This window comes from Lycorma delicatula, chromosome 2 (assembly GCF_047948215.1).
Source record: "Lycorma delicatula isolate Av1 chromosome 2, ASM4794821v1, whole genome shotgun sequence".
NCBI classification, from domain to species: Eukaryota; Metazoa; Arthropoda; class Insecta; order Hemiptera; family Fulgoridae; genus Lycorma; species Lycorma delicatula.
This window is the reverse complement of record NC_134456.1, coordinates 192,926,202-193,214,559: the sequence shown is the minus strand read 5'-3', so window position 1 is coordinate 193,214,559 and position 288,358 is coordinate 192,926,202. Positions and strand designations below refer to the sequence as shown.

The following is a 288,358-nucleotide window of genomic DNA, read 5'->3' as shown; positions in this document are numbered from 1 at the left end:
CTCCTCTTGCAGGAAAACTCGTCGTGAGGAAGCGGTCTTCTGCCGGTTACGGATAGGACATACGAGGATCACACAGGAGTACCTAATGTCAGCAGGAATCGCTCCCCTATGCACACGATGCAACTGCCGCATGAGTGTGCACTGCATTCTCGTAGACTGCATATGTTATGCGGCGTTGCGTCGTAAATTTAATCTACCCGGAAACATCCGTGGTATCTTGTACAATAATAACGAAATTTTGAACCGAATGTTTGTTTTTGCCTCGTACTAGGTTACTGCAAAAAATGTAATATTATCATATATATTTTTATGCTAGAAGTGTTTTTGATAATTTTTAACCTTTACTTTAAATTTTGATTTTTTTTGGTTCTATATTTTTAATTTTATTATACGAGAAGGGCGCCTTTTGCACAACCTATCGGAATTAGGTAAGTTTTATATTGTTTATTTTTTCTATTATTTTATCTTTTATATTTTAAAGACTTAATTTGCGATATTAGTTTCGAGTTTTCTTTCACCTTTTGACTTTTGGATTAATAAATTTTTATTATTTGATTTATATTAATTTTACGCCTTATAAATTTTATTTTTGAGTTATTTTACCCCTTTTTTTTTTATTATTAATAAAAATTCCGGACTATGATGACGCTCAGGCGTTTTTCGCCCCCAAACAAAAAAAAATTATTAAATTGCATATAGACATTTCTTTAAAATGAAAAGTACATAAAATTTAATTTCATTAAATCTTATGAATTATTTATAGTACATTTTTTTTACCATCAGAGGTAAATAATTTGATTAATAAATCAATATTTTTAAATTAAAAAAAAAGGAAATAAAGTCTGATTCGAAACGATGTGATGAAAAGAAGCCCTTCTTAAAATCCAAATATATCATTAATTAAAATTACATTTAGCCATAAATCTGGACCCAATGAAAATAAGTAACTCTTATGATGTATCATTGAATAGCTCCTCAACGAGGGCTTATTACTGCGTTAAGAAAAAGTCCAAAATCCAAATTTATTTTGATTTTGCCTTTTTTGAACACTTTTGGTTAAGTCAATTGCAATCAAAAAGGGAAAACAAAACTAAATGCTACAACAGTTCTAAATCCAAAATTTCAACATCCTACAGCTAATCGTTTTTGAGTTATGCAAGATACATACGTACACGTACGTACGTGCATACATGCATACATACGTACAACCATACGTAGCAACCACAACGAAACTAGTCAGAATGGATTCAGGGTTGGTCATAATGGATATTTCCGTTAACATCTGAAAAGCGACATTTTTCGCGATCATAATACTTCCTTTATTTCATACAAGAAAGTAAAACTGAAGAAAAAATTCACAGCAGTTTTTAAATAACCAATATAAACAAATAAATTTTACCAATATTAGAGAAATTTTTCTACTTTTATATAATATTTTAATTAAGGGTAAAAAGAAATTTTTTGAAAGTACAAATTTTTATTTCACATTTTTATTTCAAGCGTTATGTAATATAATAAAAAAATCAATTACTTATTAAAAAATATGATATACTAATCAAGCAAAATTTTATAATCATTTAACATCTAGAATATTTAGTTAAAGGAATCTTCAACCATTTATTTTTTTTTGTCTTCAGTCATGCGATTTTAAAAGCTTCTAAAATCTTTTTATTTTCTTCTCAGGTACTCCAATAGTCCAAGTTTCACTTCCATATAAAGCCACACTCCAAACGTATAATTTCAAAAATGTTTTACTGACGTTTAAATTAATTTTTTATGTAAGCAAGTTATATTCCTGACTAAAAGCTCATTTCGCTTGTGCTATTCAGTATTTTGTATCGCTCCTCCTTTGTCCACCACTACTTCTACTTAATATTACTCTACTCCATAATATTTTCTCTTCCTATTTTTAGATTAAAAGGTAACTGGGATAGGAAACATCTTTGTCGACCTCCCTTTTACTATGGCTCTGTCTTATGTTCATCGATTATTAATGTTTCAGTTACGTTCCTGTAAATGACAGCAACTATTGTTCCTTCTCTATAGTTTAACCCTGAAGATTTTTAAAATGCTGAACATTTTATTCCAGTCTACGTTATAAAATGCCTTTTCTAAATTTATCAATGCCATGTTTGTTGGTTTATTTTTCTTTGAGCTTATTTCTATTTTTTATCTAAGCGCCAAAGTTGCTTTCCTTCTTTCTATACTTATCCTATGCCTTTTCTAAATTTATTAATGCCATGTTTGTTGGTTTGTTTTTCTTTGATATTTCTATTTTTAATCTGAGCGCCAAAGTTGCTTTTCTTCTTCCTATACTTATCCTGAAACCAAACTAGTCTTCTCCTGACACTTTGCCATTCTCCTCTCAAATATTTTGTACAGAATTCTAGTTAATATTTAACATTTTTTATTCGTGAGTGGTAAGCTAATTGTTCTGTATTCTTCACGTATATCAGCTCCTACTTTCTTTAGTATAATGACAACTCTCTTTTTGAAGTCTGACGAAACTTCCCTATTTTTGTAAATATTACACACCAGTTTGTATAATCTATCTACCGCTTTCTCACTTGCACTGCGCAGTATTGCTACAGGTATCGATCCAATTCCAGTAGTCTTTATGACTGATACTCAACTCATGAAATGCTCCTTTGAATTCAGATCTCAGTATTGGATCTTTCCTTTTCCTCTTCGACTTCTCTTCTTCCTTCATAACACCAGTATCTAATTCATTTTCGCCGTATAACTCTTCAATATATTCTAAACATCTATTTACCTTTTCTTTGATATTATAAATTTATTATTAATTTAACACTATTTTAATTTATGTACCACAAAATTCTCCATAACTTTCCTGTATGCCCTATATTTTACCATTGATCATTTCTCATTCCACTTCTGAACATTTATTTAGTCCACACTTCTTACGCTAATTTGAACGTACCGTTTATAGTATTTCTTAATTTCCGATAGTTCCTTCCACCTTCTTCATCACTAGCATTCTTATGCATTCTACGTTCATCCATCAGCTGCAATATATCCTCCGACATACAATGTTTCCTACCAGTTCTCTTTGTTTCACCTAAGTTCACTAAAAAAAACCTCCAGCTTACAAGCTTACACGAACAATAACCTAAAGGCTATCAAACAACCACATAATACACGCAAACAAAAAAACAACATTTTATACGCCTAATAAAAAAAAAACGCTAAAAATATCTTTACCCTAACAAAACTTGTACTGTAACGACATCTTCTACCTTAACAACATCTTATTCCCTGACACCATAAAGTTCCCTACATGCCAACAAAATATCTTACAAGCTAATAAAAACAACACTTTACACGCTAAAACAACGACATTTTACACCCTAACATAAAACAATTTGTTAACACCAAAAACATATAACAATTTGTTATATCTCTAACAAAAAAAGACACTTACATCCTAAAAAAAATGGAATCTTACACCCTAACAAAAAAACAAAAAAAAAAACGTTTTATTCCTCTAACAAAAAACAACACGATAACATTTTGTACCCCGACAACATCTGGTAACCTAACAACACAATTTACCCTAAAAACGTCTAATTCCCTAACACCATATTATTTCCTTCATGCTAATAAAACATACTGAAAGCTAACAAAAATTGCATAAGTTAACAAGCTAACAAAATATAACTTATACGCTAACAATAAAAATCTTACTTCCTAACAAAAAAGAACTTAAATGCTAACAAAAAAATGCTAACACCATCATTTATTCCAACGACATCTTTAATCCTAAATTATTATTCCCTACATCATCCAAGTTGAACAAAATAACATCTTACACGCTAACAAAAAAACACCTTACAAGTTGACAAAAGACTACGCAAACAACTACAAAAGACATAATTTAGATCCCAACAGGCTGTACACTAACAACATCTTTTACCCCAACACATTTTTTACTAAACATCTTGCTAGCTAACAAACAAAATCCTACACAATAAAAAAAAAAACTTACACGCTAACAAAATATAACTTATACGCTTACAATAAAAATCTTACTTTCTAACAAAAAAGAACTTAAATGCTAACAAAAATTACTTAAAAGCTAACTAAAAAATATCTTACACGCTAACAAAATATAACTTACACGCTAACAATAAATATCTTACTTGCTAACGAAGAAGAACTTAAATGCTAACAAAAACATATCTTCCAGGCTAACATCTTGTACCCCGACATCTTTTATTCCAACGATATCTTGTATCCTAACTTATTATTCCCTATACGCTAACAAAACATCATCCAAGTTAACAAAACAACATCTTACACCCTAACAAAAAACGACCTCTTGTAGCACTAACAAAGATTGCACAAAGATATATTTTAAACCACAACAACAGGCTGTACACTAACATCTTTTACCCCAACACATTGTTTACCCTACAAAAAAATCTTATTCCCTAACATCATATGAGTTCCTACACTCTATCTAAACATGTTACTGACTAACAAATTCCTACACAATAAAAAAAAACTTACACGCTAAAAAAATATAACTTATACGCTTACAATAAAAATCTTACTTTCTAACAAAAAAGAACTTAAATGCTAACAAAAATTACTTAAAAGCTAACTAAAAAATATCTTACACGCTAACAATAAAAATCTTACTTTCTAACAAATAATAACTTAAAAGCTAACAAAAAAATATCTTACAGGCTAACATCTTGTACCCCGACACCATCTTTTATTCCAACGACATCTTGCATCCTAACATATTATTACCTACACGCTAAAAAAAACAACATCTCACACACTAACAAAAAACGACCTCTCGTAGCCCTAACAAAGACTACACAAAGATATATTTTAAACACTAACAACATCTTTTACCCCAACACATTTTTTACCCTACAAAAAAATCTTATTCCCTAATACCATTTGATTTCCTACACTCTATCTAAACATCTTGCTAGCTAACAAACAAAATCCTACACAATAAATAAAAAAACTTACACGCTAACAAAATATAACTTCTACGCTGACAATAAAAATCTTACTTTCAAACAAAAAAGAACTTAAATGCTAACAAAAAATATCTTACAGGGTAACAAAAGCACATCATGTACCCCGGCACCATCTTTTATTCCAATGACATCTAGTATCCTAACTTCGTAGCCTAACTTGTATCCTAAGACCTCTCATAGCCCTAACAAAGACTACACAAACACTATTCCCTAACATCATATGATTTGCTACACTCTATCTAAACATCTTGCTAGCTAACAAACAAAATCCTACACAATAAAAAAAAAATTACACGCTAACAAAATATAACTTATACGCTAACAATAAAAATCTTATTTTCTAACAAAAAATAACTTAAAAGCTAACTAAAAAATATCTTACACGCTAACAATAAAAATCTTATTTGCTAACAAAAAAGAACTTAAATGCTAACAAAAAAATATCTTACAGGCTAACATCTTGTACCCCGACACCATCTTTTATTCCAACGACATCTTGTATCCTAACTTATTATTCCCTACACGCTAACAAAACATCATCCAAGTAAACAAAACAACATCTTACACCCTAACAAAAAACGACCTCTCGTAGCCCTAACAAAGACTACACAAAGATATATTTTAACCACTTACAACATCTTTTATCCGAACACATTTTTTACCCTACAAAAAAATCTTATTCCCTAACACCATTTGATTTCCTACACTCTATCTAAACATCTTGCTAGCTAACAAACAAAATCCTACACAATAAATAAAAAACTTACACGCTAACAAAATATAACTTATACGCTGACAATAAAAATCTTACTTTCAAACAAAAAAGAACTTAAATGCTAACAAAAATTACTTAAAAGCTAACTAAAAAATATCTTACACGCTAACAATAAAAATCTTACTTTCTAACAAATAATAACTTAAAAGCTAACAAAAAAATATCTTACAGGCTAACATCTTGTACCCCGACACCATCTTTTATTCCAACGACATCTTGCATCCTAACATATTATTACCTACACGCTAAAAAAACAACATCTCACACACTAACAAAAAACGACCTCTCGTAGCCCTAACAAAGACTACACAAAGATATATTTTAAACACTAACAACATCTTTTACCCCAACACATTTTTTACCCTACAAAAAAATCTTATTCCCTAATACCATTTGATTTCCTACACTCTATCTAAACATCTTGCTAGCTAACAAACAAAATCCTACACAATAAATAAAAAAACTTACACGCTAACAAAATATAACTTCTACGCTGACAATAAAAATCTTACTTTCAAACAAAAAAGAACTTAAATGCTAACAAAAAATATCTTACAGGGTAACAAAAGCACATCATGTACCCCGGCACCATCTTTTATTCCAATGACATCTAGTATCCTAACTTCGTAGCCTAACTTGTATCCTAAGACCTCTCATAGCCCTAACAAAGACTACACAAACACTATTCCCTAACATCATATGATTTGCTACACTCTATCTAAACATCTTGCTAGCTAACAAACAAAATCCTACACAATAAAAAAAAAATTACACGCTAACAAAATATAACTTATACGCTAACAATAAAAATCTTATTTTCTAACAAAAAATAACTTAAAAGCTAACTAAAAAATATCTTACACGCTAACAATAAAAATCTTATTTGCTAACAAAAAAGAACTTAAATGCTAACAAAAAAATATCTTACAGGCTAACATCTTGTACCCCGACACCATCTTTTATTCCAACGACATCTTGTATCCTAACTTATTATTCCCTACACGCTAACAAAACATCATCCAAGTAAACAAAACAACATCTTACACCCTAACAAAAAACGACCTCTCGTAGCCCTAACAAAGACTACACAAAGATATATTTTAACCACTTACAACATCTTTTATCCGAACACATTTTTTACCCTACAAAAAAATCTTATTCCCTAACACCATTTGATTTCCTACACTCTATCTAAACATCTTGCTAGCTAACAAACAAAATCCTACACAATAAATAAAAAACTTACACGCTAACAAAATATAACTTATACGCTTACAATAAAAATCATACTTTCTAACAAAAAAGAACTTAAATGCTAACAAAAATTACTTAAAAGCTAACTAAAAAATATCTTACACGCTAACAAAATATAACTTACTCGCTAACAATAAATATCTTACTTGCTAACGAAGAAGAACTTAAATGCTAACAAAAACATATCTTGCAGGCTAACATCTTGTACCCCTACATCATCTTTTATTCCAACGATATCTTGTATCCTAACTTATTATTCCCTACACGCTAACAAAACATCATCCAAGTTAACAAAACAACATCTTACACCCTAACAAAAAACGACCTCTCGTAGCACTAACAAAGATTGCACAAATATATATTTTAAACCACAACAACAGGCTGTACACTAACATCTTTTACCCCAACACATTGTTTACCCCACAAAAAAATCTTATTCCCTAACATCATATGAGTTCCTACACTCTATCTAAACATGTTCCTAGCTAACAAATAAATTCCTACACAATAAAAAAAAACTTACACGCTAAAAAAATATAACTTATACGCTAACAATAAAAATCTTACTTTCTAACAAATAATAACTTAAAAGCTAACAAAAAAATATCTTACAGGCTAACATCTTGTACCCCGACACCATCTTTTATTCCAACGACATCTTGCATCCTAACTTATTATTCCCTACACGCTAACAAAACACCATCCAAGTTAACAAAACAACAGCTTACCCCCTAACAAAAAATGACCTCTTGTAGCCCTAACAAAGACTACAAAATCTTACTTGCTAACAAAAATGAACCTAAATGCTAACAAAAAAATTACTTACACGCTAACAAAAAAGATCTTAAATGCTAACAAAAAGATATCTTACATGCTAACAAAAACAGCTTACACGATAACAAAATCAATATCTGAGATGCCTAACAAAAAACAACCAGCAAAAATATTTTCTATCCCCTACTGCATCTTGTTCCCCTACCCCATCTTGTACTTTAACGACATCTTGCATCCTAACATATTATTCCTTAAACACTAATAAAACAGAAACCAAGTTAAAACAATAACACCTTATACCCCTAACACACAACAACACGCTAACACATTGTATTCCCCAACATCTTACATTTCAGCAACATCTTGCACTATACCATGTTATTCCCTAACACCATATTATTCCTTCCCTACACGCTAACAACACAACTTACCAGCTAACAAAAACAACATCTCACACCCTAAAAAAAACGATATATTATAGTTCTAACAAAAACTATACGCTAACATTTTCAAACGCAAACACATATTAAAATCATACAACAACTATTATCCCAACACATCTTTTGCCCTAAAACAGATATAACAAAAAAAAGACTACACAAAGACAATATTTTAAACCCCAACAACAGGCTGTACACTAACAACACCTGTTACCCCAACAAATTTTTTACCCTAAAAAAAAATCTTATTCCCAAACACTATATGATTTCCTACACTATCTATGCATCTTGTTAGGTAACAAACAAACTCCTACACTACAAAAAAAAAAAACAACTTACACACTAACAAAATATAACATATGCTAACAATAAAAATCTTACTTGCTAACAAAAATGAACTTAAATGCTAACAAAAAAATTACTTACACGCTAACAAAAAAGTACTTAAATGCTAACAAAAAGATATCTTACACGCTAACAAAAAAAGCTTACGCGTTAACAAAAAACAATATCTGAGATGCCTAACTAAAAACCGGCAAAAATATTTTCCATCCCCTAGTGCATCTTGTTCCCCTACCCCATCTTGTACTTTAACAACATATTGTATCCTAACATATTATTCCTTAAACAATAATAAAACAGAAACCAAGTTAAAAAAATAACATCTTATACCACTAACCCACAACAACATGCTAATACATTCTATTCCCCAACATCTTATACTTGGACAACATCTTGCACCATACCATGTTATTCCCTAATAGCATATTATTCCCTACACGCTAACAACACAACTTACCAGCTAACAAAAACAACATCCCACACCCTAACAAAAAAGATCTATTATAATCCTAACAAACTATAGGCTAACATTTTAACACAAACACATATTGTAATCCTACAACAACTATTATCCGAAAACAACTTTTACCCTAAAAAAGATGTTATTTTCTTTCTAACCACATATTTGGTACATGCTATGAAAACTTCTTGCTGACTGACTTAAAAAAAATCCTACACAATAAAAAAACCAATTTACACGCTAATCAAATAAAACTTATACGGTAACAATAATAATCTTACTTGCTAACAAAAAATAACTTAAAAGCTAACTAAAAAATACCTTACAGGCTAACATAATATAACTTACACACTAACAATAAAAATCTTACTTGCTAACAAAAAAGAACTTAAATGCTAACAAAAAACTATCTTACAGGCTAACAAAAGCACAATATGTTGTACCCCGACACTATCTTTTATTCCAACGACATCTTGTATCCTAACTCATTGTTCCCTACACGCTAACAAAATATCATCCAAGTTAACAAAACATCTTACACCCTAACAAAAACATCTTACACCCTCTCGCAGCCCGAACAAAGACAATATATTAAACCCCAACATCATACTGTATACTAGCACAAGCTTTTACCCCAACACATTTTTTACCCTACAAAAAAACCTTATTCCCTAACACCATATGATTTTCTACAATCTATCTAAAATCTTGCTACTTAACATAAACAAATTCCTACACAATAAAAAAAAAAACTTACACGCTAACAAAATATAACTTATACGCTAACAATAAATATCTTACTTGCTAACAAAAATGAACTTAAATGCTAACAAAAACAATATCTTACACGCTAACAAAAATAATATCTGAGACGCCTAACAAAAAACAACCGGCAAAAATATTTTCTATACCCTACTGCATCTTGTTCTCCTACCCCATCTTGTACTTTAACGACTTCTTGTATCCTAACATATTATTCCTTTAACACTAAAAACATATTTCCTACACCCTAACAAAAACGATCTATTATAGTCCTAATAAAAACTAACTAAAACGTTAACATTTTAAAACCCAAATACATATTGAAATCCTACAACAACTATTATCCCATTACATCTTTTACCCTAAAAAAGATCTTATTTTCTAACACTTTATTTCCTACATGCTATGAAAACTTCTTGCTATCTAACTTAAAAAAATATCCTACATAATAAATAAAAAACCTTACACACCAACAAAATAATACTTATACGCTAACAATAAAAATCTTACTTGCTAACAATAAAGAACTTAAATGATAACAAAAAAAAATCTTAGACGCTAACAAAAATAGCTTACACGCTAACAACAAGATGAACATCTGTATCGCCTAAAAAAAAATAGAAAAAAAATTTTTACAATCCCCTACAACATCTTTTACTTTAATGACATCTGATATCCTAACAACATATTATTCTTTAAACACGAATAAAACACAAACCAAGTTAAAAAAATAGCATCTTACACGTTAACAAAAACAACATCTTATACCCCTAACACACAACAACATGCTAACACATTGTATTCCCCAACATCTTATACTTCGACAACATCTTGCACTATACCATGTCATTCCCTAACACCATATTGTTTCCTACATGCTAACAAAAGATCCTACCAGCTAACAAAAAAATCTTACTCCCTCACAAAAAAGAACCTGTTATTAAAACTACATGCTAAATACATTTTAAACCCCAACAGCACCTTGCACCCTAACAACACCTTTTACCTTAACATATCTTTTACCCAAAAAAATAATTTATTTCCCAACCTTCATGGAAACAAAAAAAATATCCGTGCTAAAAAAAAAATATATCTTACACGCTAACAAAAAACATCTTCCACCGCTAACACAAAGCAACACGCGATACATCTTATACTCCAATATCTTACATCCCAACAACATCTCTTGCTTAACACCATATTATTCCCTACACGCTAACAAGACATCTTATAAGCTACCAAAAACATCGCACACGCTAAAAAAAAAAAACTTATACGCCTAACAAAACCAACCCGCTAACATCTTGTACTCTGACGTCACCTCTTGTATACTAACATCATATTATCACACGCTAACAAAACATCTTCCAAGCTGCAAAAACAACATCTTACACACTGATAAAAACTACATCTTACACGCTAACAAGAACATCTTACATGCTAACAATACACAATATCTTACTCGCCAACAAAAGCAACAACTACATCTTACACGCTAACAACAACAACATCTTATACCCCAAACAAATCTTAACCACAACATCTAATACCTCTACAACGTCTTGTACCCTAACAACATCTACCCTAATATCCTATACCCGAACCGCATCCCGTATGTCCCCAACTACATCTTTTACCCTAACACATCTTATTCCCTAACATCATCTGATATCTTATACCCTAAATCTTTTACCCTAATATCTAATACCGTAAATTCTCTACCCTATAATCTAATACCCCAAAATCTATCTCTCTAAAATCTTATACCCTAAAATCTAATACCTTTAAATTTAATTCTGCAAACCGCCTGTGTGTACCACCACCACCATCTACATGCTTGAATATGTGTGTATGTATGTCCAATCTTATACCATTAAATTCGGGAAGTTACAACTGGGATTTCTCAATCGGGCAGTCATAATTCGGAAGTCACAATTGTGGAGTTTATTTCTGGAACATAAAATACCTTCGGAATAAATTTTATAAGATATATAATATTATATAAATATATATTTTGCTAATGAACTCTTTAAACACGTGTACAATGTAAATAATACTTTTGGATTTATATGATTTTTTTTTGTTTATTACAACGTGCATTTTATCTTAATATTTCATAGCAAAAGTCATTTTTTTAAAATTCTTTAGAAATGATTTTTTTTGAATGGAAAACTCCTACGAAAACTAATTTTTATTGTTTCTTATCAAAAAGAAATGAACAAAAATAATTGATTCAGTGTTTTTAATGAAAAAGTCTTTTCTTTTAAAATTTTTTTATTGCTAAAGTGTATTAAATAAATCGATTGTATACCTCCATAAACAACAACGATGTCGTTAATTGAGAGGAGAGTGGAAGAAGTGTTAGGAGAAGACCTATAGTGACAAGGGAAGCAATTTTAGGGCCCAGATTAATAGTAGAAGGAAGATTAAAGAAAAATAACCAACATATTTGGCATTTATAGACCTAGAAAAGGCATTCGATAATGTAGACTGGAATAAAATGTTCAGCATTTAAAATAAAATTAGAGTTCAAATACAGAGATAGAACGATTGCTAACATTTACAGGAACCAAACAGCTACAGTAATAATTGAAGTACATAAAAAACTATAAAAAGCCATAATAAGAAAGTGAATCCGACAAAGATGTTCCCTATCCCAGTTACTTTTTAATCTTTACTTGAAACTAGCAGTTAATGATGTTAAAGAACAATTTAGATCCGGAGTAACAATACAAAGTGAAAAGATAAAGATGCCATGATTTGCTGATTATAGTGTGATATAGTGTGAAGAAAAGATTAGAAGCTTTTGAAATGTATAGGAGAATGTTGAAAATCAGATGGGTGGATAAAGTGACGAAGAGGTGTTGCGGCAAATCGATGAAGATTTGGAAAAATCGATGAGGCATTTGGAAAAATATAGTTAAAAGAAGAGATAAGACTTATAGACCACACATTAAGGCATCCTGGAATAATCGCTTTAATATTGGCAGGACAGTAGAAGGCAAAAACTGTGCAGACAGGCAACGTTTGGAATATGTAAAACAAATTGTTAGGGATGTAGGATGTAGGAGGTATACCGAAATGAAATCAGTAACATTAGATAGGGAATCTTGGAAAACTGCATCAAACCAGTCAAATGACTGAAGACAAAAAAAAACTCCTTAAAATACATTGTTTTTCATATAAAAACTCAAAATTCTACCTTAAATCGATAATAAATATTTTTTTTTTGTAAACAGTTTCTAAGAAAATGTTTTTTTATCGACAACGTTTTTAACGAAAATGAATATTTTTTTATTTTTGGTATGTTTGTTATGTAAAAAAGTATCAAAAACATTTGGAAGGGATGTTTTAACAGATGTAGTGTAAACATTTTTGCAAAACGGTATGGAAAAAATTTACTATATATAATAATTGAAAATTACCATAAAAAATATACCATAAAAAAAACTTAATAGATAATTGTTTATTGAGAAATATTTTTTTACAAGATTATTATAACACAAATCATTAAAAATGCTTTTACGTGGTAACATTTAAAAATATTTGTTGATATATTTACCAAATTTGTTTGGTAAGAAAAGTTATGCATTTCTGGAGAAACAACATTTAAAATTAAATTAATAATTATAAATTGGATAAAATAAATACACTGTAACCCCGCTATAACGCGGTTATCGGGGGACTTAAGTGACACCCGCGTTATAAGCTAACCGCGTTATTTCGAGAGTAAATTTTATGTCACGAAAGGGATCAATAAAAAAATAGGCAAAAAATTAAGCAATAATTAGTGTAATAGAAAAAGCAAATACAGTTAATGTGTAATTACACAGAAACAAGTTAATTGCGGAGTTGGACCTGGCCACTTCACTCTAGGAGCTAGAGGCAACCAACAGAACAGAGAACTGACTTGTAACATACACTACTGCTGGATGGAAACACACAAGACGTAAACTAAACAGAGAGCGAAGGGGTGAAGGACAGCCCTCTGCGGAGCCATCACTCGTCTGCACCTGAGCGGATGGGTGCTGGTGATGAGGCACGGGGACTCTTGATCCCCTGAGCTCAAAAGTCACCCCAGAGGTTGTGCTATGCTTGACTGTTGATCCGGCCTCTGGTGGGGAGGTAGTGAAATAGGAGTTTTAGTCTGTAGGATACAGGCATACGTAGGTTCTGATAACATCTAGCCGAACCTGTACGAGTCCGACACTCCCTCACTTTGTGGGGGGGTACGTAAATGGTATTTCTCCGCAACACTGTTATAAAAAAAAAGTTCAGAAGATACGATATTTTTTCTTTGAATATAAATTATTTGTTAAAAATAAGAAGTTATCGTTTTTTTTTCGCGATTGTATGTTAATTCATTATAATATATGACAATACTTTGTAAATGCAATAAATGACCATCATCACTATCATTTTGTTGCTCCATCCTACTTATTGCAGTATTTAATTTTCCAGAAAATCTTTTATTAAGGGTGTAGACCTCACCGTAACAGCGACCTTTGCAACACCTTCCTCTTCTTCCTCCGACAAATTACCGTTAGGTTGCAGAACGTAGTTTACAATTTCTTCATCGGTCATTTAATGGGCAACGGGTGTTTGATTCTTCTTGAAGTGCAATTGTCAAGAAGTAATAAAGCATTTTCTTCCAATTTTTGAACTAGTAAATAGTTTTTATTACAAGGCACAAATTCGTCGTTAACCCACGTTAAAAAAAAAATATACGTCATCTAAGCATGTTTAATATTTTAAAAAATAACCGGTAATGAATTCATATTAACGTGTTTGAAGCAACGTGGGCTGGCATACTCGTCAATGAGCAACGGCTTCAATTTATGATTTCCTGACTTATTGACACACAAAAGAAAAGTTACCCTTTCTTTGTTCATTTTCATACCAGACTTATTTGGTGCCCGCTTCGCATTTATTGTTTTTGTTGGGAATAGTTTAAAATACAAAGCAGTTTCATCACAATTATACAACTGTTCGTCACTGAAGTTATTCTCTTCTATAACTGATTGTAATGTTTGTGAAAAATGTTCGGTTGCCGTCGTATCTGCTGAACGAAATTCTCCTTCGATATTTACTTGGCCTATGCCATGACGGATTTTCCATCGTGATATCCAACCGCTAGAAGCACTGAATTCTTCTCCATCGTTAATTTGTTCACGGAAATTTAGTGCTTGAGCTTGAAGTATTGGCTCTGATAGCGGCACTCCTTCACTCCATTATTGCGAAAACCAAAGGTACATACATTAATCTACAACATTATCACAGAGTCTAACCTTTTTGCGGTCTAATTCGACTCTTTCATCTTCAGAATCAATAAAAACACAATTTATCTTCTCTTTCACCCAACCACGTATAGTACCTTCAATCACACCGAATTCCCGGAATAAACTGGCTTTCGAACGACCTGCCTTAACCTTTTCAATAATTTCCAATTTTCCTTTACAGAATACGTTTTTCGTTTCGACGACATGTTAGGTAAATACAAACAAAAACAAATGCTACAAAATCTAATAAATTAACCAACGTAATAAAACTTAACGTAAATGATAAACACAGTAAAAGTGGCTCAGAATAGATCACAATACGTAATAACATTCAGATACCGTATACTGTGCCTTATATAGACAGCATATTGATGCTCTAGTTGCTGTTACACGAAATGAGACATGTACAGTATATCATAAGAATTTCTCCTATTAATGTATTAGAATCATAGTTTAGTTTTATTGAATCATGTTTTTGTGAATTCCAAGGATTTAAAATTGGTCGTGGCTAATTGAGATTTTATATTAGAAGCGTATTGTTGAAATTTCAAAGGTTTTATGGTGGGTTTTACACCGATATCGAATACAGTGGTAGGGTGAATAGCATTTCTTGATCCTATTTTATTTTTTCAGATACTAAGATATAATTTTGAGAACAGGCTATAATCCGCGCTACATCCGTATCCGCGGTATGTCGAGCCGCGTTATAGCGGGGCTGCACTGTATTTGTAAGAATTGTTTAATATTTTTGAATAATTTAAAAAATGTTTAAAATAATTATTTTTGTTCAGATTTTCATGCAGTAGTGTTGGATGAAAATCTAAAATATAAATTACAAATTTAAATGAAAATCTAAATTATATTATTATGATTATAAATTTAAAAAAAAGTTACTTTTCAATAATAATGTAACAAATTGCTCTTACTTACATAACATCTCCCTCCACTAGATGATTTGGAATTAATAATTTTTTTTAAAATTAGAAGTTAGTTATTTTAACTGTTGCTTGGCAATAGTCGTATTTTATGTCAATAATAACAATTTTATTTAATTATTTATTTATGTTTCAGAAATATATATATTTTTTTATTTTAGTCGGTATAATGCAGATACTTTTGCAACCAAACATTCGTCTACTTTGTGTTGAAAAAATAGTGTAAGTTTCAATTAATGTAATTTTCACTTACATATAAAGTTACGCTCCAAACATATACCTTCAAAAATCTGTTGTTCCTTCTAAATCTTTCTTACTCTCAGCTAGAATTACTATATCATCAGCAAATCGTAGCATCTTTATCTTTTCACTTTGTACTGTTACTCCGAATCTAAATTGTTCTTTAACATCATTAACTGCTAGTTTCAAGTAAAGATTAAAAAGTAACTGAGATAGGGAACATCTTTGTCGGACTCCTTTTCTTATTATGGCTTCTTTTTTATGTACTTCAATTATTACTGCAGCTGTTTGGTTCCTGTAAATGTTAGCAATCGTTCTATCTCTGTATTTGAACTCTAATTTTATTTTAAATGCTGAACATTTTATTCCAGTCTACGTTATCGAATGCCTTTTCTAGGTCTATAAATGCCAAATATGTTGGTTATTTTTTCTTTAATCTTCCTTCTACTATTAATCTGGGCCCTAAAATTGCTTCCCTTGTCACTATACTTAGGTCTTCTCCTAACACTTCTTCCACTCTCCTCTCAATTAACGACATCGTTGTTGTTTATGGAGGTATACAATCGATTTATTTAATACACTTTAGCAATAAAAAAATTTTAAAAGAAAAGACTTTTTCATTAAAAACACTTTGTTCTAAAAAAAAACACTGAATCAATTATTTTTGTTCATTTCTTTTTGATAAGAAACAATAAAAATTAGTTTTCGTAGGAGTTTTCCGTTCAAAAAAAATCATTTCTATAGAATTTAAAAAAAAAATGACTTTTGCTATGAAATATTAAGATAAAATGCACGTTGTAATAAACAAAAAAAAATCATATAAATCCAAAAGTATTATTTACATTGTACACGTGTTTAAAGAGTTCATTAGCAAAATATATATTTATATAATATTATATATCTTATAAAATATAAAATTTATTCCGAAGGTATTTTATGTTCCAGAAATAAACTCCACAATTGTGACTTCCGAATTATGACTGCCCGATTGAGAAATCCCAGTTGTAACTTCCAGAATTTAATGGTATAAGATTGGACATACATACACACATATTCAAGCATGTAGATGGTGGTGGTGGTACACACAGGCGGTTTGCAGAATTAAATTTAAAGGTATTAGATTTTAGGGTATAAGATTTTAGAGAGATAGATTTTGGGGTATTAGATTATAGGGTAGAGAATTTACGGTATTAGATATTAGGCTAAAAGATTTAGGGTATAAGATATCAGATGATGTTAGGGAATAAGATGTGTTAGGGTAGATGTTGTTAGGGTACAAGACGTTGTAGAGGTATTAGATGTTGTGGTTAAGATTTGTTTGGGGTATAAGATGTTGTTGTTGTTAGCGTGTAAGATGTAGTTGTTGCTTTTGTTGGCGAGTAAGATATTGTGTATTGTTAGCATGTAAGATGTTCTTGTTAGCGTGTAAGATGTAGTTTTTATCAGTGTGTAAGATGTTGTTTTTGCAGCTTGGAAGATGTTTTGTTGGCGTGTGATAATATGATGTTAGTATACAAGAGGTGACGTCGGAGTACAAGATGTTAGCGGGTTGGTTTTGTTAGGCGTATAAGTTTTTTTTTTTAGCGTGTAAGATGTTTTTGGTAGCTTATAAGATGTCTTGTTAGCGTGTAGGGAATAATATGGTGTTAAGCAAGAGATGTTGTTGGGATGTAAGATATTGGAGTATAAGATGTATCGCGTGTTGCTTTGTGTTAGCGGTGGAAGATGTTTTTTGTTAGCGTGTAAGACATATTTTTTTTTTAGCACGATTATTTTTTTTGTTTGCATGAAGGATGTTTTTTTAGCAAGTAAGCTGTTTTTTGTTACTGTGGAAATTTTGTCAACTTCCAAGAAGTTTTGATAGCGTGTAGGAAATAATATGGCGTTGGGAAATAAATTATTTTTTTGGGGAAAAGATATGTTGAGGTAATGGTGTTGTTAGGGTGCAAGGTGCTGTTGGGATTTAAAATGTATTTAGCATGTAGTTTTAATAACAGGTTCTTTTTTGTGAGGGAGTAAGATTTTTTTGTTAGCTAGTAGGATCTTTTGTTAGCGTGTACGGAATAATATGGTGTTAGGGAATGACACGGTATAGTGCAAGATGTTGCCGAAGTATAGATGTTGGGGAATACAATGTGTTTGCATGTTGTTGTGTGTTAGGGGTATAAGATGTTGTTTTTGTTAACGTGTAAGATGCTATTTTTTTAATATAATTAAATATTGTCTAATGGTTTAACATATTGTCTTTGTTAGGGCTGCGAGAGGTGTTTTTTTGTTAGGGTGTAAGATGTTTTTTAACTTGGATGATATTTTGTTAGCGCGCAGGGAATAATGCGTTAGGATACACGATGTCGTTGGAATAAAAGATAGTGTCGGGGTACAACATATTGTGCTTTTGTTAGCCTGTAAGATAGTTTTTTGTTAGCATTTAAGTTCTTTTTTGTTAGCAAGTAAGATTTTTATTGTTAGTGTGTAAGTTATATTATGTTAGCCTGTAAGGTATTTTTTAGTTAGCTTTTAAGTTATTTTTTGTTAGCAAGTAAGATTATTATTGTTACCATATAAGTTTTATTTGATTAGCGTGTAAATTGGCTTTTTTATTGTGTTGTGTTGGTTTTTTTAAGTTAGTCGGCAAGAAGTTTTCATAGCATGTACCAAATATGTGGTTAAAAAGAAAACAACATCTTTTTTAGGGTAAAAGTTGTTTTCGGATAATAGTTGTTGTAGGATTACAATATGTGTATGTGTTTTAAAATGTTAGCCTATAGTTTGTTAGGACTAATAGATCTTTTTTGTTAGGGTGTGGGATGTTGTTTTTGTTAGCTGGTAAGTTGTGTTGTTAGCGTGTAGGGAATAATATGCTATTAGGGAATAACATGGTATGGTGCAAGATGTTGTCCAAGTATAAGATGTTGGGGAATAGAATGTATTAGCATGTTGTTGTAGGTTAGGGGTATAAGATGTTATTTTGTTAACTTGGTTTCTGTTTTATTAGTGTTTAACGAATAATATGTTAGGATACAAGATGTCGTTAAAGTACAAGATGGGGTAGGGGAACAAGATGCAGTAGGGGATGGAAAATATTTTTGCCAGTTGTTTTTTGTTAGGCATCTCAGATATTGTTTTTTGTTAACGTTTAAGCTGTTTTTGTTAGCGTGCAAGATATCTTTTTGTTAGCATTTAAGTTCTTTTTTGTTAGCGTGTAAGATATTTTTTTGTTAGCATTTAAGTTCATTGTTGTTAACAAGTAAGATTTTTATTGTTAGCATATGTTATATTTTGTTAGTGTGTAAGTTGTTTTTTTTTTTGTAGTGTAGGATTTTGTTTGTTAGCTAACAAGATGCATAGATAGAGTGTAGTAAATCATATAGTGTTAGGGAATAAGATTTTTTTTAGGGTAAAAAATTTGTTGGGGTAAAAGATGTTGTTACTGTACAGCCTGTGTTTGGGGTTTAAAATATTGTCTTTGTGTAGTCTTTTTTTTTGTTATATCTTTTTAGGGCAAAAGGTGTGATGGGATGATAGTTGTTGTAGGATTTCAATATGTATTTGGGTTTTAAAATGTTAGCGTATAGTTTTTGTTAGAACTATAATATATCGTTTTTTTTAGGGTGTGAGATGTTTTTGTTAGCTGGTAAGTTGTGTTGTTAGCGTGTAGGGAAGGAATAATATGGTGTTAGGGAATAATATGGTATAGTGCAAGATGTTGCCGAAATATAAGATGTTGGGGAATACAATGTGTTAGCATGTTGTTGTGTGTTAGGTGTATAAGGTGTTATTTTTTTTAACTTGGTTTGTGTTTTATTAGTAATTAAGGAATAATATGTTAGGATACAAGATGTCGTTAAAGTACAAGATGGGGTAGGGGAACAAGATGCAGTAGGGGATAGAAAATATTTTTGCTGGTTGTTTTTTATTAGGCATCTCAGATATTGTTTTTTGTTAACGTTTAAGCTGTTTTTGTTAGCGTGTAAGATATTTTTTTGTTAGCATTTAAGTTTTTTTTTGTTAGCGTGTAAGATATTTCTTTGTTAGTATTTAAGTTCTTTTTTGTTAGCAAGTAAGATTTTAATTGTTAGCGTATAAGTTATATTTTGTTAGTGTGTAAGTTGTTTTTTTTTTGTAGTGTAGGATTTTGTTTGTTAGCTAACAAGATGTATAGATAGAGTGTAGTAAATCATATAGTGTTAGGGAATAAGATTTTTTTTAGGGTAAAAAATTTGTTGGGCTATAATATGTTGTTAGTTTACAGCCTGTTGTTGGGGTTTAAAATATTGTCTTTGTGTAGTCTTTTTTTTGTTATATCTTTTTTAGGGCAAAAGATGTGTTGGGATAATAGTTGTTGTAGGATTTTAATATGTGTTTGGGTTTTAAAATGTTAGCGTATAGTTTTTGTTAGAACTATAATATATCATTTTTTTAGGGTGTGTGATGTTTTTGTTAGTTGGTAAGTTGTGTTGTTAGCGTGTAGGGAAGGAATAATATGGTATAGTGCAAGATGTTGCTGAAATATAAGATGTTGGGGAAAACAATGTGTTAGCGTGTTGTTGTGTGTTAGGGGTATAAGGTGTTATTCTTTAACTTGGTTTCTGTTTTATTAGTGTTTAAGGAATAATATGTTAGGATACAAGATGTCGTTAAAGTACAAGATGGGGTAGGGGAACAAGATGCAGTAGGGGATAGAAAATATTTTTGCTGGTTGTTTTTTATTAGGCATCTCAGATATTGTTTTTTGTTATCGTGTAAGATGTTTTTGTTAGCATTTAAGTTCTTTTTTGTTAGCATTTAAGTTCTTTTTTGTTAGCGTGTAAGTAATTTTTTTGTTAGCATTTAAGTTCATTTTTGTTAGCAAGTAAGATTTTGTAGTCTTTGTTAGGGCTACAAGAGGTCATTTTTTGTTAGGGGGTAAGATGTTGTTTTGTTAACTTGGATGGTGTTTTGTTAGCGTGTAGGGAATAATAAGTTAGGATGCAAGATGTCGTTGGAATAAAAGTTGGTGTCAGGGTACAAGATGTTAGCCTGTAAGATATTTTTTTGTTAGCTTTTAAGTTATTATTTGTTAGAAAGTAAGATTTTTATTGTTAGCGTATAAGTTATATTTTTTTAGCGTGTAAGTTTTTTTTTATTGTGTAGGAATTTATTTGTTAGCTAGGAACATGTTTAGATAGAGTGTAGGAACTCATGATGTTAGGGAATAAGATTTTTTTGTAGGGTAAACAATGTGTTGGGGTAAAAGATGTTAGTGTACAGCCTGTTGTTGTGGTTTAAAATATATATTTGTGCAATCTTTGTTAGTGCTACGAGAGGTCGTTTTTTGTTAGGGTGTAAGATGTTGTTTTGTTAACTTGGATGATGTTTTGTTAGCGTGTAGGGAATAATAAGTTAGGATACAAGATATCGTTGGAATAAAAGATGATGTCGGGGTACAAGATGTTAGCCTGCAAGATATGTTTTGGTTAGCATTTAAGTTCTTCTTCGTTAGCAAGTAAGATATTTATTGTTAGCGAGTAAGTTATATTTTGTTAGCGTGTAAGATATTTTTTAGTTAGCTTTTAAGTAATTTTTGTTAGCATTTAAGTTCTTTTTTGTTAGAAAGTATTTTTTTTTATTGTAAGCGTATAAGTTATATTTTGTTAGCGTGTAAGTTTTTTATTTATTGTGTAGGATTTTGTTTGTTAGCTAGCAAGATGTTTAGATAGAGTGTAGGAAATCAAATGGTGTTAGGGAATAAGATTTTTTTGTAGGGTAAAAAATGTGTTCGGATAAAAGATGTTGTAAGTGGTTAAAATATATCTTTGTGTAGTCTTTGTTAGGGCTACGAGAGGTCGTTTTTTGTTAGGGTGTAAGATGTTGTTTTGTTTACTTGGATGATGTTTTGTTAGCGTGTAGGGAATAATAAGTTAGGATACAAGATGTCGTTGGAATAAAAGATGGTGTCGGGGTACAAGATGTTAGCCTGTAAGATATTTTTTTGTTAGCATTTCAGTTCTTTTTTGTTAGCAAATAAGATTTTTATTGTTAGCGTGTAAGATATTTTTTAGTTAGCTTTTAAGTTATTTTTTGTTAGAAAATAAGATTTTTATTGTTAGCGTATAAGTTATATTTTGTTAGCGTGTAATTTTTTTTTTATTGTGTAGGATTTTGTTTGTTAGCTAGCAAGATGTTTAGATAGAGTATAGCAAATCATATGATGTTAGGGAATAGTGTTTGTGTAGTCTTTGTTAGGGCTATGAGAGGTCTTAGGATACAAGTTAGGCTACGAAGTTAGGATACAAGATGTCATTGGAATAAAAGATGGTGCCGGGGTACATGATGTGCTTTTGTTACCCTGTAAGATATTTTTTGTTAGCATTTAAGTTCTTTTTTGTTTGAAAGTAAGATTTTTATTGTCAGCGTAGAAGTTATATTTTGTTAGCGTGTAAGTTTTTTTATTTATTGTGTAGGATTTTGTTTGTTAGCTAGCAAGATGTTTAGATAGAGTATAGCAAATCATATGATGTTAGGGAATAGTGTTTGTGTAGTCTTTGTTAGGGCTATGAGAGGTCTTAGGATACAAGTTAGGCTACGAAGTTAGGATACAAGATGTCATTGGAATAAAAGATGGTGCCGGGGTACATGATGTGCTTTTGTTACCCTGTAAGATATTTTTTGTTAGCATTTAAGTTCTTTTTTGTTTGAAAGTAAGATTTTTATTGTCAGCGTAGAAGTTATATTTTGTTAGCGTGTAAGTTTTTTTATTTATTGTGTAGGATTTTGTTTGTTAGCTAGCAAGATGTTTAGATAGAGTGTAGGAAATCAAATGGTGTAAGGGAATAAGATTTTTTTTGTAGGGTAAAAAATGTGTTGGGGTAAAAGATGTTGTTAGTGTTTAAAATATATCTTTGTGTAGTCTTTGTTAGGGCTACGAGAGATCGTTTTTTGTTAGTGTGTGAGATGTTGTTTTGTTATCTTGGATGATGTTTTTTTAGCGTGTAGGTAATAATAAGTTAGGATGCAAGATGTCGTTGGAATAAAAGATGGTGTCGGGGTACAAGATGTTAGCCTGTAAGATATTTTTTTGTTAGCTTTTAAGTTATTATTTGTTAGAAAGTAAGATTTTTATTGTTAGCGTGTAAGTTATATTTTGTTAGCGTGTAAGATATTTTTTAGTTAGCTTTTAAGTAATTTTTGTTAGCATTTAAGTTCTTTTTTGTTAGAAAGTAAGATTTTTATTGTAAGCGTATAAGTTATATTTTTTTAGCGTGTAAGTTTTTTTTTATTGTGTAGGAATTTGTTAGTCAGTAACATGTTTAGATAGAGTGTAGGAACTCGTATGATGTTAGGGAATAAGATTTTTTTGTAGGGTAAACAATGTGTTGGGGTAAAAGATGTTGTTGGGGTTTAAAATATTGTACAGCCTGTTGTTGTGGTTTAAAATATATCTTTTATATCGTTTTTAATATTTAATATATCGTTTTTGTTAGCGTGTAAGATATCTTTTTGTTAGCATTTAAGTTCATTTTTGTTAGCAAGTAAGATTTTTATTGTTAGCGTATAAGTTATATTTTGTTAGTGTGTATAGTTATATTGTATTTTGTTAGTTATATTTTGATAGCTAACAAGATGTATAGATGTATAGGTGTTTGGGACTAAGATTTTTTTTAGGGTAAAAAATTTGTTGGGGTAAAAGATGTTGTTGTTGGGGTTTAAAATATTGTCTTTGTGTAGTCTTTTTTTTGTTTTATCTTTTTGAGGGCAAAAGATGTGTTGGGATAATAGTTGTAGGATTTCAATATGTGTTTTAAAATGTTAGCGTATAGCTTTTGTTAGAACTATAATATATCGCTTTTTTTAGGGTGTGAGATATTGTTTTGTTAGCTGGTAAGTTGTGTTGTTAGCGTGTAGGGAAGGAATAATATGGTGTTAGGGAATAATATGGTATAGTGCAAGATGTTGCTGAAATATAAGATGTTGGGGAATACAATGTGTTAGCGCGTTGTTGTGTGTTAGGGCTATAAGGTGTTATATTTTTAACTAGGTCTGTGTTTTATTAGTGTTTAAGGAATAACATGTTAGGATACAAGATGTTGTTAAAGTACAAGATGGGGTAGGGAAACAAAATGGTGTAGGGAAACAAGATGCTGTAGGGGATAGAAAGTATTTTTTGCCGGTTGTTTTATGTTATGCGTCTCAGATATTGAATTTGTTAGCGTGTAAGCTGTTAGCTTTTAAGTTCTTTTTTGTTAGAAAGTAAGATTTTTTTGTTAGTGTATAAGTTATATTTTGTTAGTGTAAGTTTTTTTTTTATTGTGTAGGATTTTGTTTATGGTAGCTAGCGAGATGTTAGATGGAGCGCAGGACATCATATGGTGTTAGGTAATAACATTTTTTGTAGGGTAAAAAATGTGTTGGGGTAACAGGATGTTAGTGAACAGCCTTTTGTTGGGGTTTAAAATATTGTCTTTGTTAGGGCTATGAGAGTTCTTTTTTGTTAGGGTCTAAGATGTTGTTTTGTTAACTTGGATGATGTTTTGTTAGCGTGTAAGATGTTGTTTTTTTAACTTGGATGATGTAGGGAATAATCAGGTAGGATAGAAGATTTCGTTGGAATAAAAGATGGTGTTGGGGTACTAGATTTTGGATGCTCTTGTTATCCTGTAAGATATTTTTATGTTAGCATTTCAGTTCTTATTTGTTAGCAAGTCAGATTTTTATTGTTAGCGTTTAAGTTATATTTTGTAAGCGTGTACAATGTTTTTGTTAGCGTGTAAATTGTTTTTGTTAGCTTGTTTAAAAATCATAATAGAAGAATATACACTTGGAAAAAGCCAGGCGATACTGCAAGGTATCAGATAGATTATGTCATGGTTAAGCAAAGATTTAGAAATCAACTCGTGGACTGCAAAACTTACCCTGGAGCAGACATTGATAGCGACCATAATTTGGTGATAATGAAATGTAGATTGGGGTTTAAAAACCTGAAGAAAAGGTGTCAGATGAATCGGTGGAATTTAGAGAAGCTTGAGGAAGAGGAGGTAAAGAAGATTTTTGAGGAGGACATCGCAAGAGGTCTGAGTAAAAAAGATAAGGTAGAAAATGTAGAAGAAGAATGGGAGAATGTTAAAAAGGAAATTCTTAAATCAGCAGAAGCAAACTTAGGCGGAATAAAGAGAACTGGTAGAAAACCTTGGGTTTCAGACGATATATTGCAGCTGATGGATGAACGTAGAAAATATAAGAATGCTAGTGATGAAGAAAGTAAAAGGAACTATCGGCAATTAAGAAATGCTATAAACAGGAAGTGCAAACTGGCGAAAGAAGAGTGGATTAAAGAAAAGTGTTCAGAAGTGGAAAGAGAAATGAACATTGGTAAAATAGACGGAGCATACAGGAAAGTTAAGGAAAATTTTGGGGTACATAAATTAAAATCTAATAATGTGTTAAACAAAGATGGTACACCTATATATAATACGAAAGGTAAAGTCGATAGATGGGTGGAATATATTGAAGAGTTATACGGAGGAAATGAATTAGAAAATGGTTTTATAGAGGAAGAAGAGGAAGTTGAGGAGGATGAAATGGGAGAGATCTGAATTTAAGAGAGCATTAAAAGATTTAAATGGCAGAAAGGCTCCTGGAATAGACGGAATACCTGTAGAATTACTGCGCAGTGCAGGGGAGGAGGCGATTGATAGATTATACAAACTGGTGTGTAATATTTATGAAAAAGGGGAATTTCCGTCAGACTTCAAAAAAAGTGTTATAGTAATGATACCAAAGAAATCAGGGGCAGATAAATGTGAAGAATACAGAACAATTAGTTTAACTAGTCATGCATCAAAAATCTTAACTAGAATTCTATACAGAAGAATTGAGAGGAGAGTGGAGGAAGTGTTAGGAGAAGACCAATTTGGTTTCAGGAAAAGTATAGGGACAAGGGAAGCAATTTTAGGCCTCAGATTAATAGTAGAAGGAAGATTAAAGAAAAACAAACCAACATACTTGGCGTTTATAGACCTAGAAAAGGCATTCGATAACGTAGACTGGAATAAAATGTTCAGCATTTAAAAAAAATTAGGGTTCAAATACAGAGATAGAAGAACAATTGCTAACATGTACAGGAACCAAACAGCAATAGTAGCAATTGAAGAACATAAGAAAGAAGCCATAATAAGAAAGGGAGTCCGACAAGGATGTTCCCTATCTCCGTTACTTTTTAATCTTTACATGGAACTAGCAGTTAATGATGTTAAAGAACAATTTAGATTCGGAGTAACAGTACAAGGTGAAAAGATAAAGATGCTACGATTTGCTGATGATATAGTAATTCTAGCCGAGAATAAAAAGGATTTAGAAGAAACAATGAACGGCATAGATGAAGTCCTACGCAAGAACTATCGCATGAAAATAAACAAGAACAAAACAAAAGTAATGAAATGTAGTAGAAATAACAAAGATGGACCACTGAATGTGAAAATAGGAGGAGAAAAGATTATGGAGGTAGAAGAATTTTGTTATTTGGGAAGTAGAATTACTAAAGATGGACGAAGCAGGAGCGATATAAAATGCCGAATAGCACAAGCTAAACGAGCCTTCAGTAAGAAATATAAGTTGTTTACATCAAAAATTAATTTAAATGTCAGGAAAAGATTTTTGAAAGTGTATGTTTGGAGTGTCGCTTTATATGGAAGTGAAACTTGGACAATCGGAGTATCTGAGAAGAAAAGGTTAGAAGCTTTTGAAATGTGGTGCTATAGGAGAATGTTAAAAATCAGATGGGTGGATAAAGTGACAAATGAGGAGGTATTGCGGCAAATAGATGAAGAAAGAAGCATTTGGAAAAATATACTTAAAAGAAGAGACAGACTTATAGGCCACATACTAAGGCATCCTGGAATAGTCGCTTTAATTTTGGAAGGGCAGGTAGAAGGGAAAAATTGTGTAGGCAGGCCACGTTTGGAATATGTAAAACAAATTGTTAGGGATGTAGGATGTAGAGGGTATACTGAAATGAAACGACTAGCACTAGATAGGGAATCTTGGAGAGCTGCATCAAACCAGTCAAATGACTGAAGACAAAAAAAAAAAAAAAAAAAAAAAAAAAAAAAAAAAGCTTGTTAACTTATACGATTTTTTTTTAGCTTTCAAGATGTTTTAATAGCGTGAAGGAAATAATATGGTGTTAAGGAATTAGACGTTTTTAGGGAAAATTGTTTTGTTAGGTTACCAGATGTTGTCGGGGTACAATATTTTATCGTGTTGTTTTTTTGTTAGAGGTATAAAACGTTTTTTTTTTTTGTTAGGGTGTAAGATTTAATTTTTTTTAGCGTGTAAAGTGTTGTTTTTATTAGCTTGTAAGATATTTTGTTAGCGTGTAGGGAACTTGTCAGGGAATAAGATGTTGTTAAGGTAGAAGATGTCGTTACAGTACAAGTTTTGTTGGGGTAAAGATATTTTTAGCGTTTTTTTTTATTAGGCGTATAAAATGTTTTTTCTCAGCATTGTTTTTTTTCGTGTATTATGTGGTTTTTTGATAGCCTTTACGTTATTGTTCTTGTAAGCTGAGGTTTTTGTCAGCGAACTTAGGTGAAACAAAGAGAACTGGTAGGAAACATTGGATGTCGGAGGATATGTTGCAGCTAATAGATGAACGTAGAATGCATAAGAATGCTAGTGATGAAGAAGGTGGAAGTAATTATCGGAAATTAAGAAATATTATAAACGGTACGTTCAAATTAGCGAAAGAAGAGTGGATTAAATAAATCTTCAGAAGTGGAATGAGAAATGATCAATGGTAAAATATACGGCATACAGGAAAGTTATGGAGAATTTTGTGGTACATAAATTAAAGTAGTGTTAAATTAAGATTGTACACAGATTTATAATATCAAAGAAAAGGTAAATAGGTGTTTAGAATATATGGAAGAGTTATACGGCGAAAATGAATTAGATACTGGTGTTATGAAGGAAGAAGAGAAGTCGAAGAGGAAAAGGAAAGATCCAATACTGAGATCTGAATTCAAAGGAGCATTACATGAGTTGAGTATCAGTCATAAAAACTACTGGAATTGGATCGATACCTGTAGAAATACACAGTGCAAGTGAGAAAGCGGTAGATAGATTATACAAACTGGTGTGTAATATTTACGAAAATAGGGAAGTTTCGTCAGACTTCAAAAAGAGAGTTGTCATGATACTAAAGAAAGCAGGAGCAGATATACGTGAAGAATACAGAACAATTAGCTTACCCACCACTCTATAGGAAGAAGAAAAGCAACTTAGATTGGCGCTTAGATTAAAAATAGAAATTAGATCAAAGAAAAATAAACCAACAAACACAGCATTGATAAATTTAGAAAAGGCATTTTATAACGTAGACTGGAATAAAATGTTCAGCATTTTAAAAATCTTCAGGGTTAAAGTATAGAGATGGAACAATAGTTGCTGTCATTTACAGGAACGTAACTGAAACATTAATAATCGATGAACATAAGACAGAGCCATAGTAAAAGGGAGTTCGACAAGGATGTTTCCTATCCCAGTTACCTTTTAATCTTTATATTGAACTAGAAGTTAATGATGTTAAAGTAACACAGTACTAGGTGAAAAGATAAAGATGCTGCGATTTACTGATGATGTAGTAATTCTAGCCGAGAGTGCAAAAGGTTTAGAGAAAATAATGAATGGAATGGATGAAGTCCTACACAAAAAAATTACCGCATGACAATAAACAAGAACAAAACAAAATTAATGAAATATATAGTAGAAATAATTTAAATGGATCAGTGAATATAAAAATAGAAAGAGAAAATATTATGGAGTAGAGTAATTTTGTTATTTGTAGAAGTAGAAGTAGAGATGGACAAAGGAGGAGCGATACAAAATACCGAATAGCACAAGCGAAATGAGCTTTTAGTCAGGAATATAACTTGCTTACATAAAAAATTAATTTAAACGTCAGGAAAACATTTTTGAAATTATACGTTTGGAGTGTGGCTTTATATGGAAGTGGACTATTGGAGTACCTGAGAAGAAAATAAAAAGATTTTAGAAGTTTTTAAAATCGCACGACTGAAGACAAAAAAAAAATAAATGGTTGAAGATTCCTTTAACTAAATATTCTAGATGTTAAATGATTATAAAATTTTGCTCGATTAGTATATCATATTTTTTAATAAGTAATTGATTTTTTTATTATATTACATAACGCTTGAAATAAAAATGTGAAATTAAAATTTGTACTTTCGGAAAATTTCTTTTACCCTTTATTAAAACATTATATAAAAGTAGAAAAATTTCTCTAATATTGGTAAAATTTATTTGTTTATAGTGGTTATTTAAAAACTGCTGTGAATTTTTCCTTCGTTTTTACTTTCTTGTATAAAATAAAGGAAGTATTATGATCGCGAAAAATGTCGGTTTTCAGATTTTAACGGAAATATCCATTTTGACCATCCTTGAATCCATTCTGACTAGTTTCGTTGTGGTTGCTGTACGTACGTATGTATCTTGCATAACTCAAAAACGATTAGCTGTAGGATGTTGAAATTTTGGATTTAGAACTGTTGTAGCATTTAGTTTTGCATCTCCCTTTTTGATTGCAATTAACTTAGCCAAAAGTGTTCAAAAAAGCCAATATCAAAATAAATTTGGATTTTGGACTTTTTCTTAACGCAGTATTAAGCCCTCGTTGAGAGCTATTCAATGATACATCGTAATTGGTACTTATCTTCATTGGTTCCAGATTTATAGCCAAATGAAATTTTAATTAATGAAATATTTGGATCTAAACTGCTTGTGCACTGGTCACAAGTGCTTGTGTACTTTTCATATAAAGAAATGTGTGTATGCAATTTCATTTTTTTTTGTTTGGGGGCGAAAAACGCCTGAGCATTATCATAGCCCGGAAGTTTTATTAATAAAAGGGTAAAATAACTCCAAAATAAAATTTATAAGGCGTAAAATTAATATAAATCATATAATAAAAATTTATTAATACAAAAGTCAAAAGGTGAAAGAAACTCGAAACTAATATCGCAAACGAAGTCTTTAAATATATAAAAGATAAAATAATAGAAAAAATAAACAATATAAAACTTACCTAATTCCGATAGGTTGTGCAAAAGGCGCCCTTCTCGGATAATAAAATTAAAAACATAGAACCAAAAAAAATCAAAATTTAAAGTAAAGGTTAAAAATTATCAAAAACACTTCTAGCATAAAAATATATATAATATTACATTTTTTGCAGTAACCTAGTACGACGCAAAAACATACATACGGTTCAAAATTTCGTTATTGTACGAGATACCACGGATGTTTCGAATTAAATTTACGACGCAACGCCGCATAACTTAGCATGCAGTCTACGAGAATGCGGTGCACAATCATGCGGCAGTTGCATCGTGTGCATAGGGGAGCGATTCCTGCTGACATTAGGTGGTACTCCTGTGTGATCCTCGTATGTCCTATCCGTAATCGGCAGAGAACCACATCCTCACGACGAGTTTTTCTGCAAGAGGAGCCCCATGGCAACACTGAATCTTTAATCCGTCGGAGTTTATTATTGACGGTAGTCGTCCAGTCACTTTGCCACCTTGCTCTCACTGATTGTTTTACACGATTAATAAAATCAAAGGTAGTAACTCGGGTAGTGAAAGGAGGTTGAATACACGCTTCTTTGGCAGCGTAATCTGCTTGTTCATTACCTGGGATCCCTACGTGGCTAGGGACCCAGCAAAAACTTACTTCTGTGTTGTGATTACCTCACTCGGCGATTGCTCCGTAAATTTCAATGACGACAGGACATTTGGAATAAAAGTTTTCTTACGCCTGGAGAGCACTACACGAGTCACTGCAAATAAGAATGTTTCTATATTTAGGGTTAGTGATATTTCGAGCCTTATTTATAGCGTGTAGTTCAGCGGTGAACACACTCGTAATATCGGGTAGGCCAAACGTAGAAGTACTTTCATTGACAACAAAAGCACAACAAACGGTATCGTCTTGTTTCGATCCATCAGTGTAATTTAATAGGCGTACAAGGAAGTAATGTGGTGGTGGCCATCTTTTTTGTTACAGATTAGTAATCGATGTGAATTCGTAGGACAGTTTCTACTTCTAAAGTTAATAAAGTAATTTGTAATGTTTTTTGAGTACAACTAGTTCATTGAATAAATCAGAACAACGTTATCGTTTTAATATCTTTATCGTTTACCACGATAAGACCGTTGAATTTAATTCATTAAATAACTTATCGACAATTACTTCAATATATGGTATATATAATAATTACTTCAATGGCTGATACTAAATTACGTTAACAAGTGCTGTTGGGTGGGTATTATAGCGTACAATGTGACTTGAATTGTAATGGATTTAAATGTATCATAACATAGCTGAATATTGTTACAAAGTAAAATCATTACAATAAAGGCAATTAAAACATGCTTCTCTAAAATACAATCCCTAAAGTCAATTTTTATACAGCATGATCTATTCGAATATTTTTTATAGATTCACAAATCATACTTAATTGGTATTTAGGCATTATCTATATTGAGGAGATAATTTTATAAAATAATTACGGTACTGGCTTTACCGTTAATTCACTCACAGGAAACAGGTTTGTTAAAACCTGGTACACAAAACAGTAACCAACATTCTTTATTTTAATATTTTCTTTTTTTCCAAAATATAGCTCATTTGGGGGGAGGTCTAGGACCGACCCATACCCACTTCTTGGGTGGTGGCAGAACTTTAATCTTTTACATTTAGTCTTTCAATGACCACCTTAGTGGCAATTACTGGCATATAATAATAAAAACAATAAAAATTGAATAATGATAAAATAGTGTTAGTAAACTCTAACCATTCAACAAACAAAACTAAGAGGAAATACACAACATTAATGTAGTAAGCTTTTTGAAATACCAATTAGTATCAGTGATAGTTATTAACTGTCATTATCTATCTATTACTACATATTAATATTTCACTAATTAAATAATTAATCCCATTATTAAGATTTAGCATCAAGTAATCATACAAGCATCAAGTAATCTATCGTACGATAAAAGAATAAATTAATTTTATCTAAATATTAGTTGATTATCAATAAAGTTTGTCAAATTGCATTAAAATATACAATTAGATGTGCCTCAACTAATTGTAACAAAAAACTAACCCTAACCAAGTATCACACAGGAAAAACATAAATGGCTCGCCCCCTCAGCTTAAAAATTCAACATGTAATGTAACCTCTAGGAATGCAAAAAACAAAAGGTATCTTAAGTGCCATATTTACTGCACACATCCCACACACTGTATTTAAATTTGAACATCATAAGTTAATTTGGAAAGAGTGCAAATCTTAGGCTACTATTTGCGAATTAGTTTTCACTTATGAATGCAACTGCCCCAGGATACTTACAGAGAATTGTGCAAGTCTGGATACTGCCTGCCGTGATTCAGCTTCGCCTAAATGGCCATAGCTCTAATTAACACTCTATGTACAGCCAGAATGAAAACTGTTCCCTTAGATTACACCCGGAACTGACCGAATTTAAAACTCCACCTTGTAATTGGCTTTGAACATTTCTCTTTAGTTCACCACAATATAACTCATACTATGAAAACTATCTCTCGAGCTGATCAATTGCTTCTTCCCATGGTGCCACGTGTACTCACAGGAATTTGCCACGCAATGCGAAATGACAATTTCCAAGTGCTTATTTAAGATTGCATGTGTGCATTGCATCCGTACTCTATTTTTAACTCGCATTAAAACATTAATTACAATTATTAAACAATTTATTTACATTTAACTTTAGAAAATGCATCATCTCTGAATTACATTATTTATTTACTATATAAATTAATACATCTATTTGTTAATATAATTGCTTAGTCTTAATATATTTGCTTGGTAATGATTCAAAGTATCATTTATAAGATGTTTTTCATAGTTTACGTATTTATCTGAAACTATCAGCTGTTGACTTCAGGAGCCAATATAACTTTATTGCATCTGTTATGTTTGAACATAACAGATATGTTATATTTGCATCTGTCATCTCAAAGTCACTTGAAGACTGCTGAAATGTGACTGGATGTCACTTGGATGACAAAAGGCCAACTGTTGTAAATTGAAAAAAAATCTTAATTTAAGCAGATTTTGCAGCCTCATTTACAAGACGTCCCAGGACGATTCTCCTAAACTTCATAGGCATATTTCTTAAAGTAATGAGAAAAGTTCATATAAACATGGATTCAAAAATGGTTCATTAGTAAATTATGGCTAGTGAAAGATTTTTCCCCAATTTCTGCTCCTCCGCTAAAATGAAACCTTACTGAAATTCTGAAAAGGTAAATTATTAAGGGGCAAATTTAACAGTTTCATAGGTTTTTGACCTGAAAACATTTAAAAGTAGGTCCCAGAACTGCATTCACATTATTTTCTATGAAATACGGTGTAATAAACAAAAAAAAACTGGGTTGAAAAATACACCTTTTAGCTTTGATGGTAAAATAACAAAGTTATTTTATAATATATAGTCACTTTCCACATCTAAAATTATAGTTCCAAAAGATTTTCTTTAAATAATTGAAATTCAGTATAACAGCGACAGAAAAATATTTAATAGTGCCCAAAATTATTTTTTTCACCAATCGGTTTGTAAGCAAGATATAACTATTCTAAGAGAAGCTTTTTCTTTTTTGGTGCCAGGAATATAGACACAACTTTACAAATCCAACAAATTTCTACAATATTTTAATAAAAATATTAAGTAAAATATTATTACTACCTTCCTAAATTTTTTGAAACTTACACTAGAAGATTTATTCATTATATCTGATCGACTGGAAGACAAACTGATATTACATAAAGGTACTATCAGAGATTTAACAATAACAACTATTGAATCGTGCAATTCTTCATCTCTTATATATCCTTCTAAATTTCAAATGAAATAAGATACTTTTAATGGTTTAAAAAAAATTATCTTTCAAATATGAAGATTATTTACATGATTTTACTGAAAATTTCTAAAAGTTGTATCTGTAAGTGTTTCATGTGTGCACCATGAGTCATATGATAAACATCAACATGATAAAAAATTCATTCCAAATAATTGAAAGTGTACCATTCAACACTAGCACCAGTGTTTGTGATATATTTTGTTATCTACATCAACAGGACAGAGAGGAAGTTCATTTCATCAAAGGGCAATCTAACCTCTTGAATGGTATTCATCCAAATAATTTTAAATTTCTATGTGCCAATTGAAACAAAGCTCCATCTTGTATGAAAATCAAGTTCCCAGTGTCTTCCTCAAATTGATGTGTTAGCTATTAACTTAACATGACAAGACTATTCTCCAGTTACTGCTTGTTTGTGACAGAAGAATGTTTCATATACATTTTTGCAAGAAATAGATAAAATACATTCGCTTAAGGAAAATCTTGTTTATTTAGTGCTGTTTCTCTGGGGTTTTCTTTTCCTCACATTGGAACTTGTGCCTAATTACCTTTTCACTAATATGAAACGTACTTATCACCAAAAACAGAAAGCATCTTCTTTGACAACACATTCCTATATGTCCATACAGAAATGTTTACATAAAACATTATCATTATCACATAAACTTTGTACTAACTGTAATTTACAGGGTATGGTATCATTTTCAACCATTTCTGAAAAATGTTTCACAGTCAGTGCGGAATTTATAATTCTAAACTTGTTGATTTACCTTGCTACAATAGTACAGAATCATATACACTATGTACTACAGTCATGTGTCATGTTCTTTTCAGGTCACTGCATATACTAACAGAGTTGTTTTGGAAAATAAGACTATGCAAAAAGCTTCCTCCACAGGAGTGGAGGAACCATCTTGCCAGACTGGTTAGGCAACACATTAATCAATATTGACATCAACAACAGTTGTACCAATCTAAAAACATCCCCTGTAAAATCATATTATCTTTCTTTTCGTTCTTTTACATTCATATTACTAATTTTCACTATAATGTTCAGGTTACTACTCAATTTTTCCTTTCATAATTTCCTCCCAATAATATTTCTAACACTCTTCTGTTGTCTCCTTTTAATGAACTGAAATTTGCACTGTACCCTGAAACTGTCTATATTTCTGCTCCTTATTTACTAATGGCCCATATTATGATATGTAGTATTCATATGTACTTCTTCATTTATATATCAAAAGTGCTTTTGAAGATTTTCGCTCGTGTCAGTGGATCAAAAAATTAAAAACATTAAAATTACACATTAAAAACTTATACATTAAGAAATTAAAATTATTTCATATATAGTGTAAAATATGCAGTTAAAAATTAAATTAAACATTCTTAATAACAATTTCTTTTTAAAGTTTTCCTATACATGCTCCTGTGGACAGCCACTACACATTACATACAGTCTATTATACATATATATATATATATATATATATACATATATAAGTGTAAAATCCATTAATTTGTGAATATATTAATCAATATTAAGTGGTTTTTGCCTTAAAAGCAATGTTCATTCTTTAACTATCACACACATTTTCAGTATAACATTATTATTATCTAAAAATTCTGTTCAGAAGTATGTATAATAGATCAAACTGTTTACAATGGTTTTCCATTTAGGACAACATTCCTTCCTTGGTTGTCCTTCCCATACAACTACCTATTTCACTGTTCACCTTGCTTTTCTTTAGATCCATCTGAATTTATCATTTAACTCTATGAATCAAAATGCTGTTGGATCACCTTCAATGTTACTCCAGCTCATTAATATCAAAGGTAAAAGTTGTAATATTAAAATATATGTAAAATCATAATCACTAATACTAAAATTCAATTGCAGTTTCTCTTTTGTTAATTCATCTCTTTCACCACTAAATCAACAGGATTAATATGATAATTCCTTACTTTAGATAAATTCTTAATTTTAGAACATTATGTATCTCTTAGTGTGAACCAAAGTGCTTCAAGGGCCCCACTTAATTTCCTGCATGATATATTGGCAGGAAATAAAATTCTACATGGCTCAAAGAATACACACATGTATATCTGTATCAAGTTAATTAACATAATTAAATGGTTATAGATAATTTGATATGAGATGGCAGTCTCTCTGAAACTGGCATAACCATTTTCAAGAATAACAAGCATCTCATGTCTGGCTTTTTGGGAATGGTGAGAAAAAGCGGTTTCTTGCAGCCCTTTTTCACAACCTTCACAAACACATCAGTATTTTGAACATGCCAAATCATGGGTGATATTCAGCTTTGTAAGTGACACCTTTATTCTATTCAGAGAGAAAACTCTGTGAAAGTTTCTCAGAATTAAGTTTTTTTATTTTTTTTAGAGTTGATGATTAAGTAATTCTAACTAGTATCACTTGTTCCTTCTTGTAAAGAGATTTGAATACTTAATGAACTTTCATCAGGTACGATGATCAATATATTCTACTGAAATAATATTATGTACAAAACAATTTTTCAAAATCTTCACAATAAATGCACTCAACAGAAACAACATAAAATACATTCCAAATTACCGAGAAAAAATTATTTCTAAAATATATTTTTAAATTACATACCTGTTTTATTTCTTTTTTAATAACAATAGATTCTAAATTATCAGCATTTGTAACATGTTCAGGAATTATATTTTTATTTTTACTACTATTATCATTACTACTACATTATCATCACTATCAATATCAATAATATTTATTGCTGGTCTCTTTGCTTGAATTTCTTCAACTGACATGTTACATTTCATACCTCTACTATAAGAAAGATATCATTAGTTTTTAATCTTTTACTACAGTCAGACTTATTACTTTGAAAAGGATCATCAATTGGCATCTTCCTTTTTAATTCATTATAATCAGAAGTTCCAAAAATATTATCATTTAATGAAGCATTCTTACTGTTCTGAAATTTAAAATCATAATCATTTTTTTAAAATTTAAAATCATCATTATCGCTATAATCATCATCATTTACAGTTTTTCTTAGCTGATACTTGAAATATACTGTAGCTTTGTTTTACTGATGCAACTGATGATGAAAAAACAGATTACTTAGAACCAGCATCATTTTGTTTTGGTAAATCAGAACTTTTAATATTTGTACCAAATATATCAACAGAAGTAGCATTATAGTTGGTTACAGCTTTACTGGGACTTTTACTTGAAGTATTAAAAATATCCACAGAATTAGAAGGCACTAATATTTGTTCTTTCTCATTAACAAATGAAAATTTATCATCAACATGGACATCATTCTTCTTTAAACTTTTAATTTTGTCATCTTTTTTTACAGAATAATCATCCTGGGAATTATTCATTGATATTTCATTATCATTATTACTAAATGTATTACTGTCTGAAGTATCCTTTATCTTAAAATATGATGAGATTTTGTTAGGTTTTTTAAATTGTGGACTTTCTTCTACATTGCTTTTATTATATTCATCATGCAGCCTAAAACAAAAAATTAATACCATTCTGTAGCAACTTTTTTTAAATTCATGACATCAGAATCTATAGCATATAATATGTCTGGCATTGAATAAAGATAATAAAGAATAGAAGTAAAAATTTAGTATACCTAATTTTTGTTTAATGTTACGAAAATTAAAAATATTTTACAAACACTTTTCAAATAGTTCATAAAAATTAAAATAATTTTTGAATATCTATCTGCAAAACAATTACATTAAAGTAACATTAAAATCGAGAACTAGCCCATTGATTTAGCCGCACATTAATACAGATCTATTTTGATTAACTATATTGTAAGCGTTAAAAACAACAATTCACATCAGAGTCAATCCAATTCAAGTGATCCAAGGGTGGTTGTTTGACCAATTCAAAAAAAATTGAAACTTACCCACTTTTTTCCTTCATGTCTTAGTACCTTAAAACTATTTTATTTTTTTATTTAAGCAGTTTACCTGTGGCGACCATTTTGTTACGATGTGCATACTTATTTTTGTGATCGTAAGGATTAACAGAAAAAATCACAACTAAAGAACTATTGGTCCTGGAAGGATGAAACAAAAAGCAATTTATTCACTTTTTCTCAAGATAAAAGATTGGCCCAGTAATTTATTTACCTATCTCTCTCTCTTCTATGAGAAAATTACCAATAAAGTTGATCATGAAAAACGATGAAATTTCACTTTTGGTAATTTTTTTTCAAGAGGCACGAATAGCATACACAGTTTTAATAATTTTTTTATATATAAGTATATGTTAACAGTTTTATAATAATAATATTAATGGTGATATACTTACCCCTAAACTTTATTAAATTTTGACAAATATTTTTTTTTTAAATTCAAATTTTGGCTTCAAATCATCAAATTACTGTGACGTAGCTGGTGATAAAAATTCTCTGGTGGTGAAAATTCTTATTTGCCGTAAACATCTTAAAAAACACTGTAAACTGTACAGTGTTTACAGTGAATTCATGTCTCAATGAATTCACCGCCATTATCGGTGAAGCCAGTACGCTACAAATGTGACTTAGCTTTCCCATCCGCACAAAGGTAGAATCGACTGGCACCTGAGAAACCAGACCTCAAGATGACGATCAGCAAGTTCTCATCATCCGCACAGACAAAACTTTTGCTAACTGTCAAATGAAATTCCTTTCTGCACAGTGCACTAGACACACTAACAGAGCGTTTTCGTACAACATAATCTGCAGGTATATAAGGTACCTCGTATGTTTTCTACATAAGCAAGTATGGTGACAGAAGTCCAGTTTTTGTTTGGTTGAACAAATACATGGAAAGCATTGTTGGGGAAGATACTGTAAAAGGGTTGTCCGCAGGGCAGTATGTTGTTCAGTTATTGTGAGTGGTGCGTTTGATTCACTTCTGAGGCTGAGGTTGCACAGCGGGTGAGCATCGTTCCTTATGCTAACGATGGTCTCCTGCTGGACGAGAGAGGCTCGTGGAAGGAGGTCGACTTACAAGCTGTTGAAGCATGCAGGATACACGAACTAAAGGGTCATCAACATAAGTCTTCCTTTAGCTCGGAAAGTACTCGATGATGCTCCACAAAGTCCGTTTTGCTGTGAGGCGGCCAGTCAGCGTATCAATGTTTCGAACACGAAATGTATTCAAGTCCTCATAGCGACAATTATAAGGGAGATCACTTTTCTAATTTTTCTGACTTCCTGTTTTTCCCAGACCAAAACTTTCCCGGAACTCCACCGAACCGCCCCTCCGCTATCTTCTGACCCAAAATCCAAAAAACCCCAAATATACCCCCCAAAAAAATCTTTGCTAGGCCAAAAATCTTCCCGTTTCTAGGCGTTTCATTTTTTTTGGGTAGGGTATTTTAGGTAAGGGTTCGGTAGGTCAGAAATTTTGTGAAACGGCTAGAAACGGAATGATTTGTTTATTAGTATCTTTTGTTTGTGTTTTGCCTTTTTATGAGTGTTTCTACTGGATATTTTTTAAATAGAATTTTTTTTCTGTTTGAGTAATAAATTTCTTGTAATTGTTTGCCAAGTGAAAATCAACAGCTTGACTGAAGAAAGATTAACTGAAGTTTTATTAAATATTTAACTAGGACGAGCAATGATAAAAAATCATTAAGTCTAGTAACATTATGAAGCAGAATAAAATGAAAAAATATCACTTCAGAACTGATAATGCATAAGAAAATTTGCCCTGATGAGGTTGAAAAAAATTTATTGAAGAAAGGAAGCTCGTAACTTACAAATGATGAGGTTCCACAGGTTCCTTCTTTCTCAATTCTATCCTCTTTCCACCAAACAATCTTTTAACTCAACAACATACAGTGTCATTAGGACACAAATTACCTTTCCTCCACCCAACCACTTCTTAAATTTCACACTTAATATTCTTGGCACAGAGTATGTAAGTATCTAAGTAACACATTTGTACAAATTATCTGTCTGCTATTTTCACATTCATGTATATTAAAATTGACTTTAATTAATATTAATTTTCATCTAACCTTAACCATTTAAACAGAATTTGTATTATAAAATAAATTTTACTAATATCATTAGTCATTATAAGGCTTCAGAATTAAAAAACCAAAAAAGACCCGCTGTATTTATTTTTGGGTTGTATTAATTTGAAAATTGTGAACTACTAGCACATCTTTATAGGTTGTTTTTTTATGAAAATAATCCAAACAGACAAACCTCTCTAACTCAAACTTCTATGAAAATAACTATTGTTGGTATGTACTAAGCAGCAACACATGACTGTACACAAGTAGTTGCTGAATATTAATAACTTATACTTCCAACTCTAAACTAAAGGGAAACAAGTGTTTCCCACCAAAGTTGTTTTAAATTTTTCTTTAACTTTTTCAATTGAAATTTTTCCAAAAAAATCAATCCTGAGTTAGTAAATCATTAACAAATTGTTCCAATTAACAGAGAATTGTTGAGCACTGTCTGAAATTCTGAAAATGAAAACTACTGTTTTACATAGTTGCTGCAAATTTTATGTACTTTGATTTTTTTTTTAATTTTAACCATATTGTTTAAATACATCCTGAAGAGTTAAACAAAGAATAGTTTCCAAATAAATATTTTATGTTGAAAGATAAAATATATGTCACTTTAGAATTACTCCACATGTAAATTTGTTTAAATCATCTACAGTGTTGTATGATGAGAAATAGAACTAATAAGAATAGAGGTAACAGGCATGATCGAGTCATAAAAAAATTTATCTTTGCTTCTAAATTTATCATAGCATTTTTTTAATTATTGGCATCTTTTATTACTGAGATTGTTTTTATATCTTTTATTTATATTTTTCAGTTAAGAAGGAATTATGTTTTGACTGTTAAAAAAAAATTTAACTCGAGTGTTTTAATTTGAAAATAACTTTAAAGCATGATTAACTTAAATCATGTTTTCAATTTGTAAGAGTCCACAAACCTTTCATGGTGAATGAGAAATATTGGAAAAATACATTTGAATAATGTGATTAAAAATGTTCATTGAAGCTTTACAAAATTATTTGTTACTGCAGATACCAAAAGTAACTGAAAGGGCAACAAATTGAGTGCCTCTGCAGCTACAACAATCCAGAGCAATAACTTGAATGAGGAAATAACAAAAAAATTTTTGAGCATTAGCACTAATTAGAAATAAAACTAAAAACGATCAAATTAAATAGCCAAAATATTTATTTAAAACAACAATAAAGCCATCTAAAACAAAACCCGCCTACTGTAAAATATAAGATAATACTTTTTCAGTTTTTTTTTAATTTAGACTTTAAGTCAGATTAAAACTACCAACAACTTATTCAGCTTCATTTGGTTCAGACTGTCCACAAGCATAATAGAAAAATTTTCTTAATTTTTCAGTTATCTCAAAAATATTCAGGAATGTCCAGTAACAATTCCGAAAAACCATCTCTTATCAAAATAAAGTCAATATTATTGTGCTTCAAATTAATGTTACAATAAATTTTTTTTAATGAACTTTAAATTTAACTAGTCTCCACTGGTCAAAAACTAGCATATTTGAAATTGAATAATTTTATGTTTTATTTTATACCAGGACCTTTTTTCAGATTTATATAATATATAAACAAGAAAAATTGAAACTGGAAGGTGCAAAACTTACTTTATGGCCAATAATTCAGCTATTGTAGATCATACATAACTTACCCTCCCTAAACGTTGAATACACACATTTAACATCAGTAAGGTTGACATTAAATTACAATCATTTTGTCTACTTTGCTAATAAAACTCAAGATAAGTAAAATAAAAAAAACATAAGGGTTGTGAATGAAATTGATAAAAAAAATAGAGAACTAATAAATTTATATTTCAATTAACACATTACCTCAGATTTAGAGAACAGTGAAACCATTTTTAAAAATTTAGCAATTAATAGAAATAAAATGCAAGTGAATTTGAATTCACTTAAAACTTCAGATGTATAAAAATGTTTTATAAAACAAAAATCTGAGCGTAAAGCTTGTCTGTTTGATATCAGATGTTACAAATGAAAGCTAAGTTTTTCTTAAATGGTCATTATTTTCCTACATTTTAAACATGGTAATTATCATTTTATGAATCTATGTGCAATTACAACAATAAACAATGTTATTAATATGTACTTTATTCATGAGACATAAATCGTTCTCAGAAATGGGACATAGCTACTCACATAAAAAGAAACAAACATCCAGTGGTGCCAAACATAATGGCAAAATTTAAAAATGACATGATCTACTACTTTCACACTGAAACATTTCTTCACTTATTCCATTCCACATGGATATTCTAAGTTCACAGACTTCAGCTGATGCTTAACAATGTAGGGGCTCTCTGTTTGATGTCATTTGTCTTTGATGTCAACAGTTATCTTTAGACAAAGAAACTCGGATTGATGTTGCTCAAACCTCAGTAGCTTCGTATAAATCACACTCTGCAATGAAAGACTAGAGCAGATAGTATAAAAAAAAAATATGTTTCCATTTCTGTGATGAGACAAAGAGTTATTTATGTACATTACCTCTAATTACTGTAATGTAGGAGTTGGGATAATTTAGAATAAATTAATTACAGTAAATGGAATAAGACAAAAAAATTTGGACTCTCAGATTTACAAAAAAAAGTGTTAAGATATGATATATTTTTTAGGTAGATTTCATAAGAAAGCTACCAAATTGTACGGGTACCATCATTCAACTTCTGAAAAATTTCAACATATCTTCACGTTTCACATCCCCCCAGACCCCAAAACCACATTAACTTCAGAGATTTATACATATATATTTCACTTTCTTGTGGACACAATAACTGCTGTAATTTTTTGCCAACCACATTCAAATTGATATATAAATATAACAACAAAAAATCTCGGTCGATTTTGTTAATTGCCAAAATTGGATCATTGGGGTGGAAATGTGGGTCTTCTTCAAAAAATCAAAATATCACTATAACTTTCTTATTAAGTAAAATAACAAATTTGTTTAAAGTTCCAAATATTTTTTGGATAAGGGCCTAAAACTTTTTATTTGGTGTAGATTTTTCATGGAAATTTTGTCCATTTGACATAGTAAACCTATATAAATAAAAAAAAAAATTGGGAGGTGATTTTGTGGGCAGAGGAGCAGTCAAAAGCAAAAAATATTGATCCATTAGTTTTTAATTTTTTCATGTATTATTATTTTCCTCTGTGTAAGAATAAATAACCAATGCCAGGAAAATAATATAGCAACTTTGTTGTGAGCTTTTTTTTGAATAACTTTTACAGATTATTTTAAAATGAAATTTTCTTCTGCTACTACTTACACCAGGCAAATTTCTAACTGAAAAATTAAATTGTATTTTGAATTAGGATTATTTTTTTTTACTCCAGTAAAAAAAAATGTGGCATTTTTAATCACGTCAGTACATGATAATCAGTGTGCAATCAAAATATGTGGCGTTAAATAAAACAAACTCTGATGTGGATATGATGACTCAAACTGTAAGCCATATCATTTGCTCCATCTTCCATAAATAAGGAACAAGAAATATAACCTGTTTGATTGCAGTGAAATGTATTTTTATAACAGATATAAAGATTAAAGACAAAAAAATCAGTTTCACTAACATGATTTATTGTTGATTGTTAGATATCTCATGTCTGTGATATTTTACGAAGAAATCTTACTTCATAGGACTGGAGACTATGACTGTTAATTGATTATTGTTTTCTGTTGAGAGGTTCTACTGTATAAAACTTGATCTTAAATTAAAATTTAAGATGTCTAGAAAATGACTCTTAAGTTTCCTGTTGAAAAGTGCATATATATATATATATCAAAATTATTTAAAAAAATAAATTAATATAGAAACAAAAATAGATTAAATCCAATCACAGTAATTCTCATAAGTATATACAAGGGTGGCCTGAAAAGTTCTTGGCCTTGTCCACAGATCAAAGCAATAGTAACATGATTTTTTCCTGCATGTTAGTAAACTGTTAAAAGGCGTCATGCGAAATTCAAGTCATCCCATCCAGCAGTTGGCTGTAGGCAGCCGTCTGAATCAATTACAGCTATGTTATTGGAAATGGAGAAAATTGAGTACCACGGAGTAATAAAATTCTTTGTAAAAGGTTTGACACTAACTGAAATTCATTCGAGGATTGTAAGTACGTAAGGTGACTCTTCTCCTTCAATTTCCACTGTGAAAAAATGGGTGGCCAAGTTTAAACATGGCCTTGAAAGCATCCAAGATGATCCATGTGGTACAACCACACTGGAAATCATCGAAAAAATGCACAATATGATTTTGGAAGATTGGTGTACAAAGAAATGCTTGAAATTGCTAAGATGGTAGACTGTTCTTTTGAAATCTCTGTCTGTTATATTTTCCAAAAAGAATTGCACATGAAAAAGCTTTGTGCAAGATCGGTGCTTATGGCGGATCTGCAAATGTGTTTAATTTGCACAAACAATACTTACCAAAATTCTTTGTAAAAGGTTTGACACTAACTGAAATTCATTCGAGGATTGTAAGTACGTAAGGTGACTCTTCTCCTTCAATTTCCACTGTGAAAAAATGGGTGGCCAAGTTTAAACATGGCCTTGAAAGCATCCAAGATGATCCATGTGGTACAACCACACTGGAAATCATCGAAAAAATGCACAATATGATTTTGGAAGATTGGTGTACAAAGAAATGCTTGAAATTGCTAAGATGGTAGACTGTTCTTTTGAAATCTCTGTCTGTTATATTTTCCAAAAAGAATTGCACATGAAAAAGCTTTGTGCAAGATCGGTGCTTATGGCGTGTTTAATGTGTTTAATTTGCACAAACAATACTTACCAAACAGGCACATTTTACAGTGATTTTCTGCATTGATATGTGAAAATGGATGAAGCATTACACACCAGAATCAAAACAATCCATGCAGTGGATAGAAGCCAAGTTCTTCAGTTCCGAAGAAGGCAAAGACTGTGCCCCATCGGCAGGAAATTTTTTGGGATAAAGGAATTCTATTAATCAACTATCTTGAAAGAGTAAAACAAACAACTGGGGAATACTAATCTAACCTTCTAATGAAATTGGATGCAAAAATTCATGAAAACAGACCAGGCTTGCAGAAGAAAAAATCATCTTCCATCGGGACAATGCACCTGTCCACAAAGTATCTTTGTGATAGGAAAACTGAGAGAGATTTGCACTACAAAGTACTAGAACATCGACCTTATTCTCCAGATTTGGCTCCCTTGAACATTAATCTCTTCCCAAAACTCAAAGTATTCCTCGCTGGTTGGAGTTTTTCATCCTATCCAGAAGCGATTGTAGCTGTAGGTGGGTACTTTACTCCTATTAAAGCCCATCAGGACTATGAGAACCAAGGGGGCCTGTGGCGACTTACAAAGGTAAATGTCACAAGGTGAGTGTCTTCCTCCTATGGGGTTGGAATAATGGTGCTGGAGCACTGGATGAAATGTATTAATATTAAAAGATTATGTTGAAAAATAACAGTTTTTTGAAAACATAAATTCTCATTTCACTATCAGGCCGAGAACTTTCAGATCACTTGTATAAAATCATACTCTTTAAAAAAGGGTCATTCCTTTTTTTAACCATTAAAAAGTTGAGGGATTTGCACTGTGAAGTGCTAGAACAGCCACCTTATTCCCAAGATTTGTGACCCTTGGCCTTTTATATCTCTTCCCAAAATTTAAAGTCATCCTCGCTGGTCTGCATTATATTATTCAAATATGCTCAAATGATTGTGGCAACATCAAAACCACTAAGGAGTATGATAAATCAGGGTAAATATTAATTTCAGAAATGATAAATCTGGGTAAAATTAATTTCCTATCTGTTTAATTATGCAGAAGAAGTATTAAAAGTAAATTATTTATTTATAATATCAGCTGATTTATTAACAAAGGTAAATTATATGGTTACTTGATAAAAATGAAAAAAAAAATTTCACTCTTTAAGGAGCATTCAGTATCATGGTTCATTTGGTGGTTGAACAATTTTAAGACACTCATCAGCAAATTCCACAAATATTGGTTCCAGCATAGCATCTTCCATTGCTTTTGCAGGATTCTCTGATCTGTCGATGGCAAGTATCATATTTCTGACATGGGGATTTTTCAAAACTTCACTCAGTCCTTCACTATTACCTAAAATAAAAAAATAATAAAAACACAAACTACTTAATCACAGTAATATACAGGTGATTCAAAGAAACGAAAAATTAAATAACGTTAATGAAATTTTTTTTTAGAAAATGAATATTATTTCATGTAATTGTACAAATGCCATTTTAGGATACATATATTTTAGTTTATCTTTTAAAGATGACATCTTGTAGGTGACTTCCTCTTCTACGTAAACACTCACGAAGTCTCTTCCTTAAATTGTTACACTCACGAAGTCTCTTCCTTAAATTGTTACACTCACGAAGTCTCTTCCTTAAATTGTTCATGGTTTGACGTAACATCTCAACCGGAATTTACGCAATTGCTTCTCGGATCTTTGCCTTCAGTTCTTCTGCTGTAGCAGGTCTACTGTGGAACACTTTGCTTTTAAGGTGACCCCACAAAAAGTAATCGCAAGCTGAGAGGTGAGGCGATCTGGGAGGCCATCTAATGTCACCATTTCGTGAAATGACACGTTGTCCAAACAATCGGTGTACAGCTGGCATCGATAGTCGTGCAGTATGTGACGTTGCTCCGTCTCCTTGAAACCAGGCTGTGTTAAGAATTGGTGGAAATCTCTTTTGTTGTTCCAAAACAAAGGTTTCAAGCATGGCTACGTAATGAGCCGATGTGACTGTTGCAAGACCGTTGTCGTCCTCAAAAAAATAAGGGCCTATAACACCGTAAGATGACATAGCACACCACACGGTCACTTTCTGGCTGTGCAACGGATGCTGGTGTAGCTGCGCAGGATTTTCTTGTGCCCAGTATCTGAAATTTTGCTTTTTAACAAATCCACTGAGGTGGAAATGCGCTTCGTCTGACATCCACCGTTTGTGAACAAACACTTCGTTATGCTTCTGAACACACTTAACACTTCGTTTTAATGCTTCTGAAGCATTACATTACAGAATTGTGCTTGCACAACTGCATCGTTCGGTTTCAGTTCCTGGACGATCTGCAACTTGTATGGATGGAATTGCAAATTCTTCGAACACTTGAACTATGCAATTGTAAAGATGCTGAGAGACGATGGATTGACCGATGTGGACTTCGTGTGACAGCATCTTGTAAAGCTTGAACATTCTGTGGTGTATGGACGGTTCGCTCACGGCCTGGAGGTTTCTTTTTCATTGCCGAACCAGTTTCCTCAAAATTAGATATCCATCTTTTAATTGCATGTGCTGATGGAACACAGTTGTGCCGTCCCAGATTAAAATGACGGCGAAATTCTCTACGCGCTCCCTCCACATTGTCATTGTTTTTGTAAAACGCTTTGATAGCAAATGCACGTTGCGCACCACTCCAAGGATCCATGACAACTAAATGGCAGATTAGGTTAGAGAGGCTGGCGTCACTTATCAAGTGGTACCAATCGCCCACGGCTACCAACACAACTTTCAAAATTTCCGTTTCTTTGAATCACTCTGTATATGAAGTTTTACAAAAAGAAATTTTGAATAATCTCAAACCTGCTAAATAGATTCAACAATTTTTATAAAGATCGTAATTTAAATCTCTTTGGGAATTCTACTTCTGTTTGATAATGTATATTTTGTTCACCTTCAACCTTCATATCATCAGATATAGAATATCCAGTCATGTATTAGTTGGAATCAGGTGTTGTAAGACAAGTAAACACTAAGCTACTTCATTTATTTTGCCTTAATTAAGAATGTTTAGTATTTGTTTGCATAAATATTAAGAAGGGCTATTTTTAAGTGTTGATTATTAATTATTATTTTTATTAACATCAGTATACCAAAAAGGAAACCTAGACACTAAATTCTAAGACTAAGACAAGGGAAAATGCCTACAAGCCCTGAAAAGATCTGTAACTGTCAGAAAGACCTCCATTTAAAAAAAATGAATGAAGTATTTTTACATTCTGTACCAACTAATCAAATAGCTGGAAGATTGAAACAAATAATTGACTACATATGTACATTTTAAGTTACATGATCTTTGGTAAAACTAGTTTAAAAAATATAAACTGGGTGTAACTTGGTTTATTCATGTGAAACATAGGTTTAAATTTGAGTCAACTGAAACCCTCAACCATAGTAGAAATCAAAAATATGCCTAACAGTATTTTCAATTTTATTAATTCAAACTCTAAAAAACTCTTGCTTTAATAACTAATTCTTACTAGAAATAAAAAATAGTACATCATAAGACAAGAGCTTAATTTTGAATTTAAATAACGTACTTCAATTTGGCATCTGTCGGAAGGATAAGACTTTAAAATTTTAACATTGAACTATGGTATCAGAAAACCTAAATTTATTTTAAACGTAATCATATCAATATAGTCGAATTAATCAGATCAATTTATATCTTAGTCAGATCAATGAATATATCGATAGACCTTTAACTTTTTAAACAATATTAATAAAAGTGATAGCCAACACAATGGAAATGAAATTCATGAAGATGAATTTAATCGAGTAAAATGTATTATCACTTGAAGTGCAATCTAAACATTAAATAACAGTATTTACAAAATGGACATAAATTATTAAATTTTCTCTAGACAGACTTCTTCTAAAAAGGGGAAATAGTTTTTGTAATTCTGAAACGGTGGAAGAAAAATACCACTTACAAGAGCAAGTACAAAAATCTATTACTTTTTTATTATAAGTCATTTATAATTTACGGAAAAACAACTAACTAAATCAGCAAATGTAATAATAATACACACACACGCACATATATATATATATATATATATATATATATATATATATATATATATATATGATGACCAAAAAATAATCCTAAATTAATTTTTACACAAGCTGTAAAATTTTTAATAAGGCTGTAAAACCACCTCTCAACTAAATTGAACCTGTCTTCTGCACCCCATGTAAAAAACAATTCATTAGCAATCTTAAACCACTCTTTGCAGTAGGAAACTCTGTATGGGTAAGATTTCTATGTCCAGTTTCACAATATTACAATTTTTTTTCTCTTACTGGTATATGACTAATTAAAGTAGATGCATCATTTCTCATTTTTTATTAAATACATGTCATAACATCTTTACTAACCATAGTTAGTAAAGATAATTTTTTTACCATTATGTTTATCACTACTTCATTTATCAATAATAATACCATACTATAACCAAGAACTCAATCCATAGTATGCATAGTTTGCATTAATTTATATCTTCAAGAAAAGCCTTTTTTTAAAGCTGTTAATGATTGTGTTTTCTTTAATGTAAGTATATCATATTTGCTGTGTAGGTCTAACTTAATAGCTCACACTTTTTTTTACTGATTCGCTTTTAAACAGGGTGCACCACAAGTTGTGGCAATTTAAAAAGAATTTATAAATTTAAAAACTTTTTTTAATTCTCATAAAAAATGGGATAAAAAAACTTGTTTATATATATTGACTTTGGGCACTCATCCTGAATTTTCAGCTCGAACAAAAATGATTCTTATGAATATTTCAAAGTCTCCAAATATCCCATGTTGCTTCTGAATTCAGGGTATGAAGGCAGCTTCATCAGGTCAACCATATCTGAAACGTATGGTTAACTGAAACCAACCACAAAAGAACACCAACATTGATGATCTAGTATTCAAATCTGAATAAAAAAGTGTTTCAAAAAACACTTAGCAATTCTGATTAAACTTAAGCAAATTTTTTGATTAAATAGTGGTCTAAGAAATTCTCACCACATTTTGACTCACATGTAATTTTCATTTTTCCATTATTTATTTGGGCCAAAAATGTAATAAATTATAAAATGGATTTAACATCTTTAAAAAAGCAACATTTTTTTAAAAAAGTTTTTCTAGTACATAAGTATAAAATATCCAACTACATAATATTACTTTAATCTGTAATTAACAAAATTCAGTTTTCTTACCAAGAAGTTTAAGTTTTTCCATAGGTACAGTACTATCAGTCAAATATTGGTAGCCATTCTCCTTTTTTACATTTTCTTCATCAAATTTATTTTTATGTACTACAGGTTTACATTTCACCCTTTTGTGTGTTTTCCAGCAATCAAGTGAACAGCTGATAAAAATGAAAACAATTTACTATACACTGTTTTTGATAATATATTAAAATTTATTAAATTAGCTGCTATTTAAAACTCAGCCTTTGTAAAAAAATGCAAATCACTGCTTTCTTTTTTAATCATAAACATTCTACCAATGCAAAATAAAGCAGTTATTACTTAATAAAATGTGCAGTGCCATATCTGTGACTAACTTAGCTGTTAAACACTTTGACAACTAGTGAGTGATAGAAATTCCTAATTGATTGTAATTCATAATTAAAGTCCAGAAGTAAGTTTTCATTTCAGAAGCATCTAAATTATCTATGAATAATTTTATTTCTCACATAAATATGAGAAATGGGAGAGCTGGAGTTCATATCCTTTTGAATTCATTTATATAAATAATATGTACAAAATTCCACTGATTTTTTTCAGAAGATAAAAATCTAGATTTGTAATCCATTCTCAAAAGTCATTAAAATATATCTTCTAAATGTCAGAGTACGATTATCATAAAACAAATATAATTACAAACAATAAAGGTGGGAATATCACCAGAAAGTGTATTAAACAAAGCAAATATTAAAAATAAGAAAAGAATATATAATAATTTTTTTTATATGACAATATGAATGCAATGATTAACACATATAAGAACAGATTCCTTTTTATTAATCATAAACTGTATTTAAGGGATAAATGATTCAGTTACTCACAACACAGGATACAAATCCTGTCTTTCAAAAAATCTGGTATTAGATTTCTGAGGCTTTTATCTAAAATACAGTACATAGAATATACAGGGGCTTTTAAAAAAGTATGATTGGCAAAGTGGCAGCTGCATGACATGAAGTCAAAAATTTGCATCTAACAACTAAAGAGAACAGCATTAATTTATATAACTTTAAATCATTCATACATATCTGCTGATATGAATGCTTTTCATATTTTATGTGGAAAATCATTAACTAAGTAAAGATAAAGATATATATATATATATATATATATATATATATATATATATATCATTTAGTCAACAAATATGATTATTTCTTTCTCATAGAATCACTACCTCGGTTAAGAAAAGATACCATGTTTCAGGTTTTCATAAATCTAAGATCTGTATCTTAATCATGTATGTGACTGAATCATAATTTTTAAGAATGTTATTTTGGTCCAAAAATGACTAAATGCAGAAAAAACTTATTTTGGTTTAAGCCAACTTCTATTTAATGTAACTCTCATGAATATTACCTGTCAAAGTGGGAAAGGTAACAGATAAAAAAAAAGAAAAAAAGAGAGTGACGGGCGATATGTACATAATTAAGAGCAAAATTCAAAAAATTTATTAAAAAAAATTACTATTAAATCCAAATTCAGATTTAATCAAATTAAAAAATCAAAAAACAAAAATTAATGTAACCCATAATAACCTTCTTATAACTGCATCTTGACCTAACATAAATCTTAAAAAAGAAAAAGAAAATAAACTTTCGTTACACTCAACGACAGAGATATACAAGAAAAAAAAGGTACAAAAAATCGTGGAATATCATTTAAATTACAGGTTCCTCTAAAAAGATTTAAAAACCGCCAGATCTATTAAATTTCAATTATAAAAAATATACTACCTTAGAAAAAAATTACTAATTAAGAATAACAGGGTATCTAATCCTGGTTTAAATTCAAATTTACATAGAAAAAAAAAAATTTATTATATAAATTTCACCTAAATACAAAATATTAAAACTAAATAAGACTAAATTCTAAAAAAAATTAACTTGAACCTGAGGAATAACCGCAAATGCTGGCACAACATTTTTTGGTTCTAAAAAATATAACTTAAATTAAAAAACCTTAACACTGAAAATAAAAATCTACCATTAAGGATATTTAACCTAACAAAAATTTACATGCGTTATAAATTTAAAGCCAAATTTTAAAACAAAAATCAAATTTTTTTTAAAACCATATTTTAAAGGTGTACAAACAACAAACCAAATTTACAAACAACAAACCAAATAAATTACATTTAAAAAAGGATCTCCTCCCTTGTGCAAATATAACTTCAAGCTACCCCTAACTGAAGTTAAATTAATTATAGCTTAAAACAGTAGATAAAATCATAAGCTAATAATTTAAAAGGAAATATTAGATAAAGCTACCCCTAACATTATTATTATTTTTTTTTTTTTTTATTACATAAAGTTCATCTTTGAGACTTACTATTATACATTTTAGGTAATGGGTAACTTTATTCTAATCACATGTAATAATAAATTCTCAAAGGATTTGCATGCAAGGTTTTTATTACACAATAAAATCTTAAATAATTTTTTTATAAAGCCTTAAAATAATTGAAAACTTTTAATATTGTGGCAATATCTAGTTGATGTGCTCAGCATTAATACCCGTATAACACACTAAAAATTTGTTTTTTATAATCTAAATATTAAATAGCACTTATTATATGGATGTTTATGAGAAATGATTATCTTTGTGGCTCAGTTGGTAAGATACAGTTGTTACATTATTAGCCTTCAAACAGTGCAATTAGTGCATCTCAGCCCTCTTGTATTAATATAAACTAAGCTGTGCTAAGAAATATAACAATTTTTATTAAAAAATTTGAATCTGTTTTTTTATTTTTTGTACATTTTTAAACAATACAAAAGTAAAAGCCATCTTATTTGTTATACAAACATAACATCAGCCAGAGCTTAAATTTTACTTCTTGAAACTGTACATCATGAATATTCAGGATTTACACGATATATATTTAAAAATGAAACGAGTATTACTTATAAATTTATAAGAAAATTAAGAAAATGAATAAAAGTTTTAATTTAATAACAGTACTATAAACACTCTGAATGTATCAAAAGAAACTTAAATAAAAATACCTCAAATGACAATATTATAGTGAATTTAAGCAAAGAATAAATTTACTTTCTACTTTTGTAACAAACATCAAATTATGTGGACTGATATGTAAAAGGTTATCAAAATTTATAAACTTTCTATTACTTTTTGAGATGGGATTTGAAAATTGTTCTCACCTTCTTATACAATTAAAAAAGAAAAAAAAACAACTACATTCAAATGAAAAAAAAAACAAACAATTTACTTACAAAAGAAAATCAAATTTTTGAAGGTAGGAGCAATGGTTTAAATTCTTTTTTACAGACTTTTTGGAGAAAAGTATTTAAATAAAAAAATACTTATACTTATAAATAAAATACTTATAAATAAATAAATGTCTTGTACATTTCTTGTGAAAAAAAATTATACAAAATTAAATAACGAAAAGTCGATCCCACTGTCCAAGAATTTTTTCTATCTCAAGTTATATTCTGTTAATACTCATTTTTCATACAATATGAAATACCCACACAATTTTAAAAAAATTCTCTATTCCCATCACCACAAAAACTCCGCATTACTAATTTTTTTTTTGTAATTCCCTGCTACTAAAGCTACTGTACCAAATATCAAGATTATTTCTGGGTACATATCTGTAACCCAGATTTTAGTATTTTTAAATGTATTTTAGTCTAATGTATACTTTTCTACTGTTGTATACTAAAACGCCAGGAAAATAATAAAAAGATATTATTAACAAAAGACTGAGGAAAAACTCTAACTTTATACTGCAATCAATATTTACTAAATTATATTATTACATCAAATAAGTAAAGAAATTATTTTCATTATGAAAGTAAATGAAGAAAGAGTATGATTTCTAATGCAGGGTTCTTTGTATTGAGAATGCAAATGAATATTTTCAAAGTGACATACAACTAATAATCATCCATAGAATGTAATCAAAGTGATTGTTAATCATGAAATTAAATTAATTTTAATACTGCTTAATCAATATTAAAACTGTACTCATAAATTTAATTTACATATTCAGTATCACTTGTGCAATTGTAACTTGATTCCTGTTTCATGAAATACAGTTCAAGAAACTGTGGAGGAATTACTGTGGCATAAAGCAATAAATGTATCACTCAAACTAGTGATATGCTGGAAAATATCAAACAGTCGTTATATATCACAAAGTCGTGAACATTAACAAATTAATAATTCAACCTGTTTCTCCCAACAGTTTGTTTTCATTTGATAGAAAATAAAAACGCCCACCTCTAAACCCAAACACCTCTTGCAACATTAAAAAAAACTTTTTAATGACAAAAATAGATAAGATCAACCAAATGCATAGTTGGATTAACAACTAAAACATACATATAGTATCAGAGAAAAACAATTTGAGAGGTTATAAACTTTTGTTCAAATGTATTTATTTGTAAGATAAAACTAATTTTAATTTGCACTTCATAAAAAACTGTTTTTTTTTCTTTTGGTCTTTTAGTGCCAGTATTGAACTGATATACAAACACATATCTGATTAAAAATGTTGTTTTTACGGATTTATGCATATTCAATTTGTAAATAAAAAGTTGCCCATGCGTCATTTATGATTTGTTTCTAATTTACTTAACTGCAAGCCAGTACATTTTTTATATAAAAAAAAATAATAAAATGTTATTTACCTACCATGCACTACGGTCATTGCAAAATAACAAGTAGACTTTCACTAAATCACATCGAAATTAAATTTTCTATTACGCAAAAACAGTACTAAACTATACACTAACACGAATTATTACAATCTAAACAAATAAAACTTACTATGGTATAAGACACGTAGGACATTTGTACAGTGTTTTCTTACCATTACACACTTTACAAGACATTATTTAAACTCAAGAACTTTGAACAATAATATTAGAGATTAAATCATTCATAACAGACAATGCAACGCTAACAAACCACCAACACCGTTCAGCGAAAGAATTACGGTCACTGCTAGTAATGGGAAGAATCGTGAACGAGTCGTTGCTGCGATTCGATTCTTCATACTGAACGAAAAAATCGAGAATCGGTGAGCAGGAGAAACCGATTCTTAACAATGAATAAGATAGACGACAGGAAACCAAATCTCTCTCAATTACGATTCGATTCATAGCAGTCTTTCGTATGCATAGCTTGTAGTGGGAGATCCTCCCACCATACCAAATTCTAGCTTGCGTTTATTTTATTTATTTATTGTTTTTCACACGTTACGCATAACCTATTACATCACTATCACTAATGCTTATTGAACAGTCGGCAAATTTATTACTTCTGATTATCAAATATTTTCATTAACTGTGCTATTTATCTGAGTTATCTTAAACAATTAAATTTTATCTGTAAGCCCCATAAAACATTTTTTGTTTATTACCAACTACTACAGCGAAATGAGAGCCAAATATTTTTTTTCCAGCTCATTGAAAGTATTTATATCTTTTTTTCTTGTTAACTTTCGTAAGCACCGTCAGGAATTACTTGAGAAGGTGAATAAGGGTGATATGTACAACTGTAAATGAAGTGTAGTCATGTACAGTCTCAGGTCGACCAGTTCTGAAATGTGTGGCTAATTGAAACCCAACCACCAAAGATCACCGGTATCCACGATCTAGTATTCAAATCCGTATAAAAGTATCTGCCTTTACTAGCACTTGAACCTTAGAATTCTCGACTTCGAAATCAGCTGATTTGCGTAAACGCGTTCACCACTAAATCAACCCGGTGGTGGGGGGGGGGTAAAAGTATTTATAACTAGAATATTTATCTTAAACTAATTTCCCTAAAGCTATAAATGACAAAATGAATAATTTAAAATAATATTACTTGTACCGTACCTTATTTTTGAGCGAGCCATTTATTTAGTCTTTGGTTTTCTTTATCACATCGATGTTATTTTATATTTACTTTGATATTTTTACTAATATGCGCACAGTTACTTACACAGACACACACAAACATTTTGTTTTTAAAAATTGTTGGTTCAATTATCACAAAAATAATAAAAATTAAGTAAAATAAATAATTTATTTAATACCTTTCAAATAAACTTTATAGTATTTTACATACTTACATGTAGAAATATAATTTTTTCGAAAATCTTTTAAGTAAGTCTGTTTCGCCTTTCTGTTATTAATTGTCCCGCTTTTGAAAAAAATTCGTTCACAGGGAACATAGGTTGCAGGCATGCAAACTCTAGTTTACATTATTTTAAATAATCTTGGATAAATTAACCTACTTTCTTTCCACCAAGAGAGAGGATTTTGTGTTCCTGAGATGAGCGGTTCATTTATATATTTATCTAGCTCTAAAATTCCTGCTACTGTTGGGATTGAATTATTTAAAATTGGCATTACTTTTTTATCAAAATCTTTCCATGCAGTTGAAATGGAGGGTTCAATAATTTCTTGTTTGGTTTTAAACCTATCGCCTTGTTCGATCTGAATACTTCGAACTTTCTGTGAAAGTTTTGTGTAAGCATTTTGATAAGATGCTTCATCTTTAAAGCCTTGTTTTTTAAAGCGAGGATCTAATAGCATGCTTTCAAGCAAAACATTATTATTTTCAACATCCTTAAATCTATATTGCAGTTGGTCTAACATCTTGCTACATAATTTAACGATTTCAGAATTTTGAGTAGAAGATTTAATCTTAAATACATGTCTTGTCATTGCTCGCGCCAATAAACAGATTTTTGAAATAGTGACAGTTTTTTGAGAACTTATTTCAATAGTTATCTCTTCAAAAATGTTCCAATAATTTGCACATTTCAGTTATACACTCCACTCATCAAATGAAATGTTATTTAGAATAGGATTCATCAAAGCGATAGTCAAAATTAGTGGTTCTTCTGTTTCTAATAATCTATTAAACATGTGGCAGGAGTGAGTTCCATTGGGTAGGCACTTCCTGTTCTAATTTTAATTCTTTAAAATTCATTTGTCTTTGTCTGCATGTTTTGCACTTTGGAGGCAGCATGAGAACTTCGTTAAAAAAATTTGACAATTGCCTTCAATTTTACCGCAATTGTTTTTACTTCAGACACTGCTGCTTGGACAATTAAATTAATTGTATGCGCTAAGCAAGGAATATGGCGTAGCTGACAATTGTGAATAGCAGCTTTTAAATTTGCTGCATTGTCACTAACAACCATTCCTATTTTGTCAGTAATAGCCCATTCATTGAATTTACCTTGTAATTCAATGGCAATGTTTTCAGCCGTATATTGAGTACAGATTTCCATACAAGTAGGTAACTGGGTTTTTGAAATTATAATCATGATCAATGAAATGGATAATTATAGCCATATAATTATTATTTGAAACTGATGTCCAACTATCAGTGGTTATTGCGCATATTATATAATGACTAATGAATCTCACAAGATATTCTATCATATAATTGTGGAATTAAACTAGTTGTAATCGTTTTCCAACAAGGAAGTGAATACCCAGGGTTTAACATGTGAACAAACTTCTTGAATTCTTCATCCTCAATGAGTAAAATAGGTTGATATTCTTTAGTTATTAGCCTAATTAATTGAATATCTAACGCTCGGCTTTTACTTTGAGGGACAGGTTTTGTAACAAAGGAAGTAAGGGACCACTGTTGTTTTTTTTTGAGGACAAAAATGTTATTGGATGCACAGAAGAAGGATTAGGTGAATCAACAAGGTTTGTTAATTTAAGGGCTAATTGTAGATGTAGTAGGACTTAAGTTATAATGCATTTCTGAAACATAATCAGAAGGTCAAGGATTTTTTTTGTCTTGAAATATCAACTCCTGGGTGTTTAACTTTAATATGACAAGATAGATTACTAGTCGTCCCATCAGCATAGGATACTGAACTACGGACAAGAAGATTACACAAAGGTTTTCCAGGGCTTGCTTTGGAAAAGCAAGTGCAGATGTGACTTCTTTTTCTGCAGTTCGTGTTTATAAATTTAAAAACATAATATTCTTTTTTAAAAGTGCATATATAATATCTACTTACGTAAAAACTAATGATTAAAAAAAATAATGCCGATAAACATTTAGAAAAAAAATCATCTTCTGATTATGTAAGGTAAAAAAAACCTTTCGAAATTGTGTAGGCCCAAATAAAAAAAATATAAACAAACTAAAAACACAACTATGAATAGAACACGCAAAGATTATGCACCATGAAAACAGAATCGACTGTCGTCTTTTACCCGTCTACTAAGAATAATTGTAAAATATATCTTGAGCATGACAGTATCCGCAAAAGTACAATAAACGGTAAAACGCCCCCCATTGGAGCGCGACTGCACCCCCCGGGACAAGGATAACCATGCCCGTTGGCAGCGGCCGCAACTCTGCTGACAACTTTATTCCAACACAAAATAACACCAATTAGATCTAACCGAGGCACGCTGCCTTAAGCGCCTACCTTCGGCCAGTCAACTGCACAGGCGGTCCCTAGCCACCCAGGTTCCTATCACCTACTAAATCCCTTCGGCAGTCCTGCTCAGGGTGAGGAAGCCAACAACTATTGTCCACTCTTTACGAGTCCTCCAGTTGACTCGCAGATCCAAAACAGAGTTTACTCTCTCGAATTCCCTAGTAACTCTGGTACGCTCAGCTTCGTACCTGGGACATATGTGTAGGACATGGTCCACGGTGTCATCGACCCTACAGTCCGGACAGAAGCCGGAATCGACCAACCTAAACCTAGCCAATTTATCCCTAAAGGCACCATGTCCAGAGAGGAACTGCGTCGTGTGTCGATTGGGGGATACCCAGCTAACCGCTCGCAACTCTCTAACATTGGGAAATATACCATGCGTATAACGACCTGTTGAAGAATCATTCCACCTATCTTGCCAAGAGTCAAAACCTTGGTCTTCGATCTCACGCATACGCCTTGAAGTAAGAAGGCCTCCCTTCTTTGCAACATACCGCTTGCTACGTTCTGTAGCCGAAATATCCAAAGGTTTGATGCCTGCGATCACAGTTACTGCCTCTCGCGAGACAGTCCTGTAACCGCCAATAAAAGAAGACGCTGGGCTCTTAATAGAATGTCCCTAGAACATTGGTACCGCATATGATGAGCCCAGACGGGCACATCGTATTTTTTGTCTTTAATCTTTATATCTGTTATAAAAATACATTTCACTGCAATCAAACAGGTTATATTTCTTGTTCTTTATTTATGGAAGATGGAGCAAATGATATGGCTTACAGTTTGAGTCATCATATCCACATCAGAGTTTGTTTTATTTAACACCACATATTTTTATTGCACACTGATTATCATGTACTGACGTGATTAAAAATGCCACATTTTTTTTTACTGGAGTAAAAAAAAATAATCCTAATTCAAAATACAATTTAATTTTTCAGTTAGAAATTTGCCTGGTTAAGTAGTAGCAAAAGCAAATTTCATTTTAAAATAATCTGTAAAAGTCATTCAAAAAAAAGCTCACAACAAAGTTGCTATATTATTTTCCTGGCATTGGTTATTTATTCTTACACAGAGGAAAAATAATAATACATGAAAAAATTAAAAATTTAAAGGATCAATATTTTTTGCTTTTGACTGCTCCTCTGCCCACAAAATCACCTCCCACAATTTTTTTTTATTTATCTAGGTTTACTATGTCAAATGGACAAAAAATTTCCATGAAAATCTACACCAAATAAAAAGTTACTAATGCAAATAATCTATTTGTTTGGGGGGGGGGGTGTATTATGATGACATTATATTGTAATATTATGATTAAGTTTAAATAAACAAAAAAAGTTTTAAAAAATTCCAAAAATTGAAATTTTTAAACTTTGGCTCACATATTCCCAATATTGGAGGCTTGTTTGTTCTACTACTATACCTATGAAGATAAAAAAAATTTGGTTAACAATATACAATAAATAAAAAGAGCTTTTTATGAAAGTGGGAGAATTTGGGGAAACAAAATTGTTAATAAAATAATAAGATAAGTTTAACATGACTTAACAATAAGCTGAGCTTAACATAAAGTGGGGCTGTTTGAAAAATTTTTAGAAAATTTATCCCAAAGAAACTGTCTATCCTCCTCCCTTTGAAGATATTAACTTCAAACATTTACCAACTAATTATCCCATGTAAATAAGTCTCCCTAACAAATTTTATCAAAGTCACTTTTTCCAGATGAAAGTTATGAAGCTTCAAACATGCCAATAAATGTATGTACAAATATTACTCCCACTTTTTTTGGGGGGGAGGGAGTCCTGGGTCATGAATTGTAGAGAAATGAAAAAACCATACCCATTTTTTAACTGGTTACCATACTTGCCTTCTAGCTGCAAAACTCTGGAGCCATGATGCCAGTTAAGTAAAACTTATTCATTTTTTTTTAATTTTGTTTCTTCTAAAATAAATTCTAATATGTAATGCTACTTTTATTATGAATTTAGTTGTATTAAGTGTAATAATTGACTTATTACTAAGTGAAGTGCATAAGATGTATGTTTACGCACAGGATTGTTGTTCTCCTGAAATATGAATTGGTGTATCATCAGTTTTGCTGTTATTGTACATTAGTTCATAAGTTGCAGAGCTGTTGTCTTGTTGTTAACAAATTCTTTATATTCATTCATTTTAGAATGCAATATATAAAGGTAATGTAGATTAAACCTGATTAACTAGAACTTAAAATAGAATAAAATATTTTACTCAGGCCAAGCTAAACTATAGTACTGGCCTACAACTAGTACTAGAAGTTTCACAGTAGTATAACTAAAAAAATTAATTTTATTACTTTTTATGTCTTTTTTAATAAATTTTAAAGTTTTGAAATTTTTTATGTGCTCTGATGGTGGTGTTGGCTAGACATTGAAAATGCTAAGCAACTGAAGACAAATAAAACTATATAAGTAAATTATCTAATATTTTTATTTTATATTTAAATAGTTTTATATTTAATGTCTCACTTGTTCTTTGTAAAAATATATAAAATATTTGTAGAAACAGATCACTTCCATTTACAATTTTTGGTAATTAAGAAAATATTGAAGTGAAAAAGAAAACGATTAATTGAAAAAAAGTCATGATGAAAAAGTCACATGAAGATGTTATATAAATTCTGAAAGGTCTATTTTCATTCCAGATTGATTGCACACTTTAAAGACGTTTATATTTTAAAAGTGTAACATTGTTCAAAACTGACTTGAAAATGGTTTTATGCCTTCAGTTTCAAGAGTGCTTTGTATCTAGTCAGATTACCTTCATTCATCCTTTTTGGGCATGGTACTTTATACAAATATAATGAATACAGAGATATAATCTAGGCATGGTTACTTTCTAAATTCCTGTTGTTGCTGAAACATCTTTTAATTTAACATTAGATAAAGATAAAAGTGCATACTTTAAACTAATGTATATTTTCGATATAATAATAATACTTAGAACATTATAAATATTACATTAAAAAATTTATTTGTTTTATATATTAGTATACAGTTTGTTTTGAAATTATATTAAGTTATTTTTTAGAAACTGAACTACACACCCTATCTTTAGAAATGCCACTACTATGATACTTACAGAAATTAATTACTGGATTTCCAATTATAATTCATTGTATATTACATATTTAAAATAATGGGTAACAACAACAATAAAAATAAAGAAAAATAAAATTAATTTTTTTTATTTTCACCAATCATTGGTCAATAAATGAGACATTAAAGTTAAATGTCATAATCTATCGAATCTAATGTCTATATGTATTTAACAAATGTATTAACCACTAGCAGCAGCTGCCTTCTTCTCTCGAGACTGTTCTTCATGAAATATTTTCATTCTTTCTTCTAACTCAGGTCTAAAGTGGCGAATAAGACCCTAAACCAACAATACACAGAAGAAAACAAAACCATATTAACTGTAAAATATATTTGATAAAAATAATTATTGGTCTGTTTTACTAAAATTTGGTCCTATTTAATTTTATGATAAAAGATTAAAATATTTATTTAATCCATCATTTCATAAATGTGTATTTTAAACTACTTTAACTATAAATTACTCTCTACAATATTATACAATTCCATATACGAGGTGTGATAAAAAAATACGGTGAATAATTTTTTATTAAAATAAGTAATAAGGTTACATAGAATTCGATTTAATCTCCTTCAAAGTACTGTCCTTGGCTAGCAATGCACTTATTCCAACATTGACTCCATGACTGGAGGCATTTCTGGAAGGCGTCTTTCGGAAGGGCTTTCAGCTGCTCAGTCGTGGCCCTCTCAATGTCAGCAATGGTGTCAAAACGTTTTCCTTTAAGCACAGTTTTAATTTTTGGGAAGAGCCAAAAGTCGCATGGTGGTAAATCCGGTGAGTATGGTGGATTTGGACAGACAGGAACACTTTTTTCGGCCAAAAACTCGTGAATGAGAAGCGAGGTGTGACACGGCACGATGTCGTGGTGAAGAAGGAAGCCATTGGTCCATTTTTCTGGTCGCTTTCTTCGTACGTCGTTTTGCAAACGTTGCAGTACACCCTTATAAAATTCAGAGTTTACAGTTTTGGAACGAACTCTGATCGCACCATGCCCTCACTATCGAAAAAAACGAGCATGACCCTGATGTTGGATTTTGACTGACGTGCCTTTTTATGGCGAGGAGATGAACTGGTTTTTCATTGGGAACTCTGCATTTTGGTCTCAGGGTTATAGCCATAGACCCAACTTTCATCTCCAATTACAATTTTGGCCATGAAGACCGGATCTGCATGAAGACGACCCTTCAACTCCGTGCAAATTGACACACGATTTTCCTTCTGTTCATCACTCAAAAGTCTGGGAACAAATTTTACACTCACTCGTCTCATTTGCAATTCATTAGTTAAAATGCTTTGAACGTATGAGATGTTAAGGTCTTCCGATAGCTCTCGAATAGTCATTCGCCTGTTTGAACGAACCATTGTTTCCACTTTTTGCACATTTTCAACTGTTTTTAAGGTTACTGGACGTCCTGCACGCTGCTCGTATTCAACAGACTCATTTCCGTTTTTAAATCGGTCATACCAGTAGTACACAGTCTTCAAAGTTACCACATTATCACCGTACACCAATTCTAACATTTTGTGAGCTTCTTTGGCACTCTTTTGCAACTTAAAACAAAACTTAATGTTAATGCGTTGTTCAAAATCCATGTTCCGTGACAGACACGATAAACACAACCTCACTCTAGCGGCTCTGGCAGCTGACTGGCAAGCTCGAACGTGTTACAACTTGTCCCTGCCTGCCTCAGTTGATCACGCTATTGGACAAATTACAGCATATGGATGTAGCGTCGGCAGTTGCCGCTATAAAAATTCATTCACCGTATTTTTTTATCACACCTCGTATAGTTCAGTAATACAGCTTCATATTCCATCAAACAATAACCCAACTCAGAAATTTAAAAGCTTTGCTAAAAGAGATTGTTAACTCTTTTCACAGTTCTATCATCTTTCTGTTAACAACTAATAATGAAATAAACTACCATAGAGAAGTAGAAATAAATATATCAGAATTCAACATCATTGAACTACGAGTATCTAGAACTATAATAAATAAGCTTAATTTTAAAGAATATTAAATTCTGATAAATACTTTTATCTCAGATTCTTTCAGGCAGCTTTTTTGAAAGAAAAAAAAAATTATTCAGAAAATTAAATAATTTTAATTTTGGAAAATTAAAAATTTTCCTTTTTGTAGCACACATTTTGACCTTTTGGGATGTGAACAGAGTCTTCGTAAATAACAAATCAATCCTGGGGAAAAAATATCATGAATAAGGAAGTAAGAGTGGAAGAGGAGAAAGTCAACCTATGGAACTGCCTCAGGAAACTGAGGTAGTTTAACATCTTTCCCAGAAAAATATATGACTTAAGTGAAGAAATTAACAAACCTGAACTGGCCAGGCAGCTCCATCACCAAGGGCACATATTGTATGGCCTTCTATCTGTTTGCTGAGCTCCCACAACATATCAATCTCTTCAGGTTTGCCTTTACCATCAACAAATCTGTACATCATCTTATTCATCCAACTTATTCCTTCACGACAAGGTGTGCATTGGCCACATGACTCGTGCTTATAAAACATTATCAGACGTGCAATAGCTTTAACAATATCTGTGCTTTTATCCATTACTATCAGAGCTGCAGTGCCAAGACTAGTTTGAGCAGCAACTAGACCATCAAAATCCATCATAACATCATTGCAGACACTGAAAAAGAAGTAAACTTTTTTCATAATTCTTATCACAATTTCAAGTTTTTATGACTGTTTAAAAAAATTTAGTTTTGCCCTTATTTGTTTCAACTATTTAAAATAATATAAAAACACTGCACTGAATATATTTTTTTGGGCTTCATATCACCACATAAGCTTGAAGGTTGTGCGAGGATATGATATGGAATTTTTAATGTATGAAAAATGCCATGGCTGACTGGGATTCGAGCCCAAGACCTCCAGATGAAAGACCAAAATGCTGCCACTCCACCGACAATTAAGGCTTTATCAGCAATGATTAAATTATACTTATCCAAACGTCTTGATAAGGATAAAAAATCATTCATTCGTGAACAGTCTAATTTCTCAGTGATATATGAGGTCCTATAATTTTATGTAATACAAGTTTTAATGTGATTATTATCAGAATCACATGAAATGCATCAGATAAATAATGGAATAAATTGAACTTAGTTCATTTTTTTTTAATAATTTTAACTAATCTTATTTGCAAGTTAGAGACTGTAAAAATGCCAAAAATATAGAACAGAACTAATACTCATTTAAGGAAAAATGATTAGGTTCTATGCAAATGAAAAAAAAAATTGTGCGTACTTAATTAGGGTGATGTTATTGATGAAATACAGATGACAACATTATAATTAAATGCACTGGTTTAGTACAGTACATAGATACACTACAGAAAAAATATTTAAAAAAATACAGTATATTTCCTAATTTACTCGTAAGCACTTACTGTACCAAACTGTTTGATTTAAAAACTCACTACAGTATGTACTGTATTAGAAAACTGTACTACATGTTCAAATCATACTCTGCAATCGCCTTAAAAAGTCAAGAATACAGCAATACAGTACTACATACACTAAAACTGAAATTAATGTAAAGGAGATTTATAAAACTAACCTACAATATATTGAATTACATTTAAAAAAATTTGGGTACTTACTGGTTATACGGGACCCTCAACTGAAATCAAATTTTTTAATGTATTTTACTTGTTCTAGTAAATTTGCATCATTTATCTATTAGTTTATTATTTATTATTTGAATTTAGAAGTATAAGATAATAACTATACATAACCTATCTAATGTTAATTAGACGAGGTTAGCGAGTATAGGTTATGTTGATAAACATTCACGATTTGTCATTACATGGAATCAACATAATCAAATCAAACACAACCTATGCTCGCTTCACTCGCTAGCCTTGTCTGATTAATGTTAAAAATAAAAATTATGTACAGTAAGTTACATGTATATAAGTTTTATCATGTCGAGTTGTGTACAAACATTAAGTATAATTATTATCTTATACTTCTAAATTCATATCATAAATAATAAACTAGTAGATAAATGATTAAAATGTACTAGAACAAGTAAAACGCAAAAAAACAACTGGATTTCAGTAAGGGTCCTATATAACTGATCAGTACCAAAATTTGTAATTTTTCCTTGTCTCACTCTTTTTTTTAAATTTGTATGTGTATTCTTGTACGGCATCTTCAATTTGGCACTAAAAGGTTAAGCTTCTACTCAACAATGGATAAGCATCTAGAAAAAACTGGGTAAGATCATGGGATAGTTTAATGCTTTTAATAAGCATTTTGACATTTAACTGCTTTCCAGGGATCGTATCGTTTACCTCTTCACCTTCACACTCTAACTGCACCAATAAATTTTCCAGATTAGTCAAATCATAATACACTTAAAAAAAAAAAAAATTGTTACCTGGACTTTTATAAGTGGAAATGGTAACTGGGCTTATAAGAAATGTAAAAAAAATAAATGTGTGAACAGAGGTGGTGGATAACCACAAATCTTTTTGACATCAACTTTTGCTGGAAATTGCAATAATACCATTTTTCACCCCTTTTCAATCCCCTGCTCACGCATTTATGTTTTTTTATGTTTATTATAAGCCATTTCCACTTAGTCCAGGTAACATTTTTCCCCCTCTAAATGAGTTATTTCGATCGGTCTAAGATTAAGTTCTTCTCATGTATTTAAAGATTTTCAATATCTGTGTCATCTACTTCATTGAACCCATTTTTCCCTATTGAATGAGCATACGTTGGGCAATATTTTCTGGGGTCTCCAGGACCCTTCCAGCGTATTTGTTTGAAGCAGCTTCTTCCAGCAAGACATCAGAGTTGACTGTTTCAGTTCATCTAATGAAAACTTGATGTACGTAATGCAGTCAGCAATATTAAATTTCTTCCAACATGTTGTAACATTCAGCTCAGAATTGGAATCCACCATATCTAAAACAATTTTAAATGTTCTTCTGATGTAATATAATTTAAACGATTGAATAATTCCCTGATCTATTGATTGCAATAAAGCAGTAGTGTTTGGGGACAGAAAAACTACTTTTATTTTGGAATGAGCTATTTGGATTTCCTGTGGATGACCAAGAGTATTATCTAAGACTAAAAGTCTTAAAATCAAGGTTTATTGATTGGAACCTGTCTTTGATTCTGATCTTCGATCTAAATACTGGGTGCAGTTTCCATCTTCTCAAGAGCAGGATCCCTTAGTAATTTAACTTTGAGATGATGAAGTGGCTGCTGAGATCCTAATTTGTTGTTCAGACTTCTTATTGTATCAAATGGTCAATTCATTTACTGCAAACCTTCGAGCAACAGAAGCTATCGATTCACTTTCTTTAAACCTATCCAGGATTTTAATTTTTTTTTTATACAACGGCATAACTTTTTTACCCTTTTTCTTTCATGGTTGAAGACATTTTTACAGTAACTCAATCCCTTTACACTATAAAAAATAAATTTTATTAAAGTTTAAAAACAAAAACCACACAAAAATACAAAGTAGGATTATTATTCTGTATGTATAGTAAAATTGATTAACGATCACACTTGGAAAGATCAACAATATTGCATGAATAAAAACATTTCCTATTTATTTACAACAAGCACACAGTAATAGCCAACCATTACACAACCGATACTTCTGTTTGAATGAGTTACTTTACAATAAATACTGAACTACCACAATCTGAAATTCTACATGTTCAATGTTAACAATTTGTTTATTTATGTAGGTGAATAAATATCCTGTCCATCACTGAAAAGCAACATGGAGAAATTTCTTTAGTTTATCTTTAAAAACAAATACTTTACTGTGCAGTAAAGTACATACACTATCACAGTGTATAATCGTACTGTACTAAATTATTATTTTTTTAATCTGCAATAATATTTTTATTTTTTAATGTCACTACATAATGGAATACGAATATGGAAAATTTTAGCTGCGATTATAAAAAAGACATTGCAAAATATTGCATCACAAATAACGAAATTGTGAATACAGGAAACATGAATAAGATTTCACTGTATCTTAATTTTTACTGCAATTCACCATTTTTAACAGATTTAATTCTGAGTATATTAATGGTTAATCATCTTAATTATGAGATATTTTAGAATCTAACAGTAAAGAACACTAAAAATGTGTCCATTAATGTTGCTTCTAATCAATAAGAAAAATAAATAATTTTTAACAGACAAGTTTAACTTCTTCGGCTTGGCGGTCATACTGTGGTATGCTTAAGCAGTATCTTTATATGAGATGTACGTTGCCATTGGTATTATCTGTCCATGCAAACAATCTCTTTTCTTTATTACCTGATGGCATTAAATTAGAATGCTGAATGTTTACTATACAGAAAGAAAATGGTGAAAAATAATTTGGGCTTAAAGGCCACAACGTAGCTAAATTTAGTTGCTACAATGTAACATTTAATTAGCCACAATGTAGCTTAACGTAGTTTTCTTATCTGATGTTTGAGAAAGCATAATGATTTAATTTTCAGATATTTCATTTTTCTTTCTGGCTTAAGTTCATACATTATGTTATACATGTATGTTTATTGTGATGTTTGAGATTAAAATTCTTATTGTGCTTGATTTTAGTTAACATATTTCTAAATTTTGTTAAGTAAAATATATATATATATATATATATATATATATAAGTTATTTAAACAAATTATTAATTAAAAAGAATAAATTTATCAAGTAAATGCAAAATACTTAAAATTTGACTATGGTTTATCCGTAATAAATTAATAAAGTGTTCTATAAATCTTAAGGATGTTGCAGAAAGCATAAAAAAGTATCAAAGGGTCTAATAACATGTTAACTTTATAACATCTTACAAAAGACAACTCTGCATAGATTATTATTCTTTTATTTATATTTTTCATAAAATATATTACCATGCCTAATACTTTAAATTAAATCCCAATATTTTGTGAAATAGCAATATTTAATACCTTTTTGGAATCAATGGTGTGGAAGATCCGCCAGGTATAACAGCTAATAAATTATCCCAACCACCCCTAACACCACCGGCATGCCTCTCAATCAGCTCCTTCATGGGAATAGACATTTCTTCTTCAACAGTACAAGGAGTATTAACATGTCCTGATATATTGAATAACTTCGTGCCAGAATTACGAGGACGACCTAGAGTGGCAAACCAAGCTCCACCACGACGACATATAGACTGTAATAAAAAAAAAGAACATTCTTATCTGGCTATATAAAAACAAATATTACAAAACTATTATCTATACCAGTAAAAAGGAATAAAACAAGGGGATCTGCTATTTAGTTGTTTGCTCTTTTAAACAGAATTAAAAATATGTATTTTATATATAAATATATTAATTAACTTAGCAAAAACAATTCTTTCGTTATTGTATTTATCCATATTCCCCTCTGTACTAATATCTCAAAACTATACAAACAGTTTTCCACCAAGAGTACAGAATTTAATACTGCTTCTTACCTTATGCTTATTATTTTTTAATAGTGCATTCGAGGTTTTCCCTCATCATCAGTTAAAAGTTTTCTCAAATCACACTTTAAACTCGAACATTAAAATTACAACATATAAAAACATGTAGTCAAAACATTAAAAATATAAAGTTAAAAAAAGTCAGTACAGTACTGTATGTGCAGCTAGCCACATAACATTTTTAATATTTTGACTGTACACACACACACACACACACACACGCGCGCGCGCGCGCGCACGTGTAAAATAGAATAACTTTATTACATACATCCCTTAATTTCATATCATTAAGTTATAAACTGAAGCATTTCTGTGGTTCAGTACTTGGTATTTCTACCCTTAAAACGATGTAAACTACATGAAAAAGACATTTATGTTTTACAAGCAACATCAGTGTATAATGATTGAAAAAGTAAGACGCTATGACTGACTTCATCAAATGATTTTACATTATAAATACATGAATTTTAATGGTGTTTATAGTAATATAAATATTACTTAAATTTATACAAGAACACTTAAAAGAAATTGGAAAATTTATAAAACACAAAACAGTTATCTGAAATACACATATCTTCATAAATACAGGGTTCACAAACACAAAATAAGAATTTCACCAACTAGTAACGATAACATCCTGAAACAGGCAACACATTGTTTGTACAGTGTAATTTGAGTTACAATGCAAGTCCATAAAATATATTCAGTTATTTAAAGTAACTAAAATCACTTCTGAGATTTTCTTCCAAGTGAATATATTATTAACTTTTCTGGTTACAAAGTTTTGTATTATTTTTTTTTGTTAATTAATAAACAGTCTTAAAAATAATATCTTAATATAATTGTCTGCAATGGAATACACTTACTGAATCATCATGAAAACATTAATAGAGGATAAACCTACATAGTGGTCTTCATATTACAGTGGCATCATTTATAATCATCACTACTGGACCTATTTGCTACATATTTATTAACCCTATACAGTATAATATATTGTAAAAATCAGTCTGAGCAAATACTACTGCTAGTCCAGTGTTTGACGGTTTTTCGCTCAGAATTCTTTCAGACAAAACCGACTGACATGAAATTTGAAGAGTAATTAAGGAATAGCTCAAGGAACAAAAGTTATATAGTGCCGATGTGTGCTTTTACCCTTGGGGTACCGCCACCCCTTCTTGGGGGGTGGAAATTACTACATTCAAAATAACCGTATAAATCAATGAAGGAATAAATTCTAAGCAAAAAATGTTGTATAAAAATTTTTTGTAGAGTTAATATTTTTTGAGTTACCATGACTGAAAATGTCGATTTTTCATCCAACCATTGAACGATTTTTCACAAATAACTCAAAAACTTTACGTTTTATTGAAAAAAATATATATTATTAGCAAAAATGAAACTTATAAAATAACGAAGAGATTGTCTTCTTTTAGTTCTGTAGATGCAATACAAACCGAGTTATGCCTTGTTGAAGGTAACTTTTTGTTCATCGAAAACTGAAGTTGAACCTTTCAACGTTAAATAACAGAAAATTTTTCAAGAAAATTTTATAGGGTATTTTTCAAAGTACTTGAAAAGACCTTTAAAATTAGCTTTGGTAAAAGTCATTAGCATGAAAACTAACGGAGTTATGATGAAAATAAAATGGTTATCTCGCTTTTTCGAAGAAAAAATCAGCAATGTAACAAATGAATTTTCCACAAGAAATGGAATTGATTGTAATCCTTTTACAATTTACTCTATTTAAGTACTAACAATATATTCTACAAGTCTGACCAGTTTGGAATGCCTAAAATTGAAAAAAAAGGTTGATTCAAATTTGAAAAATGTTTTGAAATTTCTTAAAAAATTTTCTTTTATTCACAATAACTTTAAAAACCAAAGAAAATATGTAAAATATGTACAAAAATTAAGTATTTTTTTAATGAAAATTTTATTTTTTTTATTTTTGTAGAATAAAAATTGATTGAGATATCACCGTTAGAAGTTTGCATTTGAGTGCGAGGTCTACCTTCCCCAAGCTCTTTAAACTCAAAAATTTCAAAAACAAAGGACTCAAGAAATCTGAACTTTACATGCCTTGCAGCCCTTGAAATTCCATCCAAAATCATTTTTGGAGTGATTGGATAGGTTAAAAATTAAGGAAGTTGTTGAATAAACCACTAGCCTTTTTTCAGTGAAATTTTCAGAGCATATAAATTTTTATATTCTTGACAGCTTTGAAGCATTTATGAATACATATGAACACATATAACTGTATCTACATATGTATAAGTATACCCTCATACACTCATATGCGTGTTTATATATATATATATATATATATATATATATGAAAGTATAGGGAGGAGAAGAAAAGTAACTGAGCACATCGTAGACGAACACCTGCTGATGGATGATAGAACTTTGTGTGCATAGATTTATATATATATGTTGTACATGTATATATGTAAATGAATATCTCTTTTATATGGTGTAATCAATACATTTCCAAAACCGAAAGAATAAACACATGGTGCACTTTGTTAATATTATTTTTCAAAAATTATTCAATTAAAGTTATTATTTTTTTGATTAATAAAAATGTAAGTACAACAATTTCATGTTTCATCATTAAATTCATTTAAATATTTTATAATTTTACTTTTTAATTTTAAGTAAGCATGATCATTAATTTTAATCACGAGGTCGGTTTGTAAGGTTTGCTGCAATAAATTATAAATTACATTAACAACTGTAAAAAGTTTATAATTCATTATAAATGCACAATTAAAACATTTTAAGCTGTTGAAAACTAATTTTTTTGTCATTAGGGTGGATTCTAAGGGTTGCAACATTGTAACACGCCATAAATTATGTTTCAGAATATGGAACAATGTTTATTCTACACATTTAAATGATCTTGAGCTACAAAACACTTCATTTAATAATTTTTTCCATAAGAGGTTATTAAGGGTTGAAATGTTGCAATAAATCATATTATAAACAATAAAGGGATTTTAATTCATTATAAATTATTAAAACATTTCAAACTGTTGAAAACTAATTTTTTTTTTTTTAATTTCATTGTAAGGGGTGGCTCTACAAGTTGACACATAGTAAAACATCATAAATTATATTCCACAGCATAAAAGAATCTTTATTGTACATATTTAAACATGATTTCAATCTATGAAACATTTAAATCTATGGTTTTTAAAATTTTTTTTAACAAGGGGTAGTTTTCACCCCAAAAAAAACAAAAATACACATCAGGAACATATAAATTTTGAAGCAGAGAGTTAGATAAGCTTAATTACAAAAAATTTCATGAAAATGAATGATGTCCAAGAATTCTGAGGTAATACTTTATTTTTACTGTCAAACACTAGACTATGCTTCAATAATTTGCAGTGGTCTGAGCTTATTATTTTAATTGATTATGGTATGGTTATTGTTCTTCAGATAGCATCATTATACAGACTGTTACAAAGGTAAATAAACAAGCTTAGTTTCGATGATGATTTACTACATAAATTGTAAGAAATAATCTTTAAAATTAATGTTAAACATTTTTCTAGCTGAAAACTATTATGGTATCATTTAAACAATGTTTAATTTTTTTAGTGAAGTTATGTGAATAATTTGAAATTATAACATTTATTTGAGAATATTATATAGTAATAAAGAAAGAAAATCAAACAGTAATTTTGTTGAAGAAATTATCTAAACTAATATGATGCAATTTAAAATAAAATAAGTTTAATAACCAACCACAATAAAAGTCAGAAACCAATCCTAACTTACTGCAATTGCTAATTTTAAATAAATACTCCAATCAACCTTTAATAACATATTTATTTTTAAATATTGTGGCAGCAGAAAGTAACTGACAAATAAAATTACACTCACGGGTGAAACAGCAACTGTTTCAACATTGGTGACAGTTGTAGGACAACCAAATAAACCAACGTCAGCAGGGAATGGAGGTTTCAATCGTGGTTTTCCTTGTTTACCTTCCAGAGACTCAATTAGAGCAGTTTCTTCACCACAAATATAAGCTCCAGCACCACGGTGCATGAAAACATCAAAATCATAGCCAGAACCACAAGCATTCTTTCCAATTAATCCAGCTTGATATGCCTGTAAAGGAAACAGTAATATTTCACACAATAAGTATTTTAATAAAGTGAAAATTATGTGTGATAAACAAATAGCACTAATATAGTGTATGATATCTAGTTATATAATTGTAGTAAAGGACTAACAAGCTAACTAGAATAAATTTAAAAAAAAATGTAAACTGACATTTATGTCAACAATTTATTCAATGTGTTTACTAAAGCATTTTTTTTATGTATGCTTCAGCCAAAATAAATTACTTAAAATTTCTGATTGGTTAAACTGTTAAGGTAGTAGATTTATCCTCATGCCTTTTGTTCAATGAGTTAAGTAAGTAGGCTTGTACGCATGAATCATTATTTTCCTATAATCATTATTGTTCCGCATTATCATGTCAAGCAAAAGTTTATTTTGAAAAATAATTGAGCCAATTTTATGGCACTAGATTCATTCAATCATAACGTAACTAATAAATCCCAAATGGTGCCAGGTATTGTTACTTATCTAAGCAATGTTATCTTTAACATTAAGGTTGCAAGAGTAGGACAATTTGCTTCAAAATGATTTTCTGGAAGCTTAAGTCCCATATCTAGAAAGTAAGTTGCATTTCATTGAAAAAAGAAGTATTTTCTTATTTTGTTGTACAGATCAATGAGTTATAACACAAAAAAACAAATGCAAGGAAAAATACACAGAGATAAACAAGAATGCATCAAAAAAATAATCAGTAAAAAAATTTGCTGAAGTTTCAATTCACTGTATTATAACAATAAAAATATATTAAAGTTTATTTTATTGTACTATAGATGACTAAGAAATATCATCAGTTTTATTCATTAAAGTTCATCTAACTAAAACAATGTGTGGTAACTGATTTTTTATTTATAATAAAAAACCATTTTAAAGATTCAGGACTCAATTATAACTGATGGAATCAAACTTAAGATAGCACAGCCATAACTTATCTGCCAACAATAGGCACAGAATTATTTTATTTCAAATGAGCATATTTTTATTTACAGGATTAAGATGAATGCAAGTATAAATTCTACTATACGTAGTTTTCTACTGTGGCATGTTTAAACAATCTATATAAGCCATTTAAAGGAACAAAATAAAAACCTAGGAACAGGCTTTAGTAAGACAAAATGAGGAACATAACTAACATTTGAGATTTTAACTAACATGAGCATATACCAATCATGAATACCATTTTACCACCAATTTTTAATGTAGTCTGGTCATTTGCCTTAGTCTACATCAATATATCATTTTTTATATAAATTTTGTTCATAGTTTTTGCAACTCAAATGTTGCATTTTTTAAATTACATTGTGATTATTTCAAAATTAAAAACAAAATAAAAATCTAAATTAGATTTTGATTAAATTAGAATTTTACTTTTACTGAAGGTAATATAGAGAACAATATATTAAATACAAATATTATATCAAATACAAAAAAAACACAGCTGTTGTTAAAATAAATAAATACTGCAGTATAAACTTCAACAAATCTTAAATTGTGAAAAGAGACATTAAAATGAAGTACCTACTGCTGAGGTAGGATTTTTTTCTTGTTTTTTTTTTAGATCAGTATTTATTAAGAGATATATTACAAATTTGTAAGAAAGTAATCTGTATGAGTAAATTGAGCCCTGGTAGAAGTAAAAAGTTGCTTTACAAATATGTTGCAACTGGGACAGTCTAAAATCTAAAAAAGTGAGGTGACAAATAAACAAAACTCTTAAATCAAGTATAATTTTAAGTAGTCAATGTCCATCTGAATTGTTTCCTACTTTAACTACTATTGATTATTATAGGCTTATTTTTAATAAGGTAGAACTTAATTTCTAAGAAAAATGTAGATTCAACTGGAGCAAATTTCACTACAACATAAAAATTAAATGTTTTGTGATTCGGCAGGATCAAATTTAAACAAACAATTAAATACTGCTATGAGAGAAGACTTTCTTCTTCTTTCTTTACTGTTTAGCCTCCGGTAACTACCGTTTAGATAATTCTTCAGAGGATGAATGAAGATGATATGTATGTAAACGAAGTGTAGTCTTGTACATTCTCAGTTCGACCATTCCTGAGATGAGAGAAGACCTGAGGTCCTTTATTAACACTTAGGGAACAAGTCTTGTATTAGTATTTAAGGACAATATGTTGTAACACATCATAAAAATTCAGAAATTATGATAAAACCATTGGTTTAAGAGCCATCAACACCATCCTTCTCACATATCTCAAGATTACTGAATTGGGCTACAGATCATAGACCTCTACACAAACTCTAAACTCTGTCTCTCCATCACCATTCTTCTACAAAATTATTTCTACATTTTTGTTCTTTTTTCAGGGCTTCCATTTACATTCAACTTTTTCTTAGTCTTCCTCTAAGTCTTCTAACAGTTATGCATAAAAATGTATTTTACCCTTCCATTTAATATTCTCTGTAAAGGCCCAAACCATCTTAGGGCTGATCATTTACCTCTTGTAATGCTCTATATCCTAGGTCTTAGTGTATTGCAGTATTTCTTACTCGATACTTTCCTATCATGCTTCTTAAAACTTTATTTCTGTTGTCAGCATTTTACAGTTTTTCTCTTCTTGTTAGCCTTGACTCTGAGCTATAAGTTAGAACAGTTACATAGTAACAGATAAATAAACAGACGAATACTTCACTTCCATGGGACTTCCTTATTCCACATTAAACTTTCAACACTTTAGGTCCTCCTGCTATCTTTACTTGACTACTAATTTTTGTCTATCTTTCCACACTCAAATAATTCATACTCAAAGTAACAAATACTTTTAACAACTTTTAGTGCTTACCCTTATAATCACAAATTATAATTTCCATTTTGTTTATTCCTTTTACCACCAATCTTTCAATTTTCTCTATCCTTATTTTTATCCTCAACTTTCCTAATTCATCCATCCATAGAGTTAAATGATTTTGGTATATAATTTACCTTTTTTCTAAAATAACAATGTTTTTGGTGAACCAGGGCATAACTTATTTTCATACTCTGGTTTATCCGTCAACATTAAAACTAACCCTATGGTTAAGGAAACCATAGAAAAACTAAATAAAAAAATTTAAGCAAAGATAAATTAAAAACTGACCTCACTTATGGCAACTTGCATATTGCTTGCTTCATTATAAAACTCTCCTCTAATATAAATATAAGCAGCTTTAGCTCCCATAGCTCGACCAGCGATAAGGCAACCTTCCACTAGCTTATGAGGATCATGCCTCATAATCTCTCTATCTTTACATGTTCCAGGTTCTCCTTCATCAGCATTCACAACTAAATACTTTGGCCTTAAAAAAATTATAAACTAATATTCAATAGAGTTACTAATACTTAATCAAAACATTTCAAACAACACAATTTCAAAATTCATAAAAACAAGAATGGTAAAAAATATTCACAATAATGTAAAATAAAACAAACATAGCACACATAATCAACACTTTCGATCCACCTGAAGCATTAATCAAAGCACCGATTTCTTAATTGTTGATGTTCAAACCCTCTCATCCCATAAATACCAAATATGTTGTCTTTAATGAATTAGATAACTTATTACATCTGTAGTCTCTTAGAAATTGTTCTTTAGGAGATTTTAAAACATTTAAAGATAATTAAATAGTTCTTCTACTTAAAAATCTATGCAGCAGAATACAATTCCAATTTCTTACAACAGTCATTTCATTTTATATCGATTTGTTTGGTCCGAGGTTAGTCTTTGAATTCAATATTAATTCTTTCTCTAATCTCTATTTTTATATAATATTCAAAGAATACAATGTTTAAAGACCTAAGCTTAGATATAGTAAGTTGAACATCATTTTAATAATGTTTAATGTTATACAAATCATATAATACAAAAATTTGAAGCTTCAAGAGAATGTAAAACACTTAATGTAAACACTTAAGCAAATCCATATTCTCTAGAAATTATTTTATTAAATGCATAATATCAAAACTCTAAAGATTGGGATGGAACGCAAAATCAAAATTTCTCATATTCTAAGGTTTTACAATTATAAAATTAAAAGCATTAATCTTTTCAAATTTAAATATTAATTTTAAAAAGCTATAGTTAATGATTAAGTTGGAATAAGTTTTTAAATTCATACTTATAAGTCTATTTAAAAAATTTGGGAAATCTGGTAAAATTTATAAGTAACAAGTCAAATTTTAGTTATATCACAAATAAAAAAGGTTTATTAAAGAAAAGAGCTAATTTCCAAAAACTTATAAATAGTTTTTTTTATTTATCAGTAAACATCATTATTGATGTTTGTAAAACAGCATACCTGTAAACAAGTCACACCATCAGTTAATCATGTAAATGGTAAACTTAGCCATGCTAATAAAACTCCATAAATCAATTTTGAATACAAATTCTATGTAAAAAAGCAATAATATATTTATATGAATAAAATACAAACCTTCCATCAGATGGCTTGTTCATGAAACTCCACTTCAATCCAGAGGGGAAACCTGCTCCACCTCTTCCTCTTAAACCAGAAACCTTTACTTCATCTAAAAAAAAAAAATATATATATATATATATATACACATACACACGCAGCATTAGATAAAATGTCTGCGGTCAAGAGGTGTGGGGAACTGGCTAGTTCCTTTCTCATTTAGAAGCAAAGAAAAAGATTTTAGTATTTACGATGATTTAAACGATGATGTTTACATATACAAATAATTAATTTTGTTATTAATCTTAAAAACTACATAGGCCTTAAACTATTGTAATTGATGTATACTTATCTGTTTTTCATTTTTAGTTCAGGCAGTATTTGATTTGTAATGGGTATATTTGGGTGTTTTCTATATGATCGCTAATTTTTGCTTGAATGCCTCCAGAATATCAAAAATTATTATTTTGATATGCACCAGTTGAAAAAGATGTACTTAAATTTTATAAACAAAATGTTAAAAAGTTGAAAAAATATCCATTTTTTTCCTATTTCCCTAGATAACTCGATAGCAATTCATTTTAGAGAAAATATCAAGAGAGAAAAGAATTTTGTTATTAAACTTTGCACAAATAATCAGTTGCAAACCGAAAAATACATTATTATTGATGTAAAAATAGCAATAACTCAAAAAATATATAAAAAATTGGGGATTTTTTTTATATTACACACAGAACCTTCAGATTTTGCCTCAAAGAACTTTTTGATATGATAAAGTAACCCGCCAAAGGCATTAAAGCAAAAATTAATGATCATATAGAAAAAGTCCAACCCAAAACAAATACTGCCTGGACTATTTATAGAGCTGAAATTTATGTTACTGTAAAAATCAAAGAAACTCATAATTTAATAAATTAATGTAAATAATTTTTGGAATTGATCATAACCATCTTCTTCCAAAAATAATTTTTTCTGTTTTTATTAATATTTAGATCCAATAAAGCTTAAAAAGTTTCTACTATGAATATTTTATGTTTATATGTTTATATTTTATGTGTGACATTCAATAACTTTATTAAATGGCAAAGTTCTCCACACAAAACTTGTAGAGAATTTAAATTTGAACAAAATGGTGTAAGATAAGTTGAATAAAACAAACAAAGTTAACAAAATCTGAGTTTTATTTAGAAACAGTACGTTATAACATTAAAAAGACCTGAAAATGGTTTTTATATATTTATCTGAAGAATATTTGCAAGCCCCAATCTAGTGAATATCTTGTTTAGTATAGTTGGAAATGGGGAAAATTTGCAATAAGCTTCAAATTTTTTTTTTACCTTTTTTCACCTCTTTCAAGGTCAAATTTCAAAAAATCTAGAAATTAGTTTTTAGACAAATAAATGAAAATTACACATCCCAAAAATGAAGTTGCTATCTTCACTTCTTATTGATAAATTAAAAAAATAGTAAATTTCATTGTTACTCCATTTTAGCCATTTAAACTTGGAATTTCAAAAAATCCTTTCTTAGTGTGCACTTCACTAAGAAGAAGATGAATAAACTAATTTTAATAATTTGAAGATGTATATTAATTTCTGTCAATTAATCTTCAGCAGTTTTTGCCGAGTGTTGATGAATCAGTCAGTCAGGACAAGTTGCTTTATTATAGGTACAGATTTAAAGTTTACTTCTCTATAAATAAAAATACTTAGTTAAACACTGGATTAAATTTTGTTCATATTATACCAGAAGTATATACCACTTTTGTAAAGTTTTAAAACTGATGCTTTCTCAGATAGACAACAATGGGGAAACTCCTAAATAAACATGGAAAAAATATTATACCTAGGAGGAGAATACAAAATTAAAATAAAATACTAACTATTTTTCTAAAATTATAAACACTGTAGTATACAAATTTAATTAAAGGCAAAGAAAATGACAATCATATTTTGATCATATAAGCAATCATTTTATTCATACCTTGATCTCTTTGATCAGAAATATTCTCACCATGTAAAATGTAACCCATTTTTATACCATCAAAATTTAATTTTTTGCTATTTAGAATTCACCTTACAGCTGTTGATATTTCATTCTTAATTCACATTCTTTAATTCCAAGTTACATGCTGTAGATACAAAATATTTTAAAAACCGATTATTAGCTTAACAGGTTTTGGTTCACTAAAATTAATAACTCAACACTTCTTCTATACCTGTTCATTACTATTACAAAAGAAATCTACCTACTGTATAGTAAAGCAGACCTGGAATACTAATGTAATTAAACGTCAAGTAAGTAAACTGCATGTCCATTGACCTTGAGACCATTATGTGGGCTATCAAAGTAAAATAAAGGTATACATTTGAAGCACTAACTAAGTTTTACATAACAACTTTCTTAACTGCAATTAAAAATTTGTTTAGATTAAAAGATAACCATTTTGGTGATCACTGAAAAATAACTGTACTAATTCAAAAAAAAATTTTGTGAGAGTGAGTGAGTGTGTATATATATATATATATATATATATATATATATATGTGTGTGTGTGTGTGTGTGTGTGGTAGGTTTGAAACAGACAAATACAGAACAATAAGTTTTTAGATGTCAATATTCAAATCAATAGAAAGAATAAAATTATAATATGTTTTAGTATATGGGATACCTACAGCAAGTAAAATAACTATAACAAAGGCTCAAATCATCCTTGGTCACATAAAGTTAATATAATATTCACAAACACATTAAACAGAGCGATACATTACACACACAACAACAGGGAAATATTAGACAGAAATAAGTATTACAAAGAGTATTGCAATAAAAAAATGGATATAACAACCCATTAATTGATAATATTTATAGAAAAAAAAATTAAAATTATTTACAGTTTAAATTAATATTAAAACAAACATTATAACATTGAAACCTATAAATAATACACACGACATTGACAATATCTACATAAAATACGCAATAATATTATTGAAAATTTCATTAATATTTATAATGATGAAAAATATAAACCAGCATGGTTTTTGCTCTTCTTTACCTCTACTGATTTCTGCTTGAATTTTGGTACTATGGTAAGTGGATAGCATGGTGACATTACTTTTATCTACCCACTTTAGTACAGTAATGGATCTGGAATATTGCCTTATAGTTTCACCATTTTTCAATTTACTGTCTTTCACATTCTGATGGACACCCTTTCTGTTCAGTTTCAATGTTTCCATACAATCACGCCCTTGTCTTTCAGAAATCTTGCCAATGATGGAGAAATATAAAAATTATCTAATGATATAGTGTGGCATGAAGAGGAAGGAGTTCAATAAGATGCAGCACAATGGAAGCAGTTTTGTTTACCCCCTGTAAAATTGGAGGTAACTGTAATGTGTCTTTACCAGTATAAACTAAAACAGACCATAAATAACCGGCACTCGACTTGCATAATTCATATGTTTTAATCCCAATTCTTGCTTATTTCAATGGTAAAAACTGTCTAAATGATAAGCTTTCCACATGTTAGGGATTCATCCACTGCAATATTTGGTTTGTGAAGAAAAAGGGTTTGAAACTTGTTAAGATATGACAGAATTGAAAATATTTTACTCAATTTTGGAGGGCGTCAGTAATTATTTTTATCACTACTGTCAGAGAAATGTAGGAACTTCATTATCAGTTCGAATCTATTCCTAGATGTAACATCACCAATTCCTGGAGTTGATATTAGTCTTTTCTTTGAAAAATAAGATCTCAAAGTAGGCTTCTGTGTAATACCCATAAGTAGAAATAATTCTAACACAACACAGATTTCACTGGAGTCCACTGGCGTACAAGAGATCGAAATGTAAAAAGTCTGCCTCTTGCATTCATAAATTGTTTGGCGTACCTGTTTGCTTTTACAACAATGGTATTTACTAATTCTTCTGTAAAAAACAAAAGGAATACACACACAATTGAATTTATATTTATGGAAGCACTTTGTGGTCCAAAATTACCAACAAATAACTCCTGTTGCCCCCCGGTTATTTCTCATGTCGTCCCAAATAAATGGACGGAAAAGCAGGAGGAATATAAAATGCCGAATAGCACAAGCTAAACAAGCCTTCAGTAAGAAATATAATTTGTGTACATCAAAAATTAATTTTAATGTCAGAAAAAGATTTTTGAAAGTGTATGTTTGGAGTGTCGCTTTATATGGAAGTGAAACTTGGACAATCGGAGTATCTGAGAAGAAAAGATTAGAAGCTTTTGAAATGTGGTGCTATAGGAGAATGTTAAAAATCAGATGGGTGGATAAAGTGACAAATGAAGAGGTATTGCGGCAAATAGATGAAGAAAGAAGCATTTGGAAAAATATAGTTAATAAGAAGAGACAGACTTATAGGCCACATACTAAAGCATCCTGGAATAGTCGCTTTAATATTGGAAGGACAGGTAGAAGGGAAAAATTGTGTAGGCAGGCCACGTTTGGAATATGTAAAACAAATTGTTAGGAATGTAGGATGTAGAGGGTATACAGAAATGAAACGACTAGCACTAGATAGGGAATCTTGGAGAGCTGCATCAAACCAGTCAAATGACTGAAGACAAAAAAAAAAAATAATAACATATAATGATAAATGGTCTCTGGGATATTACATCTTAGTTTATGCTAATAACAATGTAATACTGTAAATAAGAATGATGTTAATGGAGTCACTGACTTATGAAACCAAAGTTCATTACATCAGCTATAATGCTACGCAGTCACATTATCTCTAACTTTGGCATGTGGGCAGTGCGAAGTAAATCATCCACTAGACTTAATACATATAGAGAGATACATTTAAGTACTGATATATTGTTTTTTACCAGTATTTTAGTTTGCATTATATATTATTCTGAATTTGAAACATATTAGAAAAAATTCTTGGAAGATTAAAAGTTACAAAAGAATTCAATATAAATGGAAATAAAAATTTATTTGAAATAACATACAAAATCATAAATAACAAGGTATTTCTTATGGAGGTTGGCAACATAACACAAAAGTTGAGTCTGTACGAAGTACTGAGGTCGGCGTTAATGGGTTAATCCAACCAACTATGTCCATTCTATTGTTAAGAGCGTTTGTATTTTTCTTGATATATATCATTTCTAGAGTGGTCCTTTCATATGTATTTTGTTCTTTGACTAATATTTTGGCGCTGCTGCAATTGAACAAGTGTTTATGTTCTATTGTATGTTTTGTGAGGGCTGTCACTTCCTTTTTTCTATATTTATGGACTTCTATTCTTTTTTTTTAAAGTATTAAGATGTTTGTCCAATGTAGACTGCATTACAATCTTTACACAAATGCTGTATACTACTGTATACTGTGTAAGAGGGTATCCCTGTGGGCAAAGCTCACTATCAAACAGACCATATATTAGTAGATGAAAGATGTAGGAATGCTGTTAAGAAAACCAGTGGACTACCAGGTGATTAATAATGATCATGTGATACTTATGATGAAAATGAGAATAGCTTTGAAGAAGTTAGGGAAAGCCAGGGTAGTTAAAGAATGAAACTTAGAAAAATTGAAGAAATTGGGTGAGGAAACAAAGGGAGAAAAACTAACTCAGGCAAAAAAAGCAAAAAGAAAAATAAGAATAATGAGGAAACGTGGATAAGAATAAAAAAATGCCATAGTAAAAACAGCAAAGGAAGAAGTAGGCTATTATGAAGGAAATAGATCAAGAAACAGCAGGTAATAATAGAAATACTAAAAAGTTAGAAGAAAGAAGCCTGTATATGAATAAGACAGGAGAAAATGAAAGAGCAATGGATTGCAAATTAAACAATAAATAAAGAAAGGAAATACAGAAGGTTAGGGAAAAGTAAATGAAGGAAGAATGCAATGATATTTAGGATCTAGAAAAGAAAGGGAGTAAGATATGATGTATATGAACCTTCCTATTCCTATAATGAATGCTCTTCAGGTAAAGAGTATTGGATAATATGGGATAAATGTAAATGGAATGGTGAAATGAAAGATATTGAGGATAAGGATGGTAAAATGCTATAAGGAGAAAAATAGTAAGAGAAAGTTGGAAGGAGTATGTGGAGAACCAGTATATGACAATAGAAAATTCTGAGGAACTAAACATAGAAAAGGAATGGATAATAGCTGAAGAGGATAAAGTACCACTGACATTAAAATGTGTAGAATAGAAAGTAATTAAATAGATTAACAGTAAAAAATTGAGTGGAGTAGATGAATTTCCCATAGAATTTTATTAATGTTTAAATGAGGAAGGTATGGAAGAAATAATTGATCTGTTATTACGTAGATCCTACTGTATGATATATCCTATTGAATACACCACACAGTAAAATGGCCTGAAGACTGTGAAGATGGTATTGTATGAATTCTGAAGAAACCCAGTACCCGAAAGCATACAGAAGACAAAACAATAAAGTTATTGTTATTTTTCAAGTTGCTAAAATATTTTTTAGAGTCCTAAACATGAGATTAGTAAGAATAATTAGAGAATGCAATTAAGTAACAATTTGGCATCAGGAAAGGGAAAGGAACTAGAGATGATATTGAGCAACTAAGGAAAGTTGAGAGAGATATTTAGAGGGAGGAAGAGGAATGATTCTGTTTTACAGGTTTAGAAAAAAATATTTAAATCACATGGGAGATGATGGAAATTCTTCAAGAAGAAAAAGTAGAATGGAAAAAAGACAAAGCTTAATTAAAAAATTATACACGATACATACAACAGCAAAGTAAAAATGAGACTGACTGGGTGGGTCTAGGTCAAGGTGTTAGACAAGGCTGCCTCTCAAAGACCCTGTTCAACATTTACACTGAAAATATAAAGAATAAATTACAAGAACAAGGAGAAGAAGAAAAAAGGAGGACAAAGAATAAGATTCATAAGGTTAGCTGATGGGATACTTAAAAGATTCTTAACAGTCATGGAGGAAGGAATGAAAATAAATATAGGAAAAATTATTAAAATAATGAAAGTAAACAACAGAGGATTTATGGTAAGGATAAATGGGGGAAGAATAGAAAAAGGAAAAAATTATAGATATTTTTAGGGACTATGGTAACAGGAGAACTGGAAGAGTGCAATGGAAATAAAAGGAAGGATAGCAACGGCAAAGGAAACAGCAATCAGTAAGAAGAGAAAAAATACTATGTAATAAAAGTCTGGTCTGACCTTACACAGTTAAGGAAGAAGTTAACCAAATGTGATGTACAGAGTCTTGTTATATGGAAGTGAAACATGGTCGATGAGGAAGGGGGTTTGAGTTGAGGCTTTTGAGATGTAGTTAGGGAGAAGGATGGAAAAAGTAAGATGGATGGATAAAGGAAGGAATGAGGAAGTAATGAACAGGATTAAAGAAGAAAGAGCATGTTTGCAGGAAGTATATAAAAGAAAAGAAAACTGATTAGGACATGTGGTAAGAGAAAGTGGAATTTTCAACAAATGCACTGAAAAGATCAGTAAGGAAGGAGAAAGGAAGTAAATTTGGTGAAGATTGGAAACTATAAGTGGCCAAAGGAGAAGGCTTAGCAAAGGGATGGATGCAATCAGCAATGGTGTAAAGATCTGCTGACAGGTAGAACATTAGATAATGATATAAATAAAATAATTTATGACTAGGCTTAGCAAAGGGATGGATGCAATCAGCAATGGTGTAAAGATCTGCTGACAGGTAGAACATTAGATAATGATATAAATAAAATAATTTATGACTATCAGTAAACCAAATCTAAACATAGTTGGTGATCCAAGTACAATTATGCACATCTTATTCTCTTTAGCAAATGTCATTTACACCAAAACATATCACCTGTGAGGCTGTATTATTTTAAATATTAGAATTACTCAAAAAGTTTTATAACTGAAAATTATAAAATTAATGTTAATTTGACTTAAGTGTCTTAAAAAAAAAGTCAATATGAGAAGCCTTGCAAAAGCAAGTCTCTACACCCACTTCCAATTCTTTTAACACAAGAAAAGTCTTACTTGTATGTAATTGTGAACTATAAATTATAAAGGATTTCAGTACATTATGCATGAGTAGTTTACAAGATATATCAGACATTAGAGTTCAGTTAGTGTAACTGGTAGAGGAGATTTAGTCAGTAGAATATGAAAACTACACAAGTTACCAAATCAATATAAATTAATAAATTACAGTATTGTTTTTATGATTCAATATATTAATAGTTAAAAATATGCGTAACATAAAAAAAATACCTAATTGAAAGCCTTATAAATAATAATTAATGGTAAATAAAATATTTTGTCTTTAGTCAGTGTTACCATTATTTTTATGGTCATTACAAAAGATAATTTTGTAAATACATTTTTCTGTTTTAGATGTGATTTTAATCTAAAACTACTTTATATTAAAACACAAAACTACTTTATATTAAATACTTTCAACATACATACAACTAGTTCTATTAACCTATTAATTTAAATTTTCCTTTATCTGTAATACTAACAAACTATAAATCATAAGTAAAAAGACTCACCCTTGATAACTTAACTACTACTAAACAATAGGTTACTTACTTATAATCCAATCAGGACCTTTAAGAACTATCTCCTTAGTTTTATACCAATCCCCTCTTTTAAGAGCACCCTTCAATCTCCAATCATGTCTTCCATATAAATTAGTAAAAATACGATCTTCATCACTAAGTGGACCAAACTTTGTCTAAAATCATACCGAACAATTACATAATTTATAAAGAACAAGTAAAATGATAAAAAACTAAAACAACATAATGCCTTAACAAGATTTATTTGGAATTTTATACAATGTGTGAAATAATCATATGTAGGATTTTAAAATTCTACCCTATGCAAAAATTGCAATGAAATGATTTATCATCATTACAAGATCCTACCTCAAAATTATTGTAGTTTACAATCAATAAAAAAATTATATATTTCAGCAGAGGAAATATTGGAATAAACCTACAACAGAAAAGAATTATAACTTTTTTTCAATTATGGTCTCTACTTCTTAGAAACAAGACGATATAATCATGCTCACAAAATTTATCAGGTTAATAGGCACACCAAATTTCATGATGTAGACAGTAATAACTTGTATGAATGAAACCCTTTCTAGTGAAGCGATTATAATTAATAGAATATTAAACTGTATATAACATAGCTGGTAGCATTTATATTTAAAAATAACTAGGAATAAATCGTGACTAATACTTTGGACAGAATATGGTAATAGGCAAAACACAAACTATCCCAGATTCTGATCATAAGAAATCCCTCTGTGGTTTGATACCGACCCTGTGCCTTACCACTTTTCTTATCATTTATCTTATTCTTCCTTCTTAGAAAAATGCCATGAATTTTTAACACCCATTACCCCAGCTTAAATTGTAAAACCATGCTCACAAGCAAAGAAATCATTTTCCTAGCGGGGTTCAGTGGGGATGTTGTTCTGTCTGAAGTTGTACAAAAAGCTAAATGAGCGGCTATGGTATCTCTTATTAGGTAAAGATAGGCCTTCTTATAAAGGTTAAAATAAGCAAATGCTCTGTTAAGAATAATATGAAAAACTAATTTTTAAATAGAATAAAAACCAGGAAGTATTAACTCTTATTAAGTTACCTAGTTTTCTTAAATCATTCTGTTTTTATCTAACACACTGAAATTAGCGATAATTTTATCTATCTTATAGTTTGCATCCTAGAGATTTTTGAGGTTACCACATACATATATTTCAAAAGAAGTTTAATAATAATATTTTCACAAATTATTTTATCTTGTACAGTGGGTATTTTTTTTTTTGCACTTGCAGTTTGCACCATGATTTTTTGCTACTGACAATCTAAAAAGTATACAGATTATTCTACAAGTTAATGATTTTATTGAAAAATTCTTACAATATACTGAAATTCTAATTTGTTTTTATGAAACTTTGGCTCCTTTGCAGAATTCTGTGAAACAATTAGGTACAAACAGTGCAGTATCAAAAGATATGCACAAGTACCTTGTTTTTCCTCTTATTTTCTTACCATCGGTCTTCTCTCCTTCAAAGCAAACTTTGGATTCCCCTGCAGTGCTTGCCTGAGGTTGGCAGTTTTTAAGAGGAGGGATGAGCTGATAACAGATTTACATATGAAGGACCAGGAATTGAGCTCAATTCCTGTGTGATCCACTGGCTCTTTTTCCATCAATATAAAACTATTACATGGATATGTGTTTTAGAAATAACAAACAAAATAAGTAAACAATACCAAACATAACAATCGAACACATTAACATGCTACAACAAATAAGTTCAGCTGACGGTTTGCAAAGCTACAAAAATATCAAAGTTCACATTGTGCTGCTTCAAGTGTTAATAATATGAATTAGAAACTATACAGACGTGTTAAAGAAATAAACCTGCAGATGTCACAGATACATTCAATTCCAATTAGATAAGGATTAATATAGCAAAAGTATTTGGCATGCTCACAGATGATATTGAGGCAAATATAATGCATATTAATTCAGTAAAAACAATTCTTTTATTCTCCATATCTTCCTCTGTACTAATCAATTAAAAGCAAAAAGGATGTGCTTTCCTCCCACAAGCGCTATTGATGTATAAATGAATAAAGAAAGATAATAAGATAAGGTAGGAAAGTTTACTGTTAATCTCCAAACAACAAATACAGAATACGGCGCTAGCACTCCGGCCTATATATTTTCTACTGACAGTCGGCAAATTATGTGAGAGGTTGGTAGCAGACAGAATGGGAGAAGAAATTAGAGCAACTGGAGGCCTATCTCAAGCACAATTCAGATTTATAAAGGGTAGATAAACGCCTTGAGAAGAGTGGTGTCGTGGGCAGATACTTGTAGTGCGGGCACCTGAAGGACCAGAAAGATCCCCTTGATGGTCTTCCTGGATGTCCGCAACATGTTTAACAGCCTCCCATGGGCTGTAGTGGCGGATGAACTTGAACAAAGAAATATAAGCGCATATATTCGTGCAGTCATTTGTGACTTTTTGAGTGAATGGGAGTTGATTGTTACTGCTGAGACAGCGAAGTACACTTCCAGATGTAAGGGGGAATCCCACAGGGCTCTGTCCTGAGCGCCCTCCTCAGGAACATTTGTTTTGGTGGTATCTTGAACTTAGATATCCAGCAGGAGTCTCCTCCCCACTGGCCTAACGCTGACGACCTGGCACTGTCAGTGTCAGATCAGACTGAAGATGAAGTCGAGCAGAAAGCAAACTTGGCGATTGAACTGGCAAACACATGGCTCAAAGACCGCAGCCTTAGTCTGGAACCTAAAAAAAAACATGTTTTAACGATTACTGGCAGAAGAAAAATTAGGACCATCTGAGTCAGCGTGGATGATCACATAACAGAGATGATGAAGCAGGCGAAATACTTAGGGATTTGGTTCCAACAGTCAGGAGCATACAACAAGCATATTGAAGAAATAACGATAAAAGCAGAAAAAAACAATTAATTCCCTCAACTGATGGGACACAAATGGGTCCCAAAGCATCAAATCATAAGGTGATATCTGCTAATAAGAAGATTGAATTCATTACAAAGAAGATTGAATTTAAAGATCTCCTTTGCTTACAGAACGGTGTCCACCATCGTGATGGGAGTCCTTGCAGGGATCCCACCGATTATCCTCTGGCAAGGAAGCATATACGTCTGGACTACCCCACTCTGGTTTGTTACAGGCATGGCAAGAAGAAGGAATCTTGAAAGATCCGAACCGGTGAGCCGACCTGCCATACAGCCAGCGGGTGGGGAGGCTTATAACAGAGTGTTAAGGGACACTCTGTTTGGTCCGTGCTAAGCTTTAATGCAAATCCGTCCCAAACAGAGCAGAGAGAAAAAAAAAGGTCAAGAATGTAGTACAACAATGGCTCAGATACTAAGGTGAACAATTCTTTAACAACTGGAATATGAATGCTCAAAGAAGGATTGGGCAAATGCCTGAATTTAGCCAGGGATTAAGTTGAAAAGTTTAGTTAGCTTCATTGTCAGTGAATAAATGATTTTTGTACAATCATTTTTATCTAATTACTGAACAACCTCATATATTACTTATTACAGTTAGTTCACATTATTTTTTAAATCACTTCCATATAGTAACTTTAAGCTATTTTACACAGATTAATTATTTTATTTAAAACTAAAGAATCTCTCACCCTAGTACCAGTTAAAAAATATAAAAATCCAAGGCTGTCTTAATAAGACATTATATATTAATAATATACAGAATTTAACATGAACTTCTCCCAGGACTTTTATAACCTATACTCGTTAAAATAATGTCCTAACATGTCCTAAAATGCTTCTTTTGCAAGTTACAGCTAGTGAAAGATTTTGCTCGAATTTCAGCTACCCCAGAAGTAATACTGAAATTTTTAGAATGTTAATGAAGGGGCAGAATTAGTGATTTCTTATAGTTTTTGACCTTAAAAATTGAATAAAATAAGTCCCAGAACAGTATTTCTAGTAGTTTTTGAGAAATCTGGGGTGAAAACCAGTAAATTAGAGTAAAAATCCCTGTTTTTTATGTTTGACATATAACGACAGAAATACAATAAATTATTTAAAAAATGATTATTTCAAAGTTGGCAATAAAATAACAACAATGTGCAATTCTGTATTGGTGTTTAAATCAATCTGTAATTACATTAAGTATAATTGGAACTGTGAACTATACTGTCATTAGCGAAAGTTTTCTGTAAATTTTAATTTGAACGTGATTGGTTTGCCATTTAAGTAATGCTGTACTTATTTAAAACAGAGGAATATGCTGATATGGTATTCATTTTGGGTGTGTGTAACAGTAATGCTACAGCTGCTGCAGTAAAATAAGAAATATGTTTTCCGAATTGCAGGATTCCAGATCCCAAAACAATTAGCACAACTTTTTTAACCTTCAGGAAACACATTTACTACCTAGTAATCGTATCAGCTATCTATCAACAATATCTATCAGCTATCTATCGTATCAACAATCTATCAAACAAGATACTGTTATTGATGAAATTATTATCAATGTAGTTTAGCACAGTTCAGGCATCGGTACTGGTACATCTTCCTAAACAGACTGGAGTTTGCAATCAATCATTTGGAGGACAGTAACACAAAACAAGTTTTACCCTTTTCATAAACAGCCAGTTCAACACCTACACACCGGAAGACGGTCCGCTTCATTTGGAGTTCTGCAACTGGTGGAATACAAATTGTCAACTCTACAAGTATGTTTTGTTAACCAATGAGGCAAATTTTACTTGAGATGTCATCAACAACTTATGCAATGAGCATACATAGGCAGAAGTAAAGCCTACAACGGTGGGAGGCAATTTTCAACACCGATTTAGTGTCAACGTAAGGTGTAGCTTTCTTCACAATAAGTGTTTGAACTGTTCAAACTATCTGGCCACTTAAACACTAAGGTCTACTTATACTTTCTTCAAGAAGAATTGCCACAGCTACTTGAAGATGTCCCTTTAGCGCTGAGACACAAAGTATATTTCCAGCACAATGGTGTGCCTCCCCACTTCTCTTATGCTGTTTCCAGTGACATAGATCATCATTTCCCTGAGAAATGGATCGATCATGGAGGTCCACATTTTTGGTCACCAACATTACCTGATCTAACACCTTTAGATTTTTCCAACTGCAGGTGGATGAAAAATGTTGTATACAAAACAAAAATACATTCACGTAAGGAATTAACTGTCCCCATTATGGATGCAGCTGAGCAACTTAAGGACAGCCCTGAAGAACTAAAAGGAACAACAAAAGCAGTAAAGAAGCGTGCCAAGAAATGTGTTGAAAATGATGGGCTCATTTGAACATTTATTATAAACGGGTATGTATAATGCAATTTGATCTAGTGTACTGTTTCTACATGAAATTTGAATTTTTCTAAATTTTCTTTATTTTACTCAACTTATCTTACACAATTAAATTCTCTATAAGTTTTGTTTAAAATTTTTATGTGTTTATTTCCCATTTAACAAAGTTATTGTACATCACAATATAAGAAACAAGGTTTTTTACCCCAGTTTATTGGTTTTCACCTCACATTTCTCAAAAACTGCAGATATGGTACTGGAACCTAATTTACTCAATTTTTCAGGTCAAAAATGATAAGAAATCATTAAATCTGTCCCTTAATAAACATCTTAAAAATTTCAGTACAATCTAATTTTACCAGGGTAGTTGAAATCTGACCAAGTTTTCACTAGCTGTAACTCGCAAACAAAGTATTTTAGGACGTATATTTATTATGAACTATTCTATTATTTTTTAAAGTAGAATAGATTACGAAAGTCCCAGAACTTCATGATACATTCTGTATTCAATAAAGTGGTCATTATAAAGTACAGAAAAAATTAAGAAGTATTTGAATAATAAATAAGTACAAGGCTATTAAATAAGGAGACTCGTTAGTCTCCTTAACTACAGAAGAACTATACATGCGCCAGATTCATAAAACCGACAGCTATGTAGCATGAAGTTTTCTCTTTCGATTATTGCCACTCCAATTTCTGTAAACATATTAGTTTGGCCATGGCCTTCATTTGGATAACGTCTGTTTTTTTTTTGTTTTGTCGAAAAAATGATGAAGTGTTGAAAAGATGATAAATGAAGTGTTTTATTAGAGCAAAGAATTGTGAAATTTCATATGAAACTTGGAAAAACTGGTACTGAGATTTATCTTTTATTAAAAAAAAAAAGTATATAGCAATGAATATTTATCATGTGCGCAGGTTTTTGAGTCGTTTAAGCATTTCCAAGATGGTTGAGAAGACATTAAAGATGATCAAAATTCAAAGCAATGATATTTTTTTATATTCATGGGATTGTGTACCTTCACTGGGTTCCTGAAGATCAAACTATTAATTAACATTATTACCTTGAGGTCCTTGCTCAACTCCGTAAAAAATGACCCAAATTGTAGAAGAACAAGTCATGAGTTCTTTGTCAGGGTAATGCACTGGCTCACAATGCATTGTCTCTTAAGATGTATCTAGCCAAGCATAATATCCCAGTGTTAAGACTATTAACCTGAACTGACACCATGTGACTTTTAACTGTTCCCCATGGTCAAATCTGCATTAAAAGGAACAAGATTTCAGACCGTTAAAGCTGCGAAAGAAAAAGCAGCATGCGTCATGAAATAGCTCACAGAAGAAGACTTCCAGCACTGTTTTGAACAATGAAAAATTTGCATGGAGTGTTGTAGGGGCAGAAAAGGGGTGTATATTGAAGGGAATAATAACTAAAGTATAAATTTAAAATAATATATTTTACAACATTAGTCTATTTAATAGCCACATCTCATATTTTATTACTTTCAGCCATAATTAAGATGTAATTATGTAAAACAAAATATTTTAAACACTGGTTATAATGAAATTATATAATACAATGTTCTTGCACACAGTACTAAATATGACATTAATAATTATAGTTCATTAAACAAGCACAAAGATAACATACTCGTCAATTACCTTGGTCTGTTTAGGAGGCTCACTTGAATTATTTCTAACATGAATAATGTTCAATGCTGAACCTGTAAAATAAAATCCTTAATTAAAAATCTGATACATATATTCTACATTTGCACTTACCTTAATATGGGCATTAATAAAAATTCTATATTCAGCTTTTAAACAGCTGTTTCATGCATGGTAAATAGAAATAAAATCATAAATTGCAATTCAAATGTAAATATGTGCATTATCAAATAAACAAGACTATCATTATTGCTTACTCCTTTAAAAATTCTCACACATTAGTGCTTTTGCAGTGTGCACCACTTCATCAGATGTACAAAAAAAGTTTTTCTTTAGAATTTAAAAAAGAGGGACCTTACTCCTTCTTGGTAAGATTGTTAAATCTATCCAAGTAAACCAACAATCTGACTAAAAAGGACTAACATCATTTTTAAATTTTAAAGACCTTTTTATGCATCTGATAAAGCAGTGTGCTGAGAACACGCTAATGTGAGAGAAGTGTTAAAGAATAAGCAGTTAGTGAAATTTAATTTTATTTCATAATTACCAATATACTGCTAGGACGCAAAATTACAACTTTATTAAATATGTGAAAGTATACTCTGCAACAGCTGTTTAATATTATTAAAATTGAATAAAAAAATTATGAAATTCCACAGCGAGAATAATACAAATAACACTGACAAACATAATTTTTGTTTCCTAACATGTGATACACGATTTTAATCTAATTTTTTTATACTGAAAACGAATATGAACTCAGAATCATTCTATCACCCACCATTTTCTTTTAATTTTAAATTTTAATTAAAGGATTTTTCATTTTTCAAAGTATAGTTAGCATTTTAAGCAACTATACTGTATTTTGTTTGCTCATTTTTTATTGTTTAACTTTGTTAGCATTATTTGTAAGCTATAAATAAACAATACTAGACAAAGAATTAAATCATATCATAGTCACATATTATGACATCATATCTAATAGTGAAAAGTAAGCCTTCATGGACAAGTTTAATCATGTCTGTGCAGGTCAAAACATACAGCTGAAAACACAGCTGTGTTGTTTGTATTAAGCACTAGATTTAGGAATGAATTAGTTTTGTTCAGTGTTATTGCTGTCTTAAGTTTTTAACAGTGCAGTGTCATACCTCAAAATTTTGTAAATGATGTGGATGCCTTTTGTTATGTATGTGGCGAATTTACCGTAAAATCAAATAAAAAAAAACATTACACCTTTAATTAAAAAAGCATATCATTTGTATTTTTAATGTAAAACTGGTGATCAGGATATGACGTGGGCTCCTCATAAGGTATGCACTAATTGTTCTGTATATTTAAGAGGATGGCTGAAAGGTACATAAAAGGCCTTACCATTTGATGTATTTGGTGTAGCTTTGGCGTGAACCAAAGGTTCTGTTACCAATTGTTACTTTTGTTTAACAAGTGTGTCTGGAATTTATAAAAAATGTAAACATACTGTAAAATACCTTCATTGCAATCTGAAATCAGGCCTGTACCTCACAGTGAAATTATTCCAGTTCCTGAGCCACCTGTGAATGTATGTTTAGAAAGCAGCGATGAAGAATCAGGCAGTTCTGAAGAAGACAACAATGATTTTGATTTTGAATTATCTTTCAATAAGCCACATCTTATATCACAAGGTGAATTAAATGGTTAGGGATTTAAATTTATCAAAAAATCAAGCTGAACTGTTTGGATCAAGACTGTAAGGGTGGAATTTACTTCAAAAAATTCAAAAATGTCAGGCTTTCGAAGCTGACAAAAAGAACTTTCTCAGTACTTTATTGATAAAAATAATTTGGTTTATTGAACAAACATTGATGAGCTTATGTTGCACCTAGGACAACTTCATAAATCTGAGGACTTGTGCCTTTTCATAGATTTGTCCAAGTATAGTTTAAAAGTGGTTCTACTACAAAACGGTAACAAATATCTTTTAACACCAATTGCTTATGGTATTCATTTGAAAGAAGCATACAATGTGATGAAAGACATTCTTGAAAAAATAAATTATAAAAAACATAGCTGGAACATATGTGGTGATTTTAAAGTTATAGATATATTGTTAGGCATGAATTAGGCTATTCTAAGTACATGTGTTTTCTTTACGAATGGGACAGCCAAGCTAGGGATAAACATTATGTTACCAAAGAGTGGAAAAAATGAGACAACTTAACTCCAAATGGGAAAAATATTATTCACGAGTCCTTAGCTGACACCAAAAAAAAAGTTTTACCCCTTCTTATCAAGCTAGGACTATTAAAAATTTTGTAAAACCAATGAAGAACAGTCCCAGATTTTTGTACATCAGGCAGAAATTTTTGAATGTATGTGAAGGAAAAATTAAAGAAGGAATATTTGTTGGTCCTCAAATAAGTGAGTTGGTCAAAGATGATGTATTTAACTCAATGTTAAATAATGCGGAAAGTACAACTTGGGCTTCATTTAAAGACGTTTGCAAAAATTTTCTCGCAAACAAAAATCTGACAATTACCACGATATTGTTAGTTAATCAAATTCTTACTTCACACAGAGCTACAGGATGTCATATGTCCTTGAAAATACATTTCCTCCACTTACTTCTGGATTTTTTCTGGACAACCTTGTAGACGTTAAGTGATGAATATGGTGAACGTGTCCACCAAGACATTTTGATGATGGAAAGCCACTATAAAGGGAAATGGAGTAATAACATGCTAGCAGATTACTGTTGGATATTAATTCGGGATGTTCCTGAGGCTATTTATAAAAGAGAAGCATCAGCAAAATCATTCTAAGACAGGTACGGCCATGTAAAATTATAAATTTTACAGATTTTACCTATATTTTCCCTTAATTTTTTTTGAAGTGTAGTTTATTTAAAACTACGGGTGATGGAAAAATTGTATTTATAGATCTGTAATGCATTCAAAAAAGCAATTCAAGAAATGATATGCTACTTTCAGAAACATTAAAAATTTTTTTGTCTGTCAGCGTAATTAATCAGTTTATGATTCAAAAAGATAGCGATAGAAAATTAAGCATTTCCATTAGGAAATTTGATGTAACAGGCACTAGTCAATTAAAAACTTGGGTAGAAAGAACTTGAAGATTAAATCATATAATGTCCTCTCACCAACCTTGTAACCCTCAAAACAATGTTAAATGATCTTTTTCAACTATTAATTATGCAGGTAAGATAATCCATGCAAGGGTTATATTTGTACAGCAACTCCTTACCACACCATCTGTTCAATAACCAAAAACATCTAACTTTTTCTGCAATTTAATTAAGGATTCTCATTACAATGCGAGGCAAAAGACTATATTTCTGTTGGGCATTATAACTAAACAATGTGCATAATGTTAATTCTTAATACGTCAAAACATACACATAAAATATAACGCAATCATCTATAACTAATTACACACTATGTAAAAAAAACTTATCCCAAATTTTCTTCAAAAAATTTTTGAATTCCTGTCAAACGCATATACGTTCCGTGAATATTGAGAACTACGAATATTTATTTTCATTTGAACAGAAAAAAATTAACTTAACTAGTTACGTTATAGTAAAATCACGCCTCATTTAGGGGCATGATTCTAAGGGATGAATAACTATTATACAGCAAATTTAACAAATATAAAACAGAACAGTTCAAGGGTTCTGTAGGTCAAATGCGTAAATCTGAATTATTACGCTATAAGAATTTAGTAAAATGCTCACAGAACGCAATTAACTTACCAACATTAAATCTACTTAATCTACTACATAATGACATAGAACTCGCCATTTTTCCTACTAACTAATCGTTACATAAGATAAAATGAAAAACGCTACATAAAAACAGCCGACATTCTAGTTTTAATAAACAGCTGATCATCGCCTTTATGATTATATAAAGTTTGTAAAGAGGAGATACTATTCTAAAGCTTCAAATTAAGGTGGAAGAGACTTCATTTATTTAGAGAAGTTATATTCAAATAAAGTTTTTCCAGTTTGGTGTAATTAATTTACGTAGAAGTAAAATTAATAACAATATGTCGACTATATTTTATCGAACCAATGTTAATATGTTATCGAAAATACATAAAAAGTAATTTTTTAAAGCAATAAATCCCACTGCAGCAGGAACATGACAAACATGAACTATTGTGAACAAATCTAGACAACCATAAGGGATTAAATTGAACTGGAGAACCTTGTAAAATTATTTGTCATCTTGTTCCTAGCAAGACCGACCCCCTAGGCAGTAGGCAAAATAGGCGACTGCCTACGGCGGCAAAACCGCCTGAACTAGAGTGCGAAAAAAGCACAACCCACAAAAATATATTTCGATTATTTGAATCTAAAAAATAAATGAGTAGTAAAATCAAATACATTTTTCAGGAATCGACAGGTTTCAGGGCATTACTCTATTTTTGGATGCACAGCAGACTGGATTTAACAAGCTTATTCAAATGTAACAGGAATAGACATGCTTTTGGGTATTTATATGCGTAAATTGTGAGATGCGTCGGCGCTGCAGACAAGATTCAACAAGGTTTTTCCACTGCTGTTAATTAATAGAACAGGACTATAATACTTTCTATGTAAACGGCATACATCAATTTACTCTATTTGTATGCATATTTGTGATTACATATTTGTGTCACACAAACATATAACCACATGTTTGTGGTCACACAAACCATTAATTAAATGTTCAAATAGGCTGAAGAATTATTTAAATCGAAAAAGATCAGAAACGTTTATATTATTGTTTCCAGACAATTTGTACTGTTTTTTTTTTTTTAATCATGTCTGTCAGTTTGTATTACGGTAGCGACACGGCTGAACCAATTTTTATAAACTTTTGATGTTAATAGCTCACAGGAAGTAATAGGGTAGTAATAGGAGGCTAAAAATCATATATATGCAGTTTAGACTGTTCGATTAACCTTATCAAATTTGTCTGATGAAAAAAAAGACTACCTGGTAGTCAATATAAAAAGAAGAAATTACAGAAGCAAACCTAACTTCAAAAGTAGGCAGGAGCGTTGCATAGCTTCTTGAGATGCAAGTAGTTCCAAATAAAAAAAAGAGCAAGCGATTGCCGGGATTTAAACACTACCGTCAATTCTGATTTGGATTATCAAGACAACACCAATAATATAGATGTAATTGCGAGTTGCTCCAGGCAGGAACAGAATTTAACAGGTTTTGAGGTTACTAGCACGGGAAATGAAGGAAGTCTCAACCAAACTCTATCATCATACCTAGGATTATGGCTCAATCGTATAAGCGACTCAGAACAAACATTTTTAGCTAGGAAAGGCTCATTATCTCCTTTATTCGATTGCGATTTCCTGTTTGACAATCAAAATCCAAATCGAAGATTTAATGTAAAACACTATCACAGGACTTTAAAAAATATCGAACATGTCTTGAGAGATTGGATGGTATATTCTGTGTCAAAAGAGTCCGTGTTCTGTTTTTTGTTGCTCACTTTTCGGTTATTCAAAATTAAGTTACTTTTCAAATGACGGTTATAGAGGCCGGAAAAATATTGGCGAGAACATTAAGAAAGCATGACGACTCGAAAACTCATGTAGATAATTTGAAATCATGAATAGAGCTAAAATGAAGGTTGAAAACTTGTCAGACAGTAGATTCAGCGCCACAAAGATTTATTAATGCTGAAATTAAATTTTGGCAGAAGTGATTTTACGTATAATGTCAGTTATTAAATTTCTTGAAGAAAGTTCTCTAGTCTTCTGGGGTACAAGTGACAAGCTTATGAACATAATAATGGAAATTTCCCAAAGTTAATTCAATTGCTAGCTGAATTTTACCCCATAATGGAGGAACACGTTCGTAGAATCCTCAACAATGAAGAAAAGAGAGTGACATATTTAGGGGAAAACATCCAGAATGAAATTATTGGACTACTACATGATAACATAAAGTCTGATGTTATAAAAAAAAGTTCAAAAAGCAAAATATAATTCGGTTATTCTTGATTGCGCCCGATGCGAATAAGATTGAATAAATAATACTTGTAATAAGACATGTCGCTATTGATCAGTTAAAATTGGGATTTGAATGTAAAATTAATGAACATTTTTTGGGTTTTCTTCCTGTTGAGAGATCTACTGGAGAATGAAAGTGAAAAATATGAGAGGTCAAAGTAACGACAATAGTTCAAATATGAGAGGTGACAAATCGGTAGTACAATCAAGAATTAAAACTTTAAACCCTAGAGCATCTTACCTACCTTGTAGCAGTCATTCTTTAAAATTAGTTATTAACAATAACAATATGGCAAAATCTTGTTTGGAGACAGCGAACGTTTTTAATGTGTTTCAAAAGCTGTGTTCATTCTTTGACTTTTCTGTGGGTTATATTAAGAGAACACCACAATACTCTTACATTGAACCCAATGAGCAACACTCGTTGAGAAAGTCGTATAGATTCCGTAAAACCTTTTCGTTTTCAAATAAGAAGTATTCACGTTGCTTTATTAAGTACTTATGTGATTACCGAAATAGATATGTGATTCGAGATGAGGCCAGCAGTTTATTGACCACAATAAAATAATTTAAGTTTTTGTGTTTGATCGTCATTTGGTATAAAATCTTGAATCATATTAATTCGATAAGTAAGCTACTTCAATCGAAAGTTTTTGATTTATCTCAAGCTAATGATTTATTAAATAGCTCATTAATTTTTTAAAAATAATTAAGATCAGATGAATCCTTTGACAACATTATCTTAGAAGCTGAAAATTTAGTTAGTGAAATCGGCGTAGAAAAACCTTCGGATTGACTACACCACGTCATCGTGTTCGGACTACAAAACGAAATTTTCCATATGAAAGTTTAGACGAACCGATACAAAATGCAAAACAAAAATATAAAATAGAATATTTTTCTTATCAGATCAGGCGATCAGTGCATTGGAGCTGAGACCGTACTGAATAGTCATAACGACTCCTGAATTTTTATATGAAGTTCACAAATTTAAAGACGTGTGTAAAAATAAATTACTGGGACATTGTAACAATCTCAAAACGTCTTGACAGATGGTGATTATTCCGATCTTACGTTTTAGAACTGGCTGGAGAAATAGGTCTTGTTTCTTCACTTTTAACAAAGAAACAAAGCCAATTCATTACTTCCCTTAAAATTGGGCCAAATTTGAGCATTGTTTTAAGAATTTTGCTAACGCTGCCCGTAACTGTTGTTACCGGCGAAAGAATTTTTTCTAAATTAAAAATTACATATCTACTTATAATCGACTTAATGAGTTAACAATGTTGGGCATTGAACATGAATTGAGTAATAAATTAATCTGAAAGAATTTATTCGTGATTTTGCAGAAAAGAAACTTCGAGAGATTGTTTTAATTTAGGTTTAGACTTTGTATATTATTGTACTAGTTTTGTTTATTGTTTTAAAAGCAAATTTAAATTATCTCTGAAAATAGTAGGTACTAGTTTTAGTTTGTAAGCTCGTAAAAACTGTAAATTTTGTTTTTCAACAAAACAATTTTCCGTAAAAATGAATTAATATTATCCTTAATTCAGTTATTGTCATTTTTTCTGATTAACAAGGTTTGTTTTATATTTCTGTTTTTTTTTTATTTCAAGTTTTTTTTTAAACTTGGAAAGCGGCATTTTTTTGGGTTTACCTACGGCGGCAAAAACGCTAGGGCCAGCCCTGTCCCTACGGATTATTAACAGACTTCTGTGGGCTCTAGATCAAATTATGAAAAACATTTTTACTTAATTTTTTTCAGCAAAGGATGACCTTATGCAACTCTATAAGGTGTCAGAATCTTTACAGAAATTCAAAATTATTCAACTTGCTGTAAGATAATTTCAGAAACTATTTCTAAGGCCAAAACTGAAAGTCATATCCTACATGTAGCGGTTAATTCCTCTTTCACGCCTGTGGTACCTTTACTTTGAGATAAGATATGTGGTATGCTATGTAAAATTTATCATGCAGAAAAAAGCAAACAAATGAAATTGAAAGGAATTTTGTATTTTGATATGGAATTTTCAATTTGAATTTAATGATTTTGGAGATGTTTGCACTTTATGCAGCAGCTGAATCTAGACAGAGTATGATTGTTTACCAGGTTGTGTAAAGATTACCGATATTCAGAAACTGTGGCATTTGACATGGGTTTTCTAGACCAAGTACTGGAAATTTACCCTGAAAGAATAATTGATCCAGAAAAAACCATCTTTCACTGGAAATTATTGACCTTATAACATCTACCTGCAGAACCCTTGCAACTATTGATAATAAAAACATATTGATAGCATTACAAAGATAATTTGTCTGCAACTGGTAAAGACCCACCCACCAAACAGAATGAACACATACGTTATTAATTGGCAAATGGGCATCTACACAATGTATCTATCTACTCTGAATACAACAAAAAGCCCAAGGAGAGATTAAGAAATATTACCAATTTGCTGATAAAGTGAGGAGACCCTAACTAACTCAATCTTAGTCACTGATCGACTCTGGTAGATTAATTCCATCAACACTATGTACACAAGCCAAAGTGCAATTATAATCAAGACTGATAGTGATGTTTTAGACAATTATCTTTATGGACAAATAATTATCCATAAAGTCAGGTTATAGTAGATTCTCAAAGCCATAATTGGACTATAGTCTTTTTTTTAATTCAGTCTGCAAAATGGAACATGATTATTATGAATATGAAGTTCGTTTATGGTAGTAAATGTGCAGGAGATGTTCTTCCTTACATGGAGTAAGCTAAAAAGAATTTAACTGCTCCACAAATACCTAAAGGAGGAAAACATCCAGAAAAAATAGCACATCTAACAGGTACTAAGACCACATACAATCAAGCTAACACAAGACAAGTGCACAACAATCATGAAGACATGACCACAAGACATAACTTATTCACCAAAGCACACACAAAAGTTAATTAAATTTCCAGAATCTCACCCACCCACACACACACACACACACACACACACACACAAACACAACTACTTATACTACCGTCAGCCATAATCACTAAAAACGTGAACAAAAACGAGATGCAGACCTGTCAACCTAAACCCTCCAACGCCTCATTCCCTTGCAGGCCACACCAATGTTCACTGTCTACTACAAGTTTTTTCTGTGTTACTAAGTTCTTCTAAAACCTTTCTTATAATTTGCATAATAGTCCACTGCTTTACACGCTGAAGCATTATCTGCTGAAAATCCTAAGGTCTGAACATGTCCACCCGACCCAGGGCATCCAGCATGCACCTCCGCGCATCCTGGAACTTCATACAACAGAAGAAGACATGGTACAGTGTTTCCTCCACATCACAGGCCAGACAGCGGTCTGAATGGTTAAGAGCAAACCTAAACAGATACGACCTGTAACCACCATTCATGGTCAGGAATTGTGTAAAACTATAATCAATTGATCTGTTACATTCCCAATCAGACGGTAAGTCCACTGCCCTTTTTCTTTCTACCGCATCTCACCATTCTTGCCAAGTATTCATCAACTCTTGTAAACTGGCCACAATCAATCTCTTCTTCACCGAAGAAGGAAGCATCCTTAATTCTCTACACTTTCTTCTATGAGCAATTAGCAGATCAATAGGCATAACACCTGTCAGCACCTCTGCAGCCTCTCTTGAGATCGTATGATAAGCTGCTGAAATCCAAAGGCAGCATCTTCTATGCAGCGTAGCAAGTATTCCCATATACCTTTTATACCTAAGAACATCTGCCCAGATCTCTGCCCCGTGTAAGAGGGAAGAATACACCACACTTGTTAATAACCACCTCCTGAGTTTTCCAGGCCCCCTGGTCTTTGGAAGAAAGATGACAAGCGCACACATTGTCCTCTCCACTGTCCAACAACTTTACATAGCATGGACTCCGTACCTCTATCAGGCATCAATCCAGATGCCAAGGTATTTAATGGGCATTCTGGAATCAACCTTCCTTCCTGCCAGTTCCAATGACAGTGTTTGCCGTCTTTTCTTTGAGGTGATAAGTACAATCTCCATCTTTTCAGGGGCCATCTCAAGGCCAATCCCAGCCATCCAAGTGCTGATCCTAGTATACAAAGCCTGAATTTTATCCACAATCTCTCTCTTTGTGGTAGCCCTGACTGCTAGTACTATGTTATCCACATAGCCAACCATAGCAACGTCCTCCGGAAGTGAAATTTGAAGGACTCCATCGTACACCATATTCCATAAGGTTGGTCCTTGAAATAACCTCTGCACACCCCGATCAATGGTCCTTACAATCGTGCCATTCTTCAACGTATAAGTCAATCGCCTGTCTCTTAAGTAAGACAATAATTATTTTAACATATATGCAGGAACCTGCAGATTCCTGCATATATGAAGAGCATTCGCAATGGTGACGTGAGAAACGCAATTGAATGCGTTTCTCACATTCAACCCCACCAACGCACACATTTTATGGTCTGCAAGACACATCCAAGCCGTGCCTATCACCTCCACCACCGCATCAGTGCAGACCTGCCAGCTTGAAAACCATATTGTCTCTCTGAGAAGCCGCTTGCATCCTCCACTGCATGAACCAGCCTTTGCTGGAGCATATGCTCCATGAATTTCCCCGATATATTAATCATCACCAGTGGACAATAAGACAATGGAAGCGCCAGATTACGTCCAGGTTTTGGCACCAGTACAAGACTCTGTGCCTTCCATGTTTCAGGAAACACTCACTCTCTCAGATAGAAATACATCTATATTAGCTCGAACTGCTAATTTAATCACAAGGTTTGGTAACACATCAGGACCAAGGGCCTTGTCATGTGCTCCATCGCCATGATCAATTCTTCCTTCGTGAACATTGGTAGATCCACTATCTCTCCTGAGGTAGTCGCCGGAACCCCATCTCCATTTGGAAATAATCCATCAATGATGTGCTGGGCTGCCTCCACATCCATAGCAGTGGGTACTCTAGGTCTCATATCCGATATCTGGGATATAGTAATCAAATCCGTATAAAAGTAACTACTGCCTTTACTAGGATTTGAACGTTGGAACTCTCGACTTTGAAATCAGCTGATTTGATCATAAGACCAACCTGATTGGTCAAACTCTTTTTTTTATCCTTAGATAGCAGTCTGTAGTTAATTTGTAATATCAATGGCACAATTTTGTATAATTCGCTAACAGATTTTATTTTGATTACAATAAAATGATAGGAAAGATTTTGTTAAAAAGAGGGCAATGTAAATTGAAACACTTTTTTTTTGTTTAGCCTCCGGAAGGCATTGTTCAAGAGGATGATATGTATGAACGTAAATGTAGTGTAATCTTGTACAGTCATAGGTCGACTATTTCCGCTGGCCTCCGGCGCAAATGGTAGCGTTTCGGCCTTTCATCCGAAAGTCCCGGTCAGGCATGGCATTTTCACACCCTACAAATTATTCATCTCATTCACTGAAGTAGTACCTAACGGTGGTGTTCCAGACGTTAAAAAAAGTTGACCATTCCTGAGATGTGTGGTTAGTTGAAAGCAAAGAATCAACCATCAACCTATTCACGATCTAGTATTCAAATCCGTACAAAAGTAACCGCCTTTACTAGGATTCGACCCTTACAACTCTCGAGTTTGGGATCAGGTGATTTGCGATGAAGAGTTCACCGCTAGAACAACCCAGGGGTTGAATTGAACCACTTACATAAATTCCTGTATGGTATTTCTGTCATTTTAATTCGATTTTGACAAAAAAAAGTCGACTTGATAATACCTAAGTTTTCATTAAATCGATAGTAAAAAAATTGTGATCACATAGTAAAAATCGATATTTAAATCCTTTGGACGACATCTTTCCTCGTATCGAATTTTCAGTCGTTTACGACTTTTGCATGTAGTGATGAATTGTTACTTTTTCCTTATGAGCAATTAGGTTATCTTTATTATATTACTTTTATAGGTTTTTATGTTCTAATTTACGGAATTTACGGAAGTTTGTGGTGATTTTAGTTTTACCCTTGAATGCTATCTTTGGTTGTGCGTTCCAGAATGTCAGCTATCATTCCTAATATTACTAAGCTTACGTCTAGGGTTACTAGAATTTTAGGATGTAATCCTGGTCCTATGACTTTACAAGGAACTAATACTTATTTAATTGGAACTGGAAATAGGTATTGCTATGCGTACCATAACATTTTGTTTTACAATTTACATTTTTGAGTTAAGCTTTAAATTAATCGCTTTCCTCAGCTGTATATTTGTTTACATGATAATTATGAGTTTTTTTTAATATAAATTGATAAAGATTTTTTAAATGTATAGATTAAATTGCACTCAAAACACTTAACTGTTGCACATTAAATAGTTTTTATAGGATGATAAGAGAAATCGGGCATTTTTGACTGCAGTCAAAAGATGCAATTACAAGTAATGCAGTCCAAATTTGAATTGGAAATAAGAATTTTTAAGAAGTAAAACTATTGATCAAAATTCACTTCTGATACCAATAATTGCACGAACGTCATCGTCATCAAAAACTAGTATAAGATGCAGTAGTATTAGTTGTAATAAAAATTGTAAATTTTGTCACATGAAGTTGCTATACCATATATGAAGGAAAATAATGAAAACCTACAATATCTTAAACTTTAATGACATGTATAAAAATATGGGGGGATATTGAATTAGCAAAACTGTCAAAATGAGGCTCAGATTTAATTATATATAACTTTAAAGAATAGCCCAATTAGTACTGGACAAAAAATTATTATATTTTAAAAGAAAAACGAATATGAGACAAATCTAGATTCAGTCTGAAATTAGTTTTGTAATTGAAATTAGTTCGTTTAGTAGAAAACTTAATTTGCATTTGTTGAACAGCATGGAGAAATGTTACATATTTTAAATTTATAGCAATTAACAACCCTCTTTTAATTAATCTAATTGTACACTTTATAATGTTAAGGGATATGATCCACAGTTTTTAAGCACAATACATGCAGAGTAAAAAAAAAACGACCTTCCACCAGTACATCAGGATCAGCACTGCAGGAGTGACAGTGTTCTCTCTCCCTTCGCAGCCTCACGTGCAGCTTCTTATGTGCGCATGCACACAGCCAAACATCATGCCGCTAGAACTATGAAGTGCACAGTTCCATACAAAGATTTTTGTATCTTTTTAATAAACTGGGGTATGGCTACTGACATAAAGCTTAAGGATTATATATTGTACAAGTATAAAGAAAGAATTAAAGAAAAAAGGACTTATTATATTAAATGTTATCTATAATATCAAGTGGAAATAGGGGGTGCTGCAGTTCCCCACAATGCTTATACGTGAGCCACCACTGTTTCTTGGTTTCACTGTACTTAGAATAGTCAAGTTTTAAAGCTCATTACAACTGTAACACTAATATTCAAACTCACTTAATTACCCTGCACACCATTACCTATACAAGCTTCTCAGTTTACATACTCTACTTCACCTGAAAACTATATGTAAGACCTCATTATATAATAAACTGTCTTGCAAAAGTTAACTAACTACCTCTCTCGTTTTCTTTAGCCTCCGGAACCACCATAAGGTTCTTCAGAGGATGATATGTATGAATGTAAATGAAGTTTAGTCTTGTTCAGTCCCAGTCAACCATTCCTGAGATACGTGGTTAATTGAAATTCAACCACCAAAGAACACCGGTATCCAGTACCAGATACTGGTAGATAGTATACTGGTGGATAGTATACTGGATACCAGTATCCAGTATAATTACTTATAACTAACTACCTGTTTGCTAACTAAGTATTCTTATGTAAAACATGCTACATAAAATAAGAAAATCCCAAAACACTTCTAGAGACGGGAGATTATTTTTTACACTGCTGTACGTTTATCAAGCAACATTAATTTAAAATTGCCAAAATTTTCAGAAAAAGGTGTTACCAATATTTTCTTCAAAATATTGTTTATGCTTTCAAAACTATAAACAAACACATGATATAAACTTATTAGTTTATTAAGCACACTCAGACTCAGAATGTCAACTAATGAAGTAGGCCAGGAGTATGCAAATTAAATGCAGTTTTACTTAACTAACTATTACACTTACTAATTTGCTGATTCACCATCAGATAAAAGTGTTATTTTCTTAAATTAAAATAAAATTTTGTAAATCTCAGAGAAACTGTGTGGTGCATATAAGGATATTATTTATCATCATGCAAACTTACCACATAAATATTTTGTCCATTGTATCCTTTCTCATCAAAAATACAAGATTATTGCCCCAACAACCACTTGTGCACATAATGCTCGACTGTGACATCATCTTCAAAATTTTTCTCCTCTTAAAGTTTTTCAGTAAACCAAACATGTGGACATCATGTTACAGTCCAGGTGACAACTCTGGACTGTACGGTGATTGTTCAAGTGATGTCCAATGAATTTTACTGGCTGTATTGTGAGTCTTAGTTGCTGTATGTGGCCGTGTGTTATCATGGAAGAGGATGTTGTGAATGTGTTGCTGGTGTCGTTTGTTGTGATAAGTAGCCCTGATCTCATCCAACAGCTGGTGGTAGTATGTCACATTTATCATTTTTCATTTGTGTTGGAAATCAATCAGCAGCACACCTTTTGAATCCCAAAACACAGTTGTCAGAACTTTTCCAGCTGACAAGTGTTTCTTGGTCTTGATCAGTGGATCAAGGCCAAGAAACACTTGTGGGGAAAAGTGGGGAAGGGGCACTCCCCGTCCCCACTTTTCCTCCACACCATAATTATTCTTTTGCTTTCTGGGGTGTAGTGGTGGACCCATGTTTTGTCACAGGTACAATACAGTCCAAAAATGCCTTTCCTCCTTTCTCAAACAAATTCAGAAGTCGCCAACATCTGTTAGCGATCTTTCCAGACGTTTTTCTGTGATTCAGTGAGAAGACATGGAGGCCATCTCACTAAAACTTTGCTATATTCAAAAGTATCTGCAACGTTGTATGCACGGTCCTAACAGTTATGTCTACCTGTGATGCAATCTCAATGATGATTATGTGGCAGTCACCTTCACAAAATGGCCTGATTGTTGTCATCATTGATGTTGGTCTAAAGACAATGTTTGTTCTCCATTGCATCACGGCCACAACAAAATATTTTAGACCAATCAAACACTTGATTTTTTGATAGGATAGCATCTTCGAACTGTGCCTGTAATTGAGTTAAAATTTCTGAAGATTCACCTTCTTTGGTGAGAAATTGGATTATAATTCTTGCGCATCCGGCAATGGTATCTATCTCCTGCTCAGACATTTTATTACTGACTTGGAAACATGACTTATGGGCATGGCTGGCCACTTACTCCCCTCCACACTTATCCAACTAACCCCACCACATTCTTTACTTTTCCTCAGTTCGCATGTAAAAAATTCTGGTTTATATTTGAATGTTCTTTGGTTAATCTTTCTTTTGCTGAAAAAGTAAACAACACATTATACATTTTTTAAAATGAAAACTGCAGAAGAAATATGCATTTAAGCAAAAAATCTTTTCTTTAAATTACTTCTGAAATCCTGCTGCATGATAAATGATACTTCCTTTGTACAAGCTGATGTGGGCTAAAAAATTATATTTTAAATGTTTATAGAATGACATAATATTTAGAAGATTGCAGTTTATGAAAGATATTTGAAATTAACCGTGAGATAATATGTTTACTTTTACAGTTTGGCAGTTGAAATAAATCCTTGGATTATAAATCTTCCCCCTCATCATTGTTCAGAATTGTTTTCATATATATTTGAAGTTTATGATGATTATGCATTACTGATTGTGCAGTGACTAATTATTAAATTCATTTTCCAGATAATCTAATCTTATATATTTCAGTGATACTAATATTTTTCTTGAGTGTTAATTATATAATTAACACTGCATTTTTTCTTTTTGATAGGAGAATATTGTTGGATACTGGTGATGCTCATATTCCTCAGTACATAAATAATCTAAAAGCAGTATTAAATAAAAATAAAATTTTATTAGAACATATAATAGTTACTCACTGGCATCATGATCATGTTGGTGGTGTTCGTGATGTAATAGAGACAGTATCACCAGGTAATAATTTTGTTTTAATTTATATAACTTGCTGTAAGAGCAAAACTTAAAAATCTATTTGTATACAAAGATTATCAAGAAAGAATTTTTTTTGTAAGTAATTGTGTCATAGAAGTTTGCAAAGAATTTGTATTTTGTAATATTTAAATGTGTATTTTTATTTTCTGATTATAACACTTTGCAAATGACTGCTAACTCTGTGCAGGTGGTGTCCAGTCTCTAGTCACTCTCAAGATAATTATGTAAATTAAACCCATTGAACAAAGAACATGTACTTTCATAGAGGGTGAATTTTCAGTCTAGGTATCACAAAATAGCTGTAATAACTGATTGATGATTTTTTATTTTATGTATTAATCTTAGTTTACGTTAATTTTGAATATTTTGTTGTAAGTGAAGTATTCACTTTTTGAGTGATATATTTTTGTGAGTGTTGTCACTTGGGACATTATGTTCTACAAATGCAATTTTCTTGATGGACAGATTGATAAATTACAGGTCAAATAATCTGATTGCATTATTAATTCACATAAAATTACTGAATTGATAATTTAAGAGATTTGAGACTTTTGTACTTATGTTATTTATAATTATCTTAATTTGCAGCTTTATGAATATTAAAACTTTACAAATTTACATGCAAACTATTCTGTGTTAAACAAAACAGTAATAATACATATCATTACCAGTAAAATTGCATTGTTTGATAGTATTAATATCTTGGGTATTGCACTCTGGCCAACAAAAATTTGCCAAAAAATATTTTTGTTATTTGGCAATGATTGTAAATTAATTTCACTTATCTCAGAATCAGGGTGTCAAGGATGATTGTTATTAACATTTAAATCCTTGTAAAGGCAGTTCTTTTATACAGATTTGAATATTAGATCATGGATACCGGTGTTCTTTGGTGGTTGGGTTTCAATTAACCACACATCTCAGAAATGGTCGAACTGAGACTGTACAAGACTACACTCCATTTACACTCATACATATCATCCTCATTCATCCTCTGAAGTAATACCTGACAGTGATTCCCGGAGGCTACAAATAGGAAAAAAAAAGAAGAAGGTATTCTAATGCTAGCCTAACACTTTTGTGATTAACAATGACGTCACTGTAACCTTTACCTCATTATGCCAAATAACAATAAATTTGGAAATATATTTAGCTAAATAATCAGAAGAGACTGAGCGAAGCTGACAGTGTTCTAAAGGAAGTTGATCTCTTTCCACTGCAACCAAATTGCTCTCCTTTGAGTTTTTATACTGAAATAATTGGATGTAACTGAGGAATCAGTTGTTTAACAATCGTAAGTCATTTTAAAACATCAAGCTGCAGATCAATTTTATTTGCAGCTTTTCAATGTATTACTTCTCGATAACACTACAGAAAAGTTTTTCATTTTTTAAATTTAATCAATTAAAAATGATGTAAGATTTAAATGTAATATTTTTTTGTGCATTCTTAAATGCCAAAACGTTCACATAAAGCCTCATGACAAACTATTTATTAATAATACTGTACCTCCTAATCTGTTTCATTTCAACTCCATTTATTTTTCATCATATTCTGCCTGTCAGTGTATAAAGCATATTCTCTATTTAGAAAAAAAAAAAATTGTTTTTTACTAAAGAGGCCACCACAAACATGAACTGTAAAAAGACATCTATTTAAATTAATTTTTTGATTTTGTTAAACTGACAAATAAATTAATATCTGTGTTCATTCAAACTATAATGACAAATTCTGCCCACTCTTTGTGGTCATCAATTGGGTGTGAAACTGTTCTTCCCACTCCACTGGAACACACTTAATTGTACCATTTTCAAACTAGCAGCATTTCACAGCAGTGTTCATTCATACTATTACAAAACAGCTGCAAATCAATTTTCTAAATAAAGTTCATCTTTTCATGTTTTCCCAACAATAGAAATTCATTACCACTTTTGCAATTACATAAACATTATTTTTCTGGAAATGTACATCAGATTTCAAGCCTGTAGCCCAAATTTAAGCTTTCACTTTTGCCTAATTTTTTTAAAAAGTGTGGGTCATTTAGCATTATTAAGGACTCAGTTTTCTTATCTAATCTCTCTATTCTATAAAGAGGAAACGTTTGTTTGTTTCCTAGCAAAAATTTGAAGAACCGCTACCAAATGTTAACAGTAGTTTATTATGTAATCCAGATTGTCATAGGCTGTATTAAGGTGAAAAATTGTTTATTAAAATGTGTAAATAATCTGTTACGGTGCTACATTTCTCATTTGGGCTGCTAAATTCTCATGATCCTTTCTTATGACAAGCCGCTCCCAAGATATTTTCATCAGAAGTCTTATTGAAATTGAAGAAAAAACATATCATGAATGTAATCAACGCCAAGCAAAAACTACTGAAGATAAATACTGATGGAAATTTGTATACATGTTCTTTTTATGGTTCAAGTGTTCACTAAGAAAACTTTTTTTGAAATTCTGTGTTTAAAGGGGTAAAATGGATAGGCTTACCATATGTCCGGGATTAGCTCGGACAGTCCTGGTTTTTTAGTGCTGTCCAGGATTGCAAAAATGTCTGGGGTTAAAGAATTTTACAACCGGCAAGGATTTTTTAAAAATCTAGACCTATATGGTCGACTTTATGTTTTTAAACATTTTCTTACAGCCGTGCATCTCACCTTGGAGCAAGTGCTGACATTGATTTTGATGGAGGCGTGGCCACCAGTCTTGCCACAACTTTTTACTTAAGTCATTTAGCAACACAACAGGGGCAATTTGTTTATGTTGTTTTTGCGTGTGAAGTAATTTGTTTGCATGTTTTTGATCATTTTATCTGCCCATTGCTTGTCTCATCGTCTAGCAATGGGCAAAAGAAAATGTGTGTTTAATGTTAACCTGCAACATGAATACAAATTTTTGAAATTTTGTAATGACAGTAGCAATGAACGTGTTTATTGCACACTATGTATTGAAGAATTTTCTGTTGCACATAAAGGAAAGGGTGATATTGAAGACCACATGAAAACAGTTAAAGGTGGGAGTGCTATTAATGCTACTGCTTTAGCAAACATAAGAAATTTTTTTAAAGCCAAAGATGGAAATAATAATAACAGTGATCTGGAGTGTGCTGCTGGAGAAGCTACATTTTCATACCATACTGCTAGACACAAACTCAGTTTCAAAACATCAGACTGTACATCTAAACTGGTTAAAAAATTATATGACCCAAAATTTTCATCTGCTAGAACCAAAAACGAGGCAATTATTGTTAACGTTATTTTGCCATTTATATTTGATAATGTGTTCCGTTCTTTGGAATACGTTAATTATGTAACAGTAATGATGGATAGCTAAAAAAGAAGTGAAGTAAAACTTGTTCTGATTGTTGTAAGATATTTCAGTCTGGAGGAGGGAATTCAAGTTAAACTTTTAAATCTTGATGAAGTGTCTGGTGAAACTGCTTTGACTCTGTATCTTTTGCAGTGTGTGAAAAAATACAAACTTGAACACTGCTGATAACATTAACAGTAATTTTGATGGTGTGAAGAGAAAGGGGAATGAAAATGTGTTCAGAAAAGTTTAAAGTGATTTAAATAGATCTATTTTAGGAATTGGTTGTTCAGCCCACATTGTTCACAGTTCATTACAAACAGCATATGGTTCTCTACTCCTGAACATAGAAGTTATTGTTATAAAATTTTATAAATATTTTCACATATATACAGTAAGAGTAATGAAGTTCAGTGAATTTCTGGAAACAGATTACAAAAAAGTATTACTTCATAACAGCACAAGGCTCCTTAGTTTGTTACCTACAATAGAAAGAATTCTTTCCATTTTTGATGGCCTAAAATCATAATTCTTATCTTGTGACAAGTGTCCAAAATTATTATTTGATTTTTTTGAAAATCAAGGAAGTGAACTGTTTTTGACATTTTTATATGGTACTTTACAGTTATTTAATAATGTAGTTCTGAAATTGGATGCTAATTCTATCACAGCAACAGAAGCATTTCAGAATATTCTGAATTAATTTGTCAACTTCAGGAAAGAAAAACCCACAATTTTATATCATTTTCTGCCAAAAAATTGCTATGCACTCTAAAAGAAAATAATGATGTTCAGGAACAAAATATTCTTCTCAAGTGTAGATAATTTTTATTATTCTAGTATCCAGCACTTAGAGTTGTGGAGAACCAGTTTTGATTAAGTTAGTAAGTTTCAGTGGATAAATCTACAAACTGCAATCGCCTGGTCTGATTTAGAAGAGAGTGCACAAGTTGTTAATGAAATTATAAAAGATTCCATAAATATTGATGACCTATTTGATGAATGTACATTGTTGAACCATGTAATTCAAAACCAAAGGATAGGTTGTGGTTCAAGTTCTGAAAAATATATGATACTATTGAAGAGAAGTGGAAAGCAATTTTTAAGGTATTTCAAAAGACTGATATTTCATGTTACAATATTTCTAAAATGGTTGAGTTTGCGATATCTTTGCCTGGGACATCTGCTTTTGTTTTCAATTACAAAGTTTTTTTTTTCAAAGTTTTTTTCAATTACAGCAAACATTTGGTATGCAGAAAGGGATAGACTTTCAGTATCTACAGTTTAACATTTGATAATTGTTAAAATTAATTCAGAACTTTCTTGTGAATTTTATGATGTAATTAAAACAAACAAACAAACAAACCATTTCTGAAAAAAGTAATGTCTAGTGAAATACAACTGATTAAATAAAGTTTAATGTTCCAGTAAACTGTTAAGACTTTTAAGTAATTTCAAAAATATGTCCTAGGTTGGACCCCAAAAAATATGGTAAGCCTAAAAATGGAGTAGCAATTAAATTTACTATCTTTTGAATTTTTTTGTAACAAATGAAGATATCAACTTGATTTTTTGGTGTGCGTAATCTTCATGTGAATATCTAAAAACCAATTTCTGGTTGTTTTGAAATTTCAAGTTTAAAGGTTAAAATGGGTTTTTGAATTTTTTTTTGAAACCTGGCTATTTTTTGAATTTATCAGTAACAAATGAAGTTAGGCTGATTTTTGGTGAGTATTTTCTCAAATTTTCACAATCCTGACTATACTAAACGAGATATTCAGTAGATTTTGGCTTGCAAGTACCTGTCAGATAAAATCTAAAAATCATTTTTGGGGTTTTTTAATTTTAATTTTTTAAGAGGGTGTGACAGTAAGTGGCTCAACCAACACAGTCACTGCCACTGTTACTGTATGTGCGACTAGCTGCACCTGCTTCCAGTTACTTGCCTAAAAAACATAAAACAGAAACAAAAAAAACATGATAGGAATCGCAAGTAACCAGACAGCACAGGCGATTCTGTAACGGAGCTAGTAGTTAACTATCTTAAATAAACTGTCTTGTTCATAAAATGTTTGATGATTTATTATTTTGTGTTAGACTATAAAATTTAAGATATATATTTTTTTACCAGTTTAGTATTATTTTTAATGTACTGCATATTGTTTTCTATATTTTTTATTTTATGGTGATTAAAAGTTAAAATTTTTGATACATTATATTATGTTGATATTACATTATGTTAGATATTTTAAATTTTTGAATAATTAGTTCATTTTATAAAACAAACCTACTTTATTTATTGTGTATACTTAATTATATTGAATGCATACATATGTTTTATTTATGTATTTTTGGTGAAAAATAGTATGAATCAACAAATATTTATGAACAGGAAAATTTTACATTAAAAGAAAAATATTAAGAGAAGTTTTGCTTAATCAGCATAAGCTGATTATGTTGGCTATGCTGATTTTATGTTCTCAAGTATCAGCTTAAAAAATGTCATATTCTCAATTCAAAAGCAGGTACAGATGGGATTTGTTTTTGTAAATATGATTACTGCATTAATTACTTATGAAAATTTAAGTTAAATTTAAAATTGAAGTTAATGAAAGGATTGAAGGCTACTTCAGTTTGAAAGTTTATCAGTTGCTCTTTTGGATAGACACATTGTATTCCATAAACAGGTTTGTTTCTTTTATAGATTGTAGGTATTTTACTTACAGACACTGGTGTGGTAGAAATTTTATCATGTTACCACATCATCAGGGAAAGTATACCATAAAATTAATTACTTAGTGTGTTACTAAGCAAAGTAGTATCTGTTTTCTTATCCCATAAAAAAATATTTATGGCTAATTTATTAAAATAATATTTAAACCCCCACCCTGTAAAATTGTGATACTGTTTTGTTATATCATATTTAACCAAATAAAAAGTAAAACTATATTTAAAGCATTACGAGACATAAGAAACATATATTAAAATATGTATTCTAAAAAATTAGACTGACATTATCATTTTAGTAACTATGAAAGCAATACCTGAGTGTGTTATTATTCTCTTGCCTTTGTGGTTTAAATAGTTAAAATATTTAATGCATTATGCTTACAGAGACAGTTGATTAAATATTTTTAGTATGTGTATGTATTAATAAAATGTTTGTAGAACATGAATAATTTTTAGTAACTTATAGGTTGTAAAGTATGGAAGTATAAGAGAAGTGATGTAGAAGAAGACCAAAAACAGTATAATTGTGTAAAATTGTATGAATTATCTGATGGACAAACATTCACCATTGAAGGAGCCACATTAAAGTATGTTAAACATATGTTTCTATATGTAGTATAATAACTATATATTGTTAGAAATAATCTTAGATGTTGTAAATTTTCATTTAGATTAGAGATTTGTTCAGATTAAATCTATATAAAATCACAGATTCTATTAAAGGATAATCAGAATGATGAAAGGATTAATGACCTTTTACCCTTTTGGAGGCATGAATTGGAATTTTGGTGAAGGTAGGAAAATCTTTATTTAATGTCAAGATAATAAATAATTAATAGTAATAAGAAGGAAGTAAATGAAAACAAAATTCTGATTAAATTATTGATATGCAATATTTTTAGGGATGTATTATTCAGATGCTGGCAATGTCTACAGAACAACAATTCTATTTGTTCATTAAATTCTACAATATTTGTTGTAAAGGAGATTATATTGCTCATAGATTTGAATTCCATTTGTATTATGGAATGGTATTATTACAATTACCATTTGTATTATATATAATACAATTTGTATTATTACAAATGGTATTCCATTTGTAATATGGCGAAAAGCAGATACTGTAGAAAGATTCTACTTAAAAGAAATAATATATTACAAAATACATACATATATGTGTAACATGTATTTAGTAATTATAAATATTTAGACCATTGGATTATGTATCTTTGGAGAAAACTAAATTGTTAAAAATCAGTTTAGAAAAACATTACATAAGTTTTTACTTGATGGCTTTACTTTATTCTCCATTTGAATTATTTTTCTTACAGAAGTTAGAAATAAAAAGTTCATTAATTTTATGGCTTGATGTTATACTACGGTCTTTTGAATAACACTTTTTGAATTCTCAGGATGGCCACTTTTTTAACATAACTGTATTCTAGATACCAACATTGCATGGCAAGTTGGAATTTGATTGAAATATTTATGTAATTGAAACATTCATGCAAAACATCCTTATTATTTGTTCTATCTATTGTGTTTGTAATTTTTTTTTGGTGCGAAATGAATTCTACAGTTAACATAGTGTGTTTTTTTTTTACAGTTTTAAATATAAAATATAAGGTATAATTCTATTTAAATTTAGATTTATCAATATTTCATGACATTTTTGTTTCTAGAACACAATTTTTATAGGTAAAGTTATATTTTGCATGCAAATGTTAAAACGAAAATAGAGGCTATAAATTAAATAATTAAAAATAACATTAAGATTGTATTTCCATCATTATGATTCCTAGAATTTATTCAAAATAAACATATTTATTTACAAGTTATAAGTGATCTTGTAACTGTGGTATGCAAAGTATATTTCTGTTAAAAGAAAAGAATTAGCCCTAGGCAAGATGGTAAACTATCTTGATTTACTCTAATGAATAGATTCTCCTTTTTCACCCGATTGAGGACTCTATTTCCTGCCCATCAGTTAGACAGGAAACCTAATGGTTGATTGCTTATCAGGTGAAACCAGGTCTCCTCATCCCCCTCAAAAAAACAACAATAATAAAAAAGTAAACTAATGTGAGTAAAATCACAAACTTTTACAAAAAAGTATTGATACTATTAACCACATGTTTTATGTTTGTCAATTTTTTTTTAAAGGAAAATAAATTTATTTTGGATATTAAGAACCTATTAGCTGTTTGATCTATTAGATTATAGATATTAAGAATCTATATGCTTAGACCTGTAAGAATTAAATGATTAAAATGTTTAATGTATGCTTTTGAAAATCTTTAGTGTAATACATACTCCAGGGCATGCAACAGATCATGTTGTATTGCAACTGAAAGAAGAAAATGCAGTTTTTAGTGGTGACTGTATACTCGGTGAAGGTACAGCAGTATTTGAAGATTTATATACTTACATTAATTCACTTAAAATCATACAGTCATTACAACCGTCTGTTATATATCCTGGACATGGACCTATTATTACAGTAAGTTCTGTTTCACCCCTCAAAATATTTTACTGGGTCTTAACAACATTATTTAATTGAGTATCAACCTGCTTTGAATTAATTTCATAAAAATTATGATAGAACATTATAATAAAGAATACGAATTAAACATAATTACAGTTTAAAATTTAGAAATATTAATTTTTTTTCTTTTTTTTGGGATTACAATAAAAACATTTACACAAGTTAGAAGTGATTGTAAAAATGATCATAACTGCACAGAATAAATCAATTATATCAACCTTACATGTAAAAAAAGTAAATCTCTTGAGAATTACCAGCATTCATTATGCTATCAGAAGAAAATAACAGTTATCAGTTTATGCTTGTTAGCCTCAAACATATCTTATATAAATAAAGAGATGTTGTTAATGGTTATTGAAATATGTTGAAAAACAAGAAAACACTTTACAACATTTTACAATAAATGTTTACCAAAGATCTAAAACTAGGTAGCAGTTCGATTGTTAAATGATCACACCAGACAGTGAGAGAATTGTATGTGTAAGAAACTAAGTAAACAAATAAAAAAGAAGAAATAATAAAAAAGTGTTAATTGGCAAATATAATTATGAAATTTTGTAAAACAACTGTGCTTTTAGAATAGAAATAAAAAATTACAATCGAAAATAGATGATGTGGGGTGGTCATAAAGTGTTTTTCTTCTGCATGGCCCTGCCCTGCTCAGTGGGTACACAAAGGGTATATTTCAAGGACTGTTCAGGTGAGGGATTTTTTTTACTAACTCATCTGCAGCTTAAACTTGTCATCAAGTATCTTTTAATTAAGATGAAGGTCTAATGGGCTATCTAGTTCTTTGAAATAAATGAGGAGCTCATGGTTGGGGTTAATTACTAACTGGCTACTTGTGATCTATTTTAGCAGCGTTCTTTGATCAAAATCTGTAAAAGAGAAGTGCCTGCATGTTGGTGGCATCGTTGTGAAATAGTATAAATAATAAAATGATATCTGGAGTGCAAATAAAAATGATGTGAACAGGAAAGCCTTTAAAGAAGCTAGGAAAATAATGTCTAAGGGTCTTAAAAAGGTCAAACTGCAAAATCTAAAAGACCAGCTAACTTCAATAGAATTATCTCTTGTAAAACATTCAAAACTAAATTAACAAAACATACATCAAGTTTACATTTTAAAGATCCAGAAACACTAAAAACTGCATATAATAACATGGAAAATTGCAGAATACTTAAAGAAACTACACAACTACAACCCCTACAAGAAAACTTTTAACCTTGAAAACACCATTTTAAGTCGAACACAAATATCTAACAAAGCATCTGGAGAAGACAATGTGCGAAACTGCGGTAAAACTGTAGTGAGAATATGATAAAGGATCTGACAAGATTAATAAAAATATCTGGGAAAAAACACTCTACCATCAGGATGGACATCTGTGTTAATACATCCACTGCACAAGAAGGGAGACAAAACAGATCCTAGTTATTGCAGAGGACACTCTTACCAGTGACATAAAATCCTGCCCAAAACACTCTTAAACCGAGCTGAAACAGTACTTGACCCACAATTAGGAGAGTTTAGGAAAGATAAATCCTGTGCAGAAAAAATCACAAACCTAAAAAACTTCTTAGAAATTAGGAAAATCAGGAGCTTGAAATATGTATTGATGACTTTTTAGATTTTAAAAAGGTGTATGATTTAATTGACAGAAATGCACTAATCAGCATTCTAAAATAATTGGGACTGGAAAATAAAACAACTGAAATAATTAAAGCATTCTTAACAAACATAAAATCTAAGGTAAAGTTTATAGGGGAACTCTCAGAAAGTTTTGAAATAACATTAGGTGTAAGACAAGGAGATGGTTTATCACCCCCTCTTTTTTAATTGTGAATTAAACAAGGTGATTAGAGAATGGAGGAAAGCTATAAATAATAAGGGAAGACAACTTGGAAGAAACTTAAATACGATCATGGTGGATTGCCTAGCTTTCGCCGTTTGTCTTGGCATTAATTATACTCACTTGAAAATGCATAAGAACAAATCATAAAAACAAGCAGCCAAGGTAGGATTACAAATATCCTTTGTAAAAATGCAGTTCATGACAAATAATGTCAGCTATGCACCTCGGTATCTTAAGATAAAGAATAAAACCATATGTAAAACAGATTGCTTTAAATATGTTGGAGAATGGATATTGAACACCACAAAGGAAAAAAAATAATGATAGAAACTAGAATACAAAAAATGGAAAGAGCATTTCACATTACAAGAAACGCATATACTAAAAATCAAGGAACACAAAACTAGGACATTATTAAATAATGGTTAGATACAAAATACTTATGCAGCAGAAACACTTAAACTAATTAGAATTGGAAATTTTTGAAAAATAGAAAAGATTGAAAGGAGAATACTAGGACTTAAAAGTAACAGCAAATAGGAATTAAGATTATGACCTAATAAAGAACTATGTTACAAAGTTGAAAAAATGACAGATGTTATGAGGAAAAAATATTACAATTCTATGGACATAAACATAGGATGGGTGATAACAGATTTTTTTTACTTGCCAAGAAGTTACACATCAAGCTCACATGGTTTCAGGAAAGAGAAAGACATGAAAAATATTAAAATCAACACACACACACAATAATCGACAAGAGGCTTTTTAGACAAGTAATTTAGAAACCAGGTTATCAGGATAGGAAAATATCGACATTGGAAGGAAGTGGACTGTAGAAAAGAAGGGATGACACTTTTGAAGTATGAAAGAAGTGTGGGCACAAAGGAAGTATAACCAAAACTGATTTATTGTACCCTCAAAAGGGTTGTTTGAAAAAAAAAATCTATACACTTATTTTTTGGTCAGTTTGAAGTTCATATTTTTATGAATGTTATAAATTGTATTTCTATAGTAAAATTAGATTTGTTATATTTTTTGACAGCACTAATGTTTTATTTAATTTTATACTGATGAAATGAATGCTTAGTTGAAAATCTTCCTTTTGCTTATTTTTTATATGCAAGTTTGCTGTGATTGATTTATATTACATTCTATTTATAACAGTGGATTATGACCATCTTTATTAAAAAACGACAGCAGTCTGTGTTTGCACAAATGAGATTCTAGACTGAATAGGTGAAAAAATCAGTTTCTAATTACTTCTAAATTCACTCTTGGATGTGAAATTTTATTCTGCATTTTTATAATGTAGTATAAATATAGTGTTTAGTATTTTGATAAGTAATAAAAAATAAAAGATTTTACAGCTTGTTACATTGAACTTGTTTTCTCTAATGCACAACTAAGAATAAGAATAAATTATTATATCTTGTGTAAGACTAAAAACTGATGTAGACTGTGATATTTTGAACAGCTTAATGTGCCAAAGATTGTGCAGTTGGGATAACAATACTGCAGTAAAATAACAAGAATAATGTAGTATTACCTTCATAAACAGTTAAAGGTTAATTTATGTTGCCCATAAATATTAAAGAAAAAACAAGCATAAAAATTGTTTATGAAATTAAATCTAAATTTTAAAACATTAATTTTGATTTTTCCAATAGATTGGCTTGGATTAAAAAAAGTTTTTTAGGAAACTTTTTCTATTCAGTGTTTTTATTTAAAAAAGCTGGTAAATTGTCCTGTATCTTTATTAAATTCCTCACCAAAGCGTGCTTCTAACTTCTTTGTTTATTGGGTAGCATTGTATGCAAATGATCATAACACATGATAATAATTAATATAATAATTAAAGTGAAGTGAAACAAAGCCTATTAAAGTGAAACAATAAAATGAAAATAGTTTTTATTTAATATGTAAAATAAGTATGTGATTTTTTATTAGTTGATTGTTAATTTTAGTATCCTTCTTATTTAAGGATCCAATTGAAAAGATAACATTTTATATACAGCATAGAACACAGAGAGAAAATGAGATAATAAAGCTGTTGCATATTTCAAATGAATCGATTACGTCACTGGATATAGTAAAGTCATTATATAAGGTAAAATATGAATAGAATAACTAACTTGTTTGGTTTTCTGTTCTTTAGGTTACAATCTTTTAATATTAATATTTTATTTTCATATATTTTCTGGCTTTAACAAATTTGTACCTTTACTTTCACCACTTTCAAGATTTGATGATCCTTTCTCTTCACACGTTTCCCTTTTAACACCTACTTCATCCAACATTATTTCCTGCTAACTTATTACTTTTGTTTATTATTAATATTTTATCTTTGTCTATAATAATACAAAATTGTCATTTTTTATATATATAAATAGAATATTTAAGTGTTCATTATTATTTTAAAATAACATGGATATATGCTTAATACAACACTGAAATAAAGTGCCACTAGAAAGAAAAATAATATTGATGAACATAACACCTTATTAATATTATTCTAAAATATTCAGTGCCTTTGACACAGCATATACAATGCAATAAGAGTGGCTCATGTGTTGCCATCTAGTGCAGTTAGTGTTTGCAAAGCAAGCTCTGAGTTGCTCTAAATTCTTAATAGCGAAGTTATAAGTTAGTTTGACTGCTGCTCCAGCATCTTGTGAGATTCTGTATTAGTAGTGTTGGTTTGAGTCAGAACATTTGTTCTCTTAATATAATAGAGTTCCTTAAAGACGTTTCATTTTTCAACATTTATCAACTCTTGGTAGTTATTTAGTGAATCTGGAATAGCATGTTTGAACTATATTTTAAAGTCTATTATAAAAAACTTTCACAATAATTTGTGAATTTTGGAATTCACTACTTTTGTACTTCTTGATTGAGTGGTAGTGTCTTGGCTTTTATCCGAAGGTCCCTGTTCGAATCCGTGTCAGGCATGGTATTTTTCATATGCTATTTCCATTTTCATATTCCCATATACAAACTTGGGAAGCTTCTTCAGTGAATTCATCAGTAAAAAAAAATTGTTGATAGTTTTTGCTTCATATTATTTGACTACTTACAATATTTTTTATTTATTTTAATATCTTAGCATGTTTAATATATTATTTAACTTATTACTCATGCTAGGCAAACAATGTAAAACGTTAACAATTTATGAATGTGTAAGTATATATATAAAATAACAATTGTATTTGTGTGTGTGTGTGTGTGTGTATATATATATACAGAGTGATTCAAAGAAACGGAAAATTTTGAAAGTTGTGTTGGTAGTCGTGGGCAATTGGTACCACTTGATAAGTGGCGCCAGCCTCTCTAACCTAACCTGCCATTTAGTTGTCATGGATCCTTGGAGTGGTATGCAACGTGCATTTGCTATCAAAGCGGTTTACAAAAACAATGACAGTGTGGACAGAGAACATAGAGAATTTTGCCTGGGATTTTAATCTGGGATGGCATGACCATGTTCCACCAGCACATCCAATTAAAACATGGATATCTAATTCTGGAACTGTGGAACACAGTTGTGTTCCACAGTAGACCTGCTACAATGGAAGAACTGAAGGCAAAGATCCGAGAAGCAATTGCGGAAATTCCAGTTGAGATGTTATGTCAAACCATGAACAATTTAACGAAGAGACTTCGTGAGTATTTACGTAGAAGAGGAGGTCACCTGGAAGATGTCATTTTTAAAAAATAAACTAAAATGTGTGTATCGTAAAATGGCAACATTTGTACAATTACATGCAATAAAATTCATTTTCTAAAAAAAATTTTTCATTAACGTTATTTAATTTCCCGTTTCTTTGAATCACCCTGTTTATATAATATTTATAATATTAATTTATTTTTTAGATTTTTAAATAGACACATCCATTAAGGCACAAAATGAACTTATAGTGGGTTGAGAATCACCTCATCTACACACTCATAAAGAATTCTGAGTACATTAATGTCTCGTTAGCCACGATGAGTTAACATGACTCTCATATGAATTTCTACCAGTAAATTGATTTTTTCTTCTTTTTAGTAACTTCAATAATGACAGAAATTTTGAAAGTTGTGTTGGTAGCCATGGGGGATTGGTACCACTTGATAAGTGGCGCCAGCCTCTCTAACCTAACCTGCCATTTAGTTGTCATGGATCCTTGGAGTGGTATGCAACGTGAATTTGCTATCAAAGCGTTTTACAAAAACAATGACAGTGTGGAGGGAGAGCATAGATAATTTTGCCGTCATTTTAATCTGGGATGGCATGACCGTGTTCTATCAACACATTCAATTAAAACATGGATATCTAATTTTGAGGAAACTGGTTCGGCAATGAAAAAGAAACATCCAGGTCGTGAGCGAACCGTCAGTACACCATAGAATGTTCAAGCTTTTACAAGATGCTGTCACACGAAGTCCACATCGGTCAATCCGTCGTCTCTCAGCATCTTTACAATTGCATAGTTCAAGTGTTCGAAGAATTTGCAATTCCATCCATACAAGTTGCAGATCGTCCAGGAACTGAAACCGAACGATGCAGTTGTGCAAGCACAATTCTGTAATGTAATGCTTCAGAAGCATTAAAACGAAGTGTTAAGTGTGTTCAGAAGCATAACGATGTGTTTGTTCACAAACGGTGGATGTCAGATGAAGCGCATTTCCACCTCAGTGGATTTGTTAACAAGCAAAATTTCAGATACTGGGCTCAAGAAAATCCTGCGCAGCTACACCAGCATCTGTTGCACAGCCAGAAAGTGACCGTGTGGTGTGCTATGTCATCTTACGGTGTTATAGGCCCTTATTTTTTTGAGGATGACAACGATCTTGCGATTACAGTGACGTCGGCTCGTTACGTAGCCATGCTTGAAACCTTTGTTGTGGAACAACAAAAGAGATTTCCACCAATTCTTAACACAGCCTGGTTTCAACAAGACGGAGCAACGTCACATACTGCACAAATAGCGATGGTAGCTGTACGCCTTTTTACGCATTTTTTGGACAATGTGTGGCATTTCACAAAATGATCCCAGATCACCTGATCTCTCGGCTTGTGATTACTTTTTGTGGGGTCACCTTAAAAGCAAAGTGTTCCACAGTAGACCTGCTACAACAGAAGAACTGAAGGCAAAGATCCGAGAAGCAATTGCGGAAATTCCAGTTGAGATGTTACGTCAAACCATGAACAATTTAATGAAGAGACTTCGTGAGTGTTTACGTAGAAGAGGAGGTCACCTGCAAGATGTCATCTTTAAAAGATAAACCAGCAATTGCGGAAATTCCGCAAATTGTCACAAAATGAAATCATTTTGTGAGAAAAATAATTTATTATAAACATTTTATTTACATTTATAAATACACATGTAATGAAAATAAATTTATAAGATGGTTGCATTTGTTTTTCATTTAAAAGTTTCTTCAAACATGGATATCATGTTAAAAACACAAAAGAAAATTGTTTTCAAGTGATAAAAGATGATTTCTATATTTAGTTTTTAGCACAAGTAAGACGTGACAAAAAGGATTAATATTTTCAATCTTTCTGTGACTAGATTTCCATATTCACTTTGATGAGCAAGCTGAAACATATCTAAATTTTCAGATGTGAATTGTAGTTTTAACATTTTATTGGCAGACATTCTGATGAGCTTATGACAAAGTTCTGGTGCCTTAAATAAAGGCACCAGACGCACACTTTGCACTTGAAACTAAACTGACATTCTACAATCCCTTACTCCTCTTTTTCAATACGTTGTGCTGAGAGCACCCGTGTGTTCAAACATATCATTAACATGATGCTCTCATAGTGAATATTATGCAAACAGACCAAATTACAAGGAGTACATACACTTCATGCAAACATCGCGTCACTATCAACGCAGCTGAATAGTTTTAACTAGGTTTCATTGGGTTGGGGCATATGTTTTTTTACTTTTTCGGGGTCATGGAACTAAAAAGGTTGAGAGAATCACTGTTCTAGAGAAACAACATTAAAAATTATTTATGTTGAATATTTTGACTAAGGACTAAAATGTTTGGTTAAAATAGATGTGATTTTTTGTCCTCCTAAGTTGTGTAACAACTAAAAGCACTTCAGGTTTTTTTAATATTCCTAAGAGATTGAATCTTAACATATTATTAATATTTTCATACTAATTGTATGAACTAATTATGACTATGTTTGATAAAACTTTATCATTTTTTTTGCAGAATACACCTGAAAGTCTACATCAGGCAGCAAAATATGTTGTAGAACTCCACTTAAAGAAGTTATTAAAAGAAAACAGGGTAATAAAAGAAGATAACGATAAATGGAAAATCTTCTTAAAAAACAACATGTAATGTATATTTCTTTTGTTGATTAGTATTGAATATTTTGTTAATAAAATTATTTTATTAATTTGGTGTTATTTGCAGTGTTTTGATTTCAGTCCTGTAAATAGGTAATATTCGATTTTACTGTGAATTTATCTACAGAACATATAGTCTAAAAATGACTTAATAAAAGATTAGGTTAGGAAATGCATAATATGTTGTCCAATTAAGAGAGATTATAGAACACATTAAAAACAAAAAAAGTAAAAATAATTTTTCTAAAAAAAATAAAAGTTGTGGGGATATATGAACTCTTTTTGATATAAACGGTATCAAATATTTAATTTTTATTTCTACATTTGATCTACAGAAAAGAGGGGCCTATAATCTTGAGATTGCCAAAAATGGTACTTTCTTGAAAATTAAACTTTTTGAAAAATAAACTAGTTTTGGGTAAATTTAAGCTCCTTTAGACTACTCTGGAGGTTCTTATGTTGTGTCCAGTTAACAGAATTCTTTTAAATGGTTTGTTGCATTAAAAACAGGATGGCATGTGCAAATAATATCTGCATATATGAATGAGTTGTTCAGTTCCCAACATTTTTATTATCATTTCATTCACCCTCATTAACCCTTTGCACACAGATGGCTACCACTGGTGGCCCACTGTCATTTCTACACCAGCTGTAACTTGATTCTTGAAGCTTGTCTTCTCAGGTCGGTGGCCAACAGTGGCCACCACTGTTGGCCACTGCCATTTCTGTGTCAGCTCGGAGAAGTTTTTATTTGTTTTTTCCCTGAGGTCAGATGGGTCACCACTGGTAACCACTAATGATTTCCCTACGCACTAGGATTGTCCATCTCTAGTGACCATTCAACATATTTGTCCATATTTATTTTTAAAAGATCTATCCAGTTACGAGGGAAACAAAGGAAAACTGCTGAACTAATGAAGATTTCGTTTTAGCGGTTGGCAACACTTTTCGCACCACCTAAATTTTATAAACATCCACCTTCCACAGTTGCAGCTCGTCATTGCTACTTTTATTTATGCATCTATTGTGTGAATATTCAGTTTTAATGAGTGGTTAATGTAATTATATTTTGTGGAATATTGTACTGTAAATATTAATTAGACCATATTGTTTATATGCATGGTTTGTGAGCAACTAAGTGTTGTTATTTCATTACAAAATGACTGACAAGCATACTTATGTACATAATTCTGATGAAACTAGAGAATTACTACTACAAGATGAGGTTATTTCTGACAGTGATTGCAATCATGACAGTGATGTTGACTCAAACATCGGAGAACAATTTGAAGAATTGTTGCGAAGTGAACTACATGACACTGATTTTTGAGAGTGATGAAAACTGTATTTTACCAGAAGTCTCAATTGAGCAGTGTGAAGAAAATAATGATTATGTAGAGAACATTGAAGAAGGAGAAGATAACAAAGTGCAAAATGAAAGTGTATTTGAAAGTGAGAGTGTAAATGAACAGGACAATGTGGACATCAATGTAAATGAACCTGATTATGCTGAAGAAGGGAATGAAGAAGAGTATGAAGGAGGGAATTGACCAACAACGATGTAAGTTTTAAAAAATTTAAATTTTTAAATAGCAGTGGCTTTAAAGCATCTCAAGGCCAAACTCCTCAAACAGAACTAGAATTCTTCCAGTTATTTTTTACAGACTCTTTACTCACTGAAATAGTTAATGAAACAAAAAGGTACACCAAAGATAAGATACAAAAAAATACCACATCACGGAAGAAATCAATCTGGTGGTCCTGGATGGATGTAACACTTCCAGAAATGACGGCTTTTTTGGGGGCTGATTAACATGGGATTAAATTCGAAACCAGAATTAGAGGATTACTTTTCCTTCAATATTGTAGATTACCAGCCTTTTTTTAAGAACAAATTTTCCAAAGTCAGATTTCAGCAAAAATTTTGGAACTTACATGTTAGTCCTCCTTATACTAGTCCTGTAGGAGGAACCCTAACACATTCTGGAAAAGTACGTGTAGAGTGGTACAATATTTGGACAAACAATATAGAAAATAATATGTTCCACAGTACAAGGTGAGCGTAGATGAAGTTTGCCTTTAAAGGCAAAGTTTATTTTAAGGCTTATAACAAAGAAAAACCCATAAAGTGGGGTATAAAAATTTTTGTAATTTCAGAATCAAAAACCGGCTATATTTGTGGCCTAGAGCCTTATTTAGGCAAGCATACAACAGAAAACCAGAATTAAATGATCTTGTTCATGATCTAAATCTATCCAAGAATTAAGCAGAAATTCTTGCATTATAACTGAAAGGATGGAATCATTTACAACACAATATTAAAATAAAGTGCTTTCCATAACAGGCAATATGAATTTGAATGTTTCTTCCTCCAGCACAAGAACTTAGTTTACTATATTGATGTGGAATCTTTACTACAAGCTTTGGGATGATATATGCACCATCCTGATGAAGAGCATCATCACAGCAGAATCTTTATATAGACTCTCCTCAAAGCATAGTTTGAAAGTAGTCCTTATGTTGGAAATAATATTCCATCTTTAACATTCATTTAGCTCATGTAGCTCATATGAAAATATGAAACTTCTGTGGAGACCTGAAAGTGATAGCACTGTTATTTGGTTTACAACTTGGGTATATTAAATTTTGTCGCTTCTTGACAGCAGAAATAGGAAGAATCATTGCATTAAAAAGGGTGGCTAAAAAGAGAAACAGTTACTGTAGGAGATACAAGTACTGGAGTCCAGCATTAGTAAAACCCAAAAATGTTTACCTTCTGCCACTACACTTTAGGCTAGGTTTGATGAAAAATTTATTAAAGCAATAGATCAGTGGGGCTGGATTCACTTTCTAAAGAACAAGTTTCTAAAGAATAAGTGATGCTAAGATAAAAAGGATATTCTTATTTGTTGAACCACAAATAAGAAAACTAATGACAATACCAAGTTAGAAGAAAATTTGAATTCTGTATAGAAAACTTTTAAAAAGGCAGGTAACTAGAAAGAACTTATAACCGACCTTTTTAAAAACTGTAAAGCACTTGAATGTAACATGTCATTAAAGATCCACTTTTAAGATTCTCATCTGGATTTTTTCCCCAACAATCTTGCAGCTGTAAGTAACAAACATGGAGAATGCTTTCACCAGGATATCCACCATGGAAACACACTACCAGGACCCAAGAATGCCAGCTTACTACTGCTAGAAGCTCAAGATTGACTGCACCATAAAATCCAAAAGGAGCAAATTTTAGACATTTAAATATTTTGTTAATTACTATCAGAAAGGTTTTTTCTTTAGAAAAAAGCTTCGTGACAGCAAGATGTACAAAAAAAATGCTGCCTGATCGAAAGAAACAACTTACATATTTGAAGTCAGTGTCAAAAATATTATAACATCCATCTCATTCTTTTAACAGACAACAGAATTTTGTTGTCTAGTGTGTTTTCTACATATAAAAAGAATGTTACTGTAATATGTATTAGTTCTAGAAAATTAGAAAATAAGCAGCAACTATCTAAAAACATTTCTTTAAAACAAGCAACTGTTCTTCAAATGTCTATCAATTAACAATTCGTCTGAGTGTAATAGAATCCTTATGAATACAAACAGTTTATGATAAAGAAAAATGACTTGTAACTCAACTGCAACATCTGGCCGAAAGAAGATATAGCCTAAACAGTTTAATCCTTGTGTGGATTAGTTTCAGCTAAATTAATTAGTATAGTTTTAAACTGATATATAAAGATAAGGCTTAGAAAAATTTTTATATAATATATTTGATATTTACAGATGTTTGGATAATTATCTAGTATAAAGGGAGATATGTTTGTATTTTTGCCGAGTTGTCAGAACAAATTATTATGTTTTAGCTTTGTACTTTTTTTATACTGTTAATTCTCTGGACAGCTATGGTTAAGCACAACATGCTTTTGCAGATTAACATCAACTTTGTGCTGGTTGTAAGAAACTGCAACTATAGAAATCTTTTTTAACTCTGCTGTATTTTATTCTTAAGAAGATCTAAAACATTTTTGTATACTTTGCAATGAGTAATAATATCTAATGATTATATGAGGTTCTAAAGTAATGACTGATCAGCGACAAAAAGAGAACAGTTAACAAAAAAAAATTTATTAATGGTTTCAAATACTTTCATATTTACTTTATTTTTCTACATGATCACCATTTTGTTCCAAACACTTTGGACAGTGTGAAACAAGACTCTTAAAACCCACTGCATAAAATTCTGCTGCCTGGGATAAGGATAGTAGCCACTTTTGCATCAAGATTTTCAACTCTCAACTTTAATGAATTGTTGAGATGCAAGCCAATTTTTGAAGTGTAGGAAGAGATGGTAGTCACTGGGCATGAGATCAGGACTGCAAGGAGATGATAAAAAATCTCCTAACTGAATTTTTGAATTGTTTTTGTTGTGCATGCAGCCAACAAAATTGTGTGTTATTATGAAGAACAATTCCTGATCTCAGCATTTCCTGTTGTTGGTTTTGAATGGCACCATGCAGTTTAGATAGTGTTTCACAATAAACCTGTGATATGACGGATGCTCCGGGTTCCATAAAATCAATTAAAAGCACACACCCTTTTGGTATACTTTTATAATTTTCCTTCGAGACTGGCCTTGTTTTTTGGTTTAGGTAGACTGGAATGATGGCTGAGAAAAGCATATGTTGATGTTAATCTGTGATCTTTGTGAGCACTTGTCAACATCTTTGGCACCCATTGTGCACACAGTTTATGATTCTAAGTGTCATGCATGATTTTCAACAATGTTTTCTTTGAAACATCTGGAAATTCTAGAGAAGACTGCTAATTGTAAAGAAATTATTTTTTCTTACTTTTGCATTCACACATTCAACAAGATGGTCAGTCTGGACAGTAGGCCTGCCCTTCTCTGTTCATTGTTACATTTAAATGATGATGCTTCCTTAAACTGATGATGCCATTGCCTTACTTTTTCTTCACTCTTTGTGGTAGACTCATATGTTCCACACAATTAATGGTGAATTTCCGCAGCATTATTTCCTCTTGCATTTAGAAATTGCTAATCAAACTTCACAACTGGTGGGATTTATTATTGAACTCATTTTAACACACTTTTCGCAAAGGTAAACAACAATGAACTAATGGCAATGTGGTGACCACTAAGAGATACTGCACATGCCCAAACCAGTCAGTGTTGCCAATCACTATTTATAACTCATCAGCCCTTACTTTTAAACTGCATCTCATACGTAAAATTGATTGTTTTTATGCTGTGTAACAAATAAAAAGAAACCACCAACTCCTTCTGCTGTACAATAATTTTTGTCAAGCATGGACCCTCCGTAACATTACGACTCATTATGTCACTGACCTGAGTAAAATAAATGGTAATTCATCTAACTTTGTGATTTTTTTTTTTTTTTACAAAGGTCTAATTAATATTTTCAATTATGGAAAGGAAAATGTTAAAGTAATATTAATCTACTTTAAAAAATTTGACAAACTTTCAATTTATGCAATTTAAAATTCCAACCCATTTCCAGGTGCAATAATTAAAATCATACTTGAAACTATAGGTTAAACATGTAGATTATGCATGTTTACATTTATATGAGTGAATTTTTTCACAGTTTTATAACTAGCGATGATGGTGCATGGATGAGATTTTAACTTTCAAAACAATTGAAAAATTGCATTTTCAACCTACTTTCTCATAGTACAGGGGGATATGAAGGGTTAAATTAATTATGTTATTAATGCCCAAACCAGTCAGTGTTGCCAATCACTATTTATAACTCATCAGCCCTTACTTTTAAACTGCATCTCATACGTAAAATTGATTGTTTTTATGCTGTGTAACAAATAAAAAGAAACCACCAACTCCTTCTGCTGTACAATAATTTTTGTCAAGCATGGACCCTCCGTAACATTACGACTCATTATGTCACTGACCTGAGTAAAATAAATGGTAATTCATCTAACTTTGTGATTTTTTTTTTTTTTTACAAAGGTCTAATTAATATTTTCAATTATGGAAAGGAAAATGTTAAAGTAATATTAATCTACTTTAAAAAATTTGACAAACTTTCAATTTATGCAATTTAAAATTCCAACCCATTTCCAGGTGCAATAATTAAAATCATACTTGAAACTATAGGTTAAACATGTAGATTATGCATGTTTACATTTATATGAGTGAATTTTTTCACAGTTTTATAACTAGCGATGATGGTGCATGGATGAGATTTTAACTTTCAAAACAATTGAAAAATTGCATTTTCAACCTACTTTCTCATAGTACAGGGGGATATGAAGGGTTAAATTAATTATGTTATGGCACTTGTTAAAAAGATAAGAGATATTATTTATAAATAGTAAATAAATATTAGTAGTAATAACAGAACATTAATAAACAAAAGCACAAATCACCACTGTATTTTCTATATATAGACAAATTTATTGTAGTAAATAAAATATATTTAATTCAAATGATGATTTAAATAAAATACAATAAAAAAATAAAATAAACTGCAAGTTACACATAATTTGTTCATACCAGTAACAGGTATAACATGAATAAATTTACTTCTTAACTGTAATAAATAATAAAGAATGTTTTATTTTATACATGTTAAAAAACACGTGTCTTTTGGATTCCATTAATATAAATTCTTTTTGTAACCTGCATTTCTGGTCTGCTTTGAAAGAGCTTCATTTATACCTATAACAATGAAGATGGTAACTACAATACACAATCCATATAAAAAGAGTTCCATGTTATTAGTATAGGCATGTCAAAAACATATTGCTAATTATTTAAAAACAACTTCCCAGATAATAAATCAGTATTTTATTGGTTTCTTATTATCAAAGTCTAATACTAGAGATTACTTTCAAATATTAAATTACTAATACTGTTCGGTACGTACAAATAAAAGTATGTTACAAACAATAAACAATATGTGCTATGAAATTACAGATGATAAACTTACAACAATAATTACACAGTTTTTTCATTTGGAAAAAATATACAATTTGTCTACAATTACACAAGCTGAATACAGAGCATTCTCATGCTATAATATTTTTTCAGTAAAAAATATTCAAGTGCTGTAAAGCATAAGAACAATGTTGGAGATTATTTGACCTCTATATAGAACATTCTACATAGAAATTCACAGTCACAAGATGAATTTCCATCTATCTGTAGGAATATAGTTTTTTATAGGACTATATTTTACAGATAATAACATTGGAGAGTAAACATGCTCACAACTGACTGACAGAATATGTGTATCCTGTTCTATTCTTGTACTATGGCAGTGATTCCCAAACTGTGTGCCGTGGCGCCCTGGGGAGCTGCAGGTTCTTCACATGGGCATGGTGAAATATTGTGAAAGCTTCAAAATTAATAGAACCAAGATATTTACAATTAATAATTTAATGTTAATAAAGTAAAAAAATAATGAAGATACATTAGTGTCAAGCTAAATTATGGAAACCATACAGACACACTAATATCTTACGTGAAAAAATTAAAATTATATACTGACTTTTAATTCCACATGAATATTAGTTTAAAAAATACATAATAGAACTTTTAATGAACTCATGCAGTCTATTTATAAAAAGAAAAACATAAATTATATCAGACAGGAGGGGAAAACACAGAGTAATTAATTATTTTTATGTAGTGTTAAGAAAGCATCAAAGGTTATTTTTTCCCAATTGGAGACACGATAAGACTTAACACTGTAGGCACCAGGATCTTATTCTACATGTTTTACTTTTAATAACCTTTTCAGACTTGTTAGTGGCTTACAAATAGGCAGCTAGTGTAGACTAACATGCAGTTGTAGACTTTTCACATTGTAAGCAAGACAGAGCTCCTATTTACTGAGTTTAGCTTTCTTTGTTGTACATGTACACCCAAAAAAGACTTTTTGCGGTTTTCAGAAAGTCAGATTCACCGTTGGCATATTCTAACATATTCAGTATGATGTCAAGGAATCGTTTCTGCTAACATGATTTAGAATTCTAACATATTCAGTATGATGTCAAGGAATTCTTTCTGCTAACATAATTTAGAAAGTAACTAGGGTACACATTTTGTAACCAGTATGTGCCTGTACATATTATTTATTAAAATTGCCTGAGCAGAAGCACCGTTAGATAAGTACACTGGTTATTGACATCTGAATTTGCCATTTTAAGGTGGCCAAATTCTAATAATAATAAAGTTAAAGCTCTAATAGCATTGTTGCCAAAATCCTACTGCACATCTAATTGCTTTTTAAGAAGGTGTTAAAATGTACCTTTTGTTGATAAAAATGTGTAGCTTTTGTTTGGAAACCCTGATACCATAGTATTTTTCTACAAATAAATTGGTTTTGAAAAAGAAAAGTTGAATAATTTTTTTATAAACCATGTAAGTTCTCAAGAGCATTGATATTGGTTTTGCAAATTTATATAAGTGAGTATTATATATATGTTCACATGTAATATACTCTACTGAACTCCTGACAATGATTTTTATTAAACTATATTTACATGATCAACTTTAGGAATGTTTATTCCATTATGTGCTATAAAAAAAAATCTATTATCCTAACAAGTGTAAATTTAAGTTGAGTAAGTATATTTTCCATTTTTCTTATTAGGTTGCTTTCTGTGCTATGGATTAGGATTTTAGTCGTTAAAACAAAAAATTACATTAGTAACTTATGGGAGCATTCATTTTTATACTAAATTGTATATAATCATACACAATCTAAATTGTATTTCCTTTACATTAATGTTTACACAGAATACAATATGATCAAATCCATTCGAAAGAATTTTTTTTTTTTTTTTAGAGGATGAATATGGTATTCCATTACAGTATTTTAAAAGTTTAAGAAAGATTTACTAGAGTACTTGGAATTTATTACAATTAAATATTTTGGAATAAAAAAAGATTGATTTACACAAGACTGATTCTAATTACAATGTTAATTACTATTTTTTCATTGGTTGTTTCAATCAGTTTTTTTAATGACAATAATAGAAATGTGGAAAAAGTTTATTAACTATTCATCATATTACTACAAAAACAAACTTTTCTTAATTGCAAATATAACTGCCAATAAAAGGTCCATTATAAAATAAAATAAATATATACAGAAACTGAAAGAATTATGTGTACATTCACAAAAATAATTTTTTTTATATATAATGAACCTCAAAACAAAAGAAATTGATGCAATAATCAGCATAAATAGAGAAAATAAAATTACCAAAAATTATCAATTATTATCTCCTTGATATATGCCTTGGATGGCCCTGAGGAGGTGGCATCATAAATGAGTCATCATCTCTATATCTGTACTGGTCAATAACAGAGAGCAAGTGTTCTTTTGTAACTGGATTCTGAATTGAGAGGCAAACAGCTGAAACAATAACAGTAATTAAAGATGAAAATTGATTTCTAGCTACACAATAATGCAACATTTAAAAATTTAAGTGCATCCATTTTTTTAATGACTGAAAAAATGAATAATATATTTGAAGAAAAAATCCACTAAAAATCTAGTCCAAAAAATAATTTTCATTCGATTGTAAATCAAGCCATAAATAGACAAAAAAGATTCACCCAGGGTAAAGATTAAACGTTAATATTATAAAGATTGTTTGTTTGTAAGTGAATACTCTACATAAAATGAAAAAGAAATTATCTTAAAACTTGACATTCCACAAACCATCACAATCTATACACAAAAGCAAATATTTTAAGTGATTTCTTTTTTTTTATAATGACCACAAGGTCCATGCAAGATTTATACAAGAAATTTTTTTTTTCAAAATTATTTTATTACTTTTTTAAGAAGTTGTATAGATTATTATGTAGTGAGTTCCACTGTTAATGCACCACTTCCAAGTTTTTACGCTTTTGGCGTACAATCTGGTGTGCTGTTTTTGTATACAGGTCCCAAAGCAAACTTTCTTTAATCTCTTCCATTTCCAATTACAACTGAAAGCATCGCTTCATATTGTCCATCTTCAAACAGACAGAAGTCTAGAGGTGCCAAATTAGGTGAACAAAGGGGCTGACACAGAACATCATTTTCATATCTTGGTGACTGGGATGTTTGATTTGAAACACTGATATCAATTATAACAATGCACATGGATCACACATTCTTCTCCATAGACTTCTTGTAACATCATTCTTCCCCATAGGCTTCTTGTAACATTCTGTTTCTATTCTAAAAATTTTGAAATACAATTTTATACAAAGCAGTGCTCAACAATCTTAATTTTCTTTATATCAGATAATCATCAAAAGAATAAAACATAAGCTTATTTGTGGACTGGAAATTATATTTATTTGTTTAGAAATGTAGATTTGAGAAACAATTCTTTTCTTTCTTATAACAGTGTTAAAGGTAGATATAATGTAATGCTGTCAACAGATGTAATGTAATTCAGCATTAAAATTTTTTATTTCATAGAAGATATATTTACACAATAGTCGTGAGCATATATATATAAACAAAATGTTTTTCAGCCTCTAAATCATCCAAAGTTTAAAATAGTAATTAAATAAAGATAAAGCATGATTTGGTGATTCAAACTAAAAATGATTTTAAATATAAAAATGCTGTAGTGCAGTTAATATTAAACAATTAACCAAAAACAATGAAAAAACACTTTTGCTAATATCATGTTGACTACTAATAAAAAAAGCTGTTTTTAGCTATTAAAACAATTTCAAACAATTTTTTTCAAGTGAAAAACATAATTGCTCATCTTTGTAAAAAATATATATATATATATATATATAAGTTAACAAAAATATTAATTTTGTATGTTAAAGTATGACACACTTGCTTGTAAGTTTTGGTGACAGTGTTTATAGTTCAGCAATACATCATAATATTAATTATTTCAGTGCGCAAATGTGAAACCACGAGCAATGACCTATTTACAATTAATGGAAATATAAAACCAGCTTAAGTTTAAACCAACTAAAGGGCTAGGATGTGTTAAATGTAGAATGAAAATTGTCTAAGAAATTGATTCTAATGAATACTAAATAGTAAGTATTAGGACAAGCAATTATTGAATGCTGCATGGTATGGGGAAATCCTAATTAGAAGAAATCATTGTTCCATCAGACTTCTGGGTACGATTTCTTTAAACTCCATTTCAACTCCTTCTTGAACAACAATATTACAGAAGTAGGGACCCCCCCCCCCATAATAATAATACTAATAGCTACAGCTACTTTAATTATGTATCCAACCTTGACTCTTACTGCAACCTTGTAAAAATAATTTACACATAAGTTTATTTTTTTAAATTATGGTTCATTGGGAAACATTTATAATGAGTACGGCAATGGGATGTGGGTGTTTTCAATGAGCAGCAGAAGCCAATCTTGCAAAGTAATGGAAGAAATTTATTGCATGATGGAACCACCAGTCAGTCATGCATTAGTGTATGCATGCTATAAGATTTTTAACAAGGACAACTGTGCACGTTGATAATCTAATAAAACTGTTGCAATGAATTCTGAACAAGCTTGGGAAGAGAACTATGCAAATTTACCGAAGTGTCGACATAAAGTAATTCTGCAATAGGACTCTCTAAATGATCAATTATAACATAATTTGTTTGAAATAAATGATTACAAAACTAACATTCAGCAAGAATAATATAAAGAAATTAATTAAAACATAAGTGTGGTGATATTTTTACCTGAAGCAGTATTGTAGCTGTTAGGAAATGATTTATCAGTTCTTTCTCTCATAAACACCCAGCTATTGTTTTCAAATCTACATTCAATTATTTTATTATTTAATTCCTTTAAAGTTGAATTCACTTTCATTACTGCAAATGGTTTAGATAGGCCTCCAACATACAAATGGCCAACAGTCTTTGGAAGAATTCTAAAATAAAAACACAAAGCAGAAATATTAGTACAATTCATTGGGTACTTAAATCTGCTAAATTAGGAAACTAAGTTATTATATTTCAAAAGAATTCCTTTGTACCAATTAGAATAAATTTAAATTAACATATTTTTTGTTTAATAAAATAAAAACATGATTACAAAATTAAAAGCTTTACAACCACTCATTTATATTAAATTCAGCAAGAAACTTCTCCAATTGATCGTTCCTTGAAAATAACTTCATATGAACAAAAATTTGGGAAACTGTAAGTTAAATATTAATTCATACTTTTGTACTTTTCAAAAATTACCATTCCAAACAAATTATAAAAATTATAAATACAAAAAAAAAAATCTTCTAGAAAATTAAGTGTTATTAATAACTGGACCAGTTCAATACTTCAATTAACTAGATAAGTGTAAGGTTGTACAATCAACCTTACAATGTTGATTAAGTCAACAACAATATTGTAATGCAATATTACATAATAAATAAGATGATACATACCCAGTTCCTTCTTCTCTAACTATTTTCAACCTAAAATCTACAGAGTTATGACTGGCTGGTTTCCATTTAAGAACTTCAGCACACTGCCCTGCCTTATAAGGCTAAAAAAGAAAAGAAAATAAAGTATGAATTTACAGAAACACAAAGAGAATTTTATTTTATGTTATCTTCTATACAAAAAGTACATAATTATTTTAAATAATCATGAAAATATTAACTGAAATAATTAAAATAGATTTGCAGATCATTTAATAAACCTGAACATTATTTATAAAGATTTTAGTACTAGTTTTAACTGATCAATGTAGATCTTTAAATTGTTTGAAATTGGTGCCAAGGGAAAAATATTATAAAACAAGACATTATATAAACTAAAAAATAAATTTGTTAAAGTACTAATTTAAAATAAAAGATAAAAATACTGAATTTTTACAAGATCAAATTATCTTAAAATAGTGTGAGTTGCACAGGATAAATGCTGCTTTAAAGAAAGCTTCCAAAAATTCTAAAAATATTGTTTGCTTTCATGAATCTCATATTATAGCTGTCGGAAATCATGCATTGTTTCTTTTTTATTTTATTTACCCTTTCTATGGTATACTAATAAAAAATTATGACAGTAAGTATTGCAGAGGTGTTGAAAGCAGAACAATAGGAGGGGGGTCATAGGTTTTATTTTTTTACATATGTAAAAAAGACAATTTTTATGGAGAGTAATGTTCAAAATGTTACGAAGATTAAATATGATGTTATCAAATTTTAATAATTAATTATACTGAATTTAAACTACCAGTATGTTACCATTCATTTCAGTAATGTAACTGATGCTGTGCTGTGCTTCAATAATGAATTATAGTAACAGTTTCAGTGGACTAATATTGTACAATAATCCATAAACTAAACGAAATGAAAAATTACTGAAATTATGAATAAAAATCCTATTGATTTTTTAAGAAAGGTTTAATTGAAAATTTAATACATAAATTCAGTAAAAACTTAAGTTGATAAAGCACGTAATACTGGCTGGACCAATGGAGATCAGCAAGCAGGGTTTTCATTGACTGATTCTGGGATCAATAACCAATAAATGATGAGGCATATTTCATCACAAAAAACTAGTGATTACACTTTTGACTTTTATTATAATAGAACAGACAGCTAAATCTGGCTAGAGGGATTAAAGTTAAAAATGACAATAAAAATACAATTTATTTTTTAGCTACTATGCAATGTTGTTTGTGTGTTTTCAATTTGTTGATTAAAAGCTTCACATTTCTATGCACTTAATTTTTTCTTGTGTTTCACAATCAATGCATAAAATTGATAAAGTCTAAAAGAACTGTAAGAGTGATGAATCCTCAGGGATGTCTACAACCAGTAAACAAAAACCGCTGTGTAAAAAAAAAAATCAATCAAGCAATTCATGAAATATTTAGTCATTTTAGAGCAGCTTTATTCATTTTTAATGATAATTTGGCAAGAATTACTACTCCACACAGCAAAATTGCAAAGCATTATACCATGGAATACCAGTACAGATCACCCTTTTAGATCTCTTACTTCGTAAAACTTTCTCTTTTTTGAAAATCAAAATTAGCTTAAAAGCAAGATTTTAATTAACTGAGATATAAGATGCAGGGAACAGATGTGTGTTATTTAAAAGGAGCACTTGCAAACTCAAAATATGCTTTAGCAGTAAAAACGTATTGGGCAAAATGGGAGGCTTCAGGAAATTTTTTACAAAATCAATCTGGGTACTTTCTAATCATATTTTAAAAATACATCTAAACTTGAAATTACAGTTTCTAAAACCAATAAATAAACAGATACATGCATGCATTCACACTTACTCATATAATTAAAAAAGAACTTACGTCTAGAGTTGGTTGGAAAATGAGTCCATCAGGTTCATGTGATAACTGTCTACTGAATTTTTCACTAAGCAAACTACCAGCCATCTCAACCGGATAGAACTGCTTAGCTCTAACACTGAATGGTTCAGAACTTTTATTTATGAGACCTTCAAACATTGCCTTAGTTCTTGGCTTAATTATATCTATCTGTATTAAAAAGAAACATAGCAATGTAAAATATACAAGGAACCACTACTTTGCGATACATATAAAAAAAGTGATAAAACTTTTACAATGATGATAGAACAAACAATGATATTTACACATTTAACTTTCATTCTTACTCATGATTGACTCAATAACACTCAACTGATATAAGACTACTACTGTTATGAGTAAACTATTAAAACACAAATATGCAGGAATTTGACTAAAAACAGAAGACGACATATTTTTGCAATGTAATGATTTTTGAATAAAAAGTATGCATGAACAGTAATAAAACACAAATCAGAAATAAGGTAAATGGGAAAATTTATTAAAAAAAAATATCTATGTGCAGTGGAAAAATGTAACAGAACTTTTTATTTTTGTGCTCCTTTTAAAATTCTATTTTATAACTTATAACTTTTATAACTAAGTATGTGTACTTCTAGAAAATTAAATGCCAATATAAGTTAAACTGTTTATCCCTTTTTCCTTTCACTTAATAAGAGATCTTGTTCTGTTCTGACCAGATCTCTTAAGATTTTTGACTGTACAAATAATCTATTTCTTTGTTCTTACATTTTCCCCTAATTGTCACAACAATACAACTAATTTTCACAATGATATTTATTTTAATATGGTTTTCCTGTTATGCCATAAAACACAATACAGAAATAAGTCAAATCTCTGTAACTTAAATGTGTTTTCATTTTAATTAATAAAAATATCCTCCTGCTGAAGTATTTTCTCTGTTTTCTAGTTTAGATATTTCTGCAAGATATATTCATCTTCACAAAACACTGTGATTTAAGAAAAGGTACTTTTTCTTTATTAATATGTATAGGATGTCACCAACAGTTTGTTGTGATTTTAATACAGTAATCTTCTATCTACTTATATAAAGAAAAATGTTTGTGTATCCGTTTCTCTTTTATACATATCTACAGTTTTATTCTGATTGTGATGAAAATTAGTACACTAACAGTTCCAAACAAGAGGAAAATTTTTATCTACATTTCATTTTTTAAAAAACTACTCCAGCCCCTTTAGCAAAATTTTAATGTGTAGCTTTGTGGTTTTTTGAAAATATCTCAAAACTGATGAGGTAATCAACTTAAATGGAAGTGACTTTCTGAAAGCACATACAATTTGCTAATAAATGCAATCTATCTGACTCTGATAGTGTTTTTAGATCTGAAGTTATTAACAATCAAATGTGAAAATTAGTCCTCCTGCTTTACCCTGATGTGAGTGTGTTACCATTTCATCTGCTCTCCTTCTTACCCATTTTCCACCGTATTGTTCATCTCACTTACCCAGTGTTAGGCTACAAAAAACCTGCAAATTAAACTTCAAGCAGCATTCAGAGCTGCCAAAACTGAAGAACAAGCGTTGAAGAACTCAAGCTAACATCAAATACGCATGTGAAGCTGCTAGTTTGTAATAAAAAATCCTACTTAAATTTTCTTTGCTTCAATTCAAATCACCAAATTATCCAACAGATTTTGTAAAATGTATAAAGAGTGTGAAGCTTTTGAGTTTTCTCCAAGCCCCTAGAGGTGCATTTACTGTGCATGACATGAAAAAAAATTGTATAACATATTGTAAATATCTTTTAAGGACTTCTTGTATGGATAAAAAGTTCAACTCTTTTTATCCACAGATAAAATTAATTTCATAACTTTCCATAAATATTATCTTCATTAGATCTGCAATACACATTTTTATGTATTTTCTGTAAACAGAGAGATATATGAAATTATTTTTGATTGGTAAAAATAATAATAAAAATTAGGTCATTGGATCAGAAATAGCTCGATGATTGTTCATTACAATAACAAAACCTTCAATAGAAGAAAAAACAGATAAGTAAATGTTACAGACAGAATGGCCAAGAAACTGAATTTCCCAAATAATAACATACAGAAAGCAATAAATGTTTCCTTAATATATTCACCTGAATAGGTGATTATTGGAAAAATTATTTATCCTAATAAACTAAACTAAACATTAGAAACTGATACAGTACAGTAATCTATCAATTTATTCTGACTGCAACAATTATCAGTACATTTCCCCCCCCCCCCTTTTTTTAGACATCTGGCCGCATTTTGATATAAACATTACCTAAATATGTTATTATAATTCAATACATTACATTAAATAAGCAATTAAAAATAGAATGAAGAAAGCAACTTGCAAGAGAAATACAAACTAAAATTTAAAGAAAAAAAAATCATTAAAAAATGAAGTGCACCATAATATAACAAAAACAGTTATAAGTGCTTTATTGTAGCATGTAATTCAAACTTGTCAACTTCTATAAGATGATAGTAAAAAAATAAGCAGACTGCTGAATTATGCCCATTATTGGAGCAGCACACATTCTTCCCAAACATTTGCAGTAAAATATGTCATCTATTTCTGGAAAAAAAAATTATCAATTATTATTTACCTCTATACAAGTTAATCGCACAGGATGAAATCTGTTGTTGGACATGTCAATCCCATCACACTGTATAACATCATAAACAAGATATCTTGGAATATCTTTACCTTCATGTCGATCAATTACCATCTCCTGCAATCAGAATTATATAAGATTTTCTTATAATAAAGCAATAAGTAGTTCAAGCATATTTAATGACAAATAATATTACAAAAAAACAGTGTAATATCTGGAACTGGGAATAAATTAGGGTATATATTATTTAGACAACAAGGTACTTCACCAATAAACCAACAATAAAAAATGAAAAAATACAGGTTTATTAATCAGGGAATAGTAGATAGCTTTTAATAATTTTTCACCAATATTTATCCTTTTCTTTCTTTAAGCCTAGAAATTTTGTTTAATAACAATAATGGGCTGCAACTTAGTTTTTAACCGTGAAAAATTAGAAACATAATAAAAATTATACCAAAAAAGTCGAATAGTAATTTAAAAGTTGTAAACAAATTAAAAGAATAAGATACAATGACTAGTGAAGACAACTGATCAAATAATTACTCTAATACTGACGTAATTATTTTATATTTATTATTTTCCAAAAAAAAATTTCATTATTGCTTTACTAGTCATGTACGAGTATATTTTCTACTTACTTATTTACATCAAATAACAGGCAAAAGAGCAAATACAAAAATCTTCATTTAATAATAAAATGTAAAGAATTGATAAATCTAATGTTTTATGTTTATTTGTAATAAATAAAATATAAACAAGATTATTTGTAATAATTTGTATTATCAATAATAATGTTATTGCTAATGTAAATTAATAATATTTATTTGTAATAAAACATACATTTTTTTTTCAATGGAAAAAGTTGCTTTAATATGTAAATATGACCTTCTTAACTTAACTCTTCTATGTAAATTCTACTTTTTTAAATATAAAAAAATTCTTCTTAACACTATTAGCCTTAACACTATTATTTTTTAGAAGCCAAAAATCATTTCTGCATATTTTTTATGTGCTTTTTCCAAAAGGCATTCATTTTTGTTTCTTTATACACTTTTAATTCTCCACAAATCTAGATTTTTTATATTGACTTCACCTTCTTAGCATAATAATAAAAGTCAGATCTAACCTTTAACTGATAATAATACGAGTGAATATATGACGTTACTACACAGCTTTTATATTTTTTATAACTTCATATGCATGTGTGCTACTTAAATTTTTAATTGTCCCTGATGACGTAGTAAGTTAGAATTATTTAAAATTTCATATTTTTATACATGTTGGTGAGAAAGATTTCTTTATATTTACTAACTGAATAATATACATCAATAGATGCTATACTTGATAAAAATTACAGTAAGAGTTTTGTAATTTCAACTCTAAAATTTTCCGATAATTTGAAAAATTGCTTGTCTTGTTATTTTTTTAAAAATATACTTAAATCAAACTTTCTAATAAAAAATGTATCAATAAAAATATTTTCAAGTCAACAGTTTTATTAACACCAAATCTGCTAATAACTAGCAGATCGATGTTTAAGAAAAATCACTATGTATTTGTAATCAAAATAAGGATAAATTTAATTAAATCCATTTCAACAAAGAAACAATACAATATAATTAATAAACAATGCTTTCTGAGTTATTAATAAAATGACACTTCTTTTAAAAGCTTACAAGGATTAAAAAATTAGACTTTCATTAATTGTTTTAAGAAAGCTGACTTCTTTAACAAGAAAAGTCCATTTTTCAAGAATTACAATATTTTTCATTTGGGAATGTAGAAGGGAATGTAAATAATCATCACACACTAGAAAAGAAATGAGGAGATATAGAGGAGAGATTTGTGTGTAAAAGAAGAAGAGATAAAAATTAATGGAAGAGAAGTGTCAATGAGTGGTAAACCTATTTTTGACATAGTTGATTTGTTGACAAAGCGGCATTTTAATAAATGTCATTTATAGTGGTAAATGGCATTTGTGGATGTTAGTTGAAAACCCAACTAACATCTATAATTATTAATTATGATGCTTCTGTATTTCTGAAAATACAGAACCATCACAAATTATACAGTAATAGTATACAGTAATGTAATTACATTAAAGAGTCCTTATTCACATTAATTTACTAAATAAAAAATTGTACTTCATTATTAACAGATTGCACTAGTAAACATATGTTAAAAACATTTAAATAATTAAAAACCTGTATCAATTTTCAGAGAACAGAAGGAATATTGTTAACATTTTTTGATAAGGTTGCCTGCCAGCTTTATAACTAAGATTTTTCAATTAAAATTTTTTAGTACTCCCTTGAGTTGAATTAGTAATGCATTTTACTGTATATCCCTAATGTCTTCAGAAGTGAAACAATAACCACAGGTTTCAATGCTGTAGTTCTGTTCTTGTAGCAATGTCTTTAGAACCATATCAACAAATTGTATTAAATACTAACTTGATACGATGAAGATGGTCTAAATTGTTTTATACTCATTATAAACTCAAGCTGAGGCTGGTTGAATTCTTGCTGTTATTGAATAGACATCTTTGTTAAAAAAAAATAAATTTTCTGTTCCGCAGATTCAAACCTTTTAATCACTAAAAAATTAACCTCATATAAAAATCCAATATCCTTCATCTTCACAATTATCAATTTTTAACCAGAAAAAAGTTTTACACCCCAGCAGTCTTCTTATGTAGCTTTGAAGTTTGGAATATACAATTTACCATTTCTATTTCTGCATTCAGAATCTGAAAAGTAAAATACTAAAGCTTACATAATAAAACATACATAAAAAAGCTTATATAAGCTAACAAAAAAAAAAAAAAATAATAATACTAATAATAAATAGAAACAAAGATTTAAAGGATTACTAAATAGACTAATAAAAGTTTAAAACATAAAATTCTATATCCGTTAGGATAGATAGAATTTTGTGAATGTTAAGTTTATTAACTAAGTTTATGTGAAGTTTATTGAATAAGAGTTAAATTATCTAATTTATTGATATCAGTAATTTAATTGTAATAAAAAAAAAAATTTACCTTAGAAAAAGTATATAATTGGTCTGTACAACATCTAGAAGATATTTCTTATTGTTTCATTCCTGAAAAGTAACTTCAAATTGAAAAAATAACAAAACTGACTTAAAAAAAATGGCAGCCCTGCAATGTTACAAATTGAGTCATAGAGATATTTTGCTCAGAAACTGCTGAAACAACCAAGAGAACTGTCAAATAGCAAACTGTCAATAGCTTAAATTTACTATGTGAACATTATGTTTATTATATGAACATTAATGTGTGATCATCATTTGCATAGCATACTGTCATTACCTATCTAGGCAAGACCTATACAAAGTTTTAAAGATAACAGATAACTCCAATATCTGTCTATACCTTTTGCAATGTAGAACTCTATGTTGTGAATAATGATCTCTTTCTGTAAACATCAATTTCAACTTAATTCTTGACAATTGACCAAAATATTACACCACATTTACACAAGAGTGAAAAAGACCTGACCTGTACTTCAAAAAAGTTAATTTTACATTGCGCCACATTTACTGAGAATTGCAGATTTGTCATTAAGGAAACACACACTTGTTCTAATAACTCTTGGGACTAGAAGAAAAGGAACGTGACATTCCTTTAGTTTATCTCACTTAGAGTGAAGTAAACAAAGTGATGATATCTTTATTTGTTTTGGAGGTAATTGCAAAACCAATTTCAACCTTTAAAATTCAATGAAATATTCTAAAGGTCTGGAGTAACATAGGAAAAAAGGTTTCTAATCCATTCAGGAACTTTAATAGATAGTTGCAAGTAAAACATTTCAAGCAAGTAACACAAATAATTAACAGTTAGGTTTAAAAGTACACTTAATTTAAAATACTGGTGTATATTACAAAAGAATTGTGAAGGAAATAAGAAGTATTGTATTCTCAGTTACTCTTTCCTCTACTAACATCAACTCCAAATTGTTCAAAAACTTAATTCACTTTTTACTACAGTTTTTTGCTAATTAAATTAAGTTCCAACCAAGTAGAGTTTAATCAAACTAAGATTTTTATCCAAAAATTTGCTTTTATTGTACAAATATATTGAAGACTTATTTATTTTGTGCGTTTCATGTAATTTTCCAACATGAAGAAATTTATTTAAAAAAAGAAAACTATCTTCAATAGTAAGTTTATTGCATTGGAAAAAAACTATTTAAATGCATTTTGCAAGTGTCACAAGACTGACCATTTTCTGGAAATGTCTGTCCCTGCATGGGCTAAAATTGGCACATCCTGTTTAATCATTAATGATCTTTGTTAATTTTTGCTGAATTTCCTTTGACAAAATTTTTCTCCGACTTTACTTTTCATTGTTGGATGCGACAGTGTGTAGTTGAAAAGTAAATCTATTTACATTTTGAAAGAAAAGCAAAAATACCAGGAAAAGAGTGCATTCTTAACAATATATTGAAAATATACTAAAAAAATATACTTCTGATAAAAATTACAAATACTTGCCCCATCCAATAATGTATTGGTTAGATGACGTTGAGGATTTTTTCTTGAGGGAAATCGCAATCCTTCTACTTGGAATATGCTGTTATCCCTGTCTATGAAAAAAATGTCATTTTCCTTTAATATCAGCATCATATATCTGGAAAAACATTTTTAACAGATACTCAATTAATAACTTGAAAAATTGATAATTTATTTATGTATATACGGTCAAACTTTCTGTAACATCTGAAAGCTATTACAAAGGAGCAGGTTCCAAGAAAGAAAATGAATCATACTTCTTTAAAATAAGTCAGTACAATGATGCTCAGTGTCCCAAATAGTAGCATCTTCAAAATACATTATAAAATAGTAACAGTAAAAGCCACATTTTTTCAGTTCCTACATAAGACCTAGTAGTTTTTATTGGGTTCTGTAGATCAAAAAACTTAACAACAGTGCATGCAGCTCCATTAGGCTAAGCAACAACATTCCATTAACATTTTTTTTATTTTCTATATGTATAATGACGAAGATGGAAATAAATTAAAATTTGCCTGTCTTTTGCTGGGAATTTAACCTGAGACCAGCTAATCTAAAAACTGACATGCTAATAACTCAGCCAGTTGATACAAATAGTAGTTGCTAAGCTTAGAACTTCAGAGTAAATAATATCTTAAAACATAATAGTGAATCACGGATAATACAAAAAAAAGTTACATAGAAATTGGTACTGAAAAGATGTTTAAAACTTAAAGTTCTAAGAAATGAACTCTATTTTTACAAATAGTATAAATTTAAATGTAACAGTAATCAATATCATATCATTTAATTAAACTGTCATGTAACATTTATTTAACATTTAACATGTTAAATAAATAGCAAGAATAACAAATATTTTTAGAAAGTTAAAACACACATACGTAATATAAAAATGCAGAACAATGCCAATCACATGACATAATGTACAAGGGGTGATCCAAAACTAAGGACTGATTGGTAGCAAAAGTAAGGACTGATTGGTAGCAATAACAGTTGAAAAATTTATTAATGGTTTCAAATATTTACATATTTATTTTATTTTTCTAAATTAGCACCATTTCATTACAAATACTTTTGATATTTGAAATAAGATTCTTCAAACCCACTGCATTAAATTCTGCCGCCTGAGATTATAGCCAATTTTGCATCAAGATTTTCAACTCTTCACTTTCCTTGAATTGTTGAGATGCAAGCCGATTTTTAGGTATTGGAAGAGATGGTAATCATTGGGTGCTAATTCAGGTATATAAAGCAGTTGATAAAAGATTTCCCATCCAAATTTTTGAATTGTTTCTGTTGTGCATGAAGCCATGTGTGGACATGTGTTATCATAACAATTCCTGGTCTAAGCATTCCCTATCATCAGTTTTGAATAGCACAACAGAGTTTAGAAAGAAATTGACAAGATTTGTAATGTGATGGATGTTCCAGGTTTCGTGAATTCAATCAAAAGCACATTCCATCCTTTTGGTCCCAGAATATTACAACTGCAATAAATTTCCTTTGAGATTGCATTTATTTGAATTTTTTCGGTTGAGGTGAATTACATCAAATGAATGACAATAGATTGTTGTTTCATCTCAGCATTGATGTATGAAATCCACATTTCGTCACCAGTGATCATGTGAGAAAAATTTTATCTCTCATGGTTAAAACTGTTGATAAAAGCATGTGCAGACATCATTCTGTGAACTTTGTAAACACTTATCAATATTTTGGGCACCTTTGTATAAATAGTTTACAATAGCCTAGAGTATCAGTCATGATTTTCAACAATATTGTCTTTGAAATTTCTGGAAATTCTAGAGAAAGATTGCTAATTGTAAAGCGTCGATTTTCTCTCTTCTGTATTCACATGTTCAACAAGATTGTCAGTTCGGACACTAAGCCTGTCACTTCACTGTTAGTTGTGAATGTGTGAATGGCCTTCCTTAAACTCAAGACACCATTACCTTACTTTTTCTTCACTCACTATGGAAAGCCCATAACTTTCTAACAATTGATGATAAATTTCAGCAGAATTTTCTCCTCTTGCGTTTAGAAATCTAATCACTGATTGAACAATGAACTGACAGCAATGTAGGTCCATGAACCAATCAATGTTGCCAATCGTTATTTATAATTCATCAGCCCTTACTTTTTAACTGTGTCTCATAATATTAAAAAGTTTTAAAATAAACATTTTTAATCATCAACATATAATCTATTTGAAAATCAAAAGATGTAAAAAAAGATTTTTACATTTTTTAAAATTAAAAAAATAACCTATCCAATATATTCAAGATATTCATACATTTTCTAAAGGAGTTTTTTTTATAGTTCTAGCCATATTTACATTCTATATGATAGTGTTCTCTGTTTTTTCTTGCCAAAATATGAATAAATATATGAAATGAAAATGCCTCAGATTTTTTTCTAAACCGTTTGAAAAATTAAATGAAAAATAGAATAATATTCTACCATTTATATTGTAAATATATATATATATATATATATATATATATATATATATATATATATATATATAAGGGCAGAAGCATAGAAACAATGGAACTCCCATAAAAGAGAAAAAAATAGTAACAATTGTAAGACACGACAAAAAGAGATTGTGAGAACCATCAGAAGAAACAAGAGGCAGCATGACATTGCTAAATTGGAAAAGATGGATTCAACAACATCATCACGCCAGAAGGATTATACGCTATAGAATGTTTAGCCATAAAATGAAAAGAAGATGTCAAGGAGATCGAAAAGCAGGAGCGAAAAATACTACAAAAAAACAAAGGAGAGTGGCGACTACAGAGCAACAAGGAACTCTTTAAGAAAATTGAAACTTTCACAACAGCAAGAAAATGAAGAACTAAATTTTATGGAAACCTAAAGAGGATGGACACAAACAGGCTGATGAAATTGATTTTTGATCATCTTACGAAACTCAGAAAGACAACAAATTGGGTTAAGGAAATCAGAAGTGATCTGAAGGAAATGGGCATCTTGGAAGAGTTTACAAGAATGTTTTCAGGAAAATTATAGATAATTGGAAGCAATTTAAATAAAAACAGGTATGTGATATGACAGGAACATACATAATATAATCTAAGACAAGGTACAGCAACAATTATAATAAAAGGAAGAAAAATTGTGAATTGTACTGTTTTGATTATGGATGTTTACGCCAATGCGTAAAGTTGTCTTATTCCAATAATGTTTTTGTCATTATTTTATCTGCTGTGGTCGCAATGTTTCATAAAAGCAATTTCTATTTAACCACATTAGTTTTAACTGTTTGTTGTTATCTCTAATTTTAATGTTGTCAAGTTCCTAGAAGTTTAATTTTCTTTGTCTGCGATCACATCATTTCCTCTACTTGTTCGTATTTCAGCAATTATTTATCAGTCTTATGTAACTCTTTTAATGGTCTGCTTGCTTATAAAATTAATCGTTGTTATGTTCTTTCTTACCCAAACTTCCCGTTTATGCTAATTTCTTTGTCTTATCAATACCAGCACACTACCTCTTGTTGCCAACACACACTCTCTTCAGTCTATTACCTTCTTTGTTTCCCTCTCTTCTCATCACGCCACTATTTCTTCAGTCCAGAAAAGAGTTTCATAGTGTGAGGACCTAGGACTCGATCACTTCTCTATCTCGTACAGTTGCAGTTCAGATCTGATTTTCACTATGTGTGGATCGTTCTCTTCTCTCTCTCTCTCTTGTACAGATTAGTCCAGGAAAGACTCTCATGGTGTGTGCACCTGTGACTCAGTCACGTCTCTCTCTCTCTTGTATAGCTTGGCTATTCTCTTCGCCTTCGTGCACTCTTAACTGTGGTAATACTCAGTCTCCATATCGTCTTGTACTCTGTTGAAAGTGGTTCTGATATTACAAACCAACCAAGTTTATCGACGCAGTATTCTCTCCAAACTCATTACTACAAATCTGAGACGCCACATCTTGTTCAACTTCTAAACAACGTTTCACCTCTGTATTCTTGATACGCCATTGTAGACTATGCCAAGGATAAACTGTATGTATTTATATGTACTTCATTTTCACGAGTTCATTTTTTACAAATATTCATGTGTGATTAAGGCAAGTTCAAATTATTCATTATTTATTATATTAAACAGTTATGTTATTAGTAAAATCAGTGAAATACACAACTAACTGTACTTTATGAATTTGAAACTCAAGATTGGTTTAAAAGACCATTTCTTCATTCAAGTATAGTCACGCAAGGTGGCTTAGTTATCGGTTATGTTATCATTTTTTCATGTGTAACATATTTTATGTGCTATTAATGCCAACTATCTTCATTATCAAATCGACTTGTAATTAAATACTACTTTAGAATTATAAAACATATGTGCAACATATTTCATATTATTATTGATAACTATTATTAATAATATTCTGGTTGTTCACTAAAAGTCTATGTTCAAAAGTCAGTTACTGAGGGTAAATTACCTTTACCTGAAATGTTTATTGTAATTAACTCTATCATTTAATCTAATGTAATTTGTTAATCGCAGGGATTAATTCTTGTCTATTCATGAGCTGAATTCATATTACTGTTCTTAAATTAATTTTAAAGAAAATAACTCCTGTTGTGAAGTTATGATTTGGGACTTTGTAATTTCTTATTTTCAAGACAGCTTACTTACTAAAATGAACTCTATTTATATGATTACTCATTTCAATTTGATTATATTGTAATTATCTCTTTTTGTACTGGAATATTAGTGTGTATAATTTGATTATATTGTAATTATCTCTTTTTGTACTGGAATATTAGTGTGGCCTTTTTGCTACAACGAACTAGAATTACATGTTTTAATTATTTAATGCTAAGTATGTTGATGTCCATAATTCAGAAAAGGCTAGTGCCAATGATAAGATTTACTGTAGTTTATTTTTCTAAGTTAATGACATTTGTTCATTGTTAATTTTCATTATTACAGAATATGTCAGTAATGCAACAGATTTCCAGTTACACTATGTTTATTGATGTTATGTTTATAAGTTTATAATTGTAAAAAAAAGGTGTTTAAGTTCTCTTGTTTTTAGACTTTGTTAAATTGCAGATTTTCATATTATTAACCTATATGCAGTTTATTTTGTGTGATAAATTGTAGATTTTCATGATGATTATTAGAAAAATGTATGTTTAAGTATTTCTCATTTTAATATTACAATTATGTTATGTTAGTTTCACCTGATATTCCTTGTATAATTTCTGTATAGAATTAAGTTATGTTTATTCTGTAATTTCATTCAATCTTTTAAGGTTATGATTTTAGATAAGGTTAAATTGTTTTTTCTCTAATTAAAGTCCAATTTCTTTTGGCAAATACGAGCTGTGTGTCATTTTTTTTTGTTAACTTTACCCAACAATGGATTCATTTTATTATATATGAATTGGCACACATCTCTTATAGAGAAAAATCATGAACAAGCAACCAGGCTTCTTCAATGTTTTTATAAAGTACAGTTGATACAAACAATTCAAAAAATGTATCATTTTTTAAACTGGCTAACCTATGTTTTAATAAACTAAAGTTATAGTAATTGGCACTGGGTTGCATTTTAAAGTAAACTAAAGTCAAAAGCATAAAGTAAAAGTGATAACGTCAAACACCACAGTACACTAAAAATAAATTTTAAACAACATTAATGTTCAGTTACTAACTGTTGACTCATCAAATACATTAACAGATTTACCTTGTACCATCTGCCTTCCATGATACCCTATAAGGTTTTTCTTGAAGCAACTTGATATTTTCTATGTCCATAGAAACTGGCTGACAACCAGGGAAACCGGACCTGAGAAAATAAACAGAATTAAGTAAATATAAATCACATTATTTATTATATGACTTTATTGTGAAATCACTGACATTGCAAACTACAAAAGACATTAATTTAGCTAATAACATCATTTTGATTTTTAACACCATAAAAACATGATAAAAAAAATCTGATGTGGACACCACATGACTTCTTGTATGCCTATTAAATTACATATACACATTTAAAAAAAATGAAAAGTATTTATTTTACTAATAACTTCTGATTTATATATATATATATATATATATATATATTATTATTGAATTATTATTTATTATAATAAAATTTTTACAATCAGAGGTTAATAATTATTAATAAATCAACATCTTTAAAATTAAAAAAAATGAGGTTAAAGTCAGATTCAAACTGATGTGCCTGCCGCCTTCCCCTTGTTAAGATCCAAATATTTCATTAATTAAAATTTGATTTGGCTATAACTCTGGAACCAATGAAAAAAAATATATCATAATTACCACTTATGACATATTGTTGAAAAGCTCTCAATGAGGGCTTATTACTGCAGTTAAGAAAAGTCCAAAATCCAATTTTTTTGGATTTTGTGCTTTTTTGGTCTCGATTGCAATCAAAAGGGGAGGTGCACAACTAAATGTTACAACAGTTCTAAATCCAAAATTTCAACAATCTACAGCTAATCGTTTTTGAGTTATGCGAGATACATATGTACGTACATACAAACATCAAGCCAAAATTAGTCAAAATGGATTCAGGGATGGTCAAAATGGATATTTCCATCGAAATCTGAAAACCGAAATTTTTTGTGATTACAATACTTCCTTTACTTTGTACAAGAAAGTAAAAAATTGGCATGTCGATCAATTGAAATCAAAATTTTATGAATCATTATGAAAACAATTTGATCAGTCTTCAAAATTTAATTTGCAAATACTCTACACAAGGTTTATAAGATGACCATCTTATGGGTTTTGTCCAGAAAAGGCAGAAACTACGTAGGAAAGTTGCCTTTAAAATATACGAACAACTGTTACAACAGGTAACTCTGCCATCAATTACTTTCATGCTGCACTTATGACCAAATTAATAATTTTTAAAGTTTGTATTACAAATGTAAGCAGACATTAATAAGTCTATATATCAGAAAAATATTCTAAGAAAACATATTCAGTCATCTCCTGACTAGCAGGATGCCTTGTTCTACATAACATTTGTCTCCAAATTCTTACCAAAAAATTTTTTAAGTTTTGAATTTTCATTCAGGAGGAAACCACTGAACAGAAACAGGAGTCAAGACATACATACTACCTTTTTGTCTAAGAATTTTCAACCATGGAGAACATAGTAGGGTCAAATATATATACTAGCGAACAAATTAATCCGAACAAAGGGAATTTTCATTCTGTGGCAGATTGCTTGCTATGTGATGTTTCAGGTTTTGCTGTTAGTTCATATACAAAACAGAATTAGTGGTTTATGTGCTTTTATAATTCACTGTCAATTAGGTTTTGGAGACCTTGTGAGTTTCTGTTATAAGTTTGTTTTTCGTTTCTAGTTAATACAATGGATATAACACCATGAAAGTGGTCAAAAATTGATCCTCTCTCCCAACACACACAAATTACTCAAAGACAGATTGCCAGTGAGTTGTAGTGTGGGGTTAGGTACTGTAAATGAAATTGTGAAAAAGTTTAGGGAAACAAATTCCGTCTCTCCAAAGAGAAAAGGAAAATGTAGATGGAAAAAGAAAACCACACCTACACAGGATCGATTATTAATAAGGAAAAGCAAAATTAATCCAAAATTGTCAACTGTTGACCTTAATAGGAACCTGAGAGCTAGTGGACAGTTCATATTAGATTGTTGGCAGTGGGAAGGATTGTCAGAAACCTAAAAAGAAGCAGTCACCGACACAGGTTATGAAGACAAAAAGACTTCAATGGGCAAAGGAACATAAAGAATGGACTACTGAGATGTGAAAAAAAGTTATTTTTTCAGATGACACTCATTTCTTTGTCCAAGGGGAGAGAGTAGCCTACATACATAAGTCAGCAGATGAGAATACTACTATGCCAGCACACATGCAAAAAGCTCCCAAACACCCAGCTAAAAAAATATTTTGGGGATGTTTTACATATGAAGGGCCAGGAGCACTTATGCCTGTGGACGGGATGATGAAATTGGACCAATACATTAACATATGCCAAAGAAAAATAGTCCCACTTATGCAGAAGAACCCAGAACTCATTTTCCAACAGGACCTTGCACCATGTTACATGTCAAACAAAGAAAAAGAATTCTTCAAAAAACTTTGGGTGCTCTTGAGACCAGGGAACTCCCCTGACCTGAATCCCACTGAAAATTTATGGGCCATGCTAAAAAGAAGACTTGGGGAAAATGAATTGTAGCACAAAAAGTAATGTTATTAGTTCAGTGGTACAGGTTTGGTTTCAAGATGAAGAAATAAAAAATCATAGTTCTAACTTAGTGGATACAATGCCAAAGAGGATTAATGAAATAATAAAAAACAAAGGTGCACACTAACTATTAAATTTTACTATTAAACATTTTTTCTTTCAAAAGTAAAATTTCTGTTAAAAGTAATTTGTTCAGATTATTTTGTTCGCCACTGTATCCACTGAAAAAGGAAAAGACAAGATTAAGGGTAATGAAAAGGAGTGGGCAGTGAAAAATGAACATGTGAGCATTAAGGTAGATCAGTTTAGTTTACTCTATTACACAGAGATTTATAAAATTACTCACAAACAGCAGTTCCTTTTATTTAATCTTCCGCTAAGATATAATAGCTAGATTTGTTTGTACATTTTATTCATATAAAAAACGGGGAATAAAATAAGGTCACAAGATTTTCTAATGGAATGGAGTTAACTGATTTTAATGTTGGGCTGAGTTTATTCATAATTATTTTGACTTTAAAAATGATTGTTAGTAACTGGAGCTTTTAAATAACATATAAATAGAATTTTTAATCTTTTACAGAAGTAACAGAGCAGAAAAAAATAAGCCTCATCAATCCACATTACATAAAAAAAAGAAGTAATTCACAGGAATAAGAATACTATAAACACCATTAATAAAAAAAAACTAACAAATGAAATTACAGACAAATTTATTAAATGTATTATTATTTATTCTGTACTTTTAATGTTCTAACAATAAATGGTTGGCGAAATTTTATTAGTATTGTTACTGTATAACAAGTATTTATACTGTTTAATTTACCATGTTTGTCCATATTTTATAATCAACTCATTTACATTTATTTATTTGCATATTAAGTGCAAATTGATACATGTAGAATAACAATAATAATAATAATAATAATCAGGGAATTTTAATCAATTTAGGTGCCATGTAGACATTTCATTGGTTGACTCTCAGAGCTCATCAACTCTGTAATACATAATAAATACTTAATAATTAAAATAATGTCAATGATAAAAATTCTTTTAATTATTTACAGAATAACAATTTTAGGGATTCAGTAAAACTAAAGTGGTTTTCCGGCAAGGTTATATTTGGGACGTGTATTTTAATGATTCCAAACTTTATGTGGTATATAATGTAATGTACAATAACAAATGTACAAAGATCAGATTAGACTGGTGAAGAAGGAAGTGCCCAATAAGGGAATTCAAATTATTGTACATAGGCAAAGTTCTACTTTATCTCATAACATTCCAATATAGAAATAGCTATCCTATTTGCTCTCTGATTGGCTATATGTAACAAATGTTGATGCAAGGAATCTACCAAGAGACAAAATACCAAGAATGAGAAAAACATATACACACACACATATTATAAACCATACAATCATACTTGTTTAACTTAATGCAAATAAGAAACCAAGAACACTAGTGGAAACTTTATGGGGAGATATAATAAACGAGTTATTCTTGCAAAATGCATTATGTACTCTAATAGTGTTGTAGAAGCTATTACAACGACTTACAGTAATAAAATTGGCTGTAAGTAATTCAAACAGGAATTATTGCAAAATTTTATTCAATATCATTTTTCCATTTTCTTTAAAATTGTTATTATATTCTTTTAATTGTTATATACCAAACTCTATTAATTGAAAAACCAAACTGTCTCAGTTAGATTTCTATTATTCACACACTAAGTAATAGTGTAAAACTTACCAGAGGCAAAAATGTGTCAAAACATTTTGTTTCCTTCCCAATTTAGTGCAATTTGTTATTTTTAACTTATTAAAGAAAATTTTCAATATATTATCTCTATCTCACAAATTACAAAATTTTAAAGATTGATTGATGATTTATCAAATGCTATACATGAAAATTGTGGGCAAGAAGTTATAAATTCCGATTAAATTTCAACAAAATTAAGATAATATAAACAATACATTATTACATAAACACTACTTGATCCTAATGTTACCAGTAGCACAAACTCCTTACTGTTTCTTGAACGTAAAAAAATGAAGTTACACATTAAATTTTCAACTTGTGTTGATCTTAATATTTAAAGGTATGCAGCAATATATAAAATGTTTTAAATTTCTAGTACTACTAGAGCATTATTAAAATATATAGGTTTATAATTTGAGTTTAATTTTTTTAGTTCTGGTAAACAATTTATTTCCAATGAAAGATGGTCAAAAGTGCCCAATCATAAACTATTCCTGTTGGTTTAAAAGCTCAGTAGTCTTTTGACCAGGCAAAACCGGTATTCAAGAAATGGCTTTCTGTACTAGAACGCAAATGTGTGAGAAGGAAACTGTATAATCTGAAGGCTTATTGTAAATAATTAATAATATACTAGTTGGGAATTTGATGAATAATATACTTTAAATATATTAAAAGCCTAATACTAGTACAGAATATGATTATAATTTGTCTTGCTTATTGTTACAATTACTAATACTGCTACATTATGTTGTAATTAACAGTTTCTGATGCCAATAAATGCACCTTTGTTTAATAAAATAAAATTGTTATAGAAATAAAAGAATTTAATAAAAAATGCCGTCAGTGATACAGAAAAATTAAATAATAACATGAAAGTAATGGATGAAAAAGGAATCAGAATTTCATGAAACATAACAGTAATTTAGTATGAATGATTTATTATACTATTATATTGAAATTTAAATATTTTTCAAGCACTTACGAATCCCAGTTGCACATGTTCTGAACAGTTCGCTGTATGTTTTGCATTCTGTTTTGGTTACGTACAGGTAACACACCAGGTACACCTTCCATGAATACTGGATCCTTTACATTTGTCTCTCTGCGACGCTTCTTATTTCCTTCCCTACCACTATAAAAATAACCAGTGAAAAACATGATGAACTAAGAAAAGAAAACAATACAATAGTAAAATTAAATTAAAAAGGGTGAATTTGCCACCATACCTTTAAAAGAGATTCAAGCCATTTAAAGATTCTGACTAATGACCAAATGTACCAACAATGTATACTTATTATTAAATGTTAAAAAGAATAATTATATTTCATAAACATGGTCTGTTTTTATTTATAAGTTTTAACAGTTTATTCACATTTGATTTTCATTTTAGACTTTTAATTAATAATTATTAATATATTTCAACATAATTACATAATGGTAATAGTAAAACTAAATAATTTTTTTTAAATGTCTTTAAATAGTAGTTTGTTAGCTGAACTATCCTTTATATCAATTAATGATTACATGGATAATAAAATTAATCATTTCTTGATAATTTCTATGATTTATATCCTGAGATTTTAGGACTTGCAGAACAACCAAGCTCCAGGAAGTTGTAGTTTACTTGTTTTACCACAGATCAACATAAATTATAAATGCAGTATTTAAACAGAATATATTTAAAAAGTCCATATATATATATATATATATATATATATATATATATATATATATAATTACTCCTTTCATACATGTCAGCATATCAACATATGGCTATGGACAGTTTCCTTTAAGGCGTTTGTTAGAAGTTAGGAATGAAATGCGCATTTCATTCCATAACTGGGTTCATGCTGTCAATATCAGTGCTTGTACAGCCAACACAAGAAGTGAGACATGAATTACTGTGTATTTTTTTTATATTGGGCACTTATATTATGCATTTCATAACTGTATATTTTATAAGATAAATGAAGTCTGTTTATATCAAATTGTAAATATGCACTGTAAAAAATCATGCTACTGGAGAAGCTCTTGTCAATAACTGTGGCTATGACTGTACTGTCTCTGTAGCTGAGTTTTTGTCCTTTGTGAAAACACGTGTGTTCTCCTTGGTTTGGGGGGGGGGGGGGTTAGAATTCAAACTGCTATATCCAGTTGCCAATAATAAACAGCTGATCTCTACTTTCAAGGGAAAGAAACATGGTTTGGACATGTTAAAAAATTGAAGCAAAAAGAACAGCAATGAATTTTCTGAAATGGGAGGTAAATAGGAAGAACTTAAAAGGAAGACAAGTAAAAGGTGGCTGATAAATTTAATGAGGATATTATAAGTAGTAGAGAATTGGAAAGGTTTATGGAGTAGGAGTGGTGGAAGGAAAGCACCAACTAATAGTCTATGATTCTAATCCAGGACTTTGGATATGGGGTGGAGAAGGAAAAAGAGGAAGAAGAAAGAGAAGGCATGAATTGTAAAGAAGAGACCAGCATGAATTGAAGAATTAGTAAATGTACGTCTGAGAAGAATTTACATAGCTAAGTTAACAATTTTCTTAACTATATCAAATTCAATATTCTTTAATATTTTTGCAAAACTGAGAAATTTATAAGAGTGTTTTATTTATGTCCAGAAGAATTTAGCATTCACTTACTTCAGCTTCGATTGCTTAAAAACATGTTACAGATAATCAAGAGTACAATAATGTTATAACTGTATACTGTAAAATATCCGTGCTGTGTTTAAACTCAATAATTTTATATTACTATCCTTCATATTCAGTAGGTATGTTTTTTCTGAGAATCACTTTGGACAATAAATAAAAAAAATAAATATGAACCACGATATATATCTCTCTACAAGTTCTTCATTCATACATATGTAATTATTTATTGTTTAAAATTAATTTTTGGATTACAAATAATTTTAATATATTTTTATTCATTTAAGATCTCCCCAACAACTATTTAAATAAAAAAACAATTAATGGTATAACATAATCAATGATCAAAATATTGTTAACCTCATAAGTAGAAATAAAAAGCTGTATAAATCTTACACATGTGGAGCAATTTTATGTTTACACTTAAGCAATGTTATTTTATCAGGGGTTGCTCCTCAAGGCATAATAAATTAATGTTAATAAAAATGAAAAAAAAAGAGGAAATAAGACTTGGAAAACAAAACAACACTAAGTGAAAATAAGAATACCACCATAATACTGAAGATTCTATTTATAATATAAAACTATCAGTTATGTAAAAGGACAAAAAATTTTGAATGTAACTCCATCCTTTTGCATGCATACTACTTGATGGTTCCAATACAGCAAACATATTTCAGGGATTACAACTGACTTGACATAATAAATAAATACTTTTGAATTATACAGACTAAAAAGGCAACCTACTAATAAATTTAAAAACATTTAATCTGTAAATGGTGATAGGAGTTTGGTGATACAAAATGTTGCTTTCTATTAATAAAAGAATAATAATTTTAAAAAAAATACATTTTCAAAATTTGTATTTTAATAAACTTTTATTATATATTGTAGTGCTGGTCAGTGAATAAAAGTGGTCTACACAGAAATAAAATAAATCTGATGTGGAGACCTTTATATTAAATAATTAGAATCTAGAAGGTTAAATTAATTGATAATATGAGAATTTATCATAAGATTTTCTGTATATTACCACTTTCAACTTCATGCTACTGTTAAATAGGGTGTGATGCAAGCAAGCAAAACCAAGTAATATTTTGCAATATTCAATCAATAGAACAATATTAAATTATTTACCTAAGGTATAATTAATACCAGGTTTATTTATATTACATGAAAAAGATTAATAAAATAAACAAAAATGAACAATCTTTACATGTTTAATAATGAAAAAAGCAAAGTAATAGTTCCATATAATTGAAAAACAATCAGTTTTTAAATCTGAAGCATAACTGGAAATGCATATGAAGCAGAGGCATATGGGAAGGTCATGTTACATAAAATGATTTCTCACTATCACTACTGTCAGTTTTCAGGGATTATAACTGCTTACTACAAGCACATTGTTACAATTGGGAATTACAGTTTATAAAGAACCATAAAAAGAAAAAATTGAATCAAAGAGAAAATATTTAACATATGTTGACAATAAGTAAGTTTTTCGAAACTAATAGACTTTATTTAATATTTTCAAGAGAAAACAAAAGCCAGATGCTTAATATTTGTTCAATAAATAATTTAATATTTAATGATGTGTTTGCAAATAAGCACTATTACTAATAACTACTTAAAAGTACATGCACTCTTTACAAACTATACTTAAAAGTACATGCACTCTTTACAAACTATACTTAAAAGTACATGCACTCTTTACAAACTATATATTTTAAAATTCATGATTAGAAAAAATCTTAACTGAAACCATTCTTGGTAATAGGAGAGGGCATTATTATATGGAGTCACCATAAATAGACCCCCTCCATATATGTTCTGTATGTGCGATATCTGAAGGCTATGTATCTGCTATAGTATCATAATAAGCGACTAATTTTAATACTTTTATTAGCTGATAGTTGATGTAAAGACTTAACACTGCTTTAGTATGAAGTTCCTCTTAAGAATACTTATAGAAACACTTATAAAATGATAACCAATAATGAAGTGTCTAATTGAAAAGTGATATTTCTTTATTAGTTAAATAAAAATAATTTAAGTGATTTTTAAGTAGATAATAGACAACCCACAAAATATTTTTGCCAGTATTAACTTACATAAGTAAAACTAAGAATATTAATAGGCTTAAAATATTGTTAATTAGCAACTATGACACTTACTTATTGTCATTTTGACTTGCAGATCTTTTGACAGTACTTCCAAATGAATTATTCTTGATTTCATTATCATCATTGTCATCATCAAAATCATCACCCTCTTCTACAAAATAACAATGAAAGAACATGAAAATGATGACTAAATAATTTAATTAACTAAAATAACTAACTACATATCAGGTATCCCATCTGTTCAAATTACTTCTAGTTCAAGATTTCAGGATTTTTATTAACTATAAATACACAGGTTAATAAGTGAAACCAGTAGTAATCTACATTAATTATCAAGTATTATTTTAACTTCTTAACCATAAAGACTCTGTTGGAATAATGTTTACGATCGGACTTTTTAACTTTTTGCTAAAATAACAACTTCAACAAAAGTCAAATTGAGCCTTCACAAATTCTGACTAGATACATCCATAACAAATAGGAGAAATTTGTCTGGTGAACTGAATTTAAACAAACTTCAAAAGTTCATCTACCATCAAGTCATACACCACTTTCACCTCACTAGATGAAATCTAGAGCTGTAACTCAGGACCTAGTTCCACTACACATGACCCCCTTCAAAGGTCATTTAAGGAATATTTTACTGGCTGAACCAGAGAAGGCAACTTGGATACTGGTTCAGAGAAGGCAACTTGGATACGTTGTGCTGTAACTTAGCAAACAACATGCGACTGGGAGCATTGAAATGCCCTAACATTGCACACAATAGCAAAAACAATACAAATCCAAAATCAAACCAAAGCAAATCACCTATAATTCCACATACAATATAAACTCACTTATGCAGACTGATAACTAAAAATAATAACTGACCTAATGAACCAACACAAAATTCTCATCATGGGATTGCAGTAAATAAGAAACACCAACCAGGATGCCATGGAATCTCAAGGATATAGGTTCTACAAAGATACACCTGGTAAGACAGCAATGAAAAAGGTCCCAGAGTTTGGAACAGGCTTTTTGGTAAGTCTCGAAATAAAAAACTCTGTACAAAAATTCAAATCACAATTCCCAAGAACCTCAACACTTAACCTAAACACATCTAACAAAAACAAAACAAACATTAACAAAATCTAAACATCTAACATCACCAAAACCTGAACCCTAATAAACACTCATGTCACCACTAATAATAAAAACAAATCTCATAAGACCATAAAGAATAGAAAAGTTCTGGGACCTATTCAACCAGACCAAAAATAACATCCCCAAAAACCACATTAAACAACTAATTGGAGACTTCAACACTCAACTAGGCAGGGAAAGAAGATACCGTACTATCATCAGAAAATAGCCTGCCCAAAAGAGAACATATGAAAATGGACAGAGACTCATCGATCTCTGCAGAAACTACAACCTAATCTTGAAAACTACATATTTCAAGAGTAAACCTCAAAAACCCAAAACCTGAAAACACCCGGACTACACTAAAGGAGATTGGCAACTAGATCATGTCTTCAGGGACAAACACCAACTCACAAAGAGATCTACAACATAAATGTCTTCCGAGGAGTATTCAGGCTCAGACCACTATGTAGTCAAAATTAAAATTAAATTCACTCCCCAAAGGAAGCAACAAAACAAGTCCCTAAAACTAAAAGAAAAATAGACTCTACCCAACTAATCAAGAACGAAAATTACCAAAAAGCAACCAAAAAAATAACAATCATGGATAAAGTCAAAGACCTACTCAACAATCTTAAACAAGGTGCATAAGAATTGGCTCCAATAAAACCCCATAAAAAGCATAAATGGTGGAACAGCGAATGCAACAAAACAATAGAAAAGACACATCTAGAATGGTTATTACATCAATCCCAAAAATTAGAAACATCCTTCCAAAATCTAGTAAAACAAAGAAAACATACCACCTGAAACCTAAGGAAAATAAAAAGACAACACCATACAGACACACTGAAATTACTAGACAAAGAATTCAACAAAACACAGTTGAGGGACTATCACAAAACCTTCAAAAGCAACTCTAAAAATAAGAACCTCCAACCCACAAATGAAGAAGAAAACCATAATCTGGCTCACAACAATAAAGACAATGCAGAAATCCTAGCTAAATATTTCAACAAACTCCTTAGTTGCAAAAAAACAACAGAACTCCTAAAATTCAACACCAGTACCCTAATAACAACACCACTGAAAAACATAAAAGAAAACCTCCCAAAAGAAGTCTACCAAGCACTGGATGAGATGAAGAATTACAAAGCGGCGAGAGAAGATCAGACTTTTGTAGAGATCTGGAAACATGCAGGAAGTCCAGCAAAAATCGTTCTTCAACAACTAGTCAACATCAAACAAGAACTACCAGAACAACACTGGATGACAGCCTTCATCCACCTACTACACAAAACAGACGCTAACAACTGCATGGGAACTTCACTCCCAGACACAACATAAAAAATTATTTCAATAATCACCATCAACAGGATCAGTTTATAACTCAAGAAAGCACTAGGAGAATACCAGGGAGGTTTCAGACCCTGGAGAAGCCAGGTCATGAGTTTCTAGCTAATAATGGTTACAGCAGAAAAAGAAGTAGAGACATGGTGATAACATTTGTAGTCTTCAAGAAAGTATATAACTGTGTCCATAGAGAAACCTTACTAAAAATTCTAAAATACCCCAGAGCACATCTTTCTTTCTTATAAAAAAGGATGGTGTGTAGATTTGTTTGTATGTTGTTTGTCATATATGCTCACATTTTTATTTTAGCTGCTATTTGTGCAGAACAAAACCAACAGTGGCATGCCAGACAGCTGTGCACAGCGACTCTCTCTCCTGTTAGAAGCAGTCTATTGTCAATTAATTTACAGATTTAATTTAATTTCTAAGCATAGATTATTTTTATTTAAAAGTTAATTTTTATTTATTAAACCTTTTTAATAAAAGAAAGGGATTATTAGTTAATATTTAGCAGTAAAAAAAAGGATTCTTTATTTAGCAGGAGAGTCATTTGGTGCATGTGGCTAGTGCATAACCATTGGCCCACTCTGCACCAATGGCAGCAGCTGGACTGGCAAGTAACACAACCTCACGCAAGTTGATTCCCTGTTATCAATATGACTAGTGTTAAACATTATATTTCTATTAAAAACTATTAAATTCTATATCTACTCACTCCTGAAGCTATTTTAAATATAAAAACACCTTAATGTTCAGAAAAATATTCTCTACACTCAAATATTTCTTTTCTTAAGGTATTTCTGTAAAATACTTAATATTCTCACAAACATGAGGATATGAATGTGTTGAGGATCCAGAGGGCAGAGCCCCCTGGCTAGGCAGCTGGTTGAGCGAAGCGAGCCCTGATTGGCTAACCTCAAATTAATAAACATATAGAAATGACCCTCACAAACACTAAGTCAAAAGTGAAAATCAGAGGTGAACTCTTGGAACCTTTTGAGATCAAAACATGACTGTGTCAAGGCAATGGACTCTCATTGCTACTATTCAACTGCACTGTGGAAATGTGATGAGGGAATGGTTCAAAAAATGCTCTCAAAAATAAAAATAGGTAAAAAAATCAAAACAAAACTGCCTTGGGTTTTCCAATGAATTGGCACTGCTAGAGTAAATGACACTGACGAAGCTAAAACACAGATATTAGAACTTCAAAACATTCCAAATAAATTGGCCTCAAAATATAATTTTAAGTGACAGAAATTATGCTCAAAAACCAAAACATTTAAAAGAAGTAAAAATAAACAGTAACAAAGTCAAAATAGTAACCCAATTCAAATACCTTGGAGAAATAATAACAAACAACCTAAATGAAAATCCTAAATCCAAACAAGAACTAGCTAAAGCAAAAAAATGAACCGGTACACCTCCATTAAAAAAATGTCAACCCAAAAATGCAAAGATAAGACACCACAACAATTATAAAACTGAAGCCACATATGCAACAGAAACACTCTTCTTCCTGAATGAACAATCGAAGACCAACAAACTCCACAAAATCGAAAGAAGAATTGCATAATAAAAAGTACCAGAAAGAAATCTGAAGGAAATCAAGGACAAAAATACTTGCTTCACACTCACAAGAAACTCACAACACAAACATTTTTAACACCAAAAAGGGTATAGAGATCAGAATGTATGAAAAAGTACTGGGAGGACCGCAAAATCCAATAGTCCCTTCAGACACTTGGATAATGGACTGACTACAGTGATTCTATGCAGTCATAAAAGATGAAAAAAAAAAAGACTATTTTTTTATACTAGATCCTGATCAATCCTAAATTACCATGGTAAATTCTATAAAACAAATTTATATTCAAAATAATGAAGATTGATATCATATGACGTTAAAGATAGGTTTACTAATTTTCCATTTAAGCTTCAATATCAAAGCCTGAGTATATGCTGACAGACTTCATTGGTGTCAACACCACAGCCCAACTGTACATTGGACTACCAGACTTGCTAGTAACCACTTCAAATTCAATTTATGAAGAGTTTTTTCCAAAGAATAATGATCTAAATTTTTTGAAACGGGTCTTTTTTGAAACAGATAATTCAAATTTATCTGATAAGGGAAGTTCATGTGCGATATTTTACAGCACAAACTTTAAAAATTTTCTGAAATGATGTAAATTTTGTACAGTCAACAAGGATATACATTTTTTTTACTCTCAAGAGAGAGTTTCATGCTGTTTCCAAAAATTTAAGTAGTGGTGTAACTGACAGTTTGAACCATAGCACTTTTTTTTATATCACTGTTACACTACTCAAAAAATGATCAACAATAAATAAAAGTCGACAATAAAGTTGCTATAATTTCCTGGTATTAATTATTTATTCTTATATAATGGAAAAATAATATGATATGAAAAAAGTTTAATAGATTCAAAAAATCATAATTTTTTTTTACTTTTTGCACTCCTCCATCTCCAAAATCACCTCCCAAGAAAATGTTTTGATTTTTCTATGTTTACTATGTTGAATAAAAGAAATTTTAGAAAATTCAACTGAAAAATGTACAGTCAATAAAACATTACTTAAAATTTCTTTTTTTGATGGTGGGGGTGAATTATGAACAAATTTTATTGTAATATTAAAAGTTTAAACTAAATAGTTTTAAAAAAAGTAAAAAATCAATATTTTTAAAATCTAATTGGCTCCCCTATCCCAACAATGTCCCCAAAGTATTATTTTTGGGTCACTTGCATTACTAGTATGCTTAGGAAGACATAGACAGTAAGTTAAAAAATATGCAATATAAAAATGTAACTTTTTCAATTTTTTGGGGAAGGGGAGAATTTGGGGGCAATTTTTTTTTTAATGGTAAGATAAGCATGTACGCATGTACTGAGCTTAATATGAAGTGTGATTAAATTTTAATTATTGCAAAAACATTTTGCAAAATTTGACTCTGAAGTAATTATTTACCCTACCCCTTGGAGAAATTAACTCGAAACTTAACCAACAAATTATCCCATACATATGAGTCTCTGTGTCAAATTTTATCATCATATGTTTATCCAGTCAAAAGTTATTAAGCTAAACACATGCCAACATACGTACATATTATGAACATAACTCCTCCCCCCACTCTTTTGGGGTCTCTGGGTCATAAAACATAGAGAAATGGAAAAAATCGCACACACTTTTCTTCTTACATCACAGCTTTAGAGCTACAATGGCAGGAATGTAAAAATTCAAATCACCCATATCAACAAATAATGACAGCTTTAGACATTAGCTTAGTCTACCTTAGCTATTGAAATGGTAGCTTAGTAATTCTACAGTATGAAATACAGAACATCTAATTACATAGAGTATAAGAAATGACTAAATAATAAATTTGCCATAATTAAATTTATCACCAAAGAAAACTATAACAAAGTACTGTAGATAAATAATAGAGAATTACCATTATAGTGTTTTTCTATTAATAATGAAGTATAACAAATTTAAAAATAAATTTACAAAAAATAAAAAAAACAATCTTGTAAAAAGTGGTCATCCTGAACAGAACAAGCAACTATTGAAATTAAAAAAATCTAAAAAGATTTAAAATTACCTCAATCTGTTTTTTTTTTTAATATATATATATATATATATATATATATATGAATATTTTAATTGTTATACAAAAAAAAAAATTCTGACAAATTTTTAGATGAACTTTTACCTTCATTTTTTGACTCTGAGCACAGTTTTGAAAACCCAGTGTATACAAATTAGAAAGTAAATTATACAATTCGGTAACATTATCTAAATCTTTACAGCCTTTACTTAAAATCCTATCCATCAGACAAAATAAGTTAAGGGCCAGATAAGCTAGGCCTTTTTATCAGTACTTTTCTTTATTTACAAAACTAAATTTTTAATAATTACGGTGGACAAATTACAATAAATTAAAAAAAAGTTATTCAGATTCTTGTGAAAACATTTAAAAAAATTTTAAAACGATTTTAAAAACAATGAATATGACAACAAATGGGCAATGTACATACATACCTAAGGACCAAGATGGCAGAGCTGGTGCAGCAGGTGTGAATTGAATTTCATCATATCTTCTAAATAATTCTTCCAAATACTCTTGTTTATATATACCAGGCGGCCTAAGAAAGTTAATAATTATAAATCTCTAATAATCTTGCAAACTAAATAATCAGATTTAATATGAGGGGGGTTTTGATAAACAATGAAGATAACACTTAATGGGAGAACAAATATCATAGAATGGCATATTTTTCCACTATAAACATGCCAAGTCTTGTTAAATTCTGTTCACTTGCCCATTGTCAGTAACTACTGCAATGGAGTCAAGTGTGGTTACTAATCAACATGTTTAAAACAACGTGGCGTGACTGAATTTTTAACAGTTAAAAAAGTGAATTCTAATGACATTCATTGTTGTTTACAAAACTTTTGTGGTGAGGAAACTGTTATTGGTAATCACACACCTCTGAATAGATGGTTGACAAAACTTTGTGCACTGGGAGCTGATATAAAAAGTAACATAAATATTATTAAGTGATATAAATATTGAAAAGTGATAGTATGTGAGAAAAGAATTGACATAGATTCCAAACACGAGAATATGATAGTGTGTCTGAGCACTGGGACAGCCAAGGATTTTGTGCGATACACAGAGCTGTTAAAATACCTAAGAAGATGAGGATCAAGTTAAAAAATCCACTGAGTCAATAATCCTGCACTCACATTTTATGCTACTATTGAACCCTTGTGAGAATGAAATTCTAATCCATTTCACAGACTCCATACTCACTGGATTTGGTGCTCTACAGCTTTACATAGACAATGGTGTAAAAGATGCAGTGGTTGTGAATTAAGCAGACTGCTAAAATTCTTCAAGGATGAATTGAGAAAACCCCCATTGCTCACCATTGGGAGTAATGTAAATGGTGTCTATGTTTAAAAGTAAAGGTAAGCCCTAGCAGCCTATAAATCATGGTTTCAAGACTTTTTATTACATTTGAACATTTCATTCTGTTTGTGAGTGTATTAATTCCACAAATTCTTCATACTTAACAAAACATTATAGTGTTATGTTTTTTCATAACAATAAAGTTCTTTTAATAAAAAAAAAGAAATTTCCATTAATTACAAAAATGGCATCACTAATGTGAATACCAAAAAAAAAGTGAAAAGTCAGTTTTTGCTGACAAAAAAAAACCATGTACATATGGTTATATAAACATTTATAGAGTTTATACAACAAAGTATTAAATATATAATATAAATAAAAACTAAGCAGTTTCACTTCATTTACTTCATAAAAAGCATGACAAAAGTTATATTTTGTTTTAAAATTTTAATGAATCAAGACCTCAGTTGTTAATTATGTCTAATTTAAAAAAATGCATGGAAACAAATGATAGCTTTTCACAGAGGAAACAGAAATGAATAATCAAACTTAAAGTAAAGGTGAAGAGGAAGAATATTTATTTAATTTAATTTTAATAATTTATTAAACAAATAAAATAATCATTTATTTTTAATTCCTGTATTTGAAGATTATGACTGCAATGAATTTCTTTAAACTGTTCTTTTCAATTATTATTTAAAAAAGAACCATTTACAAGATTCTAATAGTAAATAATGATTAAGTGGAAAATCTTTAAAAGAAACTTTGGCTACTTAAGAATGATTCTAATAAGGAAAATAACATTAAAACTCGCCCTATTGATATTGAAACTTTTATTGCTTAGAGCCTCTACTAACTTGGTATGACTGTAAACCTGAATTGAGATCAATACAGCTGATTTTGTTGAAGAAAATGAGGGATCTAGCACAAAATATTAAAAAACGGTACTTATTAAAATTTATTTTATTTTTTTAAGAATAATTCTTTGTAGCCAGTAGTAATTTAGGATTGTAAAAATCCTACTTTTTTTTACTAATTATCAAGTAACAGTGCTTATGTTGCAAGGCTTGTTTATCTAACAATAAAAATGCAAATTCATGTATTTACTGATTTGCCTCATTTAATTTTAATATTCAATTTTTTCAGTATAACAAAATCTGGACGCCATCATAGAACAATTAAAACCCAACAATATACTTAATAACTGAATAGGTAAGAAAAGGTGTAGGTACAGCTAAAAAATTTACAAAATGCAACTTCTACAGAATTCCATTGCAAATTGAAAAAGCTTGCAAATTGTTTTGGAGTGATGTTACAATGACTTTAAAGAGTTAGTGATAGTGTGAAGTATAAAAATAGACATAACAAGTACAAAAAAAATACTGTCTTAAATATTTTATTCCTTTCATATCATTTATTAATATCTATTCATTCCTTAGCCAGTAATGCAGATCCTCATCTTACCAAGTGTCATACAGTAGTTTGAAGAAGTAGATATTAAGAGAATGAATTGGTTATCCAGATGAAGATCTCAAAGCATCTTTGGAATAAACTTAAATAACTTATTTGAGAACACCAACCATTCACATAATTTTAATAGCCATAAGACGTGGCAAAAAAGAAATGGAACCAGTATTTAAAGTAACAGGCAAAAGTACTATGCCAAGTTTCTAAAACAGTAAGAAAACATTAGAGGAATTTCAAAGAAAATATAAATATTTTAAAATTACTTCTCTTGTAATAAATTACTTGTATACTGCTGTAATTGTAGTATTATTTTCCTACTGACTATGATAACTATTTTTAAAAAGATAGAATCTAAATAAAAATAAAACATAATTTTATATTAACAATTATCAAATAGTTTTCAGTAATTATCAAAAACAAAAAAATTCACCTTCACCTTAATTTGATCAAATTACAATTGCCATAATGTTATAAATGTTAAAAAAAAACACCATTTTATTCTTAATACTAACTTGTGACAAAAATACACTGATTGACACTCCTAAAAACAAGCACTGGAAAAGGAAAAACTGACTTTTTATCTCAGTAATAAACAAACAATTTTTTCTTGATAATTTTTAAAAAAAACTATGATCAAGATAACACTTGAAATTCTGAAAGTACTTAATTCTGAACACTTTTAGGGCGATCAACTTACAACCACAAAAAATACAAGAAAAATAACTATTGCAAGAAAATGAATTCAAAATTTATTAACAAACTTAGAATATCAAAAAATATAAAATCTAAAACCAATGGCAAAAAAATGTAATATTACTTTAGAAAAAAATTGAAAATTTATTGATTAAAATATTATGAAAATAAATTTAAAAAAGAAAATGATGGAACATATCTTATTTATTATTCAAGATATGTAGATAAAAATAAATTCATTGGTATAATGAGTTTTACAAGTAATTTAATTAATACAATAAGTACAAAATAAGTGTTATAGGTAATAAACTGGTGTAATAAATAATAAACTTTCAAGTGGTGACCCTTTACATAGATCCAAACTTAAAACTATGATGATAAAAAAATTATGATATATAAGAAAAATATACACAAAAATATGGTAAAACTACATCTGTAAAAAAAGGACAGCATAAAAAAAAGTAAAGGGGAAATGAATAGGTGTATCATGTTTACAGGAATATAACAAAAAGCAGTTTAGATTAGTTAATGAAATTAACTAATGAAGTTTACTTATTTGTTATGATTATTTTATTTGTAATTAATAAAAACAAATTCATAAACAAAATTAATTCCTTGTCCAAATTGTGATCAATTATCAAAATAATACATTTGCCAATAAATGTAAAGAATACCTGATTTCAGAAAACATATTTACAGCTGCCCCTACACTACAATTCATTTCTTCAACCATGAATGAAATCAGAAGAAAACCAGTTCTATTGAAGCCATGAGTACAGTGAACACCTGACAAAAGAAAATTAAATTTAACATTCAACTTATACATGATTAATCAGTAAAATAAGATTTTTTTCATCTTATAAGAGCACCATAATTGAAAAAAAATCAATGAATTATAAATTGTAATTAAAATAATATTTTTGCATTAACAAAGGTTAACACAAGTAATATACCATGATAAAATCTACAAAAGAAAAAAAAATATTTGAAAAATGTTTTAAGTAAATATTAATTATTTTTATGTTTTGTTACTTATTAACTCTGGCATAAATTAAATACAAGGGTGTTCAAAAAGTAACATCCACTACTGATTTAGAACATTCATTTGGCATGCAAAACAAACATCAATGGAAAGAGATTAAACTTTTTTCACTTTTCTACAAAATGTCAAAACTGATTAAGTTCTTATCCTAGCATAAAAGATTTTAGTGAATACCTCTGTAGCAGTCCAATTACATCCTGTACTTGATTTGAGTGTTATATTCTCTTATTCCTAGCACTGTCACTCTAACATGATAAAAGAAAGGTTGATTGTATAGAAAGTTAAAACAAAAGATATAGATTAATATAAACTCATTCCTTCTGCCAATATATTAAACCTCTCCTTCAGAGGTATAGGATGTTCTCCTGCAGAAAGGACTTACTCTCAATCCAAACAGATTGAGTTAAAATAACTAAGAGGTTAGACAAATTTACTTCTCAAACTTTCTTTGCTAGTTTCTCTAGCAAACTTTCTTTTGGATACTTAAGGGTGAAAAACAAGGTTATATACTGACCAAGAAACAAAAGCAAATGTGTGTTACGTGATCTACGCAAAAAAAAAAACACAAAGTAACTTTCCTGAAAATGTGAAAAACTCTAATCAGGAAAAAGCTCTGAAATTTCACAAACAGCAGCAAACTACTGTAAACTACAAGGGCTGTTTTTTTTTCAACCTCTGATGGGCTATAAAAAAAGACACTTATATAACAAAATGATTTTATTGCTAAAAGTTGAGTAGTATCTAACTTATTTTTCTACATAATCGCCAAAATGATTGAGGCATTTGTCGTACTGTGACACCAGCTTTCTGATGCCCTCTTAAAAGAATTTTGCTACCAGTGAGGTAAGGTACGTCTTGTTTTGACGACCTCCTCAATTTCTTCACTAGTGGTGAAGTGTTGTCTACCCAACCATGTTTTCAATTCTCGAAAGAGATGAAAATCGTTAGGTGCTAGGTCTAGACTACACAAAAAATTTCCAACTTGAATTGTTTGAGGTCTTGTGTCATGTTGGCACAGTTGGTCATGCATTGTTGTAGAACAAAACCACAACAGATAAGAGCATGCTTCTTCCATTTGTTCTGGATCGCTCTGTGAAAGTGACACAAAGATTCACAAATACTTCCTTTGTTATTGTTGTCCTCTGCTAAATAAAGTCCACCAACAAGACACCTTCATGGTTCTAAAAAACTGTAGCCGTTGTTTTCCTGTTGCTCAGTGTCTGTGTGAAATTTTTTGGTTTGTTTGGAGAAGTGTGCATCCATTGCTTAGACTGTTCTTCGGTTTCTGAATTGTCATGCTGGATCCAAGTCTCATCATCAGTAACAATAACTTGTTAAAAAATTCTTCCCCCTCATTATCGTAACATGTGAGAAACATTAAAGCTGATGCCAATTGCTGCATTTTGTGATCGTTGCTCAACATTTTTGGGACCCAATGTGCTCACAGTTTCCAGTACCCTAGGTCTTTAGAAGACCTTGAAAGTTCACTTATCATAAACCTCCACTTGTCACGGGCAAAATCACCAACACACTCAACCAGGCATACAGTAGTGTCAGACTTGCATCCTTGCCTACCTTTGTCATGGGCGTCCATTCGCCCTTCTTTAAATTTCCTACACCATACCCATACCATTCCTGTATGGGAATGGATTGGATTTCAGCAGAGAAGGAATGGAAAATGCAATGGATTTCAGCAGCGCTGAAATTTGTTCAGCGAACAAGAAATTTGTTCCAACACACACTTGGCAGAAGCACTGATCATAGCGGCCTTGTTTAATTGCCTGTAGCTCAACTCAGACTGATGCAATGGAGCCAGTAATAGCAGAGGTTATGGTGGGGAGCAGCACATTCGCATGATGCGCAGACCTGGCTTCCACCTATCTCTTGTTTACTTAGATGCACGATGAGAGGTTGAAAAAAACAGCCCTCATATACCAAAAGCAAAGAAACCATGTGTATGGGTTTTAAAGAGACCCCCACAAATAAAAATACCCATAAACTTAGATTTATTAAATTTAAAAAATAAATAAATAAATGTAAATAAACAGCAAAACAAAATAATTAAAGTAGAAGTGTAAATAGCTTCCAACCAAAAGAAAATAAATTAAAAATATAAAAATGTTAAAATTTAAAATAAAGTGGATTTTGAAAATTTAAGATTCATAATTTTGGCCATATTATCACCCCAGAACAATACCAATTCTCATTGTTAGAGTATATTCAATAAGGAATGTATTATTCAAAAACATTAACACAGCTCCAGAGCTACACAATTGAGTTAAGGGGTTTGATCACGGAAAAAAAGGTTTTTTTTTAATTGTCAATTTTATTCAAAAACATATTATTTATCATTCTATACTGAATGAGTTATTAAAAACATTTTCTATAGTTTTTTTTTTTTAAACAGAGACTCAAAATAATAAAAGAATGAACCATCACTCAAATAACAAGTGCGTCATTTTAAATGAAAGCTGCCTTTATTAATATTCTTTAGGAAACTGATGCTGGATAGTACACTTTTCATTCTGTGAAACAAATTAAATTTGATTATAGAATGATCTTTAAATATTTTGTTAATTCTTTTTGTCTTCTTATAGTTAACTTAGATTACCAATGATCGACATGTAAGTTATAACTGAGAAATATGTTTCCCAGTTAAAAAATCTATAATATAATAAATTCTTGAAATAAAATAAATACCAATTGCTTCCAGTGGATAAGTGCTAATAAATTTTCGACACAACTCGATGAATACTTTTGTCTGTTCTAATGAAGGAGTCTCCCCATGTCCTCGACACTGTAGTTTAACATATTTAACATCTCTACCATCATTATAACCATTTTTAACCTCATCCTGATTGTAAAACCGTTTTGTGTTTGTTAAATCAATCCATAATCCAATTCTAATCTAAAAATAATTAACATATTAATTACCTTATGATATCTATTCATATAAACGATATTAACATCTACTTAGTTTAACACTGAAAACATTATTATACTTACAAAATAGTTACTTATCTAAGGAAAGAACTTAGCAATGAGGTGAAATCAGCCCTGTATTATCATGATTTTAACCAACATCAATTGATTTTTAAGTTACTTTAAAATGGCCTCAAAATCAATTAATCTCATAGATAACAGTATTGAACATCTTTTCTGTTTACATAATTTTTTTTTGTTAAACAAAAATTAAACTGTTAAAGAATTATTTAAAAATAATTTTTTTTATAAAATTTAGAATTTTCCATAACTTTTATTTTTCTTTTTTAAACGTTTTTAATACTGAATCAACAATCAGAGTAGGGCAATAAATGAATAAACAATTTTATTTATAAATCCCTTGACAATTTCCCTTCTTAGAAAATGTAAGATTGATATCTGGAAATAGAGAGCTAAGACAGAGAAATATAATAACTTCTCCTACCAGTTTCTCTCTCATGTTTTACTGTTTATTAATATAATCACAGATATGTTCCAACCAGGACATATTTTAAACAAGCAACATTAAATTTATGAAATGATGGAAGAAGAACTACTAGAACTTGGTCAGAACAATATCATTATTTCTCAAAAATATTAAATGAAGTTATGTAGTACAGGAACTGCAAGAAAATAAGAAAATAAGAAAATCTGACAAAAGATAAGTTCAATTTGTTTACAATATTTCCCTATAACATACAGTGCATGCAGCAGAACATAACAGATGCAGTAGTAAAACTTACAAAAAAAAACTTTTTTCAGAATATCTTTTTTCATGTCTCCTCAAATATTAACCTTTCTTTTTCCTGTTTAGCCTCCGGTAACTACCGTTTAGATAATACTTCAGAGGACGAATGAGGATGATATGTATGAGTGTAAATGAAGTGTAGTCTTGTACATTCTCAGTTCGAATATACCTGAGATGTTTGGTTAATTGAAACCCAACCACCAAAGAACACTCATATCCACGATCTAGTATTCAAATCCGTGTAAAAATAGCTGGCTTTACTAGGACTTGAACGCTGGAACTCTCAACTTACAAATCAGCTGATTTGGGAAGACACGTTCACCACTAGACCAACCCGGTGGGTTTCAAATATTAATCTGGGTAAGAAATACTTACTTTGTATTTCTCCAAATGAGTACCAAAAAATCATTTTTTATTAATTAATTGTATTAATTTTCATACCTTAACAGAAATTTTTATGGGAAATAATAATTTTGAAATGTAAACATGGCTAGGAAAAAAAATCAGATACTTTATTAATTTAGATATTTTTAACAAAATTCAAATTTTGTTAAAAGTATCTATTTATTAAAATACTCCAAACAACTTTTTAACAGTTAGATTTACATAATGTGTAAATATTAAAAATTAACTTAATAAATAAATAGAAACAAAGGGTGTCTCAAAATGAACTGATATTTTAAATTTGCTGGTATTTTTGTTGTAATAAAATTAGAGTAGAAATTTTTATCTGCTGTTTCAGTAAAAATTGAGGTTAAATTATGGAAAAGAACACAACTGAACAATGCATAAAAATTGTAAAAATTCACCTTAAAAATGGTAATAATTTTACAGAAACTGTGCGCAAATGCTGTACTTTTTTTGGCCATCATAATACACCATTTCGCAACACTGTGATAAATCTAACCAATAAATTTGAGTCAACTGGTTCAGTTCTAAACAAAAAAAGGAGTGGCTGTCCTCATACAGCTCATTTGAACAAAATCATAGCAGGTATTAATGAAAGTGCAGAAGAAAATACTTTAACATCAATCCGTCATTACAGTCAACAATTAAGCATTTCCAGAAGTACTTCAAGGATGAAAGATTTGAATTTGTTCTCTAACAAAGTTCAGTTGATACAAGCTCTGAAACCACGATCATCCAAATCTTCAGGCGTTAGAAAATTCGGTTTTAGAAAATCATCAAATCGATAACAAGTTTTCAAAAAAAGTAAATCAAAAAATGAGGCACATTCTCTTCTTACTGGCTTTGGTCTAAAAAAAAAAATTGTCAAATTTGGAGATCAGAAGATCCCCAAAAAAATTAAATAACTTCCTATGCTTACTCAATGGCTCACGGTTTGGTGCAGATTTTAGGCTGGAGACCTTAGTTCTTTGAAAATGAAATTGTTGTTACTGTCAATGGAATTCTATATTGTGAGATGATTTTAAACTTTTTATGGCCTAAAATTAATGTTATGGATGAGGAAGACATATGGTTTCAACAAGACATGTGGTGCAACATGCTACACTGTCAATCAACTATGCATTTATTGCAAAAGAAATTTAATGGTTGTGTTATCTTGCAATAAGGTGATGTGAATTGGCTACCAAGATCATGTGACTTGACACTGGTGGACTTTTTTCTTTGGGATTATTTAAAGGATAAAGTGCACATCAATAAACCACAAACAATTGAGGACCTCAGAGAAGAAATTCGATACAAGACTGCCAACATTTCCCAGCAATTATGTCAACATGTTTTGGAAACTTTTGTCAAAAGAGTGAACATGTACAACCAAGGCTGGGGGTGCTCATTTGTCAGATGTTTTGGATCACACACAACTTCCATGTTTCCAATAAATCAAAAATATTAATTAACAAATAAAAAATGTGATTTATTAAAAAATTAAAATGTCAGCTCATATTGGGACACTATATCACATTTTGAACACATAAAATCAGAATAAATAAACCACATTTAAAAGTAATGAATATTCTTAAGGAATTCATTTTAAAATCACAGTAGTATTGTAACCCAATTATACAAAAATCTGGCATTTTCCAAATAAATAATTATGTATAATTATGTCTAATAATATGTATTTAAAATAGCATTTAATTTATTATATTAATTCAAGTCAAACTAATTTTTACTGTAAAATATAATTAAATGATATGCTACATAAAATTACTTTTATACCATGCTGGAACCACATTTTAAGAGGGTAAAAAAATATAAGTAAAAAGTTTATTGTTAGTACATTAATTCATGCTTGTTTTAAGATGTTTTAAATAAAAAAAACATATTGTAATTCATGCTTTCTCTCTCTTCAGTTGGCCACTGTGATGATCTCTGAGCAGTAATTGCCAAGTAGTGCAACAAATCATAAAGTTTCTCTTGAATGAAAGGATTCAGGACTTATGAAATTATTATCAGCCATCAAGCACATTTTGGAAGTGAATGTTTATCAAAGACAAGACTTTCAATTGGGCAGAATCATTTCATTGAGAATATCTGGCTATCTCTGACAAATTCATATAAAAAAACTGACAAGCTTGTACAGGTTAACTGACAAATAGTTGTTTAGCAAGCATCACATAAGTGATGCTATTCCTGATACTAGGAATTAGTATTAGGAATAGCACCTAAATGCTGTAAATGAAATAAAAATACTGCACATGAAATTTAAGTACAAAAAGAATTGTAAGGAAGATAGATAGATTTCTCACCAGTACACATTACAGGAGCATAAGGAATATAATCCAGCAACTTTGGCTCAAAGTTTTTTACTTCTACATGATCAGCAGTGACACTCTACACTCTGGTCTATCGCTTTACTCCTAAATTAAAGAGAGCAGTAATGAAATAGAACTCTCCTCAAAAAGGATAATTTTTAGCAGGTGTGATTGTAGCCTTTGCATTCTCTAACTCAAAAGCTAAAAGCTATTACTTACTTAGACTTCTTAGAAGGTAAAAAAGAAATAACAATGGGAAGTTACTTTCCATTGTTCTTCAATAAACTTTTTGAATGAGAAAGCAAAACTAGCAATTCATTTCAGACACAATAAACCAAAATTAAGTTTCTCTCCTTTAAGATAAAGTACTCATTTTCAAACTGCTTTTTAAAATTCCCTGATTTATAAATAGAAATTGCTGTACTTCCAACTACAATTTTGGTCCCAGATTATGATTTACTTAAACTAATGAGTTTAAATACATCACATTTGAGACCACAAAAATTTGACAATAAAGTTGTTAAAGCTGCATAGAGCAGGTTCTGAAACCTTAATTAAGCTTACTAACCTCAATTACTCAAGTCTTCCTTCTAGAATAATATGAAGTGGATAGTACTCAAGGGGGATTTCACTGAAAAGTTAATTGGATATGACTGTAGATAATAATTAGTTTGTTATAAATTTTAACTATGTTGTAAAAACATGTAACATTTTTAACACATATAATTGAAGTTACAACTCATGTAAAAGGTAAGAGTAGTTGAGCGGTTCAAAGAATAACTGCTTTGGTGACTATTATAATTCAAGCATTTGTTAATGCTGTTTTTTATTCTACCCAAAAAGAGACACATTTAAAATGCTGTGAACAAGTGCACTGAATTTAACTATTCTTCAATTAGTATATATGTGTAATGTAACTTTGGGAGTATATATATTTTATACTATATGTATTTTATCTTGTGGGGCTTTGTACGTGATCACTATTTGTATGTGATCACCACATAATTATTTTATAGCAGAGTTCTGTATATGTAAGTTATACCTTTATTTGAAGCTTTGTTCAACATAGAACATAATGTGGACTAAGAACACACTCATCTTACACACTTGTACACATACATTCACAGCTTAACTATTACACTTACATACTTTATAACTTTTCATTGACGAAAAGACCATTCGTGGAGGGAAACGGTATTCTTCAGGTACTTGGTCATTAAATTTGTCACTCAATGGTGTCTTAAAGGCTAAAAATCTGTCCCCAAAAAGTTCTGTGGCTTTTCTAGGACACTTGAGCCATCTGTTGGGGATAGGACCAGGGTGCCTATCACTGAAGCCAGCCATTGTAATGTTTTACATCACCTAGAAAAGAATTACAATGAAAAACATAAACACTAATTGTACAATAAAAAAACAATTGTTAATACATTAACAATTGTTAACATCAGGAAAAGCACAACTAATAGGCTATTTTAATAACATTATTTTCAAACAAAAAATGCATATTCAACATAAAAATTCTGACATGAATTCTTTGGACTCGTTTTAAATTGTTCAAAAGAAGTAAAAACTACACTAATGTAAAAAACACAATTTAAGATCAACATATAATACTCTATGATTAAATAACTGTGAAATAACCTGCTAGAAAAGGTGTAATTAGTCCACATGCTTTGCCAAAAAAATGTCCAATACTTATACTTGTTTATTTCAAACAGGGATCACATGCCAATTAATTAAAATGAAATTAATTATTTATTTCCTCCCTGCAAGTTATAAAAGGTTTAATATTCTAACAAAACTTTTATTTTTCGAGTGTGTAAAAACTCAATGGTATCAAATCTGGGGTCTTCCTTGGCTTTTCCACATTTTTATGAAAATCTGATGGTGTAACATTTAAAATAAAAATAATAGGTACTTACGTATTAACGCCACCGCAGCTACAGCTTTATTTAAAAACAAAGTAGTCAATCGGATTTCAGTGGAAAATGGGCCGATATAGAGTTTAACATAGATTCAAAACAGTCTCTTTATTAATTTTAATAACCATATTTATAAATATAATTTAACCAAACTTAACCTACGCTCGCTTCGCTCGCTAACCTTGACTAATTAACAGGAGTGTTTTGATTATTTAAATAATAAATAATTTCAATAATTACTGAATTTATTAAATAAATACTCAAAAAATTACGGTGTTAATTAGTCAAGGTTAGTGAGCGAAGCGAGCGTAGGTTAAGTTTGGTTAAATTATATTTATAAAATAAATAAATATAAATAACCATTTATTAAAATTAATAAAGAGACTGTTCATTTTCTGAAATCACGAACCGAAATCCGATTGACTACTTTGTTTTTAAATAAAGCTATAGCTCCGGTGGTGTTAATACGTAAGTACCAAATAATATTTGAAAAATGGTTAATTGTTGGAATATATATAAAATTACACTTTTGTACACAATATTCCATCAATATGTTCTTTTCACGTCTTAGTAATATAAAAACAAACTTGAACATTGAAATACTGAAAAACCTAGCTCATACACTAGTGAAAAGTGCATTAAATTTGATTTGCACATCTATTATTACACATATGCATAATGCAATTTTGGGTATATACATATTTTATATTACGAAGATGAATACAACTAATAAAATGTGCATATTTTATATGTATCTATTATTATTTTTCTTTTTTTTATCCTAAAAGGCTTTACCTTACATTTCAGTAAATGAACTTCTACTTAACGTAATGTTTACATCTTTCTTTTTCTTTAACATTTACATTATTCTACAGCAAAAACAATTACATGCACATTTTCAAAATTGTTGAATATGCATTGAATGGAAAAGTATTTAGTGAACACTCACAGCAGGTTATTGAATCTATTGTTTAAAACAGGACTAAATATGTGTAAAAAAACTTCCCCATTCCATTAATTAATGAAAAAATGTAAATAATTATTTTTTAGATATATAGTTTTAATGTAATAATTTAAAAATAAACAAATAAATAATCATTTTAAAAATAAAATAAACAACTTGCTTCAAGAAAAAAATAAATACACATAACATAAACATAATCTCAGTGGTTCTAAAATGACATAAAACTAAAAAATCATTACAAAACTTATGACAATATGAAGATTTTGGAAGCTTGAATCTAATATAATTGATGAATGTGATCAACCTAGCTGGCTTAATGAAAAACCAACATAACAGGTGGAAAGAACAAGAAATAAGTTAAAATAGTGGATAAGATTTTATTTTTTTTACAATATTTTTATAGTTCTACAATGGTATGTTATAAATTACCATTGTAAACAGTCTACAATAATATTCTATAGTAACCTAATAATGTAAAATTTAATTTACAAAAATATTCATTCATCAAAAAAAAAAAAACTGTCAACTTAAAATATTTATTTATTTTTAAATTGAGTCTATCATTAATGCCATTTAGAACATCATAATTTACCCACTAACAAACTTTCATGGTAATGTATAACTCCCAATATTTACAAGAAACGAGTTTTATTATTTTCATATTCCACCCATTCAAAAAAAATGGGTTGGTTCTTAACAACCAACTTTATATACAATGTGTAGATTTGTGTACATTTGTATTATTATTACACTTTTGTAGCTATAAGTACAACAGAAAACTACTAGTGTAGGTACAAATGCTCTGTTAAATATCCGTTGCAAAAATGAATACAAAAACAATGTTACAAACTGATTAAACATAAAAACTGAAATATATACACATAAGAGTGTACGTAGTGTAACAGTTCAGAAACAATTTTAAAAAAAATCTTGACATGTCAAATGGAATAAATAAAACAATTAATAAGCAGATAGTGTCACCAATCAAAATAGTAATATTAAATGGCCATGGAAATTTAAATAGGCGACCTATAAAAACAATTAAAATCACCCCATTCTATTTTTTCCCTGTCACTTTATACAGGCTACTATACTAAATATTAGAATTAACAGTCGAAAAATATTACAAACAAATTTAAATCCTAATCTTTTTTTCTTCACATCCTAATAGTAGTACACAAATCCCCTCATCTAAATCAAAATTGAATTTCTGGGATTACATTTAAAGAATAACAATAAATATATAAATCACCCAACTAATGCAACATTATTTATGATCACTAAATTCAATTTATAAAGTTTTTTTTTACAAGTTATAAAAATGTTACTCCTAAAATATTCTCCAGACTACATAGTGGATATGAAAAAATACTTTAAATGCCTTAACATTCTACACTTTAAAGCTAAACTTCATTTTCAATATATAAAGCTAAAATAGTAACAAATTATTAAGTCAACAAATTAGTAAACAACTGAAGTTGCACTTGAATGAAAATAAGTGCAGACTATCCAAAGTATACAAAAACTATGCGGATTTAAATTTATATCTCTACCTTCTTACCTTCAACAATTAAATACCTACAAGATTATAAATGATTAATATTAAGAAATACAGCCGGTAATAGATTTTGTAACATTTTATGTCAACATTTATAAAATTCAGCAACATTGGGCGATTTTCAACAAGTCAATATAATACAATATAACTAATGCAACCAAATGAATGGTCCGTTATGAAAAAACTTTCCAAACGTTCAAGAAAAGAACTTAACACGATTAAAAATGAATACTTACATTAATATGTATTTTAGAGGAATCTGAATGTTATAAAAGTTGGTTGGCACATATGTGCCATTCCCTACACAAACAAAAATAAAACAAGTTTCAGAATCACTAACAACACTAAAAAAAAAATATAAATTCACTGTTCTATAACTTAATAAATGTTTAACATAAGTATTTAATTTATTCTCGGAATAAAATCGAATCTCTTAACCTGACTACATGAAACCCTCAGATGCTAATCTGACGTCACTAACTGCTGCTAAACAAAATTTCACCTTCGAGAAACGCAGAAAGGATTGAACAAATATTTTAATGAAGATATTAAATAGTTTATGAAAATATTAGAATATATGGTAAATTAGTAAATATGAAGCTTTAAGTTAAAAATCACATATTTTGAACAATTTTAAGTCTTTTGTTAGGAAAAACTAAATTCTAAAATAATAATTAATGGAAGTTTCACTTCTTGCCAGTAGGTGGCAAACATAACAGGTACATTTCACAGATTGATCTCAATCTTCGTGTAAATAAATAAATACATTTTTTATTCGGATCCGTACAAATTAATTAATTATATAAGTCACATCAGGCATGTTACGATACTCTACTCCAATGATAAAAATTGGAGGTGCTCTATCTATGCTTGGTTAGATCAAACGAACTATGGTAAAACCTTGGAAGAGATCATCACTCAAAATACACAATTAATTATAAAATAAAAAATAGATTTGATTTAATTCCATAATTATTTTTAAAAAAACTTTTATGAATCAATAATAAGATGAGAACGTGAAGATACTAAATAAAAATTAAAAAAAATCCAGTAGACGTTAATGGAAATTATTTGAGCACATAATTTAGTAACCCTTGAACGAAGAAAATTGAGTATTTCTTTTAAATTTGTATTATTATAAAATTCATCGTCAGAGTAATATTGTTTCTGTAAAAATTATTTAACTATATTTTAAATAAGTTGTACGATTTTTAAAATTGTTTATTAATAATAATATTAGCCGATCTGCGTGCCAGAATGCTACCGTAAAACGTGGTGTATATTTTCAAAACTTATATCACTTAAATATAATTTATTAATTTTGTTTTTTTTTTAAAATAATACTTGTAATTGCAATTTTGTTTTATAAAATCATGCAGTTGTGTTTTTATTTTTTTTAAATTTCTTTACTAGTTTTTTTTAAAAAATAAACCTTCTGCATCAAGTCACCCTGTGAAGGGGAGGAGTGAATTTATGATACCCATTTAGTTTTCATTGAACATCACACTAAAAAGTTAATGGGGTGAACTGAGACAAAGTTGGTGTTTAAAAAAAAAATATTGAAAAGAAAGTGTTGCAAAGAATGAACAGAATATTTAATGATTGAGCTAAACACAAATAAAAGTACAAGATTATCTACTTTTAAGCAACCTAAACTCAAGTATTAAATCAATTGTTAAAGTGCAGTTTGGAATTAAAAAAAAACTATCTCTTATTCTAGGGAACTTAGGCACTTTGTTTTTTAATAAAGTTCAAAAAACATATTTTGGAACTTCAATCATCTGTAATGAATGTTTTCTGTGGTAGGAAAGTGCTGGAGAATTTCCTTATTGTATCTGTAGGGTTTTAAAAATTTCATTTCTACAACCATAGAAGTACCATTGGAATTTTGAGATATGGATGACACTTTTGCTACATAACAACTATCATTTTTTGTTATTAAATCTTTACAATTTAACAACAAAAAATTCTTCAAATATTATAGATTCACTGTGACCAATATTTTGTACACTTTCATCTGGCTCGATTTGAAGCTTGTTTGTCTTTTCTAGCAACTCCCTCAGTAAGTCCAACATGATATACGTACTTTCTTAAACATGGGCAGGAGTTGCATTAACTTTTTTTTTTTGAAGCTGATTCAAAATTTGTTTGTGATCAACTGGAACAATCCCAGTTTTCCTAAAGCCACTTTTAATGTTACTTCCAGCTTTATTGCTGATTCCCTCAAGAAGTTTTTTATCATGGGAAGAAAATTTATTTTGCTCAGTGTACCTTGGTTTCCTTGATTCCTCAATTCTTGTGAGGGAGACCCCCACTTACATTTGAGAGGTCAAAAAATGCTACATCAAGTGTCTGAGCTAGGAGAATGGAATGCTTAGGCAACATTGTAAAAGAAATGTTTTCAATGCAGGCTGTTACAACAACTTCTGAAAGTGGCTTGTCAGGTTACCATCAGTTAAAACAATTGATTTCTGAAGATAAGCAAGGCCAATGGTGAGAACCAGTCTTTAAAATGTTTTTAGCTGAACCATCCACTTTTCGTGCAATTGTAGCAGGGGCATCTTTCCCCTTTAGACAAGAGTGTATGCCAAGATTTGTACAAGTTTACTGCTTTATAGAAAATATGTTTGGGCAGCAACTGGCCATCTCCACTGCAAGAAAGCACAATAAACAATAGCAGATTTGGCAAAGTCATTTACTTTCTCTGAGTGCTTTGTCTGCTTTGACAAGTAAATTTTTTCTGCCTGGATCATCTGTCAGGTTCATTTTACTGTAGCTTACAACTACAAGAGAGTACTCCACTGAGAGTAACCTCTAAATTATCAATGTAATTATTTACCATATCTACTGATATAACTACAGCAGCTCTTTTTTGTGACACTCTTGTACTTAGTTGCTCTTTATGTATTTTTAAAAATGACACAATCCAGTTCTCATCAGGTAGGTTTTTTAAACTTTCTTACATTTCATCTTGTGCAATCCAAGTATTCTTTAACAAGTAAAAGATATATGTTAGTGGAAATCCTCAATCAGCAAGCAAGATTATTTTGTCTGAAAAAAATTTAAATAGGTTTTTTAATTCATTCACTTAGGCAATGGTATTAGAGCTTCAAAAATGCCATTTACTGGTATAAAACTTTATCTGAGATTGGTACTGCACCATTATTTTACCATGCAAGCTTTTATTATAAAAAAAACCTGTCTATAGACCTACCTGTTAGAAATGCATCCTCTTCATCAGTTAAAGTAGTTTGCCCTCCACATATTTCCTGGTGAATATTCTTACATTTTCAAAATATTTTCATTTTATAGATTACATATTTTTGGGACACAACTCTGTAGTTAGCTTTCCTTATTGAACATTATTAACAGCTTTTTCCAAGTCATGATTGTTATTAGTTTACTTAGTTTTATTCCTGGAAGCCTTCTATAAAATCTGGGCATGGTGTTTAATCTAAAAACATAAATAGTACTGTCTTTACTAAGTATGTATCAAGTCACCCCAGGTTGGGTTCAATTTTTTTTTTAATACATATTTTTAAAGAAGTTGAATTACAAAAAATATAATATTAAATAATTATTGATACTAATTGTATGACTTACCTTTTCACAAAAAATGAAGTTGACAGCAGTGCAGAAACAATTTCAAACAAAGTTTCTCAGATAAAAAATTACAACTTTATAAGTTCAAAACTGAGATTACTAACTTAACAGCAAAATTGGTAGGAAAGTTACAAACCAACTCAGCTGATAGAATGACTCCAGCTGATCAAAAAACACTCTTTCAAACTAAATTTATTCAAACAGTTTGGGCAAAGACCTCAAAAAAACAAAAATATGCAATTTGTATCACTTCACCCCAGTACATAAAATCACGCCTTTTTATGGTAGCTTCTTTCCTTTCATCTGGTCTCAGATTCGAATCCCAGTCAGGCATGGCAATTTTCATACATTACAAAATTTCCATTTCATATTTAAGGCACAAGCTTCGAGTTTATGTAACTTAATCATTAAAAAAAAATTATTAAATGACCATAGAAGCATAATAAGATCCTTCTTGTAAGCTGAACTTTTGTTTTCATTTAAAGGAAGCAGTTATGTTGTATGGTTTGACAGAAGTGGGTATTGTAAGTAACTATTGTTTTTTGCAAAGATTACTACACCTTTTTTATAGCTTCAATTTGCTAGAAGGTATAGCTTATATTGAGTCAATGATTTTACAGAGTAAATTAATATTGAATTTCACATACATAGTATGTGTAGTTGTTTTGTATTATTTTATACAAATGTAAAAAAATAAAGTCTATGGGGTTACTCAAGACTAACCTGAGTGAGTGTCAGTTCAGGAAAGCATGTGACCTTTTTTTGGTAAGTGGGTACCACTTTTTTTCTTCCAAATGTATGGGTTTTGGAAGCTATTTATTGTTGGTATATGGAGGTATTTGCAGAGAAATTATAAATATTATCTAACCAAACTTTACCCACGCTTGCTTCGCATGTTAACCTTGACTAACAAGCAAAGGTTAGTGAGCAAAGTGAGCGTAGGTTAAGTTTGGTTAGATTATATTTATAATTATAAGCAATAATGCTTATATTGGACCTCTCTTAGGTACATTTGGAAGACCCATGTTTGAATACAATCGACGAGTAGAAATAAAAAATTATAGAAGACTAATCCAAGATTGATTGTTAATATGGAAAATTGGTCCTTTTTTGGTAAAAATGTTATTTGGTTATTGGTATATAAATGTAAAAATGTAATTTTTATTTTTGAGAAAAAGGTGGTACCTGTGTACTGAAAAAGATCCTAGTCTTTCTCCTAAATTATATCCTCTAAAGATGGTGTATTGAGTTTATTAATGAATGATACTCTCAGACAGTTAGGTAACACTTAAACCAATACAAACTTATTTTACTCTTTATTGCTTTGGAATGCAACGCAAAAAACTTATTATTTAAAAATGATTGTCATGTTAAGTAGTTGTGAAAAAAGTAATAAAGGAGAAAATTTTAACATTCCATTTCTTGCTGTAGATCAAATAATAATGATTTTTAAAAATTTGAAAATATTTTTCCAGAAAAGTATCAGCAACAACTATCTATGTTACAAAAGTCATGATACCACCAGCAAAGGATTAATAACAATTACTGAACCAAGATTGTGAACCTTGAAGCTATAACTGAAAGTATAAATTATTTTATTTTGTAACTAGAATTTTAATAATATAAAGTTGCTTATCACATTCAGTACTGATGACACCATGGTGGCAGAGAGAGAGGAATTACTCCATGCACATGATGCCACCTATTCGTCAAGGTAAGGCATTCTTCTCTCACCTCCCATTTTTTTTCAGCAACCAGTAAGGGTTTTGTTACTGTGTATTAACATGGAGAAAGGATTCCTCGGTTTGGTTATGTAGTTTGCTCTTACTTTTTTGTTGTGTTATACAGTTTGTTCAACATAGATTTTTTGCAACTTCTTGGAGATTGTTTTACAGAAAATCAGGTTAGTACAATTATATTTTTAAATTTTATTTATTTATTTTTAAAATACTTAATATTAACTTATTAGTGATAAAAAATATTTAGAAAATATATATTTTTTTAAATTCTTTGAAATTAAACAAAACTAAAAAAATTACTTTTTTATTATTAGAATTGTATCACAGTAAATTATAAAAAAGCCTAATTTACTTATAAATTTAAATTTAAATCATAGTTTTGTCATCATTTTATGAATTTGATTTTGACAAGTCTGAATTCACAACTAAAAGAAATTTATTTCTTAAAAGCTATTTATTTTTTTAAAAATTGTTTGAAAATAAACAAACAAAACTAAAAAATTACTTTTGAACAAGTTCTTTGCAATCTATCACCATAAATAATATCTTAATTACATTTATAAAAAAGCTGATGCGGACATCACATGACTTTCTTGTATGCCTATTAAATTACATATACACATTTTTTTTTAAATGAAAAGTACATAAAATTTTATTTAATTAATAACTTCTGATATTATTTCTTCATTTCTTTTTTTTTATTGTTATTATTGAATTATTTATTGAAAATATTTTTTTTTACAATCAGAAGTTAATAACAATTAATAAATCAATATATTTAAATAAAAAAAGCTAAAAAAAATAAGATAAAGTCGAATTCGAACGGATGTGCCTTCGCCTTGTAAGATCATTAATTAAAATTAACAACCAGGAATTAATTAATATTCTTATTATGTCATTAATTAAAATTTTATTTGGCTATAACTCTGTAACCAATGAAAATAAGTACCACTTATGATATATCATTGAAAAACTCTCAATGAGGGCTTATTACTGCAGTTAAGAAAAAGTTCAAAATCCAATTTTTTGGATTTTGGGCTTTTTTGGACACTTTTGGTCCAGTCGATTGCAATCAAAAGGGGAGGTACACAACTAGGTGTTACAACAGTCCTAAATCCAAAATTTCAACATCCTACAGCTAATCGTTTTTGTGTTATGCGATATACATACGTACATATATACGTACGTATGTATAAACGTCACGCCGAAACTAGTAAAAATGGATATTTCCGTTGAAATCTGAAAACCGAACTTTTTCGCGATCATAATTCTTCCTTTACTTCGCACAACGAAGTAATTAATATAATAATAGTAGTTCGGTAATGAAAGAAAATTGTAGAAGAAATAATTTTATAGTGGTTAGTTAAAGTTAAGTTACGAAAGTAAATTTATTACTGTATTATACTTTGAATATTAAAATACGTTAATTATTCATTTTACACATTTTTGTTTATCTTTTTATTTTTTACTACTATTTATTTCAAAATATGTTATAAATTAAAATATATTTAAATATGTTTCATATTTAAATAATTTGTTAGAATTTAAATATTTTTAAGTAAAGACTATATTTTTTTGACGACCTGAAAAATAATTGTTACAATATAGTAAATTAATTTTCCATTTTTACAATAAATACAATTTACTTGTGTCAAACTTTATTTATTAGTAAATCTTTTTTTCATGAATTGTATTCTTTAATAAATGTGTTCTAATAAAAGCCATCTTCTCATAACTAATAGTAGGCCTATGTATATAAAAATATGAAAATTAAGTTAATTACATTTTTATAATTTTTATTACAAATCAAAAAATTATTATCAGGAAAGAAAAAAATTCAATGAAAATATATAGAAACTTATTTTGTTTGGAAAATTATTCTATAATTTCAGTAAAATATAACCTAAAAAAACTGCCTAACATTGCACTGACAGAATATTAAACCATACATTTTAAAACCCATTGAATATCAATCTCTGTTAAAAGATCAATGAGTCTCTGTCTGTTTTCATTTGTTCTCTTTTGTGCGTGCCATTTTCTGATGATTGTCATGGTATCTTCTTTCTCTGTCTAGTTGAGCTTTGAAGTCGCCGATTAGTTGATTAATGTGATTTTTGGGGATGTTATTTATGGTCTGGTTGAGTAGGTCACAGAAGTTTTCTGTTTCCTGCTTTAGTATATATAAAAATAGAATAAAAATAATATAAATAGAATATATATATAGAATAATAAAAATAAAATAAAAATTTTCTTAAAAAAATATGTTAAATTACAATATTTTAATTATAAATAATGCTTAATAATAAAACAGTACATGTTTATAAAGAAATTAAAAATAATGTAGAATATTACAATTTCCAAAACTTTTTGAAAGCATTACTGGATATAATGAATGTACATTTTTTCTTTCATAAAATAAACACATAAATCTATTATCATGTCATACTCATAATAACAGGAAAATATGAAAAATAATCTTAGCCTAGGTTTTTTTTACAGCCAGTGAATGCAAAACAGAGTCCCTGGATTGTTCTATAGACCTGAGTTGTTCCTTATAAATTGTTCAATATTGAAATATAATGACTCCAAGAGGTTCCTGCATCTTTCAGAAGGGAATGCAACCAGTTTGAAATTATGGTAGTATCATGTAGTTAATATCAAACTATTAAAATTCCCAATGCATATTAAAGGCAGGCAAGTTTATATACATAATGATAAATATGGGTTTGTAGAGAATCACAACTAACTAGTTTTATTTCTGTATTCAGCATATCTGAATCTCAGCATGTTGCACATGCATTGTAGATGTCTGTGGGCAAAGGTGATTGTAAATAATTTAGTCATTTTAAACATTGATATTGTTTAATATTACAGTGACCTCTTTTTCTGTTTAGTCTCCAGAACCACTGTAAGTTATTACTTCAAAGGATGATATGTATGAATGTACATGGAGTGCATTCTTATACAGTCTCAGGTCAACCATTCCTGAGGTGTCTGGTTAATTGAAACTCAACCACCAACTACATAGGAGCACTCCACTAAGAGTAATCTCTAAATTATTAATGTAACTATTTACCATGTCCACTGATACAGCTGCGAGTACTCTTTTTATGCTTAGTGACATTCTTGTACTTAGTTGCTGTATATGTATTTTTAAAAATGACACAATCCAATTCTCATTGGGTAGATTTTTTAAACCTTCTTACATTTCATTCTGTGCAAGTATTCTTTAACAAGTATCTATGTACTGGAAATCCCTATAAGAAATGCATCCTCTTTATCAGTTAAAGTAGTTTGCCCTCCACATTTTTTCTGATCAATAGCCTTATATTTTCAAAATATTTTGATTTTTTAAAATGCCTTATATGTAGCAGAAACACTCTTCCTCCAAGAGGAAGTACTGTGTATACTATGAGAAAATAGCTCTGATATCAGTTAGACAGAGGGAAATTTCTATACTTTTTCTTGGTTTTAAGGACAGATGACTATTTCTAAATAAGAATTTATTATACGTGCCTTAACTTTATATAACCAAATTGTGCATGTATGTTTTTTGTGATGCTTTCTTTTCCAAACAAAAGATTGCCAATTTGAGGCAACATGGCTGGATCAATTGTATTTTAAGGCTATAGGCTCATCAAAATTGTCTCTTTGCTCTTCTAATTTATCTCATATCCCGGTTCTGCTCAAGGAATGTAAAATTTAATGGTACACTAACTTTATGAGTAAGGGATCAGCTACCTAAGGATCTAAGGGCTCCGTAGGTATCTTGCAAACAAATTTGCAAGATTTCTGAACAGTTCCAGAATTTTCCAGTGTCAATCTGTGAAATATCAAACGACCATGATTTATCAGGATAAAGCCCCAATCAGAATTCTAACACATGTATGTTCTAAATAAAAGCATAAATTTAGATTTAAGCGACATAAGAGGGGAAATTCACACAGTTCTATTTTCTAGTGAAGAATGATCACCAAAAATTAATTTATAAAAAATAAGAAAAATTGTAATTTTTCAAAACATGGTTCATATTAATTTAAATATGACAATTCACAAATTGCTGCTTTAATGTAAAAAAAATATATGTTTTATGTAAAATGTAAATTAGGTCATATGTTAAATGTAAACTATATTATACATATTAAAATTATATTAATTATATATGTTATGTTTATATACATTATGTTAAAACCATATAAATTACATTATGACATGGCTAGTGACTGGACCCCTCCGATGTGTTCTTAATATTCATGGTTATGAGAATATTAAGTATTTCACAGATATCCTTTAAAGAAAAAAGAATTAGTCATTTTACTTCATTATATTTCTGTTGCCAAGATGACATAAATACGAGTATAATGAAGTAAGAGGATTAATTTTTGTTTCTTTAATGAATAACTTTATATCTTAACCCTCAAGGGGGCTAGAGCCTTGATTTATGGCTTAAAATCTTCTCTGGGATAAGAAAACAAAAAAACAAACTTAATATTGTATATTTATGTAAATAAATATTTTGCAGTCTAGTAGCTTGATTTCAAGTAAAAATTCTCAGAATGCAAATATCAAGGTACATTTAAAACATAAGCTTGTTTTTTATGGAAGTGGGGAACTATATGTGTAGATGACTACTCTAGCATCCACCAGCTTTCTGGCGACTAAACTTAGAAATATTTTTAAGTTAAAAGTATGTTAAACAAACTTAATTTGTTTCAAACAAATATCAATTTAATTTTCACAGTGTAACTATTTTAACTAATTTTCTCGTGAATATTAAAATTAGAACCTGATTAAATGTTCAATCTGTATTATTAAAAAATTCTGAATGTCAGAATTTATGCTTATTAAAAGTAGTTTGTCCACCTTTTTAAATTAAAGATAGAAAAATAAAATTAAAAAGCATTTTCTAATTTGTTTTTTCAGAAAGTAAATGGCATATCAGGAAATGATACATCATTATAAACATATTAAGCATTCTAAAATTGCTCTACAAAGCTTGTGCATTAGCTCATTTCTATCAATCAAAAAATAATTTTATTCATTACATGAAATTCCAGTTTCAAAGGAGATAGTCAGGTGCATTAAATAATTTCACACTTAATAGAGAAAAGCAAAATAGTAATAAATAAAAAATAAAAAATGATGAATTTTTGGATAAAAAAAAGAATTCTCTGTGATTGTTCCTTGAACAATGGAATAAATTAATAGCCATTCTCATGGATTATTCTTCCTATACCAGACTTACCAATGAAAGTGAGAAATGAAGCAGTTACCATTACCATTTTCTCCTTGCCAAATATCCTATTGTGTACAAGACCAAGCTCACTGAAATGCAGGTGATAATACCTTATAAAAGCATCATAAATTACACTTTCCCTCTGTATACCAGTGGGCTGGCATCATAATGAACATCATCTCTTTCAGAGAAAGCAACTCTGCTCTGATTAGTGTCATTTATACATCAGATTTTTTAAAGATGTTGCAATTTTAAGAATTATTGTGACAGATTGTATTTTGCAAAAAATTAATGTAACTCTTTCTATTGCAAACACTTCATTATACACACTGTCTCTCTAATTAGCTGTACTATTACAAATAAAAAACATCAGGTGTAATACAATTCAATCTTGTGCATTTACGGGTGGAAAGGAAATTAATATGTTCCTTACCGCTCCTATTCGAAAATTATGAAGATTGATAAGAACTGATATGAGACCATTCAGTTTGCAGTTGTATAGGATTTCTCTATTTATTTTTTGTGTTTTTTTTTTTGGGGGGGGGGGGGGGCTTGTGGGCAAAGAACACTTTGTATCATCTTTGTCTGGAATAAAATTTTATAGAAGAAAAAAAAATAGCTAAAAAAGATTAGAACTATCTTAAAATCTAAAAAAAAAATTACAACTAATATCAGCTAAAATCTGTGTTTTTTTTTAAATACTTAAAACTAATATCACAGCCGTAAAACTAAAATTAAAAATAAGCCTAAAACTAAAAACGTAAAATCTAACAAAAATAAAAAGAATTTAATAAAGTCCAAGAGGGGTGTAAAGCGCTCCAACTCGGATAACATTAAGACTAAAAAGTTAACATAAACTAAACCTAGGTTAAAAAACTAAAATATTAAAAAGCTAAAACATGCAACTAATAACACAGATAATATATCACTAAAAAAGTAATTAAATATAACTACTATCATAGATAAAAAATTTACAAATAAATAAAAACAACTATATATATATATATATGTAAAACTAAAATTATAATAAATAAATTTAACAAACTCCGAGAGGAATGTAAAAGGCTCCTTGTCGGATAACAGAAGAAAATAAAAATATAAAATGAAACATATTAAAAAAAAAAACAAAAAAAACACATAACACTGTTAAAAAGTATGTAAAATACTAATAGTTCTAAGAAATAAAAACACCCGATCCAAAACTTCTTAATCATTGCCCAGGATTTGACGAATGTTCCTGGGCAAATTAAATTTACGATGCAAGGCCGCATAACAAGTGCAATCCACAAGGATGTGGCCCACAGTCAACAGCAGTTGTATCGTACGCATATTGGTGCATTTACTTTTGACATTAGATATTCGTGTATGACTCTGGTATGGCCTAACCTCAATCGACAAAGGACTACTTCCTCTCAGTGGAGTTTTCTGAAAGACGAGTCCCATGGCAACACAGTGTTTTTAATATATCGGAGTTTATTATCCACTGTGGCAGTCCAGCCACCTTGCCACTTTGCTCGAAGAGCGTGTTTTACATAACTGATAAAATCGCATGTAGGAACACGATTGGTGAAAGAAGGTTGACTACATGCGTCTTTAGCAGCGGAACCTGCGCGTTCATTGCCCACAATTCCTACGTGGCTAGGGATCCAGCAGAAACTCACTTCCGTGTTATGATGGTTCAACTCAGGGATTGCGTTGTAAATTTCGGTGACCAAAAGATGTCTAGAGTAAAAATCTTCTAAAGCTTGGAGTGAACTACACGAGTCGCTACAAATAAGGATATGACGATATTTTGGGTTAACTATATTCAAAGCCTTATTGATGGTGTACAGTTCTGCAGTAAATACTCTTGTCATATTGGATAGACCAAACATACAGATTCAGCTATTAAGAATAAATGCGCATCCAACAGTATCATTCTGTTTCAATCCGTCTTTGTATACTACTGCGTCTGGGTTTATTTTGGAAAGAACATGGTGAAAACTTTGCTGAAAGACGATACGTAGTGTTGATTGTTTCTTGTATATGGTAAGGTCAAAAATTAAGTTTATAAGGTCAATTCTCCACAGAGGATATAAGTTGGAAAGATATGAGGTATGTATACATTTAGAAGTTGTAGTAATCGCCAGGTACGTACACGGTGAAACGTGGATGGTCTTCATATCTTTGTAAATTAGGATTTGAAAGAACTGCGGTAAAAGCTGGGTGATTCGGTTCCCTTTAAGACGGACAAAGTAAGATGCTGAAAGTTGGTCACGTCTATCCCAAAGTGATGGTTCACCGTACTCAACAAGTATGCTAGTAACAGGGATTGATCTAAAAGCCCCTATAACAAAACGGAGAGAGCATGATGTACAGCATCTAAAATTTTCAGCGTGGTATTACGTGCTGAAGAGTATGCGATACAGCCATAATTTAAACGGGAACGAACTAAGGCAACTAATAAAATCGTAACGCACATGACGTATCGGCTCCCCAGTTGGTGTTGCTAAGAACTCGTAGCATATCTGGCATTTTGGTACATTTGTTTTTAATTATTTGGTGTGTATCACCCAAGTTAGGTGGCTATCAAAAAATAAACCTAAAAACCTGATGTCCGGTTAGACAGTAATTAGCTCTCCGTTGGGAAAAACTTGCAGAATGGAAGGGTCCCGCAGCCGAGGAAAGACTAAACGTTTTGTTTTCTTAGGTAAAAATGTGAAGCCAGTAGCCTTGGACCAAGCTTCAAGGCGAGGTATTGTGTTCTATAGTAGTCTCTCTGCTGTGGCTGTTGTAATATATATGGCAAAATCATCAACAAATAAGAACATGAAACAGGTGGTTGCACACATTCAGTAATACTGTTGATGGCTAGAGCAAACAAGTACACATCCTTGAGGTACTCCATTTCCCAAGGTGACGCTACCCGATAAGGAATCTCAAACACGAACACGGAAAGTTCGTTCATTTAAGAAACCCCTGATAAAGGCAAACATATAACCCTTGACTCCCCATTCTTTAAGGGTGTTAGGAATACCACGTCGTCAGCCCGTGTCTTACGCCGTTTTGATATCAAAGAAGATAACTGCGAGGCGCTGGCAGACTAGGAAAGCGTTTTGAATAGCTGCTTTCAGTGACACTAAATGGGCAATGAAAGAATGACCTTGGCGGAAACTGCGTTGTTCTAGGCATAGAAGGCCATGTCTCTCTAAGTACCACGAGAGCCTGCGGTTCACCATTCTCTCCATTACTTTGCATAAAATGCTTATCAAACAGATAGGGCGGTAGCTTGAGGGGTTTCCTTTGTCTTTACCAGGTTTAAGTACCAGTATGACCATGGCTTCTGACCAGACCCAAGGGAAAACTTGTGGGAAGAATAGACTGTTGTAAATACACAATAGGTGTTGTAGGGCCAAATTAGGAAGAGCATACTGAGACGAATGTTGTCAGCCCCCTTGATATGTCACATGAGTTTTTAAGTGAGTGTGACAACTTGTTGAATGAAAATGGAGCGGTTCATTCATTGATCAAATCACCAAGTTTAATGGTACTACTTCCATCTGTAATTTGTACCTCTGAAATTCATTACTGTATGATCAGGTGAGAGGCATCACCTTCTTACATCATCGTGATGTAAGGAATTCTTCTTCATGAATGAGTCCAAGAATGGACTGTTTTGGTGATCCGCAGATTGTACAGATCTTTTTCCACACTGCAGATGTTGGAATAGTATGTGAGATGGTGTCCACGTATTTCCTCAATGACTTTCTCCTAGCGTCCAAAAGTACCCAACGACATACCGCTCTAGCCTTACAATACAAATCTAGATGTTCATTTGTAGGTCTGCGGTTAAATTTGCGCAATGCTTGTCATCAATTGCTAACAGCGTTTTGGCAATCATCATTCCACCAAGGAACAGAAAGACATCTTGGATTTCCTGATGTTTGTGGGATATATCTATTAGCATTCTCAAGTATCACAGATGTAAAAGAGATAAGTTCGTCAAGGGCATCTATATCATCGTCATACTGTGATAGGCAGGCTTTATGGTAACCGATCCAATCTGATTTTTCAAGAATCCATCTACGTGGTCTTTTATTCACCTTGAGGTTGACACCAAAAGCTATAATAACTGGTCTTTGGTCATTGTCATGAAGGTCGTCACAAACAGATCAGTTAAGACAAGGGAGTAAATTTGATGAGCATAAGGAGAGGTCGACATTTGACAGTTTGACTGTGTACCAGACGATGAATGTGTATAACCCATCATTCAGTAGACAAAGATCCAATACTTGTTGCACTCTGTTTAGCATATTTCCTCACGAGGAACAAGAAAGATGAGCCCCAGGAAATATGATGGGCATTGATTAATGACGCATTATTGATTAACGCATTATTAACGACTGTGATCGGATTTGCATGAGGAGATTTGATATTTCTAGGGTATTGAACTCAGAATTCAGTGAGAGATACAAATTGCAGATACACAATTTATAGGGGACTGAGATTTTTGCAGCAACAGCAAGAATGAGGGTAGCTAGTTGTAGCCTTGTAGCCAACACCTCATTTCACATGAAAATAGAAACACCACCAATCTCTCTACTACCTACAAGACAATCGTATCTCCCACAGGTATAGCCTCTGAGTGTTATCGCATCATGTTGTAATAAATAGATGTGTTTCTTGGAAGCACATTATTAATAGTTCATGTGCCCGCATCAACACTCTAACATCTTCAATGCAGGATTGAAGACCTCTAATGTTCCACTGAATTATACTCATAAAGGTAGTTAGATATAGAAATACAGGTAAATATATATGAAAAACTGAAGGTGATTCGGTTTTTCTTTTTCAAATTTTTTGTTTTAAAAAACTCTGATGCCCTGGGTTCGGGTGGTTCCTCTACCATATCCTCCAGTAGACATAGTGTTGGAGAGGGAGTTTAGAAAATTGGGAAGTTGCAGACATCCCAGAAGAGGTGGTTGTGTGGGCTCCCTTAACAGGGAGCTTATTTGGCGGCTTACATCAGCTGTATTTACTCCTGTCCTCAAGGTAAAACGTTAGGGACAAGAACTTTGACAGGGATCCCACTAATGTTAGTCTCACTAGTTGTAACTACTGATTTCTTGTTCATCTTCGTTAACTCAGAAATAGTTGCAGTAAGTGAAGTAACTTGATCAGATTACACCTGAACAATCTTCTTGAGAAGATGAACAGCACTGCTGTTCATCACTGCACGATCCGCTCTGTTGGTTGCCTGCATTCAAAGCTTTACTTGATATGGTAGCGGCAAAAAAGAACCTGGTTTAACAAGGTTTCAAGAGCTAAGTGCCTTTTTATATTCTCTTCAGGGGGCTGGGAAGGAAATGTTTTGCTCGGTACAGATTGTTAGGATTGCCTTCTCTTCTTTAAAAGTTGGGCAATCTCGAGATCGAGCTGTGTGTGTTCCCCCCCACACTTAGCACATTTTTCTTCTTCCTCACAGTTTGTGTCGTTGTGACCTTTTTTAGCATATCGAGCGCAAATGGCAGTTTTTGAACAACAAGTTATTGTGTGATCATAACCTTGGCATTGGAAACATCGACGTGGGTTGGGGATGAAAGGTTGCACCCAAACCGACAGGTAACCCACTTTAATTTTCTCTGGTGATAGAGGAAGATTAAAAGTTAATAAGGGTAGGTGTAGGTTCTTCCACTCGGTTCTGTCATTTGTTTCACTACCACAACTTTTTGGTTATGAAGTTCATCAAGTATGTCAATTGTATCCATCTCCAGAAGGTTGCGGCAAAAAATTACTCCCCGGCTGGTATTAGGGTCTTGTGGCATACTGCACTTATGTTTATGCCACCCATATTGCTAAGGCATAACAGAGAGCGATTCTGCTCGTCATTATAAGTTTCTATTATAATTGTTCTGACTCGTAATTTTTTTATGTTCTTTGGAGAACTACTTGAACTGGTTACAACTTTATTAAGTAGGAAAGGCGAGACCTTTTGGAGTGAGCCACCTTCCTGATTATTCTGAAGAACAATAAAATGAATGTTTTTAATTTTAGATTTGATGCTTTAGAATGTAATGAAATATCTTCTGATAGCTACTTATCCTCATCAGACAAAGCTGACCGAGGCCTTTTCACTAGACAAGAAATTGTGTTTTTTTCAGATGGACCACCAACCATCATAGAGTTAATTTTTGAACTTGAAATCTTGGTACCATGAGTAGCGACGATATAATGAACCACTCCAGCTTAGTGCACACGTACTGGAGCTAGAGCTAATTACAACTGGGTTCGCCAAAATAATAATTATCGAAATCATTTTGATAATTATTATTTTTATTCTTTTCATAAGCAGTGTTTTGCCCTTGTGCCATTTTTGTCTATCCCCTTCTCTGCCCGTTTTTCTGTTTTTGTCTAGGATGAGTTTTTTTAGTGAGTTGTCTTCCTCTATTGCAGCAGGGAATTTTACATAATCTTGTTGTCTCACTAGATCTTAATACCCTATTCTATACAAAAATTATTATTATTGATCATTGCATAGCTTACCACCAGTTTTCAGTGGTTCAGCCTACCGTCATGACAAATCTTGAAATGACATTATTGTATCTGTATTGGATTGGTATTATTATAAAAGATATGAGACGATTACTACCTGTATTCAAAAAGAGCTCTTAATTACGTTTAGGTTTTATGTTTCCCATTTCATATCACCTACTGGTGAGCCACCAGGATCAAATGTTGTATACCGCCTTAATCTACAGGTGTCAAAGAAGACAGCCTTTTGCATCAAAAAGAATAGCTGGAAGATCAAGAGACTTTAATGCTTTATGTAGCAAGTGCCGAATTTCACTCATTGCACCCAGCAGAACAGGAACAATACATACCTCTTTCTGGTACCTGATCTCCTTCATTCGATCAACCAAAGTTTTATACTTGGCCAACTTTTCACAATATTTCTTTCTCAACCTATTTGCCAGTAGAATAGCAACATCTAAAATCAGGTAATCTTCTCCTACTTGTCTGTCTATGTCAGGCCTGTTATGTTCCACTGACTTATCTGTGAGAATCGTAGTCACAATAAACACAGTACATTGTTGTTTTCAGGCATAGATAGAGGAGTATAACAAAAGTATGGACCAGAATCTTCAAATAACTTCAGACCCAGAGCTGTACACTGATGCAGTAACTTGGCCAATTTTTTATGGCAATCTGTGAAGTCTCTCGGGAGTAGAATCTGAAAACTACTAATTTCATGTTCAAATGATTCACTGGTTTTGCCACACAGATGGGATAAGTCTGATTCAACCAAAGGAACTTCCTGTGGTTGAATCAGACAGGAAGTCTTTGCTATGGTTGAATCAGACAGGAAGTCTTTCCTGTGGAACTTTTCACAGGGCTTCCTGCAACTGAGGATGCTAACAGCTCTGTCCTGCATGGCAAATACAAGTCCTCAGTTTCAGCAGACAGTCTTGTATCCTCCAGCCATCAAAAGAAAGCATTAGTTTTTACTTCCCTACCATAAAATATGCAATGAATCTACCGTAGAGTTCTTTTCTTCTCCATCCATCCACCTTCTCATCAACCATGGGGACCTCATCCAAGAGTTAAAACTAATCCTTATTTAGCTGTAGTGGAGTTAAGCAAATATCACTTCCTACTGACTCCCTTTGGACTAAGCTAAAGATGCTCCTTTTTCTAACAAAATCCTTGAGGTTCTGCAGCTATTTTGCATGATCAAAGAAATTAACAACACCATTACCATTCTCATTACCTCGCTTACCATTCTTCCTCAGTAAATGGAATCGCTCAACCAGCTTCTTGAATAGTGCATGTGGAAGTTCATAAATATCACTCACTTGATGCAATTTAGCCTCTTGTGTTGTGTTTTTGTCCATTTTACAATACTGAATGTATACATAATAAGTGAAACTACAAATGTGTTTATTGTCGTTATTAAGACCATTCAACTGGAAACTCATGAAACCCTTAATTTGACTTTTGAAGCCAGATGGTCTCTCTCGCATCGCCATGGTTCAAACCAACATCCTGCAGAAAATCAAAGTATTTGTAGGTTTGCCACACTCCATGGCTGCCATGAAATCAGGAGCATCCACTGTAGGGACTTCACACTCCTTAATTTGTAGCCACTGATCTCTTTTCATAGCATTGACGGTATTTCACAGTCCAAAATCCATTTGTACATCCACATTGAACCATTCAATCAGCTTAACAAACCATCTTAAATCCTCCTTCAGTGCTGTAATAGAGATTAATATCATTCATATATATGAAATGGCTGGAACTCTATCTGGTTTTCTTACTAACAGATTTCAACAATGTGATTAATGGGTTCAATGTCAGGTAAAACCAATGGGAACTCATCACCATCACCTTGAAAAAACCCTTGGTGGATGTTTAAAACCATTTGCCAATTGGATCCTTATTCAGGTATTTAGCTGACGTCATGTTTGTCACCTTCCTGCAATCCTCAAAAACTTAATAATGATGAGGTCAAACTTGTACAGCTCTACCATTTCCAAAAATCAGAAGTGTGGCACTGAGACAAAAGCCTTCCTGCAATCAATGTATGCTGACTTTCCTCTTCTTTGCACACCAAATATGACACTATCAATGACCAATTGCTCCTTGCAACGACTAGTACCCTGGCAACAGCCTTTTTGTTCCTTCACTATCACCTGCTGCCTTTACAGGTGTTCATTGACCTTGGCATGCAGGATAGATGTTAATATCTTACAAATGGTATGGAAGCAGGTAACAGGCCTACATGTAAATAAGTCATCTGTTGCATACTCTTTGGGATCAAATAGGTCACTCCTTTTGTTAACATCTCTGGCATTAGACTTACATCCAAAAGTATTTGAGAGTAAAACTCGTCAAATCTTGCATTCACAATATGGAAAATGATTGTACCAAAATTCTACACCCTTGTTGGTACCTGCTGTTTTCCATTTATTGGCTTTATTGACAGCACAACTTATATCAGTAGGAGTGATCACATGATCAACAATAACCGTGATTTAGTTAGTTCTCCTAACAGATCCAATCTGCTGTAGCACAGTATGAAGTAGAACTCATCCTTTCCCAATTATTCAATATGGCGTCCCTATTAGGAGCCAAATTCTCTTGACTTCACTGATGAGATGGAATTTGCAACCCCTTATAAAGCTTAGTCTGAGTAGTACCAAACAGATTATTCAATTTTGTTGTAATATTCCTTATCTTATAATGACAATTCTACAAGACAATACCCTATAAGATATTATTTTAGAAATCCAGGATTTCAGCACCAGTTCTATTCCCTGCACTCCTCTGTGAATCTATTTTTGGTATTTATTTGTTTGATTGAATTATGTTTTCCAGCAGCATTCAAATCATACTACCATGATACCATGATTAATGGTCTTCAAGAAGCCCATTAACTAACCACTTTTTCTTCTCAGCTTATCAGCTTTCCCATGCAAAGCTTCTCTCACGCTGGAAGGAAAAGCATCTTCCTTAACATAGACCCATCAATTCACTGGTCATTTCCAACTGTCACCAAGAGGGCACTGATGTAAACCAAGTCATGCAGCCCCTTTATAGATATCCTGTACATTACTAGATATTTAATCATTTATATGCAAATGACCTGTTTAGTCCCATTCTTATGTCGCAGTCTCGGTATACAAGGTCTTCTTTTGTCATCTAATCCACCAAACTTAACATTGTCTTCCTCAAAGATATCATTCACTGAATTATTGGTGTTGATGATTTCAGAAGTGATTCCCTCATCAATAGAAGGATTATCTACCAATCAAAGTTCTTTCAATATTTCCTGCCTGATTGCCGCCATAACAACTGCAGGCAATCATTTAACAACAAGCAATGACCTATGTTGATCAATAATTTTCTGAACAGTTGTAGTTTATAATTGAAGAAAACAGTCAACTTCGACCAGTTCCAAGGCGAAGGACAGTAAATGCAGAAAGAGAAGAAGCCTGAAGCCAAAATAGAGATTGCAAAAATCTCCATGTAGGGAACTGAGAAGATAGCTGTAAAAATATTAGAAAAAGAATACTTAGAAAAAACAAAAATGGAACCACCAAAAATACGGAGGCTTTTAGGTGAGAGGGCGAGGAGTTTAGCCGCCCCACAAGTTTAGCGGGGAATGCATCGAGTCTCGACTCCGATGCACTGCTGACCGCACCATTTGAGCCGGTATCATCTGATGGCGGCAGGAGGAGATTCTTCGAGGTTTATTACGGAGGATCAGAAGATTCCATCTCCGAGGCCTTTGACACCCTGGAGTTCGATATAGAGGCCTTTAGTAAGATGGAAAATAAGCAAAAATGGGTGGCCAAAGGATAAACCTAGGCGATAGCATTAAAGAATATGTTAGTTTTTACGGGCATTTACAAATTTTATAATGAAAATATGATTATTTTAATAGTCGTGTGGCATTACTGCAGCATATGAAAGTTTTGACATTTCGTTTGAAATGGGTTGTGTGATTTAATTGTTCTTAATGTGTAAGTTTTAAGTGATTTTAACTGGCAAGGACTCTACATCCTAGCCATATTGTTTTTCTTTTGGGGTTTTAATATCCCATGATAAGTCTTTCTTAGATGATGTGTATTGACAAGAGTAGTCTTCTGATTACGTCGCTATTGCTTTTTATCGGGATGGGAAAGAAATATTTTTCTTTCTTGACATGGAAAACGGCAATGACCAATGTAGTCGATGCCCCTAAAACGACAAAAATAATAATAATAATAATAAATAAATGAAAAGATAAGAAAAATTAATAATAAAAAATTCTAACTGGCAAATAAATAGTATTTACGAAACATTTTGTATATATTTTTTTTTAGTAGTTATTAATACATATTTGTAGAATTTCGTGAATGCTGTTTATTTAATCAACTAATATTTATTGTTATTATTTCTTAAATTTTTATTTATTTATCCATTTATTTCATTATCAATAATAATAATAATAATAATAAACTACTTAACTGCTACAAAAAAAAAACTTTATCAAGAAAACGAATTAACTCTATCAAGTTTACGATATGATTGCTTTTTTATCAACATAAAATTTAACGAGTTTAAATAACTATTCCTGTCATTCATCAAATAAAGCATTTGTTAAAGTAACTTAAAAATTTTTTACGTAATTTGCAGATATTTTTATATAATGTAGAGTTTCTCAACAGAAGGGGGATCATTTTTTTGTTGATTTATACTATACCTCCAAGTCTTTATAATGGATGTGACGTATATAAAACACCGAAGGTAGAAAAGGCACAAATAAGCTTTCTTTGAGAATAGTAATTTGTACTATACAGCAAATCCCTATGGTGAACAGAATAAAAATACTATTATTATAAAATAGCTGAACATCACCGGTGTGGTTGGCTTGTCATACCGATATTCCACAGTATATTTGGCTCAGAAAGCAGGCAACGGGAAACCACTGTCTTTTTTTTAAAAAAAGAAGAATACTCATTTATTCTTTTAAAAAATAACTATATATTTTAAAAATAATAAACCAATCAGTAGAACTATTTTCATATAATTCAACACTATACTTCGAGGTACGAGAAAAGGCATTAATTCCTTGCCAAAATGCCAAAATTTATAAAACTTTTTTAAAGGTCTTTCCGTACTTTAGATAAAAATAAAACAAAAATAATTAAATAAACTTTAAAAATTAAAATCATTTTCAAAGATTTATTCTGAAATTTACAAATTTTTAATTAATTTATTATTATTTAACGTAAATTTAATTCTATTATTTTTCGAATATTATTCATCCGATTGAATCAAATCATTAAATTTAATATGTATACCTTATACTACATGTATATCTTATTTGTATACCTTTTATGTATACCTAATGTATGCCTTATACATAGCCGTATAAAGGTTTATATTACTACATATAACCCGCGTAAGTCCAAATAGGTTGTTAAATTACTATGAGGTTACTAGTGTCTTTCTAATTCTAGATAGTCATTATAAATGTTTTAATCTGTTACCGGTTGAAAAAAATTATTTTTTACGTTTTAGTATTTTTTGAAGTCGGTTATAATTTTTTCAGAGTTGTTCATGTTATTTAGTATTCTTAATCAGCTTATCTAATTAATCTACATTACATCATCCATCCTGTTGGATGATGTACGCTAACGAATTTATACATGCATATATATAAATTACTAGTTGACCCTGCAATGCTTCACCATTGCTAGATTTGAGTATGTGTATAAATAAAATGAACACAAATGAAAGTTTGATAAAACATTAAAATCTGAACATTACAAAACTTCACAAAATTTAATCTTTCCCTTTTTCCCTTCTTCCGTTCTTCTCTTCTATAATTTTTTCCTTTTTCTCTTCTACTCTTCTTCCCTTTTTCCCTTTTTTCCTTTTTTCCCTATCTCCCTATTTCCCTTTTTCCATTTTTCACAAAAATATTTCTTTTCATATGACTAATATATATTCAGAATATGAGCCAAATCGGACCATAAATACAATTTTTCGAAATTCTCGACCCCAGCGCCACCTCGCGAGTCCAAACTAATTCAGAAACCTTCGCGAGCGTGTGCACAACTCATCAAAGTTTCTTCGCAATCGAATGAATGGTATAGGAACGCATACGGGACAAAGGAACAAACATTCACTTATATATATATATATATATATATATATATAATATATATATTATATATATTATATATATATTATTATATATATATTATATATATTATATATATATTATTATATATATATTATATATATATATATACATACTTGCAGACCCGTCAATGTTTTGCTATTACTAGATTTGAGTATATATATATATATATATATATATATATATATATATATATATATATATATACATATATGTAGATTAAATGAACGCAATTGAAAGTTTGATTAAAGATGAAAAACTGAACATTACGAAATTCAAAAAATGTAACCTTTCACTTTATCCCTTTTCCTTTCTCCCTTTTCCTCTTTTTCCCCTTTTCCATTTTGTCCTTTTAGCCCTTTTCCAATTTTCTCTATTCCCTATTTCCTTTTTTCTTTTTCCCCTTTTCCCTATTCCCCTTTTTATTTTTTCCCTTTTACCATTTTTCCCGTTTTTAATTTTTTTCCTTCTCTCCGTTTTTATTTTTCCCTTTCTCCTTTTTCCCTCGCGCGAAAATTGGTTCAGTAGTTTTTAGTGTATAGCGGACACACATACGAACATTGCCTTTTATATTATTATTATGCTTTTACGGCCAACATGGGACCACTTAAGTCAATTTTAATTGGATCTTTTCTGAGAAAAGCGTGTTATTTTACTCTTCCGAGCTGCCCAGTATTTCTTCATCCGTTCAGATCTTGCTTTCTTTTCTTCATCCGTAAACACCCTCTTCGTTGTATTTTGTCGTTTGTCTGTCTTTTGTTTAAATCTAATGCTTTTATCTTTTAGCTTTGTAATTTTTCCAGTTTTATTCTGAAGGTCAGTCAGGGAAATTACCAATTCTTTCATATCTTCTCTAATTTCTTTGATCCATCCTACTTCTAGCTTTTGGAACCAGAGCTTTTCAATGCCTTTTATATATATTTTTCAGTGCCTTTTATATATATAGGAGAAAAAAGTCTGTTGGTATATTTGTTTGTTTGTTTCGTAAATATCTCGACACCGGCGCCACCTAGTGGGTATAGTTTTTGTATTTTTTTTCTTTTCACGTAACTAATATATATTCTGAATATGAGCGAAATCGGTTCATAAATACAATTTTTCTGAATATCTCAACCCCAGCGCCACCTAGTGGCTCTATTTTTTGCAAAAATATTTCTTTTCACATAATTAATAATATGTATGCTGAATGTGAGCCAAATCGGACCACATATGCAATTTTTCCAAATATCTCGACCCCAAACTAATTGAAAAACCTTCGCGAGCGTGCACACAACAACTCATCAAACTTTATCGCAATCGGATGAATGGTTAGGAACGCATACGGGACAAACAAGCAAATATACAAACAAACATACATTCTTTTATAATTTTATATATGTCAGATAGATATTATTAATATTACCTTCGCATGTAATCAGCATTGCACTTCCTCTTGATATACTTGAACAAAAAAAAAATTATTTTTTTATACAGATCAGATTATTGTGAAGGCATTGTTAAATAGTTCTCCTTGAATTAGAGAAATGAGCATATGAAGAAAGAAAAAATATATTTCAAAATTACATATTTTCAATCAGATTAGAAAATAATAATATTTTACATCTCCAAATAACATTGAATAGAGGAGGAAAAGAGAAATAAAAATTATTATAAAAAAAACAAGTGTACAGACGGAAAGTCAGAAGTACAAATTAAATGACTCCTAAGGCGGATTTCAAGGACACAGGAAAAAGTAATACACATAGTGGAAAAAAGAACCTTGAAATCCTGCATATGTTTAAAACTAAAAAACATGAAAAATACAGACATTATTGAGTAATACAATCACACATAAGCGTGCACACAATTTTAATTAAGTAATTATGATAGTTCCTTGTATATAAAAGACTCTCTTATTTTCTTTGTAGTTGGATTAATCATATAATATTCTATCATTAGATGTTCGTTAATTAAGATTACCATATTTTAAAGAAATATTAAAGTAGCTACAATATCGTATAAAATTTTTAAATTACAACTATAATCAAATTTTGAACTTGGTTATTATTGAAAGAAAATTTTTTTTTGCGTAAGTCAATTTGTCTGTTTATATATCTATAATTTCAAGAATGTATTTTTGAAAGAAATATTTTTACACATCGTTTCTGTAATCCATCAAGTTTAATTTGGATTATATTTAAACCAGCGTCCTCGACGCGGCTTCGCCTTCGCTGTATGGTTACATGCGTTTCCCATCACGATCAATTCTTTTTATTTTATGTTTGTCAAAACATAAAATAAAAAATCGAAATTCAAAAAACCCAAAAATTATTTTTAGATATTTATCAGAAGAATATTTGCAAGCCCCAATCTAATGAATATCTCATTTAGTATAGTCAGAAATAGGAAAAATCTACTATCATTGTTCAAATATTCTTTATCTTTCTTCACCCCTTTCTAGGTCGAATTTCGAAAAAAATAGAAATTTGTTTTTAGATGATTAAATGAAAATTACACAACCCAAAAATCAAATTGATATCTTCATTTTTTACCGAGAAATTAAAAAATATCCGGGTTTCAAAAAAAATCAAAATCCATTTTAACCCTTTAAACTCGGAATTTTAAATCATTCTTTCATAGAGTGCACTTACACTGTAAGAAGAACATGTATACAAACTTTCATCACTTAATTTTCAGTATTACTTTCCTGTCTAGCGCTATAGAAGAGCTGTAGCTGTAGAAGGGAAAGTATTGTAATCGGTCCAATAAGCGGTTTCACAGGATCTTCATGTTTTGACAACTAAGGAAGCCAAAAACCGGATGGAATTTTTTCGGATCTTCGTATGTACGTGTGTGTGTTCGGTGTCGCCCTCTAAATCGCCATATATCTCCATAACACTGAACCGATTTTGACCAAACTTGGTCAGATTACTTGTATGTATGAGGCATTGATGTCATTAAATTTTCAACTTAAAAGGTCAAGGGAGTGAGGCTGTAGAGCAAGGTCTCCCTCAGTACCTCGAGATTTCGCCTAATTAAGTCTTATTTTTCTTAGGCACATTTGTTAACAATTAAAAAAAAATATTTCCCAAAAAGTTTGCAAAATTGCATCCCACCTCAAAAAATGCTCTTAATAAACTGTCTAAGTGGATATAGTGCGTCAATAGTACCCCCTCTCATCACAAAGAGCGCTAGTGTAGCACTGACGTACAGCTGCTGCAGTCGTCTGCTATGTTGTAATAACACAGGTGACCGTAGAATTAAATTAACAATATTTAAAATGTAAAAAAGTATTTAAAGTGGTTGCTAGTACCACCACACCCGCATTAATGAAATACGGTATGGGCGCGCGCTTTAATTAGAATCATTGAATTAAATAAACAAAAAATATTTTATTTAAATAAAATGATAAATATTTTAAATTAAGTTGTGTGTGTAAGTCGTGTATCAGAAAAAAAGCCGCGTAGCGGGAAAGTCCTACAATTTTGCTGTTAGCTTTTCTTTGCTGGGCGTTGATGAATCAGTCAGTCAGTCAGGATAAGTTGCTTCATAGGTACACATTACCAGACAGATACTACTGTTTTTAACTTTTTATAGGTTTTAATCCGCCACAGTTTTAGTATTATAGATTAATTAACGGAATATTTAACGAGATATGATCTTTCATTAACAGTGAAACATACATACTTTTAATTTAATTAATCAATAATAAAAAATAATGATCCGTAACTCGAAAGAACGCTTATATTTAAATTTAATGTTGTACAGTACACATAACAAAGATTATTAGATATTTTATTATTGATGAAGAAAACCAGTGTTTGCCGAATCGAAAAACAGTCACATCGTATTCACGACCAATTTTTCAAAACTGAATTTCTAAAAAAAATATTCTAAGGTTTCTACAAATGTTTTATTTTATTTTTATTTAAAATAATGCTAAAATTTTATATAAATTATAATTAGCGACGAGCAATTTTCGTAAACTTATCGAAAAATATCATAAAAAATTCTAACTTTCAAGTATAATTTTTAGATTGCTTCTAAAATCACTGTAATAACCTCTAGGTATGTAACTTTTACTTAACTAAACAATTTAAACAAGTACTTTACTATTTAAAAAATTTAATTGTTGATAATTTTTAGGCAGTGTTCTTATCTAAAATATTTTTAATAGAGCGTAAGAACTATGGTAATTACGATTAAAAAATAAGAGTAAAATTAAATAGCTTTTAAAATATAAAAATAAAAATCCCTTTCGGCACGCCGGAAGGTGGAGGTAGATTTCACTAAATAAACAAGGGGATAAAAAAGATTTTCACCTTAAAGTTAAGAAAAGCTTCAAATTTACTCAATACGACAATGGTTGCATGTGAAAAAAAATTCTCATGTTTAGCATACGACAAGCCCATCTTAGTATTCCAGTAACATTTTGGTCATCCCTTGCCGTAAGGGTTGGTCATATCAAAAATTATTTCAGAAAAAAATGTTTGGTAATGTTTAAAGCACTAAGAACCACTTTAAACCGATTCGATACTTTGCCTATTAAGGGAGGTATGATTTTATTTTGTCTTCGAAACCCATTTTTTCCACCCTGGTCCAATGGTTGGTGATATCAAAAAACTTTACTTAGGTAAGTTTTATGTCCTTATCCAAAGAGTACTTCAAATGAATTCGACATTTTAGTTAATAAGAAAGTTACAGCGATATTTTTTTGAAAAAGCCCCCACTCCACCCCTATCGTCCGATTTTGCCCATTAACGAACTCAAACGAGATTTTGGGTCGTTATATTTTATGTATCAATTTGAAAGTGATTGGCGCAAAATTACGGCAGTTATCGTAAAAATAAAGTGAAACTTTTGAGCTGACGGTGGTTTTGGGGTCTGCAGGATGTGAAACGCGAAGATAAGTCGAAATTTTCCGGAAGTCGAATCATGGTACCCATTACAATAGATAGCTTTCTTATAAAATCTACCTAAAACCAAACTTAAGAAACTATGCTAAAAATAAAAAATTATTATTTTTTAATTATTTTAATTTTGACTTATTGAAATCTACGACACATTAAAAACGCCAACAAAACATTTAGTAACGTTTAATTTGTACCAACTCAAATAGTTGAAATTTAAGGATATGTAATATTGTTTATTTACCTTAATTTTTTTTTATGCTGGGTCTTATATTTTCTTTTTTTAAGTTTCTTTATTTTCCCCATATTCCAGCTCCCAATGGGACACCAACAATATAGTTGTCTGCAAAGCGAACTTCCAAAATATTTATATAGGATTCTGTAATCAGCCTGAAACATAATTCTTTCTTTCTTTACATATTTAAATATTTTTTGTCAAATATTTATACAATAAAAAGTTTAAAAAACTTTTTTTAAGTAAGTAAATTGGAAATATTTTTATGAATTAATAAAACGAGAATTAATCTGAACAAGTAATTTAAAATTAGTCTTTGAAAATTATTTAAAGAAATATTTTAAATTAGAATTGAAAAAGAGTACACTCATAAATAAAAATAAATAACTCGTATTTTCAGAAGATAGAATTCAGCAATCAAAAATCAAATAATTTTTTCTCTCATAACAAAAAAATGTATTTAAATTTTCAATAAAAAAGCTGATATAATTAAAGGTTGGTCGACTGCAATGTAGAGTTTTTGGTAATCGGGTTTTATGTTAATTAATTTCTCAAATCGTATTTGTTATTTTAAATATTGTCAGGCTAACGAACAGCAGAATAAAAATAGTCGTTCGTAAAAAAAAAACACAAAGGTAAAAAACCTACATTCTGATGAAAAAAAGAAAAGGAATGCAGTGAAATGATGTACAAAAGTGACCAGGAGTGAGTTAAGACTTTCTACAATGAAGTATGAATTACTTTTTTACGTAAAAATATTTTTACGTTAAAAAATGATGATAAAAAATGTAAAATTATCTTAAAATCGTCTATTTAGACAATATAAACTTTGCTTTAAAAATTTTTCCGCTTTAGTCATCAGAAAAACTTACAACGGGATCATTAGAAGAACTTCCTACACAAAATAAAGAATCTTATTATAATATATTAGTTCCTAAACTGTATGAATATTAAAAATATAAATAAGCGTTGCACAGAAATCAGTTGAAGACTGAGGATTAGGTTAGGTCTATTTTTAAAATCAAGTTTATTCTGCATTTATTTGTTCTAGGTGATTACTTTGCAAAAGTAAATTTAAGGTCATTCATTGAATGTCGTGTTTTATCTGAATCATTAAATTAGATTTGTTTTAAATTAATTTTAACGGTTAATCCGTATATCCTGTTTATTTATCTGTTCCAAACGAATGAGGAATATTCATGAACACTCGATCGCTTTGGATTTATTTCTGACAGGACAAAATTAAGACAAAACGTGATTCCACCATTAAAGGACTGAAAATGCTTGGTGTAAAGAATATTTAGATACGATTAAATAATATTGTTTAAGTGCGTGGCCAGATGCAAATTTTGTGCCGCACAAATCATGATTCGAAAAAAGCCTTGTAAAATGTGTAAGATACAATTTTTAGTTTTGCAACTATATTTTTAATAAAATTTCATGATAAGAGATTGGGGTGAATGAAAATGAAATCTCAAGAAACAAAATATTTATTGAGGAAATTATAAAAGTAAGTGCTGTGCATTTTTATACAGTCGCTATTATACAATAATAAATATTTTTTAATAATTAAAATAACAATTTTTTTTTTAGCGTTAATATTTTAAACATTTTAAGTAATCTGAACGGTAATGTGAATTTATAGAAACTGGTAATATTATCAATTAATATTTTACATTACTATTTATTAATTTTGTATTGCACTTTTATATTTTTTTTATCATTAAGAGTATATTTTTTTAAGATTGTTAAATTCTTAGTCGATCGAATAGAATGCTAATGGGAAGATTTTTGGATCTTATTTTTAAGTATATTTGTATTTTTTTTTCTATATGGAAATTGATAAAATTATATGAAAATAGATTAGTTAGGCTCATAACTCTCTTGTAAATATTATTTTTATCAAATAATGACTGTAAAAGGATTTAATGGTTATCTAGAGAATACATAGGCCACAATTATAAAAACTGCTTTTTACTACACAATTACTTAGTTCTAAAGAATCTGCAGCCTAGTGAGTACTCTCTCAGTAAAAAGTAATACAATTTCTTTATTTTATTATTATTATTTGTTTATTTTTGTGTATTATAAATTAAGATTACATTTAAGCAATCTATTTTTATATTAAATTTCAGTTTGCTGATAAAATTGTCGAGAATAAGCTACTTTTTTTAAAATTATTCTTTTATAAAAAGGAAGAAAAAATATTTTTATTAATTTTTTTCTAACAAAAATGACAGAAAAGCGTATAGAATTTGAATTCAATCCGTACATGTATTTTTGTTTTTAATTAATGTTCAAGGATTACTCTTCCCCAAACGGATCTAGTTTTACGGATTTAGATTTTATTTTTTAAAGGAAGTTTCTGTGGTGGTTTCGTTGGAAGGTAGAAAGATCTTTTAAACGAACAATGTAAACTTTTAAATAAATGTTTTGAAGATATTTAACATTATTTTTGTCGTTATCTTTGGCTAGTATTAAATTTTATTACAGTAATAGTACACCTCAATGAAATTGTGATGTTGAAACTACTTTCTCAGGAAAATTCAAGAAAATTTATTGTAAATAACACATATTATCGCATTTCAGTAAGCCTTACTTAAGTAACAATTTTATTTTGTCGTTTCCCTGAATGCCTTTTGTCATTTAGTCTTCTTTCTTTTTGCTGTTTAACCTCCGAGAATTGCTGTTCAGATATTATTTCAGAGTATGAATGAGAGTGATATGTATGAGTATAAATGAAGTGCAGTCAGGAATGAGACCATTCCTGAGACCATTCTCAGTGATGGTCTCATTCCTGAGATGTGTGGTTAATTGAAACCCAACCACCAAAGAACACCGATATCCACGATCTAGTATTCAAATCCGTATAAAAATCACTGAATTTTACTAGGACTTGAACGCTGGATTTGTCGACTTCCAAATTAGCTGATTTGGGAAGACGCGTGTGTGTAAATATAACTAATACTCACCAAAACTGAACCACTACACTTTGTACAATGGATGTAAACGTTAATGAATTATAAACACTTTCCTCGTCATTTGTAATATAATAATGGATAAATCCAATATCAGATCATGTCACGTACCTTGGAGCCACTGCTTATAGTAATTGTAAAAACTGTTATTTTAAATAAAACAATAGTAGTGATACATTACTGTATGGGGGTTCAACGTGTTTATGTTTAGTGTAATTATGTATTTTGTATGTGTGTGTGTTGTGTATTTCTTTATAGTTTCTTCCGAATTACCTCTTCCTATTAACTCAACGAGAACACAATCGAACAAAGGTATGGATGATGCACAGAAAAGTGATATTCACAGCAAAAAGCGTTACCCATGCTATTCCAATGTTGGTCAAAGACTCTCTTTGTCATTGACAATTCTGTTTCATCTATGAATTCTAAGAAAAAACCAATGTCCGTTACATATCGTTCACACTATGTCCCAGTAAATATAGTGGCGGGTCCCAGTAAATATAATTATTTTCTAAAAATCCATAGCTAAGGTTGTGAGAGAAATAAGAAATTTTAAACCACTCTTTACGCGATATTGATATTAAGCGATGATACAGTAAATCGGTTCTCAAGACATCATATAAATTTCAAGAGGTGATAAATATTTTAATATTACGCTGTTGACACAACGAAGATTGTGATGGAATAAACTCTCCATCCCATAGGATGCTTCCGCAAAAGAGACTTCTATATAGATATATACTTTTCAACTGAATGTAATATCTGTAACTTATTTTGAGTAAATCGATCCAGTAAAATGAAACAAACAAAGAGCGTCATCCCTACAATTCGAATGATGGATGATGCCGTCCCTCTTCATCGACGATTATATTTCTCCCATGAATTCTAAGAAAAACCCAAAGTCCAAAACGTATCTGATAGATATAACCACGAGATCGCAGCACAGGCCTTGAGACCTTTCCATTCAGTGTTTTGTGTGTGTGAATTATTTTTTGTAAAAAAAAATAATTACACAGTATGAATGGTGGTTTAAGGTATACCAATGATTGGATACCATTTTTTTTCTATCTTCATTTTAGCTTTTTTTATTTTCTTATTTTCTTTTTATCTTTTTTTATGTTTTATTTTTTACAAATCTTTCTATTTCATCCAATGCAAGACTCAAATGAAAGCGGAATGTTCTCCTTGATGCAGTTCTTACATTATGGTAAATTGTGTGAGTTAATTGGTTCGTTGCATCAACATCTTACGCACAAGTCATTGAAAGAATAGTAAAAACCGTTCTTAGTCAATTCTTCTTTGTTTTCTGTGTTTGTGTTTTCAATCGAACGCAAACGATCCGCTTCTTTGACCAGATCCAACAGCTTTCTAAATAACCTTAACCACTCCATGTAGAAACAACCGGTTTGTAAAGCGCATTTTCCACTCACATTGAGGTGGTTGTGGAACAGAGAATTTACGAAGTAATTCGAACTTGACTTCGGTGCGTTCTCCGGTATCATCCGAACATCGTTATGAAATCGACGCAGAAATCTCCAATCCCTTGGTGTATATTGTAGCGAATTGTGAGCAGAACGCCTTCATAACATCGTCACTAAATACAGCTTTACCATAATTCCAATCTATTTTGTGAAAGTTCCTCTCTAACCAAGCGGCCATCCGTCGGTATTTGGATTTCAACTCGGACTTTGGGTACGGTGGACGAAAATGAAGAATCGTATAGAATCCTTCACTGACAACGGCAAGTTCTTTATAAACTCACCGCGGTTGCCGAGGAAGCCGTGATATTCACTAACTCCTTCAATAAACTGCGAATGAGATCAAACACATTCTTCATATACCTTTATTACATCACAAAAGCGGAGGTGGAGTGGGGGGATTTTCACCCACGTCTGAGTAATAATAATCGATTAATTCTTTATAATATGAAGCGTATTGTTAACAGTAGAATTGGTAAAGGTTTTTACCCCCTCCTCCACTCTCTTTTCTTCTTTTAGATATTCATCATAATCATCTAAAATACTTAACCTTTATTAGGCAATGAGGAGGGTGAGGAGGAATTGGTTAAGTTACCAATTGGTAACGATGTTGTTTTCAAGTTTTGTTATTGCTGCTAGCAAGGAGAATTGGTAACGGTATTCTCCCCATGGCGGTCAGTGTTAAATTATTAACAATAGGTTCTTCTTCTTCTTGAGTATTGTCAAAAAAACCTTGTTTCTACCTTTGAAGAAATGCTCAAAATTATCGGAGGAATGTTGTTGTTACCCGATGAAAAAGCAATTGTATACCTTACCGGTTTAAACGTGGTGGTGGGTTTATTGTTGTTACTGCTCGATAACATTGTTAAAATAATCCCAATTACAATGCCCGCTTTAATGTGCATACGAATATAAACCATCGTTTAAACCACCACCATGATGACCATTTTCATGAAAATATTTTTTTTCTTCAGTTCCTCTTCTTGTTCAAATTTCATCATTACAAAACCTTTTTCACTATTCCTGTAAGCGGAGTGTACATGACAATGGTATAGTGAATAATGAGACAATACGCAGCCGTATTGGCCGTATATTTTCTCTGGCTTCAAAATCAATACGTACGTCTACGGTTCCCGTTTTCAGCGATTCACTCTGTTTGGAACCATCGATTACAATCAACGGTACTTCCATTTGGAGGTCGTTCAAACTGTAAGCGGGACACTCATCTTCTACCCTGTTGTAATAACACGAGCGAAATCTGGCGAACATTTCGTAGATCATATTCCCGTCGCCTTGTAAATTGTCGTACGGGTAGTATTGCGAATTCAAATATAGACATATGTTTTTCAACCCGCAAATATCGAAACGAGTCACGGATATGTTTTTTGTCTTTTCTTTTCGTCTGCAATCCGAATATGATGTATCTCGGTTTCTCCATTTGCGTACACATTTTTACCGTCCACGAGTGTATGTTTGTAAGTGGTAGAGCCGGATACTCGTGGATCTGCTATGTACGAAAAGCGAATGTCAATGGTCTATATCTTTCTACTATTTTTAATAGTTGCAAGTGTATAGTGTCGGTAACATGAACATAAGGAATTTTCCATGCGACTTTCAATATGTTCAACTTAGAATCGGGAGCATCTTTTACAGATACAAGAGCATTTACGTCGAACGAAGAATGAAGCAAAGCCAATTCTTGTTTCACGTTCAATATGATGTGCTTACAGTCTTCGGGGAATCCCATCAGCATACTTAGTGGTACGTAGAAGAAGAAGAAGAAGAAAGGTAACTTATCTGTAGATTTAAACTTCCAACCGACGTTCTCCAAGATGTTTTCGTCACTTTTACGTAGAGAAAGAATATTCTTTATTGTTGTAGAATTTCCCAATTTTTGTACCCGACACAATTCCATTCAGTATATTTCGTATCGTATTTCCTCAAAGAGAAATGGAACAGCGTTATTCAATAGATCTGTATCGATTGTTTTCGTACTACCATCGATTTTCGTTAAAATTTCTTTAGTAATCAGAAAACTTTATTCGGTAACGTGTACAGATCTTGTTGGTGAATAGGTATCCGAATTTCATCATTATTGTAATAAATTGATGAAGCGTACGGCAGATGAATGTGATATTCAAATTGAGTGATTGTGTTGTTAAAGCTAACACCTTCACCAACGTCCAGTGCATGCGCCTTTACGATTTACTGTAAAACCGAGTTTTCGAAGAAAAAACACGTTCTTTGATGTTAACACTTTCGCGTTTGTTCATCCACTCACCACCGGTGGCGTTAAAGCACGAACCGTACTGCTACAATTATATATTATCCCCACATTCCACTTTAGGACTTTTTAATTTTAACCTCACAGTTATAGTCTCTCCGCGAAAATTTATCAATTTTCTGTTCTGATCTGTAAACGTTAATTTATAAAGGTTTAATTAATCAGACAATAATGGAATTTATCTCTCGTCTCACCTGCAAGCAGCAATAGGTGATATACTGTAAAGAACTGATATTTTAATTTAATGATTCAGTAAAAATTTGAGTAAAACGAATTTGATAATATCTTATGTTTTTTCCATGGCTATCAAATTTTTTAAAACCAATTTGTGAGAAAGAATTTGTATTCAAAAATATTTTACTCCTGATAAATAAAAGAAACTTTTCACGGTGTAAATATATAATAAATAAGTCTGTGTGTTGTTAATCCGTGTAAATATGTTTGTAATCCCTGGATATATGTGCAGAACAACAAGAATCTCATGTCAGGCATTCTTGGGAAAGTAAGAGAAAAAACGATTTCGAATAATTGCTTTCTTTACCAAAACGAATATTCTGTTACACATTATATCAAAAACACTCAACATGTAAACAATCCTTTTTTCAACCTGTTTACCATGGAGACTTATTACTTAGTAAGTGAACACTATATTATTTCAAAGAAATAAACTTTGACTACAGCTTCTTGTAACTTAATTTAACTTTACAATATAATCAAACTCAGCAGCAGATCTGAAATAACTTACAGTTGTATTTACAAAAATATGATTATAAGTTACGTTCAATAAAATTTATATATTACTGTGTATGAGAAACTAGTACTTTTGATGATACGGAGTCTTTCAAATTGAAGGCAAGAAACTGACAGGTTTTAGTGACGACGATGATTTGTTTTTTTAATTTTTCAAACGTTATTTGCTTTCATTATTTTATAAAAAAATCGTCATGGAACGCTACATGACTCAACAACAGATCATACAAATTTATTACAGGTCATAAAAATGCATTATCGAAATATGGAATCGGTTACAGATACACATCGTGGGCTTTGCGATATTTACATTGTGTCCATAATTGACCATACAAAAGCACAATTTATCATCGTTTGGTTAAAATATTGAGAAAAAACTTTTCTCTACTTGATGTATAAACACCAATTTACGGAAGAAATCCGAGGAGTCAAGACAATATTGCTGCTGTAAGTGCAAGTGTTCGTAAAAATTGAAATTTATCGATTTCAAATCGTTCACAAGAATTGCGCCCTTTCTTCAACAACATCATGGTGAATTTTGCGTCACGATTTTGGTCTTATACACCCATATAAGATTCAAGTAACTCAAGAATTAAAGCCGCGGGACCTTTCTAAACCAAATCTTTGACCAACTCTCTTATTTAAGGACCAACAAATATTCCTTCTTTAATTTTTCCTTCACTTACATTCGGAAATTTCTGCCTGATTTACAGGACTATCCTTCTTCATTGCTTTTACAAAATTTTTCATTAGTCCTAGCTTGATAAGGAGAGGGGGTAAAAATATTATTTTGGCTTCAATGAAGGGCTCAAGAATAGTATTTTTCCCATTTGGAGTTAAGTTGTCTCGTTTCTTCCACTCTTTGGTAACATAATGTTTATCCCTAGCTCAGCTGTTCTATTCGCAAAGAAAACACATGTACTTAGTATAGCCAATCTGTATGCCTAACAAAATAGCTATAACTTTCAAATCACCACACATGTTCCAGCTACGTTTTTTAAAATTTATTTTTTCAAGAACGTCTTTCATCACATCGTATTTATCTTTCAAATTAATACCATAAGCGATTCGTATCGAAGGATATTTGTTACCGTTGTCTAGTAGAACCACTTTTAAACTACACATGGACGAATCTATGAAAAGGCGCCAGTCCTCAGGTTTATTAACTTGTCCTAAGTGCAACATAAGCTCATCAATATTTATGCAATAAACCAAATTATTTTCATCAATAAAGTACTGAGAAAGTTCTTTTTGTCAGCTTCGAAAGCCTGATATTTTTGAATTTTTTGAAGTAAATTCCATCCTTACAGTCTTGATTCAAGCAGTTCAGCTTGATTTTTTGATAAATTTAAATCCCTAACCAAGTCATTTAGTTCACTTTGTGATATAAGATGTGGCTTATTGGAAGATAAATCAAAATCAAAATCATTGTTGTCTTCTTCAGAACTGCCTGATTCTTCATCGCTGCTTTCGAAATATACATTCGCAGTGGCTCAAGAACTGGAATAATTTCACTGTGAGGTACAAGCCTGATTGCAGATTGTAATGAAGGATATTTTACAGTATTTTTAGATTTTTTAGAAATTCGAGACACACTTGTTAAACAAAAGTAACAATCGGTTGCATGATCATTTGGTTCATGCGAAACCATAGGTACACCAAATGGCAAAGCGTTCCGTGTACCTTTCAGCCATTCTCTTAAATATACAGAACAATTAGTGCATATTATATGAGGAGCCCACGTATTCTGATCATTAATTTTACACTGAAGGTACAAATGATATCTTTTTTAATTAAAGATGTAATGTTTTTTTCTATTTGATTTTACGGCAAACTCACCACACACATAACAAAAGGCATCCACATCATTTACAAAATTTTGAGGAATTATGACACTGCACTGCTAAAATAATTAAGACATAAATAAGACTGAACAAAACTAATTCATTCCTAAATCCAGTGCTTAATACAAACAACACAGCTGTGTTTTCAGCTATATGTTTTGACCTGCACAGACATGATTAATCTTGTTCATGAAGGCTCACTCTTCAGTATTAGATATGATGTCATAATATGTGACTATGATGTGATTTAATTCTTTGTTTAGTATTGTTTATTTATAGCTTACAAATAAGTTAGCAAAGTTAAACAATAAAAAATGAGCTAACAAAATACAAGCTTAAAATGCTCACTATACGTTGAAAAATGAAAAAAAATCCATTAATAAAAATTTAAAAAGTTTTCAAAACTGGTGGGCGATAGAAAGATTCTGAGTTCATATTAGTTTTCAGCATCAAAAAACAGATTAAAATCATGTATCGCATATTAGGAAACAAAAATGATGTTTATCAGTGTTATTAAAGTTTTTTCTACTGGAAAAATGTTCAACAATAGTTAAATTATTTTTAATTAATATAAAACATTATAATATCTGAACCGTCTGATAAATTGAAAGTAAAAAACATCAGTTAGAATCATCAAGGACTACACAAAACTAGAACAATAAGCAAACACTAACAGACATTCACAGAAAGATAGTGTAGTATTTCTTTTGTTTTATTTTTTTAAACTAAACAATTAAGAGATGGTTAAAGGAAGGGTAATCTTTGTTTTTAAATCATAAAAAATAATTAAAACCCAAGTTCACGATTATACTTAAAACTGTAATATGAAACTTCTTCGTTCTTCATGTATACCTTCATTGAAAAGTAACGAAAATTTATTACAATTATAACAAGTAATTCGTCCAACTGAAACGGTAACAGATTGATCTACACGACTATTGACTGTAATCAGCTGCACACTGAGAAAGGCAGTCTTCAGTAGGAGGATTCCTCTTAGATTCGAGACTTAATTTAAACAATTACATAATATCATGAATGAAGTGTTATGTATTTATCATAGATAAATTATTCACGATTATAAAATTATTACATAGCAATTTATAAAGCTATATGTTATTAGTAAAGTTATAAAGGTTTTAGGTCTTTAGTAATTTCCTTTGTGTACGCCGAATTTAATTTTACGGTTACCTTAGTTTCTGTTTTATTGTTGTTATAAAAAAATCTCTATTCTGACCTTCATTCATCCATTCAACCTTGCTTATACTATACTATGCGTGGTCATATTAGTCAGACTATTTAGTTTGTTAATCTTCTTCCTTTTATTGTTTAATGCTTGGCGAAATATTTATAAATATATATATATATATATAGAGAGAGAGAGAGAGAGATAAATTTCATTTTTTTATTACTTGTGAAACTTATTTAATTTTCTTTTGTACTAGCTAAAATTTATCTTCTGAGAGTTAACAAATAAACTGATATTGTTTAATGTAGTTGGGTTTGACAACAGTTATGTTAAAATAGATAAATAATTTAAAAATTCCAGATGGCTGATAAAAATGGGTAACAGAAACATCAAGATGCTGCAAAATGGTAATTAAAATACGAATAAAAATGTTATGGGGAGTTTCAAGGTCGCGGAATGGCATTTTGAAATGTTACTTTCAAAATTAAAGTTTTTGAATTTGAATGGCTGTCATGAAAAATTACATTGAACAATTTTTATTAAAAAAACAAACCTGGTTTAACTCAACAATGAATACCTTATGGCAATTCTATTCACTGTTTAATTTTTTTTTATAATCACATTTGTAATTATTAAATATTGCAGTGAAATCTAATTTAAAGATATCAAACATTTAACATTCTTTTTTTGTTATTACGCAGGATAATACTTATAATTATGTCAACCTGTAAATATCATCTAATGATTAATTAAAAAAATAAATAAGTCTCCTAAATACAAAATATAGGCAGATATTGCCTAAGATTGCTCTTGAATTCTGATATAATGAATAAAAATAAAATACAAGAAGTTAGAAATGTAAGAGCGACCGAATGATAGAAAACACTTAGTAAATTTTTTTTGTCCGTCAGTGTAATAACGTTAACTAAAAATTAATTAATTTTAAATTCGTCACGGTAAATCTACTCATATAATAATAATAATTATTAGCAAAATTTTTATTGATAATGAATTATTAGACTATAAATAGTGCATATATTCAGCATTCGTAATAAATTTTTTTTACATATATTAATCTGTTTTTTTATGCTGAAAACTAATATGAACTCAGAATCTTTCTATCTGAAAATGGTTTTCCATTTTCAGCGTAAAAAGTAAAATTGAAATAAAAAGAAATTATCTGTAATATCAACCAAATTTTTATTTTATTTTGAAGCTTATAACATTATATTATATTATAAAACAATATCATTCAAATGACCTCCATGGCTTTGCTTGACACAGCCAAGTCTATCAACAAAATATTGCATGATTTTCGCACAAATCAGCTTGAATTCCATAAATAATGCTTCGAATATTGTTTTCAAGTTATCAACTGTTCGTGGTTTGTTGTTATAGACTTGTGACATACCATAACTTCCAGAGAAAAAGGTTTAAGGGAGTCAAATCACACAATGAAAATTAGATCCACTTCGAGCACCAGTAGATTTCAGTCAGCAAACCTTGACTTTAGAAAGGTCCCGCGGCTTTAATTCTTGAGTTGCTTGAATCTTATATGGGTGTATAAGACCAAAATCGTGACGCAAAATTCACCATGATGTTGTTGAAGAAAGGGCGCAATTCTTGTGAACGATTTGAAATCGATAAATTTCAATTTTTACGAACACTTGCACTTACAGCAGCAATATTCTCTTGACTCCTCGGATTTCTTCCGTAAATTGGTGTTTACACATCAAGTAGAGAAAAGTTTTTTCTCAATATTTTAACCAAACGATGATAAATTGTGCTTTTGTATGGTCAATTATGGACACAATGTAAATATCGCAAAGCCCACGATGTGTAGCTGTAACCGATTCCATATTTCGATAATGCATTTTTATGACCTGTAATAAATTTGTATGATCTGTTGTTGAGTCGTGTAGCGTTCCATGACAATTTTTTTATAAAATAATGAAAGCAAATAACGTTTGAAAAATTAAAAAACGAATCATCGTCGTCACTAAAACCTGTCAGTTTCTTGCCTTCAATTTGAAAGACTCCGTATCATCAAAAGTACTAGTTTCTCATACACAGTAATATATAAATTTTATTGAACGTAACTTATAATCATATTTTTGTAAATACAACTGTAAGTTATTTCAGATCTGCTGCTGAGTTTGATTATATTGTAAAGTTAAATTAAGTTACAAGAAGCTGTAGTCAAAGTTTATCTCTTTGAAATAATATAGTGTTCACTTACTAAGTAATAAGTCTCCATGGTAAACAGGTTGAAAAAAGGATTGTTTACATGTTGAGTGTTTTTGATATAATGTGTAACAGAATATTCGTTTTGGTAAAGAAAGCAATTATTCGAAATCGTTTTTTCTCTTACTTTCCCAAGAATGCCTGACATGAGATTCTTGTTGTTCTGCACATATATCCAGGGATTACAAACATATTTACACAGATTAACAACACACAGACTTATTTATTATATATTTACACCGTGAAAAGTTTCTTTTATTTTTCAGGAGTAAAATATTTTTGAATACAAATTCTTTCTCACAAATTGGTTTTAAAAAATTTGATAGCCATGGAAAAAATATAAGATATTATCAAATTCGTTTTACTCAAATTTTTACTGAATCATTAAATTAAAATATCAGTTGAAGGTTGGTAGGGTAGAAAATTTAAAAAGGGAAATGGATAGGGTAAATGTGGATATAGTAGGAATTAGTGAGTTTCGGTGGGAAGAGGAAGGCGACTTTTGGTCAGGTGATTTTAGAGTAATTAGTCCAGCTTCAAATAATGGGCAGGCAGGAGTAGGTTTCGTGATGAACAAGAAGATAGGGAGGAGAGTGGAGTATTTCAAGACGCATAGCGATTGAATCATTGTAATAAGGATAAAATCAAAACCTAAACCGACAACAATTGTTAACATCTTTATGCCTACAAGCGCCCATGATGATGATTAGGTAGAGTATATATATATGAAGAGATTGATGAAGCAATTAAACACGTAAAAGGAGATGAAAATTTAATAATAGTTGGAGATTGGAATGCAAGCTTTGGAAAAGGCAAGGAAGGAAATATAGTGGGTGAATACGGGCTGGGCAATGAAAGAGGGGACCGACTTATACAGTTTTGCACGAAGTATAATTTAGTAATTGCCAACACCCAATTTTAAAATCATAATAGAAGAATATACACTTGGAAAAAGCCAGGCGATACTGCAAGGTATCAGATAGATTATATCATGGTTAAGCAAAGATTTAGAAATCAACTCGTTGACTGCAAAACTTACCCTGGAGCAGACATTGATAGCGACCATAATTTGGTGATAATGAAATGTAGATTGGGGTTTAAAAACCTGAAGAAAAGGTGTCAGATGAATCGGTGGAATTTAGAGAAGCTTGAGGAAGAGGAGGTAAAGAGAGGAGGACATCGCAAGAGGTCTGAGTAAAAAAGATAAGGTAGAAAATGTAGAAGAAGAATGGGAGAATGTTAAAAAGGAAATTCTTAAATCAGCAGACGCAAACTTAGGCGGAATAAAGAGAACTGGTAGAAAACCTTGGGTTTCAGACGATATATTGCAGCTGATGTATGAACGTAGAAAATATAAGAATGCTAGTGATGAAGAAAGTAAAAGGAACTATCGGCAATTAAGAAATGCTATAAACAGGAAGTGCAAACTGGCGAAAGAAGAGTGGATTGAAGAAAAGTGTTCAGAAGTGGAAAGAGAAATGAACATTGGTAAAATAGACGGAGCATACAGGAAAGTTAAGGAAAATTTTGGGGTACATAAATTAAAATCTAATAATGTGTTAAACAAAGATGGTACACCAATATATAATACGAAAGGTAAAGTCGATAGATGGGTGGAATATATTGAAGAGTTATACGGAGGAAATGAATTAGAAAATGCTGTTATAGAGGAAGAAGAGGAAGTTGAGGAGGATGAAATGGGAGAAACAATACTGAGATCTGAATTTAAGAGAGCATTAAACGATTTAAATGGCAGAAAGGCTCCTGGAATAGATGGAATATCTGTAGAATTACTGCGCAGTGCAGGTGAGGAAGCGATTGATAGATTATACAAACTGGTGTGTAATATTTATGAAAAAGGGGAATTTCTGTCAGACTTCAAAAAAAGTGTTATAGTAATGATACCAAAGAAAGCAGGGGCAGATAAATGTGAAGAATATAAAATGCCGATATAAAATGCCGAATAGCACAAGCTAAACGAGCCTTCAGTAAGAAATTTAATTTGTTTACATCAAAAATTAATTTAAATGTCAGGAAAAGATTTTTGAAAGTGTATGTTTGGAGTGTCGCTTTATATGGAAGTGAAACTTGGACAATCGGAGTATCTGAGAAGAAAAGATTAGAAGCTTTTGAAATGTGGTGCTATAGGAGAATGTTAAAAATCAGATGGGTGGATAAAGTGACAAATGAAGAGGTATTGCGGCAAATAGATGAAGAAAGAAGCATTTGGAAAAATATAGTTAAAAGAAGAGACAACTTATAGGCCACATACTAAGGCATCCTGGAATAGTCGCTTTAATATTGGAAGGACAGGTAGAAGGGAAAAATTGTGTAGGCAGGCCACGTTTGGAATATGTAAAACAAATTGTTAGGGATGTAGGATGTAGAGGGTATACTGAAATGAAACGACTAGCACTAGATAGGGAATCTTGGAGAGCTGCATCAAACCAGTCAAATGACTGAAGACAAAAAAAAAAATATCAGTTCTGTACAGCATATCAGTTCTGTACTTATATCAGGAGCGAATCCAGAGTTCCATCCGGGATAGGTATTTAAAAAGTAAAAATAATTAAAATTTATTCTCTTTTCTTATTTTACATCATAAAAAAAATTCCCTACACACCTGGGTCTTTGTTTTGTTATCCTAATTTTTTAACAGTAAAAGTAATTACTAAATTAAGTAATTTTTTTACTAAAATTTATTGATGAGCATGCTATGTTCTCATTTTAATTTTTTGAAAAATACTTAGCGCTTTACAAAATGTAAATTAATTTTTACTGTGATGATTGGAAATTATTACTGTTATTACTTTCAGTGGAGGGAGACAGTTTTTCTCATTCTTAATTTAATGAAAATTATATGTCGACCTAATTATAACAAATACAACACAATCAATTTATAATTCACTGACTAATATTTTAAAAATAAATCAAATAAAAGCTACATTTATAGTATTTTTTAATTTCTTATTTTTTCAACAAAAGGAGAAACTTCATAATTTCTCACTGAATTCCACCCGCATTTATTTTTTATGTATGATAAAGCCTTACTCTTCATTAAACAATCGACTTGAATGGTTTTTTTCTATCTTACAGAGAAAATTTTTTCTGGAAATATTTTTAAGGGTTTTTTCTCGATAACTTGAAAAGAAAATAGCATTATACACATTTCCGCACTCAAAATATCCTCAACTTGCCCTCGGTATCAGTCTTTCTACATCTACATCACTTTTAAATGAAAGCACCAATTTCGATGATTTTTTTTTTGTTCTGTAGAGGAATTTTCTGTAGTATTCCTGTAGTAAGTTTCTCCCAGTTAATTTTTACATACAAACGAAAGACTTTTTAAATTAAATATTGTCTATTTAGACAACTCCGAGACATTTTTGTTTGTCATCAGCACTTCTAAAGATTGGATTTTTGTAGCGTCATAATAATATAATTACATCGTTTGGTGTAATTCTGATATTTAAAATACTTTCACACGTAACTTCAAGAAAACTAATCGAAAGATTAGATTTGCTTTAACGTGCTTACATGCAGTAATTTTTTTAAATATTTAAAATAAATATATATTTTTGCTTCATTTGTAATATACTTTTGCTTTTTATGTAAATTTATTCATAAAAACAAAAGCAAATATTTTTTGCATTCCAGAAAGCCTTCCAAGAAGTAGCTTTTTAAATCGCTTCTGTATTTTCTTTTTTTGTAACAAGAAGTAGATCTCTCGCTTTTTTTAATTTCTTTCGAACATCTTTATTCGTACGGAAACTTTTTTCTGGGCTGATTCAGTAAAATATTTTTTTTTACACCGACTTCATAATAACGTGTTAAAAAAATTAACTTGTTCATTCAATTTTAACGTTTAAATTCGTTATAATATATAATTTTAAATATATAAATAATTTTCGTTTAAATATATAATTTTTAGTAAGGATTTTAGTAAGTTGTTGGTCATTTTTGTTGCTTTTAATGAAATGTTTTATTATTTTATGATTTTGTGGGTTTTTTAAATAGATTTTATTTTAACACTTTATTTGAATATTTTAGTACTTGAAAATAATTTACGGTACGAAAAAATTAATCTAAATTTATTTGCAGATTTCAATCAAATTTTGATTGCAGTTGAAGATAGTATGTGTATGTAAAAGAAATTGAATGTAAAATTTAATTCTTTCTTCAAAGAAGGGAACAAAAAAAAAGAATTCTATCCGTAAAAAAAAAAATGAACAAAAAATTTAATTAGCCTAACATTTGCCGCGTTAACCATTTAAGTTTAACAAAAGTACTTGTAAAGTACATGTTAAAACTATAAATCATACATTGCATGACTGGACTCATAGGTGGGAGAACAAGCAAGTTACTTTTATTTACACGTAATAATATCTTAGTAAAACGAATAACAGCTGGGAGAAGCAACTTTAACTCCACATAATGTTAACACTCTGTATATATAAATGTTTTGTGTAAATTTGTAACTAGAGTTGAAAAACGAATATTTGGATCTAATTAATTCTCTTTATTTAGGTGAGCATAAATAAAATACTATATTAATACAGTATTATTAAAAATATTTTACAAGAAAATAATTTATTTTATATATATATATATATATATATATATATATATATATATATATAATTCATGATTTATTATTAATTAATTAATATTTCGTGCGATTTCGATGATACATTTTATTTTACAGATGAAGTTACTCCGTAAAGATTCAGTTTTAAGTTTTTTTAAATAATTTAACCATTTTTTTTTCGCAATTTTTGGTTAATAACTATCACCTGATGTTGAATGTATTTCGAACGAAAATTTAACAAAATTAGTAAATTCGAGTAAAAAATAATTCATAATCCCTTATTTCAGAGTGCCTTAGATTATCAGCGATAGCAATTTCTTTATGCCTCTATTAACTTTATTTTTTTATCAGGACGTCGTCGGCTTTTCGTCTTTGTTTCTTGTTATTTCCCTGTTCATATTTTTAATAAAAATAAAAATAGAAAAATTATAAATAAACTAAACATTAACAATATTAAAAGCAAAAAACATTTTTTTTTAAAGTCGAAATTTAAAGGAAAATTGAAAAAAACTTTTTTACTTTTTTGCACTGTTTTTAAGGTCTATTTAAATTATTTAAAATATTATTATACGACTGCCCAAAAAGGAGTGCAGAAAGGAGCGTTAGGGTATATGTATGTTTGTTCCACCGTAGCATCTAAACGGCTGAACCGATTTAGATGACCCCGCGTTGGAATTCTTACGTTATCGGGAGTGTTAGAGGCTATATATATATATATATATGTTTAAATAAATTTAAAAAAAAAATCGAAAAAAAAATTATACTATATACAAAATTGTCACCGTACGCTCTTTAATTATCCTTTGCTTTGCAACTGAAATAGAATAGTAATTATCCTATATCAAAGAACAATGTTTGTCCCCCGCACGCCTAACGCTCAGAATGCGTACATTTGAAAATCAAATGCGAACTTAAAAAATCGTGCCCAGAAATTTCTAATTTTGACCGCTAGGTGGCGAACTCTACTTTCTTAGTCTGTTTTGTAGTCGTGTTTTTTCATTTTTATCAGATTTATCACTTTTTTTTAATCATTGAAACAGGCAGTATTTATTATATATTTTTATTCTTGGTAATTCATTGAGATTGACACTTAAAGAGTGATATTGATATCTCTGCACTTATTTTTTTTTTATACGAGTACGAAAGAATGTACATAAAAACTTGATTAACCGGAACGTTAGTAAACAGCTTTATGAATTACGAAGCTTTATTTATTTATGAATTATGAGCTTTATTTATTCATTATTTCTGAATTCTACACGTAAGTTTTTATTTACTAAAACACAGTAAAATGAAATTTTAATTATAGGTTAAAAAAAATTGAAAGGCTTTTAAAAAAATAGAATAATGTAATTACCTATAGTTATGCAGTTAATTACTCAACGAAAAACTGTAAAATATTTTTCCTTGTTTCCTTAAAAACTATTATATGGAAATTTACTATTTTTTTTTCAAATAAAATTCATTTTTCAAAAGTAATAAAATTAACCAAAATTATGTTAAGGACTTAGAACATTTACGTGATAAAATCTAACCTAATATCATAGACAAAAAGAAAGTTTAAACAGAGAAAACTAATATTAGTTTGTAACAAAATTAGAGAAAATGCGATTACTATCACAGACAACTTGGAGCCAACTTTAAAAAGGCGAAATTTAAAGGAAAATTGAAAAATAAATATTTTTTTACTTTTTTTGGAATCTTTTGAAGGACTTTTAAAAAGCATTTTAAGTTATTTAAAATATTATTATGTGACTGCTCAAAAAGGAGTGTAATGTATTTAGGGTATATGTATGTATGTTCATAAAATACAAACTACAGTGATCTTCCCCTAATAATGTATAACTTAGATAAATAGTTATTTTCAACTACTTTCATGTGACTCTGAAATTAAATTAATAATGCATTTTAATGCTTTTAACACCGAAAAATACACGTAGTACAGTTAATTATTTTTTTAAATAATTTAGCGTACAAAAATCAATAAACGTTAAAATAAAATATTAAGTTGAAGTAAGAGGTAAGTTGAACTAATGACCAATATCGCAGTGAATTGCAATAAGTTAGTCGTAACGATTAATTAAACGTTAAAATCTTTATCAAAGCTCTCACAAGTAAATAAAAAATAAAAAGCTATTAATTAAAAAAATTAATTTACTGAGAAAAATTTATTAATTTCGAATTGTAAAAATCCTTTTGACTTATTAATACCTAGTATGCAGTAAACGGACTTCACTTTAATTTCTTTTCTGCTAAAACTTTATGAGTAAACACTGATTTACTTAGCAAATTTATATGATTATTAAAGTGGCAATTACAAAAAAAAGAAGAAAATTCTTGCGCAGTTTTGCGCAAGAAGACCGACTTTTCTTTATTTTATTTTGTATCATTTTTTTGCGCAAGAAATATACAAAAGGTAAATTGAATGCGAAAACTTAAAGATAAGTATAATTTAATTATTTATTTATTTAATATAAAAGTATATTTTCTGTTTATAAGAAAATTAAATTATTATAACCGTAATTTGATGAAATAATTAAAAATAAACCCGCTGGATTCGTCTAGTGGTTAAACTCGTCATTGCAGAATCAGCTGATTTTTGAGACTGAGAGAGCTAAGATTCAAGTCCTTGTAAATGTAGACTAGCGTTCTTTGGTAGTTGGGTTTCAATTAACCACACGATTCAGGAGTGGTCGACCTGAATCTGTTCAAGACTACATGTTTACTGGTACATTTGCACATACATTGCAGCTACCCTCAGACCTGAAAGCCGGTAGCAGTAATTGCATTTGCCTATAAACACACACCCAGAACCGGCAGCAGCTGGAAAACTGGTTGGAGAAAAATATCAAAAATTAAAAATAACAAGTAAATTAGAAATAACTGTGACTCACAGCATAAACGCATATGAAAACAATCTGATGTGGACAACACGTAACTTCTTTGTACGCCTATTAAATTGCAAATTCACTTTTTTTTTAAATGAAAAATACATGACATTTTATTTCATTAATAACTTCTGATATTTTTTCATATTTTTTATTGTTATTATTGATTTATTATTTATCGTATTTTTTTTATAATCAAAGGTTAATAATTATTAATAAATCAGTATATTTAAATTTTAAAAAAGTTAGAAAAAATGGAGATGAAATCTGATCCGAACCTATGTGCCTTCTTCTTATAAGACCCAAACATTTCATTAATTAAAATTTCATTTGGCTATAACTGTGGAACCAATGAAAATAACTACCAGTTATGATATATAATTGAAAAGCTCTCAATGAGGGCTTATTATTGCAGTTAAGAAAAGCCCAAAATCCAAATTTGTTTTGAATTTTGGGCTGTCTTGGACACTTTTGGTTCAATCGATTGCAATCAAAAAGAGAGGTGCACAATTAGATGTTACAACAGTCCTAAATCAGAAATTTCAACATCTTACGGTTAATCATTTTTGAGTTATGCGAGATACATACTTACGTACGCGCGTACGTGCAGACGTCACGCCGAAACTAATCAAAATGGATTCAGGGATGGTCAAAATGGATTATTTCCATTGAAATCTGAAAACTGGATGTTGAAATTTTGGATTTCGGACTGTTGTAACATCTAGTTGTGCGCCTCCCCTTTTGATTGTAATCGACCGAACCAAAAGTGTCAAAAAAAGCTAAAAAAAATCCAAAACAATTTGGATTTTGGACTTTTTCTTAACTGCAGTAATAAGCCCTCATTGAGAGCTTTTCAACGATATATCATACATAAGTGGTACTTATTTTCATCGGTTCCAGGTTATAACCAAATGAAATTTTAATTAATGAAATATTTGGATCTTTTTTTTTAACCTCCGGCAACATCGTTAGGTATTGCTTCAGAGGATGAGATGAGTGATTTATAGCGTGTGAAAATGCCATACATAACCGGGATTCGAACCCGGGACCTCCGGATGAAAGGCCGAAACGCTACCACTCGCGCCACGGAGGCCGGCGAAATATTTGGATCTTACAAGAGCACATACGTTCGAATCAGATTTTATCTCCTTTTTTAAACTTTTTTTTTAATTTAAGTATATTGATTTATTAATAATTATTGACATCCAATTGTAAATAAAGTTTTACGATAAATGATAACAATAAAAAAAAAATATGAAAAATTATCAGAAGTTATTAATGAAATAAAATGTTATGTACTTTTCATTTTAAAAAAAACCTATATATATAATTTAATAGTCAGTCGTTCAAGGAAGTCATGTGGTGTCCACATCAGTTTTTTTTTTAAATTAGTGATCCATCTTCTGCTTAGCTTATAAAAATTAAGATATACTTTGTTACTAAAAAAAAAAAAAAAACCAAAAACATTCCACACTGAAATAGTCAACGAAAAGTGGCTGCTAAATGGAAAACCATCTCCAAAGACAACTAAACTGGAAGAGAGAAATGAAAAAAAAGAAGTTATTATCAATTAATAGGCTGTATTTGTTTATCTGTATCACATGATCATAAATTAATAACATTAAAAATATTCAACTCTTTAAAGTTTTTTCTTCATTTTTTTCTGAAGACTAATGAATGAATGAATGATGAAATAAATTATGGTTAATTGGAAATTGATTGGAGAGTAAAATAATACCGGTCACAGTTATGAAGCAAGCTTCATAATTATTGATAAAAATATACCTGGTCTAATGTGTATTGAAATAAGAAGAACCCTGATGAATGGGTTGTCTACGATTTTCTGCTTTATAGGAAAAATTTGTATAGAATCGCGCGTTAATTTTTGCTTATATTGAGGGGGAAACTTTAATCTTAAGGCAAAATCTTAAAAGCAAAAGTTTAATTAAAAATATTTAAATATTTCTTAAACAATACATCAATTAGGAAAGCCCAACTGAAATTAATTAAGAGTAAAATTTGGTAAAGAATGTAATTAAGACTAAATTGACCGATTTATACCGCTTTAAAATTAGAATATAACAAGTTTTAATTAACGGATATCTTCCAAGAAAATATCTATCTACCTATTCTACAATAAAAATATTGTATCTTTTTTTTTAATAAGCGTCAACTTTATCTCTCTACTCGAAGGAGTTTAATATTATTTTTTACATTTCCATACTGAATATCCTAAATTTTAAATCCAATAAATTTGTTTATGAAGTTACAGATAATCTGCTTATTCAAAATTATTAAAGACAATTCAGGAAGTAGTAGTTTAGTTAATTATAACTTTTTAATAACGCTAATGTTAACGCCTATTTAGTTTGATTTCATTCGTGTAGAAGGTCAAAGATTATAATTTTATTCATGTTTATTTAACCCAGAGGTAAAAGGAGTAATTTATAAAGATAGTTTACATGAAAATAATTGTGTAAGGTCTTATTATACGTCCATATCAGCATTCTTTTCGACTCAATTTAACTACTATTATACATTAATATTATTAACATTTATTTGTTAAGCTTGTGCATGTAATCTTCGGCCAAATGATAAAATCGAGTCCCTTTAACCATACGTTGTAACGATGTCATAAAGTAAAACTTGCCAAAAAAAATTGTACACTGCTATAACAAAAAAAAAGTACTTATTAAACGAAAAAAAATAATTTAAAATTGTTGAATTAAAAGCGCAAGAGCTTTTTTTGTGGTCCTACATTTATTTTAATTAAAAATTAAATTAAAAAATAATAAAAACTCAAAATAATTATTTTTTACGAAAATAAAAGTGATTTCAAATACTGAAATCGTGTAGTGTGATGAAGTAAAATTAAAAAAATAATAAAACGTATCAGAAATAGAAATTCCGGCTTATAAAGTCGTGAACTAATCAAGAAAATGTTTAAAAAAATCTCGAAAAGAAGGTTTTCTACGAAGAGCAAAATCCAACAAAAAAGTAACAGAAGAATTTATTAAGAAAAAGGCAGTCAGGCAGGAAAATACTGGAGGAAAGGAAGAAGAGAAACGGTAAGAAAAGACTTATCGTGGTTAATAGTTGGCTAAAACCAAAAATATTAATATATTTTAAATACTTATTTAAATTTCAACTACAGAAAGGAAACAAATTAAAAATCGACTATCAGAAACATAATAAATCTTAAATTGCCGATGTCTTCAAAAAATCGAAATTTTTGGACTAACTGAATAAGTATTAATTTTTAGTTTTAAGTTTATCAGTTTTTTAAAACTAGTCTTATTATTTCATTTGTTTCAGAAACGATTTAGAACTACTTATATAAAGAATTTTTTGTAATTCAACTTAAATTTATATAAGACTAGCTTTTACCCGTGACTTCGCTCGCTGTGAACCTTTAAAAAATATGCGAGCAACTATATCATATCGATCAGTGGTTTTTTTCCCGGGCATTAGCTCTTTAGTTACATCTTGCCACGAAGGATTACAGGTAAAAGTTACAAAGAGGTCAGGCCTGCCGTAAATTTGTACATAAGCGAAAGCGTCTTGAGTGTATACATGCAGATAACGGGGACTGTTCACAAAAGTAGAAGGCAGAATAACCATCTTGCCTATGTCATTAGGTGTAATACTACCATCTGCGCTAATCGCATCTTGTAGATGAATGTAATTTTCAGTTCGTAATTTCGTCTGGTTTATAGAAATGTAACTAAGGCGTTCGCTCTCTGCTTTAATATACATATCTACCAAGAATTGATGAAAGAGTTGCCTTGACCGCAAAAGGAGATTGAAGTCGTGCTCTCGAAGCATCATGTGATACGTATAAAAAATTAAAAAGTTTATTGGGAACCGGCTGTCTTGTTGTTGGATTAATGACTGGAATATTGAAATGATATCCTGGCTCACCTTTACTGAAAATGAACGGGTACTGCAAAGCATCATAAAATTTATGAGTATCGGCTACGCGTTTCAGCGTATTATCATGTGCCCGTAACACTATGTCTCGTGGAGAGCATGGGTCACTAGTAACCAAAACGCAACTTCATTGATCATCGGCGCATTATAACGCCTCTCATGTTCACCAGGTGGAGTCCGATCAGCATGAATGACCACTATGTAATTATCTGGAGGCCAGTTTTCTATTGCACTTTTAAAGGTATTTACCAACAAATTGTGGCTGTGTAACATTCTTTGAATTTTCAGTACTGTATCTCTTTCGACTCCTTCAATACACTGACAACGACGGTTTACTTCATTTTCTTCATCACCCATAAATTACACCTGCAAAAATTTATGCTGTTCATTATCTGCTGGAAAAAGTGATCCAATTTGATGATATATCTGTTCTTGTACAATAAAAGTTGGTGAAAATCCGGGCATTCTTATCACTTATTCTACTCCAAAGCATGTCATTTGGAATCAAGAGTTATACTTTCTGATTTTACTTAAAAATTGCTTCGACTCATCTGTAACACTTAAATATAGAGTTTTCAAAGGCTCCTCTGGTTCACCAAGTAAAGGAAGTGAAACTTTACCACTAGAACAGCACATTCCAGTAGTTTCATCTTTCCATTTTAAATCATCGCAATGCTGACATTTTCTTTCATTGAACCAATACCAATTAAATAATGCTTATGGTATTCAAGTGAAGGATCATATTGAAATTCAGAATTATTAAATACAGACCAATTGTTACGCATAAAATTTCGACGGCGCGCGATTTGCATTTCTGCATGAACGATTCTTCTCGCCTGCGATTGTTCTGGAGTTTCTCTGGCTCTTATAGCTACCTGCTGTTCAGTTTGTCTTTCTAAACGAATTTGTGTTTGAATTGGCGTTTCAGCTGCTCTTAAGGTAGCTTGGCGTTCAGCTTGCTCATCTAACCTTTCTTGTCTCTGAGAAGTTGTTTCACCAGCCCTCAAAGCACATTGTCACCTCGCTTGTTGTTGTCGTCTTAGTTCTGCGTGAGCGGAAGATTCTTGAGTTCGAGCAACTTTTGCCGCCCGGGCCCGTGATGAATCCCTGGACAGGTTAGATTTGCGCTTCCGAGGCATTTTAGAAAAAAAAAAAAAACAGACTAAAAACTGAAAATATCGTTAGAAGTAAAACAATAAACAGGCACCTAACCTCAAAAACTGGAAAAGTTTTAGTAATGCTTACAGAAGAATAACAATAAATATAGAAGGATTCGAAACAGCAGAAGTACTATACTCAATTGAATAGTGACTTGACCGTCGGTATTACAGTGTTGGATTGGCACTTTATTTCATTTACATACTGGAACGCCAGGTGGCGTTGAATTTGGTCAAATTTTTTGTCGGACGATCATACCTACCAATATAAACTTTTTACCATTCCGAAAAAAATATTGTTTTTTTTTACTAAAAAGTGTCCTATGTCCTTCGCAATACCTTTGAGAATATGTGTACGAAGTTTCATGATGATCGGTTGAGTAGTTTCTGCGTGAAAGCGTAACAAACAAAACAAACTCACATTCACGTTTATAATATTAGTAAGGATTTATTGAAAATTTACTATATGTAGGTTTTGAAAAAAATAATTAGTATATATTATGTTTTTCCAGTAGGACAAGGAATTTATTTCTTATTAAAGTATACAAAAAATGTATAAGTTTTACATAAAGAGTGTTTATGAGTTTCTATAGATAAAACTCGAAACACTGCACATTTGAAAAAGATATTTCGTTTCTGTAGTAAATCCCGTTTTCTGGATCACTTAGGAGGTGATCACAGCAATAATTTCCGATTATGCAGATGGAGTAAACCACATACTCCTGCAAAATAAATTATGTTCTTTAAATGGCTCCCAAATAAAATTCTGAGAATGTGAGATCCGGACTAGGTGGTAACCTTCCTTTTTCCTGTTTAGCCTTCGGGAATTAACGTCAGCTATTACTTCAGAGGAGGAATGAGGATGATATATATGTATGAGTGTAAGTAAAGTGTAGTCTTGTACAGTCTCAGGTCGACCATTTCTGAGATGTGTGGTTAATTGAAACCAAACCACCATAGAACACCGGTATCCACGATCTATTATTCAAATCCGTATAAAAATAACAGTCTTTTCTAGGATTTGAACGCTGGAACTCTCGATTTCCAAATCAGTTGATTTGCAAAACGCGTTCACCACTAGACCAACCGATGGGTTAGACTACATGGTAACCATTCTCTCTACCACGCGATTTGTTACGAAATCTTTCGTTGAACACACATTAACCTCTAAGGATGTGGTAGCCCACAATAATGTTGGTAGATAACACGATCGTATTCTTCATCAGTTTGCGAAAAAACAAACACTTTTACATTTTACAAATATAAACGCATATATAGATAGTTGGTAGTAGTGATGGTTTTTTCTACCAAGAAAAAAGTCACTCTAAAATTTCTGTAACCGAGTTCACACCAAAATTCACTTCTGGAAAATCTCAGATAAATTCAGCTACTTCATTTCGTCACTCTGATTCTCGAATGCAGTAGTTCGCCGATGTTATTGATATAAAAATTTGTTTCATCTGTGAAAAAGTACGTTTTAAAACATTTTCGTTATCTTCTATCTTCTAGCATAACGTTTTAAAGCTCGGCATACTTCGGGCGATCATTCATTTTGATTTCGTATCTTAATTAAAGTTTGTGTGCCTATAATTGTAGTCTCTTCTTTTTACATCGTGATTTAGGAATACCACTTGATAAACTACGACAGTAATAGCTCATAATGCAAGACAGTCGAATACGCTTTACGTAATAATAATAATGCTAATAACAATAATAGAAGATGGTTTGCTAACAAAAATAATTCCAGGTTTGCTGTCATTCGAGTGACAGAGGGTCAATTTTGACTGAAGATTAGGTTTAAGAAGTAGAGGTAAATTTTAGCAGGTTTTTTTTCTTAATGTTGCAGTACTTGTTAATCTCATCACTATTTTATTTGATAGTAGGCGTTAACCTTTCTTGATATTTACCTCAGAAACCAATAAATAAAACTATGCACAGTGACTTTCAATTTCTATGATTAATTATGAATAAGTCGCTTTTTGCTGCCAGTTTTGCAAGGAAAAGAACATAAAAATCTGTTCTAATTATTTATTGCCATTTTTTCTTTAGTTAAGTGACATTAAAGTATGGGAAAAACCCTTTGTTTGTTTTTAATAGTAATGCCAACAAAATAATTCTACTGAATATTTTTTTTAAAAGTGTATTTTGATATTCTTTTTTAGCTCTTATTGTCAAATATTTTATCTTTGACTGTATTTTAGATATAACACAAATAAATATATGTTTCGATTGATTTAAATGGAATAGAGCAGTTTACCTCGATTGTAACAAAAAAATATTAATTAATATTTATTTACTTCGTAAGCATTTACAAAAACATATTTATACTGTTTTTTCCTAAATAGAACAATTGAGTGTAATTATATATAATAATGTGTTTGTTTTTAAATATATTAGAAAATATTATCTTTTTCTATAAGTAGGAGTATTTTTAATTATTTTAAGTCAACAATTATGTATGTAATTTATTGATATTATAATTGCTCATGAATGTAACAGGATGTGAATTCATAAGTATGGTTATTAAGTGGTCTACATGCCAGATCCTCATTTAACTGATTATGGGTTTGATTATTAATAGATTTTTGGTATCATCTTTTTGCAGAGTTCATCTTATTCTTATTTAAAAATATATACCAAGAAATTTCATTTCGGGTTTTTTTGTTCAATAAGTTTGATTTGCTGTTTTTTAATTTTTAGTTTTCAGGTTTGATTGTTTAGGTTTATCTCAGTATCACACAGAAATTAAACTTATACTTTTATTTATTGAGACTATCGACGTCTTGTGAAAGTTTTGATTTAATATTCATTAGTTTGAACTCTGTGTTTAAAAAAAATCTACTTAAAGATGGTATGGTCATTGCAGGTATTTTGAAAGCTACTATTACCTGTGGATCACATTTTTGTAAATATTAATAGATATTTCTCTCATTTTGTTCAGAATTAAACAAAATAAGATGTACAATGTAATTGAATTAATACAATAAGTTATCATGAAGTACAAAACGAAATCATCGATCGTAAGGTATAGCCAATTAGAAAAATTATCTAATTAAATTAAAATATTATAACCTGTTTACAAGGACACCGGGTGTAACTGATAACTGTCGAAGGGGAATTCCACTTTAACATGATTATTTTTTTTTGCATTATTCAGTATTTTAACTTCGATATATACGATAAATACACAAATAAGTTAATATTTACAAAATTATTCGAAAGTCGGTGACTCAATGAATGAGTGCTAATAGTCTAGTTTCTAATGCATTGTAGAAAATGGAATTTTTTATTATTATTGTTTGCTATTATTAGCTGATGTAATATTTTTCTTTTTGTTTTTTTCTTGCTGAAATTCTTTATAATCAGCTTCTATATTGAAGCTATAAGTAAGTCGTACTTACTTATCGTATTGGATATAGTCGTATTGGATGATCCTCAACCAGTAAAAAACATAATATGAATAAATACGAAATAAATACTAGTAACTATGAAATAACGTAATATTTAATAGTGTCTGAATATAATTCGCACCGTTAATCAAGTCGGGTACGTAAATGGAACAAAAAATAAACATTAACTTTAAACAGTGTTACACTGGATTAGGTAGATCAGTAGTGTAGACCAGGAATAGAACCGTTCACAGAACTGAGCCCTGAAGAACTTCTGAGTTATTATCAAAAACTTCGACATCCATTTATTGCAGTTAATTCGTGAAAATTGAGATAGCTGCGTAGGATTAAGTAATAAGGTTGTGACAGGCACGATTATAATTTGGAAAGACCAGGCAACCAAACTTTGTCAAATGCTTGTTCTTAATCCAAAAAGGACGCTGAACAATATGTTTTACCTTCTAGATACCTGACGATAACATTAGGTACTCACTCCATAGAGTTAATAGTTAAATATAATTAACAGTGGAAAAAACCCTTAGACTGTTGAATGACCACCTCTAAACCCGAATTTATGGTCTGGTATCACTCCTTTGCTTTCTAACACTGGCCATAATCTGCGCAGGAACAGTTTCTCAAATATTTTAGATAAAATCTACAGTAGGCTTAGAGGCCTATACGAATATACTACCTGTGAAGGTTTTCCAGGTGTCAAGATCATCATTATCTGCAATATTTTCCTTTCTGATGGGTAGTGAGTGGTCTCAAAGGTTGCATTAAATAGTTCCTGTATGTAATAAATAGCTTTACGGTAGTGCAGATATCATCCTATGCGTAATGCAGTCAAACCCTGGAGCCTTTCGTAAGTTCTCGATCCTTTTTACTTGTGTTATCTGCACCTTCGAGAAGAGCCTCAAAGGGAGACATAAAGGAATCGGGCTATTTAAGAAGTTACTAATCTCTTCTTCGACTATTCCGCACCTCATACGACTGTTCCAGCCGTATGAGATGCGGGTGGAGTTGCAAGTACTAAGCACTTAGGCCAGGTGTTCCACCTTGCCTTTTACATCACTTACAAGTGTTAGGATTTCTTTAAACTCAAAGGATATAATTATGATCAATAATACGAAGATATATATTTTACAAATTAGCATCCCCGTCACGGCTTCGCCAGCTCCATATTAATACTTGCGTTTTCCGTAGCGGTCAATCCTTTTTTTATTTTTTGTTTTTTAGTCAAACAACCAGAGGCAGGTGCAGCCAGTCGCGTTGCACATACAGAGTAACAGTGGCAGTGGCTGTAGTGGTTGAGCCACTACGCTGCACACTGTCGCACCTCTTAAAAAATCAAAATTAAAGAAAACCCGAAAATGGATTTTAGATATTTATCTAAAAATCTGCAAGCCAAAATTACTGAATATCTCGTTTAATATAGCCGGAGATTGGGAAAAATGTGCAATCATTGTTCAAAATCTTTTTGCCCTTCTTCACTCCATTCAAGGTCGAATTTCAAAAAATCCCAAAATTCATTTTCAGATATTGACTTGAAAATTACACACCCCGTTGATATCTTCATTTATTACAGATAAATTAAAATGACAATAAAGTTTAATGTTACCCCACTTTAACCATTTAAACTCGGAATTTCAAAAAAATCCTTCCTTAGTGTGCAATTACACCGTATGAAGAACGTGTATACAAATGTTCATCAATTCAGTCTTCAGTAGTTTTTGCTGGGCGTTGATTATGAATGACTCACGACATGTTATTTTATACGTATATATATATATATATATATATATATATATATATATAATTCGTATAAGAATATATATTTTTCATTCAATTCAGTCTTTTCTTCGTAAACCATATTCATTCGAGATTTAGTGAAATATTTTTACACTTTTATTTCGGCTGGTATATCTCCAATTCCAGCTCATCCTTGCAACACATTCATTTTTAACATTAAACATGCAGAAGTTCTAAAAGCTAAACGCCAGCCCGGTGCTTTAATCAACAGCACATCTTTGTGTGCTATTGATTAAAGCGCCTAATAGTGATTCTTCAAACAATGATTGTAAGAAATCTCGTTTAGATAGGGCCGTAATAAAATCAAATCACCCAAAACGGAACACATTAGATTCTTCGAAAATAATTGTGCCGATCGTTTTCTTATATAAAGATCCTTTAACTCCAGGCAATTCTGTACGCTTCTTAGTGTTATGCTTCGACAAACGACAAATTTTGCTTTTAAACGAACAAAATTTGATAAAATATTCAAATAATCAAATCAATTTCTATCTCGATGATCTAATTTACTTTTAAATTCCAAATAAATAATATAAATGCCTTTAGCCTTCTGTTTAGAGTTATATTGATCAAATAAATTGGCTAAGGAAAACCCTCAGTTTCGCACATATTTAACCATTTTAGCAAAAAATGATTACGATTTCAGATAGATGCACCTGTAACACGACGAAGAAACTGAAACTTTCTAAGATGAAATAATAATAAATAATATGAATTCATAATTATCAGTTAAATTTAATTAAAATTACATTCATCCTGTCGCTGGATAGCGGTTCCCAATTATATCTTCCACATCAGTATTATTATCACCACAGTCCGTTGTAAATATATGAAATTTTGAATTTATTTAATAGCATAAAAAAATAAATAAATGTTGGCGAAAATATAATAAATATTTAAATGCAACAGGAAAATAAAAAGTTTATTCATATTTAATAAAATTATTTATCAAAATTACTAAAGAAATTAAAATCAAGTTTCCCTACCTACCTCGTAATTGAAAAACAAAAAACCTATCAGTATAATTGATGTAAACTCGAAGCGAGTCTCAATTAAACTAATTAAAATGAATGTTTCTTACTTCACTGAACTATTTTCATAATAAAATTATTGTGAATATATAAATTTATTGTAAAAAGTTTTTACATTTTTTTTTTTTTTTTTTTTTAATTTTACTTCTATGTCGTAGCGTTGCAGGATGGTTATTATTAAAGATATTAATCTTCTTTTTCTGCCAACTAAGGATTATTACTAACTTCATACTATTACGTCACTAGTATAAAGGTAAAGTTATTAAAACATTTATTCAAAGGTTACATAATGATTATTATGATTCTTTATAAACTCGAATATAGAGAATCTTCTTACTTATTTAGTCATAGAATCTTCTCAGAAAATTTCAGTGCTTTCAGTGTAGTTCAGTTCAATAGAAGGGATTAATGCCGGAGAACAGCTGTAGTTCAACAAAATATCGTGAAAACTTACAGTAATTTATATAAATATCACTTATTAAATAATCAAGACAATATTGAGGTATGTTTTAAGAAATATTTTGAAATATATTTTAGAAATTTGGCTATATATTAAACTGTCAGTTCTCTGGAACCTCAATAAAATATATAGGCATAATAATACTAAAGTGTAATATACAATAAATTGTTCATTTCAGCAATTAAAAAAAACAGTTTAGTTTGCTTTCTGAAAAACTTTCTTAAAAATGAGTAGTACAGAAAAAATGTATTTTATTTGGTTTTATAAATTTAAAAACCTGAAAATAGAACTTTCTAGAAATATTTCTTTATTTTCATCATTTTCAAGTCGACAGGCCTGCACAGCTTAACCTAATGAATCGATTTGGATAAACCGGTTCATTTTGCGACAGTAGATACGTGATTTTATGCTGAAACTAATATTCGAAACGACAGAATTCATACTTTATCAGCCGTTTTATTTCTTCAAATGTATTTTTAAATCCATTTGAATGATGATAATATAAACTATATCTATTGAAGAAAATTTATGATTTAAAAAATCATATTTCTTTTGTCTAAATAAATTTTAATTTATTATATTGTTAACCCAAAAAAAAGAAATATTATTTCATAAGCATATAAATATAGATATAAGTATCTATAGAATCAGAAGTGATTAATCGGGAAGCGGATAGTTCTAGTCAATGAATATTTATTTTAGGGATATGAAGAATTTTTTCTACCAGTCTTTGCACCATATCGACCGAAAAGTTTATTTCAATGACCCAAATATTTTTCGCATACTGATTTTTGTCAACAGGAATAATGCGTAAATTTAAATGCATTACTAAAAAAAAACTCTTGCGCAGTTCTGCACAAGAAGATCGAAGTTTCGTTATTCTATTTTGTTTCCTTTAGAAAAAGTATTTTGTTTCCTTTAATCTAAAATTTTACAAAGAAAACGAATTAAGAAATAAATAAGAAACAGAAATAAGCAAAAAATAAAGAAGCAAATTAAAATAAAATAAAACTATACACAAATATAAATAAAAATAATAATAATTTTAATAAAATGTAACAAGAAAATCAATAAGTTAATAATTCCTATGCCCTCACTACTTCACACTCACAAAAGTACTGATTTTCAGAGTACAACACACTTCATGCGTTAGATTAACTAGTAGACCCTAGACAAGCGTCAAGTTTCAATTCACTCACCAATCTGACCCATTGTGTAAGTGCGCTTGAGCAATACACTGTTACGCAGTCAACATAACCCTTAGACAGAAAACACATACTCAGTCATCATGACTCTCAAATAAAGTAAAGTAACCTTTTTCTTTCTTTCTTTTTCCTGTTTCCTCCGGGAATTACCATTCAGGTATTACTTCAGAGGATGAATGAGGATGATATGTATGAGTGTAAATGAAATGTGGTCTTGTACAGTCTCAGTTCGACCACTCCTGAAATGTAAGAGTAATTGAAACCCAACTACCAAAGAATACTGGTATCCACGATCTAGAATTCTAATCCGAGTTCGCCTACCCCTATTTTGCACTGGTGAAATCTACCTCTGCCTTCCGGCGTGACGAAAGGAATTTTTTTACTCTCGGCTAAAATTACTATATCATCAGCAAATCGTAGCATCTTGATCTTTTCATCTTGCACTGTTACTCCGGATCTAAATTGTTCTTTAACATCATTAACTGCTAGTTCTGTGTAAAGATTAAAAAGTAATGGGGATAGGGAATATCCTTGTCTGACTCCCTGTTTGATTACTGCTTCTTTCTTATGATCTTCTTTCTTTCTTATCTTCGATTATTACTGTTGCAGTTTGGTTCCTGTAAATATTAGCAGTTGTTCTTCTATCTCTTTACTTGAACCCTAAATTTTTAAAATACTGAACATTTTATTCCAGTCTACGTTGTCAAATGCCTTTCCTAAGTTTTTAAATGCCATGTATGTTGGTTTATTTTTCTTTAATCTTCCTTCTACTACTAATCTGAGTGCTAAAACTGTTACATTGTCCCTATACTTTTCCTGAAGCCAAATTGGTCTTTTCCTAACACTTCTTCCACTCTCCTCTCAGTTTTTCTGTACAGAATTCTAATTAAAATCTTTGATACATGAGTAGTTAAGCTAATTATTCTGTATTCTTCACATTTATCTCCTGCTGCTTTCTTTGGTATCATGACAATAACACTCTTTTTGAAGTCTAATGGATCTTTCCCTTTATAATAAATATTACACACCAGTTTGTATAATCTATCTATCGCTTCTTCACCTTCATTGGGCAGTAATTCTGCAGGTATCTCGTCTATCCAGGAGCATTTCTCCTACTCAAATCCTTTATTGCCCTACTACATTCAGAAACACCAGTTTCTAATTCATTTCCTGTGTATAACTCTTCAATATATTCCACTCACCTATCAACCTTTTCTTTAAATAACAATTCGCTGTACCATCTTTATTTAACACATTATTAGATTTTAACTTATGTACCATAAAATTCCCCTTAACGTAAAGTACGAGCTCGTATCATACATTGTTTCCATGTTTTACGAACACTACCAGTCCAAACCAGTTTTTGGACTGGTTTTTCGGTGTTTTTTCTGGAACTGAGGATTGGATTTTGTTTGGGAATAATAAGTGAACACGGACACAAAAATTGGTGAGTTTTGGACGACGGACTACTTAGTAATTTAGATTTTTGTTTTTTCCTATACTTTAGTATAGGAATTGAACATATTTAACCTAGAAATTAGTTAAATTTTTTTCTAAGTCGAAACACAAGACGACAAAGAGAGTGACGTCATTTATTAGTTGTAAACAAGGACTTAGAATATTTTTCACTGTTTTAGTGAAAATATTCTAAGTCCCAGTGAGACAATTATAAAGGGGAATCTTTTTTCTCATATTTCTGGCTTCCCGTTCTCTCCAGAGCCACCCCCCCCCCTCCACCAATCCGGTTCTCTTCTATCTTCCGACCCCAACCCCAAACCCCCGGCCTCGGGGCCATCCTCGAGGAAAGGAGACAAAGGGAACGACGATAAAACCCAACTGGCAGAAGACTACGGAGAAGATAATTACGGTGATCAAGGTGATTCTGAAGAAAGCATGGAGACGACAGAGGCAAGGCCCCAAAGATAAAAATAGAAATTATTGACGATAGTATTGATGGGGACCTTATCGGAACAGATATAGACCATTTAATGCATGAAATACATTACATAGAAGACCTGATTTCGTATTTTAGACAAAAGACGAATACGAAACGGGAAATCAAAGACTGTGCATACCGAATACAAAATGCTGCTAGAGATGTAGAAGCTACGAGGCACATACTCTATAAATTATCATATAAATTATTTAGCTCGAGTACTGACTCACATACACAGACGAATAATGGCCTAAGCCTTGAAGATAGAAGAAGACAGAATAGATCAGAGTTCCGCGATAAGGTAGAAAACGTTTTGGAATCAGGAGACATTGAAGATTTAGAGGAAATTATAAAAACCCGTTGGCCGAAGGACATATTTAAAAGAGTTGATGTCACGTAAGGTTTCCCCACTGAGGACGTTGAAGGAGCCCGTGTTTATTTACTGACGCACGAACATTGGGCTAACGGTTTATTCGCGAAAACAATTCGAGAATCAGCTCCCGGGATATCGAAACGACTAGACTCGAGTAAAGTTATGCCTAGCGGCACTGTACTTATAGACACAAGAAGCACAAATATATTCTACCCCGAGGATGAAGACACGGACAACCTTACAACTTTTGTAATAATGATCGACGAAAAATGTGACGAAATGATTAGACACCTAATTAAAGCAATATGTCAAATCCACAACACCGAGCATGGCAAACTTATATTTTATGTACCGAATGATGGCATGAGAGACAAAACTTGCAAGGGTCTGGAGTATCTAATCCGGAGACTAGGGAAAACTGAAGATAAATGCCTGTTTTTCCGGGTCGAAAAAGAGACGAAAAAAAGAGAGACAATACAAGAACCAACTTCATCGATCGTTACTGTCAAGAAGGCGGGCACGATGTATGCCGACTTGCTAAAGTAAGTTAAAGGAAGTATCAGGACCGACATGGCTGCATATATACTCTCGGTCAAAAAAGGGAGATCAGAATCGTTAGAAATCCGGTCGTCGACTCCCCTAAGAAGCGTAATGACGTCAAAATGAGACTGGGTGCCAACGTTTCGGAGGCAGTGGTAAAGGAAAAACCATATGGTGGAAGGAAGTCAGCGTTTTATGTTAAAGACCTAGATGAAGATTCTACGGTTGAAGAAGTTACTCAGGCAATTAAACAAGAATTAGCAACGGATATCACACTACGTGTTGCCGCATTAAAACCCGCATTCGGGAATACAAAGAAGGCAACTGTATTATTGACGAGAGATGCGAAGCTCTTAGAGAATAAAACCATAATAAAAGACGACTGGCTTGTCGTATTGAGATCAAAAAAGAGAAAGTAAAGTGCTATAAATGCTGAAGTACCGGGCATCTGTCAAGGAATTGCAAAGGCCCCAACCGTGCCTCGCTATGTTTCAATTGCGGAAGCACCGGACAAAAGGCGAAAGAATGTCTGGAATCACAAAAATGTCTGGATTATGGAAAATAGGACTCCGGACCGGAGGCCGGTTACGTAATGCAACTAAACAATGAAATGTCTACAAATAAACATGAACAGAATAAGAACTGCCTTAAATCAAGATGTAGATTTCACTTTAGCGGTTGAACCAAATCTTAGAATAACAACTTCTGACGATTGGTTTATTTATGATTTACAAGATGTAGCTATCAAAAATGTATCAAACCGTTACAAGATAACCGACATCAAATCCGGTAGGGGCATTCTAGCAATGCGGTTGACATCTAGTGTCGTCATCTGTGGATATATTTCTCACAACTGCGACGAAGATAGATATGATGAATTTTTAACCGACTTGGAAGACATGCTCAGGACGACCAATTATTCTAGTGGGGGATTTTAATTCAGAGTCGTTGAAACTAGGCGGCAACAGATCCACCCATTGCGGATATGAGTTAGCAATATTACTTGGAACACTCAGTCTAGAGACTATCAACACGCCATGGGAGTCAACACACTCATTGGCCGTAGTACGGGCTCGGTGATAGATATTACAGCCATCTCAGAAGACTGCACTGACAAAGTAATCTCATGGTGACTCTTACAAGATGACTTCACGAGTGACCATCTTGGTCACTATCATCTATTTGGTAGATCGGCTTGGGACAACCGATGACTCAGAGACGAACTCAAAGGCGGCAGCCAACGATGGCCCAATCGATCTCGTTCGCTAGAGCAGTAGAAGATAGAATGAATATACACAGTCAGAAATCCGGTTGAGTTCTTCAACATATTACGCGAAGAATGTGATAGAATTACTAACTGCACGAGTAAGAAAAAATTTATACTGGTGGATCCCAGAAATCGCGATATTACGAGCCACTATGTGGACAGCTCGGAAATAATTACAAAGAGCCAAACGAAATAAGTTTGAAGAGAGTGAACGAGCAGAAGTTATATACAAAAATGCCCGAAAAGAATTCTAAGCTGTAGTAAAAACATCCAAAAAGGAGGAGACGATTGGTCTCGGAATTGGAAAAGGATGTATGGGGGAGGGCGAATTGAATAGTCATGAAGAGGTTCGGGTCGTCCCTCCCCCTACTCACGTCAGAACAGACGAGCCAATCGATTGAGCGGCCCTTTACTACTAGAGAAGGCGATGCGGTGGTTCCTCCAGTGTGTGAAATAAGACGCTTCTCTATTGACGAACTCCAGTGGGAGAGCGTTCGAATCAATCCTAAAAAAAAGCCCGGGTCCCGACAGAATTCCAGGTTCCCTACTGAGAGAACTAACCAAATTATACCTGTGGACAGTTTTAGAAGTTCTAAACGAAGCGCTGGGTACGGGAATTTTTCCCACATCCTGGAAGATTGGAAGATTACTGTTGGTGCCCAAACTGAAAGAGAAAAATCTGGCCTTGACATTTCGACCTATTTTTCGACTACGGGATGATCTCAAGACAAGGGGAGGATTGTGTGGCTCACTTCGGATTTTTCCAAGGTAAATCTACAATAGATGCCTTACAAAGAGTATTTTCATGATTAGATATGTGCAGAGCAGGCACTGGAGGACCACAAAGATCCCCTTGATGGTCCTCCTGGATATTCGCAACGCATTTAATAGCCTCCCATGGGCGGTAGTGGCTAGAGAATTAGAAAAGAGAAATATGAACGCCTACATCCGGACAATCATGATCTGGAACGAGAGTTAATAGTGATCACAAAAGACGGCGAACGAAGGTTCCAGATGCGAGGGGGTTGTACCTCAATGTTCAGTCTTAAGCCCCCTCCTCTGAAACATTTATTTTGACGGCATCTTAAAGTTAAAATATCCAATAGGAATTTCACTAATAGCATACGCCGATGACCTGGCACTTTTAGTGTCAGGACAAACCGAAGATGAGGTAGAACAAAAAGCTAACGCAGCGATAGAATTGAAAAGCGGCTGGCTAAAAGATAGAGGCCTTATCCTTGAGCCGAGAAAAACTTAGATTCAACGGCTGTGGCGGGTATACTGGGAGGGATCCCACCGATCCATTTTCAAGGATCAAAAAGACTCATTACCTGATTGAGGCCATGGTTGGGGAAAGACATGGCGAGGTGGGACAATATATCTCCCAGTTTCTCTTCGGCCATGGAGAATTCAGAAATTAATTATGCAGGTTTAAGAAAAGAGAGTACGACAACTGCATTTACCGCGATTATCTGGATTCACCACAGCATACGCTATCTGAATGCGACAAATGGACGGAGGTTAGAAGTAGAGAAAATACCAATGGAATAACCTCAGATATAATAATATCATATATGCTGAAAGGACCACACGAATGGATGAAGATTGAGAATGTAGTAACCAACATGTTAAGAACAAAAGAACTGGATAGTAAAATGTTGCTCAGTGAGCTAACATAAGGGATGATAGGACTAAAAAAAAAAATTGAAAAGACCGAGTCCCGGCCGCTAGGGAGGGGACCCGGGAACGATATCGTCGGGCCCGGACTACCCCATTTTTGGTTTGCTACAGGCAAGGCACGTGCAAATCTCAAAAGATCCTAACCGGCGAGCCGACCTGCCGTACCGGACATGCAGCCGACGGGCGGGGAGGCTCGTTAGAGTCTAGTGACACTCTGCTTAGGACATGCTAAGCTTGAATGCAAATCTATCCCGGGTAGAGCGGAGATAAAAAAACAAGTTTGTCTCTCTTTGTACTGATAAAAAACCAATGTTTGAAGAAAGTTTTATTTAAAAGCATATATAAGTGTAACAACAGGGATGTTAAGACTTTTCACGCTCACGGTGAATAGCGCGTTTCGTAGGAGAAAGACGTTTGCGGTGGCATGACATGTCGCGCATACGGTGAATACCGCGTTTTGTAGGAGAAAGAAGAAGCTTCTGTTGGGATGACTTTTCACGGTCACGTTGAATAGCGCGCTTTTCCCGTGTCCTAAGGTACTCGTATTTCTGCTGGTTTTCCTTGACCTGACGATTGGTTCTCCCTCTGACGATTGGGGTTGGAATTGTCTACCCCCTCACGTTCCCTCATCAAATATTGACTCACCAGTTTGGAATTTTTTCGCTGTTGGTAACTTTTCTTCTTAAGTCTAGGCATATTTACACACTTTCACATTAAGCAAGGATAACACAAGGAAAAATCATACTTTTTGGCAATAAAATATTGTCACTTGGAAAAATTAAAATCTACACAGTACTAAGTCACATCAATTTAAGTGGCGTTCATTTCAAATTCACTCAATACGGCAATGGTTTCATATGTAAACAAATTTCACATGTTTAGCATATGGGAAGCCTCTTCTTATAATTCCAACAATATTTTAGTTATCCCTTGCCGTAAGGGTTGGTCATATCAAAAATCGTTTCAGATAAATTTTTTAGGCAATATTAAGAGGACTAACGCCCACATTAAACACATTTGATACTGTGCCTATTAAGGGAAGTATGATGTTTTTTTCTTCAAAACCCCATTTTTTCAACCCCCTGGGCTAATGGTTGATGACATCAAAAAAATTTACTTAGATACTTTTTTGGTCCTTATTCAAAAAATAATAGGAACTTTAAACGAATTCGATGTTTTAGTTAATAAGAAAGTTATAGCAATATTTTGTTTTTTCGAAAAAGTCCCCCATTTCCATCCCCATGGTCCGATTTTGCCAATTAACAAACTCGATTGAGATTTTGGGTTGTAATACTTTATGTATCAATTTGAAAGTGATTGGCGCAAAATTACGGCAGTTATCGTAAAAAGAAAGTGAAATATATATATAAATGTATGTATAAACTTTTGAGCTAACGGTGGTTTTGGGGTCTGGGGATGTGAAAAGCGAAGATATGTCGAAATTTTCCGGAAGTCGAATCATGGTACCCAAATAGGGCTTAAAATTACTGAAAAATGAATGCATAACTTGCCGGCTTTTTCCCTTAAATTGCAAAATATTTCTCTCCTTCATCCCCTCCTAATGTCTAAAATAATTTGCTTTTCTTCTTGAAAATTCTTTAAGACTGGTACTCTGGTTCTCAAAATTCTCACTGAAATATATGTTATAAATACAATCAGATCGAACTGAGAACTTTTTCTTTTTAAAAGTAAAAGTATGTGGATCTTGTTAATATAAATAATTATAATATATAAAAATGTATATAAACGGTTTACATTTGCTGAGAGCAGTTATGACCACGTAATTTCGTCTCAATCTAACCAAAGAACAACCTACTCAGGACTCTGAGTTGACTGGCTTTGTTTCATTTTTATTTACATAATCGAAATTAGTTAAACGTTTTAAAAAAGATAATGAAAACAGGTAAGCTTAAGAACATCTATGACAATAATAATTTCAGATAATAAAAACCTTATTGATAACAATATACTGTAAATTATAGAATAGTCTATTAAATATACAAAATACACAGTAAAATATTAAATATTATTAATTCCATTACTTTTCTAATTACCAAAATTAATGAATATTTAACAAAAATAGATTAAATAACGTGACTGTAAAATAAACATTAATATCAAATTCAAGATTAAAGACTTAACATGTACGATTCTGTTTTATTCGTTTACTTTTAAGTATAATAAAATAAGATTCTTTTATTTATTGTGTTTTTTAAAAATCGTATGACGTATTGTCTCACATCTAATTTTAGTGCAGGTTTCTAAGATAACACTTGTTCCTACTTAAGTGATTAAGTAAATAACTTTCACATCTCATAATAAAGTTTTTACCATCTTAACCTCATCAAAAAATTCCGCTAGTAAATATATATATATATATATATATATATAATTTTTTTTTGTGTAGCCGCTTACTTTTTGTGGAAACAAAACCTTCTTATGGCTGTTGAGATCGGCTTATATAAATCGAAGCAATTTCCTTATAGAAACAATCTGGCAAGTACTGAATTCAGTTTCTTCTTTTTTTCAGCCTTGCAACAGTTTTCGAGCTGCGTCGGACAAAATTCACGGGAAAACCTAGTCGCCAGGCCATTAATTATTTTCCTTAATCGATTACAGGCACTGTTAATATCTTTACCGGTATCGTCATCTACAGCTGAACATCCAAAACACAACATTCTCTCTCTGGGTCAAGAATACTTCGCATAGCTTGTGTACTGTTCTTCATCGTCCAGTTTCATAGAACACTGTTCTCAGACGAATGGTGCTTGATGAATTTCCTACCGAATAAGAATCGGCTAAAATTTAAGAATCAGATTTAATTTCAGCAAATTAACATCCAAGTTGGAAGATTTGCTTCAATATTAATTGATTATAATTACAAAGTTTTATGTTGCAAATTATGCGTAGAAGTAGGAATATTTTTTTAGATTTTTTTTTTTTCAAAGTACCAACTAACCGGTACGAAGGACAACAGATTTTTTCTAATTGCAATCGACCGGTATTTCCATAATTCGAAAAGATGTGTAGGGTGAATTACTTTTCTGAATTCTAATTTTTGGCATTCACTCCGAGTACGACCACACGCGCCCTAACAAATCAACCAATACATAACTTCATACAGCTGTTGTACAAATAAACTTTACCGCAGCACACGATACGCAAACTTTACTTTTTGCATATCAACTTGAGCAATTTTACCTTCAAGGTTAACAGGACATGCCCTTTGTCGTGCAGAGTAAAAAATATAGAAGACAAAGTAGAATGGCCCTCATATTTATAAATAGCTAATGTACCCCTTCTTCGCACGGAAAACACTGAATTTTAAGTTTATGAGTGCCCCTTATAACTTTTGAGAAATTGTTAAATTATATAAATTTTTGCTTACTTTTCCTAAAAATCTCTTAAAAATATTTTTCTAAATTTCAGCTATTTGGAAAAATGGATAGTAAATAAATCAGTGAGATTTTCCTTTTTATATAATGCGTAGAATTAATATTTCAGTAGTACAAATCGCTCGCTGATTTAAATGTTCCCAGTACATCTAGAATAACGAAAATCGTTTATCCAATTTCGCCTTCTTAAGTTTGGTTTAAAGGAAAATCTCAAAATAATATTTTTTAATGAATTCTGTAGTCAGTATCTGTACCAGATTTTGAATTTCTATTTAACCTGTTAAAAAACTCCAATTTTTAGGGAGTCAATACTTTTCCTGTTTCTTTCTCTTAGAGATGATTAAAAAAAATAAATCCCAATTATTGTTTTTTTTTTCAGTATTGGCTTTTGGAGTTCAATTCTAGTTTCTATCATAAATTTTATCCCCAAAATATTTGAGAATGTTGGAATCCATTGCTAGCTTCTTTGTTAAGTGATGATTTAAAGGGAAAACTCAAGATATGTGTAAACAGAATCATGGCTTGTGGTCTGTACTTAATTTCAAATTCCACCGACAGATTTAAAAGACATATAGAGATTAGAGAATCCAGCTTCAATGCTGATTAACACTCTTGTAGAGTGGTTTTAAAGTATATTTCTAAATTTAAAGTAAATTATATTCTGAATTTTTTTAAATAAATATTCCTAAAAAATATTCTAATTTTGCATTTCAGCTGGTGCAAGACACTCTGAAAAATCGGTTTGTAGGTCTTTTCTCTTCTTAGGGAACAGTAAAAAGATCCCTTTGAAACAGTTGTTTATTTATCTAATGGACTTACCTGTTCCATTACAACTCTTTCAGTTTGACATCCCGATGTAACTCCTATGTAATTTAGCCCCTTAGGGATTTTTAATCACAATATTTTTTTCTTAATCTTCCTAAAGTTACATTTAAGAATAACAATACCAAATTTTGGTTTTTTAGCTGTTTGGGAAATGCGAGAATTAGAGAATCAGTGAGCAGGGTATTCCAATTAGTATAATATATTTTTTAAGTACCTCAACAATATGTCATTTCTCAGTTAAATGACCTATAAATTTAATTTAATTGCAAAATAACTTAACTGCATCCAACAAATTACAGTCTTTCATTACCGTGAATATTATTTGATATTATAATATTAATGTATACTTTTTATTTTTTACTATAATACAGTTTTATCTTATACAAAAATTTACAAAATACAAATATAAAATAGAATAAATACAAATCATGCCACACATAAAACATGAATAAGTTTCAATTCTTACAAACCATTACAAATAATAAAATTTAGTTTAATTTTATTTTTCATAATAAATTGTCTGTACATTTTTTTAAATCTTTCAGTGCATCTTAAATCCAATGAGAATCTGAAATAAAATCATGTTTTTCTATAAAATAATTTATAAAAGATTATAAAAGTGCCACATTTCTCACTGAAACCCTATGATATGAATTTTCCTTTTGCTAGTGCATAATTAAAAAGATGACAACATTATAACCTACATCATTAAGATAATTATTTTGAATTTGTTTGTATGTTTGTTTGTCCAGAGCAATCTCAAGAAATATGGAATTGGTTTGAAAAATCTCTACACTTTTTAAAACTTAATCCTTCCTAAACATCACAGTCTACATAGTAACCCGTCAACTTAGGTTTCTTTGGTACCTTTTCATAATTATAAAATTATATACAGATAAATTAATGTACAGTTAAAAAATAAAGTCTAATCAGGAGAGAAACCATTTATAACACATCCACCAAATCCTGGAACGTAATTCTATCAGATCAGATGTGTATTATCACTAAGACTGAAAATATTTTAATCTCCTCAGTTCCTCCAAATCCCCCTCAGATTGCCCTTTAAACCCTCAAATTACCCCAAAATTTATTGCAGCAAAAAATAAAAATGCGGCAGAATTCAATTTTTTTTCAATTTGCATTCTACTTTCAGAAAAAATGTAAAAATTTAGAGCAGAAGTGTTTCAGGTCCCTGCCTCTTCTTTCTTTTTCTTTTTCCTATTTAGCCTCCGGTAACTACTGTTTAGATAATACTTCAGAGGATGAATGAGGATGATATGTATGAGTGTAAATGAAGTGTAGTCTTGTACATTCTCCGTCCGACCATTCCTGAGATGTGTGGTTAATTGAAACCCAACCACCAAAGAACACCGGTATCCACAATCTAGTATTCAAATCCGTGTAAAAATAGCTGGCTTTCCTAGGAATTGAACGCTGGAACTCTCGACTTCCAAATCAGCTGATTTGGGAAGACGCGTTCACCACTAGACCAACCCAGTGGGTAACCCTGCCCAGGTCTAGAAGTCTCTATCCTGACTCCCTCCCCCCCAAATTAACAAAAGTGGAAATACTGTGATATTTGAACCATTATTTTTCAAAATGTATTCTACATTTTTAAATTAAAAAAATCGTTATCAATTTTTGCTTAGGCTGTATAAGGTATGAGCTCAAAAATTATCTGTAACTATGATGTTTTAAAATATATGAAATTATTTCTTTTTTAAATAAAGAATTACAATGAATTTAATACATAGATTAGTGGATTTCTATATCACTCTTGAATCACGTTATTTTCATTTAAATTTTAGAAGTCTGAGCTTTTAATACTTAAGTCAGAAAAGCGTTATTGCTCTGCATTTGTAATGCCTTAAACCAACCCAAAAATACACTCTACAATATTAATCTGCTAGCAGGAAACCTTTTAATTAAATGTATGCATCTCTTTTATGACAAAAAACTAAATCCTGAAGAAAAACTTATTTTTAGTACAAAATAATACCAGACACAATTAAAAATCTTTTCATTCAACAATTATTGTAAAAACATCAATTGTAAAATAAAATGAAATCTTGAAATTTTTACCATTAATTTTTTCAGATTCATTATGGTACAACTATTTGGTTAATTTGTTAAATGACACTCCAATTTCAATAGATTGTTAAGTTACAATTAGTTAACTAATTTTCAGGTTTTTGGTGTTTTACATATTTTTAAATATGTTAAATTAACAAAATATATAATGTAATTTCTAATTATTTTATGTTATTAATGTTACATTTTCATTTACATTTCAGTGATTTTTAAATTACCTGGTTTAGGTAAATTCATAATGCTATCTATTGGACTTTCATGTTTAATATTTTTGATATTTTTAATTGTAAAATCAGAGCTTAAGGCTGTCAAACAACAAAGTGCAGAGAAAGAAACCTACAATGAACAACCAAATATTATATTTATAATTGCAGATGATATGGTATGTTTAATAAATTACTATCAACTTGGTATTATTAAATTTTAAGTGAAGTACAAAATAACAATAATTAATATAGTTATTGAAAATATCATAGTTAATTATAAGCCTTGGACTTTGTAATTAATTAGTGAAAGTGAAGCCTACCAACAAATGACAAAAACTCATAACACTATTAATCCCAATAATTACATTTCAAAGGTTTTACCACATTTTGACAATACTGTCAATAAATCATTTAATTTTACACATCACAGTATTATTATTTTTTGTAGTCATAAATTGACTGATTAGATGAACTTTGCCAATCCTTTCTATTTTGCACTAATCTCTTTATCTCATCATACCATTAACATTCACAATTATCTATTTTATAATAATATTCTAATCTCTACCTTCCTGTTCAGTTTTTATTCTCCACCTTTATTTCTACATCAAATAAACCAGCCCTGGATGCCTTAATTTAGTTAATGTATCAATTAAGTTTCTCTTTGCAAATCATTCACAAACTTCTCTCTTCCCCAATATGTCTTAATTTTAATTTCATACTCCTTATAGTCAGCTAATTTCCAATATTCTCCTGAAACACCACATTTCAAAAGCATCTATTCTTTATTTTTGTAGTTTCCCAAAAAATACAAGATTATAATAATATATTTTGAGAAGTTATTGCATTTAAATAACTTAATGTTAGTTTTACAGGATTTTTTTTACCCCTGTGCTTATTTAAATTCTAAAATCTGATTTTAACAAACAATGCTCTACAGTCTACATTTATAACTATTCAATATAACAAATTTTTTTATGACAATAAAAATTATTCTTTTTTCATTCAGTGTACAAATTACACCTTGAATTTAAATATATCAGAGTTAATTTAGATATACTCTATATACGCTTGCATAATCTTAATTCTAATAATAAAATATGTTTAAAATTATCACTTATTAAACTAAGCAACCCTAAAAAAATCACATTATTTTTATACTTTAACGGATCTTTTTTCTGGTTAACAGATATCATTTCTAAAACATCATAAACACCATAGAAACTGTAATATGCCTGTTCAACCACACTATCCAGTAATCAATGCTGATTTGTTTTGACAAAGTAGTACACAGTATTAATGAATTCATTCTTCCTTAGTAAATTAATGCTTATCTGAATATATAATTATATAAAATTACAAATTTAATACTTTTTATCTTTTATAAATTCATTATCTAAATATAAGATGTTAAAATAAAAGATGGTTAAGTAGATCTAAAAGTTGAAATTTGTTGAAATAAAAAAGAAATTAAAACAAAAATATAAAAAAACTAATGTCAAAAAAATAGATAAATGAAATTAAAAATAAAATGTAAAAAAATAAGATAAAAAGAAGAAAATTAGTAACTTGAGGTGGCACAGCACTTCTGAAGTCTGCATGACACAGGTACAGTTATACAGTTAGTGATAAAAAATGCCGCCTATTATAAGAAAAAAGAATACCATACTATAAAATTTTAATCAGGTTTCATGATAAAACTATAAATTCTACATACAAATTATTATTTTTAATAATAGTTAAGTGTATAAGTGTATTAAGTATATAATTGTTTAATACAACACTTACAGTGAGTTGAGGTACTCTTATTATAATCTACTGCTTCACACCAAAAAGGAATTTAATGATACAATGAACAAAGTGAAAAAGGTCATTTGTAGAGCTAAATCTTACCAATTCTGTGGGCTTGACATGTGAATGTGCAGCAGTATAGGCTCAGTAAAAAAGCAATGTGAAATCACATTGCCCCTCAATTTCCTTAATAAGCCTGGCACAAGATTGTTTTCTAAAAATGATATTGCCATTTTCATGAACAACTAATAATTTATATCAGATCACCTTCAATTATTACAATAAAAAAATACAAAATCAACTTCAGCACACTTTACACTATAAAAATAAATATTTTTAAACTTTACCTGAATGTGAACTCGGTTTTACTCTAAATTAAACTTTTACAGTACCACTAGCTGCACTGACAATTAGACATGGTACTAATATTTGAATTAAATTTTGAAGAATATTTGTTGTAAGTGATGAATTTGAAGAGAATGCACAATCAAAATTGTATTTATCCATTCAGAATGTTGTTTTTGTATTTTGAATGTTTACCTTACATTTTATCCTCATACTTAAACAACAAAGAATAAAAACACTTAATGATTTACTTTATGTATTATTATTGTAGTGATTAGAATGAACATTTTATTTATTTAAAATAGACAAAAATTAAACACTTAATGAAAGAACACTCACTTTTAGAACACATCACATTCAACAAAGATCCTTGAAAACCCAATGCAGACACCAGTGCCACATTTAACAGCACAACACATCACCCTCTAGTGACAGTAACTGGAAAATATTAAGTTTGAAAAAATGTTAAGCTTAGATTAGATTTTTATAACATTACCCTTAAAATAAAATGTAATGAAATTAATTTAAAAATTATTCTGTATTTATTTATTTATTCATGGATACCAAAATTTAAAAAATAAGCTACATGAAAAATTCATTCTGCATATAGTGGCATAGCGTGGGTTTCAGCCGCCCGGAGCATAGGCCAAATTCACCGCCCTCTTATTAAATACTTAAATCCAAAATTTACAGAAATTCTAAAGAAGGTTAGAATTCTAAAGAACGAATGTGTAAAGTTACACATTGTATATGATAGATTGACTCACTAGAGTAAAAAGATTCTATTTTAATATAACACCAAACAGCTTAACTAAAAAATACTACTATACCCATCAACTGATTGAAATATTAACTTATATACTCGTATTATTTCAAATATCTATGTGTACCATAATTCCTTTATTTAGTGTTCTAAACAGTTTATAATTTAAAAAAAATTTAAATTCATTTCATCTCCACTATTAAACACATTTACACTGTATAGACATTCCTGGAATGCAAAAAATTGAATGCACGTTATATTAACGTGCATTAATATAATCAGTATTTTAGCAGTTATGGATGTCTTCAAGTATCTCATGCCTCCTTTCATTTATCTTTCCTTCTTTCATAATACATCAAACACTATTGCGGTTGATTTTATATTAATGTAATGTTTTATATATATTAAAATACATATATTATTATAGTATTGAATTTACACTAAGTATATCTATCACTTAGTGACTAAACGTTACTCACTAAAGCAAGTTGGGCAAATCATAAGTAACATTAATGTAAAGTAAATTATGTTCACTACATTTGCTCACAAATAATGTTATGCTTAACATTGATTGATAGCAGTAATTTATTATCGAAATAATTAATTATCAAAATACACTAATGTAGTGTTTTCTTCTATAAAGATTTGTGCTTTGCTACTTATCATGATAGAATGAAAAGTTTGGAATTATTTGTACTTTTCTGAATGTAGAGAAGCTCTGGTTGAACTATTATTATTAATGAATTTATTTTATTTCAGGGTTGGAATGATGTTAGCTTCCATGGTTCAGATCAGATACCAACTCCAAATATAGATGCACTTGCATTTAATGGAGTAATATTAAACAATCATTATGTACAACCAGTCTGTACTCCAACACGTGCTGCATTAATGACTGGAAAATACCCTATTCATACCGGTGAGTAGTTATTTAAAATAACTGGGTTATTTGCACCACTTATTTTCAGAAGGTGAACATACTACATACTACAATAATTGAACCACTCCAAAATATTTATTTGCTACATCCCTTTTTATTTTTATTGGAATTGAAACAGTAATGTGAGATATTAAATGATTTTTAAATAAGCTGTATTTGAAGACACTCAAGTATAATTGGCATGGTGATGTAATGGAAGAGAAGTAGCATATTTGATTTTTATCTGGAAGAATCAAGGCTCATATTCTAGTTAGGCTTCAACTTTTTAATATGCTACAAATATACTTCTCATCATAAAAAAAGTGTGAGTATAGCTAAAATTGAGTGGGGTTATAATTGACAATCAACTATCATGTGCAGAAAGAAGGTCCACCATAGGTTTTACATGTACAATGCCAATCCACAATAAATAATATTTATTTATTTGGCGCTTTACACATCTCATATATATATAGCTCAATGTTCCATGTAACTACCTGTGTCTTACTTTCTGAATGCCAAATTTATTAAGAGCTATTTTCTTTTAAATTTATCTACTTTTGTTTAATATTAGACTTATAGATCTTCTGATTTTTTATTCTTTAATGAATTACAAAGTTTGTTTACTTCTCTGAAAAATAATATTTTTATATTCTGAAAATAACATTATATGCTTTTATACTAGCAGACACCAAGTCTGCTTGTACAACAATGTAACAACAAATGTACTGATTATACTTTATGACTAGTTTTTTCATAATTATCCACTTATTAATTGCCAATGAATCATCTTATATTATGTCTTAACAATCTTATTGGACTAAATACTTCTCACAATAGTTTTATTTGAAGTATAAAACCTAGAGAAAAAAATACATAACCAAGTAAATGATATTCAGAGTCAGGAAAAGAAAAGTTCTAAAAAATATATATATAATAATTGGTTTAAGAATAGATTAAAAAGAACATAGTGTAGAAATTTATAGTGGTACTAAATTCAGTTTGCATCAACAGAAATAATTTTACTCAGTTGCTGAACTTCATATATTTAGTCAACAAGCAATAAAAACCATGTACCTTGGTTGCAGAATTCCCTAAAATATTAAGCTAAGGACAATTGTGCTCTGGCACTGATGGTATAGTTATCATCATCATCATCATCATGACCATACAAATGAGATTATGTATTTGAATTAATTCTGCTTAAGTATTTATTTATACACCAAAACTACGTAGGCAATAAATCCCACCTCTCCAAAAAAAAAAATTAGTAATCTATAATAACTAATTAGTATCCATTCTTAAAACTAATGATTTTTTTATTAATCAGGAATGCAAGGTAGTCCACTGTGGGCATCTGAAAAGCGTGGTCTTCCATTGGAAGAAAAGACTATAGCTGAACATTTAAAAGAATTAGGGTATTCAACAAACATAATTGGCAAATGGCATCTTGGTTATTACAAACTTGACTACACTCCTCTTCACAGAGGTTTTGATAGTCATATTGGATACTGGAATGGTATAATCAGTTACTATGATCATATTATGGAAGAACCGGTAAGTTTTAAAGAAAGACATAATTTTAAAAAAATATTTTAAAAATAGGTATGTTAGTGCAATGAACTTATTTAGTTGTTTCTCTTCAAAACTCTAAGTTTATTCCTAAACAATAAATGAATAAGAAGAAATCCTACTGTTTTTTTTTTTTTTTTTGTAGAAGTTCACTTCCTCTTTTCCACTCTTTCATTTGCTCTCTTTCTCTCATATAAAAGTAGCATATTACCTAATAGCACTGAGAAATGAATAAAAAGCAACAACAAATATGTAAAATTATGTGACAATTGTAGAAGTAAATATTTATAACAAAGAGATACTTTTTTGGAAAAGATTTATATTTATAAACTTAAGGTTACAATTAGTATTAATTACTGAAGTTGTAGATGTTGAAATGTTTAGACAAGCCTAAAAAGCAAGAAAGGTGAAAGATGCAAGCTAATACAGTTTATACAAAAATGCATAATTTAAAGGTCATTTTTTTCTTAACTAATTCTCTATATGTATTTTTGCTGTTTTCTTTTCTTTTTTTTAATAACAACACTGAAGAGGCTATTGCAATCAACAAAAGCACTGTAATAAAATCAGTGTCAAAAAATTTAAAAGTACATTCTTGGTAAATAAATACATATAATTATGGTATGAAAAATACCTCAGTAGTTTCAGTATGTAAACAAATATACAAGGGTAAGTCAATTATTATCCGCAATGTAGTTATAAAATTTATTGCAATACAAATAGGAAACTTACATGTACATCATTTTTCAACATAGTTCCCTTGCATTTCAACGCACTTGGTGCATCGTTGCACAAGCTTCTTGATGCCCTCATAAAAGAAGGTTTTCAGTTGAGCTGCGAGCCAGAAATGCACTGCTTCTTTCACTGTTTTGTCTGAGGTAAATTGATAGCCCCTTAATGCCTCTTTGAGTAGACCAAACAAGTGGTAGTCAGAAGGGGCAAGATCAGGACTATACGGAGGATGAGCCAGTATTTCAAAGTTGAGTTTTTGGAGCGTTTCAGCAGTGTGGGCAGCAGTATGTAGATGGGCATTGTCGTGCAACACAACACCTTTTGACAGCAGTCCTCGGCGTTTGCTTTGAATTGCACGCTTCAGCTTAGCAGTAAGCATCTCACTGTAGCACGCACTGTTTATTGTCATGCCCCATTCTTCATAATGTTCCAGTACTGGGCCTTGTGAGTCCCAAAAATCATAAGCATCAGTTTTCCTGCGGATGGTTGGGTTTGAACATTTTTTTTGCAGGGAGAATTTGGATGTTTCCATTCTATACTCTGCCGTTTACTCTCCAGCTCGTAATGATGGATCCATGTTTCATCACCAGTGATAATTCTGTCTAAGAAGATGTCTTGTTCGTTACCATAGTGATCCAAATGTTTTTGGCAGATGTCCAAGCGCGTTTGTTTATGCAACTGTGTGAATTGTTTTGAGACCCGTCTTGCACAGACTTTATGAAACCCAAGTCTGTTGTGGATGATTTCATAGGCAGAACCGTGACTAATTTGCAAACGATGTGCCACTTCATCAATAGTTACTTGTCTGTCTAAGAAAACCATGTCACATGCACGCTCAATGTTTTCCTCATTTGTGGCGGTAAACGGTTGTCCGGCTCCTTCATCGTGCATAACACTTGTGCGACCATTTTTGAATTTTTCAATCCATTCGTAGACACTCCGTTGCAGCAACACACTGTTCCCGTACTGTACCAAAAGTCTTTGATGAATTTCAGCCCCTGATACACCTTCCGACCACAAAAAACGGATCACTGAACGTTGCTCTTCTTTGGTGCAAACAGAAAGCAGAGCAGTCATGGTTAACAGCAGGGCAGTGATAATGGAACTAAAGCATCAAACATCACAGACATAACAACAATTAAACCACACATGAATCATCTATGCAACATGACAGTACTACCAACATAAACAAAAAATATAACTAAATTGTGGATAATAATTGACTTACCCTCGTTTAAGTACATATTATTACATATACATGTATATGTTTATTGAAAATAAGTGTGTTAGGTCAATGTGTTAGGTAGCTGAGGAAACTTTAGGAAGTGACAAGAATTCTTTTTCTGATATTATTGTTTTCAATGAGAAGACTAATGAAAGTAATATCATTAGGTACCTATCATTAAATATTGTGTCATAAAAACACAGATGATTAAGCACTAACTTTCCATTGATAGTTTGAGGCCTGACTAAATCAATTACTAAATGTCAATAGCTTCTCAATACTATTATCTCCAGTTACCATTTTGTTGTTGATTATTGATTTCTATAAACAGCACATCATGATAAAGCGAACAATGAATATAACAAGCTACAGGTACACTCATTACACAAACAATGTGTGCAACTGCTTACAGTACCTAAATAAAAAAAAAAGCACTACATACATGGAAACCCCAGAAATATCATACAAGTCAATCAATCAAAATCCTATTAAATACTTCCTTGTTCAAAAATAAATAATCTATTGCTTTATGCAAAATTTCTCTAGACAAGTCAATAAAAAATTGAATACTAAAGTTTATATTGAATATCATTATATCATATATGTGGAACTATTTTGTAGAGTGCATCATGTTCTAATTTATAAGGAAATCTAAAATTCAGTAAAATTCCATCTTTAGCATTGAGAAAGAAGATGTTCTTCATCATAATATAAGATAAAAGACCAATATTCACTTTCAGCAATTAAAGTAATTTCAATAAACCTATCGTATTGGGAGATAGATTAAACAAGAATTTGGAAACAAAATAAAAACTTGTAAACTGAAAATTCATGCAAAAGATCATGAAATACATTTTTAATCAATAATGCATTCTATTTAATTCTATTTAATGGAATAAAATATAATATAAATATATATATAAAATGGATATAACACGACATTAATTGATAATATTTATAAAAAACAGAAATTAAAATCGAATAATGAAACAACATTGATACCTATAAATAATAAAAGTGTTGATGAAAATATTTATATAAAATATTCCTATACTAACAACATTATTGAAAACATGGTTAACATTTACAATAATTAAAAATATAAAATAGATCATACAATCATATAATAAAACATTTAAAAATTCATAATGATGATAATGATCCTAATAATTTGTGTGGTATCTATAAAATTACATGCAATGATTGTAACAAAATTTATATTGGGAAAAGTAGTAGATCATTTAGGTCAAGGTTTGTAGAACATTTTAGATTTTATAAAAACAACAATATATATTTCTCCAATCTTGCACATTATTTAATAATCAATGAACATTCAATCACCGATTCAGATACAAATTTACATGTAGTAGAAATTGTAAAAGGTTGTGACAATAACAATAAAAAATTAAATATTTAAAAAAATATTATATATACAGATATAGACAAAAGTTTAATTTGATTAATGTACAGATAGAATTTGATTACAACTTTCTTATCAAAACCACCTTAGATAGCAACATATTTATATAATTTAAATAAATTCAAATAATTTAAGTACAGTACTGTATGTGCGGCTAAAAAATTGCATAACAATTTTTTTTTTTAATTTTACAGTTTTTAATATTTATGACTACATATTTTTATATGTTTATAATTTTAATGTTCTGAATTTAATGTGTGATTTTTTAAAAGAAAAAGTTTAACTGATGATGAGGGAAACCTTCAAAAGCGCTATTACAAAAAACAATAAGAAGCATTATTGAATTCTGTACTCTTAGTGGGAAACTGTTTTTATTCTTTTGTCTTTGATATATATATATATATATATATATATATATTCCCCGTATATATATATATATATATATATTATATACGGGGAAATTAAAGATTTACAATCTCATTCATATTATAGGATATCTTTATTATATGCACTTTTCTGATTTCTTCTAATTCTAAATTTTGATTCTATGCAATACAAATATTCTAGATTAAACTTTTAGTGAAGTGCATCCTAGTATTCAGACTAATATTCTTAGAAGTCAACAAACTTCTCTTTTTATTCTTCTTTAGCTCATGCGATTTCACATTCAATCTCTGTTGTGTATTTGTCATCCATTTTTATATAACTCTGCAAGCATTCAATGTAATGAACCTGCATTAATTGTTCATCCAAAGCCATACTTCAGTCTTCTTGTTCCTATCCTGTGTACACCTCTTAATTTTTGTTGTTTTCTATTTATTTCATACCACAATTTACCTGCAAAAACTGTATTAATTGGAGTGAGTATCATGTAATTGTTTCCCTTTATTGCCTACCAGTGCAAGATCATCTGCAAATCTGATCATTTAGTAAAGCTCAATTTTGTAAAAGCACCATTAGTTTTTCTTTAAAAATTTACATTTATGTAAAGGTTAATTTGAATATGAACTTACATTAATTCTAAAGGTAACAATTTCAAACCATAGTCTATCATCAGCTGTCATAAAGTAGCAGTTACAAGAAAAATTAAAAAGTCATATTCAAATTCCTTTTGTTTTAAATTGATTGTTTATAATCTTTATCCTTCAACATACTTAGTTATAAACTGATGACACCAGCACCTCAAAAACAACACCACCAGAAAACATCAACTCTCCCACAATAAGAGAACTCCCACACACTCATAGATTGCATATGTTATGCGATGTTGTGTTGTAAATTTAATCTACCCAGAAACATCTATGGTGTCTTGTACAATGATAATGAAATTTTAAACCAGATGTTTCTATTTTTGCGTAGTACTTGGTTAATACAAAAAAATTAATGTTGTCGTGTATATTTTTTATGCTGGAAGAGTTTTTAATAAGTTTGTTTTTATTTTTTATTTTTTTTTATTTTACTTTTAATTTTTTTGGTTCTGTGTTTTTGATTTTATTATCCGAGTAGGGAGCCTTTTACACTCCCTATCGAAATTTGTTAAATTTTATATAGTTTCTTTTTTTATTATTTTAGCTTTTATGTTTTAAAGACTCCATCTGTGATATTAGTTTTATTTCACTTTTTTAATTTTTTTTTTAACTTAGTTTTAATTTTTTATTATATAATTTATATTAGTTTTAAGTTTTATTTAACTTTGTTATTTTAGTTTTTAACCTAGTTTTAATTTTTATGTTAGGTCTTTTATGGTTTTTAGTTTTCTTTTTAGTCTTTTTGTTATCTGAGAATGGGCCCTTTACACCCATCTCGGACTTTGTTAAATTCTATTCACTTTTGGTTTTATTTTAGATTTTATCTGTGATATTAGTTGTAAGTTTTATTCATATTTTAGATTAGCTTTATTTTATTTTATTTTTTATTGAAAAAAATTCTGGGCAATGATAATGCGCAGGCGTTTTTCACCCCCCCCCCAAAAAAAAAAACAAGAGAAGTCTACCAAGCACTGGGTGAGATGAAGAATTACAAAGCAGCAGAAGATCAGACCTTTATAGAGATCTGGAAACATGCAGGAAGACCAGCAAAAATTGCCCTTATCAACATTTGGATCAAAGAAGAACCACCAAAACATTGGACAGCCCTTATCCACCTGGTACACATAAAGCAGGCAAAACAGAAACAACTACAGGGGAATCTCACTCCTAGATACAACATACAAAATTCTTTCAAGAATCATCCTCAACAGAATCGGTTTACAACTCGAGAAAGAACTAGTAGAATACCAGGGAGGTTTCAGACCCTTCAGGAGTGATCCAGACCAAATTATGAGCCTCAAACAAGTAATGGATTACAACAGAAAAAGATGCAGAGACGTGGTGATAACATTTGTAGACATCAAGAAAGTATAAGATTGCGTCCACAGAGAATCCTACTAAAAATTCTAACATACATCGGACTATATCCCAACTTAATAAACATGATAAAACTGATCTTCACAAACATTAAGTCAAAAGTTAAATTCAGAAGCAAACTCTTGGAACCATTTGAGATCAAGATAGGACTGCACCAAGGTGATGGAGTTTCACCACTACTACCTGCACTCAGTAATGGTAATGAGAGAATGGTCCAAAAAATGCCCCCAAAAATAAAAATAGGCCAAAAATACAAAACAAACTGCCTTGGTTTCGCCAACGACTTTGCACTGCTAGTAGACAAAATTGATGAAGCTAAAACACAGATATTAGAACTTCAAAACACTGCAAATAAACCTCAAAATATCATTTGAAAAGACAGAAATTATGCCAAAAATACAACACAATTGAAAGAAATAAACATAAATAGTAATAAAGTCAAAAACGTAACCCAATTTAAATATCTTGGAGAAATAATAACAAACAACCTAAACAAAAAAATCTCAATTCAAACAAAAAAAAACTAGCTAAAGCACAAAATCAACCTGGTATACCTACTATAAAAAATGTCTATACATAAATACAAAAATAAGACATTATGACACAGTTATAAAACCAGAAGCCACATATACAGCAGAAATTCTCTTCCACCTGAACAAACAATCAAAGACCAACAAACTCCAGAAAATTGAAAGAAGAATTGGAAGAACTTGCATCAACAAAAAGTATCAGAAATATGGACAATTGTGGATTGTGCCCAACAAAGTCCTTTATAAAGATTTAGAATCCATCACTGATAGATAACATGCGTAAATAGGAGATCTTTGGACCCATCATGAAAAATTCAAGACTTCTAAAACAGCTGGTACAGTACAATCTCGACTGGAAAAATATCAAGACAAATGGATTAGGGAAATAAGAGAGGATATGAAGGAAATTGGCCTTACACCAGAAGACACCACAGATAAGATAAAATTAAACGAAAAAATCAAGAACAAAAACAATCACAACACATTTTCAACAACAGAAAGAGCATGGAGTTCAGAACATATGAAAAAGTATCGGGAGGACTCCAAGGCTCGAATAGTCCCTTCGAAGAAACTTTGATAATGGACTTACTAAAGTCAGTCCTATGCGGTCAGAAAAGATGAAAAAAATAAATAAAAATTGTGTGATTGCAAATATTTTTGTCATATCTGTTAATAATGTTTTTAAAATCTAACATATCATATACTATGATATCATTCATATTTACTCCTATATATAATTGTATGTATTTGTATGCCATATTTATGCCATACAATTCGAACTAAAAAAAAATTGTATATATGTATGTATATAAATATGTATATGTATAATGTAATATGTATATGTATGTATAAATGAATTTAATGTTTAAATATTAATTCTTAAATTAAATTTTTCACAGTTAGAACACTCTTCATATGCAGGCTATGATTTTAAAAGGAATTACACAACTGTATGGGAATATCAGGGAAAATATGCAACAGATATCTTTACAGAGGAGGCAGTAAATGTGATTAATAATCACAATAAGGAAAAACCACTATTTCTCTATTTAGGGCATCTTGCTGTTCATGCTGGTAATGAAGGAAAGTGGCTTGAAGCACCTCAAGAGACTATAGATAAATTTAAACATATTCCTAACCCAAATCGAAGGACATATGCAGGTAAGAAGATTCAATTGATCAGTTAATTTTTTTTTCATTTAACTAATTAGTAAACATTTCTATACACTAACTGGATTGATTTATCAAAAAAGTACTGAGGTGGTCCTCCTTGTTAAAATTTCAAAAATCTTGCTACAAACTATTATATTTATGGTGATCATGTATTGAAATCCTAACATTACTACACATGTTAAGATGGAATAACAAGGAAAATTATAATATATTAACCATATTTTGGCAGGAATCTAAACTGAGATCAATTGATCTAGAGCAGATACAAATTATCACACTAACCAACAAGCCTTATTTTCTATTTAGCCTATTTTCCTCCTTGGAAGTCAAACATTCATGTCAGTAACTTTAGAACTAATAAGTTTGTAAAAGTAATATAATAAATAAATTTATTTAATTTTCCTTAAATATTACCTTTTAATTAATTATTCCTCTACATTTATTTGTTAATTCAATTTTTTATTAATGTATTCGTTTTTACATACAAGTATGAACATTTTTTTCAGCCATGGTGTCTAAACTAGATGACTCAGTTGGTCAAGTGTTGAGTGCATTGCAACAAAATGAGATGCTGTCAAATAGCATAGTTGTGTTTTTATCAGATAATGGTGCTCCTTTATCAGGTACTTTTAAAAACTGGGGTTCCAACCAACCATTTAGAGGAGTAAGTATGAAAATATTCATAAACATACCATCAAAAATCTTATCTAATTAAAATAAGATACGTACTTAAAACAAAAGTGTTAAACTTTCAAGAGAAACTAGTGAACAGGGATCTAATATGAGAAAAGTCAGGGGGATTAGGACACCCCTAAAATACATAAAAAATTAAAATTATGATTGTGTATAAAACATTAAAAAAACTCGTCTAGTGACATTATTTGGAACATTTACACAAAAAATTACTTTTTAAAAACATTTTAAATTTGCCCTCTTCTTCTACAATAAATATTAAAAATCCATTGGGATGGAAGTGACTTCATATTACTAAACAAAATCATAATGAGATGTCATTTTACTAACAAAAAGTTAATAGATTGTAACAGTAAAAAGAAACTAGAATTCCTATTTTATGGATGATGGTTTATTAGCTGCAGTGAATAAACATGAGTAAAGCATTATTTCTTCTTTCCCTTCATTGTGATCTTAGAAATTTCCTTTTTCCCTGCCTTCTTCGTATAGGTATCACCTGACTTGAAAAATATTTTGTTTTTCCTACATTTCAACTGTCTCCATAAAAATATTATTGATAAGAATGCTATCTGTAAATTTGTCAAATATATATGCTTATAAACCATATTTACTTAAGCATACATTTAAAACTATATTATTTACAATTATCAAGAATGTATTTTCATAAATAAAATTTGTTAGTTACTTAATAAAAAACACATATCCTATAATGCAATTTTGGTAACTTTTAAAATTGGTATTTCTACTTTAGAATTTTAGTTACATTCAACGATACTTAAAATTATTAAATGGTTTATTATTATTATGGTTTAAAATTAAACACTGAATATACTGTTCTCAATTCAACAATATGAGACCTTATTTTTATGTTTTTTTTTTACATAATTGTTCAATTTTCTGCTCAAATGCTTTTTTTTTCCTTTGTTCAAATAATAAAGAATTATAGATTTAAAAACAATTGTGAGACAGATTCCTGACACAAGAGTGTGATGTTCTCTTTTATTTCTGATCAAAGTTTTATTTCTAATCATTTCTTGTAATCCTTTGTGGATTCCACTCCTTTTCAGATTATTTTGATTTCTATTATTTTACCTTCTAATGGTACAAATTACATTTTTCCTCAAAATAAAGTCAACTTATATTCAACTGCAATATAACTGTTCAACTTTTCACTCTACTTCTCTACTTATTTTTTTCTGTAGCTCATCCTAAACAATTTTCAAACATTTTCTTGCATATCTCATTTAAACAGCCTATTCTCTCTTTCAACTTATCTTGCAAAAAAGGTCTTTCCAACAAGTAACTTTAAATGTTTGTTTAACAATTTAATCTTTGTTCGATATAACATATTATTTCTGTTAAACCTTCATCACGTGTACAAAATATTTGTATAATTTTCTTTTTTTTAGTGAACAAGTGTTTTCATTTTAAAACTTTTTATTGCTGAGATAATTAACAATGATTGATTTGAGAAGGATTAGCTTGATACCAACTAAAAAAGTGACTGAATATACTAGATATAAGCAGATGAAAGTTGTTATACTCAAATAGAAATTCTTTGTTTTAAAATTATTCCTCAATCACAACAGAATTAAATTTAAAAAATAAACCATAAAAAAGGAAAATAGAAACAAAAAAAAGAAATTGGAATTATTTAGACTTAATGAGACAACTTTATAGAGAATTAAGAGAAATACTGCAGAATGGAGTAACTGCATGCAGAAGAGGTTAGTCTTACAACAATTATGCTCAATTATAATCAGTACCATTCATTGATATTCAATGATCAACTACTAATATATGAAGAAAACAAAATATTATTCATGTTTTAAAATCTGAGCTACAAGTAATAAATCTAACTACTAAGATAGAAAACGCAAACTGGAACATACCAGTATTTAACAAATTACAAGTGAACATCCATATTCTTTTTTATAGTATTAGCAACTACAGTGTATTAGTAACACTTTAAACTACTGCCAACAAAAATTTGTTGAGAGTACTGATGTTGAAATAATTTCAGTGGTATAATAACCTGCTAAAATCACTATTTCATAAATGAAAATTGAGTATATATGGCCTTTTCTTTTCATCTTTTCTTGTCTATAATTCCCTGCAGCCCGGTTTCAGTCTTCAATTACCTTTCAAAAGTTTTTATCTCAATATTTAATATATTTTCTTTTTCTTACTCTGTATACTGTATATTTTCTGTGTTTACATATGAATACTTCAAAGGGAGATTTATAATTATTTTTATGAAAAGGTGTTAATAATATCTTTATAGGAAAAAGCCACATTATGGGAAGGAGGTGTTAGGACTGCAGCTGTTGTTTGGAGTACACAAATTAAAAAATCATCACGTGTTTCAAAACAACTGATGCATGTAACAGACTGGCTACCAACATTATACACAGCAGCAGGTAAAAAAATTTTAATATAATAATTTTTTTAAACCACACATTTCTTTTTCTGAAATGATTATTATATATTTGAAACATACCAAATTAGAATTTATTTTGGTTTACATACCAAGTTCCCTTATTTTAATATTATTCTAAGATACCACTTCCTCAAAATAAATTTTCAAAAAAAATGTTAGTATTTAAAATATCTTGTATCTGTATACAATTACAATAAAAAAATGGGCTTTTTTTTCATGGCTGTTCAGCTTGTATTTGTGAAAATATTATAAAACAATGATTTCAGGTGAGATAATTGGTAAATTTGTAAAATAACAAATTCAAAAATAAAACAGCCTCTTAAATATTGATAGTTAAATATCTGGCAATTAAATATTCATAATTTAATTCAGTGTTAAAATCATCTTTTGATTTAAATGATTTAAGTAAAGATGTGTCAGCAGATAATCCTATAATAACATAGAAGTTTACAATTATATTATTCTCTGCTCTATTTAAAAGGTTAACAGATCAAGACCTACACAAATTAAAATGTTATGCTACTGGTTCCTTGGTTTTATTTGCCAGTGACGGTTTGTGGTTATTAAACCTTTAAATGTTAATTTAAACCTTTTAATTCATAAATTCTCTATGATCTTTTAAAAAATATTTGTTACTCTAGGAAAGTAAATGTACTTATGCAATACCCCAAGAAACAACTTTACCCCAAGAACCAACAAGAGTTGCATGAGAAAGTACAGATGGTTCTTATTAACTGAATGATTAAAAATTGATGTCCAAAGACAAAGAAAACAAAAATCACAAAAAATGTATAAGTGTTTTTTTTTTAAATATTAAAGAAATAATAAAAGGTATTGTTCTAAACACAAACAGGTTAAGATTTTTACTACTGCAAAACAGAAGCACAAGATTAGCAAAAAAAAGTATTGTATTTTAAAAGTAATAACTTTTTAAATATTACATTTTAAAAATTGTATTCACTACATTTAAAATATAGAGATTATATAAGAACTTATAGAAGAGATCTCAAATTTTACAAATCTTGACTCAGATCTAAACACGTCAGTGACAAAACAAATAATAAGGGATAGCAGCAATAAACTGCTCATTCTTCTTTTGTCCAAATAATAACATGAAAAATTATCCTCAGAATATAAAAAATCATTTCATACAAAGCTATTCTAAACAGTGAATCATATCTCTACTAAATGCAGGAAATGATTGCAAAATCAGTTAAAATACTATAATAACGTCACAGATTTGACACAAAACTTTTGTTTGTTTATCAAAAATAGACTATAAAGTAATCTATTTTTAACCAAACCTGAATAGATTACAATCTGTAATTTATTTTTGGTAACCACAGGTTAAAACAAAATGCATTCTAGACCATTTAAAAGAATCTTTATAACTGGATTCATGCTGTGATATTATTTCAGTTTAAATCACTAACATGAAAGTGATTAAAAACTATTTAATCACTTACTATCAAAATCACTTAATTACTATTTAATCACTATACTATTTCACTATCATGAAAGTATTTAAAAAGCAAAATTATTTAAATAATTCACAGTAAATACATTTCACACAAAATTCTTATTTTCTAGGAGGCAATGAAAGTAACCTGAATAAAGAACTGGATGGAATAAATATGTGGCCAAGCATTACAAAAAATAAACCATCACCTCGAAAGCAAGTTGTAATAAATATTAATGAAATAAATAATTATGGTGCTATAGTTGTTAGAAAAGATAACAAAGAATGTGGAACTGTAGGAACGTACAAAATTATAGTAGGTATGATAAAAATATGTCTGGTTTAAAATTAATTTAAATAATTTTGACAGATTTAATATTATTTTTACTATTATTGTTACTATTATTAATATAAAAAGCCCTTTGCAGTAGAATGTAAGGTATTGATCGAGATAAGCAGTCTGATTGTCCTCAAATCCACAAAATTGTTTTTCCCAGGAAAAACACAAAACAAGCAACTATTTGTCAATTGTGTATATGTGTGTGTGTGTGTGTGTGTGTGTGTGTGCGCGCGTGCATTTGTAAACTGCATTAGTTACACTCATAAGCACAATTTTTTTATGAAATGTGTTTTTAAGTACAATTGCCTTTGTGAGCATATTCTCAAATCAAAATTTATGTATTTTCTTTTTTAGCCTTTATTTCTAGATGAGAAAATACTTAACTTTCATTTTTGAAAATAAGTTTGCACAGAAAAAATGTACCAGCAAGGAAACTTCATCTTTTAATCACTAGGGCTACACTGACAGTAGTATTTTGTGTTGCTGTGTTGTGTGCTATGACGTAAAGTACTTTAGAGCATGTTTTCTTAATTTCAGGAGCCTTCTTTGTAACATAAGTGGGAAAGACAAGGTGTGAAAAGTAAGACGATCACTTACTTGCCAAACAGCATGTTGAACATTAACTTCCTGAGTGTAACATTATAAACAGTACAAAATCTATATGATTATATGTCCTTGGTCGTCTCACAAATATTCATTAGCTTACAAGTCGAGGTGCAGAGTAAAATATAGAATATTTACCTGCTTAAACATTGATAAATGTTTTCAGGTGCTTATTTAGTAGTAAACCTATAACCACACGAAACTATTTCTGCATATAATTTCTGCAGCAGTGAGTTTAGGTACCTAAACTCAATACTTCTATGAAAAAATATTTCCAAATAGTGTGAAATAAGTATTTTATACTTATATTCAGATTCTTTGCATTCTCGTAATAAAAATTCACAATTTCTACGTGAGTAAATACAATGGTTATCAAAATAACTTAGAAAGAATAGAACAATTTAAGCAATTAAGAAAGAATTTTTAAAAATGAATTCCCTAATGAGTAGAGGCATTATAATAATTAATCCTTTGCTTTAACAGAGAGGGCTGTTAATTTAATACTTTAAAATTTATGTTAAGTCAATCTTATTTCATCTGTGTTATTTGAAAAGCACTTGAGAAACAAATGGCATTAGTTAAAATTGCTTTCTCTAAAAATATTATTTACTATAGAGCTAGTTACTGTGGAGCACAGAATGAAGGTGTTACACACCTATGTGACTGACACCTCCTGAATTTTAGTGGGTTTGGGACACTGATGTGCAATATATTCATGACTTGTAGAAGTCATTTATTAGAAGTGAATAAATATTTTTTAAGAATAGATATATAATTTTGTAAGAGTGACTTGTGTCTTATATCAGGTCACCTATAATCATAAGGTTATGGCACCTCTGTACCCTGGAAAATTAATTATAAATATATCAGAAAAAATAATTAGAAAAAAGTTTTATTTTTACAGTCTTAAGATATCAAAACATTTCCATCTTCCTTTTCACTAATGCCATTCTATTATAGGAAATTTTTTTTTCTATAGAGCCATTCTTAATGGCTGTTTAAACATTGTGAATTTTTCACAATGTTTTTCACAATCATTCTAACTGAGAATCAATAAATGTAAGTAATTTAATATTATTTTGCTTTTCATTTTTAAATTTTTATTTCTTGGGGCTGGTTTTATTTGGTCCATTCTGTAGCTTTGTGCTTTTCAGAAGGGACTGCTGTTTCATGTTAGATCACATATAACAAATTGGTTCCATCACCTAATAGGTCCTCATCCAAAAAGTCTTTTATTTATCCATAAATATATGTGACATCCTTCTGTTTTTTTTTTTTTTTTTAGGTAAACCACCTAATAAAGCAATAAATAACATCCAATATTTAGAAGAATCTTCATTGACAAAACCTTATAATGTAGATGATGTTCTCTCAAGCAAAGCTAATAAAGCTATCAAACAAGTGACAGATAAACAAGTGAATGATACCATCATCAAATCATTACGTAATGAAGCAACAATTGTTTGTACACCAGCAAAAACATTAAGTGAATGTGAAGATATATGTTTATTTGATCTTGACAGTGATCCATGTGAACAAACTGATATATCTGAATCGTATGTATTTAAAACAAATTTTTATTGTTTAGAATTTTTTTTAAATCATTTAATATTTTTAGTTAAAATATAAAAGGTTTAGTTTTACAATTTTCCTGAATGGTGGATATATATTGCAGATTTCTAAGACCTTTCACAGGTTAATTTGAAAATATTATCATTTCAGCCCACCTTAGATTTTGGATCATAAATTTTTGTCATTTATAATAGTTTATCTTGTTTTTGTTATTGAACACTTCTGCATATTTTCCATTATATTAATGATAATTGCACTAAAGATGATGTGAATAGGATTTACAGTTAAATTTAGGAGTCTTGAAAGTTAGTCTAAAAGAGGAGATGTAAGAAACTTTTATAAAAAGCATTCACAACCCTGTGTTTATCATAAAGCTTATATTTATCATATCTATTGATAAAAGTATATTATCTTATAAGTGTATTACATATTTCTTAACGTATACCTCAATTCTAACTGCTCTAAGTTAGAATTGAGCTATAAATTACCCTATGTCAAATAGGACATATTATTGCCCTATTACTTACTTGAGGTAAATTTTTAGTAGAAAATTCAGAATAGATTAAGCTTTGTGGATGATATCTTCAGTAGGAAGAGTACAATGTAGAAATTTAACTGGAGACAAATAACAATACATAATAAATTAAAGCATTGAAAATCTTAATTATAATAAATATATTGATCTATATTAACTAGCCTATAATGGAAAGAAATAGAAAAGTGCACCAAATTGTTCAAGTGAATGATAATAAAAAACAAACTAATTATAAAGAAAGTAAAAAACCACTGATTGAACCTTGAAGTTATGCTAAATGTTTGTTCAGTTAAATCTTTATTCAATAAACTGATAAACCAAAAATGAATCTCCAAATATCATTTATCATCTTTGTTTTTTAAATGAGAGTATAAATTTGAGAGGAACAAACTGTTAAAACAGGAAATGAAGTGAAAATTAAAATGTAGTTGAAAAATACCACAAATTAAGTTAAATTTTCTTTAGATTTTTTGATATTATCCATTTTAATTTCTTTACTCTTATCTATAATAGGAATATTCCATTAGTTTCTGAATTTTTAATCTATGTTTTACACCAATTATATATATTTTAACAGTACAATCATGGCCATTACCACAGAAAAATGTATTTCAGCAGTTGCTGTTTGTATTTGTAAGAAACAAAAAACATAACCTGTAACTTGAGTGAATAAAATTAGATAGGTAACACATCTAATATTTTTTGAAAATAAGATTAAATATAAAAGTCTAAGGTTCCATCACAGATGCAGATATAATTTCAGATAATATATTAAAAAAAAAATCGTTTTGCAAATTATGAATTATATATGAAAAATTCTGTTTGTTACAGACAAAATTTATTAACAATGTACATGCGAGATATTTACAGCGTGGAGAATAAAACAGTGGTACCACAGTTACCATCTCTCCTAGATTCTGCTGCCAATCCTGCTTTATTCAATTATACTTGGAGTGCCTGGGAATCACCATCTCAGTATCATATTCTTGATAATAGTGATAAATTAACATGAAATCAGATATATGTTGTGTATATTGTCAAAAACAAAAAGATTAAAACTTTTATTTAAAAAAAAAAATTATCAGTATTTGTATTTTTTTTAAATTTAAATATATTGGTTTTTTATAAATTTATGTTTGATTCTTATAATTTTTTTATACTTTTTAGGTAGATTTCATAAGAAAGCTACCTATTGTAATGGGTACCATGATTCAACTTCTGGAAAATTTTGACATATCTTCACATTTCACATCCCCCATTCCAAAACCACCAACAGCTCAAAAGTTTATAAATATATTTACTTTCTTGTGGACATGATAACTGCTGCAATTCTGTACCAATCACTTTTAAATTGTTCCTTAAAAACAACTCGTTCCAAAATCATTGAAAAAATGGGATTTCAAAGGCAAAAAAGGATTATACCTCCCTTAATAGGCACAGCATTGAATCGGTTTAAAGTGGTTGTTAGGCCTCTAAACATTACCTAAAACTTTTGACTGAAACAATTTTTGATATGACCAACCCTTTCAGCAACTGAAGACCAAATGTTCCTCGAATTATAAGATGGGGCTTGTCATATACTAAATATGTGAAAATTTTTTCACATGCAACCATTGTCATATTGAGTAAATTCCAAATTTTTCTTAACTTTAAGGAAGAAATCTTTTTTATCCCCTACTTAGCAATGGTGAAATCTACCTCAACCTTCCAGCTGAAATGGATTTTTTTATTTTGAATCCCAATTATAATTTGTTTAATATCAATATTTTAGTTTGTTTTTAATATCAATAATTTGAATAGACATCTAACAAAAATTTGTAGATTCAAGCAAAAATTAATTCAGGAAAACTGCTCTTCAAAATAGATATAAATTTTTAGTGCAATAAAAGTACTGTGGAATGTATACACAATTAAGTAATGATTTGCATAATTTTCTCAGCTATGGCAGCAAAGTTATGCAATTTATTTTTAGCCAAAGAGATTTTTTCAACTCAATCATTTTAAGCTCTGTTTGTATCTTTATAATAAAATAATTCCTTTTAGTTGGAAACAGTAGCCAAAATAATAATTTTTTTTTCAAGTAAAAATATTTATTCATAATTTTATGACACAGTTAAAGAAATGCAAAAAAATTGATTATTTCTGTACTTGTGGGGGGCTTAATAAAAGTTGAACGGTAGGACTATTGTTTTGTGCTCTTGAAAAATGAATGAAAGCCTTTTTCATTTTGAGGCTCCCATACTCAAGGGGAAGCATTTGGGTAAAATTAATTTTTAAGAAAATAATCCCTAAGTTGTAAATAATAAATCTAAAAAAATAATTTTGTAAAATTGTTTAAAAAGTACAAAAATACTAGCTACAATTCAAATCTAAAGAAATACTAAAGAGTAAGAGCTATCAAAAAATAAAGAATTTTACATTTTAAATGCATGGGTAACTTGCAAAATGGATTTAAATTTAAAATAATTTTTTTTATTAAAAAAATATTTTTGTCCCAGACCACTGAAGTGGGACAGACAAAAACTTTCTATAATGGTCTGAAGGCCTATTAATGTAGAAAATACAGGTACAAAAAACTTTCATTAGCTCCTTTAATAAGTTAAAGAATAGGTTCTTATAACCAAATTAAATAATTATTTTAGTCTGAGCAGAGTCAAAGCCCATGTCTAGAACAACAATACAAACGTATATGCCAGTTTCTTCAACAAACGAATGAAAAGATAGAAAGGGTTCGTGAAGAAATAGATGATCTATTAAAACATATAAAAGCAGATGTTTATACTAATAGTAATGGAAGACTGGAATGCCATTTTAGAAGATGGCATTTCATCATAGTATCAAGATACAAAAGAGTATGAGTAAGGCATTAAAAATAGCGTCTTGGCCTTTCATCCTGAGGTACCGGGTTCAAATACCAGTCAGGCATGGCATTTTCACACACTACTTTCATTCAGAAAAAGTACTAATGGTGGTCTCGAAGAAGACCACCATTAGTACTTTTTCTTTAAAAAAAAAAAGAGAAAGTATTAGGAAGGTAAAAGAAATAGAGTGGGCTTTCAGAATGTTGTACCAAGTCTCTGAACTTATTGCCAATAGCCTTTTTTTAAAGTTATTTACAAATGAAAATGAACATAGCAGACACACATGTTGCCCAGCTAAATAAAATGTTGCATCCACAGAAAGTGTAAAATAGATATATTTAATCAAAAATATCTAATTTCTCTTTTTGGCACGTTACTTTAAGTACCACTAAAAGATACCCACTATAGTAATTTCAGAAGTTTAGTTCAATGTATAAATAAATGTATTTATATTTTTAATAAAAATACAATTAGACAGTCATTTTTGAAGTGTATAAAATGACATTTCTGTGAACATAAGTATCATACACTTGATACAGATACAGCATCTTTATTTTGTATCAAACTAACAACCGGTTTATGGAGGAAATAGTTGGAGCGATTCAATTTGATTACGAGCCACTTTTAATTTTCTCTATTAACAAACAAATAATACTAAAAAAGTAGGAAGAAATATTTGAAATGTAATTTTTTATTTAGCTAAATCGATGATTAATAAATCGTAACCTCCAAATGTTTCATAATATTAACAGTTCGGTTATGTGTTTAGAATGACTTTAAAACAAAATAAGGTTTGCATTAAAAATGATTAAATCAAATTATGTGTAAAAATATATATATATATATATATATATATACATATCGTTTCTGAGTATTAAAATAAATATTATGTAAAAAATAATTAAATAAGTGATGAAGCAATCTTATTGAAAACCAGCCAGACAAATTTTCTAGAGGATATGTAGCATTCTCGTAGGATTCATATAAAAAAGTTACTTTGGCAACTTATTACAGAATCTTCCGCACAGCAGATATAGATTAAGAAGGAGTCACGAATAACGTTGATCGGATTCCACAGTTCTTGAAGTCGAGAGTTCTAAGGTTCATATCCTAGTAAAACCAGTTACTTTTATACGTATTTGAATACTAGATCGTGGATACCGGTGTTCTTTGGTGGTTGGGTTTCAGTTAACGCCACATCTCAGGTATGGTCGACCTGAGACTGTACAGGACTACACTTCATTTACATTCATACACATCATCCTCTGAAATAATACCTTGCGGTGGTTTCGGAGGCTAAACAGAAAAATGTACACTGAAAGAAACTTCAGTGAAACAGTTCACTGAAAGATCAGTTCAATTGATCAGAGTTGTGTAAGAACGGTTCACAACGTTACTTACAAGTAGAGGTTAGGTGTCAATGTTAATTAATAATACTTATTATTTTAAAGTTCCTCGTTAATTAACTATTAGTGCTGGGTTGAAAGTTTGTGACTAACAGATTTGTGTTACTCTGAAAGTGAGATGTATAAAATGTACTCATATTGTAATCAGTTTAATTATAAAAATGAACAAGCTGTTTTATTTTAAAATTGTGTATTTAGTACTAGATAAACACAACCTGGTTTTTAGAGTACCGAGCTCATAATGAGTGTAATAACTTCTAAAAGTTCAAACAGATTATTGCCATCTTTTCTTCAGTACAGAAGTATAAAAACGATTGGAAAGGTTGATGGGATTATCCACAAACATTTTAAAGTTGGTGATAAAGTAGAAGTGGATAAAACTATTACTGACAGAGATTTAGATGTTTTTACCGAGATTTCTGGTGATGTTAATCCGTTACACATTAATGAACCAAAGATATTTCATGGTGCTTATCTAAATATGTTAGTTTCATATGTTATGGGAACCAGACTACCTGGTCCTGGTTCTTTGGTTGTAAAACAAAAAATGAGATTTCCACATCCATGCTATGTTAATCAGACAGTTACTGTAACAGTTGAAGTAGCTGAAGTTAAGAGACTTGTTACTTGTAATTATACTATTTTCTCCCATCAACAAAAAGTAACTATAATGGAAGGTGATGCTCAACTTTTAATTAGAAATGTTTATAGTAAAATGTAAATTATATTTTACCATAATATATATTTTTATGTAAATTATTTCAACATTGTGTTATCATTGTTATAAGTGAAGGAACATAATTAATTACAAAAAAAAATATATTGTTGTAACCAGTATATCTTGCTCTGTTTTTTAAGCAGTCGTTTTTTATGTACTATAACCATATTCTTATAATATCCAAAATTGTAGTACCTTTTACAGCTCATAATTTTTATCAAATTTGAAATGTTTTTCATGTAGTTAAGTGAGAAAGATAGAAATGAAGTAATAGATTAAAAAATGCAATACATTCATTAATGGAAATTTAACATTAGACCAGCTGATGTACAAGCCATAATATTTTTATTTAATAAAACATCAATTATTTTTGTATTAATTACTTAAGTTACAGGAACTCAGCTACCACTTCATGGCCAAAGTGGAAGCAACTCTACTTTTAATCCAGAAGATTCTATGTTAACCCTGGTTAGGCTTGTCAGATTCCCATGCAAAATAATTCATTTCATAAAAAACAACCATAAGTGGACAACAATCTGAAGTTACTTTGTAAGTGAATAAAGTTAGTCTGGTTAAAGTGGTTTTAGCGTTAATCATAGGTTACTTTAAAGTCATAGATTATTTTACATTAATAAAGGTAGGTACAAGAATATCCAACTTACTTTATCAGTAATCTTATGTTTTAATGTTTTTGTAGAAATTGTTGTGTTGAGCAATAGAATAAAATACTCATTACCTACATTAGTGTATGTCTTATTTAATACAATACCACCGATGTAACATATGGCTCTGAGAGTGTGGTATATAAAAAAATAAATAACAAAGCATACATTTCAATCATCAAACAAGCACAGAGTTACTTTTCAATTTCAGCCATTATGATATTTACAGTGATGAATATTGGGACTAGTCATGTCACAAAGAAAAGTTTAAAATTCAGTTACATATACTGAAATATTATACAGTAGTACCTGACCAGGGATTTTTTTTTGTATTCACCACATTCCCCAATTGAAGCTGAGCTTGAAAAATCCACCTTGAGAGATAACCTATCTTGTTATATGGATTGTCAGGCCAGGATGTGTAGTTAATTAGAATCTAACAGAGTGGTGACAGAAACAGTATTAAAGAGGTTTATTAATTAATATTTCATTAAGTTTTAGACGCTTATGTAGGAGGACCTACACAGTTGTCAATTGCAGTATTCCCAGTTCTAAACTCCCACAACAAGTAAATTTATTTTCTCTGAAAAGTTTCTCTTACTCGATGTACAATTTTCTCTGAGACAGGTCTTCCAGTACCTTTTTAGTGTACTACACTTCCTGTATCCTTAAACTCCTGATACTAATGTTTAATAGGGTCTTTATAAGGAGGATCACATTGTACTCTTAACAAAAACATCTATAAACAGTAGTAACAGACTCCCTCATGATACCATAGTACACACCTCTTATACAGTAGCCAATGCTCACCCACAGGGTTGGTCTATTGGTAAACTTGTCATTGCAAATCAGTTGATTTCGAAGTCGAGAGTTATAAGGTTTCTAGTAAAGGCAGTTACTTTTATACAGATTTGAATACTAGATGATAGGTACCGGTGTTCTTTGATGATTGGGTTTCAATTAACCACACGTTTCAGGAATGGTTGACCTGAGACATATGAGACTACACTTCATGTACATTCATACATATTATCCTCTGAAGTAACACTTTGTAGTGGTTCTGTAGGCTAAACAGAAAAAGGAAGTAGCCAATGCTCAGCTGACAAACCCTCTGCTGTTCAGTCATGCCAGTGTGTTCATTGAAGGTTTTCAATAACTAGTACCTACACTAATGTTTGAAAAAATCAAAGCTTGCTTCATTGCTTATTAAATTTAATTTAATTTTAATAAATGGTAAATAAAACATATTGCATGATGGTGTGTGCAAATACATAGTATATAATAAATTTATTCAAATGTTTTGGTTAAACTGAGTAGGTGAAAGAAGTCAGCTGTTTGCCCACATTATCAACTCTATAAACCTGTTATAAATTTTTGTTTGAAAACTGCAGGAAAGGCACATATTCAAATTTCATCAATTTGGCTTATTCTTGTCTCACACCAGGTAATGCCTTTTTTGAAGATTTTAACCACTTCCTTGAATATTAAATCATCTCCCAGTAAAAACTCATACCCATTCTTTTATCATAATCAAACCACAACCGGCCATTCATTATAATTTATTTATTTGATCATAACTGACCATTTCTTGTATTAAAATGATGTATTACGATATTTATAGCGTTCGTGGTGGGAAGGGCACGTGGCTGGTGTCTGACGTTTCCTTTGTTCATAGCATTTACATTTTAGTCGTTGAGGTGGAGCCGTGGACGCAGACCAATGCCTGTACGCGTATGACAGTTTTGTGCGAAATGACGTATCCGTAACTCCAGTTTAGTGAGATTTCCGCCGTCAGTTTAATATCCATCGTAATGCAAGTGTCCCTTCTCGTAACACAATATTGCGATGGGTAAACAACCTTCGAACAAGTGATTCAATATTGAAGAAAAAACCACCGGGTCCCCGACGAACTGCTAGCACTCCGGAGAACATAGAACGAGTAAGGGAAGCCATTGTCAGAAGCCCACGGCGCTCTATTCAGAGGCATTCAGCAGCGCTTCAAATGAACACAAGTACGGTAAGACGAATTCTGCATACAGACCTGCATTTCCATCCTTACAAGATAGCCGTCGTGCAGCAGTTAAACGAGCAAGATTTCACGCAGCGATTACAATTTTGTCGACAAATGCTTACCATTTTTGAAGAAAATGAAAATTTGTTATTGTTAATGAGTGACGAAGCCCATTTTCAACAAACAGAATTGCCGGTATTGGGCAGAAAGAAACCCACATCAGCTTCACGAGAGACCACTTCATAGCCCAAAGGTGACTGTCTGGTGTGCAATAGGAAAGGTGGGTGTTATTGGACCATATTTTTTTTAAAGAAAATGACGCTGCCGTAACTGTAACAGCTGATCGTTACATTGCGATGTTGAATACGTTTTTCATCCCTGAGTTACGAAACCGGGGAATTGATTTTCAGCAGGATGGAGCTACAGCGAGGGCAATGATGGCTGTTCTCCGTAACTTGTTTCCGGACGGATCGTTTCCAGATATGGCGACATTCCTTGGCCCCCTTAGTCCCCCGACTTGAGTAGTTGTGAATTTTTCTGTGGGGGTTTCTGAAATCTCGTGTGTACGGCAATAAACCGCGTACATTGGAGGACCTAAAGATCGCAATTTGTCACACGTCACCCAGATTGATGTAGACATGCTGCAAAGAATTGAGGCCAGTTACTGTGAAAGGCTACAACAATGTATTGCCCAAAATGGACATCACTTGCCGGACATAATTTTTCGTTCATGAGTAAGTAACAAATGCTTTGATTTAACAAGTGTTTCAGTACCAATAAAACTTATTTAAAGTAAATATTCAATTTTTTATGTTTACTTTAAAAACATCTGGTTCCCGTGAATGACTCTGTATATTATTATTGTGAATGACCCTGTATTTATATAAATATATTTACATTTTCCTCATATGCTCTTAAACTTCTAACACTACTCTATAGACTAATTATTATACTACATTTACATCTATATATATATATATATAGTACACATAAAACATAAACACACACATACAACACACAGATATTATATATTAGATACGATATGTCATCATTGTTTACACTTTCTAGCCAGTAACAACATGGTAATTCAGGTCATTGGACACATCTTCTTACAGTAGGTGCATCATGAACAACATATTTAAGGAAATCCTAGTTGCTATAAGATTGTACTTCTATTTAAATTTTAAAAAAAGAAAAGGAGATGAAGTCTGATTCGAACTGATGTACCGTCCCTTTAAGATCCAAATATTTCATTAATTAAAATTTTATTTAGCTATAACTTTGGAACCAATGAAAATAAGTACAACTTATGATGTATTGTTGAAAAGCTCTCAATGAGGGCTTATTGTTGCAGTTAAGAAAAAGTCCAAAATTCAAACCTTTTGGATTTTTGAATTTTTTGGATACTTTTGTTCAGTCGATTGCAATCAAAAGTGGAGGTGCACAACTAGATGTTAACAGCAGTCCTAAATCCAAAGTTTCAACTTACTACAGCCAATCGTTTTTGAGTTATGCGAGATACATACCTACTTTATATAAAAATAAAGTATCCACTTACTAACAATTGTGGATATTGACTATCCAAGCACTTTTGGATTATTCCTCCATCATCAGCGATTACTGATTATGAATTTTATAGTTGTGCATATAAATTTTTATAAATGGGAATTAAAATGAAAATAAAAATTATGTTCATAACAGTTGAATGTTAATAGTTAAATAAGTCAACATTAAAAGAAAAACGTCATGTTTACAACTGTTGTGCCAATATAAATTGAATCAGTTGGACAACCTAATAATTAATGTATAATTTGCTTGAATAAAATATCATTATCAAATCTGATTTGTTCAGATATATATATATATATATATATATATATAATAAAGTAAATTTCTCCAATATACTAGTTTTATGAATGTTAGTGTATTCCAATATTTCAAAAAATTAATTTAGATTGTAATTATGTCCATTCTCTATAATGTGTTTAACAAAGTTAATT

The 288,358-nt window shown here is 30.4% G+C and overlaps 6 protein-coding genes across 8 annotated transcripts; 3 read left to right on the top strand and 3 right to left on the bottom strand.

The window, feature by feature from the left end:
* Positions 1 to 46,161: 46,161 nt before the first annotated feature.
* LOC142319546 (zinc finger HIT domain-containing protein 3) lies at positions 46,162 to 55,493 on the bottom strand. The gene is made up of 3 exons (XM_075356936.1): positions 55,182 to 55,493; positions 50,349 to 50,500; positions 46,162 to 46,450 (listed from the first exon to the last, which is right to left on the bottom strand). Exons 1-3 carry the CDS (start codon positions 55,244 to 55,246, stop codon positions 46,275 to 46,277), a joined length of 393 nt encoding a protein of 130 aa, XP_075213051.1. The 5' UTR covers positions 55,247 to 55,493; the 3' UTR covers positions 46,162 to 46,274.
* Positions 55,494 to 62,031: 6,538 nt separating this feature from the next.
* On the bottom strand, positions 62,032 to 97,439 carry LOC142319545 (NADH dehydrogenase [ubiquinone] flavoprotein 1, mitochondrial-like). Its single transcript, XM_075356935.1, has 9 exons — positions 97,303 to 97,439; positions 93,549 to 93,610; positions 86,594 to 86,738; positions 78,039 to 78,132; positions 76,703 to 76,901; positions 73,359 to 73,589; positions 68,938 to 69,170; positions 64,293 to 64,611; positions 62,032 to 62,238 (listed from the first exon to the last, which is right to left on the bottom strand). Exons 1-9 carry the CDS (start codon positions 97,349 to 97,351, stop codon positions 62,140 to 62,142), a joined length of 1,431 nt encoding a protein of 476 aa, XP_075213050.1. The 5' UTR covers positions 97,352 to 97,439; the 3' UTR covers positions 62,032 to 62,139.
* Positions 97,440 to 105,419: 7,980 nt separating this feature from the next.
* On the top strand, positions 105,420 to 126,528 carry LOC142319544 (endoribonuclease LACTB2). The gene is made up of 6 exons (XM_075356934.1): positions 105,420 to 105,730; positions 109,496 to 109,659; positions 116,182 to 116,302; positions 118,017 to 118,215; positions 122,100 to 122,225; positions 126,329 to 126,528. Exons 1-6 carry the CDS (start codon positions 105,582 to 105,584, stop codon positions 126,458 to 126,460), a joined length of 891 nt encoding a protein of 296 aa, XP_075213049.1. The 5' UTR covers positions 105,420 to 105,581; the 3' UTR covers positions 126,461 to 126,528.
* Positions 126,529 to 132,883: 6,355 nt separating this feature from the next.
* mRNA-cap (RNA guanylyltransferase and 5'-phosphatase mRNA capping enzyme) lies at positions 132,884 to 184,758 on the bottom strand. Its single transcript, XM_075356933.1, has 15 exons — positions 184,511 to 184,758; positions 180,980 to 181,192; positions 176,081 to 176,288; positions 173,013 to 173,124; positions 169,305 to 169,408; positions 162,813 to 162,912; positions 158,964 to 159,113; positions 153,702 to 153,803; positions 147,963 to 148,098; positions 143,433 to 143,558; positions 140,792 to 140,977; positions 138,918 to 139,018; positions 138,214 to 138,404; positions 135,750 to 135,902; positions 132,884 to 133,195 (listed from the first exon to the last, which is right to left on the bottom strand). The coding sequence occupies exons 2-14, from the start codon at positions 181,172 to 181,174 to the stop codon at positions 135,766 to 135,768; spliced, it is 1,848 nt and encodes a 615-aa protein (XP_075213048.1). The 5' UTR covers positions 181,175 to 181,192; positions 184,511 to 184,758; the 3' UTR covers positions 132,884 to 133,195; positions 135,750 to 135,765.
* Positions 184,759 to 229,787: 45,029 nt separating this feature from the next.
* Positions 229,788 to 279,778, top strand: LOC142319542 (arylsulfatase B-like). 3 transcript variants are annotated; one of them, XM_075356932.1, is made up of 11 exons: positions 229,830 to 229,940; positions 244,364 to 244,458; positions 258,181 to 258,359; positions 261,842 to 262,001; positions 263,332 to 263,558; positions 270,785 to 271,046; positions 271,565 to 271,722; positions 274,036 to 274,171; positions 275,782 to 275,970; positions 277,879 to 278,149; positions 279,532 to 279,778. In XM_075356932.1, exons 3-11 carry the CDS (start codon positions 258,216 to 258,218, stop codon positions 279,710 to 279,712), a joined length of 1,728 nt encoding a protein of 575 aa, XP_075213047.1. In that variant the 5' UTR covers positions 229,830 to 229,940; positions 244,364 to 244,458; positions 258,181 to 258,215; the 3' UTR covers positions 279,713 to 279,778. The 3 variants fall into 3 exon arrangements, with proteins under 3 accessions (XP_075213045.1, XP_075213047.1, XP_075213044.1); XM_075356930.1 differs by lacking the exon at positions 244,364 to 244,458 and having other exon boundaries at positions 229,788 to 229,940; XM_075356929.1 differs by lacking the exons at positions 229,830 to 229,940; positions 244,364 to 244,458 and adding an exon at positions 244,540 to 244,707.
* A 3,156-nt stretch (positions 279,779 to 282,934) lies between these two features.
* LOC142319541 (hydroxyacyl-thioester dehydratase type 2, mitochondrial-like) lies at positions 282,935 to 283,804 on the top strand. Its single transcript, XM_075356928.1, has one exon. It carries the CDS (start codon positions 283,209 to 283,211, stop codon positions 283,686 to 283,688), a length of 480 nt encoding a protein of 159 aa, XP_075213043.1. The 5' UTR covers positions 282,935 to 283,208; the 3' UTR covers positions 283,689 to 283,804.
* The last annotated feature ends 4,554 nt before the right edge of the window (positions 283,805 to 288,358 follow it).

Coding starts and splice junctions, on each gene's coding strand:
- LOC142319541 (XM_075356928.1), top strand. CDS start 283,209: ATGAGTGTAATAACTTCTAAAAGTTCAAACAGATTATTGCCATCTTTT.
- LOC142319544 (XM_075356934.1), top strand. CDS start 105,582: ATGCTATCTTTGGTTGTGCGTTCCAGAATGTCAGCTATCATTCCTAAT. Junction 118,216..122,099: donor GACATGGACCTATTATTACA/GTAAGTTCTGTT, acceptor TTCTTATTTAAG/GATCCAATTGAAAAGATAAC. Junction 122,226..126,328: donor TAGTAAAGTCATTATATAAG/GTAAAATATGAA, acceptor TTTTTTTTGCAG/AATACACCTGAAAGTCTACA.
- LOC142319545 (XM_075356935.1), bottom strand. CDS start 97,351: ATGGCGAGTTCTATGTCATTATGTAGTAGATTAAGTAGATTTAATGTT. Junction 93,611..97,302: donor ATTAAGTAGATTTAATGTTG/GTAAGTTAATTG, acceptor TTTATTTTACAG/GTTCAGCATTGAACATTATT. Junction 69,171..73,358: donor AAACAGTTGCTGTTTCACCC/GTGAGTGTAATT, acceptor TTTTTATTACAG/TCTATATGTCGTCGTGGTGG.
- LOC142319542 (XM_075356930.1), top strand. CDS start 258,216: ATGCTATCTATTGGACTTTCATGTTTAATATTTTTGATATTTTTAATT. Junction 258,360..261,841: donor TTATAATTGCAGATGATATG/GTATGTTTAATA, acceptor ATTTTATTTCAG/GGTTGGAATGATGTTAGCTT. Junction 263,559..270,784: donor ATCATATTATGGAAGAACCG/GTAAGTTTTAAA, acceptor AATTTTTCACAG/TTAGAACACTCTTCATATGC.
- LOC142319546 (XM_075356936.1), bottom strand. CDS start 55,246: ATGTCTTGTAAAGTGTGTAATGGTAAGAAAACACTGTACAAATGTCCT. Junction 50,501..55,181: donor CCTACGTGTCTTATACCATA/GTAAGTTTTATT, acceptor CATTTTTATCAG/CTGTTCACTTGATTGCTGGA. Junction 46,451..50,348: donor GGAAAAACTTAAACTTCTTG/GTAAGAAAACTG, acceptor TTTTTATTTTAG/GTAATAGTGAAGGACTGAGT.
- mRNA-cap (XM_075356933.1), bottom strand. CDS start 181,174: ATGGCTGGCTTCAGTGATAGGCACCCTGGTCCTATCCCCAACAGATGG. Junction 162,913..169,304: donor TCTGCCATCTTGGTCCTTAG/GTATGTATGTAC, acceptor GTTATTTTGTAG/AAGAGGGTGATGATTTTGAT. Junction 140,978..143,432: donor TGCGATTAACTTGTATAGAG/GTAAATAATAAT, acceptor TTTTTAATACAG/ATAGATATAATTAAGCCAAG.